Below are 277,151 nucleotides of genomic sequence, written 5' to 3' on the forward strand. Positions count from 1 at the left end.
TGTCTTGCTCAGGGACAAATGTGTTTCTGAGCTGTTTTATCTTAAGATGCTGAAAGAGATGACATTCATCTGTAAGGATATTTTGGAAGTTACTTTTTTGTTGAGAGTTATTTCATTCTTTTTGATTTGCTGTATATTTTATACAGTTTTATCAAGGGCGAAGATTTGGCTTGAACATTGGGGTTACAGTATGAAGAATTTACATGTTTCCATTGATCATGGTATAAATATTGTGGGGGTTGTACTTGCTTGTTTTGCAAGTAGATCCCCCCCGGAATCTACGCCCCTGAATTTTATGTTTGTGTTTTTGGAGGAGGGGAGTTTGTCATGGATCAGAACCAGCCTTAAAAATGAGAGAATATTGAAATTCGCTTTAGGAAGTATCAGCCTACAGCGTTTTAGTTTGCTATGTTGAAAAGTTCTAAAACACTTTTGGTAACATTTTACAACAAGGTTCTATTTGTTAACATAAGCGTTTTTTTCATGGAAGGTATGCAAAAATGTTTACTACTCCCTGAAAAATATTAATGAAATAAGTGATATGAGATATCTCACCGGTCTCTGTGAAAGGTCTAGACTAGACTAGACAGCAAACAAAAATGTGTGACGCTTTCTACAGGTCAATCATTTTGCACCTTCTCCTAGTATTGTAGTTGCAGAGAATTATTTTGGCATAATGCCATTTTTATGCCACGTTGCTCATAACAGTTGTCAGTTGAGGGCGCTATTTTGCGGCTGTTGTTTTTGACAATGGTTTCTACTCAATATCGGTCTCAATAAAGCTCATTTGGTATTTTTGGAGTGCTGAAAGGGGGCGTGGCTAAACCAATGGCTCAGTTTGTGGGAATTATAGAACAGCTAAAATCGCTTACAGAACCTTTAACTAATGATAACCTACACAACTTTTAAGGTTAAAAAAAAAAAATAATAATTAAAATGCAGGAGTTGTAAAATTATTGTTCACTGTTAGGTCATGTTAACTAATGTAGTTATACATTTTATGCATACAACTTTATTTTAAAGTGTTACCACTTTTTTTAAATAAGTATAATTTTTTTTATTGTGTCAGTGCTGCTAACAGCTTATTCTTTACAGTTAGCTACTGGTATTTTAGTATGATAAATATGCCAGTATACTGTAATAACATAGGAAACACTTGCTAATGTTATCACATTTATTATTATAAGTGCAATAAAAATAAGTAAAGTTTATGTAAAATGTTAAAGCTTAAACATATTTACTTTGTGTGAAATGAATGTGCAATGAGGAAAAAGATTATTGTTAGACTTGAATGAAATTGTTACACTTTAATGTTGGATGGTGAATGGAAGCTGCTAATTTTGAATGATAAGATGTACATATTTATGTTTTAATTTAGGTGTCCTGTTACAATACTTGAGTTTTTGTGCTATTCTTGTCTCTCTCTCTCTCTTTATTTCTTTCTTTCTTTTGAGCAGAGTTCATACAGTTAACATTTACTTTTTGTCACATGGTGAACTGTAGGATAAGGTGTTGAATCTGATGCTATGGAAATCTCTGTACACTTGCCCTAGTAAACAGCTGTTGATTTGCCCCAACAAGCATGACAAACCTTCCACCTTCACGTTTCAATCATCTCTCCAAAGTCATATGACTTATTGTCTCATTACTATATATAAACACATTCACATTTCCAAAGCAATGTAGTATTTGTCCTCTCTTTTTGATTTGTTATTGAAACGCTTGGGCTGCACAAATCACCTGAAATGTGTTTTACTTTAAACACTGTGATGTTGCAAACTGTATTCAGTTGAACGTGTTGCATTTTCAATGTATACTGATGTAGTTTTATGCAAATATAGTCTTATCATTGTGGTTGTGACATTGTGAGATGTTAAGCTTGCTTTACTAACTGTGGCTTGAGGCTCAAAGTTTATCAAATGCTTGGCTTAATTTAACCACAGTCCTGCTCTTTTGACTTTGAATGATACCCGTGTGTGAATGATTTGTATATAAATAAACATATTTTTCTTTATTGATTCTAGGCTTTATTTGAGCATTTTGAATTTACTGATAGCAATCCATCCATATAAACAACTAAACTTGGGAAACTGGCTAGCCATATATACATTGTTTTAATTGTCTTGGGGGTACCATGCTAAGTCATTTAGACTGTGTACAAGGGAACACAATATGCATACTTTACACATTAACATGTCTAATATAGACAACTGGGTCAGTAGGCATACCTATAGCAGACATGCCATCTTGCTTTGCCATCTATTTTTGCCAACCATCAATCTATCAACCAACCCGCCACAGACAAAATAAAGCCCCTCTGTATATACACACACATTCATACAATAAGACACAATGGTCGACTTCTCATATTCCCAAGAAGTCCATAAATGTGCTGTGAGAACTGTTGCTCTGTGCTGATTGGCTGAGGAGGTTGTGAGGTCTCACCGTGGCTATTTAGTGTGATAATGGCGTTTGATGACACAGGATACAAACACCATTGTCACACTCCACAGCTCAGGAGGACGAGAAGCAGATACAGTCTAGGAAGAAAGATAGGAGAGAAATAAGAGCGAAAGAATGAAATGGGAATGAGCAATTATACAGTACACCAGTTTAGTCATGTAAACATTAACCATTTGCCTTTGGCTCTATTTTTGCTAATTCACTGCAAAAATCACTTGGTATTTTTGTTTTTCTATTGAAAACATGTAAAAATCCTTAAACTAACAAAATCTGCTGGTCTTAAAAATGAAAACGGCCAGTGGGGTAAGAAAATTAAACTTAATTAGAAGGGGAAAATGAGTTTGTTTCTCACCTCAGAGAAAACCACTTTGAATAATTTAGCACAATTTAGCATATTTTCCTGTTGTAGCAGATTTTCAAGCAGATAAGTTCCTAATGTCAATGAATTCTGACCTCTTATCTACAGTAAACCCTCAAAATAAAACTGTGAACAACTACTAGCGCTTAAAACTAGGCTGACATATGTTGGCCTTTCTGTCTCTGTTATTAGCTGGCTCACACTCTAGTTTATGTGCAAACGTTATCCACCTGTAGTTAGATTACAGTTTTCTGTTTGCACCTTTTTTAGTGGAGTGGATGGGCACTGGGGGAACAGTGCAGCTGGTCTCTGCTTGGCTGATCTATGAACGTAAACTACTGATTGTGCCCTCGACTCCCACGTAGTATTCCATTAATAGGACAGAGTGATCTATAACTTATTCTGCATCCACGTCATTCCCGAATTACTGTAATTAAGAATTGTCAACTTTTTATTCATACTTTTATCAGGTCTGTAATTACAAATGGGGAATTCCATGTAAAAATCAAAATGGCAGTGGATTCAACAGTTTTAAGTAGCTCTATGATCTCCGAAAATTGGTACTTCTAGAATTCAGGTTGCATATGGGAAGGGCATTTTAGAACTCTGTGATCTTGTTCGAAATTCTAAAAGAACCTAAGTCCACATCCAAAGTCTTAACCCTAAAACATCAATGTTTTAAGTTTCCTAACGTCATCGTTTTCCAAAGTATGCGGATTTGGAGAGCATTTTCGAACGTTTCCATTTTCAGTGGAGGAAAATGCCATTCAAAATCCATGTGTTTTCAAATGAAAATGTATTAGTGTGGACATGGCCTAAGTCTGTTTTAAACCTTTGGGGGTATTTTTTGGTTTGACAGGCACATGATCATTTTAAAAATGGATATTTATTCTCCATTTACTGATGAAACAAAACAAAACATAACACAAAGTGGCACTTCTTATTACACTTTCCTAACAATTGCCAGTTTATTCAGTTTTGTTATGCTACAACTGTAGTAAGCAGGTTAATGATTTGTTATTTCTGATTGATTCAATGAATATTTTCTCTCGTGGACAAAAAATATAAGAAAGATTTTCTGTAGTTTATGCATAATCCTGTTGTGTGGCATAACTTTAAATATTAATATACTGTAGATATCCTCAAATATGTTCATTGTTCATCTAAATGAAACAATTGAAATATTTCTGAGAATGTCTCCAGTCTTTTATGGAAACAGTATGTTGAGACTTACCACAGCCCCCCCGTCCTGTTAAGATAGCTGATCCACATGTCTCTCCATGCTTTAGTATTGGTGTACACTGAAAAAGAAACACATACTTCAAAAAACACTCTGTCTCCTTTAAAACAAAACCAAACAAAACCACTGCACTTTCCTAACACTTGCACATTCAGTTAGAATTGATACGCCACTAATAAGTGAGTTACTGATTTGTTATTTTTGATTTCCTTAATAAATATCTTTCCGTGTGGAAAAAAAATAGATGAAAACTTTTCTGTAGTTTAGGCATATTCATTTTGTGTGGCATCATTTTAAATGTAAATATAGATCTACTCAAATGTGTTCCTTATTCATCTAAATCAAACTATTTAAATATTTCTGAGAACGTATCCACTGTCTTTGGTGAAAACAGTAGGCTGAGACCACATTACCCCGTCCCGTAAAGATGGCTGATCCACATGTCTTTCCATGCTTTAGTGTAGGTGTACGCTGAAAAAGAAACACACTTCACAAAACACTCTGTAAACTACAAACACTCCATCTCCTTTAGAACACACTGACACTCTCAGCCACACATAGTTTCCACAGCTCATACACAACTAAAACAAGTACACTGTCTGAAGAGAGTTTGCCATGACTGGTCATTCTACGCTCTCTTAACCTCCCTATATGTACCTAGAGGGGGTTTAGTCAAACAGTTAGTGCTGTTCTGCGATAAGCTTGGAGAAGTATTGATCCACAGTGACGTGGGGACGAGGTCACTTACCCAAAATCTGGTGCTTCAGAAAAAAGTAAATAAAAGTCCTTTTTCCTCTTAACACAGTGACTTAAAAAGAAGGGCAGCACTCTGAGCTTTTGGGATTGTATAACAATGGCAAATGCCAGATATTACTTACCATGGTAACAATAATTTGAATGACTTGCTGAGTGAGACATACTGTAGGGGTCAAGCAACCAGAAATCTCTTGACCTGGATTCTCTGTGGATTCTTACAATATTGTGTGTGAATGTAATATCTTATAATATTGCCTGTTACATAGAAAACTTAAAAATAATCAAATATTCACATGATTGTTTTTTTTTTTTTTTTGTGAACTAACACATTAAGCTCTTTTTAAAGAAAATTCTGTATGATACGAGTTAAAATGAACACGTTTCTAGTTTGGTGTTGATGAAGGGAATCTTCAGCCTTACTTGTGGGGATGCGGGGTACATATTGCAAGACTAAAAAGTTGGGAAACTATAGGATAAAGGTGCTTATAATTAAGTTTAAAAATTGAAGGAAAAATTTAACACCATAAATGCTACCAAAAGTCCTACTATTCTTGATTTTTTAAAACCCAGATATCTCAAGAGACACAAAAGACATTTGTAGCAGTGAAACAATCGCCATCTAATTACAACACTATAGAGGCCAGTGTAAGGGTTTAGTTCAAGTCAAATCCACAAAACACACAAACATAAATCTCAACGCTTTCCATGAAGCGTTAACAAACATTACCTGTTTGTAGCCGAGCAGCCAAGCCATAGTCAGGCCTACCGCAGTGTTACTGTAACATGACTGAAACTCATTCCATGAATCCAGTGTTCTCTTAATATATGTGATGCTGGTTTGGCAGAGGACTTGTTTGTGATTGCAGAAAGAGAGCTCTTGATAAAGTGTACAGGAAAGCAAGCTGCTTTTATTTGCTTGTCCTTGGATCTGATAGCTGCCCGATTGCACATGTGAATGAACTTAGTTTCTTTCACCGAGCCTCACACCATGTGTTTGGATTTGATGCTGACTATTAATTAATGTGGAAAATGTCAGCATTTAAAGAAAATATAAATATTATTTATAAAATAGAATTACCATTATAAATTCAAATATATACACTACTGGTCAAATGTTTTGAAACACTTATTCTTTATTATAATGATTTGTGTCTTATTTTAGAATAATAGTAAAGTCATCAAAACTATGGAATAACATAAATGGAACTATGGGAATTATGTTGTGACTAAACAAAATCCAAAATAATTCAAAACTGTGTTAGAGTTTAACATCTTCAAAATAGTCACCCTTTGCAGACATGTACTCTTGACATTTTCTCAACCAACTTCTTGAGGTATCACCCTGGGATGCTTTTTAAACAGTATTGAAGGAGTTCCCATCTATGTTGGGCACTTATTGGCTGCTTTTCTTTATTATTTGGTCCAAGTCATCAATTTCCAAAACTTTTTTTTTTTTTAAATTACATTTTAGTTTTGTAATGAAATAAATTAATATGGTGGCACAATTATATTTTTGTCAGCAAAACTAATTTAAAACATTTAAGCATACACCTTCAGATCAAAAGATTTTTAAGATCATGAGAAACATTTTAGTCAAGTGTTTCAAAACTGTTGACCGGTAGTGTGTGTGTGTGTGTGTGTGTGTGTGTATATATATATATATTTCCCCCTTAAGGTGTGTTTTTAGCCTCGTTGTGCCCCACTTGTCATAAGTCTAAAATATTTAAAAATTGTACAAAATTATCTATGGCTTTAGAAAAAACTGGCAACATATAATTAATATTATTTCTAAAATAAAATTATGAATATAAATTAAAATATATAACTATCAAATCATAAAAAAATATACATTTAATAAAATAAAATTATCAGTGCCTTATTTTACTTGAATTTTCACATATAATCATATAATAATTTTCAAATATAAATTCCAATATAAAACACAATTATTACAATTAAAACTATTAAATGTGTTAATGAAATTAAATTATGAATTACAAATCATTGCCTTGTTATATTTACATATATATAAATTATACTGCTAGTCATTTTTCTGCATAAAGTAGAAAATCTGTGGATTCAACTCAGAACTAGATTAAAAAGGCTGAACTGCTGCCAGATTTAACCCAGTTACCTGTGCCCGCAGCTTTGCAACAGGTCAAATCAATGAAAAGTTTGCAGTATCTGCAAATAGAAAACCATACCCCCTCCCTCTTCCATTACAACAAACTAAGATTCTTCATTCAGTCACTTGCATTTTCTCTGACTTTGAACAGTCCATAAAAGACAGAACATAGTTTATCTCAACCTGACATTTTGGAGTTAAGCCAAGCTTAAAGGAATACTCTGGGTTCAATACAAGTTAAGCTCAATCGACAGCATTTATGGCATAATATTGATTACTACAAAAAATAATCTTGACTTGCCTCTCCTTTTCCCTGAATGGGGTCAATCTGTAAACATTCAAATTCCCACTATTTCAAAAGTATAGCCATAAGACATAAACAATGTGTGTGTTAACATGATTTTAGTGTAATAAAATCACTTACTAACCTTTTCTGTGTAAAGTTATAGCCAAATTTTACAACTTCACTACCATGATGATGTAATGTCAACAAACCCTAAAATAACTATTTAATTGACTCTACAGCTCAAATAATACATGAGTTTTATCAGAAGTGTTAATGTAATTGCTTTTATAAAATGATAAGCTTCACATTTCTGCTTTTAAACCCTCCAAATATTCCCCACATAAACTTTCATTGTAAGCGCCTCACTGCAACCTCGGTTTTTGCTTTTTTTAAAGAATAATTGATTTGTAGGAATCAAAATTATGCCACAAATGCTGTCGATTGAGCTTAACTTGTTTTGAACTCTGAATATTCCTTTAAACTGAAACCTAAAACTAGACTATACTTGCTTTATATACATGCCTTCTTGCTTTGAAAATTCCCATTCTAATTATTACAAAAGTAACATGAATTAGTTGTCATTTAGTTAAACATTTACATCAAAATGAGCCGAAATCTGAGGTCATTCAAAAACAATGCATTATTTAGGACACCCCAAACAAATACAGCAATACAACAGCACACCATATTCAATTTTTCAGTTTATTTTGAACGAATTATACGAATCGCAAGGTCTTGTGGTGAGCAGGAACCAAAGTAAATGTTCCTCATCAATAAAAAAAGAACTGCCCTAAAAAAAAGGAAGGGTAATTTATAACAACAATAATAATCATAATATTATCATATCAGAGGCCCGGAAAGTGTGAGTGAGGAGGTTTACAGATCAAAACCTGGAAAAAGAAAATACAAAAAGAACCAGTCTGAAGTTTTACTCCAGATGGAGCTCGCTCTTACACAACTGATCTGGGAACAGTTATCAGCTTGTCCAATTCAATTGTGAATCATTTAAAGTGATAGATCACCCAGAACTGAAAATTCTGCAATCATATACTCACCCTCATGTTGTTCCAAACATCCTTTTGTTTTCCATGTAAGAAAAAAAGCCTAATGACTTTGGAACATCATGAGGCTGAGGAAACGACAGAATTTTTTTTGGGGGTGAACTATCCCTTTAAGGAAGAGTAGCCAAACTGACTCTAGATCAGCTGGGGCAAGCTATAATCCGAAAGCCCTGCTCCATGACTGATATGGTAGCAGCACGCAGCTTATTAACAATTGATATTGCACCAATGTTACTAAGTGCCTTAAAAAGAAATAAAATATATAATCATATTCAAGTTCACAAATAAAAAGGTGACGTGACCCTAATGTGTGATCAATAAAGTGCCCTTTTAGGTATAGTGATGTTAGAAGAAAAAAGAACAAAAGAAAGACAGACAGAAAGTTTACATACTGAAAGTCTACGAGACTTGCAGTGTTAAATCACAGCGCTTTTTAAGATAGCTTCACTCTGTGCCGCTCATTAATACTTTGAACAGATTTAACACGTACAGTAGAAGAATCCAATGGTTTCTTTCCCCAAAACAAACTAATTTACAACATTATGAACAGGTTTCATTATAATAATAATAAAGATAAGAACAATACTTATTATAATAGAAGAAAACCCTCTGCGACAAACTAATTTACATGTTCAATGCATGTCCATATTTATCCGTAGCTTCTTTTCGATCTTACTCTCAACCAAGAAGGAGAATAGCTTTATAATTACTACGTAATCATATTGAAACACAAGATGCATGTTCATGCCAGTTTTCATAGCAATACAATAACCATGTTGATCATGTTTTTTTGTTTTTTTTTACCCACAATGATATGGATATTTATTTGAATATAGCTAGGCCATTGATGCATTTTTGATAACTTTGCTTAAAATAGTAAACCACTTTGTTGGTACAAATTTCCATTTACTCAGTAAGAATGATAATAATAACAGCCATAATAAACTATTAAAAACAATTATCAACATCCTGTTGCTTATTGGCTTGCAAAAGAAGATAAAAAAATAATCCTCGATGAAGGAAGTGGAAACTTGGTGTAGTCGGCGGGATAGGTGAGGATAAGGGTGTGTCCTTTATCCTGGCTGCGATTCCTAAGGTAATCTGGTGGTATTAAGCCCTGATAAAATAGTTCAGCATTACGTTTGTGGTATTGATGCAGAAACATGACTGGTTACAGTGGTCGTTTTTATGTTGTATCAAGGCCACGGCCACTCTGAGGCCACCCGTTCAACACTGACATGTATCAGAGCAAATTCTTTCAATATCTCCAAACCACTGCTGATACAAAAGTTACCATGGCCTCAGAGATAGATTTAAAAATAAAAATGAAAGAGTGTTGGTAGTGAATATTGTTTGAAGGATATCGTAGAGCTGTTTGGCAACTCAAAAACATGTCCACAGCCAATGGTGTTCCAGCTAAACTGATACATGCATATACTGTTTTGACATCACACACCTGCGACTGCTGGGATTTGGCTGTACAATGGCAACTTGAGAGTATGTGTACATGTGAGTATACGTGTATGTTTCATGTTCATGTCTCTGCTTGTCAGTTGTGTTAGGAGAGCACATGTGTACGAAGGGATCTGATTAGTCGACGCCCTCGAAGCCTTGGGCGTTCTCCACTGCCATCAAAAGCTTCTCCCGCAGGTCCTCAAACGACTCGTAAGTGGGGAGGTCCAGGCGATTAAAGCTGAGAGAAAAACATCATTGAAAACAAACTTATTTCAACATAAAAGCACTGAAAAGCATTAGTAATTTTTACGAATATTTTCTAGAGATTTTTTTTTACTGATTTAGTTTTATTAAGACTGATATGATACCAATCATTTTAATGTTCATCTGATAAATGAAATGCAAAACAAATGTGCAATTATTGTTTATTTTATTTCTGTCTGAATCTAAGTCTGTAGTCTTAAGTAAATTGGACTACAAAAAAACAAAAACAGTATTCATTATGTTTAAAAAGTAATTATGAAGAAATCTATGATTATTTCTAGTTATTTAATTTTATAATTGCTACTAGTATAAATCATAGTATAATACAATCAAATAATTTTAGACTAATTTATTTTATTTTAATTTAATAATAGTATTGTTTTTATCTATTACTTATTATTTATAATCATGTCATTTTACTATTATTTAAAAACAGTATATTAAAAATGTATTATAATTTAATAATAATAATAATAATAATGATAAAATTGTTATTTATAATTAATTTTATTATTACTATTATTATTTTATATTATAATAAAATTAAATACTACTACTACTACTACAAATAAAAACTAAAACTAAGAGAAGGTGGAACATTTCCAAAATGATTTTAAACAATATTTAGCAATTTATAGGTACATCTGATATAATAGTGTAGTAGAAAATTTTGAATATCGAACCTTAGCAGGTCCAAATATCGAATATTGATTTGTCTCTAATTGTTTTAAATATTGGAAATAATCAAAACAACCTGTTTGTTTTACAGAAAAGGAACAATTATTTCTACCATAAAAAAAATATTAAAATAATTAAACACAAAACAATCAATCATTCTTAAAAAAGATATGACAGAAACATAAAGTGGTGTTGTTTCCATAAATAAAGTGGCCATATCCTTGCGGGTCTTACCACGTGTGAGCTCGAGGGAGTTTGTCAGGTGTCCCCCACTGCTCTATTGTAAACAACTGCGGCCCATTGGAACCTGCAAGAGATCACATAATACATCAAGAACCAAAAACATGACAGCAAACTCATTCTATAGATCTCAATGGGGAGAGCTAAGAGCTGAAAACAGAGGAAGCTGCAATAAACATCTTCCTTTACATGAAGTCTCCATTACATCATCAACCACTCAGCAAACTAGGCAAAAACTATTTACTTAATTTAGAAAAATGGTAAAACATTAGACTGTATCATCAATTACATTAATTGAAGACGATTGGGATATACTTACAAAACTGAATAAAATGAAGTTTAATTGTGGTACTCAGAGAACCGTGGAAGAATATTATTTACCGTAGAGTTCAGCAAAGCCGTTCATTGGCACTCTGGATGTTCCGGTGACAAACTGCAGAAGTCTGATTCTCTTCTCAGCATCCATTAACAACACAGCCTGAACAGAGACAGAATGACATACACTTTTGGCCAATTTTCATAAGCTTACTCTAATGGCAAGAAAAACTTATGCCTTGCAATGCATCCTTGAATCGGCAATGTGAGGAAAAACACATAACAAATGTTACTGTTGAAAAAATTGCCATGCTATTGCTTTGAAAAGTTACCCATGTTCCGCCACATTTACAAAGGCAGTTTTCTTGACAAAAATTACCCTAGCGTTCAATTTTAAGTATGCATCAGAGGAGATTATCCACTAAAAATCTTTTCAACTTTATTTGTATGCAGCTCCAGTGACCTTACCCTCCCTAGCAACCGGGCCAATTTGGTTGCTTAGGAGACCTGGCTGGAGTCACACAGCACACCCTGGATTCAAACTCGTGACTCCAGGGGCTGGTAGTCAGCGTCAATACTCGCTGGGCTACCCAGGCCCCAATTTTGTCATTTTTTATTTTATTTTTTATTTTTCCCCTTTTTCTCCCAATTTGGAATGGCCAGTTCCCAATGTGCTTTTAAGTCCTTGTGGTCACGTAGTGATTCGCCTCAGTCCGTGTGGCGGAGGATGAATCCACGTCTGAGATCGTCAACCCACACATCTTATCAAGTGGCTTGTTGAGCGTGTTGCCACGGAGACATAGCGCGTGTGGAGGCTTCACAACATCCACCGCGGCATCCACGCTCAACTCACCACGCGCCCCACCAAGAACGAATCACATTATAGCAACCATGAGGAGGTTACCCCATGTGACTCTACCCTCCCTAGCAACCGGGCCAATTTGGTTGCTTAGGAGACCTGGCTGGAGACACTCAGCATGTCCTGGGATTCGAACTAGCGAACTCCAGGGGTGGTAGCCAGTGTCTTTACCACTGAGCTACCCAGGCCCCAATTCTGTCATATTTTTAATCAAAGCGACATTTGAGGGTCGGGAGGAGAGAATGAGATAAGGAAATGTTGTGAGCTAGACATGTCAACATGTAACAAATTTACTTTAGGACAGTGGAATTTATATCCACTAGAAACGAAGTTTCAAAGACAACACATCTGCTACATGCACATTTCATGGCAAGTTTGTATGTATTTGAGTTTGTGTATGCAGAAAAAGAGACTGCTCCAGACTACTGATAAGAAAGTTCTAATACTCTTTCATCAGTGTAAACACTCTACGAGCCTCACATCGAACAGACTTTGATCAGAGACTGCCTGCTGTGAACATAGCATGGGGACACAAACAAACATGCATATACACACACACAAAACACACAAGCTACCTGTGGCTACTTACCTTCCAAAACCACTGTATCACAGGGTGATTTGGGCAGTAACCGTTCTTATAGACCGTGTGCTGCCTCCAGTCATTCACGTCTACATCTCCCAGACCACACATCAACAGCTGAGGAGAGAAAATGTATGCATGATGAACAACATCAATAACACAGACCAATATTTTTCTACTCTTTTACAGTTCTGTCAAACTTTGTAAATGGGACTGTTTCCCCCTTAGCATACAATGAAACAGATAGGAACACATGGGAAAAATCTGATTCTTTCAAAATATTACAGACAGTGTCTTGCACTTTTATGAGGATATATGTATATTTCTATAAAAGTAACAGGCATGGAGGATGTAGTCTCCATGACAACGGCAGACACTGAGTAATCTGTATGTGGGAAGAGTGCTGTTACCTCCAGTTCGTTTTCATCAAAAATCTTTATCAAGTCGATAGGAATGAGTTCAGTGAAACCCTGTAAAATGGATATTAAAAAACATTCTTAAGCAAGTATGTCACTGCATATGGCATATAGATATCTGAAATAATTGCACAGTGAAATACAGCTATATTTTGCTGCTGCCTAGTGGTCACAGCTGAAACCACAGAAAGCTACTTATTGTGTGTGTTGGTGTGATTTCGTACCTCCAAAAAGGCATTCATCTGCTTCTGTACTCTGTTCACAAACCTCCACTGAATCACCAAGCTGTGCAGAGCAAAAAATAAATAAATAAATAATATATATGTATATATATATATATATATATATATATATATATATATATTGTTAGTAAGAGATATGAGAAAGCTAAAATCTTACATTAGTAGACAGTATTAGTGTAGCATAACACTAGTTTCAACCCAAAAGCTGATGTTGCTGAAATGTTACAGACACAATATCTTTGCGAGAACGACAATTGTCTGTTTTACATATGTAACTCACTCTATGTATTCCTTTTTGTTGTCATTGGTTACAACCATGTCTGATCCGCTTGGCTTCAAATCCACCTGGTAAGTCTATATATATAAAAAATAAAAAAAATAAAAAATAAAAACTTTTACACTTACACAATAAAGGGTAAACAATTCCAACTCCTTTACTGTGTATTTTTAAAATTATTACACTGCATACGTGTTACCTGTCCAAAGTTGTCCTCATCAATACAGAACCGCAAGTCCAGTTCTGTGGGGTCGTTTTCTAGTATCCACTTCAGAGAGTTGTAGTATTCACTGTCCTACACGGTGTACACACACACATATATAAAAATTAGAAAAGTATATACATACAATAGACTAGTAACTTATTAGCAGCGTTGGGGAGTAACGGAATACATGTAACAGGATTACGTATTTAAAATACAAAATATAAGTAACTTTATTCCACTACAGTTACAATTTAAATCATTAGTAATTAGAATACAGTTACATTCAAAAAGTATTTTGATTACTGAAGAGATTACTTTGCATTTTATTGTCATTTGTTTCATTTAATATTTAGTCCTTTCAGATGGAAAACATTTATACATATTTATGATGTGATCCAAAGTGCATTTGAACAGCGGTGAAACACTTTCTTATGATGTGTTACATTCATACGAGCAAACAGAGAAGTAAGTTTGAAGTAAGTTTGGAGCAGAAGAAATAGAAATAAACCTTGTGTAAATTGTCAGCTTTACGCTAAGATAAAATGCTATTTCTAGCCATTTTACATGCACGTTACCAGGCGCGACCATATTTTTTTTATCAAGAAAATTCACGTTGGATCATAATTTCTTTTTTTCTAGTAAGACCTTTGATATTAGGGCAAAAATCGTATTCTTGATAATAATGTTTGTATTGTTTTCCTGTAAAAATATCTAAAAATTCTTAAAACAAGATCAATTTGATTTATCTTGTTTTAGAAACAACACTGCATAAGATATTTAGGTTTTTCAGAGAATGTATTTTTAACATGTGTATTTTATCTTACTGTACTGGCAGAGTTTTTATAGTCAAAACAAGTGAAAAAAATCTACCAGTGCTGAAGAAGTAATCCAAAGTATTTAGAATACGTTACTGACCTTGAGTAATTTAACGGAATACATTACAAATTACATTTTACAGCATGTATTCTGTAATCTGTAGTGGAATACATTTCAAAAGTAACCCTCTCAACCCTGCTTTAAAGGGAGTATGTAACAAAATCAATGCCTTCAAAAAACACATTTCAATGATGATTCTGCATTTATAGTTTCAAATTTTAAAAAAATGTGTTGTGTTGCTGTTGTACAGTAGATTATATCCTAAAATGTGTTTGTATAAACGCACCACTGACTCCATATCATTTAGTGTGATCTGTTTGCCCAGCATCATTTTGTAGAACGGTCGAATAAAGAAACCTATATAAAAAAACAAAAACAAGATATTGCCATTTCTTTCAAGGGACAAAACAAAACAGATATACCAGGATAAAATAACCTGCAAAAGTAAACTGCAAAACTATTGAAAACATCAAAGCATAGCATCTCAAAGGTAACAGGCACACATACCATCCAATAGCTTGCCATGATACACAGCCATGCCTGCAACCCGACCGATGAACTTGAAGTATGAGAGATGATCTTCATTACAGAGGCCGGAGTTCGGATTGATCTGGAGTGTGTAGTTATCTCTGCAACCAGACAAAAAAAAAAAAAAAATGTTAAATGACAGAATTACAAAGCCAGCCCCTCTGTGTCTAATAATGAGTGCCACTAAACTTTAATTCAATAGTGGAATCAAACAAGATAACAGACAGTCTCTGTAAAACAGTAATCGCCAAACATTTGGAACGATAAAATGAAGGACAGATAGAACAAACTATAGACACAAGGACAGACAGACACAGAACGATAGATAGACAGAACGACAGACAGATATAGATTAAAAGAATGATAAATAGAACGATAGCTAAAGAGATAGAACTATAACACTATACATACAACGACAGATAGACAGACATAGATAGATTAAGAGAATGATAAATAGAATGATAGCTAAAACAATAGAACTATAAAATGATAGACAGACAGAGAGAACCATAGATAGTACGATACATAGACAGAACGACAGACAAAGATAGATAAACAGAATGATAGATAGAATGACAGACAGACAGACATAGATAGTTAGATAGACAGACAGACAGACAGACAGACAAAGATAGATAGAACAATAGATAGAATGACAGACAGACAGACAGAATGACAGACAGACAAAGAAGATAGAACGATAGAATGACAGACAGACAGACAGATAGACAGAATGACAGACAAAGAAGATAGAACGATAGATAGAATGACAGACAGACAGACAGACATAGATAGTTAGATAGACAGACAGACAGACAGACAGACAAAGATAGAACGATATACAGAATGACAGAGACAGACAAAGATAGATAAACAGAACGATAGATAGAATGACAGACAGACAGACAAAGATAGATAGAACAATAGATAGAACAATAGATAGAATGACAGACAGACAGAATGACAGACAGACAAAGATAGAATGATAGATAGAATGACAGACAGAATGACAGACAGACAAAGATAGAATGATAGACAGACAGACAGAATGATAGCTAGAATGACAGACAGACAAAGATAGATAGATTAGAACGATAGATAGAATGACAGACAGACAGACAAAGATAGATAGAACAATAGATAGAACAATAGATAGAATGACAGACAGACAGACACTCAGACAGACAAAGATAGAACGACAGACAGACCAACATAGATAGAACAATAGATAGAATGACAGACAGACCAAGATAGATTAGATAGAACAATAGACAGAATGCCAGACAGACAGACAGACAGAATGACAGACAGACAAAGAAGATAGCACGATAGACAGACAGAACGATAGATAAAATGACAGACAGACAAGATAGATTAGATAGAACAATAGACAGAATGCCAGACAGACAGACAGACAAAGAAGATAGATAGAACAATAGATAGAACAATAGATAGAATGACAGACAGACAGATAGACAGAATGACAGACAGACAGACAGACAAGAGAAAGATAGATAGAATGACAGACAGACCAAGATAGATAGAACAATAGATAGAATGACAGACAGACAGACAGACAGATAGACAGAATGACAGACAGACAAAGAAGATAGAACAATAGATAGAATGACAGACAGACAGACCAAGATAGATAGAACAATAGATAGAATGACAGACAGACAGACAGAATGACAGACAGACAAGATAGATTAGATAGAACAATAGACAGAATGCCAGACAGACAGACAGACAGACAAAGTAGATAGAACAATAGATAGAATGACAGACAGACAGATAGACAGAATGACAGACAGACAGACAGACAAAGAGAACGATAGATAGAATGACAGACAGACCAAGATAGATAGAACAATAGATAGAATGACAGACAGACAAAGATAGAACGATAGATAGAATGACAGACAGACAGATAGACAGAATGACAGACAGACAAAGAAGATAGAACGATAGATAGAATGACAGACAGATAAACAGAACGATAGACAATGACAGACAGACATAGATAGTTAGATAGACAGACAGACAAAGATAGAACGATATACAGAATGACAGACAGACAGACAAAGATAGATAAACAGAACGATAGATAGAATGACAGACAGACAGACAAAGATAGATAGAACAATAGATAGAACAATAGATAGAATGACAGACAGACAGATAGATAGAATGACAGACAGACAGACAAAGATAGAACGATATACAGAATGACAGACAGACAGACAGACAAAGATAGATAAACAGAACGATAGATAGAATGACAGACAGACAGACAAAGATAGATAGAACAATAGATAGAACAATAGATAGAATGACAGACAGACAGATAGACAGAATGACAGACAGACAAAGATAGAACGATATACAGAATGACAGACAGACAGACAGACAAAGATAGATAAACAGACAGATAGACAGAATGACAGACAGACAGACCAAGATAGATAGAACAATAGATAGAATGACAGACAGACAGACAGAATGACAGACAGACAAAGAAGATAGAACGATAGATAGACAGACAGACAGAACGATGGATAGAATGACAGACAGACAGATAGATTAGATAGAACGATAGATAGAATGACAGACAGACAGACAAAGATAGATAGATAGATAGATAGAACAATAGATAGAACAATAGATAGAATGACAGACAGACAGACAGACAGAACGATAGATAGAATGACAGACAGACAGACCAAGATAGACAGAACGATAGATAGAATGACAGACAGACAAACAAAGATAGATAAACAGAACGATAGATAGAATGTCAGACAGAAAGACCATGATAGATAGATAGAACAATAGATAGAATGACAGACAGACAGACAGACAGACCAAGATAGATAGAACAATAGATAGAATGACAGACAGACAGAATGACAGACAGACAAAGAAGATAGAACGATAGATAGAATGACAGACAGACAGACAAAACGATAGACAGAATGACAGACAGACAAAGATAGATAGATAGAAGGATAGATAGAATGACAGACAGACAGACAAAGATAGATAGAACGATAGATAGAATGGCAGACAAAGATAGATAGATAGAACGACAGATAGACAGACAAAGACGACAGACAGACAGACAGATTCTTTGACTGTGGTTGGCAGTTTGGCTGTGAGCAGAGAAAATGCAATAAACGGAAAAATAACAGAAGGGAGGAGGGAAGTGAGGGAGACAGACAAGATGCAAAGAGAATGACTCAGTGTTTTATTTAATGAAGGAGAAATTAAATACTGTTGTGGCTCTAACAACAGCGTGTTTTCAGTCCTAAGGCCTGCCTACAGCTAAATGATGACACCCTTCTACAAAACACCATTAAACAAGTAAGCTAAAAACTGCAAATGAAGGGGAAAAGCTGGTTCACTCAAGTCTGAGGCGCTAAAGTAAAGCATCTTGGATCCACATTAAAGAACATACAGATAAGAGGCTAGAAGTGGAGGTGGGCGATTCAGGATTTTGGTTCCAGTAGAAGCAAATCTGCCAGAAAAGTTCAAACTCAATCCAAAACTAAAGCACGCATACTCAAGGCAACTTACGTGGCCGAGTATTCAAACAGCCCATAATAAGGGTTGAACATCTCCTTGGAGAGCAGGAAGAACCATTCTCTTGCCACGCCTCCATAGTCCAGACCTTTCTCCGATTCAAACTCGATCCACAGACGGGCCTTCAGGTTGTCGGGTTTCTTTAGAGACATGATCCGTCTGTACGATTCTTCAAAGATGTTATTTCTGTGCAGCTTCATCTCAAAACGGTTAGGAATATCTGCCTGTGGAAGGGGGAGAGAGAAAGAGGGTCACACTTTGACAACAGACCTAAACATAACAGACAGTTTTATCCTGATATTTATGAAATATCAGCGCTTAAATCGCAAAAATGACTAATTGAAATAAACACGCCTGTTCGTTATCGTCAGCTAACAGCTTTAAGCTACAAACTAACACCTGAAACAATCACAGTACTGTAAATGTCGCTTCTACCGTGTGAAGAACGATTTAACACCTAGTAAGAAAAAAATGCTCTTCATTAGTGCCCAGAAATACAACGTGAGATTTAAGTTTCTGAAATGCTTTGAGAGAAGCCTGTTTCTCACCGGTTTCTTTAATTTCTTCCTGAAATAGTCGTATTTCTGCTTGAATTCTCTTGAATATGGCACCGCCTAAAACAAGACAGACAAATAACAAATACAGACTCTCAAATACATCAGGGGAACAAAACATTAGTCACACAAAACAGCCCTTTTTTTAAAATATATTTTCACTGTCAAACTGTGGTCAGTTACGTGTAGAATAAAAGGTCACTCACAGGACCAGTGATAGCAGGACTCTGAAGGCGAGGGTCTTCCCACTGCGTCTTTTTGGTGTCTGAGAGGGAGGAGAAGAATTTTGTGAGCCCATATCACCTCTTTCATATCATTGCTTTATGTTATTTGAGTGACAAAATATATAGAACTAATTTAGAGGGAAACTGAAGTTTTCAAGCTTTAAACCAAAGATTCATTCACATAAACGGAGCAGCCATTGGACTAGGCAAAACTTAAGAGCTTATGTTTGTAAACGTGTGTGGCTGACAAACTCGACAGGTATCGACTGCGGTAGCAGATTCAGAAGTCAATGAACTACATTGAACACACCTGTGTTTTGGAACGAGATGGGGACGGACACGGAGGACATGTCCGTGTTTAATGATGCATGCGTAAACTGATCTCTAAACTCGTGTTACCTTAAACATCTAAATAGTTACTGATCAGACGGTTACTTAGATAAAACAACAAATAGAAACCTGAGAGCATATATGTGACAGGAGCACGCCCTTATGTGTAGGCTTAGTGTTTTAAATAGTATTCTGCCTTACAAGATACCTCCCTTTGGTCAAATTCTAAGACAACATCGGATTTATCCTTTACACAAAAGGCAATCCCATATTGCATTACAATAAGAAAAAAAGAAAAATCCATCCAAGATGGTGGACAGAGTCAAAAGAATTCTTGACTGTAAATATACTTTATAAGAGAACTATTCCTTTAAGAAGGTAAATAATGTCAATTTTGACTTCATGCTGACTTTAAAGTGTGCCCTTGTTCTGTTTTTATCAATGAAGTGAGTGTCCTTACTGTGGTCGATGTAGAATGTTCTTCCATCTGCATGCACTCGTTCCTCCCACCCAGGCTGTGGAGTTTTAGAGAAGAAAAGAGAAAGATTTTGTTAAGATCAGTCGAAACAACAAGACGTGCATTTAAGCACCACTGACACACCAATACAAAAACAACAATGGAGAACGTGACGGGAGGAATAAACAGAAAGATATGAAGACTTCTTGGTTCAGTGTGGGAGTGGTTCCACGACAAGGTTCCATGCAGAAGAGAGCAGGTCGGTCGTTTATTCATTCGCCCACTCTCTTTTGACAAACACATTCACACCCAGCCACTCATCTTTTTAGAGCGGAGACCCCAAGACCTGCAAGAACCCACGTTAATACTTGTGTCTGACCCACCCCGCAAGGACAAACTACAGCCATTTTAACACATCCAAAAACAGGCCAACAACACATAACCCACAACATCAAGGTAAGCGGTTTCACTGCCCACACAGGGGATCCGAAGAGACAAGACCTTTGTTCACAACTTAGAGACTGAGTCAAAATCAACAACGCTCTCGTGCTAAAACGGGCATCAACCAAAACTGGCATAGAATGAAGCACAGGGTGCACGCTATGCAGTCGAGGATGCAGAGCAGAAGATGGATGGATGGAGAGAGATGGTCAAGATACGTGCAGAGAGAAGTATAGGGTGAGTTCAGGTAACCTGGGAAACTTTTTGTCATTCATTTCAATCTAAATTCACCCGACAGAAAGCGAGAAAGATAAAGATGGAGACAATGTCAGAGACATATAAATAATAATAAAAAATAAAAAAAAGACAAACAGAGCTCAAGAGAAGGGTTTGGAAAGTAAAAATACCATTGAAAATCTCCATGGTGAAAATTAGTGATAATGTAACCTTTCAAGACAGACCTACATAGAGCTCTGAAACAGCTGAAGCAATAGTATATGCTATACTGGCCAACTGACACTGGTTTTATTGATAACTAGAGAGTGAAGTGGCTGATGTCAATACAAATACAATTTAACTATATCAACTGAGATGTATACATAAATGCTGATATTAAACATTCAATATTTACTCAATTCACACAAAAAAATACTTAAAAACAAATGTTTAAGTCAGGGTAAGGAGCTTCAGTTAATGTTCACATCAACCATCAGAATAGGGAAAAAAATGTGATCTCAGTGATACGGACCGTGGCATGATTGTTGGTGCCAGATGGGCTGGTTTGAGTATTTCTGTAACTGCTGATCTCCTGGGATTGTCACGCACAACAGTCTCTAGAATTTGGTCAAAATGGTGCCAAAAAATAAATAAAATAAATCCAGTGAGCAGCAGTTCTGTGGACGGAAATGCCTTGTTGATGAGAGAGGTCAACAGAGAATGGCCAGACTGGTTCGAACTGACAAAGTCTACGGTAACTCAGATAACCACTCTGTACAATTGTGGTCAGAAGAATATCATCTCAGAATGTTATTCTGAGATGCGGGTTGGTGCTGTTTGGCGGCACGAGGGGGACCTACACAATATTAGGCAGGTGGTTTTAATGTTGTGGCTCATTGGTGTATATATGTTGTATATATTAGCACTGTCAATCCATTACAATTTTTAATTGCAATTAATAGCATAATGTTTCGGAGTTAATCGCGATTAATCGCAGATTTTGAAAGTGCTGAAATTTTACTATATACTACTTTTCCTGTAAAAATTCATTTATTTACTTTTTTAGGAAAGAAAACAAAAACATATGTAACAATATAATGCTTCATTAACATTTTCCAAACAAACCCTTCCACAGAAAAAGATGCACTAAAATATCACCAATTCAAGTGACATTAAACATTTCCCAAAGTCTAAGTGGGAGGTTGACTAATTAAAAGAACTAGTCCCCACATAGGTTGCATATTCATTGCAACTCTCATCCTCCACAATATTGATCAGCTGGCAGACTATATTTGGAGGGTTTAAAAGGCAGAAATGTGAAGCTTATAATTTTCTATATTTATAAAATCAGTTGCATGATAAAACTGTTAAAACGTGTGTAATATTTGAGCTGTAAAGTTTTTAAAGGCATTACGTCATCTTGGCAATAAAGTTGTAAAATTAAACATAACTTCAAAGTCTATGGATTTGGACAACGTCTAACGTTTAACGTCTAAGGACTAGCCCCATTCACTTCCATTGTAAGTGCCTCACTGTAACCCAGATTTGTGCTTTTTTTAAAGGAGGGACATGTCGAAATGTATTTTTGTGGCAATCAACATTGTCACAAATGCTGTCGACTGAACTTGTATTGAACCCGAAATATCATGTTTAACTGACAGATCAAATTCCTGTTGAAGTACCACACTACCCACAATAGTAAAGCAATATCTAGTGCAAATCCATGGAAACAGAAATCATGGCAGGCCAGGAGGCTAGAAAGTTAGTTAGCTACCTGCTTCATGTTAGTTAACATGGGACGTTGTAGCCTTAGAGTGCAATCAATAAAAAAAGTATTTTCTGTTTTTCAATTATTTTGCACTTTGAATAATATGGCATAATGCTTTTATTCATCTTGCAGATTGTTTGTTTGATTCATTTTTTTAAATACTTATGAAGAAAATGTATAGGAAAATTACTTCTGGAACCCAGGACACAGAAAAAAGTAAGCGGTCACTCTTGAGCTCTATAGAGAATGTTGAAATACTGAAATGCAAAGAAAAAAAAAGTGTGACAACAATCAAGAAAGAGAGAGTTAGGACAATGAAAAGGAAAAGAGAGACAGTCATTCATGCCAGTAATGATAAAGAGGGGAGAAGAGGTCAGAGTTGGTGGGCAGGCAGGTAAACACGCAGGCAGAGAGAGGACCGACCTCCTCTGGAAGATTCTGCCACAAACAGCATCGAGCGCAGAGCACAGCATATTCCCCACGCCACCGAGAGACCAGAGAGAAATCACACACACCACCAGCTTGTGAGAAAGCACTACTGTTATTGTTGTGTTAAAGGGAGTCATGAAATTAGCATTTAAAACATCAATCATAAGCAAAATGTGACGCTATAAACATATGTGGACGAAGGGAAAAATGTCCGATGCATTGTTCGAGTCATTTTGTCCCAGAAACGAATTTTGAGTTTAATGCACTCAAGTAAAAAGTAAAGCTTTATAATGGTATAGTTATTATTCTTCTACTCCAAGCCTCTTTTCAAATATAATCTTTTAAATGTTGGCTGAGACTTTTCTTTGTACTTTGGTACATAACTCCAAATGTGGTTCTGGGTCAAAATGACTTATAATTATGGAGCAGGTTGCATATGCTTAGATATTTGGTGGAGGAAATTAATATTATTATAATTTATTTTTTTTTCTCCCCAATTTGGAATGCCCAATTCCCAATGCGCTCTAAGTCCTCGTGGTGGCGTAGTGACTCGCCTCAATCCGGGTGGCGGAGGACGAATCTCAGTTGCCGCCGCGTCTGAGACCGCCAATCCGCGCATCTTATTACATGGCTTGAGCGCGTTACCGCTGAGACGTAGCGCGTGTAGATGCCCACGCTATTCTCCGCGGCATCCACGCACAACTCACCACGTACCCCACCGAGAGCGAGAACCACACATTATAGCAGCCATGAGGAGGTTACCCCATGCGACTCTACCCTCCCTAGCAACCGGGCCAATTTGGTTGCTTAGGAGACCTGGCTGGAGTCACTCGGCACGCCCTGGATTCGAACTCGTGACTCCAGGGGTGGTAGTCAGTGTCAATACTCGCTGAGCTACCCAGGCCCTGAAAATTAATATTATTAAATAGATAGTTCAGACTTTAAACTCTGATTGGACGTTTAAAGGCACTGGAAAAGGACTACAAAAGTTGTATGTTTACATAAAAAAAACAACTTAAAAAAATATTGCAAACAGACGCAAATGGATGGATGTCTGGTGAGAATGGCTCCTAATGCATTCTAAGTTGTGTTGCTTGGCAAACTAAAACATTAATTGGTGGTTGAATTGTTTATTTTGATAATTATTAAAGGTGCTGTAAGAAAATGTTCATTCTCCTCGAAAGATATCACTGAGATAAGTGTCCTGAGAAATCTCACCGGTCTCTGTGACGGCACTAGACTGTGTAAACAGCAAACAAAAAATGTGACCGCAGGCAGCGGGCACATTCTTTGAACAGCCAATCAAAAGACTTTGATGTGCTTTCTGCCTGTCAATCATTTTGTGCGTTCTCATAGTGTAGTAGTTGAAGCAGAGCATTCAGGTTTAATGCCGTATTCAGATTCATAACAGTTGTCAGCAGAGTATGCTATTTTGCTGCTGTTAGGTGACAACCGTGAGTGTTTTGAAAAGAGGGGGCATGTCTAATTTAGTACGAGAATGGCTAAAACAGCTTACAGCACCTTTAATAATAAATGCAACTGTTTATTGTACATTTCTGTCTTTTATCATATTGCTTTAGCCGAGTTTTAGAAAAAAAAATAAAAATAAGTCATTCGAGTCTGTATTACAGTGAGTTTACCAGAATGGTATTATCAGAAAACACCTTCCTGTAGTAAAATAACTGTAACACACAGCCTCCCGTGGCTTATTGCTTTATTAAAAGTTTTATTTGTTGCAAAAATCCATAAATCAAAGGAATGAATGTTGAAAGGGTTTTGACGTTTTAATGCATATATGCATTTATTTGCATATGTATTTTTAATTTCCATGCATGTGCATGACATTGTTAATTTTGCATAAATACATGCAAAAAAAACAAACAAAAAAATAGATGCAAGTTAGATAAGCCCCTGTTCGCTGGATTATTCCCACTGAAAACCTGAGAAAGGAAGGTGTGATTACAAAACACCGGATTCTAAGTGTCTCTGCTAGGTGAAAATTTTGTTATGTTTTTAAAAGAGAGTTTCTTCACAATCTCATCATCCAAGATACATAGTGCGTCAACCCTCTTTAAAGGACAGATTAATCAAAATACAATAAACACTGCTTTTCTCTCTCTCTCTCTCTCACACACACACACACACAAATAATTCTGTGCTATCACCGGGGATGCTTTGTTCCAGACTATCAAATTTTAGTGATGTTCTGTAGACGGCTCCCTTTCACTATGTTTAGGGGGCATTATGGGTAGTCAAGACAAGTCAAGTCATTTTTATTTGTATAGCGCTTTTCACAACACACACAGATTCAAAGCTGCTTTACATGAACATTATGCTATAATGCCTGTAATGTCCTTTTTGAACCGTTTCATTGAAGATCTTCATTGAAAATCATGCTTTAAAAAACTAGGTTGAAACAAAAATAAACAATCTAAGGTAAACTAAAAAAACAAAAAGATAAATCATCTCAGATAAGCTCTGTTCACACTGTAAATAAATACAATATGTTTTTAAAAGTAGATCTTTAGGACGTTTTAGTAGTAGTGTAGTGAATATATAGTGCCTCTACATTAGTTGCTATAGAGAAATTATGGTAACACTTTACAATAAAGTTACATTTGTTAACATACTTTTACAGCATTTATTAATCTTGGTTAATGTTAATGTTAGTTTCAACATATACTAATACATTTTTAAATGTTAACAATAGTTAATGCACTATAAACTAATATGAACTAACACTTGTATTTTTATTAACTAACATAAAGATTAATAAATGCTATATTGTTCATTGTTAGTTCATGATACCTAATGCATTAACTAATTTAAACGAATGGAACATTATTGTGAAGTGTTACCGAAATGAGCAAAGAGATCAGATGTTAATCAGATTCAAAAGCACATGGATGTGGTTTGGACCTGGTTTGTAAAAATTGTATTTCATGTGTTTTTTTAAAACTAAACTGATTTTTTCATTTTAGTCAGATAATAAGAATTTTTATTTTTTTATCTGATTTTGCTGTCAGTCTGAACAAAGCCAAAGTAAGTCTAGCCTAAGTAAGTCTAACTCCGTGGGGTGACTTAAATTATAGATTGAGGATTTTGTCAATCAACAAAGAAATCTGTCAAACACTGCTGGTATTCACATTCCGCAACTATTGTCATTTGTTGTCATTAGCTGCAGCCTATTTTTTATTCTGTAAATTGAGTTTGTTGTGGGATTGTTGTGATGTCAGTTCTATTCATGCTTATGTGTTACAGCATGAGGACACATGTCAGACGAGGGTCCTTAATAGGTCTGTGAAACATATTCAGAACATGTTCCATTTTTATAATATACAGGACCAGAATCATTTCCATGCATTTTATCCATTTGTCTGCCTATGCTAAAATACTCAGAGTGTTTGCTGCACTGCTATTCTGCATCAACACACATAACAGACACAACATACTGTACAACATGTAATCCGCTGACTACGAATGACTTGAAAGAGCCAGTTGTTTTTTAAAGAATAGGTCAAAATGTCTCATTGATCAGTCCTGATTTAATGAGATATGTGTTTGAATCAAATCTAACGACTCACCTTGTCATTATACTAAAATAACTATTATGGACTTAATTAGAAAAGAAAAAAGAAAAAAGAAAAAAGACTTGTTAAGGGAACAGAATTGAAACCAGAATCACTAATCCCTTCCGATTCCCATCTCTGGTACTTAACTGGTGAAAGAGTGTCAAATTGTGGGCTGTACTCATTTTATACTCACAGGAAGTGGGCCGAGGTCACCGGGGTCTAGAGATGCTTTTGTCCTCATGTGAACAGGATACTTTAACCGTGGATCCTCCTGAGAGGAGAGGAGAGGAGAGAGAGAGAGAGAGAGAGAGAGAGAGACATGTGAGAGAGGTTGACTTACACAAGCTCAGATTTTCCCAGAAGGCTTTTATCCGTATTCAACAGTAAATTGCATTCAACGTTTACTGCCAAAATGCATCACTTCATCCAAAAGGGAAATCAATACTGGAATGATTGTGTTTCTTTTTATGTTTTTTTTTTTACGGTAATTACACATACATAACTTTTATCATTTATATCATTGTATCAATTTTCTGGACATTTCAAAACCACTGGTGGGATTTAAAAAAAGACCTACACTGTAAATGACATTTTATATTTTACTCATTTTTTAAATGAATAACCTCATTACAGCTTGCTAATGAAAATCTTATAGCTTTCATTTTATAGCTGTCCCATTAAAAGAAGCCCCAAAAGTGGATGCAATATATTTGACACAGAAATGGACAAAGGCAAGTCTGTGTGAGGCACAAATAGGGCACTGGAGAGCAGCTGCAGTTCCACGGTCAGACACCAGGTGGCACACTGATTCTGAGCGTACAACACGTGCACTTAGTGCAGCTACAGGGCACTCAAGTGTGCACGAGTGCCAGTGTGGATCTGGGAAAGTCAGTGTTTTCCAAATATCTTTTACGCATGGCCATGTGGGTTACTGGGTTATGAACGTAAAAAAAAAAAAAAAAAAAAAAAAAAACCATCTAAGAGAATAAAAACCAGCAACTATGGAATAACACACATTGTATTTCTGTTTATATGCTTTATTTAGGGCACTTTAAAATGCAGGTGCGGATTAAAGGAATGTTCCATATTCAATACAAGTTAAGGTCAATCGACAGCATTTGTGGCATAATGTTGATTACCACAAAAATAATTTAGACTCGTCCTTTGCTTATTTGAAAAATATATATTTTTTAATGATAAAATAATTACACCGGCTGCCAAAAGTTTGGAATAATGCACAGATTTTGCTGTTTCGGAAGGTAATTGGTACTTTAATTCACCAAAGTGGCATTCAACTGATCAAAAAATATAGTCAGGACATTACTGATGTAGAAAACAGCACCATCACTATTTGAAAAAAGTCATTTTTGATCAAATCTAGACAGGCCCCATTTCCAGCAGCCATCACTCCAACACCTTATCCTTGAGTAATCATGCTAAATTGCTAATTTGGTACTAGAAAATCACTTGCCATTATATCAAATACAGTTGAAAGCTATTTGGTTCATTAAATGAAGCTTAACATTGTCTTTGTGTTTGTGTTTGTTTTTGTGTTGCCACAGTATGCAATAGACTGACATGTATTAAGGTCAATATTAGGTCAAAAATGGCACACAAAAAAAGAAACAGCTTTCTCTAGAAACTCGTCAGTCAATCATTGTTTTGAGGAATGAAGGCTATATAATGCTTGAAATTGCCAAAAAACTGAAGACTTCATACAAAGTTGTACACTACAGTCTTCAAAGACAAAGGACAACTGGCTCTAACAAGGACAGAAAGAGATGTGGAAGGCCAGATGTACAACTAAACAAGAGGATAAGTACATCAGAGTCTCTAGTTTGAGAAATAGACACCTCACATGTCCTCAGCTGACAGCTTCATTGAATTCTACCTGCTCAACACCAGTTTCATGTACAATGGTAAAGAGAAGACTCAGGGGTGCAGGCCTTATGGGAAGAATTGCAAAGAAAAAGCCACTTTTAAACAGAAAAACAAAAAGAAAAGGTTCGAGTGGGCAAAGAAACACAGACATTGGACAACAGATAATTGGAAAAGGGTGTTATGGATCTTAACCCCATTGAGCTTTTGTGGGATCAGCTAGACTGTAAGGTGCGTGAGAAGTGCCTGACAAGACAGCCACATCTATGGCAAGTGCTACAGGAAGTGTGGGGTGAAATGTCACCTGAGTATCTGGACAAACTGACAGCTAGAATGCCAAGGATCTGCATTGCTGCACGTGTAGGATTTTTTTAATGAGAACTCTCTGAAGTAGTTTAAGTAGCATTTTTTTCAAATTGTAATAGTAATTTTTCATGTTATTAATGTCCTGACTATACATTGTGATCAGCTGAATGCCACTTTGGTGAATAAAAGCACCAATTTCTTTCCATAAGAGCAAAGTGTATATTTAAATTATTATAAATGTAAAATATAAGAAATATATTAATTTAGATAATTAAAATACATTACACTATTGTGGCAGATGAGTAAAGCATTGATTAGACAAAACAAACAGTCATTTTAGAAGGCAATAAATTGTTTATTTCCATTTCATTTAACATACAGTACGCCTATCATTGGCCTACAGTCCAAAGCAATCCATTTTGCATTTGAATTCTTCAATCTGTCCGAGGTAGACTTGTTATAAGGTTTTCTAATGACGTGTCTATGTACACATGCGTCAGACGAACGCTTTTTGAGCATCTCATTTTGGTTGCATCTCGTCATAAACTCTCAAGTTAAACATAGTTTTGAAACCAAGAAAAACTCATCTCGAGAACCCTGCATTCAAATTTGTGCTATAATAATAATACAGTTCATTGTCCTAACTGTAAGCTGTTTACGGTTGCCAAGTAACATAGCAACTTGGCACTTTAATATAGAATTTAACTGATGCATGGTCACATGTGTGTGCATATTCTTTATTTTACAACTTTTACAATTTTCCTTTCTTGAAGTTAATATAGTAATAATTATTGGGAAAAGACTGCTGCTGCAAGCAGACGATGCATGTGGATACCGGCTGACCGCTGCGAGAAAAAGACAGCCAGACGACCAGGCTACAGGTCAAACACTCCCTGCTGACAGGTAAAAGAGCGCCATCGTGCCATTTGTACTGTAGTAAACAACCGCTTAATAGTGAAATATAAATAGATAATAAAAGTGACTCAAGCAGTGTTCAAACTGTAGCTACGTCAGCGGTCTTACCCAGGTGGTTGTTCTGCTGTTGTGATCGATGAAGAAAGGCCGGCCGTTGGGTGCTATTCTCATTTCCCAGCCGGGGGGTAGGAAGCTCTGGTTTGCTTTGTGCTGGGATTTGGGTGAGCTGTAGGGAGAGGGCTGTGGAGACTGAGGATTGGAAAATGTGTCCTTCACTGCTCGCCGTATCTTGGAGTTATTCGCTCCCTAAAACAGAAATGTTTAATTATTTAACGTTACTTAGTTCCATGTTTATTTTCCAAAGCCCATTGTTTACATCATTGTTATGTATTTTATTTAAACTTAATTTGAATTCCCTGTAATTACAATTTTTACGTGTGAGGTTAGAAATAAAAAATATTTACAAAATGCAGTTTAATAATAATATGGCACAATACATTTTAAAATCCTACTAGAATTTTAATTAACACACAACCGGGCCAATTTGGTTGCTTAGGAGACCTGGCTGGAGTCACTCAGCACGCCCTGGATTCGAACTCGCGACACTAGGGGTGGTAGTCAGCGTCAATACTCGCTAAGCTACCCAGGCCCCCTTAGGTTTATTTTCTTACATTTTTAAAGAAAACGTAATATTTTTCAAACAAATCTCCCACTGATTTACACTAAGAATGGTTTTTCAAAATAATAAACCTGCAATGTGATACTAAATTGGTCTTTATCAAACATCTCAAGCTCTGCTGCCTCAGAAATCAGACAAAAGAAAGTATCTTAGAGGGCAGCATAATTATGGAACAGCCTTCATGTTGGGAGGCACCTATGATGCCTAAAAACGCTGTATATATAGGCAGCTCGATATGACAACAGGCTCTCTGCCTTTTTGTTAGCTACCATGTTTTCCATGGAAATGTTTGACTGTAATTAGCTGTAATTGCTATGAGAGCAAATGCAAGATACTTATTCTCCAACATCTGCAGATTAGCTATAAGAGCTATTGTTTATTCCATTAGCACAGTAATTCTTCTCAGTGGAAGCCATTAGCTCTGGCTGAAGGCCATCACTAAAGATAAGGTATTTGCTGTTTTCAAAGAAATTGGCCTATTTGGGGCTAAATACAAGTTAAGCTCAATGGACAGGATGTGTGGCACACAGTTGATTACATTACGACTGTTAAAACAAACAAAAATGCATGAACAGTATTGCATATATGGGGCAATTCTACAGCACTGTGAAAAGATGTAACATAAAATTAACACTGTTTCAAAAGTATAGCCATACTGTACTTAAAAGTTTTAGCATGAGACTTGTGTAATCAAATCAACCAACATTGTCTATGCAACATTATATCCAATCTGTCAACTCATGTCACGACCACACAAACCCCAAAACATTATATATTTTTTTTCCACATTTCTTCTTTAAACCCTCCAATAAGATTTGCATTGTAAGTGCAATACTGTAAATGCATGTTTTGTTTTTACAGACTGAGGGACATTTTGAAATTGTGCTCTGTGGTAAATGACAGCATAGCACAGATACTGTTCGAAGCGTTGCTTGAAGGCTTTTAATTAACAGATTCAGACATTTTCCTGAACAATAGACGATAAAAACAAATTAAGTAGCTTAAGGTCAGACATGGATTTGGAGTGATAGAACAGAAGGAAAGTATGAAGTCATGGCTGTTTGAGAGGTTATACTTGTTTTTGGTAATGAAGAAACTTTGGTGAGCTTTCACGATGAGCAAAGTAAACTCTGTCAGTTCGAACCAGTCTGGCCATTCTCTACTGACCTCTCACATCAACAAGGCATTTCTGTCCACAGAACTGCCACTCACTGGATGTTTTTTGTTTTTGGCACCATTTGGAGTCAATTCTAGAGACTGTTGTGCGTGAAAATCCCAGGAGATCACCAGTTACAGAAATACTCAAACCAGCCCATCTGGCACCAACAATCATGCCACGGTCCAAATCACTGAGATAAATTTTTTTCCCCTTTCTGATGGTTGATGTGAACATTAACTGAAGCTCCTGACCCGTATCAGAATGATTTTATGCACTGCACTGCAGCCACACGATTGGCTGATTAGATAATTGCATGGATGATTGTTGGTGCCAGATGGGCTGGTTTGAGTATTTCTGTAACTGCTGATCTCCTGGGATTTTCACACACAACAGTCTCTAGAATTTAGTCCGAATGGTGCCAAAAACAAAACAAAAAAACATCCAGCGAGCGGCAGTTCTGCGGATGGACACGCCTTGTTGATGAGAGAGGTCAACAGAGAATGGCCAGACTGGTTCGAACTGACAAAGTCTACGGTAACTCAGATAACCGCTCTGTACAACTGTGGTCAGAAAAATAGCATCTCAGAATGCTATTCTGTGATGCAGGTTGGCGCTGTTTTGGTGGCACAAAGGGAACCTACACAATATTAGGCAGGTGATTTTAATGTTGTGGCTGATCGGTGTATATATATATATATACTCATCACCAGATTAGATATAGTCTTTTTTAAAATAAAAGTTGCTGAATTGTACTCACATTTCTTGTGTATTTCATCAGTGTTTTCTTCCAGCTGAGAGAGAATGAGACGAATGATAACGGCACCAAGAAATAATGTGAATTATTTCTTTTATGGTGAATCGAAGTGAATTAAATTAACCCAAATTGAGAAGTCTGGAGCAGATGCATTAGGAAATTGTCTCTTGATTGAATTGGGTTTTGAAACATCAGACTTATATATTAAAACCGATCCATGCATAATACTGTGTAAGGGATGGGACTAATCATTTCCCACAGCTGTTCATGCCTAAGAAAAGCCTGTGGCAGTATGGGGAGGACATAATTCTGATTTCTTCTACCAACCAACTGTGTGTTGATACTGTGATTATATTACATGGCACTGTTGCAATGGAAATAAAACAGGTGTGAAAAAAGGAACAAAGCCTGTTGCTAGGGCTCGGTGGTATGACCATTTTTACTCTGCGACAGTTTCAATGAAGGAAAAATGGTTCACAACAGCCAAGATTGTCTGAGATGAATCGAATAGTTGATAGATAGACTGTAACCTGGTGAAGGAGCAAGGGAAAGAGGGAAAGTGAGGGTGAACAAGTGGATGTATAGAGGGATGGGTGGAAGATCTCACCTCTAGGGTGGAAGAGAGTGTGACTGTGGGGGAACTGAGGCTACGGGGTCTGCGCACTTGTGGTTCACTTAGATGGCCGCTGGAGGAGGAAGGGGTGGAAGCTGGGGGCGTGGCTGCTGTAGCGCCCCCTGCTTCAGCAGATGAGGTACTAACTCCATCTTCAGTGTGCTGTCAGGCAAAAAGAGGGGTTTACTAGGCTGTACACAGGGTTTTACAGCGGTACTAAATGGAGAGTAAAGTCTAAAATATACAGGAAATACAAAGAGGCCACTTAAACTTGATGTAAACATATTCAAATGATCAATAACTTAGTACAAAAGTTAAAAAGAGGCTTCTCGGGTGAATCTCACTAAGAAATGTCAGGGTCGTATTTCACCAGGAAAGTCACACACACAAAAAAAGACAAGAAATTACATTTTGCACGAGTAATATTCTTCCAGAATATAAAGCCTGTTTTTAAAACCAATAAAAAAAATGTTTTTTTTGTGTGACTATTTTCATCACAATTAAGCCAATTTTTTTCCACCATATTCTTATAACTGATACAAAAAATTACAGTAATAGAGTAAGGAAAATAATCTTTTTCTGGACCCAATGATATGCATACTGTATATGCATTATATTACATTTTGATTTTGGGGTGACATGTGACCCGGAAATTTTGTCACAGTTTGTGAGATTCACCACATTGGAGGTGGTCCCCATTTAATAACTACTGTTATAAAAAGAAATGCAGAGTCTGATTAAGGGTTTACTATAACTAGGAAGAGGAAGATAAAACATAGATCGAAAGGGACCAGAATAGCAATAAACAGATCAAGGGAACACACAGAGGTTGACAGAACAAATAACATTCAGAGATTGTGACGAGATGAGTAAATAGAACATAGATGCAAACAGAGATACAAGGCAACAAAAGAAAGATGAGAGTGATGCAGTGGAAAAAAAAAAACATGAGCCCCACAGATTAGGCTAGGTTACGGTGTTACACCTGCAGAATGGGGCGTGTCCAGGTGGTGCTACGGTTATTGTGGTTGACATAGTATGTCCGTCCCTTGGGGTCCTTGCGCTCCTCCCAGCCTGGTGGCAGACCTGGCGTGGTCATGGCGTAGCTGGTCGACGGAGACTGAACAAATCGAAAAACAGAAATGAGTTTACATATTCAGAGGCTGATGAAGCAAAAGAAGCAGGAAGTGGTGAAAACATATGAACCATTTCTTGATATTAAAATCTGTATAGACTAAATGGGGAACAGACAGTGAGGTCAGGGTCATATATGTACTATAACCTTGGTTATATGGTCATCATTACATATCGAATAATGATGAATATGATGGGTGTGGGAATATTCTAGGTTTAAAACAAATAAGAATACACATTTTCACAAACACAAATGTAGATCCACTTACAAGACACACACTAAACACAATCCACACAAGGTGACATGTCTTATATTATTCTGAACACATTTGAAATCTTTTTTTGGTAAATGTACCAGGTTGACTTCATATGTACAGACAAGGTGAAATAGTTAAATTTTAAAAGAACTGGTTAAAAATGAAAAATATTTGTTGTTTTGTTTTGTGAAATGAGGTGTGTGTGCCACCTTTAAATTGTGCTCCTAATTAAAAATAGTTTGATTTAAATAATGTAATTAAAAAAGTCATCATGAATTAATAATAATAATAAACTATTATTATATCAGTTAAATAAATATACCTATATAGTTATACAAATTCAAAAAAATAAAACAAATTAATATAAATCACTTAATAATAAATTAAATTGAATAAAAATATATTTACAGTGAATAAAACTAAATAATTCAAGTTAAAGCTTAAAAAAAATAATAACTGAATAATACAAAAAAAAGGGGAGAAACCAAGAAGACAAGACGTGTGGTAACATGTGGACATTACCATGGTTTCCTCAACGCCTGTGACCGTTTGTGCTCTTGTTCGTCGGGTCTGGGAGCTCTGCTGAACAATAACAGTTGCTTTTAGAGGGGGCGGATGATTGCCCAGTTCGGGCCAGTGGGAGAGGGGGAAATGAGGGTATATGGAAGGGCAGGGTCAGCCAGAGAGTGGGGAAGTGATTTTAGGGTGATTTTGACAGCTGAAGGTGGTAATTTTGTGAAAAGTGCACAGTGTGAGACTTGAAGTGTGACTTGGAGATCCAAAGAACCCCCCCAAAAAATCGGCATCATAAACAGGATGAGATTAGATGAACTCCAAGGAGCGTTGAACTGATTTATTTATGAAATCATTGTTGGAAGATTAGATTTGAGCACACATTCAGATTTGATTAAAAGGTGAAATGAGAGTGCAAGAAATGCCCAGGTGATAATTTGTGGGGGGAAAAACATCATTAATTTGCATTTATGAGATGATTAATGTCAGCATTCTGTTTTTGACTGGATCTTACCATTTATAATATAACAGAGTGAAAATTCTGTCATCATTTGTTCACATACAATGTTGTTCTAAACCCGACTTTCTTTTTTCTTTGGAACACGAAAGGAGAAATTTTGCAGAATGTCTAGGGTGCTCTTTTAAATACATTTTCTGGGTTTCCATCCAAAATGTTTCACATTTTTTAAGTGCATTTCTAAAAATGTGACTTAAGAAAATATGAATTATTGCGCGTTTCCATCCACTACGCAATGCGCATTATCACGAGGGAGCCGCCTTGTCATGATGGAGCAGCTGAATGACCTCTCCCTGCTTTGAGGACAGTTTTTTTGCAAGATTGGAGCAAGTATCTCATTTTATTAAATGCATCCATGAGACACTGCAGAATAAGTGTAATATCTGATATAATGTGGGCTAAAACAGCTGCGATGCCCTCACACCGCCAGTCTCCGCATACCTGGGAGCGCCCGCTCTCAAAACTGTTCTGGCGGATTGTGAGGACCTACTTTATTGACTAACTGTGGGTTAAAAACTTCCAAATGACAAGCGCTATTTTCAAAGAATTGTGTGCCAAGGTCAGACCTTTCAGTGGGCTAGTCACATCAAGCTATAGTACACACATGCACGAATGGTCAATACATGTAATCGTTTTGCGAATAAACCGTTTCCATCACCTTAATGTTCATTTTAACTAATGCGAAACTCTAGAAAGTCCACCTCCTAGCGCATTAAATTTTAAGCAAATTTAGAACGTTTATTCGCATATCAAGCGTTTCCATTCAGGATTTCTTATGCGCAATTTCAAAAAACATTTAATATACACTACCGGTCAAATGTTTTGAAACACTTGACTAAAATGTTTCTCATGATCTTTAAAATCTTTTGATCTGAAGGCGTAAGCTTAAATGTTTGAAATTCGTTTTGTAGACAAAAATATAATTGTGCCACCATATTAATTTATTTCATTATAAAACTAAAATTTAATAAAAAAATAAATAAATAAAAAAGCGTTTTTGAAACTGATGAGTTGGACCAAATAATAAAGAAAAGCAGCCAATAAGTGCCCAGCATAGATGGAAACTCCTTCAATACTGTTTAAAAAGTATCCCAGGGTGATACCTCAAGAAGTTGGTTGAGAAAATGTCAAGAGTACATGTCTGCAAATTCTAGGCAAAGGGTGACTACTTTGAAGATGCTAAAATATAATTATTTTGGATTTTGTTTAGTCACAACATAATTCCCAAAGTTCCATTCATGTTATTCCATAGTTTTGATGACTTTACTATTATTCTAAAATGTGAAAAACAATTATAATAAAGAATGAGTAAGTGTTTCAAACTTTTGACCGGTAGTGTAGGTTGCAATCCAGACTGACGAAATCTTGCCAACTGATTGCCCACCCCTGGGCAAGTACCCGCAAGAGTAAACTCTCTCTCTCTCTCTTACACGCACACACGCATAATAGAACACAGAAATGCTTCCCTGCTGCTTTTATATTTACACAATGAAAGACACACCCTCGTATCAAATTGGCCAATCCTATTAGCTATCCTCTTTAATAATGATTGTACTTTTCCACTTCTGTGCAATGTCAGCCCCCTTAAGCAGGGACAGGAATTGTGGGTGAAATGCCTCCTCTCACCCACACTAATATCACACAGATTTGATGTGACTATAGTGAAATTCCTCATCTTTGTTCTGAGAAGCACCTCACAGCTGGACAGAACCGGGCCACCAACCAACAGCCCTCTTTATGGAGCAAAGCAGATACGGAAAGGACATGGAAAAGACAGCTATTTAAAGTGGATACAGATGGATGAGGAAAGGCTTCCAGGAAATATTACGTTACGTTTCAAACTTCAAGAATGTTGTTGAGTTCTTAAAAAAAGACAGGTCTTTACAAGTTGAGTTCAGGCTTTGCAAAAACTAGGACCCACTAAGAAAAAAGTACCATAAAGTGCCATAGTATTAAACAACTTTTTAATTACATGGTATCCTGGTAATACGGTGTTTTTTTGGAACATAGTAGCAAAGGAACATACAGTAGTAAGACCATGTTGTTTTAGACATGATACCATTGTATTTTGAACATGTATCATGGTATTACCACATGCTACCATGGTAATACAATAGCTTTTTTGTGGCAAGGTACCATGGTAATTCCATGTTTATGGACATGGTGCCACATCAATATCATTTTTTGACATAGTACCAGGGTGATACCATGGGTTTTGGACATAGTACCATGGTAATATACATATGGCAAAAACATTGCATTCTTTGAAGTACCTTGGAGTACCATGTAAATACCACGGAAAATGAATATGGTCATCATTTTGAAGTAATATGGTATTTCAAAGTACCATGGTATTACCACTGAATACCATCACTGTGCCACAGTACTTTATTGTAAGGTCCATTGGACAAGGTTTCAAAAACCTCATATAATTACAATGAATGAGAGGATCAGGACATTGGGAAACAGATACAACACCTAAATACACATCTAAAAACCACTGAGCCATACAGTGCATACAAAATCCACACTAACTGTGCATCAGATTCATAAGGTCTGATAACTGATCTTAATCCGGAGAACAAAGTGACTGAAGCTCTCCTGTGCAAGCTGCCAGACCTTATCTTGGAAATTCCCAGCATGCCCTGGTCTAAATGCCACAACACAATAATGAAATGGACACCAAAACACCGGCAGGGACTAACTGGACCCCTAAGCCATGCACAAACCTCATTGCAAACAGTCTTTTTATGCACAGTAGCAGACAGGTGTTTCAGACTGTGTCATTTTTGTGTCATTCAGTTGGATCTTTGCAGAAAATAAAAATATAAAAGTATCAAGGCTGGGCGTCATGCCATTTTAATGATGCAGAGACCAATGAAGCACTTCCTGGACAAAGATGTGGAACACTGAAACAAAGTGCCTGCCTGCGCTTGCATCTACCTGTATCTGCACACTCATGCAAATGGGAGCAGATCACATGGTGACCTCATCCACATGGGTAATATAATTTTACCATATGTGGCTTATCTGCTGTAAAACCGCATTTGACTGATCCTTTAAAGAGACAGTGCACTGCTTTTGACTTAAGATTTATGAAATATTATGGACAAGCAACAAGGTAATACTGTTTTTTTTTGGTTTGTTTTTTTGGAAAACGATACCATGGTTATTCCATGTTTTGTCGAACATGGTACCATGGTAATTCCTTGTTTTTTTTGGGACATGTACCATGGTAATGGCATGTGCTATTTTTACATGGTGCAATGTTAATACCATAGCTTTTTGGACATACTGTATACAATGGTACTTTAATACCATGATAATAGAATGTTTTTTGTTGTTTGTTTTTTGGGGGAAATGGAACCAGTGTAATACCATAGTTTTTTGGGCAAGGTATCATGGTAACACCATGTTCTTTGGACATATACCATGGTACTGTAATACCATGGCTTTTTAACATGATACCATAGAAATTCCATGTTTTCAGGGATATGGTACTATGGCAATAGCATGTTTTTTGGACATATACCATGATAATTCCATGTTTTTTGGACAGGTAACATGGCAATACCATGTTTTTTTGGACATAGCATCATTTAATATTTATTTATGGTTGATTGTCTACTGTAAAACAGCATTTAGTGGATCACTGAAAGAGACAACACACTGCTTACATTATTGCTGCTCATTAAATTGCAGCGAGAAATGATTTTAGCAAGCTGTGTCTCTTTAAGAAGTGGAAAAGTCCCTGTGCAACAACGTAAAAAATTACGAGACAAATCTTTTATAGACTGCAGCACTTTTTTCCAAACATTACAGTGCAAGCTGCACCGCCACATAATCCATTAACAGAACTCCCACAGTCACAGAGAAATATTATCACCATGGAGACGCGACAGAATGGTAACGAGTCAACTTATCTCATATGATGACATCATAATCACCACTATAGCTTCAATAAATCAATCATAGGCTACTATAACACCCCATTAGCCAGACTCATAAGCACACTCATATTACACCACTCAGAATTATCACTTGTTACTGACGTACGCACACAAAAATTACACCAACACAGACAAGCATTCTGTTTCTAGGGTGACTGTTGTAATATCGGGTAACACTTCTTAATAACATTCATTTATCACTATTTCACAAACATAATTACATCAGTAAAAAAGCATGCACATTCAAATACGAACATGATAATATAGGAAACAAAGTTTCATGAAATTTCTACCTACTTGAATGTACTAATCTGTAATGTTTTATATACAGTGATAATACTGTTAATATTTTCATTTATTATTTATTACTTTTGGATTTTGCTTCTTAATACAAAAAACATAGAAGAGAATGACAGGATCTTGTTGTTGACAGACAACACATTTTGATGAAAGATTACAATGAAAGTTTTTTTCTTTTTGCATCAATGTGTGCATGAATCATTTACACTAAGACCAGGACAGTGACTATGTTTACATGGACACCAGAAAGCGACTTATTGCGAGAAAACAGGTTATTGCGAGAAAACAGCGTCCCCGTTTACATGCACTGTATAAGCGACGTACTCTTTACTCCCATATATACGCGGCTCGGTCAGTAAGCAGCTTTCACCACAGCAACGTAATTTTCCCGCAACGCTTGTGTAAACAACAAACATAGCATCCAAGGAAGACTTCACTATTTTATTCCCCCGTTGCTTTGCTTTATTTCTAGATATTCCAGAGTTGTTGCTGTGTTTGTTTCCTTAACTTTCCATCGCGATATGCAGCGGAATTGTGCTGAAATAGTGGGGTTTTCCTCTTATGTAAAACTCCAGGATTCCCTCAGTGTATGAGTGCATATACTCGAACATGAGGAACCATTGAAATTTTACACTGGTGTGTATAAATGGGTATAGTTTATAGCGTATGTGCTTTTCCAACTGTACTCAGAGAAATGTTGAATTCTTTCTGCTTTGACGACTTGTTGTTGGGACCCATCCTATGACATTTGTTACCCGGTCTGTTCACGTGCATGCGCACTCTTAAAAACCTGCTAGAAGTCGCGTTCTCCAGGAGAAAACCTAGATGTGTTAACCGCTTTCTCTTAATCCCTTAAATGGCGTAAGGAAATCGGCGTTCTCGTTTACATGACATTTCAGAACGTCGCTTTCTGCACAAATCCTGGAATGTTTTCTTAAGTGCATGTAAACTTGGTCAATGTATTAAAATATTTAAAATGTAAATAGGGTCATTTCTGATTTCATGATATAGTGTTATCGAATATACCTAATGTCAACTTCACAACGTTCCCAAAGCTAGCTGAGACAACAAGAATATTTGCAAATCAGGCAAACTTCGAAATGTGTTAAGAAGCTTATAGTTCTTAATTTCATGCCAGAAAGGTGAAAGACAGTGCAGTACTGAGAGAGAGTGAAATAAGAACCACCACATGCGTGTGAAATAGATGTAAGGAGAAAAGCAGGTTTACCGTTGGTGTGGGAGGTTGAGCCTGATCACTCACTCCATCAGTCATACTAGAGGAGCGCAGCCGAGAAGACTGATGACTCTGCTGAAGATAAATAGAGGAACATAAAAAGGCATTAGATGTTGATATAAATAAATAAATACTTTAATATCTAATATCTTTCTAAAGTGGCCATTTTCTAAGTGGTGTTCTGGGCAACATAGGCCCTGAATTCAGCAAATTGAATACTGTATTATGAGTTTTTATTTTTTTACTTTCTAGAGAAGTTCACATTGGAGTACCGTACTACCTCCACATGACTCATAGAGTGATTCAGCATGAGTGTACACACAAAGGTTTACTGTGCGGATGTGAGGCAGAGAGTCAGCTATTAGGTGACAACATTTATAACAATCCATGACTTACTATGTCAAGGATTTCACACTTTCTCAGGTAATGTAAAAAAAGTTTCCCTGCTCTGCTTGAGTAAGATGTCTTTAAAACATCTCTAGGTGTCTGCAGTATAATAGTTAATGATCTGGGCTTAAAAAAAATAAGGTTCCAGGTTCAGTTTCAAGCAGGAGCAACCAAGAGAATTGCTTAATATGACAATCATGGCCTTTCTCCATTGTGCCCTCCAGCAAAACTATTGAAACCAGGCAGGCAGTTACAGAAAGACTGTCCCTGAAATCACTACACTGCAAAAAATCATTTTCTTAATTACTATTTTTGTCTAAATATTCTTAAAACAAGATGTACTTACTTGACAAGACAAATGACATAAGATATTAAGTCTTGTTTTCAGTGAAATCTGACAAAATGTAGTAAACTTTATGCATAAAACAAGAAAAAAAAAAAAAAAAAAAAAAATCACTTGTATTGTTAGGACCTACAGAGCTGAGATATTCTTCTAAAAATCTATTTTTGATTATGTTCTGCAGAAGAAAGAAAGCCATACACATCTGGGATGAATAAATGATGAGAGAATGTTCATTTTTGGGTGAACTATCCCTTTAAGAAAAATACTTTTTTACCGTGTATTGCTTTGATTGGGAAAAAAGTACCTGTTACATTGCATAGTAATTACATTTCATCTGAGAAAGCCTTTTACTAGCTTTTACAAGTTCATGATACATCACTAATAAAGGATTCATCATTGACTAAGACATAAAACTTAAAAATCAAATTAGTAATATTCCAATATGCCAGATTTTTCAAATATTAGCACAATTTGAGTACATTTTATGTGAAATAAATTTGTAAATTAATTTGAATAAGTTCTGTGTACAGCTTTTGTAATAAAAGTTGCTTTGATTAAATTGTAATATATTCTATGGTATATATTGGTACTATCCCTGCTCTCAAGATATCACCATTGGCCAATGAAAAGCCTTATCAGTCATCCACTAAATCCATCCTTACAGTCAACAAGAAACATTCACAAACCATTTTAGTTCCCTAATGTGAAATAGGATATACAATGAGAATAAATAAATAAATGTATACATTGGGAATTGATTGGATAATGATAAGTGGGCATTCAATACCTGAAAAGATCAATACCTGAATGCAAGTTAACATGTACTCAAGAATTAAGCACAATTGGTGTAAAAACATAAGAAAGTACACTCACTGAGCACTTTATTAGGAACACTATGGTCTCGACGTGGTCTTCTGCTGTTGTAGCCCATCCGCCTTAAGGTTTGACGTGTTGTGCATTCTGAAATGCTATTCTGCTCACTACAATTGTACAGAGCGGTTATCTGAGTTACCGTAGCCTTTCTGTCAGCTTGAACCAGTCTGGCCATTCTCCGTTGACCTCTCTCATCAACAAGGTGTTTCTGTCTTCAGAACTGCTGCTCACTGGGTGTTTTTTGTTTTTGGCACCATTCTGAGTAAAATCTAGAGACTGTTGTGCGGGAAAATCCCAGGAGATCAGCAGTTACGGAAATGCTCGACCCAGCCCACCTGGCACCAACAATCATGCCACGGTCCAAATCACTGAGATAATCCCCCCCCCCCCATTCTGATGGTTGATTTGAACATTAACTGAAACTCCTGACCTGTATCTGCATGATTTTATGCATTACACTGCTGCCACACGATTGGCTGATTAGATAATCACATGAATAAGTAGGTGTATTAAGTGTTCTTAATAAAGTGCTCAGTGAGTGTATATAGGCTTTTTTTTTAATGTTGACTTTAATTTAATTTATCAATTTCTTTGTTTTTCTTTTTCCAAACTGTTGTGTCTTACCACAGCAGAGCTGGGACCTGGGATTTCTCCATTCATGTCTGGAGCAAGAGACAATCTAAGGCTGATCTCATCAGAGATCTCTGGAGTGCTTGAAAGGGGGGGAATTGCGAGAGAGGAGGGTCCGGACAAAGAATGATTCAGTACATCACTCATTAAAGCTGGGTCCTCTTCTGATATGGGCTCCCAAGGCTGAAAGAAGTGAGACTTCCATGTTAATAACTAACTGAATATTGCTTTTATCAAACATACAATACTGAAAAAATATGGAAAAATCTGATAATCCTACAAATATCATTTTTAACCACAGGAAAAAACTGTAAATGTCATAATTTAAAAGGCTTTTATAAAGGACTAAAAGCTTTTAATGGAAATTGCTTTGGCTATATAAAGTATGCATCTAGCTCATATCATAGCCGCAGAGGTCAGGGGTTAAATACTAACGTCATCGATGTCTCTGATGTCCATTTGCTCGTTTTCCAGGTCCTCACTAATGTGCCGTCGCGAGCGGAAAACTCGGTGGGCTTCCTGGTTAATCTGCTGCAAGTGATTATCATTTTCCGTTTCTGAAACCACATCCCTAAACCACAGATGGGGAAAAAGAATTTGTTCCACACGTATCTGAGTCTACTGTGGATCCAACTGCAAACTCTAAGGTTGTCCTAAAATTGTGCTAACTTCAATATTATAACTATTATATACTGTATATTATAACAGCACAATAACTATTCACATGAAAATTAGTTAACCGAAAAATCCGAAATCAATCTACTGTTATATCTATTTGTGCTCGCGCAATGATTTTTGGATATTTCAGTGTTTTGAGAATTCTCCGTTTTTATATTCTCTTGATACAATTTACAAAGGGATCAGGACACAGGCTAGACCCACACCTATGTGGCCCACTGGAGTGCCACGACTCCTTTGCCTTGGCAGCATTGACACTAACGCTGCACCATGGCTCCGATGGTCGAGTGCTGCTTTTTCAAAATTGAAAAACACACAACCTCACAAATCATTCACAAAAGAGGTGACATACACACTACTGGGCCTTTTCCACTGTGTGGTGCGGTTGTTGTGGTTGACGTAGTAGGTCCGACCCAGGTTATCCACCTTTTCTTCCCAGCCAGGAGGCAGTGGAGGCAGGAGCTGTTGAGGTCTCTGGGAGCCTGGATCTGCAGAATCGGTCACCTCCCAGCCCTAAGAAAAAGAACGTAGAAGAAGGAGAAATATAATTAAGACATAAAAAAGAGGGTTTGTGAGACACCCACCAAAACATACTATTACTACCAAAAATACATTCATCAGTTATTGTTTGCAAAAGAAAACCTACAAAGGCTAAATATATTCAAACTAAGAAATTTTTTTACGGTCACCAATGATATACTGTAAATAGTCTGAATAGGATTTCAGAAGTCGTAATATTACAAGAAAGTAGTAATAAGCCTTAATTTCTATGCAAATCAAATCATATTTCAAGGATAAAGTCATAATCTTATGAGAATATAGTAATACAATTTTGACCACCTATGATGCATTGTGTCCACAGCAGTTGACAGATATTTAAAAGTCATTTTTAGTCATTAAGGTTGTGATGTTACATCCAAACCACCATTTGTTATTACCTTTGACCCTTAAGCATAATGCTATATGATTGCCATCTTTATATATCATTGTATTTCTTATCTATGACGGCATAAATTCAACAAGGTGTCGAAAGGGGTAATGCACCAAGTACATGTGGAATATGTACTACTATTATTGCCATGGACAAATGTGTAACTCTCTCAAAATACATATTTTGTGGAAAAATTGTAAATATTATATTCTTTTGTTAAATTAAATAAAAAAATGGACCCACTTTATATTAGGTGCCTTTACTATGTACTTAAGCATTTGATACAATATATTTATGTACATACGTGTTGTTTCATTGTACTTACATTTAAAGTTACATTTACGCCTAATCCTAAACCTAACTCAACCCTAACCCTACTCTTGAACCTACTCGTACAGTACATCAACCTCAGTAGCAGCAAATGTGAATCTTGAGAATTTCGCAGAACAACATTTACTGTAGTTACACAATAAATACATTGTATTGTACTGTATGCATTTTAATGTTAGTACATAGTAATTAAAGACACTTAATATAAAGTGGGACCAACAAAACATAAAGAAACAAAAACATTAAGAATTCATCATTATTAGGGCTGGGTATTGATACAGATTCCCTGATTCGATTCTGATTCATAAGCTCTCGCTTTGTTTTGATTCTGATCCAATCTGATATCGATTCTTATGGGTATATTTGAGTTATAATGTCCTTTTTGCTTACATATGTGTAGGGCCTCATGTATTCAGATAGAAGACAAAGGCAGGCCTAACAGTCATAAAAACATTCCTCAAGCCCCCACCTTCTAAGTCGTAAATTTTACTGATAAAAATCGCGCCAAAATCAAACAAAGGGAGTCCAAAACAGACTACAAATCCAGGAAGCCTTGCTCACTAAAGGATCGAACTCTCAACTCCTATTGGATGAGGCACACCACAGAACGTCCCTCAAACATGACATCATCAGGACTTCAAATAATTCTGAAATGCTTCCAGAGGTGCTTCCAGCGACTTAGTTCACCGAATACGGACGTTGCTTTTTGCTGCTCTCCGGTGCAGCCTCGTGGCATAAGGAAGTAATGTCCGACTTGAAACTGTAGCCATACAATCTCCATCTCGCTGGACGAGTTGAGATTACTCTGTGTTCAACTGAACACTCTGACGGATCCGAAGGAGACCGCCGAGCAATTCGCATCTTCATCCATTGGCCTACAGAAGTGAAGAGATTAAAGATTTCTCTTCCATCTTCAATCAAGTCGACATTTCTGAGTTCTCCGCCAGCCCGCCGAGAATCAAGCGCGAGGAAACGGCCTCCCGTCATCACCCGAGCCTCAAGGAACCGGGTCAAAGTTAAAGGACGGAGGAAAACACATTCTACCTGTGTCCTCATGCGATTCAAGTAAGAGGTTACGTCTGGGCAGAGATAGAATATTATAGCGTGTTATTCTTGTGTTTCAAGGTTTTTGCTTGTACAGTTTACGGACCGCCATGTCCGCTCATTATTAATACTCAGGGTATTAATTATCATGAATTTGTTTTGCTGTATTGTGGTCCAACCAAATTGGACTGTTGTGCATTTTCGCCATCGCGGGTGAGACAGCAACTGAGTTCATCCATTAGAGTCAAATAACACAGGACTTTTACGAGCCCCGCTCGTAAAACCGCGTCTCTGAGTGATGAACACGGCTGCTTTATCTCCAGCTATCGCGAAATCAGCTTTCGGGCTGTCACTTAATAATCTCTCTCTCTCTCTCACTACCACACACACACACACACACACACACACACACACACACACACACACACACACCTTATGTGTTATAGGATTATTTTATTTCCATATCTAATCATATCACAGTTTAGTTTGTAGTTGTAAGTCGGAAGTTTATTGACTGCATTGTATTAATTATTAATTGATATTCCTGCATAAATAAACTTTGTTTATATTACAAAGAGAAGTGTTTTGGTTTGTTTTGCATACGCCTGTGTCATGCTGACGGGATGTCAGTGCTCGGACTCAAACCTTCATTCATTGTTTTTTTTCCCCCGAAAATCGATATTCTTCGGATGTCGATTTTCCTAAGAAAACAATCTAATATTGAGACTGTTTTAATATTTGGTTATTAGTCCCTGATTCCAGGGTGGTGCCCCGTCAATGTTAATCCTTATTAATATTCTATTGATTTTTGATAATTGATAATTATCTTTGATTGAATTTGAATGATCAATAAGCTAGTGTTAATTTTAATGTTTCATCGATGTTAACAATTGATAAGTGTTGATTTTAAAGGATTAAAAAACAGCTAACATTGATTCTCATCAATGTTCTATTGATTTTAATAATTAATAATTATCTTTGATAATTATTAATTATTGCTAATAACCAAACTTGCTCCTAAACGTAGCACACTACATTTACTGGAGTCCCATATGAGGTTTTAATGAGTTAGATCCAATTAATTAATTTAAATATTGATTAATAACTACAGAAATAACTATTAATTATTTCTGATAGTAACACTGATCTAAACAACCAGTAAAGCCCTACATATGAAAGAAATGACCTCCCAGCTAATGCTGTTAATTATACAGGGGACCTTCTAACTAGGTACATTATGAAAATATAAATTTGACTAATTATATTAGTTTAGTTTTTAGTTTAGTTATTAGTTTATCATCATTTTGGTCACATTTAGAATTTTTTTAAATGAACAAATCCATGTATTCAATCAATAAATAAGATATTATATTTCATATATAATCATATATAATATGAAATAATAGTTTATTATTTAATTGCATCATCTGAAATATTCACAGGTATTTATACTGATTTGTTGAACACGTGCTAAAACCGGTACTGTCTCTTTAACAAACCCGGCATTTCTGTAAAGAGCATCTATAAATGAGTGCATGCTAATGAGACAGGACTCGAATGGCTTTATCTTATCTATGCCATGCATGATTAGAATAAAATGTTTATTTTTTTGTTGTTTTTGATCAACAACTGACTGTAGAGAACAGAAAGGGTATTTAAAGAGACATTATTCAATGATAAATGGGTCGCGTGGATCTCGTCTTTGGACACGCGCACACATTACACGGAACAACTTTTACTCTCAATGCGCAGTGAAAGGATCTCGCTGCTGAATACTCCACCACTATATTACACAATTACTGGCTAGTGAAATGTAAACGTTTACCAGCCAGTTGCCAAATGTATATACATTTTAGTCGCATAGCGCGGAATTTAGTTGCTAATGCGAGTGATTTCCTCTTATTGCGCCAGGACTTTGGTTGTGCGTAGAGTAAAAGATCAAGCTAGGGATTTCAGAATCGATATCGAGCTCGTTCAAATGAAGATCGCGATGCATCAGAAAATCTATATTTTTACCCACCACTAATTATTATCAGAAAGATAAACAGAGGCTCAATAATGCTGTTGTATCACAAACACAGAAAGAACTGACATTTTACACTAGCATAGAGAAAAAATAAAACTGAAATGAATTCTGAAATGAAAAACTGAACAGAGGGAATGAAAGGCAAGAGCACAGGAAGCTACAAAGTTAAAGGAAATGCCAGATGGTTGTCCATTAGAGTCAAATGGCATAACTAAAATGAAAAAATGCCAAATAGTCTGCAGGGACAAGAAGACAGAAAGCACTCTAGACTCACAACTCTGACTGTCTAGCAACTAAAGTGCAGGGGCAAAAGCCAAATAAGAGAGACATTTAAGTTCCTTTCCATTTCAGACAGGAAACATGCTATCCATTATGGTCTATAAACTTATTGGCATGAAGGTCGAAATATTTTGTAAAATGAACATGCTTGTGCCCCTGCAAATGTAGCATATACACTTTCTCTTAAAACTGTCTGGGTATTTCCAGGTACAACATTCTTTAGAATTAAGGTGGAACTAAGGGGGTTGTGAGTGGAAGAGAGATACATAGAAAGAGACAGACACAAAAGGCTTTCTGTCGATGGGTTGATTTTACCTCAGCCTCTTCTCTCGTCTCACTGGTCTCCTCCTCATGGCCGCCGTTTTTTGGCAGATAGGCCATCTTCAGCCTCAGGTAGCCTTTCACTCGAGACTTATGACTACAGGACACATATACACATAAATCTGTCATCACTGATTAAAACTATAGCGCAGTCATCAGAGTAAAACCTTTAAAAAAAGAACACGCAATGGACCGGAGATGTGATTAAAACTTTGAGTATGAAGGGTGTTCCAATTCTGCAGAAATCTGCTGAATTTGCTGTGGTTCAGGCTGTAACTACAGCCACAAAGCACTAAGGAGATTTATTGGTCTTGATTAAAACTCTACTGGAAAACATTCAATCACAAAAGTGCTGAATCTTATCAAACTTCCAGTCCTGTGAATAGGGTCAAATTGCACTGCCAACACATCACACTGTTTGTGATTTTAAATATATCCAAATAGAAACAAATCTGTAAATGTATTTTGTGAGCACTGTGTAACAACCTCCTCGGGCGAAGCAAAAAGTCTTTAAACGTGTACGGCCGCTCCATCGCTGGGTCCTCCGTCTAAACGAACACACAAAAACACAAACAAACAGGCATCAATGTAGGCTAATTTCAGTGCAATCTATCAAAATAGTAATTATGCAACAGTTCTAAGCTTGTTAGCCACTGAGGCAGTTCTTACGCAACATGGTTCTCCTGTTACATATAAACTGCCCAGAGGTTGGATATTCATGGCAAAGAAGGGTTTGTCATTAGCGGCTACATTCTGACGGAATGTGATGGATTTGGCACCTCTGACAGTGCCAAAGAACAAAACTATGGAGACCCTAAAGGAAATTGGGGCATTTTGACGAGTCTGGACCACAAAAAGAGGTGAAACATATTCTGAAACGCAATAAACGTCTGTGATGCACTTAAAAGTAGATTAATTAACGAACACACTGAAAGAGAATGCATAGATATACGACTGATCTACACATAGGAAAAACATTTAGATATTTTAAGCAGCATAAATAAGAGCAGACTGAAAGAGAGCGCATGGTCTGGACTGCAACCACACAAAACTGAAGAGTGAATATGTAGGCGGCCACAGGGAAAACAGAAAGGCCTCTGTGTGCGAGTATAAAAGTGCAATCCAGCGAAGAACTCTCGCTTAGCCACTGGAAATAGTTTAGGGCGAAAACTAGACCTGTTCCATTGCAAATAATTTCCTAAGATGTCCACTGCAGGAAAAGCTGCTGTCTATTCCTCAAAAGTTAATTAGAACAAAATGGCATACTGAAAACCAATGACTTTATTATGCACAAAGCTTGTAATTAGCTATTGTTACTTGTGACTACTGTGTAGTTTAGACCAGTGGTTTTCAAACTGTAACTTTATATTTTCCATAAAATATTTATTTTGGTTTTTGTATATATATATATATATAATATTTATTTTATGCTGCATGTTGACTTTATCATATCATCCAAAAAGTATGTAAATCTCTGGTTTAGCCTTTTTGTGCATTATTGAGCAATGTGATAGGATATGTTAAAGGGCCACCCCAGAAGCATGTCCCATTTTAGTTGGAGTGAGTTTTTTTGTTGTTATCTAGTGCCGGGATAGCCCCATTTACAGCAGCCATTGTGTTTACATCCCAAGCAACTGCCTTTCCACTCCGTACAGGGACACGGGCTCCGACATGTGTCATTTGATTACAACACAGACACTATCATGTGTCCATGATATCCACAATTCTCCGCCCTTCCTCTGTAATACATTCTTTTACAGTGTTAAAATAAAGCCATAAGACACAAAAGGCCATATGTTATAGTGATTTTACTACTTAGGGGTAAGGCACATTGCCAAGCGGAGAAAAATGACTTCAATAGTTCCATTATTAATGATTATAATCAGAATTAGGGCAGAAACGATTAGTCAATGTTATCAACAACGTCGACAATAAAAAATTGACAACAACATTTTTTGGTGTCGAATAGTCATTTGATCTCATTTAACTTAACATGAGATCACATTAAAAACTCTAATGAGGTCGCACGAGAGGAGCACCAACCGCAGGTTGCGCCTGATTGAGGAGAGGAAGAAAACAGCTCACAGTGCAGACTTTCCAAACAGCTTCAGGTGATGTAGATCGCAAAATATTAGGCAATTATACAAAATAAGTAAATCCAGAAGCACTATCGTTGTGAAATAAATCAGAGCGTCTTTAAAGGAAACACCTCGGCGAGTCTGTGTTACATCTTTAATGCATCCTTTATTAAAGCTCAAATAATAAGGAAGCAGTTCATGTAAATAAGTACAAACTCCAAAACTGGCATTTCTCTGTGCGGTCAAGGTCAGCGGCGCTTCTATGAGTTGCGTGAAGTGACCCGATCTAATGGGGAGAGACTGAAACTGCATCCCGGCTGTTGCACACTTTGACGCGGCGTGCGCGTGCTTGATGCAGCTAAATGAAAACGTGATGGCTCGCAGCTTAGTGAATCATAATATATGTCACACTGTGTATCTTATCATAAATCAAATCATCAATACACAGCTATATTAAGAAGAGAGAGTTTGTTTTTTGTGAGTTAAAGGTGGATCGCAGTGAACAGAAAGGTGAGAGAGGGTAGTCTTCGCCCCATTATACACTGCAAAAAAATACGTCTTTGATTTGTTTTTGCCAAATCATCCACCGCGGCATCCACGCCCCCCACTGAGAGTGAACCACATTATAGCGACCACGAAGAGGTTACCCCATGTGACTCTACCCTCCCTAGCAAACAGGCCAATTTGGTTGCTTAGGAGACTTGGCTTGAGTCACTCAGCACGCCCTGGATTCGAACTCGCGAACTCCAGGGGTGGTAGTCAGCGTCTTTTACCACTGAGCTACCCAGGCCCCTTCAGAGAATATATCTTAAATATAAGTATATTTTGACTTTTCTGCACTGACAGAAGTATAAACAAGTAAAATAATACACTTATATACAAAATACACTTATATTCAAGACACAATCTCTGAAAGCAAGTCTTAATATCTTATATGTTGCTTCTCAAGTAAATGCATCTTATTTTAAGGATTTGTATATATTTAAAAATGGAAAACAAGACAAAACACTTAACAATATAATTGCTTAGTGAATTTTTTTTACTGAATTAAATTTAATAAAAAGTCATTTATTTTCTTTAATTCAGTGAATGTCATTTAGAGGTATTTTTAAAATATGATTTTATACTCTTTATTGTTAGTAAGCACATTTAATACAACAAGTCAAGACACAAGCTGAATAGTTGATTAAGAGCTAATGATTAATCATTGCAATAATCGCCCGAATAGTCGAATAACACTATGTAACACAATTTTTGTTCCTGGGTAGTAAGTGTTATTTCCTAATTGCTTATGCCTCAAAAGTATAGAAAATGGCTATTATTCCCCACAAACTTTGCTTCTGTGACCAGGACAGTGATATTTTAGTAAGTCACTATCAGCTGTCATTGCATTAAATCCTTATCTTTTATGTCCTGCTTAAGAAAGAAAGTCATACAGGATTGGAACAACATACTGTAAGGGTGAATCAGTTATGACAGATTATTCATTTTTGGATTAACTATTGCTTTAACCATGGTAAAATCACTGTAACACACAGCAATTTGTGGATTATTCATGAACTCAACATTAACTGGAGCAACACAGGTACATGTGATCTTACCGGTAAATGGTTGAGAGGTACATCCACCTGCCCAAGGAAGTCATCTCTGGTCTGTATATTAAAGAGAAAGAGACAGAGAGAGAAAGAGTTAAATAATGAAGCAATGTAGAGCTTTGGCTGCATATCAATGGTGACTGAACTTTAGCAGGGCTTGAAGGGGAAAAATTACAAAGATGATCAATACACACCTGTATAACCCAAGAAGAATTAATGTGTGTGTGTACTGTATGTGTGTGTGTGTGTGTGTGTGTGTTTGTGTGTGTGTGAGAGAGAGAGTGAGTGAGTGAGTGAGTGAGTGAGAGAAGGAAATACAGAAATAAGGGAACTGTTAATTCCAATAGGCATTACTTAAAGCGATAGTTTACCCAGAAATGAAAGTTCTGTCATTTACTCACCCTCATATCGTTTCAAACCCATTTGACTTTTTTCTGTATAACAGAAAAGGAGATATTAAGCAGTATGTTAGCCTCATTAACCATTAATTTTCATTGTATGAAAAAAGATGCAATAAAAGTGAATGGTTACCAAGGAAAACATTCTGCTTAACATTTAATTTTGTTTCATGGAAAGTCATACAGATTTGGAGCGATATGAGGGTAAGTACATGAAGACCTTTTTGGGTGAACCATTCCTTTAAGAAGGGAAAAACCTGACCAACCAACTGAGGAGTAGCAGATGGGCCATGAGTGAGGGTCAAAGGTCAAAGTCAGGAGAAGTGTGTTAACGCATGATCCACCAATCACAAGCCTCCAATCGCACTCCTACACCACCCACCAAATCCAATAAGCCAAACAGTGAGATTGACAGCAGTGATTGTCATGTGGTTGGGCACGCTAGACCAATGGATTACCTGACCGAGGTTGAAAAGCCCATTCTTGGAGCGATCATGACCCAAGTGAGCCTGTGTGTGGAATAAACTTATTAAGACAACAAGGACCAGTATATACTCTCAAGTCTGGGTTTCACAACATTAAAAGCACTAAAAGAGTCATCTATAAATGAAAGTTCTGTCATCATTTACTCACTTTGATATTGCTCCAAACCTGTATGACTTACCATGGAACACAAAAGGAGATGAATGACAGCCTCAGTCACCATTCACTTTCATTGCATCTTTTTTTCCATCCAATGAAAGTGAATGGTGACTGAGGCTGTTATTCTGCCTAACATCTTGTTTTTTTTGTTCAACAGATGAAAGCCATACAGATTCAAAACAACAAGAGGTTGTTTACATGATGACAGAATGTTAATTTTGGGCATACTATCCCTTAATGTATCGCTAACCAGTAATCGCCTTCAAACCCAAGTGCTTCACCTTGAAAGCGAGGAATGACATTTATGCAATCCTGTAAAATATTTTAAATACACACAAGCTTAATTAGCATATACCACATTTGGAAGGATGGCCAATGCAAATGGAGCAATCAAACATGTTGACACTGGCAGCAGGAATACAAAAATCCAAAAGTGCTTGGCCAAAAAACACTTGTAATAAGCATGGCAATTGCTCTTTAAAAAAAAAAAAAAAAAAAAAAAAGCTAGGGGAAAATTTTTTTTTTTTTACATTCTTTTTAACTTGAACACGGCACTCTAAGAGCATTAATCTGAAAAAAGTGAGATGCTGTGCAACAATTCCATGTAGCGCATGTTTACATTTAAAAACAACTTAAAAACAGTGCAGACAGATGCAAAAAACTGCTTCTTATACAACCTTCAACATAAACCAAAGAAAAGGTTAACTTTGACCCTCAATTTATCTCTAAGAATCCTGAAGTTCTTTTCACATCAGGAGACATCTACTGCACCAGAACAGTAGATTGGGCAACAAGCTTTGGATATCAACACTCATGCATCAATAAAAGTTTAAGAATGAGTCACTATATGTGGTTGTGAGTGAATAATAGGACCACAAACACATTGTCATGTTCCTATTCATAACAGAGAACCTACCATGCTTCATACAGTGCTCTGATTAAAGCTGGGCATTTCTTAGTCAGAAAGGTTGGTGACCACCAAGAGCTTATTAACTTAATAGTGAATCACAACAGCAGATTTCTGAATTAGAAATCAACAAACTAACAGCTTAACAAGCTGCACGATTTGAGGTATTATTAACGTACATAGCACAAACAGTACAGGATGAGTTAGGGACTGTTCACACCAAACGTGTCCATTGCGCAGTTGAAGTACTATTTACCTTGACAGTATCTATAAAATACAGTTGAAGTCATTAGTTTACATACACTTAGGTTGAAGTCATTAAAACTCATTTTTTAACCACTCCACAGATTTCATATTAGCAAACTATAGCTTTGGCAAGTCGTTTAGGACATCTACTTTGTGCATGACACAAGTAATTTTTCCAACAATTTTTTACAGATAGATTGTTTCACATTTAATTGAGTATATCACAATTCCAGTGGGTCAGAAGTTTACATACACTGTGCCTTTAAGCAGCTTGGAAAATTCTAGAAAATTATGTCAAGCCCTTAGGCAATTAGCCAATTAGCTTTTGATAGGGGATTGGAGTGTACCTGTGGATGTATTTTAAGGCCTACCTTCTCTCAGCAAAGACCTCAGAAAAAAATTGTGGACCTCCACAAGTCTGGTTCATTCTTGGGAGCAATTTCCAAACGCCTGAAGGTACCACCAAGTATAAACACCATGGAACCACGCAGCCATCATACCACTCAGAAAAGAAACACACTCTGTCTCCTAGAGATGAACTTAGTTTGGTGCAAAACATGCAAATCAATCCCAGAACAACAGCAAATGACCTTTTGAAGATGCTGGAGGAAACAGGAAGACAAGTATCTATATCCACAGTAAAACGAGTCCTATATCGACATAACCTGAAATGTTGCTCAGCAAGGAAGAAGCCATTGCTCCAAAACCACCATAAAAAAGCCAGACTACAGTTTGTAAGTACACATGGGGACAAAGATCTTATTATTTGGAGAAATGTCCTCTGGTCTGATGAAACAAAAATTGAACTGTCTGGCCATAATGACATGATGTTATGTTTGGAGGAAGAACGGTGAGGCTTGCAAGCTGAAGAACACCACCACAACCATGAAGCATGTGGGTGGCAGAATCATGTTGTGGGGGTGCTTTGCTGCAGGAGCGACTGGTGCACTTCACAAAATAGATGGCATTATGAGGAAGGAAAATGATGTGGATATATTGAAGCAACATCTCAAGACATCAGCCAGGAAGTTAAAGCTCGGTCGCAAATGGGTCTTCCAAACGGACAATGACCCCAAGCAAACCTCCAAATGTGTGGCAAAATGGTTTAGGGCAACAAAGTCAAGGTATTGGAGTGGCCATCGCAAAGCCCTGACCTCAAAGCGTGTGTGAGGCCTACCAACCTGACTCAGTTACACCAGTTCTGTCTGGAGAAATGGGCCAGCAACTTATTGTGAGAAGCTTGTGGAAGGCTTCCCAAAACATATGATTCAAGTTAAGCAATTTAAAGGCAATGCTACCAAATACTAACAATGTGTATGTTAACATCTAACCCACTGGGAATGTGATAAAAGAAATAAAAGCTGAAATAAATCATTCTCTCTACTATTTTTCTGACATTTCACATTCTTAAAATAAAGTAGTGATCCTAACTGACCTAAGACAGGGAATGTTTTCTACGATTAAATGTCAGGAATTGTGAAAAACTGAGTTTCAATTTATTTGGCTAAGTTGTATGTAAACTTCTGACTTCAACTGTACAAGTGCAAAACGCTAATAAAACTGTGAGGAACAACACAACAGTCAAAGACGTCTGTCTAGCACGTTTACATAGGAAAACTAGAGGTCGACCGATATATCGGTTTTGCTGATTAATCGGCACCGATAACAGGTTTCTGGAACTCTCGGTTATCTGCAAAAATCCACACCGATAGTTTTCCCCATTGCGTCTGGTGCTGGAATGGCTGGGAAGGGTCTGCTGTCATTATACAGTATGTCACTTCACTGATGGTGTTTCATTGATGCCTTCTGGTGTTTGTTTTGACACGTGAGATCACACTCTGCATGGAGCAGAACACTTCAGATGCAGTACACTTCAGTACACGTTGCCATATCATTATAAAAAATTTACCGATTGTTACCATCTATTATCATCTATTTGCATAAGTTTATATCCAGCTGGTCACATTTATGCATTCGTTAGCCAGCTAAGTTGCATAATTAAAGCTAGTGACATGAGAATGCAAATTAATATCTTCATGCAGCCGAGAGAAACGTAAAAACAAATGAAACGCATCTGATTTCAATTCCAAAAAAATGTATCCTCACTGTAATACAATGACTTCAGATCGATCACATTCTTGCGCTAAAAAACGGCTAGACAGCACAACAAATAAAGTTTAACAGAAAACAGGTGTCTCAATATGTTTTAAAGTTCTTTTTAATTAGACACATCGTCTAAAAAAAACAGCGTTCCTGCATGAGACGCTGAATAAACAAAAACAAAGGGAAACCAAGACGTTCATCTAGTGCGCATTTACATTGGAAAAAAAATGGATGGTTGCAAAAGTGTTCGGTGTGAACAGCTTCTTACAGTTGGTGGAGGTCTTTGGCCGTTGCGTCTTGCTCTCTTATAAGCATTTTTCAGATTAAGCAATGAGTTGTTTAAATGCTTTGTCAGGAAAGCTGTTCAACTTGGAAATGTGTGTCTCGAGATCCTCACGTTTGTTTCCAGTCTGTTGTGTTCCGTCTGTTTGAACAGCCCCTAGCCTAGACAGGAGCTACAAGAGGCTGCTCATTCAAACAGATAAGGGAAATAAAATGTGCTCTCTTACAATAATCTACAACGTATTAAAATGTAAACAATTAAAAGTAAACACTGTCACAGTGTGCTTGGAGAAAATACATTGCCGCGTTTTCACTCTCAATGCATTTATTAAATGAAACTGTATTCTTTTGAAGTTTGATTATCACATTAGGTCATATCCGCATAGGTCTTCCCACCCACAAATTTAAGACCTAATTTAAATGATAATTAAGACTTTTGTTGACTCGTTTAAGATATTTAAGGCTTTTTATGACCTTAAATTTTGGAAAATTGAATTTAAGACATTTTAAGACTTAAGGATCAGCGGGAACCCTGAAAATAGTGCTGGATGCAGAAACGCATTCTGTGTGAACAGCCCCTTCTGCAGAAAAATGTAATACATAAAATCTTAGTATGAGCAATAGTAATAGTGATGGTTGCCGCAGCAAGCAACACTTAGAAAGCAACAATTACACCAGACAGGTATGAAGGAATTATCTAGAAAACTCTAGAAAAGCTGGATGAGTCCTAAAGGTACTGGCAAGGATTCCGCTCATTTAGGAAACTATTTTTCTATTCTTTTGTCATAAAAGTAAAGCTCTCCAGAAGAAAAAATAATTAACTATTCAAACTATTCAAAGGGACCTTAAGACCATTACGATACATTTTTATGACCCTGAAAGTCCAGTTCCCACACAATGCTCAGTGTTAAAAATAAATGTTTGTTTAGTCATTATTGGTCAGAGAGCTGAGTTGGCAGATGACTCAAACCTTTACGGACGAAAAGTGCAAAAACAGAGAGAACAAGCAGAAATTAAGACCCTGCTGGTAGTGAGCACCAAGAAGGCATACTCAAATATAGAAGTAAACACAAAAAGGAAAATAAACGCTAGTTAAATAAACAAAACAACAAGGAAACAAAAGACGTGCATTACTTTGTCATGCTATAGGTCACCTAGCTACTTTAAGGTACTGCACAGTCAGGGGTTACGACAACAGGACCTGAGGAAAAAAAAAAATCTAAACAGTTTGGCAACATGCAATGGCACTAAAATAAGATTGGAGAACTGACAAATTAAGCAACAGGTTTCCTCTCTAAGCGGTAACAGCAAGCTATCACTGCAATGATGGGCAATGCTGATAGAAGAGCCTGACTCTTTCATTCAATCTCATTTTTACAATCTCACTCTTCTTCTCTTACCTATGAGAAAAGCTCTAAAACGTAATATCTAGAAGAAAGTCCCACTGTTGACTTAAGTGAGATTTCCCCCCGTGTAGCGCGCCTCACGCTTGCTGAAGCTGGTGAGATAGCAAACAGTCACATGGATAAACCTGATAGTACTGGCAAGTCTACGGCACATCCATGTGGTGTGACAGTTTTTATCCAAGTCACAGGGAACAAATGCGATAAATGACGGATGAAATTTGATTTAGTTAAGAAGAAGCTATACTATTGGGGAAATTCTACTTAATGTCTTTTATAAACGAAGTATAAAACCTGCTTAAATCAGTCTAAGGTGGTTAGCTGATCTTCCAGCCAGGCCAAGCTGGTTAGGCTGGTCTGTTTTGATGGTTTTGATGGCACTTGTGAGACCAGGCTGGGAGACCAGTTAAACCATCTTAAACCAGCTAAGACCAGCAAACCACCTATTGCTATTTTTGTCAGCAGTGACACATTGTAATAGAGGAAAATCTTTGTAAGCAGTAATTCTGCAGGTTATGACGTATTATAAGCCTTTTATTTTAGAGACAAATATTGTAAAATATACATCAATAAAGACATACCTGAGGTGTTTTAAAACGCTTGCATGGCTGCAAGAGGGAAACAGATATGTGCTCAACATTTCAGCTGATGAACTCAGTCTGCTGGAATATTCAGCTCCTGGAGTGACTCATTTCCAGCAATGCCATTTGAACAGGTATTGGAAATAAATATTCTTCCTTTAGAAGCCACAGATATTGGGGAAGTATTTGTGTGACATTCCTGATTCTGGAATTGGAAGATTCTAGAATGTGGATGCCTGAGAGATTCCGGCCTTGCTGTTTGCAAATATGATCGCTGTGAAAGCTCAGTCCCTTTTTTACACTTTCCATTGGGAAAATGTTGTCGTGGCTTTTGCAAGTAAACAATAATTTAATATGGGGTTATTCTACCTGTGACAAATTGATAAATGCCACACAGTATGTCAGCACTTTTCTAATAAATTGTGAATCACTGAAGGGACTCCCAAAGGTAGACAAATTAAATGGAAACCTATAATGTGTCTGATAAATTTAATTTGGCACAATAAAAAAAACAAAAACAAAAAACAGATGGACCTTTGGAAAAAATCAACAACTACTTGAGACTTGAGAAACTCACACAAAGCCTTGAGCTTAATATAACTATGATTCATTCAGATTTCCAACATTTGAGTAATAACAATACATTAACACAGTCCTTTAAGGTTACCGATACTGAGAGCTTATTAAACTTCTCTATCGGCAGTCTGGGTGTAATTATATATTAGAACTTAATCACCAAAGAACAGCTGTTACAAGAGATGGACGGTGACCCAGGCCAAAGGAAAAAGGCTGCTCTGAAAACTAACAACAACACTTGACAGAGGACTAAAGATAGAACAGGCTCCTCTTAAAGGGGGAGACAAGTGGACAAACCCCCATGAATGAAGTTACGTCTGAAAATGCTTCCAGCTTCTATATATTTTCCACTTTCAGAATATCATACAGAGTGTGTCAAGGTTTGCATTCTTGTTATTGGGAAACCAAAGACCAAAGTGTGGTTAAGTCTTGTTCCTGGCCCCCATTTTCTTGGAATTTTCACTTCCCAGAATGTGGGCAAGTCATTCCTGAACCCACCTCCTCTTTCCTCAACCAAATCCCACTACCTCTTATTCATCTGTTTTTGCCATTATCCAGCCACTTAAAAACTATTAACATACTGAGTTATATACTTTATTAGATCTTAAAACCCAATACCGCATTTCGGGTCTAGGTACCGTACATAGCAGGTAAACAAAAATCAAATGGTTAGTTAGTAAAATAGGCCTCAAAATGTTTTTCCAAAATTTCTTATTTTAGGTCAATGAATGCAAATTTGATTGATAGGTTCATTCTCAGCAGAACGTTAAGTCCTCTGCTGTAATTACCTGTGAGTTGATGCAGACAGGCACCTTTCCAAAACTAATATCCCGTGATAGGGTGGGACTGTGCTCGCCTCCCTGGCTGAAATATATCTTAAACTTGGGCTGCCTGGGATTTTGCTCCTTCCTAATTTCAAAAGTGCAACCTCGAGCTCTGTTCTCAACAACCTCACTCTCCGTTTCCATTTCTGAGATTGGGGCATAAAGATTTGGCATCGATCCGAGGCGTGAAGGAACTCCTCTGGATTGTAACGGCTGAGAAGCACTCCTCTCAAGTTGGATCCGAGGGTATCGCACCACACGCCCAGCTTTAGAATTTGTGAAGCCAGTCACTTCATCAGTCACTTCAGCTTGAGAATTTGTGTTTGTGTGCCATCCTTGGTCCTGTTGAAGTTGGAAGACAAGTCTCTGTGTGCCAGGGCTTCCATTTGTGTTTTGGCGGACGTGCCAGTGGTGGCATAAGCCATTTTGGCCTTCTTCACTATATGGCATGATCCTAAACTGCTGGACATCTGAGCCATCCGCAGATCTTCGTCGAATAGAGAAACCTCCAACGTTTATCCCTTGGGGACCTCCATTGGGTATACCTACAATGGCATGTCCATTTTGCCCATCACTTGGCCGGACACAAAAGACTTGTCTCTTAGCTAGGATGGGCTCAGAGCCTGGTTGACTTTGGTCCACATTGTGGCACGATGAGTTCTCTCTTCTGTGGTAGGGTGGAGGTGGAGGTAAATGCCAATCTTCACCAGGTTCAATGTAGGGTGGAGCTGGCTCCTGGGGGTATTCCGGAGGTGGATCAAGGGATGACGCATCTTCTTGGGGAACACTGGAGCGTTGGAGCGATATCTGCACAGAGGTGCTCTTGGTCATCCGTGGTTCAGCTTGACTCTGGAGCTGTGGGATGAACATGGAAGAACTTCGCTTAAGAGAGGCTTCAGAAACAGCAGCTGTACCCAACTCTGGGTTCTCAGCAAGTCCTCCGCTTCGTGGCCGCGTAGGGGACATCATGGCTCCAACACTGCTGTAGTCTCTCCCGTTACTGGTAGCATTCTCTTCCTGATCCTCTGCCATCCCATTAAGCTGCTCTAACTCAGGTGCAGTATTACTGCGACCAGAGCCAAAATACAACCGCAGCCGGTGAGACATTCTCCTGTCTGTCTTGATCTTTCTCTGTCCAGCTTCTGCTGGATCTGTGTCGCCCAATCTTTAGTGCGTCTGATCCCCTTTTGCTCTCCCTCTCTCTGTCTTGCTCATCCACTCTTTCCTTTCTCTCTCTTTCCCTTACTCATGGACAGAGGCTGTTTCGTTTCACAGCTACCAGTGAAGCACTGCCAGGGAGCTTAAAAGTTCAACCCACAAGCTTCAGGCAGAGAGAGAGAGGGAGCGAGTAAAAACTGGAAAGAGGAGTCAGATTGAGAAATAAAGAAAAAAAAAACCTAGTGTCAAACTGTTAGCTCTGCACTCCGATAGTGACAGACAGCAGAAATAGCCCAAGTGGCAAGCTGCATTCCAGGCATGATTGGATAAGGACGCATGGCACTCTTGTAAGCAAAGGTGAGGGTAGGGTGGCGAGAGTCACATGATCCAAATGGCACCCACCCCCACCTTCCAGTTGGGCCAAAACAGCACTCTCTCAGCTGCTACTGATCTGTCAGAAGGAACTAGACTGCTGGGGGTGGGATGAGCGAGAGCTGGATCACAGCTGACTCAATAAACACAAACTCATAAATCTGTGTGCTATTCCCACACACCGGGGACACTGGGCCAAGCAAACTTGGGATGTAGTGTTACCCAAGGTACACGCCACCTCCCAGAAATTCACAATCTTTAATACCACAAGAGTGGTAACCCCGCTGCTGCTGAAAATTTAAATACAAATAAAATAAAACTACTCAAAGCTGGTCTTAGCTGGTCTCCCAGCTTAGTCAGGCTAATCTGGTGTTGTGGGGTCTTGGGCAATTGTTCAGCCGGTCAGCCTAAGCACCAGCTTGGCAAGACTGGCAGACCAGCTTAAACCAGCAAACCATCTTAGGCTTGTTTAAGCTGCTTTTTCAGCAGGGATAAAGAATAATTTCACCCTCTTCTTTCAGACATATCAAATTTCCAGGATGTGTATATTTGTAGTGGAAAACCACTACTGCTTTTTATGTTGACATGCAAAATGTCCCATCAAGATTCTTCAGGGCTGGGATGGTTGAAATGTTCCATCTGCTTTAAAAATACTCATGGGAAGTTTTCAACCGTAAGGCATTCACAATCTTTCAACACAATAACAATGATTCAGGATGCAGACCAGGGGCAATTTCACAAGAGCTGAAAAAATAAATCCACAACCATTACCAGTCTAAAAACAAAAGCAACCATTTAAAGCAATCTACCTTTTTTCAAGGTTTAAAAACCTGCTTAAATTGTGGGTAATTTGGAAAATAAATACTTTTTTTTTTTTCTTAAAATGACTGGTTATATAATTAAATCACTGGTCAATACCTTTTGTGCTAGCATTTGGTTTTGCTCCATGAAAACAATGCAAAATTCACCAAACTCATATATTTAAATTGTTTTCTTTAACTCGATGCTACTGACAGACTGCTAATATCATAATCGATTTGATGCAGACTGCCGACAGGCTTTGCATGTTGCTAAAGTGATGTGAAAATCCAGAGAGACAACACCATTTTGTTCACATGCAAGCTGAGAGTGACACAGCACACACAGGCCAAGCTTTGCCTAATGAAAAAAAGAAAGCAAACGGGACTATTGCAAAGAGTGGCAAAGACTGCATGGATAAACGCTCACATACTAAGTATCAAAGAAATATCACAGTTATCAAATTAAAGGTAACACTTTTATTTCAGTTAAATTTAACCATGCCCAGACTTTTTTTCTCATTTTCCACACTGAATTTGGGCAAAAATCTGCCGAGTTCTGCAGGTTGGACACTCATTTTGTTTAAAACCCCCATGACTTTCTTCTGTGGAACACAAAAGGATATACTAGGGAGCATATTACCCTTAGTATATACCATTCACTTTGATTGTATCCTTTTTTCCATACAATGAAAGTTAATAGTGACAGAGACTAACATTCTGCTAAACATCTACTTTTGTGTTTCATAGAAGAAAGTCAGTCATGTGGGTTTGGAACAACATGAGGGTGAGTAATTGATGGTAGATTTTTTATTTTCAGGGGAACTCTCTCTTTATATCACTCTACAATTGATCAACAACACTATTTAGAGTATGTCAGTGCCGCCAGCCTGACTTAAACCGTGAAGTCAGTGCACTGTCTTAAGGAATGAGTGAGAGCGAGACAGACTCCCACTGAAAGAAAGGCCTTGATTGTGAGTATGTGGGTGCTCTGTAAGGGGGTATTGTTTTGGAGGGCACACATGCCCTGCAGTGGGTGAGCTGTGAACAAAGAGCGGAGGCATCATGGTGTAAGCATTAGTGCCGGACATTCTTGGAACTACAGCAAAGGGCTTCTACGCTGCTACTTTCCATAGTAGCTAAATGTACATTTCTTAAAAAAACCTGATTTCTTTTAAATTCATCAAAACCCTCACATAACATTTAATAACGCACCTAAATAAAATAACAGCACAAACACTTGGTTGATTGATGGTGAACGTTTGATTTGAACTGGCCTCTTTTCAAAAAGCGCATTCGCTCACCTACACTCCAGCAGGGTTATGCGTCTCCATGACAGCAGTTTTCAGAAGGAAGAAAAATGGAATCTGTACAAAACTGCTATAATTTGTTGTGCTCGATCAATATCTTATTGCACCAAAAAATGGAAATTCCGTATCACTTTCTTCCTGCCTGAAACTGACAGCAAGCTGTTGAGTGGTTTAAAGAAACAAAATTATTAGGGGAAAGTGGATTGGTAAAGAAAAAAAGAAAAGAAAAAAAAAACAAAAAAAAAAACGGAGAAAACGAAAAACAAACAAGAAAGACAGTGTTACTGATCAAAAGACACAGGAAAGTAAACAAGGAGAAAGAGAGGGAAAGAGAAAGAGGGAGAGAGAGAGCATGTGAAAATCATTAATTAAATCAGTGTCCAGTCACTGGAACAATCTGTGCTGTCACTCAGACATATAAGGAAGACGCTCAGGTTCTGTTGAGCTATGCATTGAAACTCGGCCAGAATCCATCACACAGGGGAGGCAGCAACCTTTTCCCTTTGGGTTGCAACAGCTCATGCACAAACAAACACACATCCATTTAGGGCTGGGCGATATGACAATATATATCGTGGCGAAGATATAAAGTATCAATTGATGAAGATTTTGCTATATCATGTATATCGTAATATGTAAATATCCATGTTTGCTGTGCACTTTTTTTTTTTTTTTTTACCTTAAAGTGATATGAAGGAAGGAAGTCAAACATCTCAAAGGCTAGACAGCCTGACATTCTAACAACCACTGACGAGGAAAACAGCTACAAAACAGTGTCATGTGGCAAAATATTTTTTTCTTCTACTAAAATTCTGTTCATGACGTTAGATATTAAGAAACAAACCGGCCATGCTTCCCTTTAGATATTCATATATTCTCTACAGGGATGACTTAAAGCTAGGGTGTGCAATCTTTTCCAGAAACATTTTTTGTTATACTGGTTGAAAGTCTCTTCACATCCTGATAGCAATCAATAATTTAAGTGGTCTAAATGTAAAAAAAATAAATAAATAAATTATATATATATATATATATATATATCTCTTCTGTGGAAGGGACAGGACTAAAAAAACGGTCGACCAATCATTGCATTCGGTCCGAATGTAATGATAGGATGTCCTTCCTGTCTGTCAATCTATATTTGCATACCGGCGCGCAACTTGTTCGCACAGACAATCACACTTCATCAGCGTGGGTTCCTTGACGCTGTGCAGAACGAGCGTGAGAATGGAAGGTGAACCGCAGCTACCTTATGTTCCTCCTGAACCACCAGTAAAAGGAAACAAGAAAATAAAGACCGTGTTAGAAACTTCTACAACGAAAAAACGTCTGGATCAAGAGCATGCTAAAAGCAGAATTAACTCTGCGTGTGTGTGTGTTCATGTGCGATAGAGGAGGCGTGGCTTTGGAGACACCTCTGAAACGAGGGCGGGCTCTATGCTTTCAAAGCTAGCTTGCTAAATGCTAGCCTCTCTGGATTACACACCCTAGCTTTAATCATTAAGAGCCTAATGAAGTGGGTTTTTTTTTTTTTTTTTTTTTTTTTTTTTTTTTTTCCGCTGGAAATTTTTAACTTATTTATTTTTTGCTGCATTGCTTTAATAAAATGTTGAGTTTAAAGAAAATTTATGATAATAATAATATTGGTTAACAACATGACAGACTTAAATGAGGTATAAATGTGAAATTTAGCATTATGGTAAGGCTGATTTAAAACCAAATTGAGTGTTTTTCTTTCTTTCTTTTTTTTCCAAATAAAGTTTGGTTCCAAATAAAGAAGAAAAAAAAAAGTCTTTTTAATTTCTAAAGTATTTAATTCACTGAATGGATTCTCCAAAAATAGACATTACAATATGGTTATTTAATATATAAACCCATTTTGAATGATTTTCCAGAAAAATGTTACTATATCGCGATATAACATTATCGTAATATATCGTTATTGTAAAGAATTTGGTCATATCGCCCACCCCTACATCCATCACAGATTTACTGAAATAACTCGAGAGACTCGGAGAACAAACCCACTTCCTGGTCAAGAACAGAATTCTATGCTTACGGTCATTAATGGACAGGGTTGTCAGCTGTACATAGAGATCCAGAGCTTCAAAGTACACTTTAAAGCCACAGCCGTTGGTGACCGAGATCGCCGTGGAGAGCGACAAGACAAGCTGGGAAAATTTCAACTTTATGCAAATGACAAGCAACATTCGCAAACGACTACCAATGAGAGTGAAGACAGCGGAGCTCACGTCACGTCATCTGTCTCCTGACTGACTGGAGACGAGTGCAGGCAAGATGGAGGAGAAGTCTCAGCGTCGTGAGGGATTTTTACTGTTCTATATCATTTGTCTGTACATGCATGGATATCATAAAACTATAATGCGTGGAAAAGCATGTCAGAAATAGTCTGCATTCCGAGTGAGTTTGATTCATTCATGATAGATTGATCGTCTTGAATGATTTAATGCACTGAACACTGCTGCACGTTTAATATAAAACCCTCTACACTACAGAATGTACGTTTTTATAGACAAGAGAACTGATTCCTTGTCAAATTGTAATGATATCTTAAGTTTACCAGAATTAGGTCTCATCCGTGATCAGATTTTCAAAAGCTATGGCGAGACGTGCAGTCCTGCAATAATGTTATAGCGACAAACAGTAGGTACATCCACTATTGACACAGATCTCAGAGTCTAGCGACACCAAGCCACAAAGTCGCTGCCGGTGTGAACAGGGCTTAAGGAGGCACTTTAAAATACGCAGAGGTACTGTACTTTAAGCAGAGCGCATTCCAAAAAAACAAGTCAAGAGAAGTCAGATAAGTGGCCTTGCAGTTAGCACAGAACTTTTAACAGACAAACAGTCAAAATATTTACGATTTGTGATCCAAGAATTTTCGGATATACTGTATATGGAAGATTAAACTCTTAAAACATGATAAATACAAACACTTTCATCAGTTTTATCAAATCTAAGCTGATTCTTTCATATCTTTCAATTAGAAATGTAAGTGGTTTTGTGCTAGAGCACAATATAGCTAACTGCATATAAAGCGACGGAGCAATGTTGCCATTGGGACAATAATTAATGCTTTAGTGCTCACATTAGTTGCATAACTGGATTTCTATATATTATTATTAATACACTCTTCAGGATGTGCAAAACAATTCATTCTAAAATATAGCTCCAAAATGTTATGGGCTGTGAAGTAATAAAAACAACTTCTCAACAGTAACTTTTCAGACTGATCTAATGATTTAAAAGGAAAAACATTTGTTTGAGGCACAAGCTATTTTTGGAAAAACTTTTGTAATGAGGAGAAAAAGAATTCAACCCAGCAAAAACTGGAACACTGGAGAACACACAAGCTTTGTTTCAAAACTTAGTGTGCTGCCTACCTAGCATTTTAAAGGCACCACAGGTACGCTCCAGACACAAAAGCTGTACCTAATGATAGGCGGAAACATTATGCTGACTTCTAAGAAACTTTGCTTTTGTCCAAATCTGAGACAGCATGTTTTCTTTGAGGAGAAGGAAAACCCAGAATGTATTGTGACAAGATCCAACATGACGAACGAGTTGAGAATAATCTTGACTATATAAACTTACATTTAATTCATAACTGAAAAGTAACTGAAAAGTGATAAAAATAGTTAAATCGAACTAAAAATGTGGCCTTAAGTCTAGTCTCCCTTATGCTTCACGTGAAGAGCACTATTTGCGTGACCCGCAAGTTGCTGCCTATGTACAGCGTTTCAAATCAGTCACTTGCGAGGCTCTATGATTGTTAGTATGCTGTCTAAGTAGGCAGTTGACAGCAAGGCAGCTCACTAGGTTTTGGAGCTGAGTTAGTGTGGAAACAAACAAGTAACCAAATAATGCAAATAGCTCATCACGATTCCTAATTCATTGTGACATGCAGATTAAACTAGTTTAAAGAATGTTTCCCAATCACACAGATTTGAAAATAAAGAAACAATTTGAAATCATGCCAAATAGGATAAATAGGAAAAAGTACATTTACATCTATTCAACTAGTAGAAATTTTAATTCAAAGCAACTACCAGTCCATTGAAGTTAAGTGTATTCCCTGGGAATCAAACCCATTCATTTTCGGGCTGCATGTGCCACGCTCTACCAGTTGAGCTATTGGTACATAACCAGTAATGTTATAATCCCGCTCAAATAGTGATTTATGTGTTTTTATGAGTGTGTGAGGGTCTTACCAGTCGGTTTTCATCAAACACCTCAAATAGAAGCCTGTGGTTCTGTGGGCAGACCTGCAGACATGAAAGAAGATAGAAGGTAAAGTTATACAAAGTTTATGGTTAGCAGTGCCATAAATTTAGCTTCATTTTATAAACCGAAAATAGAACAGCAAATAAACAAAAGCATGCACATTCGCAGTCATACGCAACCTCCCTAACCATCCAAAGCATTTGCCATCTGCAATACAAAACCATTTTACTAGTGGGGATGTTTTCAGAGATTCAGGTGCCAAACCTGTTTCTGGTGCGAACGTGAGAGAACGCACCCTAATGAATAGTGGGGTCATTTTCCGAGGCTTAGAATAGCACCTATAAATCACGTCTGTGTGAATGGAGTTCTAAATGAAGCAGTTCTGCGAAGCTGGAACACTCTTTTTCGTTAGATCGTTTTACATTTTTATAACATTAACGATCATCGGTGTCACGCAGCTCTACATGCTGCTTCATATAATAGATTATGACGATTATTACAATTATAGAGGATTTAAAGTGATGATTTTTTAAAGCACTGGAATGCTGAGATAAATATGAAATTAAATTAACATCAAGTTGCAATATTAAGGCAGAATAAAAGACTTTCCAGTTTTCATACTGGGTGAAATTAGAAATGATGTGAGTTAGGTTTGGCTTATCTAAGGACAACCAAAACCAACGGAAAAAGAAACTTACTCTGAAATAGAATTCCTCGTTCCATTTTGGATTGAGTGTCTGAAAAGGAAGCAAACACATGTTTATTTGTACATTTCAACATTTAAAAAAAAAAAGTCACTCTGTTTGCAGCACTGATTTTGTAGGAGAATGAGGTAGAAATAAATTCAGCCAGCCATTTAAACAACACACAAGTGAATGTCAAGTAAGCCATTATTCAATGAGATTTATAACACTAAGGAAATTCAGGACAGGGCCTGTTGGCTAATATTTGCTGTATTTAAACAAAATATTTTATGATTGGACACACAGAAAGATAAAAGAGAGGGAGAGAGAGAGAGACATAAAGAGTGAGACGGGGGGGTTTGACATCCAGACAGAGTGAGTGTAGAAGCCCTTGACTACTATTGATCTTGTTAAGTGGTAGAAGAACTTAATCATTAGGGTAACATGGCAGATTGGCAGACACTTTAATTTAAATGTCCTCAGAGGAGTACCTTAATTGATCTTCGAAGTAAAGCACAAACAGACATATAGCTCACTCATTAATATGACTCTAACACATACAAGAAATCGTTCCATTTCAATGGCATGACATAAACATAGATATATGTTTATTGCTATCATAAGTATACATGCAAACATATGGGATGCTGTGAATAGTTCTGATTTATTGGTCTGTGAACCATGTGCCAAAGCTCGTGAAAATACCTTGGGTTATTAAAGTGCAGAAATACACCCAGGTGTAAATTATATACACTGAGGAAGAACATAAAGCAATGAATGATGTAAGCTCTAGTCACTGTGACCTATGCTGGCAGTGCACTTTTAAGTGAGAAATTTGAATCCTCTTTCTTTTCAAGTCAACGTGAAATCAAAATTCACCTTATTTACTAAAACAAATATGTTTTTTAACAATTTGACTTCACAGAGGATGAACTGCTGCCAACACCAGCTGTACAACAAAGGCTTCTTCAATGGCCACTGACTGCACCTTAGTCTTAGGATGAACTTCATTGAAAATGAACTGCCACAAGTTTCCGGCCGGACTTCAAAGCACACCTTACTGACCACTGCCTGCATCATCTTGGTCTTACAATGGATTACACAGTGAATAAACTTCTATCAATCGCAATCCAATCTAAGTAAAACTTATACATACATAAAGGAAGATACAGGTTGGGAGCTTCAGTTAGTGTTCACATCAACCATCAGAATGGGGAAAAAATGTGATCTCAGTGATTTAGACCATGGCATGATTGTTGGTGCCAGATGGGATGGTTTGAGTATTTCTGTAACTGCTGATCTCCTGGGATTTTCATGCACAACAGTCTCTAGAGTTTACTCAGAATGGTGCCAAAAACAAAACACATCCAGCAAGTGACAGTTCTGCAGACGGAAAAGCCTTGTTGATATGAGGGGTCAATGGAGAATGGCCAGACTGGTTCGAGCTGACAGAAAGGCTACAGTAACTCAGATAACCACTCTGTACAATTGTAGCGAGCAGAATATCATCTCAGAATGCAAAACACGTCAAACCTTGAGGCGGATAGGCTATAACAGCAGATCACATCTGGCACATTATTAGGACCACAGTGTTAATAATAAAGTGCTACGTGAGTGTATATTGGATTCTGTAGGGGATCTTTATGACTTGCCAATCCTCCTCTCTGCATTACTTAACTCTTACCAGGACCTGTTAACATCGAACTTCCCAAACAACCATGGTGGCGATACAGATGAGACATCTCTTTATCATAGAAAGCAAGTGTCTCAAGCTGGTGAACTTAAATCTTCTCTCCTTGAAGTGACTGAATCACTTCTGGCAGCCAGGCATCCCTACTCTCCTCCGATCTGATTCTACTCAACATGACCATTGCGTTTGACAGTCGACCACCGACTGCAGACTGCCACACAAGTAGCTCATCCTGGCCTGGATTTCAGCTTATATGGTTTTTATCTTACTTGGATAATAGGATGAATCAAGTCAGCTGGAAAGGTTCATTTTCAGCACATACTTGCTACTGGAGTCCCACAGGGCTCTGTACTCGGGCCATTGCCATTATCATACCACATACCACAGTTTTATCATACGACATGTTATCTCTTAAGCAGTGTTACGGCAGCAACACCCATCTCTTACAATAAACCGTGAATATCTCTTGCGCAGTTCATTTGCCTTTTTACCTATGCCAGTTTCAGAGTTTACAGTTATTCAGGCGACCTAATTCTTTGTAAGAGCTGTAATAAATTACTATAATAAATTATATGAATACATACATAAATAAATTCAAGGATCTAAACCTTCAATGCAATATCATGAAAAAAAACATTATATGTTGATATACTGTATGATTGTGCTGACACAGCTCTAAGTCAAAGCACAATTCTTTTTACTGCCATGTCTCAGATTTGTCTGAATTCCTGAATTTGTATCATAAGCAAAAATCATCATCCAACCACACTATAATGTATGCACTCTTCTGTAAATGAAACCAATCTTTTAAAAACATTGATGAATTAAATTACGGATAAAATTGCTTTTTATATTTTAGCAATAGGCAAATTTTGCCATTTATGAAAATTACCACATACCTCACAAATGCCTTTTTCGTGTATTTCCATTAACATTCATTACTAAAAAAGCCTTTCTAACCCTGCAATATTATAAGTGGAATATGCGTTAGTCATACATCAAGAATGATCCGTGCTACAGGCCATCATTAAAGGGATAGTTCATCCAAAAAATAAGAATTCTGCCATTATTTACTCAAACCAGTGTGACATTTCTTCTGTAAGACACTTGTCACACAGGTGTTATTCAGAATGACAGCATCAGTCAGCATTCACTTTTATTGCATCTTTTTTTTTTCATACAATAAAAGTGAATTGTGACTGAGGCTTACATTAATCCTTAGACTTCATTGCGTGTTCCACAAAAGGATGTCATATAGGTTTGGATTGGAACAACATGACGGTGAGTAAATTATGACAGAATTTTCATTTTTGGGTGAATCATTACTTTAAAAGCTTACAATTCTATTGAAGACCAGGTCAAAACATACATCTTTGCACAATGATACGGTCTGTTACCAGGCTGTGCAAGACAGAAAGTAGATTTGTCTCTTTGACACAATGTTGTTATTTGCCAAAGGAAATAGAGTTATCAGAATCAGACTTGTTTATCAAAGTAGATCTTCTAAAGCGTCACTCATCACTTGAAACTTAGGAACGAGAAGGCTTATGTTTCACACAGCAGTGCTTTGTCAGCTATTAATAACCCAAACAGACTGCAGTCACAGCACAGGAGGTTCCAGAGTAAGGACTTTACGGATTACTCACTTAATGGAACTGAATGGGCTCCAATGCTGACTGACTTGCTTAGTCAATTTATAGCCTGTTTGAAGTACACCACACCTTTAACTCTTTGCATCCAGTGTTCTTAAATGCTGCTATTGTTTTTATGGTGGAACATGGTGGTACTTTAATTCAGACTAATGATTTTTCACACAGGTCTTATAAACACCCTTCATAAGGCACTTACTGGCTCATTTAAATTTGTCATTTCTAATTTTCCGTTATCTTAAGTCTTCTAGGGCAGCGTTGTTTATTTCCTCGTGTGTGCATTCTACACTATCTCTGCTGTGACCCTCCCTAACAAGCACTCTGTATGAATCATAAGGCAGTTTGGCCCATTAAACTTTCAAAGGTGCCTCTATGGTGAAGAATGCCAGAATTTGCTGATGTTTTCTGTCATTGTTGTCGCTATAAAACTCACTTTAAGTTATTTGGTCATATTCACACAGCTCTGAATTCTTATGACTGATACAACGGTTTCATATTGTTTAAGGTTTGATATCACAATGAAAGTACTCACGCAGTATTGCAACAGGTCTAGGAAACTACTCCTCCTAGTGGTAGTGGCTTTATTAACCTTGAGCAAGGGCCACACCTGCCAATGGTTTTCTGTTATTTTTGCACATTCCCTGCATGTATCATTCTGTCATTTACAGCATCTTACAAAAAACTTGACACATCATGATTTTGTTTAATATATTTTTGTGCTTAATGTGAGAAATATTGCACATATATATTCTGTCACCACATGGAGTTCATTAGATGCTCATAAGTTGTGGCAAATGTTTTTTTTTTTTTATTTATTTTTTTTTTTTTTTGTGTCTTTGCTTTGAATTGCACACATGATGTATATTAGCAAAGGTCAGACTATCGTTCTTACAACTGGATTTTAAACTATGAATTGTTGGGCAGTTCCAAACAAAATTACCAGTCAACTGACCCTGCTTAGAAGAGAATAAATAACCTATAGAATACGTCACTTTATAATTTTAGATGTATCCTAAAATCTATTAGAAACAATTATGAATAACTTAATGTTACAAAAACCCCAGATTTGAGAAAACTCACCTTCTTGATGGTTTTTGTTTGGACTAAGGCAAGCTCGCGGTTTTCATCAGAGACGTAAAGAGACAGCTTGACGTAAGGATCACTAATGAAAACAAAGAGAGAGAAATACGTATTAGATATGACCACACTGCAAAATTCAATATAAAGTCAAAAAAACAATCTGGAAACACACTGAAGCATGAGTTAGCAAACACAGTTGATTCACATTTTTTTTTCCAAGACAATGACAAATTATTACACCAAGACAGATTCTGCAGACCTTTGTCGCATTTTCCGCATTGACTCTGGGGGAAAAAATCTGCAAAAATCTGTGAAATGGATTTAAACTTATTTTTAAAATATTTATGAGATATGTAGAACTTTATTATTGACAGGCATTCATATACTGAGAAAATGTGTTTTGGGGGCACAGATTCTGTGTTGTCTTATATCTCATCTTGTACGACAAAATACATCATGTTTTGTTGCAACAGCACCCCATTTTGCTCAAAAATAAAATACACACAAACTGATGTATAACACTAAGTGCAGTTGGTTTGGGTGACGTTAAGTTGAAAAACTGGTCAGGAAAATAGACGGAGACAAAGAAAGGAAGCAAATGATGGATCATCATTAACGAATGAGGGATTAGCATGCCAGGATCTTATTTCTTATCTTATTACTCAGGAACTATTAAACACACAATAAGTGTATAAACTGACCAATAGGTCAGACGCACTTGATTTGATATCAGTATGATATAATGAATTAATACAGGCATCTAATAAGATGAATAACATATCTAATAGTAGATTTCTGTACATTCTGTCATATATCTCATTCTTAATGTAGATTTTGTTTTAGCTTTTAAAGTTTGGCCCATTACATATAAAACTTGTAAGCAGTGTTTCCCATTAATTACTTAGACTGTGGCATCCTGCCACAGTTTCATAATGAACCGAAAATATTTGTACACTTCTCTAACATTGTGTTTTGCACCGTTGCTTCGGCAAAGCTTCTCTCACTCCCAGTCAGTCAGGCCCTGTCACAGAGAACTGAGTTGATTGCGCATAGGTACACTATTAGGTTGGGCATCGGTCATGATTTTAGAAAAATATACAACATAAACTTTGACATGTTACTTGAGCATGTAACTTAAATGTACTTTTTTCTCTCCGGAAAAGTAACTTTTTTTTACTCGGGCAAGTGAATGACCAATTTACTTATCCAGATGACAAGCACATGACAATGCTTAATGTCGAGCCCTCAATTGTATGCTCTAGTCGATTTTGTGTTTTGACCATTTGTGTACTGCATTAAACTCCGCCTCGTTCATGCTTTGTTGGTGTTACTTTTTTTGCCGTGTCATCGCCATTTATATCTATAAAACCAATGTGTTTATGATTAAATTACTACTAGAGTACAAAATTGTTTACAAAAGCACAAAGTTCTTCATAGATCTAGCCTCTTAATTTTGCTCTCAAAGTGCACCAGACTGATGCATTTAACTTTAAAATGTACAAAATGTTCTTACAGGGGAGCATGCCCCCGGACCCCCCTAGAGGGTCCGAGGTCCACCCACCAGTCTCACAAAATCCTGTGAGAAACACTGTGTAAGTTAAATGCAGACATGTATGAATGATATCTTATTATTATGAGAAAAAAGTACACAATATTTACTCAAAATTTACTAAGAAATATATTTGAAATCAGAAAATGTGCAATATCCTTATTGTTATTGGTATGCCAATAATCTCAAAATGTCCAAAGAGTGGCTGATTAATCATCATTCATATTTGAAACTTCAAAGAATCAACTATAAACTTTGTATGGCCTATTCATTTATCACCACACATACATACATACATACATACATACATATATTAAACTTTTCAGAAGTAATAATTAAGCATGTGACCGTATTCGATAATACATCATGGCAATGAACATGAACAATATTGTTATCGTGGGTACTTCAAAATACCGTAAATAATTCAAGATAACCTTTTAGCCAAATTGTTTAGATTTTTCAGATTGCGCAGTAGTTCAGTAGTAATCATCTCCTGCAATTCAGCGAAATAAAGGGTAAGTTGTAAAAAGTTCTGCTCATTTTTTCAAACTTATGAAAACTGAGAGACAACACTCCAATAGATAACTAGCTAAGTGACAACTAAGGCGACAAAGAAAGTGAACTGTTGTTGCCATTCGCAAATAATGTGTAGCTTGCTTCCAAGTGTCCAAAATGTACTTCGCTAAAACTCTGCTAGCTACATAGTAACGTTTGCGTCTTGTAGTAACAACTAAATTACAGTTCTAATCAGCTAATACCAAGTCCCAACTAATACTAAGTCGTGTAATTAATAAATGGCAATGTGGCACAATGATGATTTCAATATTAAGTTCAAGTTGGAACGCAACGCAATCGTACGCTGCCATACAATGCAAGTGAACTTGCGGTTATTAAATTTGTAGCTAGCGCCTAGCTATTATTAGTAACTGGCTTGATTTCCAGAAAAACATGCATACTATTGTTGTCGCCAATTAGATGTTCAACTTGTTTTTTAAATGTTCTGAGTTCTTGGTTATCGGTTCATTTAAAAGACAATAAAGTTTGTGTATCTTTTGACCCATTTTAGTAATGTAATTCAATACAGTGAGAATACCGTATACAGTGATAAAAGCTTCAGTAATTATGGTGATGTGAAAATTTGATACTGTCACATGCCTAATAAAAATCTTGTTTAACTATACCCATTCCATATGGGATTTTACATTAAAAAAGAACATACAACAATAATGTAACACAAGACACGTGAAGATTCTCACGTGACAGTAAACACAAAGTTCAAGGAAAACTCTTTGTGTTCTACTTTTTAACTCAATGGAATCTTTACTGAATTTACCCAAAACAAAAGCTCACAACATGGTGTGTTTTACAAAATCAATTGACAGTTGAATAAGAACTGCTGATTTGACCGAATCCCACGTGGTTTGCTCTCTTTGTCAGGGTCTAGTCGTGTTTGTATGCTGGTTTACAATACTCATGCTAACCTTTATCGCCACCACCACACTTCAGTTCTACATGACTCCAATGCAGTCTAAAATTTACAGACAACAAAACGATCTATCTGTTTTTGCTGGGGTTTTAACTTTCACAGAACCAGTTTTAAAGGGATAGTTCACCCCAACATGAGAATTCTGTCGTCATTTATTCACCCTCATGTCATTCCAAACCTTCTTCTCTGAAACAAAAAGGAGAGCCATGAAGTACGTTAGTCTTAGTTACCATTCACTTTCACTGCACCTTTTTGTCTTTGTAGAAAGACCAATGCCAATTTCTTTCTTTTCTTCTTTGTTTTATCGGAGATAAAATGGCCTTCTGAAACCAAAACTCTCAAAGCAAAAATATCCAAAATGTTCAAATCTGTGGATAAAAGAATCCCAAACCAAAAACACAAAATCTAGATTTATAAATTTTTTAGAATATAAAGTTAAATTAAACCGCATTCATAATGGGGTTCAGCTGGACTAGACACACCCAGGCCTGATTACTGCCAGCCCTGTTCAATCAAATCAACACCTAAATAGAACTTTTTCAGCAGCATGAAGTTGGCTGAAAGGTCTCACCCAGTAATACACTATGCCAATGTCTAAAGAAATTCCAGAAATGATGAGGAAAAAGGTGATTGAAATACATCAGTCTGGGAAGGGTTACAAAGCTATTTCAAAAGGCTCTGGGACTCCAAAGAACCACAGTGAGAGCCATCATCTCCAAATGGAGAAAACTTGGCACAGTAGTGAAGCCTAATATTGTGAAGGTCCTCCTCGTGCCGCCAAAACAGTGCCAACCCACATCTCAGAAAAGCATTCTGAGATGCTATTCTTCTCACCACAATTGTACAGAGCAGTTATCTGAGTTACCGTAGACTTTGTCAGTTCAAACCAGTCTAGCCATTCTCTGTTGACCTCTCTCATCAACAAGGCATTTCCATCCACAGAACTGCCGCTCACTGGATGTTTTTTGTTTTTGGCAGCATTCTGAATAAATTCTAGAGACTGTTGTGTGTGAAAATCAGATCACTGAGATAAATTTTTTTCCCCATTCTGATGGTTGATGCGAACATTAACTGAAGCTTCTGACCCATATCAGCCTGATTTTATGCACTGTACTGCTGCCACACTATTGGCTGATTAGATAATCGCCTGGATGATTGTTGGTGCCAGACGGGCTGGTTTGAGTATTTCTGTAACTGCTGATCTCCTGGGATCTTCACACACAGCAGTCTGTAGAATTTACTCCGAATGGTGTCAAAAACAAAAAAACATCCAGTAAGCGGCAGTTCTGTGGACGGAAATGCCTTGTTGATGAGAGAGGTCAACAGAGAATGGCCAGACTGCTTCAAACTGGCAAATTCTACGGTAACTCAAATAACCGCTCTGCACAATTGTGGTAAGAAGAATAGGTTGCAGGTTGGCGCTGTTTTGGCGGCACGAGAGGGACCTACACAATATTAGGCAGGAGGTTATAATGTTGTGGCTGATCAGTGTATATTTGTACAATGGTGGCCAAAGGTTTTGGAATAATGTATAGAATTTGCTCTTATGGAAAGAAATTAGAACTTTTATTCACTAAAGTGGCATTTAACTGATCACAATGTAAAGTCAGGACATTAATAACATGAAAAATTACTATTACAATTTAAAAAAAAAAAAAAAAAACTGCTCAGAACTTCTTAAACTACTTCAAAGAGTTCTCATCAAAAAATCCTCCATGTGCAGCAATGACAGCTTTGCAGATCCTTGGCATTCTAGCTGTCAGTTTGTCCAGATACTCAGGTGACATTTCACCCCACACTTCCTGTAGCACTTGCCATAGATGTGGCTGTCTTGTCGGGCATTTCTCACGCACCTTACAGTCTAGCTGATCCCACAAAAGCTCATTGGGGTTAAGATCCATAACACTCTTTTCCAATTATCTGTTGTCCAATGTCTGTGTTTATTTGCCCACTCTAACCTTTTCTTTTTGTTTTTCTGTTTCAAAAGTGGCTTTTTCTTTGCAATTCTTCACATAAGGCCTGCACCCCTGAGTCTTCTCTTTACCGTTGTACATGAAACTGGTGTTGAGTGGGTAGAATTCAATGAAGCTGTCAGCTGAGGACATGTGAGGTGTCTATTTCTCAAACTAGAGACTCTGATGTACTTATCCTCTTGTTTAGTTGTATATCTGGCCTTCCACATCTCTATCTGTCCTTGTTAGAGCCAGTTGTCCTTTGTCTTTGAAGACTGTTGTGTACACCTTTGTATAAAATCTTCAGTTTTTTTTGGCAATTTCAAGCATTGTATAGCCTTCATTCCTCAAAACAATGATTCACCGACGAGTTTCAAGAGAAAGATTTTTCTTTTTTGCCATTTTTGAACTAATATTGACCTTAAGACATGCCAGTCTATTGCATACTGTGGCAACTCAAAAACAAACATAATGTTAAGCTTCATTTAACGAACCAAATAGCATTCAGTGGTGTTTGATATAATGGCAAGTGATTTTCTAGTACCAAATTAGCAATTTAGCATGATTACTCAAGGATAAGCTGTAGGAGTGATGGCTGCTGGAAATGGGGCCTGTCTAGATTTGATCAAAAATGACTTTTTTCAAATAGTGATGGTGCTGTTTTTTACATCAGTAATGTCCTGACTATACTTTGTGATCAGTTGAATGCCACTTTGGTGAATTTAAGTAACAATTTCCTTCCAAAACAGCAAAATCTGTGCATTATTCCAAACTTTTGGCTGCCAGTGTGTATGTGTGTGTTATATATATACACACTATATTGCCAAAAGTATTCGCTCATCTGCCTTTAGACGCATATGAACTTAAGTGACATCTCATTCTTAATCCATAGGGTTTAATATGACGTCGGCCCACCCTATGCAGCTATAACAGCTTCAACTCTTCTGGGAAGGCTTTCCACAAGGTTTAGGAGTGTGTTTATGGGAATTTTTGACCATTCTTCCAGAACCGCATTTGTGAGGTCAGACACTGATGTTGGCGAGAAGGCCTGGCTCGCAGTCTTCACTCTAATTCATCCCAAAGGTGCTCTATCGGGTTGAGGTCAGGACTCTGTGCAGGCCAGTCAAGTTCTTCCACACCAAACTCGCTCATCCATGTCTTTATGGACCTTGCTTTGTGCATTGGTGCGCAGTCATGTTGGAACAGGAAGGGGCCATCCCCAAACTGTTCCCACAAAGTTGGGAGCATGGAATTGTCCAAAATCTCTTGGTATGCTGAAGCATTCAGAGTTCCTTTCACTGGAACTAAGGGCCAAGCCCAGCTCCTGAAAAACAACCTCACACCATAATCCCCCTTCCACCAAACTTCACAGTTGGCACAATGCAGTCAGACAAGTACCATTCTCCTGGCAACCGCCAAACCCAGACTCGTCCATCAGATTGCCAGATGGAGAAGCGTGATTCGTCACTCCAGAGAACACGTCTCCACTGCTCTAGAGTCCAGTGGCGGCGTGCTTTACACCACTGCATCCGACGCTTTGCATTGCACTTGGTGATGTATGGCATGGATGCAGCTGCTCGGCCATGGAAACCCATTCCATGAAGCTCTCTATGCACTGTTCTTGAGCTAATCTTAAAGCCACATGAACTTTGGAGGTCTGTAGCGATTGACTCTGTGCACTATGCGCCTCAGCATCCGCTGACCCCGCTCTGTCATTTTACGTGGACTACCACTTCGTGGCTGAGTTGCTGTCATTCCCAATCGCTTCCACGTTGTTATAATACCACTGACAGTTGACTGTGGAATATTTAGTAGCGAGGAAATTTCACGACTGGACTTGTTGCACAGGTGGCATCCTATCACAGTATCACGCTGGAATTCACTGAGCTCCTGAGAGCGGCCCATTCTTTCACAAATGTTTGTAGAAGCAGTCTGCATGCCTAGGTGCTTCATTTTATACACCTGTGGCCATGGAAGTGAGTGGAACACCTGAATTCAATTATTTGGATGGGTGAGCGAATACTTTTGGCAATATAGTGTGTGTGTGTATATATAATATATATATATATATATATATATATATATATATATATATATATATATATATATATATATATACACACACACACACACACACATATACACAGTTGTGCTCAAAATGTTGCATACCCTGGCAGAAATTGTGAAATCTTGGCATTGATTTTGAAAATATGACTGATCATGTCTTTTTTTTAAGGATAGTGATCATATGAAGCCATTTATCATCACATAGTTGTTTGGCTCCTTTTTAAATCATAATGATAACAGAAATCACCCAAATGACCCTGATCAAAAGTTTACATAGCCTTGAATGTTTGGCCTTGTTACAGACACACATGGTGACACACAGGTTTAAATGGCAATTAAGGTTAATTTGAGTGGTGGTGGTGTAGTGGACTAAAGCACTGAACTGGTAAGCGGAAGGTTGTTGGTTCAATCCCCACAGCCACCACCATTGTGTCCTTGAGCAAGGCACTTAACTCCAGGTTGCTCCGGGGGATTGTCACTGTAATCAGGGCACTGTAAGTCGCTTTGGATAAAAGCGTCAGCCAAATGCATAAATGTAATGTAAATGTAATGTAAATGTAATTTCCCACACCTGTGGCTTTTTAAATTGCAATTAGTGCCTGTGTATAAATAGTCAATGAGTTTGTTAGCTATCAAATCACTTTTATTGTCACACAACCATATACACAAGTGCAATAGTGTGTGAAATTCTTGGGTGCAGTTCCGAGCAACATAGCAGTCATGACAGTGATGAGACATATACCAATCTACAATAAACATCAAATTTACACAACACAATTTAAAATCTAATATACACATAATTACACATAACACAATATACAAATAATAACATATAATGTACATTATACAATACACACAATATAGAATACACATTATACAATAAAAAAATAGTATATATAGTATATATAAAATGTACAGTAGGTTGTATTGTACTGTATTAACATTCAGGCTGTCGGTTGATAGTCAGTTGCCAGGGTGTTGTTAAGAGTATAATTTATGACAGTCCAGTGTGAGATAATAAGATTAATAAAGTGCAGTGCTGATGTATATTGATCGTGAGAGATCAAGAGTTCAAAAGTCTGATTGCTTGGGGGAAGAAGCTGTCATGAAGTCGGCTGATGCGGGTCCTGATGCTGCGATACCGCCTGCCTAATGGTAGCAGTGAGAGCAGCCCATGGCTCAGGTGGCTGGAGTCTCTGATGATCCTCTGAGCTTTTTTCACACACCGCCTGGTATATATGTCCTGAAGGGAGGGAAGCTCACCTCCGATGATGTGTCTGGCAGTTCGCACCACCCTTTGCAGGGTTTTGCGGTTGTGGGCGGTGCTATTGCCGTACCAGGCGGAGATGCAGCCAGTCAGGATGCTCTCTACAGTGCTGGTGTAGAACCGTGTGAGGATATGGCGGTTCATTCCAAACTTCCTCAGTCGTCTCAGGAAGAAGAGGCGCTGATGAGCCTTCTTCACAACGGCCTCAGTGTGGACAGATCATGCGAGTTACTCAGTGATGTGGACACCCAGGAACTTGAAGCTGCTGACTCTCTCCACTCTTCTCCATTGATGGTGATGGGGCTGTGTTCTCTTTCTCTTCTCCTGAAGTCCACCACAAGCTCCTTTGTCTTACTGACGTTGAGGAAGAGGTTGTGCTCCTGACACCAGTGTGTCAGAGTGTGCACCTCCTCTCTGTAGGCTGTTTCATCATTGTCAGTGATCAGACCTACCACCGTTGTATCATCAGCAAACTTAATGATGGCATTGGAGCTACATGTGTTGCCACACAGTCATGTGTGTACAGGGAATACAGGAGTGGGCTAAGAACACTGCCCTACGGGGCTCCAGTGTTGAGGGTCAGTGATGAGATGTTACTGCCCATTCTAACCACCTGGCGTCTGCTTGACAGGAAGTCCAGGATCCAGCTGCACAGCGAGCTTTTTAAGCCCAGAGCCCGGAGTTTCTCATCAAGCTTGAAGGGCACTATGGTGTTGAATGCTGAGCTGTAGTCTACAAACAGCATTCTCACATAAGTGTTCCTTTTTTCCAGGTGGGAGAGGGTAGTGTGTATTGTAGATGCAATGGTATCATCAGTGGAACAGTTGTTGCGGTAAGCAAACTGCAATGGGTCCAGTGATGGAGGCAGCACAGAGCAGATGTAATCTGCTAATTTGCTGATGATGGGGGTCAGAGCAACAGGACGCCAGTCATTTAAGCAAGTGATTTTGGATTGCTTTGGTACAGGCACAATGGTGGATGTTTTAAAGCATGTGGGGACTACAGACAAGAAGAGGGAAATGTTGAAAATGTCCATAAAAACACCAGCCAGTTGGGTCGCGCACGCTCTGACGACGCGGCCCGGAATGCCTTCTGGACCCGTGGCTTTACAGATATTCACCCGTCGGAAGGATCGGAAGGATCGCTTCGGCCGCGAGAGCTCTCTCTGCGAGGGCGGTGTTATTTCCCTCGAACCGTGCATAAAAAGTATTTAGCTCATCCGGGAGAGAGGCAGCGGTGTTCACGGCGAAGTTTTTATTCCCTCTAAAGTCCGTGATGATATTAATTCCCTGCCACATGCTTCTAAAGCTGGTGGTGTTAAACTGCCCTTCAATCTTGTTCCTGTACAGGCATTTTGCTGCTCTGATAGTTTTTCGGAGGGCATAACTGGCTTGTTCATGCGTTCCCAGAATTAAAAGCAGAGGTCCGCGCATTAAGTGTCGTGCGAACATCGCTATTAATCCAAGGTTTCTGGTTCGGGTAGATCTGTATTGTTTTGGACGGAACAACATCCTCTACGCACTTTCTGATGAAACACGTTACGCTATCAGCGTAAACCTCAATGTCGTCATCAGAGGCGGACCGGAACATCTCCCAGTCCGCGTGATCAAAACAGTCTTGTAGCATAGAGTCTGATTGGTCCGACCAACACTGGATCGTTCTGAGGGTAGGTGCTTCCTGTTTCAGTTTCTGCCTGTAAGTGGGCAGAAGCAGAATGGAAGAGTGGTCTGATTTGCCAAATGGTGAGCGGGGGAGGGATATGTAGCCATCCTGGAAGGGAGAGTAGCAATGGTCCTCTCGTGTGTTAAAACTGATGTGTTGGTGGTATTTTGGTGCAACTGATTTAAAATTAGCTTTGTTAAAGTCCCCGGTCACAATGAACGTGGCCTCAGGGTGCGCGTTTTCCTGCTTGCTTATAATCCCGTACAGTTCCTTGAGTGCCCGGTCTGTGTCGGCTTGTGGCGGGATGTACACAGCTGTGATAATGACCGCTGTGAATTCCCTCGGTAGCCAGAATGGTCGACGCAGAAGCATGAGAAATTCCAGATCAGGAGAGCAGAAAAACTTGATAGAATGTACGTTCCTCTGAACACACCAAGATTTGTTGATCATAAAACATACACCACCACCTCTGCTTTTACCTGAGAGGTCTTTCGCTCTGTCCACTCGGTGCACAGAGAACCCCGCGGGTTCGATGGCTGAGTCTGGAATCTCCACAGACATCCAAATTTCTGTAAGGCAGATTATGCAGCAGTCCCTCGTCTCTCATTGGAAACAGATCCGCGCTCTTAGCTCGCAGAGCTTGTTGTCCAGAGACTGAACAGTAGAATACTGGGCAGCGGGGGTTGATTTGCTTACTCTGATGACAACGCCGGCTCTGTTTCCCCTTTTCCTTCTGCGTTTCCGCGGCCGGGCAGCCCAGACAAAGGGCTCCGCTGGCGTGTTTCTAAACAGCAGGTCAGCATTGAGGAATCTGAAGTCCAGTTTACGGTGTGTAATTGCAGAACCAATGTCCAAAAGTGTTTGTCTGTCGTACACAATAAAGCAGACAACGTCCAAGAAAAAAACTGGAATTGGAAACAAAACAAACAAAAAACTACAATGTTGTTTCAGAGCTCGCAACGCAGCAGCCATACTCGGCGCCATCTTGAGTCTGCATTGAGCAGGCTAGATACTGAGCCATGGGGAGCAGAAAATAACTGTCAAAAGACCTGCTTAACGAGGTAATGGAACTTTATAAAGATGGAAAAGGATATAAAAAGATATCCAAAGCCTTGAAAATGCCAGTCAGTATTGTTCAATCACTTATTAAGAAGTGGAAAATTGGGGGATCTCTTGATACCAAGCCAAGGTCAGGTAGACCAAGAAAGATTTCAGCCACAACTGCCAGAAGAATTGTTCGGGATACAAAGAAAAACCCACAGGTAACCTCAGGAGAAATACAGGCTGCTCTGGAAAAAAGACGGTGTGGTTGTTTCAAGGAGCACATTACGACGATACTTGAACAAAAATGAGCTGCATGGTCGAGTTGCCAGAAAGAAGCCTTTACTGCCCCAATGCCACAAAAAAGCCCGGTTACAATATGCCCGACAACACCTTGACATGCCTCACAGCTTCTGGCACACTGTAATTTGGAGTGACGAGACCAAAATGGAGCTTTGTGGTCACAACCATAAGCGCTATGTTTGGAGAGGGGTCAACAAGGCCTATAGTGAAAACAATACCATCCCCACTGTGAAGCATGGTGATGGCTCACTGATGTTTTGGGGGTGTGTGAGCTCTAAAGGCACAGGGAATCTTGTGAAAATTGATGGCAAGATGAATGCAGCATGTTAAGTATCAGAAAATTATGGCAGACAATTTGCATTCTTCTGCACGAAAGCTGCGCATGGAACGCTCTTGGACTTTCCTGCACGACAATGACCCTAAGCACAAGGCCAAGTTGGCCCTCCAGTGGTTACAGCAGAAAAAGGTGAAGGTTCTGGAGTGGCCATCACAGTCTCCTGACCTTAATATCAGTGAGCCTCTCTGGGGAGATCTCAGACGTGCGGTTCATGCAAGACGACCAAAGACTTTTTATGACCTGGAGGCATTTTGCCAAGACGAATGGGCAGCTATACCACCTGCAAGAATTTGGGGCCTCATAGACAACTATTATAAAAGACTGCACGCTGTCATTGATGCTAAAGGGGGCAATACACAGTATTAAGAACTAAGGGTATGCAGACAATTTTTTCCATTCTTGCCATGATTTGTTTTATGATTGTGCCATGCTGTTATAACCTACAGTTGAATATGAATCCCATAAAAAATAAAAGAAATGTGTTTTGCATACTCACCCATGTTTTCTTTAAAAATGGTACATATATTACCAATTCTCCAAGGGTATGCAAACTTTTGAGCACAACTGTATACTGTATATATAAATAAAAGTAACTTTGAATAATACTGTTAACTTAACAAAATAGAGCACAAAAGTTTGGTTCCAAAAGTAAAAATCACATTCATTTTTCTCACAGACAAATTTTCAACAATAACTTATAAACCTTTAAAGACAGACCTACCATAAACTACGATGTTGTTCATTGATGCTATATGCTTCCATTGAAGCCATCCGTCTGCATTATTTCAACTTCATTGTTTAAAATCGTGTTTGATTGATAGCGGAATTCATGGTACACCATTACATTACTCATGGTACAGCAGAGAAAGATCCACCAATCAGAGATCCAACGAAACCCGTGAAATGTGCCTTGGAGCGACCGTACGCTCCCAAGAGTCAATACCCACTGTAAATGACATAATTGAGTCAATCTCCCTTCACCCTTAAACTACTTACATATTTGTACATATCGGAATATTTTGCAATAAATATAAATTAAAATATATTATTTCTATACTTATAATCAACAATATAAAATCAATCGTTTTATATATTCTCATTGGTTTTTTTTTTATTCAATGATATCATTTGCAGTGCTTCATGTGATTTTAGTCCGTACCCTCATGAAAGACGTTAAGTACACAGCCTTGTTTCTTTGCCTTTGTGTCTGATTTTCAAATACTTTTTTCCTCAAAATAAAGTTTGTGATGTTGTGATTCTCCTCGGAGCTGGTTGGTTTGGTTCATGGCTTACAACTCTTATGATGGATTTCATAAAAATTCTATGGAAGAAATGAATGGAGAAAATATTTCCGGAATCCTGATGGCTGAAAAAGTGGGCGGGCACTGTTGCACTCTATAGCAAATGCTGGAAGAAATCTAGCAAAAGGATGCGTTTGGCCTTTTTCAACCCTACTTTATTAAAAAACCTATTTCCAATCAAATATAATTAGACCTAGCACAGCGTCACCAGTTTCTATAGTTTTATGAAAAACGCTTTTCTTTTCAGTTCTTAACTGCCACTGCAGTCAGTCATACAGACCTTATTTAAAAAGTCTTCCAAAGCCCTAAAAATCCTTCATTTCAAAAACAGGAAACACATTTGTTTGTAGATCTTTCTGCCAAAACAAATTAAAAGAAAAATGCTTTATATCAGGGTTAAATCTGACAGAGACAGGATGTAATGTTCCTTCCTTTCTTACATTTTTTTTCTTTAATAAGAGGTCTTTCCTATCGTCTACATCGGGCGAGTCTCTTAAAACTGGTACCAGAGTGGTCAAAGATAGCAGAAGTCCACTCACTGTGCCCTTTATTTGGAATACCCGTACACCTACTTATTCATGCAATTATCTTATCAGCCAATCGTGTGCCAGCAGAGCAATGCATAAAATCATGCAGATACGAGTCAGGAGCTTCAGTTAATGTTCACATCAACCATCAGAATGGGGAAAAATAAATTATCTCAGTGATTTCTACCGTGGCATGATTGTTGGTGCCAGACGGGCTTGTTTGAGTATTTGTTTAACTGCTGATCTCCTGGGATTTTCACGCACAACAGTCTCTAGAATTTACTTCGAATGGTGCCAAAAACAAAACAACATCCAGTGAGCGGTAGTTCTGTGGAAGGTGTTTCATCTTGTTGATGAGAGAGGTCAACAGAGAATGGCCAGACTGGTTTGAGCTGACAGAAAGGCTACGGTAAATCAGATAACCACTCTGTACAATTGTAGTGAGCAGAATATCATCTCAGAATGCACAACTCGTCGAACATTAAGGCGGATGGGCTACAACAGCAGAAGACCACGTCGGGCACTTTATTAGGACCGTAGTGTTCCTAATAAAGTGTTCAGTGAGTGTATGTTGCAGCAGTTTCAGTTTGACGGCTTTAAACGAAGGTCAATGCATTTGAAAGGAAGTATTTTGTGCCACTGAGTTGAGCGAGGTCCTGTCAAACCCTCTTCAATTTCTGCTCAAACATCTGTGATAGTGTCATGTGGAATATATTTGCTCTGCTTTTAATTAGCACAGATGTAACATGGTCCTCATAAACTCAATGTGCCAGACTCAGAAATACTCTCTTTGTTTTGAAGGTATGGTGCAGTCGAGCGATCCGTCCACAAGGCAGAAATAGACGGGGGGGGGGACACAGTTCTAAAGATGAATTCATGATGACAGCAGAGAGCTGTTGGCATCGGGGCGTCTTGATATCAAAGAATGCAGGGTTACTGACTTCCCAGCAGGCTGCCTTTTGAACATACACACTTCTGATATTGATATAGTGTCCTGGCACATTGCATGACTGTATTTACTGTGAGTGAAAACTTCACAAAACAAAGGTGCTTTGTATATGCCTTAAATGTGTGTATAAAGGCTTTCACATGCAAATACTTGATATTGTTTGGTCTGTGTGTGAAACAAATGTGCTTGTTTCAGTTAACTAGTTAAGATCTATGACATCCATCTGTATGGTGTTTAACCAATTCTGTTCGTGATTATAATGTCATATTTCACCAATTCATCAAGAAATAAAAAAGCAATAGTTAGGAGTCAGTTCGATCGCCTCTATTCATTATAAAGTCCACATTCTCCGATTTTTAAACGACACTGATTTTGTGTATGTCAAGTATGTGGTTCGTAATTAATTTAGCCAGCTAAAAGTAAGCCGCTCTGAGCTGAAAAAAGTAAAGATATCAGTTATCTGTCTCAGCCACAAGGTCTTGAATATCGATTATTGTAAAATTCCATATTGGTGCATTCCTAGCACATATAAAGATAATTCTCATACAGCTTCTGTGTGTGTGTGTCTACTGCCAGCGGGACATTAGGATACACACTCACACACACACACACAACGGGGCTCTCTGATTGTAAGAGACAGATCTGTAGAAGTCTACACTAGATCAGCACAGTTACAACAGAAGGAGCTGTGACATCTTCACCACAGGAGAGGGAGAGAGAGGCCAGGTTGAAATAGACAGACTGAGAGAGTGAGTACGAGAAGAGATACAAAATGAAAGAGATGCATTTTTCCAGCTCATTGGAATTGAAAACCCACTTTTGGGGGAAGGAAATACATCGATCTGTAAAGCAGTAACAATAAATATGTCCATTATGCAATAGAACAGGGAACAGCTGATACGGCCATATTAATATAAGTGGTATAGTCTTTACACATTACAAAGAGCCAAGCACAAGACACTTTCAATTTGAAGTTGAAGATCAACTCTCACATCGAGATTTGTGAATAGGTGGCAAGTGTTACGTTTTCGGGTTTGGTATCAAAGATTAATTTGATACCAAACCTGCCCACAGCCCCCTACAAGACTCAGATCTGAGGTAAAAAAGTAACAAATGGACATGTCTTACTCATAAGATTACTTGTCTTAGACATTTTGTTTAAAGCTAAATTAAATAAAATGACATTACATTTTTTTTCAATAATGGAGTGTTCATTAGTTTTTGCAGTGTATCACAATTTGGTATTGAGGATCATGAAATTTCACAAGTATTGGTATCAAAAATTGTGGTTTTGTGACAACCCTAGTCCAATGTTGGTAAAAATATTGTGAATAGCCTATAAAATTCTATACCAACTATCCTATTTGGACACCCATTTGACATCACAAATTGAGTACATGCATGAAAGATTTCAAAAGTTTGCCAACGAACATCAAATTTACAAGCCTTAGAGACCGTCTGTTCAGACCGAATGTGTTCTGGTGCTAAAAAAAAATGCTAGATGCAGCACAATAGTAGAGAACAGAATGTGGGTATCTCAGGACACGCTTTGAAGTTCTTTAACTTGACACAATGTCAAAAAATTTTGTCACTTCTGCAGTAGATGCTAAAAAAACTAGATGCGTTGCAATAGTAATAGATGTCCATCTACAACATTTAAATAGAAAAACAATAAAAATAATTTCAAAAAAGCTTTCAGTGCGAACAGCCCCTTATTCATTACAACATTACTTGCAATTACTAAAATTTTCTATCACTACATCTTTGCAAACTGAGTTTTACGTGTCGCTTTCTACGTTTTGCTAGCTTCCGGGTGAAATGAACACTAGAAGTGCTTTTATTCACTTTCACACAAATCACTGGTATCACACAATCACTATGTTATGATATCGAAACACTATTACTCTAATGCATCATCAAAAACAATCAATTTTAACACTTGTATTACAGACCCACCTACATTTACACACGTGTTCCAACATGGTTAGCTTGCGCTGTAGTTTCCTGATAGTGTGTTGGACTTTGGACTTGGGAGACCGTGCTTCGAGCCCAGTCAAGGAAGCTTGAAATGAAAGTGAATGTGAAGCCAAAGTGCCACAGTAGCTACACGAAATGATGTGGTTGCTTCCATAAATGTGCTTTTATTGTCCAATTTGCTTTTAAAACACTATGGTTACGGTTAGGCTTTGGTTAAGGGTAAGGATGTCTGTTCACCTCTCATTTATCTTTTTTAACACTATTGGTAAGGTTTAGGTTAAAGTTTTAGGTTAGGGAGGTACATTTTACTCATTAAAACATCCATCTAATATTCACCTTAAAAACCTAGTCTGATTACAAAATAATTTCACTCGAATTTGGCGCCCCCCGCTAGACATTTCACTGGGAAACTGCAGCCAAACGTGTAAAGAAGCACGTCATTTCAGTTTGCAAAAATACTGTCATTGTCACATAAATTTCATGAGATCAGGCAAAAAGTTGACAGGAAATGTTGTAAATGGCCTACAAAATTACACAGAAACTTATGCAAACTATTCCGACTCACAATTGACATCACAAATTCAGAAAGAGCGCTGGAAAAGTTTACGAATTCTCTGACCACTGACTTTTGGACTTGAGAATGTTAAATAAAAAGAACTTGCAACATTGCACAAATGAGATCAGCCAAGCATCTCTCATTGTTCACCTTTCTGGTGGCAGACAGATCATCTGTTTGGATAAGTCTATTGTCTAAATGGAGAGAAAGACAGATCCCCTGAGTGCAGCTTAGTTGGTCTGGCACACAGCTAAAGGAGGAAACATACAAGCACACACAAATGCGCGCACAGACATTTGAACGGATCCAACATTTGCATTTGCTAATGAATGAGGGAACACACTGAACAGGTGCAGTGCTCTCTCTCTGCACCTCCTTTAGTTCTTCCTTACCTGGCACCAATAATGTCCTTCTTCGCCAGATCAATGCCAGCAATGACCTTGACACGAAGAATTCGAGATTCGTTCTGCAAAACATGACACACAAAAAAACAACACATCATGAATAAATCAATACCTCTAGTAAGAGTCCAGAAGAAATAAAACTCTTGCCTAAATTTAAGATGGGTCGAAGTCACGAGAGTGTCCTAATTTCACCTCACTTCTCCCTTCTTGTCTACAAGAGGATGGAAAAAAGAGGATCTAAAAAAAATAGGAGGAAATGGCAGCCAAGAAAGCTTTTGTGTTTACTGCTGGACACGGAGACGGAACTGTTTTAATGCTATAACGTCTGTGAGAACTAAATCCCTTTGGGGGCTGTAAATGAGGGACTAAAGATGAACCAAACCACGTATTCACAATAGGTTAAGGCGATATACTGTATATCGAATATTGACAAGGATTTTGTTACCAATATAAAAATAAGTGGCATTTTGAATACCATAAGGAAATTAATGTGCTTTTTATTTGACCATTAATTTCCCTAAAGATTGTGTTATTTTACAAATTGTGATCCCTCGCTGTCTCCGTCAGCTGCCTTAAAAGTAGACAATCTTTATCACTATTTTTCAAAACAATTTGACCAGCTCACTCATTGCTCCTCTCTCCAACCTCTTAAATGTTTGTATCCCACAAAAACCTTTTTAAGAATAAATGAAAATGATTCAATATTCTTCCTTATGTTCATTTATTGAAAAACAGTGTTGAACACATGCCTAAATTCTTATTGTATTTTTACTGTATTTTACTTCAACTTATTGGCCACAATGACTGCATGGATGTGATGTTCCTCTGATTAAATAGAAAATACATAAATATTAAGATATACAGTATATTGAATATAGTCAAAAATAGAATTTTTCCAGCTATAAATCACCCAGCCCAAATTCACTGCATTGTTTTTTTTTTTTTTTTTTTTTTGAGGGGTCAGTAAGGTGTAAACTTCTCGGCACTCAACTTGGCCTTTATAAGCTAACAGTCGAAACAACCACCATTTCAAAACTCTCACTCTGCATAAGTATGTAACGCCCAGGACATCACCTTGGCTTGCTCTCAATTGCTTTTCATGCTGTTCGAGTTTACACAATGAGCATTTTATTCACCCACATGGCTTTTGAAGCTCACCAGCCCAGAAATGACATTTTTACCCCCTTTCTGCAGGTTTGAAATTCCTCTTCTATTTATGTCTGAGAGTCTGCTATACTACAATAAATGCATGTCATGCCAGCCGAAGCAAACAACAAATCAGTGCATAAGTCTGCATTTATTCTGCCTGCCATATCTGACCTGATTATTTCAGAAATGAGTTTGGATGAGATGAGAGTAGCTGACATATACTGACAGCTCCTAAGAGGTAACTTCATATCATAATCATATCACCAGGAAGCCCAGACTGATGGATTCCTGTTTTTAATATAAAATGCAAACACAGACAAGACTGCCTGCAGTAAACAACTATTCTGTAAAAAGGAAAATTAATTTCACACTTTGTAAAACAACTATGCAGGAAAAGTCAGCCTACTTTTTAGCACAGTATGACACAGTTTGTGTTACAAATTTTGCATTACAAAATACACATTTAACATTTTGTGGTTTTCATTTCATATCAATCAGTTTTTCTTGGCTTACACCGAAACGTTAATAGAAGCTTCTGGAATATAATTTCACCTTTATTAATAGTGTGTACTATGGCAAGCATCACTCTTACTATTGCTAATTTGAACAATCCCTTAAGTATTAAGCTTCTGTTTTGTGTGTATCATTTAAAGACATGAATGAGAACTCAAATCATGTAGTTTGTTCAGGAGATGTGTGCTACTACTATTCTAAACAATCGATTACAATTTTCACCTGGTGGACATAGGAAAATGGCCACAAAAAAAATCCCATAAAATTACATTAATAAAAGCGATCAGACAGACAGCAAATTCGGGGACATTAGGTCGAAAGTTCAGCTGCTGAAATCTGTCTGCGTTTACCAAAATTTGATCCAGTGCCCCCAGTGGCTGAAGCTGGAATTGTTGTTAAACGTATAGTGAGTCCAGTTTCCAGGGTGCTATATCCAGAGTGGCACGAGTTGTATTTTTAATAGTAAATTATGTATTAAATTCAACAGGAATGCATATTTTATTAACCTAAACCCCAACCCTAAGCCTAACTGCCAGTGGAGAAAATTTTTAATTTAATAGTGAAAATGCAGACTCCAGATCATGTTCACCATTGTTTTTGTTCAAGTAATTTCTTCCTGGTTTCCATGGGACCAGAACCCATGAATCTGAGGTTGCTTGCACAACGTGCTATCAGAACTTTGCAAATTGAGTAATGATACGAAACTACAATCTAAGTTAATTCCTGAAGCAATCATAATAACATAATCTAAAAACTTTCTTCCAAGTTGCTTTGGGAAGAAACCATTTGAAATTAAAGAAATAGGCCTTTTTTGCACATGTATTAAAAAATACATTGTCAGAGCTATGTCTAGCACAGCACTGGGCACACATTTTCTATTCTCCTTCCTGTAGCTAAAAAAAAAAACCTTGTATTAAAAAGTGATTTTAAAAAACTCTTCCTTATATAATTTAATACATAAAAATCCCTGCCCTTGAGACTCAACTGAATCTCTCAGATAACACTCACCACAGCAGGTAAGAGTCATGAACACTTGTTCCTGGCATAATTACAGTTACTTAGTTGCATCCTTCCATTCTCTAATAGAGGTTAACATATCTCCAGGCTGCAACTAACAATTATTTTGATAATCAATTAATCTAACAATTATTAGATTAATAATTATTAGATTAATAATAGCTGCATTAAGCGTGCGTGCTCGAGGGATGAGCGTCCCCACGACAGAGTGTGCATCAGCCAGGTGCAGTTTCAATCTCTCCCCCTTAGATCGGGACACTTCGTACAACTTATAGAAGAGGCGCTGACCGCACAGAGAAAAGCCAGTTTCGGAGTTTGTAGTTATTTACATGATCTGCTTCTGTATTATTTCAACTTTAATAAAGCTATAATGCATTAAATATATCTACATTAAAGATGCAACACCGGGGTGTTTCCTTTAAAGAGCTCCAGCTCCGCTTATTCCACAATGAGAGTGCTTCTGTATTTACTTGGTATTTTTGTATAATTCCCCTCATACTTTGCGACCTACATCACCTGAAGCTGTGAAAGTTTAGAGTGCAACTGGACTGTGAGCTGTGTAATTCTTATTCTCCTCAGTCAGGCGCGAGCTGCAGTGCTCCTCTCACGCGTCAGAGTTTAATGTGATCTAATGTTATGTTTTTTTTTTTTTTCGCCGTTGTCTATAACGTCGACTAATCGCTTCAGTCCTAATCTCCAAGTGGCAAATTCTTTTGGAGAGAACACCAAGTGAGAACTGGAATTACATTCACATCTTCCATTTTCACCTGATTCATTAAATTGCCCACTTCACACACTCCAGAGGTAAATTGGTTGGGCAGAGATGACGACTGGGATTGGTCCACAAGTGTAGATGATGATAATAACTCTTCAGTAATGCTGATGAAGGCTAAGGTCGCTGTTTAGGGAGCAAAAGAGGATGCAGGGACCTGAGTGAGCTGAGGAATATGGACGAACTAAGGACAGTACTACTAAAGGCCCCGATATACTTTATATGGAATTGAAGAACGAACGGGTGTGACGCCAAAAAGGTGTTTTTGCATTCGTTTCAGTGGTTCGTAACAGCTCGCCTGGGCGAACCTTTAGGAAAAATTATTTTTGGCTGCTAAAAACCTTCTTAATGCCATTTGTCCATGTCATCGATAGTTGTGACCTGGAACTCCACCTACCTTGAAGCCGACAGCTAATTTTGTTTACGTTGTTCAGTCAGCCAATATCAGTAAATATGAACAAACCGGCGTGCAGAGTTATTAGGGAACTGGTGCAAATTAACCTACATCTGTATGATCTTTCGCTTAGAGGCATTTTCCAAGACCATGTCATGTGTTTTTTTTATTTATTTTTTTATTAGTCTACAAAAGGAATCAAATGTACTCAAATGCCCATTCACTTATGTGCCATCTGCAGTGAAAGCCATTCACACATCTGTCCAAAGATATCATCATTCTTTTGTATTTATTCTGCACATTAACTCTTTAATTCAATATCAGTGTCATTATAAATTACAATAACAGTGTAATCGGCGCATATTATGGCCATGTATAGCATGTTAGCAAATTAGCGTCATGAATTCAAAAAGTATACAAGACAAAGGAAACATTTTCTACTGCATATAACATTACTTAAAATCATCATCGAGGGGTTAAAACCACTTATTTTACCTGACCATGTCTTCAACTCAAAGAATGAGGCATGAAGTCATTGAAAAAACATTTTAATGTCACATAGTTAAGGTTTTACTGAATGTCCTCATATTTCAAATGTACAGTTGAAGTCAGAAGTTTGCATACACTTTGGTTGAAGTCATTAAAACTAACTTTTAACTAACAAGTCGTTTGGGACATCTACTTTGTGCCTGACATGAGTAATCTTTCCAACAATTGTTTACAGACAGATTGTTTAACTTTTAATTGACTATATCGCAATAACTGTGGGTCAGAAGTTTACATACACCAAGTTAACTGTGCCTTTAAGCAGCTTGGAAAATTCCAGAAAATTATGTCAAGCCTTTAGCCAATTAGCTTCTGATAGGTGTACTGAATTGGAGGTGTACCTGTGGTTGTATTTTAAGGCATACCTTCAAACTCAGTGCCTCTTTGCTTGACATAATGGGAAAATCAAAAGAAATCAGCCAAGACCTCAGAAAACAAATTGTGGGCCTCCACAAGTCTGGTTCATCCTTGGGAAGGTAGCACATTCATCTGTACAAACAACAATATGCAAGCATAAACAACACCATGGGACCACGCAGCCATCATACCGCTCAGGAAGGAGATGCATTCTGTCTCCTAGAGATGAACGTAGTCTGGTGTGAAAGTGCAAATCAATCCCAGAACAACAGCAAAGGACCTTGTGAAGATGCTGGATAAAACAGGAAGACAAGTATCTATATCCACAGTAAAACGAGTCTTATATATCAACATAACCTGAAAAGCTGCTCAGCAAGGAAGAAGCCACTGCTCCAAAACTGCCATAAAAAAGCCAGACTACAGTTTGCAAGTGCACATGGGGACAAAGATCTTACTTTTCGGAGAAATGTCCTCTGATCTGATGAAACAAAAACTGAACTTTTTGGTCATAATGTCCATCGTTATGTTTGGAGGAAAAAGGGTGAGGCTTGCATGCCAAAGATCACCATCCCAACCATGAAGCATGGGGGTGGCAGCATCATGTTGTGGGGGTGCTTTGCTGCAGGAGGGACTGGTGTACTTCACAAAATAGATGGCATCATGAGGAAGGAAAATTATATGGATATATTGAAGCAACATCTCAAGATATCAGCCATGAAGTTAAAGCTCGGTCGCAAATGGGTCTTCCAAATGGACAATGACCCCAAGCATACCTCCAAATTTGTGGCAAAATAGCTTAAGGACAACAAAGTCAAGGTATTGGAGTGGCCATCACAAAGCCCTGACCTCAATCTGATAGAAAATTTGTGGGCAGAACTGAAAAAGCATGTATGAGCAAGGAGGCCTACAAACCTGACTCAGTTACACCAGTTCTGTCTGGAGGAATGGGCCAAAATTCCAGCAACTAATTGTGAGAAGCCTGTAGAAGGCTACCCAAAATGTTTGACACAAGTTAAAGAATTTAAAGGCAATGCTACTAAATACTAAAAGTGTATGTATACTTCTGACCCACTAGGAATGTGATGAAAGAAATAAAAGCTGAAATAAATCACTCTCTCTACTATTATTCTCACATTTCACATTCTTAAAATAGTGATGTTAACTGACCTAAGACATGGGACTTTTTTCTACAATTAAATGTCAGGAATTGTGAAAAACTGAGTTTAAATGTATTTGGCTAAGGTGTATGTAAACTTCTGACTTCAACTGTACTTTAAACACCTCCCACAACGGTGCGGGTGTCTGAATGTTCGCAAATAGTATACTGTTGCTTGGCTGTTTAGACCTTAATTTTACCCCTGAACGAAGAACTTCTCTGGATGTATATCGGTTATAAAGTTATTTCTTTGATTGCCTCATTTTCCATACAATGAAAGTGAATTGTGACTGAGGCTAACATTCAACCTAAATATCTAATTTAGGGCTGTCGATTTAATGCATTAATTTAGTGTGATTAATTATATGAAATAGTAATGCATTAAAAAAATAACGCAATTAACAATTCCCCCTGACTCATGCGTAAATTTAGTAAAATAAATGTACATATTTTACTACCATCAGAGCAATTTCTTTTAACAAACCGCGTCAACAGGGGGCAGTCAGCAGGGCTCGACAATAAGGACTGCCCGATGGCCCGGGGCCAGTGTGAGAGAGATTCGGGCCAGTTGCTAGAACAGTGCAGCATTTCTAACATTAGTGCAAGCAAACAACAAGCGAGAGAGCACAAAAACTACACGGCACGAACGAAGTCTTCTAACTGAGGAGGGAGCGCGAGTATATTTATCTCACAAAGACGCGCAAATGCATAATATACTGGACGCGCCAAGGCACAGTCACGTGCAGACACAGAGCGCACTCTCCTAGCACTGTCCACGCTCTTTTCCAAGTGTCTTAGCAGCAGCTATTACCAATGTGTAGAAATTATTTTTAGAAATAAAATAAAAAAAACACTTAATGAATTTGCACATCTTGTGCAACATTTTAAGTATCCCCACACATTCCGTGTTCATAGTGCGCAAAATCCCCATATTTTTCGTTTTTACATGTTGGTGAAAAGCAATAATCCACACATTGGAACACAAAAAAATATTCCATGCCCTATAATCCATGTCTCTCCGTGCATATGTCTCATCATCATCTCTCTCTGTGCAGCGTAGACTGTTTAACCTGAATGTGATCTCAATAAGGTACAGAGCGCAAGTTTTATTCCCACTGTAAAAAAAAAAAAGCACATGTACTCTCATTAATTCACCTTTAGAGATGAAGCACCAAATGAAACATAATAAACTTTGTTAAACCCCTGTTATACACGTGCCTGGAAATCACGAGCTGCTCAGTATCCAAAATGTAAGTATACATTTAATTAGGTTAGTTTCAAAATGTAACCATTAATTTTTACATTATAATGGCGTTTGATATGAAAAGAAGCAAGATCACTATGGCTATTAGGCTATTATTATCAGAGCTGTTCAGCTGCAGGGTGAAGATGAATATTCAAAAGTCTACTTCATATCATCCTCATGAAACACCAGTTACATTTCTCATTTCTGGATCGTACAGGTATTTTTGTTTTTGTGCTTTGTGCATCAGTCTGTGTTGGTCTTTAGGTTGTCTGATTTCATGTTATATACACATTCTTAATTCACAGATTAGGTCTAATATCTCCCTAATGTATATTACACGTCACAACCGATTTGGTAGCAAGTCTCTTCTCAGGGATTCATATGTTTATTACATTCAGACAATAATCACATCTTTAACTCAGCGATTAAATCTTTGATCCTGTGTGTGAATACACTACACATGGGCAAAAGTTGCATGACAGCATGACTAAACGGGTGACCGAAAGCCCATCATCTCCTCCACGGAACTCTTCGCTTAAAAACTCATGTGTAAATGGCAGGACGGCTGAGGTTAATATGATGTATTTATGATTTTATATCTGTAAAGCGCTTATATGGAATTACATAAGGCATAAATCATATCTTGGAAATTATAAATGTGATTCAGTTTGGGGGGCATTGTCTTAAAAACATAATATATGTAAAAAATATTTATCTTTGGACACATTTTTAAAGCTATGATGGTAAAAACAGCAATTTATCATTTTTTTGTTGGGGCCAGTAAAAATCTGAAGCACTGGCCCAACCAGGCCAGTAGAAAAAATCCTTAGCATTGAGCCCCGAGTCAGTGCTCCTCCACAAACCTCACAAGCAGCGCAGCCACAGATTTAGAAATGGTCACACAGGATGCATTCTTGACCGCCGGACAAAGCACAACAGAATGAGTTTCATCTACTTTTATTTTGACACAGCGTCTTAAAAGGAATATTCTGGGTTCAATACAAGTTAAGATAAATCGACAGCATTTGTGGCATAATGTTGATTACCACAAAAATGTATAATCTGAGTTACAGTGAGGCACTTACAATGGAAGTTTATATTATGCAACAAATGCTGTAAATTGAGCTTAACTTGTATTAAAGCCGGAATATTCCTTTAAAGAACGTGTCCAGTGAGAACAGAACAGATTGACAAACTCAATTACAAAATGAATTGCTGTCAACTGTAGACTTGTTCAAAGAAATGGGAATAAAACAAACAATAAATTGACATCTTAAGCTACTTTATTGACTCATCAATGCTTTACTCATCTGCCACAATAATTCAGTTTATTTAAATCTGAATTATTATATACATTGATCAGCCACAACATTAAAACCACCTGCCTAATAATGTGTAGGTCCCACTCGTGTCGCCAAAACAGCGCCAACACACATCTCAGAAAAGCATTCTAAAAGCATTCTAAATCTTCTCACCACAATTGTACAGAGTGGTTATCTGAGTTACTGTAGACTTTGTCAGTTTGAACCAGTCTGGCCATTCTCTGTTGACCTCTCTCATCAGCAAGGCATTTCCATCCACAGAACTGCTGCTCACTGGATGTTTTTTGATTTTGGCACCATTCTGAGTATGTTCTAGAGACTGTTGTGTGTGAAAATCCCAGGAGATCAGCAGTTACAGAAATACTGAAACCAGCCGTTCTGGCACTAACAATCATACACTGCCGTTCAAAAGTTTGGGGTCACTTGCTTAAAATGTTTCTTATGATCTTAAAAACCTTTTGATCTGAAGGCATATGCTTAAATGTTTGAAATTAGTTTTGTAGACAAAAATATAATTGTGCCATAATTTATTTCATTACAAAACTAAAATTTTATTTAAAAAAAAAAAAGTTTTTGAAATGGATGACTTGGACCGAATAATTAAGAAAAGCAGCCACTAAGTGCCCAGCATATAGATGGGAACTCCTTCAATACTGTTTAAAAAGCATCCCAGCGTGATACCTCAAGAAGTTGGTTGAGAAAATGCCAAGAGTACATTTCTGCAAAATCTAGGCAAGGTGTGGCCACACTGAAGATGCTAAAATATAACATAGTTTTGATTTATTTTGGATTTTTTTAGTCACAACATAATTCCCATATTTCCATTTCTATTATTCCATAGTTGTGATGACTTTACTATTATTCTAAAATGTAAAAAATAAAAAATAAAATAAATGAATGAATAAGTGACCCTAAACTTTTGAACGATAGTGTACATGCAATTGTCTAATCAGCCAATCGTGTGGCAGCAGTGCAGTGCATAAAATCATTCAGATACAGGTCAGGAGCTTCAGTTAATGTTCACATCAACCATCAGAATGGGGAAAAAGTGATCTCAGTGATTTGGACCGTGGCATGATTGTTGGTGCCAGATGGGCTGGTTTGAGTATTTCTGTAACTGCTGATCTCCTGGGATTTTCATGCACAACAGTCTCCAGAATTTACTCCGAATGGTGTCAAAAATAAAAAACATCCAGTGAGCGGCAGTTCTGTGGATGGAAATGCCTTGTTGATGAGAGAGGTCAACAGAGAATGGCCAGACTGCTTCAAACTGACAAAGTCAACGGTAACTCAGATAACCGCTCTGTACAACTCTGGTGAGAAGAATATCATCTCAGAATGCTATTCTGAGATGCGGGTTGGCGTTGTTTTGGTGGCATGAGGGGGACCTACACAATATTAGGCAGGTGGTGTTAATGTTGTGGCTGATCGGTGCATTATATTTATAATTATTTTAATTAAGTATTATTTATATTGAATAATTTTTATTTAGAGTCCTTTCTCCGAGAATATTGAGATATGCGATTAGTTGTGATTAATTTGAAGTTACTGGCATGTCATGAAATTAATAAGATTAACATTTTTAATTGATTGACAGGCCAAATCTAATTTTGTGTTACAAGGAAGGATGTTGTACGGGTTTTAAACAACACAAAGATGTGTACATGATGACAGCATTTTCATTTTTGGGTGAAAAGGTGTTTTGAACAAGAACAAGATGGACCCTCGCAAGATTTGAACCTTGCAGCTCACATTTTAAACAACTGGGATACATCACCCCCAACAAACTCCAACAATGTTTACTGTAAACATTAGTGAGGGACCTATCCAATCAAAAATCAAGTGCCATGTTTACTACATGAACAAAACTTCAACCAGCTCCATTCGTCAACTCTAAATAACTAAAGATGGCTCATCAACAACCTTATTAACATGTCTGACTGATATAATAATAAAGATTTAGAGCAACAGGGAAGGGCAGCAGGTGATTTTATTTTGTTTCGAGATACTGTAAGATGGAAGAAAAGTATTACTGAGTCTGTGGCTGTCAAGCTGAATAATTAGGATTATGATTTCACAAGCCTCTTAGAGAGAGGGAGTCCTGATTGGCATCCTGTGCATGCCCAGCGATTAGTTCTATGACAAGTTTGGTATTTCCATGTCATATATCAATGTGTCAGCTTTGATCGGGAAACCTTGCTCCACTGGGTCTCTCAAATGGGAGGTCAGTTTCAGAAGGCCTGCAGTTCCATATTCACTTAAATGTCACGTAAAACAGAACAAAACATTAGCAGTTCCCAAGAGCAAGAAATAAAATGTTAACAGCTAACTTTTAGCGTCACAGCAATGTCACTGAATTAATTTTAATCACATGCCTGTACCATTCTAACCACATTCATACACCGATGAGCCAAAACATTATGACCACTCACAGATGAAGCGAATAACGTTGATCATCTCCTAACAAGGCCACATGTTAAGGTCTGGGTAGAATAGATGGTAAGCGAATTAGTCTACGTGTTGAATGCAGGAGAAATGAGCTGCCGCCTTATGCAGAATGGGTCACAAAATGGCGCCACGATATGCAGAAAAGGACAGCAACAACACCACCCCCCTGCAACCCATCAACTTTTGGCCCAGTTTCTATGTAAAATCCCGGGCCGATTTCTCTTCCCAGTCCACCCCTGCTTATGCGGTCTCAAAATCGTATGAATTTCTTTTCTTCTGCGGATCACAAACAAAGGTTTATATATGATGCATTTTTGTCCATACAATGCAAGTCAATGGGGTCCAAAACATTCAAGCCCCATAAAGAACATAAAGGCAGCATAAGGTAATCCACACGGCTCGACTGGTTTAATCAATGTCTTCTGAAGCGATACAACTGCTTTGGGTGAGAAACAGACCAAAATGTAACACCTTATTCACTCTTGCCATCTGTAGTCTTCTAGGCATGTTCATTAAAGAAGCTCAACTATGCTTCCTCATGCTTGATGCATCCGCAGAGTGCTGTCTGTTAAAAAAGAAATTATAGCTTTGGGAAACTGTACAAAACCAGACAAAATCACATCAATGTAACCTTCAAAATGTGTTCAGCAGAAGAAAAAAAGTCCTTTGAGTTTACATGGCATGAGGGTGAGTGCTGCACAAGCTAATGTTTTGATTAATAAAATAAACCTGAAAAAAAAAAATGCCCACCTGCCTAAGGGTTGGAAACAGTAACTTCCTGCATGATAATGGTTGCTTCGCCTTGCTAAGGTCTATTACAGAGAAAGTGAGTATGTGATCCATGGTCAGTTCTATTCTGAAATGTTCCATGAATGTGTTTCATGAGTGCTCAAATCCAATTCATAGATCCATTCTCTCACTGCACGTCAATACGCCGGAGTTATTATGAATGTGCTTCTCACATTACACATTTACCGTTTTTGACCTGGCTAAACGCAGATTTTTAAACCTTTTGTACAGACATAATCAAGACTACTGATGCTAAACAAACAACTTTTCAACTGCGCAGAGGAAGCATTTCCAAAACAAATACATTTTTTATGTTACACTACCTGGTTTTGTCAGAGCTAAGTCTGTCTTAATGCTGAAATGGACTCATGCAGGTTTTAGTTCTTTTAAGTATGGGGTCATGCTCATTTTGCAACGAGTTTTTCAGTGGCCTTAAACGCAGGTCAAATTACACTATGACAAACAGGAAATGAGAAGCTTGCATGTCACAGCAAAGAGATAATTAGATAACTGTGAAATTAGAATTCTCCCCAGTAGGTCTTTAAACATATTACAATCATACTATCTGATCATAATTCAAGATGTTTTGGAATTGCCCTCAAAATGCATTTAAATTTGTCATGCATCTTTTGAGCTGCAGATATGCATTATACCTCAAATCATGTGGATTGCTGAGGACATTTGTTAAAGGAATAGTTCACCCAAAAATAATAATTATCTCATCATTTACTCTTATGCCGTCACAAAATCATATGATTTTCTTTCTGCGGAATACACAAAAAAAATAAAAATAAAAAAAAAAAAAAAGAGCTTTTTAAATGGAGATATGATGTGAATATGTCCATACAATGCAAGTCAAAGGGGTCCAAAATTTCAAGCTCCAAAAAAGTCATACAGGCAGCATAAAGGTAATCCATAAGACTCCAATGTTTTAGTCTATGTCTTCTGAAGGTGTGGTCATAGTTACCTTTGCAAAGCGAAATTCCACAGGTGAAGAAGGCGTTGGCCGACGTTGAGCACACGTGAAACCAGCAAAAAACGAATTGCCAAGCAGCCTGTTTTAAACATTGCACTTTATACTCTGTGAGAGGGATGTTAAAAAGAAACTCGCTACTAAAATGATATCCTGTGTAGCTGTGTGCAAAGCACCACCCAAACAGAGGACACTGCCAAACCAAGCGAATCCGGTGAATCTGCATGTCAAAGTTCAACAAATTTGAACTCCACGTGAAATCCGTGAGAGGAAACTCTTCGCTACTGGAATTCCAACGTGCGAAATGAACGATCACACGGAATCCCATTGAGATGACAGTATTTCTCTCGTGGAGGTAGGGCTGGCCGTTTAATTGAATTTTACTTTGAATTAAATGATACAATTATTATTGTGCCACATTCCGTTTCGCAATGAAACACCCCAGCGTTATAGCTTTGAAGTATCCTTTATTAAAGTTCAAATAATAAGGAAGCGGGTTATGAAAATAAATTCTGAAACTGGCATTTATCTGTGTGGTCAGCGCCATGTCTATGAGTTGTGTGAAGTGACCGGGAAAGAGACCGAATCTTCTCCCGGCTGATGCACACTCTGGCACGGAGACGCTCGTCACTTGCGCGCATTTGCTGCAGCTAGATTATAACTAGTGGTCGTCGAGGCCGATATTCTGAATTTTTTAATTTTCGGCATCGGCAGATAAATTTGACCCTTCTTCCGATTTGTTTCTTGAGGGCGCTGAGAATCACCTGTGAAGCGACTGAGACATGTAAACGACCAGTCACGGTTAGTTTTGTTGTTACGTGCCATCGTGTTACAACAATAACAGACTGGTGTGCAACACAGTGTTATTTAAATGGTCCGCATAACAGAGGCAGATGCGTTTGAGCTCATAAGGTTAAAGTGCATGCCTGTTTCATTCTCCCTTTCTCTCCTCAACAGTTCCCTGTAACTTTTAACTGTCTTGTCTAATGAGAAAAAGGCAAATATCAATACAACTAATATCATATACCATCTGCAAATATGTGCATATCTAGTTTAAACAGATTTAATAAACCAACCTCACACAACTTCAGCAGATCTAGCATCCTACAGAGCGCTCATAAATCCTCCTCTGAAATCTTCCTTCTTTACGTGTGCTATAAGTAAATCTTACTTATATACTCTTATTCACTATACACTGTATGTACAATTGATTTGATTCTGTATTTTTTTTAGAAAATGCAATTGCTAACGTGGACATGCCATCCATGTTTGCTGGACTACTGCATGTACTGTTATTTCCTCCTTCCTAATATATTAATTTCTTCATGTGCAAATAAATTACTAAAATCTGATGACTAAATAGAAATCAGAAGAAATTGCTATCTACCATTTAAAATACAATATTTTTTTTTTAAGATTCTTTTTTACAAAGTTAAAAGTTTAGTGTGAAATTGAGTAAATATAGTGCTAAATAAGAGTTTATTCATTATTTAGCTATTTTATGTTGTTTACTATATTAAATTGTGTGATATATCGGCATTGTATCGGCCTATCGGCCACCCTGCTCTCTGGATATGGGCATCAGCCATTAACAAAACCCATATCGGTCGATCACTAATTATAACGTGATGGCTCGCGACGTAGTGAATCATAATATGTGTCACGTTCACTTTGTGTATCTTATCATTAAGAAAACTGGTGATACACAGCTCTATTAAGAAGATACATTTTGTTTTTTGTGAGTTAATGATGGATCGAAGTGAACATAAAGGTGAAAGAGTGTTGTCATAGCCCATTATACACTGGAACAAAATATGTTTTTGATTAGACTTTTTTGGCTTGTTTTCCAAAATAATATCTAAAACTCCTTTAAAACAATGTACATTTACTTTAGGAGCTATTCTGCAGAAGAAAAAATTGTTATCGGAGAATGTTGAATACAGTATTTAATCAGGGCTTCGACAATAACGCTTGTCCGGGGACATGTGGATTTTTGAAGGGGCAAGTGAAAGAGTATTTTACTTGCCCGACCGGACAAGCAGACTGATTAAAACGTCAATAACAAAAATAAATAACCGGCTATATTTGTGATAGGCCTGTGTCACTTATTAGAAAGTTCATATTCTTATTCTGTTGTTGAAAATAATCCAGAGCATGTAATTTTATAATTCGCTAGCAATCTAGTAACAGCTGCGCCCTGTTTGATTGACAGAAGGCGTATGTGTGTGTGTGTTGAACATGCACGTGTTTTCCGAAAATGCTCGCTAATGCGCCTGAACAATCAAATACATTTCAAAAGTCCACCAAAATGCCCGTCTTGGTGAAGTATTCACGTAAACACAGAGTGATGTCTAAAGTGAACATAAAGAGTGGAGAAAAAAGTGGATTTGTATTAAAATGTCGGACTTGTAAGTATAAATGTAAGCTAACAGACCTGCTGCTGTCTAGTGTGTTATTATAATAATCAAACAACCATAACAAAAAAATTAGAAAACACTCACTGCTCTTGACTGAGTGACTTTAGTAGTTTTAAAAAGTATTAATGTATTATAATCATACAGTGAAGACCAGAAGTAGTTTTATGTTGCATTTCATTCTGAATGTTTACTTGAATACTTGATAGCCTACTGCTGTTAAAAACTTTTAAAACCGTTAAAAAAAAGAACTGAATTTTCTTAATTTGTATTTTTGTTCTATTATTTTTAAGCTATTTCTATTCATTGCTGTTTTTTATTGTTATTTTATTACTGACTGTTTACTACTCTTAATAATTACTTAAGATCTTGAAACCATTCTTCCATAATTAACATATTAGTTAGTGTTTTTATTTGTTGTGGTTTTGAAGCTGGTATTGAGAATAATCAAATTTCACTAACGACTACTGAAATTTTGGTATTGTGATAATGTATAGCCTTTATTGTACATGGTAGATCTTGTTGTAATAACATGATGAAAAAATAGATCTCCCCTACCCAATGCAGTTTACATTAAGTTCAAGGAAATCCACTGTTAAAAAGACAAGTTTAAAAAAAAAAAAAAAAAGTTCAATAAATGCCTGATGTTTCCAAAGTCAATGAGTAATCATGTTAAATATTTGTGATCTCAATACTGACCAAAATAATCGTGATTATGATTTTTGCCATAATCGCGCAGCCCTACGTGAAGGTAAATGTGACCGAGCCTTGCAGCGATATGAACGGTTTTGGGTGAGAACAGACAAAATGCAACTCCTTTTTCGCTATACATCTCAACATCAGCAGTCTCCCTGGCGATCATGATTTCAAGCACAATTACACTTTAGTGCTTGATGCATGCACAGAGCTCACGAAGTGTAATCGAGCTTGAAATAATGATCGTGCCTAGAGACTGCAATGTCCCAGTTGCAGGTTAATGGTTATAGGTTATCAGTTAATGACAATGTTCAACAACGAGTACATTTGAGGCCGAAATAATCATTAGGTTAATGACATCAAATCTTAAGCAGAAATTCATGAGCATAATTGCATTTTCTACTTTGTTCCTTCGGTTAGATCTGTGAAACGTACTTAGGTTTTTTGTGATTTACTTAGATTCTCTCAACATAGTCTTGATAATTCATCACAATACTACGAGGTGGCCAATTCGTACGATTTATACATCAACCAATCACATACGCTTCACAAACAAGCATTCGGAACCCAGAAGTCTCGCTTTCTTCCGCATTACATATTAGGGCTTTAAACATTAATATCATTATGTTTACGATATGGGAAGGGTGAGGTGTTACACTCTATGGTTAGGTTTAGGGATGGGGTTTGGGTTAGGGGTTAAAATTATGAAAACTCAGTTTAAGATTAACACGGAACAAACGCTACATCGGGAACTACAAGGACATGACGGAAGTGTCTCTCATTGGTGGGTGCATAACTCGTACGATTTCATTCGAATAAACTTCGTACTGTAGTGACGAAATCTTGTTAGATGGGGTTCGATTCTCTAAATATTCTCCGCTATTTTTCCTTTGTGTTCTATGTGCAAATCGATTGCGGAGACTGACGCTGAATTCTGAAAATTATCTCTTTCCCCATGCTTATCCTTAATTATGATTCGATATATCTCCGAAAAGCCCGCCCCTAAACGGCACGCAATGACAAAACCAACTGCGATTGATTACTTTGTGTCATTTAGATGTCTAAATGGGCAATTCTTGACAAATTTAAGATTCAATACAGTCCACACCTTTGCCGGTTTAGTTAAAGATCTGGCTATGCGAGACTAGAGTGTACTATAAAACATCTACCCCTTTAATAAATGGGGTAAACAGAAAAGGAGGACATGGAACAACCCTGATCTGGCTCATAGCTCCCCTGAACTTGGCAGGCATGCTGCTGCTATGTGCGGAATGCGTAATTACAGGCTATTATTTTCCCTCCACCGTCAGTAACTCAGTTCATCAGAGTTGCACACTGAATTTAAAACATTCTCTAAAATTCTAAATCTGACACCATGACATCCAGTGCTCAGAGTTCTAAATTCTGAATTCCATTAAATGCTTTGCATATATGCATTATAACACATGGCATATACTTACGATATATCAGAATTCAACATGAATTCAAATTTACCCCATTTACTTTCTTAAATGGTTTAATGTTTTCCAAATGCACATGCCTGGCCTTATTGTGAACCCACCTGACCAATCACCTGTCAAATATTCAATTCATATTCAATCAATTATGATGGATAAAATCAAGTCCACTCTCTATTTTTTTTTTCTCATTAAAATCCTTTCACTCAGAAATACATTAGGCTACATTAGGGAAGTCAAATGTTTTGTGAATGCCATTTAATGTTCACATTAAGAACAAAAGCATCTCTATTTGAGTGCTACTTTCCCACTTAGAAGTGATGAAGACAAATTGACCAAGGCTGTTACATCAAATGCTACAAATATACAAGCAAAATGCTGACCTTGGCTAAGAAACGGAGAGAGAGAGAGAGAAACACAATGCACACTCATTCAGTATTCATAGTAAAAGGAATAACAGGGTTCTACTGAATGTGTATTGCCACATCAAGAAGCAAAGTCTGCGTGTGCACTGTATTATATAAATAAAATAATAAACATGTCTATCAAACTGTCTGAAACTGAACACATTTGGGCTTGCAAGATATTGTGCAAGTGTTTGTGTGCAATTTGTTTATTATTCTTCATTTTGAAACTCTATAAGATGAGTTAAAGAGCAAACAGGTTTAAATTTGACAGTAACTGTACATTTTCTAGTGTCTGGTTGTGGCGTTTTCAGGTTCCAGCCTGGTACCTCAGTACAGAGGCATGTTGTACAAACCGAGAAAACATGATTAGGCTGCAACTAAAGCGCATGTATTTTTAATTAAGATGTGACAGCATGTAGCTATATCACATTCCACACTAACAACACTGGGTGTGTGTGAATGTGTAATACATCTGTGATTTATTTAAACCCACCCACAGGCCAAATCGTCTCATTATGGTTCTTAAAAATGTCCATTAAGAACCTACTCTGCTGTTTCAATGTTAAAGTTGTTGAAATGCATACAAGCAAGTCTGTACTACAACTGTGTGTATCAAAGGAAATTCAAACCAACATTCATAGCATTTCTCAACAGTTGAGTCAGTCTATAACCATTGTTTTTATAACAACTGAGCAAGTCCATGGCTGACCCTTCACATTCTGCTGCTCCAATAAAAATATGCCAGGCTAAAATAATATTTTTCTGCACTGATTTTTTTCTGCCAATACCAATTGCCGATTCTAATCCTTTTATGATGGCCAATTTAAATCTACAAACTGTTTTGCCTGTTAAAAAAAAAAAAATACAATTTTTTTTTTTTAAATAATACATACATACATACATACATACATGTGTGTGTGTGTGTGTGTGTGTGTGTGTGTGTATATATATATATATATATATATATATATATATATATGTGTGTGTGTGTGTGTGTGTGATATATATATATATATATATATATGTGTGTGTGTGTGTGTGTGTGTGTGTGTGTATATATATATATATATATATATATATATGTGTGTGTGTGTGTGTGTGATATATATATATGTGTGTGTGTGTGTGTGTGTGTGTGTGTGTATCTATCTATCTATCTCTCTCTCTCTCTCTCTATATATATATATATATATATATATATATATATATATATATATATATATACACACACACACACATATTCATACACACATACACACACACACGTATGTGAACACTTATTTTACACAATGTTTATTCAAAATTGACTAAAAATTCTGAAAACGAAAATTGTCATGTATACTGACAAAGCTGTCGGTAGATTTTGGATCGCCCAAGCGGATGCAGTTATCGGCTAATGCTGATAATATCAGTTCTGCACATCTGAGCAAATGATCCTTCCTTCTGAGGTTTTCTCAGAAAAAAATAAATAAAATCCTAGTGTATGAATCAAGTGAATCAAGGAAAGTCAAGCCCTTCTCTTGCTGTTAAAACATCCACACACAAACATTTACAAATTCAGAACTTTGATCAGTCAACGTTTAAACGGTTGATGAACTACTAGCTAGTAACATTCCTCTCTTTGGATTACATTAAAATCAAGACCTTTGTCAAAACACTTCGAAAAATTATTAACTTTGCCTTTTCTTACATTTCAGTGACACTTTTCGGGTTTATCCTAGAAGTCCTCCAGTACTTTTCCACAAATAGGGTTCAAACACTGTTTGACAAAAAAATTCCTTAACTTTTCAAGTCACTTATGATCTGTGGATAAGGTTTTTTTTTTTTTTAAAATCATCATATTCAGACTGATTCGCTTATGAATCATTGAGACCAATTCAGTTCACTGAAAAGAACTGACTCAATGGAACACTTCGCTCACCAGTCAGACATCGGACAGCTTTGAGTTTTTATCTAGCCAAAGAAATATTTTAAAGCATAACTTGAAAAAAATATATTCACTATTTAATCTGATAAGGCTTTAAATATGTAGGCTAGTACCTACAACATATTCACGAACTCGTACTTAGGACGTCACTCAGTCATACCTCTCATTTAGACTCAAATATCCAATCATACATAAAAATGTTACTGATAGATAGCCTGTTACACAATAAAAATATGTGTGGCCTTCAACTATATCACATTCAGCACTAAAAAAACTGAAAGAGGCAGTAAACAGGTTATAAGAAGGAGCAATGACTAAAAAAAGCCTTAACACTGGTCCAGCTGAATGAGGGACAAACACCTCCTTAAGGCGGTCTTCGCACTCTCAAGACAGCTGACCTGAATTTTCTAGGGTTACGCTGGGGCTCTGTTATTATGACGAAGAATATGGTGTTGTGGTTGCTACATAATCCATTACAAGGGTGCTATAACATCCATATAACCATGAATACATCATAGGCTATATCATTATAGGCAAAAAACATGGTTTTACCAAGTGCATACATATATACCCAAACCTGCAGTAGCCGATCCTGGCACAGGCGATATAGGCAGCCGCCTAGGGCGGCAATGCTCTCTGGGGCAGCACGACAGGGTACCTGATGGGCGGCAGGACAGGGTACCTGATCGGCCGCCCCCCCACTGAGCTCGCAAGATCGCGATGGGGAAAAGGTGCCCCAAACTGTGCCACCCCGCCCCTGGAACGCAATGGGAGAAAGGTGCCTCAAATCGTGCCACCTGGTACCCGAAGACTGCGATTTGAGAAAGGTGCCCCAAATATATACAGTTGTGCTCAAAAGTTTGCATACCCTTGGAGAATTGGTAATATATGTACCATTTTTATAGAAAACATGAGTGAGCAGGCAAAACACATTTCTTTTATTTCTTATGGGATTCATATTCAACTGTAGGTTATAACAGAATGGCACAATCATAAAACAAAACATGGCAACAATGAAAAAAATGAAATGACCCCTGTTCAAAAGTCTGCATACCCTTAGTTCTTAAAACTGTGTATTGCCCCCTTTAGCATCAATGACAGTGTGCAGTCTTTTGTAATAGTTGTCTATGAGGCCCCAAATTCTTGCAGGTGGTATAGCTGCCCATTTGTCTTGGCAAAATGCCTCCAGGTCATGCAAAGTCTTTAGTTGTCCTGCATGAACCGCACGTTTGAGATCTCCCCAGAGTGGCTCGATGATATTAAGGTCAGCAGACTGTGATGGCCTCTCCAGAACCTTCACCTTTTTCTGCTGTAACCACTGGAGGGTCAACTTGGCCTTGTGCTTAGGGTCATTGTCGTGCTGGAAAGTCCAAGAGCGTCCCATGCGCAGCTTTCGTGCAGAAGAATGCAAATTGTCTGTCAGTATTTTCTGATAACATGCTGCATTCATCTTGCCATCAATTTTCACAAGATTACCCATGCCTTTAGAGCTCACACACCCCCAAAACATCAGTGAGCCACCACCATGGGGATGGTATTCTTTTCACTACAGGCCTTGTTGACCCCTCTCCAAACATAGCACTTATGGTTGTGACCATAAAGCTCTATTTTGGTCTCATCACTCCAAATTACTGTGTGCCAGAAGCTGTGAGGTGTGTCAAGGTGTTGTCGGGTATATTGAAACTGGCTTTTTTGTGGCATTGCCACAGTAAAGGCTTCTTTCTGGCAACTCAACCATGCAGCTCATTTTTGTTCAAGTATCGTCGTATTGTGCTCCTTGAAACAACCACACCGTCTTTTTCCAGAGCAGCCCATATTTCTCCTGAGGTTACCTGTGGGTTTTTCTTTGTATCCCGAACAATTCTTCTGGCAGTTGTGGCTGAAATCTTTCTTGGTTTACCTGACCTTGGCTTGGTGTCAAGAGATCCCTGAATTTTCCACTTCTCAATAAGTGATTGAACAGTACTGACTGGCATTTTCAAGGCTTTGGATATCTTTTTATATCCTTTTCCATCTTTATAAAGTTCCACTACCTTGTTACGCAGGTCTTTTGACAGTTCTTTTCTGCTCCCCATGGCTCAGTATCTAGCTTGCTCAGTGCATCCACGTGAGAGCTAACAAACTCATTGACTATTTATACACAGACACTAATTGTAATTTAAAAAGCCACAGGTGTGGGAAATTAACCTTTAATTGCCATTTAAACCTGTGTGTGTCACCTTGTGTGTCTGTAACAAGGCCAAACATTCAAGGGTATGTAAACTTTTGATCAGGGCCATTTGGGTGATTTCTGTTATCATTATGATTTAAAAAGGAGCCAAACAACTATGTGATAATAAATGGCTTCATATGATCACTATCCTTAAATAAAATACATTTTTTTGCATGATCAGTCATATTTCAAAATCAATGCCAACATTTCACAATTTCTGCAGGGTATGCAAACTTTTGAGCACAACTGTGTATATATATATATATATATATATATATATATATATATATATACATACATATATACATACATACATATATATATACATATATATATATACACACACACACAAACACACGTTACTTCATTTCTATATTCATTGTCTAGTTATTTTTATTTATAGGGATAGTTTACCCAAAAATGAAAATTCTCAACATTTACATGATAGATGTGGGTGAGAAACAGATCAATATTCAAGTCTGTTTTTACTCTAAATCTCCATTTATACTTTCAGACGTGGAAGTGAAACTAAACAGGCATCAAATGTGAATTTCAGATGTGAAAGTGGAGATTTAGAGTATAAAAAGGACTTAAATATTGATCTGTTTCTCATGTTGTTGTTGTTGTTGTTATTGATGATTATATTAAGGGGGGTGCCACGTCGGATCTCGTCTAGTGCACCAAGTAAGCCAGAACCGCCACTGTAAACCTGGATTATGATGACTTAATATTTAATTAAAAGACGTGGTCTTGACAACTACTGATGTGTCACTTACAAATAATTATCTTACTAATATTATTTCAATTATTGTAAATGTCACAAGCATAAGATTCTCAGTTATGATGCAGCATAGAACATGCTGTTCAAATCAGAAATCCTGATATTTGACAGATGAACTGTCAGTCATAAAATTCAGCACATATGTCCAAAGATCACCCGAATTTAGAATTATCTGATAGTTATAGAAAAGCATTAGGATCTGACAAGTCCTAACACTGGAAATCTCATGAATCTTATAGAAATGTGGGTGGTACCGCTTATGCCCATACATGCATTCAAAATTCATGTTTTTCACATATTAACATTCAAGTCGCTTGGTTTGGCTTAGTAAAAATAATCCTGATCATATGCTGCAATTTCGCAAAAATAAATAAGCTGATAACATGTTATGAAATATAATAAACATACTGTAATATGGTGGCAGGCATTCACAGTGCACAGTCTTAACACAAAAACAGAGGCACTTACTTCATCTTCTGAGAGTCCATAAATGGGTTCAAAATTCGTAGCCATAAAGCCAAAGGCAATGCACACATGCACAAAAACACGCACACACTCGTGTGAAAGCTGGAACAATGGCAAACTGTGTCCTCCCTCCACCTCCAGTGAATTCAAGTTGATGCAATGCAACGAAGTCCGAGTCCAAAAATAGTATCCTTTTAAACCATATCGCGACGAGATGAACAGAAGATGTAAATCCGCCGGTTTAATCTCATTTAACGGCTAAAAGTCGGTGGATACGCGTTTTATTTCCCCAACAATACGATTCCCACTCGTCAAGTGCAACGCGAACCATTCACTTCCTCTGATGATCCCAAACACTACCCGCAGAAATGAGTGACAGCTCGTCACGCCAATCACAGGGTTCTTTGAAACTCCGGGATAAAAACCAGCCAATCAGTGCTTCTTGAGGGCGGGGAAAGGCTGTTGCACTTTTTAGGAGTAATCAAGGATGGGTAGTTTCCCGAATCGCATCATGGAAGTCATAAGAGGTTAACTTAAATTGTCTGGTTAATATATGTTTGTATGTATTCATATATAATTTGTAATAATATTTAGGCAATGTAAACTATTGAATTTTGAATCTGATTAGAAGTCTCCCAAAAGCAGTGCTTTAGTACCCTCTAGAGTTAAAAGTGCGATAGTGCCAACATGTGCCCATTTACAGTATGATTAACACCAACCAATGGGCAAAGTCTAACTTTTATACACCATGAAAACGTGATTCATTGAACGTTTTAAATTAGCTCAGAGGGGCGGAACTGGAAAAAGTTATTCTGCTAGTTTTGACAGGTTTTTAACTGCTCTTGGCGTTTCTACACTGCAGTCACATCACTACTTCGCTTTTTTATTTGTATTTTTTTTTATTTTTTATTTATTTTTTATAAATTGCAACACACCCAAGGAAACCGAGGCAGTATTCAAACGCGCTCAAAGGAAAGCCCAAAATATTTTTAAGTGAATCGATTCGCTCAGACGGTTCATTTAAATGAACCAGTGAAAATAAATGATTCACCGATTCACTTAAATGAAGCGTTTAGAATGCCAATTCATTTGGGTGAATCGGTTGGTTCGGACGGTTTTTATTTATCCAACATACCATACCTCTTCTGCCATACATTCCCTTGCATCTGTATATAACAGATTTGTATTTGTATATTGTACATACATAAATTTATATATACACTGGCAGCCAAAAGTTTGGAATAAAGTACAGATTTTGCTCTTATGGAAAGAAATTGGTACTTTTATTCACCAAAGTGGCATTAAACTGATCACAATGTATAGTCAGGACATTAATAACGTGAAAAATTGCTATTACAATTTGAAAAAAATGTTCAGAACTTCTTAAACTACTTCAAAGAGTTAATATCAAAAACAAAGACAGCTTTGCATTTGCAGATCCTTGGCATTCTAGCTGTCAGTTTGTCCAGATACTCAGGTGACATTTCACCCCACACTTCCTGTAGCACTTGCCATAGATGTGGCTGTCTTGTTGGGCACTTCTCACGCACCTTACAGTCTAGCTGATCCCACAAAAGCTCAATGGGGTTAAGATCCATAACACTCTTTTCCAATTATCTGTTGTCCAATGTCTGTGTTTCTTTGCCCACTCTAACCTTTTCTCTTTTTTTTTCTTTTTTTTTTCTGTTTCAAAAGTGTCCTTTTCTTTGCAATTCTTCCCATAAGGCCTGCACCCCTGAGTCTTCTCTTTACTGTTGTACATGAAACTGGTGTTGAGCGGGTAGAATTCAATGAAGCTGTCAGCTGAGGACATGTGAGGTGTCTATTTCTCAAACTAGAGACTCTGATGTACTTATCCTGTTGTTTAGTTGTACATCTGGCCTTCCACATCTCTTTCTGTCCTTGTTAGAGCCAGTTGTCCTTTGTCTTTGAAGACTGTAGTGTACACCTTTGTATGAAATCTTCAGGTTTTTTTTTGGCAATTTCAAGCATTATATAGCCTTCATTCCTCAAAACAATGATTGACTGACAAGTTTCTAGAGAAAGCTGTTTGTTTTTTGCCATTTTTACCATTTAAGACGTGCCAGTCTATTACATACTGTGCCAACACAAAAACAAACACAAAGACAATGTTAAGCTTCATTTAACGAACCAAATAGCTTTCAGCAGTGTTTGATATAATGTCAAGTGATTTTCTAGTACCAAATTAGCAATTTAGCATGATTACTCAAGGATAAGGTGTTGGAGTGATGGCTGCTGGAAATGGGGCCTGTCTAGATTTGATCAAAAATTACTTTTTTCAAATAGTGATGGTGCTGTTTTTTTACATTAGTAATGTCCTGACTATACTTTGTGATCAGTTGAATGCCACTTTGGTGAATTAAAGTACCAATTTCCTTCCAAAACAGCAAAATCTGTACATTATTCCAAACTTTTGGCCGCCAATATATAAATATATTGTCTTATTGTGTATTTCTATATATACTTATAATTTCTATTCACTTTTTATTTTTATTCTGTTTTTTTATTATTATCTCTGTCTTTAATTCCATGTATGTGTAAGCATACTTGTCAATAAAGCTCATTCTGATTCTGATTCTGAATTATGTAGTTGAACGAATCAGTTCAAATAAAGATTTACCGAGTCCATGCACAAAAGTCCTTGCGTCTTTGCTGAAGCAAAATTTAGTTAACTGCTGTTGTTTATTACTGTTTATGACTCAGTTTTATTAAACAGCGTGTTTTAAATATCTTTTTATTGAATAGTGATGGTGCAACATAATTTGTGTGAAAAGACATAATAACAGAAGGTTGTTTTGATTAAAATTATTTAAAAAAATTAAATAACAATAAGCTGACGAGAGGGTCTTTTATCCCACACTTGAGGTAAAATGCCCCCAGGGGGGTTATAGTGATATAGTTTTGATAAAGGAGCAACAGTTATAGTACTGCAAAATTTGTCAACTAATGCATATACTTTTGAGACAGCAAGATGCTTTTTTGAATAACAAATTAAGATAATGCTGATTCAGAATAAACACTTGAGAAAACGGTGTGCCATTTTCTGTTAATTTCAGTCACATTTGGCATTTCATATCATCTCAGGTATTCTATAAACAAAATAATCTCTATTATGATTGGATCAGTCAATGTGAGCCCACTTTGAACAGTCGTCATAACAAATCAATTCACCCCACTTAAGAAAAACAATGTGTTTTATAGGGGCCTTTGTCCCTATTACCCCAAATAATATCCTTTTACTTATTGGACAGTTATTGAAATTCTTTTGATTTATTCACCTTAAATGCATACATCAGCTCTTTAGAGATCCGGGGCCTTATTTCACCCCCTGTACCTTTTTGGAGTTGTGCCCACACCTCTTTAGTATTTCTCAATCAATCACTTATAAATAGTGTAACACAAAAAAATGCCAAAATGCAAATAAATAAATAAAATAAAAAAGCTGTTTTATTATGGTTTAAGTACCAAAAGTGTATAGGGTCATTATATATGTAATAGTGTATTTTTATTATTATTATTATTATTTCTGTTGTCTGCTGACTTATCTCGCAATACAGAGCAATGCAATCCTAATTTCATTATACCAGTGATTTTTCAGTGCAACAATGTGTGTAATTGTATACAGTACCTGTAATGAGAACACTAAAGCCAACATAAACACTGACTTACAACCTCTTAGGCAAAGCATCAACCCATTGGATAGCAATCCACTCTGGGAGTTTATGTAGCTTGTCATTTCTAGTTATGAACCCTAACAGACTAAACCGCTGCATTTGTTGGAGATCTGATTGCAAGGTTAGGGTTTAAGTTGACATGACATTTCAAGCTGTGACAACAGTTTCATGCAGTGTGACATGTACTCCAATCTGTTAAAACAAACAGTTTTTTGAATTATTGTATAATTATTATACAGTTTTTATTAACTCTAATTGAGAGACTCCATATTTATAATGGTAAAATTTCATTTGTCACACCAAAGGACTATTTCGGTGACCTACTGTACAAAAAAGCTTAAAGTAACATCACCTAAAATGTACACATTCATCTACGTTTTAACTCAAAGAAAAGAAAAGTTCATGTCCATGTTATTTGTTAACTTCCCATAAGTTTTAAATGTACCAGTAGATGTCTTCGCATCACTAAAACAGCCTGTGACCTGGATTAATGGATGCGTGCTTCTTATCTCACAAGCACTGTGGTGGATCATTAATGGATTAACCAGGGTTTTTAGCTGTGGCTTGATCTCGGCTCAGTTTTAGGTAAATTTCTTCATTAATATCAATAATGTAATATGCCTGCAATCTGTCTAATCTATAAACACATTAATACTTATTACACAGGTTGGGTTTATTATATTACTACGAGGGAGGGTTTGAGAATGTGGTGCTTAATTCAATGGATGCTTTAAAGAAGCTTTTACAGAATCAGTATCCATTAGACAGTGTTAAATGTGTCCTAGGGCCCTATTTTAGGAGTGCTAGTGCTAAACGCATGCAGCGCTATGCTATAAGTCATACACGCAGTCAATGAAGTTTTGGTATTTTCGTTTGAGCATGCATTAAATCTAGGTTCTTCTTCTCAGATTACTGAACCATCTGCGTCCTTTTATATAGTCCATTCCCTGTCAAGCACCAGCGGTATAAACAAAGACAGCACATTCATAGAAGTTGGTAGTGTAAATGGACTGTATGCAATGAATAAGATGAATAGAAATATGGACTCACGTTCTTTTATGCATTAACTGCATCCTTGAATGTCAGGCATATTTCTATGACAGTGACAGTCAGATCTTTTTATTTGCATGGAAAATGTGGTTCTTGTCAGGATTTGGATTAACGCTCCATTAAATTATAGAAAATGTATGTATGTTAAGAAGTGAATTTTCATCTACTGACACATAAATCATGTCTAGTATTAACAGTGATTGTATCAGAGCACACTTCCCTTCTACCAGTCGATTTTGAAAAATTTAATTCATTTATTGAAACACGACAAAATTAAACCAAAAATATTTCTAAATTCAAATTGCACATCAAACGAAATGAAAATATAATTAAAATAAAGTGGTAAAAAAAAATAAAACCAAATCCAAATATTTTACTCACTCCAACTACTTCCACCGGCCCCTTTTGCAGTGACTTAAAAAGCACTTCATGATAACAGGTGGAAAAATATCAATACAAATTAGATCTTAAATACAATTGTAAATATAAGAATAGCAATAATAATAAATTTACAAATAAACCATGACCTAAAGATAGTTTAACACAAATCTAATAAATGTTTATTTCATAAAATGGCTATTGTCAAGGGCATAATTTGAAGTTCCGCTATATTTTCACAGTTTGAACATGAACTTTTTTTACTACCTGCTGGTGGAATCTCCAAACTGTAAATGCAGGAACTGAGTTTAGACTTTGCACTGAACACAGACGTGCTTTTAAAGCATCTTCGCGCAGTGACCTATTTCTTAGGAAAATAGTGAATTGCACACTTCATTAACAAACAGTACACCCACAGTTTGCATGCATACACTCACAGATAGCGCAATCACTCTTACTTACACCCACTTGTGCTTTGCGCCTGCACAAAAATTAGTGTTCTGATGTCAATTGGATAAGACGTAACCGCGGGCTTTGTGCACTCACGAAAATAGAGCCCCTAATGTTAAAAGCGTGCACCTGCATACCAGAAATGATGTAAAATGGAATGTTTGACCATTTGAATTGTGCACCAATAAGAACTGAATTGAGAATGCACTTAAAATTCCAATTCAATTCAATTTGAATTGAGATTACAAACAGGGTGCAGAATTGTAATTCAAATTTGAATTTAAGTAAGTAGGATTAAAATGGAATTTCATTCAAAAGAATTCATATAACTGCTGTGAGTGTAGTTTTTAATAATACATTACATTTTTCAGTACGAATTACCCATAAGCATTATGCACCCATTTTATTTGAAATATTAGATGATATAAATAATTAATATTTGAGATGCCAGCTATTAAAATTTTTATTTAATTGATTATATTAATACATTCATTTTCATTTTATGGACCATAGTTGAAGTTGTTCTAATACCTCAAAGTCAAAATGGGGCCAGACAACATGAAGCAGGCTTACAAAATGGAAACCTTTAACAGATCACCTAAGAAGTTATCTATTCTTGCTCATTTTGTTGCGTTAAACTAATGAAATTAATCAGTTGTTGAATTTCTTTAAATTGCAATTCAGTAAATTCCTCTTCCTGTCATTCCAATTCAGAATCAAAGTCAAAATTCAGTGGAGTGTGGCCAGTTCAATTCAATTCCCAAGTCATGATTTTAAAGGGAGGCAATTTTTACAGTAAATTCTGAGTTTGGCCAAGTGAAATCGAAAACATTAGGTTGACTTTTCTTTAAATAAAATCGGTCTGTACTTACTGAAATTTGAAACACTGCCCCCAGTGGCCAATGCGGTAAGAGTTGTTGGGTGTATTAGGTACATGTGAGCATTTTCCGGGTGAAATGTCCACAGAGGGATGCCAAAAAGCTAGTTGTTTTCAGCTGTACAGGCTGTAATACAGTGAAAAGGAATGCATATTTTATAAACTGTACCCACCAGCCCAAACCTAACCATCAGTGGAGTGAAAATGTACTTTCTGGTTTCAATGTGGGATGTGAAACCAGGTCTTCCATGCTACTGATGCGACACACTTCTGGTCACGCTACAAGAGAAGGTAAACCTGCTTGAGCAGATGGAAAAATGTCTTATGGGAGATGGCTCTTTTTAGTGAATCGGGATAATATGGCCGAACCTAGAGTACTGGAACTTCCGGAAACAAAATTCAGACTTCCCATGTGATCATGTTGCATGACCATGCTTGTGCCCCATGGACATCATGTCCATGTTAGTCCAAGTTCAAATACTGTAATTTTCATTTTAAAATGGCATAACACAAATATCATGTTTTAAATCAGCTCTAGTTCCAGATGGCAGCATTATGTAACACAAACACTTTGAGTGGAATGGAAGAGGGAATCTCCTCTGTTCACTCTCTCCCCAACCATCCATGGGCGGATATTAAGTCTTTTGTTGGGAAACAGTAACTTGCTGAAAGGTCTCAGGATGTGGTAAAGTTGATAAAAAAATCTCACCAGTGGCAGGTGTGCAGAGAATATGTATATTAGCAGACTAAGATGAGACTCATTTGGAGAGTCAGAGCAGAGTATTTAATATTCCTGTTTTACACACAACTCTTTTTTAAGCTCTTCATTACACACACGTCCGCAATCACTTCGAAAGCAGAAGAGGTTAATTTTCAATGGTAGGAGCATGATAATTATGCATATTGACAGATACAGTTTAACGGTTTGGGGTTTAACACTTAGTTAGCCCATGTAAAAACTAATAACAATCAGAACCAAGACTAACCTTTCGGGATAGGGCTGGGATGGTCACACCGAAGGGCATGGCACTGATCTGAAGTGCTTCAGAAGGCTTGCCAATGAGATGATTGACCACTCCAGAGAAGTACACATTAGTGTTGCTCTCATTCAGTGTTGAACAGCTGGCATGACCTGTCATGCATTTGACCCTGTCTGAGCATGATGAAAGCTCAATCTCAGAGATTAGAGGGAAACATCTGGAAATAGAAGGGGAGAGAAGTGAGCCTGTGTAAAAGACACTAAATATTTGGGAACAGTGGTACAAATGAAATAAATAAATAAATAAACAAACAAACAAAACAAAAAATGTCAGGATGCATCAAATAAATCATACACAAGGTAGCTAGGATGTAAGGACATGTCAAGTCTTCTGCTTCTTGTTCTTTCTCTTGTTGTTTTAACAGATGCTTTTCTTCCATACTGACTTACAGTACAATAACCGACGGGACACTCCCCCTAGGGCGACTTTTGTCAGGAGTCTTGCTTAAGGCCACAAATGAAAGGTGAACTCATTGACTGTGCCATTCACAGGACAATATTAAATCTGTGATTTTTGATTGCCAGTCCAAAGCCAAATGTGAGCTTACTGTGCTATATATATATATATATATATATATATATATATATATATATATATATATATATATATATATATATATATGAGGTCATTTGAAATAAACAAAACAATTGAACAATTCACTAAATTAAATTAAATAAAATACCAAAAATAGACATACTGTATATACATATATAATATATATTTAAAAAAATATGAGGTCATTTGAAATAAGCAAAAGAACTGAATAATTCATTAAATTAAATAATTAAAATAAAATACAAAAAATTACATAAAAACAAGAGAAATAAATACAAAATAAAAATCACACAAATTTGACAAATAATGGTTCAGTTAGCAGAATATGCGTTCTGCTAATTTAATGAATTTAAATATTCAATCATTATGTAGAAATTTTATCAAACATTTATGAAACATTAACTTCAACAGTTTCAAAATCTTATCCATTAGTCTGTAGCAATTACAATTAGCTTTCTATAAAAAACAATAGAAGTCTATGGTAAGTCCTTATTTAGACAGCTTAGTAAATGTTTGTGCATTTGTCAGTGCATGCATGCATGCACATGTGTCTGTGTGTGTATTATTGTATATAATTTGGAGACAGCTGTCTCTGAATTCTCTAGCAAGCCAAAAAAAAAAAAAAAAAAAGCCAAATGCATTCAGCAAATGGTAGTATCCTATCTAGAAAGCTTGCATGCATGTGTACATAGTGTTCACCGGTCATATGAAGAAACTACTGACCTTTATTTCATCAAAAAGGCAACTTCACTTATGACTTCACTTTATGACTTTATTTTACGACTTATGAATATGTTTTCAGAGCCCCTTCCATCTACCCATAGGCGAAATCATTGACCTTGTTTGATCTTTGATCCAAAACTTCCTTGTGTCTGATAGGGTTAAATGTTTTGGCATATGAGGTTGAGTCATGTCATGCCAGTTGATCATGAGCCATGGAAAAATTCTAAAGGTACAGTAAGTAAAAAATGTATAAGGTTTAGTTTTATAATAGGTGCTTTGGAGCGGTGCTTTGATCCTGCTGTAGGTAAAAATAACTATTTTTATTCATTAGGGCATTAAGGAAATCAAACTTGGAGTTTTGTGGCTTTTTGACCATGTCTATTAGCTTTGATGCCATCTATATAGTGTACTTAAAAACACTGACAAACTTCAGCAGATATATGTAATTTACAGTCTTTCTCTTACATGAAAATTGACCAGAAATACTGATGACTCATCCTGCACCACAGATATTTTATTAAATATAATGGACCATCTGCAAATGACTAGCAAGAAGCAAGTCATCTTTCATGGCTGTGATGTAACAAAAGCCTAATGGCTATTTCAAAACAAAGGAAATAAGTCAAGACAGGACAGAAAACTGCAATTGTCTAGACATTTCATGTGGTGTTTAAAGCAATAGTTGACCAAAAAAAAAAAAAACTTCTGCTATTATTTGCTTACACTCACATCGTTTCAAACCTGCATGCTGTTATTTAATCCATGGTACAAAAAGCAGAATTTTAAAGAATTTGCATGAAGCTATTTTCTGTTTGACAACAGTTCATTGTGCCTACATCTGACAAGCTCCCATGAGGACAAAAAGGCACCATAAAAGTCCATGTTACTTGTGCACTTTATTCTAAGTGTTCTGAAGACATACAGTGTGATAGCATCAAATATGGCACCATTGATGGCATTTGGTCACAAAACACACAAGAACCAATAGTGTTTGATGTCAAATGGCATCAACGTTTGTGGACTACATCCCTTTTGTAGTCCATATGACTTTTGTGCATATCAGAGCTTCAACAGAAGGGAAGATTAACAGAGAATAACCACTAAAATTTCAGTCTGTTCCTTACACAAAGCTATTGTACATCTTCTAAAGACTTGAAATATAGAGCATTAGTCATGCGGACTACTTTTACAGTGCTTTTTGGTGTTTTTTTGTCCTGGGACAACTATAATATCTGTCTGAATATGTATATCTGTCCAAGCTTAACAGATAGAAACTGTTGTTGTATTTAAAAGAGCGAGTGATGATTATCCATTTCTGTTCTATGAACACAAATAACAGTATGTGGTATGCGAAGTACATGAGGGTGAGTAAATAATGACAGAATTCTAATTTTTGGTTGAACTGCCCCTTTAATGCATTGAAACAGAAAATCTGATCACTGATCAAAGGCAATGGATGTCTTTGCTTTTCCTTCACTATTGACTTGCTGCTTTTCCACAAGGAATGTTTGTTGTGCAAAACTACGGTATATGGTAAGGATTGCACTGTGGTCCATCTAAATCCTACAAGCCCTCACCTGCCCCACAGCCCAAAAGACGTCCCTTTGCGTGACTCAGTCTTTCTTTCTGTTTCTCTCAGTGTCTCCATGTCTTTCTGACTCCCTCACTCTGAATCAAAGCACTGATAACATGGTTTTAACCTTGCCAAGGTGTTATGCAACAATATAGTCACAGCTGGGGCTCTTCTCATAACAACACTTTAACATAATTGTATGGTAACTGAATCCTGTACAAGTGTGAATTTAACAAAAGAAAGCATAGGCTATTAAGAACATTATAAGGTCATTTGAACCAAGCAAAACAAAACAAAACAAAACAAAACAAAAAACTAAACAAAACAAAAAACAAAACAAAACAAAAAACAAAAAACAAAAAAACAAAACAAAACAAAAAAACTAAACTAAACAAAAAAACTAAACAAAACAAAAACCAAAACAAAACAAAACAAAAAACAAAACAAAACAAAACAAAACAAAACAAAACAAAACAAAACAAAACAAACATCCAGTCATTGAATAAACATCATCATGCACTTGGGAACGAAAACTTGAGTAGTTCCAAAACGACAAAAAACAAAGAGAAGCAAAGCAAAATAAAAAACCAAAATTCAGTCATTGAATAAATATCATCATGCACTTGGGAACGAACATTTAAGTAGTTCCAAAACAACTAACCTTAACCCATTCCATATTTATGCTTATTGATATATTGAATTAAATATGAGTCGTCCACTAAGATAAACCCTCTGGCACAGGAGTCGAGCAATTTTCTAAAAGACTGGGCAAAGAACATCTTCCCTCTCAGTCAAACATATTGCACTTAATTTCAGTTTAAACTGACCCAATACCAGGAAATCACAGAAATATATCAGGTTAGATTTCATTGAAAGTTTACCTCTAGATGAGTTCATTTGATCATCCACGTTATAAATTTAATGACTCATGTCCAGAGGAGCTTGTTTATCATAGCTATTTTCACTGTTCATCTAACAATTCAATTTGCCTCATCTCTCATCCACATAAATCCCAACACAAATACACTCAACAGCAGACCTGTGTGACTCAAACCAATAATTCATTAGAGATGATGAAAATGATGCTATTTCCTTGGCCTAACATAAGCAATTTTGTAATTAATTATAATTACAAAAATGTTGCGCTATTTAAGAGATGACACATTTATGTAAATCTTCGTTGAATGTTGGATTACTTTTAGGAACTGGAATTATAGAAACAACAAAATGTTGTCAAGAGAAAAATTGAAAATTGATATGATAAAGCCTTGTCTGAAAGTTTAAGGTAATGGGCCTTACAACAGGATGGATGGATGAGTGGAATTACATACATTCTTGTAACTTTGTTAATGTATTAGGATTCGTATATCAGAATACTTTTGTGTGCTGTTAAAGGTTTTTAGTAATTCATAGAATTACTATAGATATGCATGTAACCAGTCACATGATTTCACAGCCCAGTTCACTGGGGTAAAAGAATATGGTAAGTCCTGTTAATTTGTTCAAATAATCACTGCATGGCGCATTCATGCTATACATTTCTATGGTGTAAAAGGTGAACATAATTTTACTTTGGAAAATGTTGGCATCAACAGATAAATCTGTGGAGAATAAGCAAAATAAACAAGCAGATAAGTGTGTATAAATAATTTGTTCATGTGTTGTTAACTCAAGTAAACATTGTATAACTCATAGAATTTAACAAGAGATCAGAGATTAAAGACAACACGGATCAATGAATTCATTTAAATAATTAATGACACCTAAAGGTTTAACTAGAGCTTTACAATACAGAGTTACTTAAATAACACAGTGATTTAACTGCACTGAAAATGTTCACACACACTTGATTTGTATTTAATTTATTCAGCTTATATGCATGGTATACATTTGTATAGCTCCTTTTCATTTAACTCCTTATACCTGTATATTGTATTGTTATGTAATATAGTTAATGCACAACTATCATTCAATTCAAATCTTTATTTTTAGACTCCAGACATTCATAATAATATGTGACCAAAGACCTTTGTTTGCCAATCCACCCACAATGAAAAATAAAACATTTATAGCTTTTGCTGGTTCTCATTCGTTTAGGAGTGTGTTGCTCAATGTAATTGATTCGCAGTACAGCCAGACAAATGCTAATCAATGATGCACTTTGTGTAAAAAACATTTGCATAACAGTTAGTGTGTTATAATTGACATATTATGCCAATAAGTACGGTACTGTAAACACTTCATCAGCATTCGTGAAGGGCAGACCCAGTTGCCCTAAAAAGTTTTGGACTCCAAAACCACACTTAAAAATGTAAAATGTCTATGCATTAGATAACAAAATATCAAACAAAGTACAACAATTTTGGGGGTCGTTGTATTTGAAATTTGGTTTGTTCAGACCTGAGAAATTGTCACTGAAATATTAAAAAGTAATTATGTAACCTGTTGTGGATGGAAATTTGTCATAGCGAAAATGCATTTGTCTCAGGTCTAGATGAAATTCTGCACATTTAAGACTGATTTGTATTGTGTGTCATCCTGACCTCTAATCTCATGTAGATTTAATATGTTTTAAACACAATGGCTTTTATGACATAACAGTATACAATTACCTCAGTCTGCACATAAATGCCACTAAAAATGTTACTATTGGCTGTTGGTCATTGAGTACAAGTGTTAAACCTGTAAAGAAACAGCAAGCACTCTCTTAAAAATAAAGGTTCTTTAATGGTTCTTATCTTATCTTATCAAGAACTATTTTGTGTGGTATAGGTTCTTCAGTGGTTTGGAGGATATTTGGAGATTAAAAAGATTCTTTGTTGAATTCTGGTTCTTCAGATTATTTTATTGGTTTATTGGTCCTTTAAAGCACTAGTGCATATGGTTTTTCTATAGAAGAATAAAAACAAAAAGTTTTTTGTGGAACTTTAAAGTGTTCTCTGGTAGCATCAAGACATATAAACTTTTAATTGAAACTTAACTGGAATATTTATTTTTAGAAGTGCGTGCTGTGAACAGATGCTGTGCAGTTTACTTTAATATGGGTATTATTAATGAACTTAATGGAATAACTCAATATTCTGGGTTCAATACAAGTTAAGATCAATCGACAGCATTTGTGGCATAATGCTGATTACCTCAAAAGTTAACTTCAACTCATCTCTCCTTTAAGCAAAAATCGAGGTTACAGTGAAGCATTTACAATGGAAGTGAATAGGGCCAATTTTTGGAGGGTTTAAACTTATAATTTTACAAAGCACTTCAGTTATTATAAATGTATATAACTTTACACAGAAACGGTTAGTAAGTGATTTTATCACACTAAAATCATATTAATACAAATATAGTTTATGCTATACTTTTGAAACAGTGAGGATTTTAACATTTACGGACTGGCCCCATTCACTTCCATTGTGCCTCACTGTAACCCAGATTTTAGATTTTTTTAAGAAAAGGAGGGAAATGTCCAAATTAATTTTTAATCAATATTATGACACAAATGCTTTTGATTGAGCTTAACGGGTAATGAACCCGGAAAATTCCTTTAATGATTGTGTTGATTCATTTGATTAGAATTATAGCCACAAGACTACTCACTTAAAGTGTGTTTGTTTAATATTGTTTATATCTTGAATAGAGTGTAGTTGAATATTTGGAAGAGGCCTACATTGTGGTAATGAACCAGAGCAGGATCCTCTTGGATCAAAAACGCAATCCCAATAAATTACATGCTCACTTTGGTATTTCATTTTTGTCTCTCCATTATTTGTGTACATGGGAAAATCTACAGTACAGTTACAGTATATTTTACTGAATGTTTTAATGTTAATATGGTTAGTTGCTAAATGCAACTAACCATATAATCGTGCATAGTTACAATTTTAAAAAGGTAGGGCAAAGCGTTCACCATATCTTCCGTTGCTGGTTGAATTTTGATTATTACTGTGTTTTCATAAATGTTATGTTATATAATACTTTACACTGATTAATTTTAATGGAATGTGCCCCAGGGTGCCCAAAACATGTGCAAGCCAGTTTGGTGGTGTTCTTCAGCATGTTATCTTCTCTTTTGTGCCTGATGAAGGTTTCGACACCTTCTGGGACATTGGTTCTGGTGGGTCGCAAACCCAAAATGGGCCGCAGGTCTGTTCTGATAGGGCCATGGACAGCAGGGAAAATAAAATGCTAAATGCAACTAACCATATAATCGTGCATAGTTACAATTTTAAAAAGGTAGGGCAAAGCGTTCACCATATCTTCCGTTGGTGCCATCATCATCATGTTACATAGAACACTGAGGTTGTTCCTAGAAATTTCTATACAGATGAATAGGTACTTAAAGGGATAGTCCACCCAAAATTTGAAAACCATTCTCTCACCTTCATGTTGTTCTAAACTGATTGGACTCTATTTCCTCTGTTCAGTGAAAAAGGAGATGTTAAGTAGAATGTTAGCCTCAGTCACCATTCACTTTCATTGCATCTTTTACAATAAAAATGAGTGGTGACTGAGGCTAACATTCTGCCTAATATCTCTTTTTGTTTTCCATGTAAGAAAGGCATACAGTATAGGTTTGGAACAACATGAGGGTTAGTAGATGATGACAGAATTTTCATTTTGAGTGAACTATCCCTTTAACTTATTTTTGTATGTCGTTTAAAGGTGCAATATGTAATATATATATACTGTACTAAAGCATAAAATTATCATAATATGTTATCAGAGATTTAGGAAACATGCTAAATTGAAATACTGGCTACTCTGAAAACAATGCTATAGCCAGTATATTCTACTTTGAAATGTCTGGCCGGAATTTCTGCTTGCGTTTTGGCCTGTATGATCCCACCCACTGCCCATATCCCAATAGTATTTCGACACCCCGGGTTGCCAGATTTTAAACAAGTTAGCGGGCAAACACAGCACGCTGCAGCCATGGAAGCCAGCAAAACATCTAGCTAACATTGACAGAGTTATAAAAAATCCACATGAGCTGGTTTATAATTTGCAAACAATAAAAACATTGCAAACGTATACATTAGCTGATCAACTTACAGTGTAAGGCTCGTCCGCTTGCCATTGTCAGTTTGCTTGTTCCTGTTGCGTGTCCTCAACCTGGCAACCTGCGTGAGTTTCGAGTCTTGGGAGGAGGGGGCGGGGAGACAACTCTCTCTAATAATTTGAATTTGGATTGCAGTACTCATTTTAAATGCTTGATGTCAATGTTACATATTGCTCCTTTAAGAATGAGGAGTATGATTTTAAAATAATTATGTTTATACATTTGCTAATTAATGGCTTCCTTAGATGACTGGTGTCTACAAATAGCATTACTTTATGGAAAACATCTCATTTAAACATGCAGTGACAGTGAAGAAAATTCCTTATTCATATGTTTACCCACTATTCCTATTAGCAACTATGAGTCATTCAAGTTTCAGCTTTAGTATGATATTTATGCAGGCTAAAACACATTTTATGCACAAGTAGGGATTTTGAGGTCAGCTCAAATGATCGTCTTTGGGTTTTCAGACATTCCACCTATTTTAAGCATGTCTGCTTCTTTCCATTTTGTCCAAAGAAATAATTTGCCAAATTTTGTTTTTCTGTTCCACACTGTGGTTTTGTCTGTTGTCATCCATTATATTTACCTGAGCATCCTTTTGTGAATTAGTCTGTAACCGGTGGTTTTAGCATTCTCTTGAGCTGTTCATTTTCCTGTCCATGTGAACCCTAAAGCAACAGGCACCCGGAGTCATTTGATGCATGCAGAGAAAATTACCCCACCAAATACTGCAGATAATATGATAATAACAGTGCAAGTGTGTGCTTGATTTTCCTTTTTAGTTGCATTAAGCAGAAGAGGGGTGAATAATCAGAAAAGTCTAGTATGTTGTCCCAATATCTAGGATCCTTGCTGCTGCTGCTGCTGTTGAAAAAAGAAAGAAAGAAAGAAAGAAAGAAAGAAAGAAAGAAAGAAACTAGGCAATTTATAAATGTTTTAGTCATCCTGGCTTTTACAGACTGGCCCAGATCAGGAGATTTTAAGCAAGCAAAACCTCCAATACCAAATGTTCATTTGGTCATGAGACCGTTCCATTTACATTTATTCATTTGGCAGACGCTTTTATCCAAAGCGACTACATCCGATTGTCTTTTTCCGTAAGCACCAGGAACACCATAAGGAAAAACAATGTCCCTGTGATAAGTCACAAACTCTCTTTCAAGGAGGAAGTGGGAGCCAGATAAACAATTCAACGTAAGTCTTTATTTTGATACACTTTTCAGCAATAAATGCACACACATAAGAACTTGGCTGCGTGCGACTCTCTCTCTCCCCTCCGGTGGTCTGGACTGCCCTTTTATCCCTCTCCAGCTCTCACTGCAACACAGAACAGCTGTTAGAGATAATTTCCCACAGGTGTCAATCCTTACCGTTCTTCCTCTCCTGGTCTCTCTCTCCACAGACGTCATTCGGCCATGCCCACATCACCACAGTCCCAGATAGGGGAAGTGCCACAGCATCCTAGTAATCCTTCAGTTTACTGCCTTCTCAATAAGACACACGGAGCAGCAAACAAAGTGCTTAAGAGCATGATGGTGAAGGCTTTATCTCAACAGGTTTTTACAATGTTTGAGCAAGAGCAGGGCTATATAACCCTGTGTTTGGATTGCAAGCACAAGCAGCTTAGAGTCACTCAGGATGGTCATAAATTTTTGCCAGGTCTGTCATTGCATCAGAACAGGTAGTCCGTATGGTCTATTTTGCTCGGCAGCAAATAAAAAGATATGTCCATCTTGCCCAATAAAAACTAGATTTAGACCTCAAATCAATCAATCAGTCAGTCAATCAGTCCATCCGTCCGTCTGTCCGCTTGATTTACATGGTACATAAAAGCAGATGTATAGCAATGGTATTGATCTTAAGATTTTATTTATACATATACATATCAATCAGTTACAATTTATATTAAGGTTGTATAGAGCTGTTCAGCAGTGATACCAATTTGTAGGCAAACCTGGAGTCATGGGTTCCCTCAGGATTTTTCTATGGGTTTTTATAATGGGGTTTTTGAACTTACATGAAAAATAAGGTCTGTGGTAAACATTACTTGACATTTTGTTCTACAACATAAATTATACACAGCCATACCCCAAACATAAATTTTGAAGCTGCCGTGTGTTTAAAAAAAAAAGAAGAATACGGCTTCAAAATTCACGTTTGAGATATGACTGTGTGTAATTTATGTTGTTGAACAAAACTCCCACATATCGTCATGTAATGTTTACCACGGACCTTATTTAACTCATAATTTCAAAATACCCATTATAAAAACCCATAGGAAAATCCAGAAGTAACCCATGGCAAATTCAGTTTCCGGGTCCGGGACTACAACCTGAACAGCTCTATTGGATGCAATAGTTAACAAACTAACAATGAACAATTTTTTCAGCATTTATTAATCTTGGTTAATGGCAATTTATACTATTGTTCATTGTAAGTTAGTGTTAGCTCATAAAACATTAACTAATTTATATGTACCGTATGCAACTTTTAAAGTTAAAAATATAGTAGTATATATGAAATAACATTAAACAAAGTTAATACATTTTGTAATATTGTTTGTTGTTAGTTTATGTTAAAGGAATAGTTCATACAAAAATGAAAATTCTCTCATCATTTACTCACCCTCATGCCATCCCAGATGTGAATGACTTTCTTTCTTCAGCTGAACACAAATGAAGATTTTTAGAAAATATCTCAGCTCTGTAGTTCCATATAATGCAAGTGAATGGTGGCCAGAACTTTGAAGGTCCAAAAAGCATATAATAGCAGCCTCACATTAATCCATAAGACTCCAGTGGTTAAATCCATGTCTTCAGAAGTGATATGATAGTTCTGTGTGAGAAACAGATCAATATTTAAGTCATTTTTTTACCAGAAATCTCCACTTTGGTGATTCGCATTCTTCATGCATATCGTCATCTACTGGGCAGGGAGGAGAATTTATAGTAAAAAAGGATAAGGATAAGCTCATTCAACATCATTTGTGGCATAGTGTTAATTACCACAAAAAATGTATTTCGACTCATCCCTCCTTTTCTTAAAAAAAAAAAAAAAAAAAAAAAAGCAAAAATCTGGGTTCCAGTGAGAGACTTACAATGGAAGTGAAAGGGACCAATCCGTAAACGTTAAAATACTCACTATTTTAAAAGTACGTACAGGCACAAGATGTAAACAATATGTGTATTAACATGATTTTAGTGTGATAATATCACTTTCTAACCTTTTCTGTGTAAAGTTATAAACAATTTTACAACTTCGTTGCCATGACGATGAAGTGTCAACAAACTCTAAAATCCTGAAACGACTGTAAAAATTATGATTTAAACAACTTTACAGCTCAAATAATACATGAGTTTTAACTTAAGAATTAATGTAAGTGCTTTTATAAAATTAAAAGCCTCACATTTGTGCCTTTAAACCCTCCAAAAATTGGCCCCATTCATTTCAGCTGTTAGTGCCTCACTGTAACCTTGATTTCTGCCTTTTTTTTTTTTTTTTTAAAAGGAGGGATGAGTTGAATTTATTAATTTTTTTGTGGTAATCAACATTATGCCACAAATGTTTAAATTCCTTTGTTCTGTGTCTCACCCACACCTATCATATCACTTCTGAAGACATAGATTTAACCACTGGAGTCGTATAGATTACTTTTATGCTGACTTTATGTGCTTTTTGGACCTTCAAAGTTCATGGCAACCATTGACTTGCATTGCATTGACCTACAAAGCTGAGATATTCTTTAAAAACCTTTGTTTGTGCTCTGCAGAAGAAAGAAAGTCATACACATCTGGGATGGCATGAGGCTGAGTGTGAATTTTCATTTTGGGGTAAACTATCCCTTTAACTATTGTGCTAACTAATATTAACAACCGTAGGCTACTTTACCAGCTTAATTCCACATTTCTGGCAATGTTTTATGATTCCAGACTTTTGACTTAAATGCAAAAAATTATAGATTCAATTCATTTCATTAAATAATCATCATGCGCGTTTGTTGCATTATATTATTTGCATTGAGTCGGTGTTTGGTTCGCTTTATTAGTTTCACAGGTATAAAACTGTCATTTGCAGGCAGCTCAGAACGTAACACACTGTGGACGTCTCAGATGAGATTAAACCGTGAGCTCAGAGTGGGAGGGATTTGTGGGAGGAGCCGAGCAGTCAAGCTCACGCCCACTCCCAGACAGACAAGTTAGACAGGAGATGCCCAACTGCCGGGGCATTTGACTTACCTGTGAGGCGTGGGAGCGCACGTCTCCTCAAGACATCTAAGCCTAACGAGCTATCGGTTACATAAGCAAAAGCGGAAATCAGTCAGTTCAATGAAGCATCCTGAAGGCACTGATCACTTGGAACGCTAAAGAGGGGATAATCGGATCTCATCATCGCCGTATGAATAAAAGGTAAGTGCGGAAATCTGACCCACGCATTACGCTGTCTCCCGCGCTTGCTTTTTCACACCGACCTTTGCGATGGTACTATTGCTTTTCTACCGGTTTTATACTTTGTTCAGATCTCGAATACATTGTTTTGAAAACAGAATAGAATTGACACAGCCATAAGAATGGTTGAATGCATGTAACGCATAATTAAAAATGTAGCCTATATGATGCAGGACAATTTATATTTTGTACCACGTTGTTTAAGACTGATTGATTTGACTGAACTGCAATTAATAAAAAATGTGAAATGTAATATAAATATAATATATATATATATATATATATATATATATATATATATATATATATATAAATTAAAAAAAATTAATAATAAAAGTACATGTATGCATCTTAACTATTAGTGCTACATTGATATATTAATACAAGCAAAACCCTGTTGTGCATTATGTGGTAACAACATGCAACTTATCTAGTTTGAAGTCAGTTTTTTTTATTGTGACTGAATTAAGTTTACTACATTTGGTTTTACACCAATAACAGTTATTTTTAAGGGTCAGAAGGGGAAGAAATGGCTCTTTGGATCTTACCCTGTTGATTTTTCATATTGTGTCCCTTTTGAAATAGTTTTAGTTGGCGTTCTGAAACACAAACTGTCACTTAAATGTCTTCAATCAGGGTGTGAAATATTGGTCATTACAGTGTTTACATACTGTGTATTTAAATAAGAATGTACAGAGTAAAATGAATGAACAATACATAGGCCTACTTAATATGTACAGTAATTGTGTGCTGCTAATAATTCATTATTATTACATGTAAAACAGGCACTAAAGCGTTACTGAATTATTTTGTTGTCAGTAGTTGGTCATCAAGTGGCCCTACTGCACCAGAGCAGGGCTTTAGAGCTTAATTATATTAGTGGATAGAAAGTGCTGATTATGTAATGAGCTTTCCCTTGGTCTAATTGAGGGCATGAAAGGGGCAGAATGGATATGAAGTCTTCAGTCCTCCAGTTTTAGGGGTGTGTCAACAGCTTAATAATAGGTGACTTATGTTTTCTGGTTCAGAGTTAAGTGTTGGAGATGACCTCATTTGAATGTAGTTGGGACAACAAATATTTTGTATTAATAATATTGATTGTAATATTGACAGTTTGATATGTTCTGTGGGGGGGGGGGGCATATTCCCCCGTACTGTCTTGAATATATATCCCTGCTTAAAGTACTTCAGATGTTTTAAAGAGGAACATAGAAGATTAACAAAATATCTGCTGGTTGCATTGTTTGTGATTAGTTTAGGTTGAGTTCATAAAAACTTCTACTCTTATGATTGTTAAGAGGCGATTATGACAAAACGTTCAAGTATCTTTAACAAAGGTTTACCACAGACCTTATTTTTCTAATAAATTGAAGAGAAAAAAATGTGTAGGAAATTCCTACAAATTGAAGTCAAGGGTGAACAGCTCTATACTACTTCTAGTTTCAAATCTTAGTTCAAATCTTTTTATTTTTTTCTTTTTTTTTTTTTCCAGCAGCCCTGAGGGAAATGGATTTTAGAGGCAGTATGAATCAAACATGGCATGTGACTGTAAGGATTCTAAATGTGGCCAACAGGGGGTGGGGGTGGCGTTTCTTAGTAAAGCATGTGCCAGTGTTATGCAGTAAAGTCGAACACGTTAACATTAATTAAGCATTTACTTGCTGTTCAAACACGTGCTGAAAATGACCAGTGTCTGTTTTGATTATAGGATACCATAATGAGGAGTTGAACGTCTTCACTTCATGTTTATGTTTGTCTACCTAAGACTTTACAGCTTTTATTTGTGTCAAGTGACAGTCAAGGTGGGTCGGAGGGTGGGGTGGTTGGGAGGGGATTGGTGTTGGGTGGAATGGGCCAACATGAGAAGTGTCCCCCCAGAGAAGAGGTGGACTATTACTTTTCTTTTTCTTTTTTTTGATTTTCTCCCCTTTTCTCCCCAATTTGGAATGCCCAATTCCCAATGCGCTCTAAGTCCTCGTGGTGGTGTAGTGACTCTGGATTGCGGAGGATGAATCTCAGTTGCCTCCGCGTCTAGTCAATCCACGCATCTTATCACATGGCTTGTTGAGCGCGTTACCGCGGAGACATAGAGCATGTGGAGGCTTCACGCTATTCTCCGTGGCATCCACGCACAACTCACCATGCACCCCACCGAGAGCGAGAACAACATTATAGTGACCACGAGAAGGTTACCCCATGTGACTCTACCCTCCCTAGCAACCGGGCCAATTTGGATGCTTAGGAGGCCTGGCTGGAGTCACTCAGCACGCCCTGGATTCGAACTTGCGACTCCAGGGGTTGTAGTCAGCGTCTTTACTCACTGAGCTACCCAGGCCCCCATGACTATTACTTTTCTAAGCAATCAAGAGTTACAATTTTTGTCTGGTGGTCGATGAAATGGGCATAAAAATCCCATAGACTTACATTGAAGGAGGGCCCTTAGCCATAGAGGGACCAGAATATCATAGAGATTCAATGAGCACTTTATTAGGTACACCTGTACAGCTATTCATGAGATAATCTTATCAGCCAATCATGTGGCAATGCATAAAATCACGCAGATATGGGTTAGGAGCTTTAGGAAATGTCCACATCAACCATCAGAATTGGGGAAAAATGTGATTTCAGTGATTTCGACTGTGGCATGATTGTTGGTGCCACATGGGCTGGTTTGAGTATTTCCGTAACTGCTGATCTCCTGGAATTTTCCTTCACATCAGTCTCTTAAATTTACTCAGAAAGGTGCCAAAAACAAAAAAACATCCAGTGATCGGCAGTTCTGAGGACAGAAACACCTTGTTGATGAGAGAGGTCAATGGAGATTGTCCAGACTGGTTCAAACTGACAAAAAGTCTACGGTAACACAGATAACCGCTCTGTACAATTGTGGTGAGAAGAATAGCATCTCAGAATGCACAACATGTCCTTTATCTGTCTATGCTTAGATTAGTATATTAAGCTAAATGTGTCATTTTTTAAATTAAATACAAATTCTATTTTTCATCAGGGAGATGATTTTAAAATAGTTTCTCTCATTTTTAACAGAATCGATTTTTTCCCCACCCCTAGTATTTATAAATGGATATATAGAAGAATAGTTGCATGAGGTTCACAGGCTGTTATTTGTGCTCAAAAGAGTCAGGAATGGTAATGAATGAAATGAAACAATTATAATATCATGCAAAAATCATGGCAGGTAAGAACTCATTCTACATTGTTTAGTGTTTAGATGCATGAATATTCTTTTCAGGGTCATAAAGGCTGAACATAATACCAGTGCTTTAAAAGTAGCTTTCACATAATTGTATGTTTAGGTCTCATGACACATAATGGAACTCACGTTGATATTCTGGAAATCCATTGCAATTTCTTCAATTAAATAAAAAGAAAAAAATATTTTAAAGTCAACAGGGCTCACCTTGTGATCATAAATTGTCAAAGTTTCCCTTAAATTAAAAATGCCTTTTAACAGACAGATTAATACAGTAATGCTGAAATGCAGCAACATGAGTCTGCAAAGGGGAAAAGCAATTTATGGGTGCAAGACATTTTGAGGGGGAAACCTGAGACATTTGGAATAAATCTGCCTTGGTCTTGCATGGAACTTGGATTCATGTAAACATAAGTGCTAATGCATGTCTACATTAGGAGGTAAGAAGCTGGAGAGCTTGTCCGACTGGTTTCACCATTCATTCTGTCGCGAAACTAAACGCCTCTGTTATTCCATCAACATGCCAACTGTGCTTTTCACCAGGTGTATGGACACCCATATTTACATTACAGGTAAATATACTGTGACGATACGTAGGAAGATTTGGTTTGTAAATATATAAAAAACATTATTTCCAGTTTTAGATTTGTCCATTGTGTTAACATTTACAGTTTCAAAATCAAAACTAATAGTCAAGTTATTGTGGAAATTAGTTTTGCTTTGAGATATTACTCAGTATGAATGAATTTTTACAAGGAAAAAATTGCAGTGCAATATAACAATATGCACTTTTTTGTTTTGTGTGTATACACAATACAGCTAAAGCACACTAATTAAAGCACAGCTGCTAAAAATATCTAAATATTAGGGATTGGAATCGTAAGGAACTGAACAACTCTGATTCTTCTTAAAGATTCTGGTTCCTTTACAGTTCCATTTACAGTTCTTTTGGTAATTTTGAGGAATAAATATTTTGAAATATTGGATAATGCGATTATAATTGAAAATAATGATATCATTTCTCATTTTAACAGAACATATTCTTGCACAAAGGTATGTTTACACAGACTTCTTAATTAAGATATTTTATTCATTCATTCGTTTTTAGAAAATACCACTAACAACAAAACTCTTACTGTATATATTTAACTACACATTGTCTTATTACTCTGGCTTAAATGTCTTATGAGCCTTATCCACACGAAAGTCATGAAAAATCATTTGGTTCCTTTATTTATTTAAATGGAACCAGTTCTGAATAAGAACTGGTTCTCAGTTCCCAACTGTATTAAATATAAAATAATAAATATATACATAAAAAATCTAGATAAACTAGTCAGCTAATGGAATTGCTAATGGTTGCTGGACGACTTTTTGTAGTCAACCATTGTGACTCATCCCCAATGAAAATATTATTAAGAGACTCATTTTTAAGGGTCAGATCAGGTAGAAATAACAGTAACACTTTCTATGAAGCCCCTATTTATAGTGCATTGTAAAGGCATTACAAATGCATTATACTGCATTCGTAATGTCTCATAATACACCTTATAATGAGTTATAACTTCTCATAAATAATTATAACTAAAGTTATAATACATTATAAGACTTCCCCAATTCATAGTTATACTTTAGAGTATAATGCATTATAACACAAGCAGCATCCAATATTAACGCAGCAGATGTTATTAAAGTTAAATGTATAAGTGCTTTATAGAGTAAACAGTCAAATGGCCTTCTTGATATGATCATATTATAAGTGGTCTTTGCCTGCTTTAAGTAAAGTTATAAAAGCAATATCTTCTTATAAACAGCCATAACATAAACTTGTAACAAACAATACCTTACAAGTCAAAACTTATTTAATAGAAGTTATTTATAAAAATAAGTCTCCAAATAAGATGCACATACATTAAAGTTTATTGAATAGAGTTCAGTATAGAGTCAGTTTTACATTGAATGTGTGTTATTTTGTGCATGTGTAAGGTAAATAACTTCCACCATGACTTGTAATGTCTTATAACCACTTATGGATGTTTATAAGAAGACATTGCATTTGTCACTTTACTTAAAGCATACCTATTATATATATATTACAAATATATATAATACATTGCAACTTCTGCAGATAAAATTAAATGTTGCTTCTGTTATAAAGCATTATACTCTAAGGTATATCTATGAATAGGTCATTATTATAATGTATTATAATTGTGGTTACAAGTATTTATGAGATGTTATAACATATTATAAGGCATATTATGAGACATTACTAATGCATAATAATGCCTTTACACTGCATTATAAATATGGGCTTCATAGAAAGTGTTACTCTGTATAGCATGCATCTATATCAACTTCAGCGGCATTACAAGCTAAATCATATTTTGCCCCACTAACTGTATACTGTATCTCAGATCCAAGAAACACCTCTTCATTACTATAATCTAAAAAATAATGAGTCACAGTTATAGTTTATTTAAATATTTTGTTGTAACCAATTGCATTGATTCATTAGCCACTTTTCCCCATTGAGGTGTCTCGCAGTGTGTATCGCTTCTTTTAAGAGATGAACAAGGCAACTCACTGCAGTCAAGCCTGTTGCTTAGTTGCTATACTGTAACTGTAATAAATTGTTGCCAGTTTTTACAATGTCTGTCAGGACACAGGCCAACATCTCATTAGTAATTCATTTTGAGTTTACACCTTGCATGTGACCTGATTATGACTGAATGACGACAGACTACTTTAGAGGTTTGCAGGTTTTAATCAGTCTTATGCAGTTGTCTCTATCCACCTGGACAACTGGATATGCACTCAAATACACAGTTATTCCTTTCAATAATGTAATGATCCTAATCCCTAACCCGGCGAACGCTAGTCTTGATCTGGCTCACAGCCGATCTCCTTTCAGGTATATGTCACCTACTGGTGCAACACTACACCTTTGTTCGCAACTCAGAGGTGGAGGGACCATGCAATGTTAGATCAGGCTAGGGCTGGCTGCTTATGTATTGTGCAAATGTTACAAAGTTACACCACAGGGATTGGAATATTGTTTTCTCAAAGAAAGTGTTTGAATCGTACTTCTCTCGTCTGAAAACTGAACATAGAGGTCTTAAAGGAATTGTCCACCCAAAATTTTGTCAACATTTACTTACACACTCATATTGTTCCAATTCAAATTCCCTAAGTCTTTTTTTCTTCTATAGATCAGAAAAAGAGATGTCAGGCAAAATGTTAGCCTCAGTCACCATTCACTTTCATAGTATGGTAAAAAGATGGAATGAAAGTGAATGGTGACTGAGACCAACATTCTGCTTAACATCTTCTTTAATGTTCAGTGGAAGAAATAAAGTCATATGCGTTTGGAGTCACATGAAGGAGAGTAAATGATGACAGAATCTTTATTTTGGGGTAAATTTAAAGAAATGTGCATGTAAGAGCATACAATGCATGTTCCAAAAAATGCATCAATGCATGCTCAAATGTGTTCAGAATATGTCGAGTCCTCTACATTTAGAAAAAGATACTGTATGTTCACAATGTAGTGCCAGTTTAATTTTTTTAATATGACGGTTTTAAGGAAAGTAATTTGTATAACAAGCAACATGTTGTTACTCAAGTGTAATTTTCTTTCTTTCTTCTATTTAATAGTCCTTTTAATTTTATAGCGGGAAATGCTTTTAGTACATATACAATTGCAAACATCACAGGGTTTAATCATATCATATTGTTGGGATTTTCTAAAGCAAACATAAAATTACATTCATAATAGGGGCTCTAATGCACTCATGCTGGCATACAGTATGATTCACTGTCCTGCCATATTTTCTAAGTTTTTCAAAAAGAGGTAAGATATTCAGTGTAGATGTGAAAAAAATGCATTTGATTGAGCTGAAATGCTGTTTATTATGTTGCCATGACTACAAGCACTCATTCTTTTTCTAAATTGCACTCTTTGTTTTTCTGACTTGAATTCAAGCATCTTAAATTATGGATTAAATGGTAAATTAACCATTAAAATGTATCTGAATGGAAGATCGCTGTTGTTAATGTGTGCTCAAAATCTCATGTTAAAGAACAACATCGTGATTCTTGTTGTTCTATAACAATATTCAAACTATGACAGTCATGCACACTCAGATATGCTTTGCATTTATTTGCGTCCTTGTGTGCCACCTAATTTATGAGCTGTTAATGGGATAGTTCACCCAAAAATTTTAATTAGTCTCTCATCAATTACTCACTCTCATGTTGTTCCAAATCTGTATTACTTTCTGTGTAATATCTCATTTTGTGTTCCACAGTAGAAAGAATGTTAGGGAATCACAGCTTCAGTCACTATTAACTTTCATTGCAACTTTTCGCCATACAATGAAAGTGAATATGACTAAGGCTAACATTCTTCCTTAAAATGACTAAGGCTAACATTCTGCCTAAAATCTCCATTTTGTGTTCCATGGATGAAAGAAAGTAAAATGGGTTTGGAATAAGATGAGTCACAATGCACAGTGTGAAGCACTTAGACGCACTTCCCTCTGTAAGTAAAATGATGGAGGGAGAGGCCAAAATTAGGTCTGGTAATCCTCCTAGATCTTTTCATAGCTTTAACCTGAGAACATTAATTCCCAATGCCAGGATGACCTCTCAAAGCTATCTCTGGAATTATGAGGGACAGAAATGGAAAACAAGAGTAGAGGGTGTGTGGGTAGGAGCGAGGAAAAACGTCTTCAGCAAGTTGCTAGATTATCTTTAGATATGTGCTGACTTGTCAACAAGCCCCTGCTTGCTTGCCTCTGTGCACCCACCTTAGCAGCTTAACCCCCCTTGGATGTTATGTAAGATCACTGTAAACAGCAGAAGGGGAATCTTCTAATGCCAATTATCAGGTCAAAAGGAACATTCTTGAAATCAATGCATCATAGAGTGGATAATGCCATCAGTGTTGGAGAATCAAGGATAAATAAGGAAGCATAGTTAACCCGTTACTTCCAGAATCAGGCCCCATAGTGTCTGGATATTCATTTTTATGTGACTGTGTTACAAGGCAACTGGGTTCACTGACTGTGAGCTCTTTTGTCACAACAGTTCAGAGTGCACCACTCGTTTGACACAAGCTTTCAGTTCTTATATACAAGTCAATAAATCAATGTAATATTGCTTCTGGGTTGTTACCTTTGGAAAGCTCTTGCCACATTTGCTTGAGGTCATTATAACTGCCTGTTTGTTTTATTGTTTATCTAGTAAGTTACAGTGGGTTTTAGACTGTTAAAAAATATGTATGATACATATGGTAATGGTAATATAATGGCCAATGGTAATAACAAACAGGGTACATGTCAGTCTTTGAGCACTTAGCAAAGCATAGTTTCTGGGTTGCTTTGGGGGTTTTTTTTGGCCTTTGAGATTCAGCCGCCCTGCAATAGGCATAGGGTAGAGGAGTAGATTTTGAATGATAACTTTTAAACATTTAAAGACAGACCAATACCATGAGCTCCGATGTTATTAATCGATAGAAAAAAATGAATGCGAAAAATACTTCCGACACCAAGACCAATGGGCAATCAACTCCCTATAGCTCTATATATCGTCAATCAGTATGCCGTAAACACGAATTTGGGCACTGGCAAGGGTGTTCATCCACTGAACATTGGGTCACTTATGACTCAATTACGTGCAACACGAGTACAAGGTTGTGCTTTTAAACGCAGCTGGAATTAATCAACAACATGGCTGTATAAATTGCACTGCCATGCATTTTCGTTGTAGATATTCAAACGTACAGTGTTATTTCTAAAAATAAATTACATAAATTACATAAATAAAAATATAAAGGAGTGTATTTTAAAACTTCTTCTTACAACTAATATTTAAAAGATTGTTTCCCTTTCATGTTAAGGATTAAGGATAAAATACATAACAAACAACATCTCTTTTATAGGGTCACAACACCCCCATGTTTCAGCACAGATGAGCTCTCACCACATTTTTAAATGATGCACTCAAAGTGGGCGTGATCAGCAGCGGAGTGAGGGGAGAAGGGGGAGTGAACCCAACATCTGTCTGATCCGTCACTCAGTTTTATTTTAATAATGCAGATAACAGCATCAAAGATTCTCACAATTGCTCGTAACAGAATGCACAAATAATTTATACACTGTTTTGTAAGCTCACAATACATTACTCACACTGGTCATATATATCAGTAATTTAATATGCAAATAAATGCCAAGCCATGTACTCTGTATCAAAAATATTTTAATGTTTTTTACACTTTAATAACTTTTGAGACTTATTCCAAGATGATGATTTACAAATATAAGTGCTTAGATCAGTTAACACACTTACATTAAGGATGGATGGATGGATGGCGTTTGTGTCTGGGACAATCAATGTAAACCGCATCTTTAACGAGTCCCAGTCAGAGACACCGCGCATCACCGCATATCTCAAAACACTCATGTTAATAAATGCGTGCTGCACAAACATTTAAAAGGTGTTGCCTTTGAATGAAAGCTTGTCCCGTCCCTCTGTCAGCAGCAAACATCAACATATTTTCGATAGATGTTGTTGGGGACTTGCGTCACAGTACTATCAACACTCTCAATTGACTGATGGCGTTTGAGAGTTTGAAGGGCTGGTCACGTGCATGGCAATGACTTGCTTGTCAAAGGGTAAAGGCCACGCCTTCTCATGAATAATATAGAGAATACCCGTGATGTAGATTTGCTGAAATTCAACGGAAAGCCTAAACCACATACGTCACGACCTGTGACATTGACTCAATGTTCATTTCAAACCCGGAAGACAAAAATAGCCTGAAAAATCCCTAAATGATCCCTTTTCCTCTTGAAATTAAAAGTAACAAATGTTGACATTTTCTGCTCTTGTGTGCAAGACATATATACCTGTTAAAAGTGTCTCACAAAAATGTGTTGTAGTGTTTCATAACCCTTTAAAGAGAAAACAAGGCTTTAACAACATATCCGGTAAAGGAACATAGTGAGCAACAATACAATTTTACGATTGAGACAGCCCTAGAAATGGCCGACTCCATATCAGTGCCCTGATTATTTAACTAGGGAGCTGATTGAGACACACCCCGAGAAAAAAGTGGGTGGGCACTGTTGTCCTCTGTTTAAGTTTGGGCAACAGTTAGGCTGCTGTCCTTGGTACTAAACAGTATTTAATGGTGTCCAGAGGCTTCGCCCATCTTTAGAGCTGGCAGCAGAAAAAAGAAAAGGGAGGCAATTGGAAGGTTGCCATCTACCTGATCTGACCCAAGGGGTCAGACAGGTAGAAGAGGCAGATTACATTTCAATCTAATTAGCTCCTTTGTCAGACAGCAAGCTATACATGATGAGTGAATAGTGGTGAATAATAGTTTAAGTTTCCTCTACCATAAATAGATTGTTTTTCAAAGCCAAGCAGCTCATGGACAGACATGTCCAAAGACCAACCGTACATTCAACAGCCCCTCTACGAGATTATTGAAAAATTGTAGAGACCACTGCTAGGAGGTTCCCTATTCACCGATGACAAAGAGCGCAGTGGTGGTGAAAGGGGTTAAAAACTGGATTGGAGCAGCTGGGTAAAATAATAGCTCTTGCTATTGTTTTCCTTTAAAGGGTACTTCTTGGGAAAGTGGATCATAGGTACTTTTGCAGGTTTGTAGATTTTTGCTTTGGCTTTGGCTTCAAGGTTTTCTGGCTCTGGTCACTTCTAGTGACTTCTCCAGGAAGTGGCTGAGATGTCTCTACTTCTGTTTTCCTGAAAAAGCCAAGTCTTGAGGGTAACCATGTTTGTTTGTAACCTTTTAAAGTATGGAAATAAGTATCAGTGTACTACAACGAATCAATCTTCATGCTTGGACAACATGGTGAGCCACCAACGTGATCACAAGGGAAATCGACATTGCTTCCGAAAGTTTATGTATGCATAAATCGACCCCATTCAGCCGAAGTACTGACAAGGTCAAGCAGCATTCCGCTTCAGACATTTTTGCATCATTTCGATCATGAACACATTTTCCTCTAGCACTACTTATAGTGTATTGTGCAGTAACCTCCGAGATACAGGTTCTGATCCAGTGGGAACCAGAAAGTAATCGCGTTCAAATAAAAAATGGCAAGCACGATACTGAGGATGCATTTTCCATCTAAAATTAAACTTTTACTGCACTGATGGTTAGGTTTAGGGTTGAGGTTAGGGTAACAGTGTACATTTAATAAAATATGCATTCCTCTTCACTGCATTACATCATTTAAAACTAAAAAATACAGTTGCTTTTGGCAGCACTCTATGGACATTTCACCCGGAAACTAGAGAAACTCACACGTAACTTGCCCATATGTTCAACAACACTTGTTTCGGCCACTGGGGGCAAAGATTTGAATTTCGGTCAACACGGACCGATTTCAGCAGCGAAACTTTTGACCTACTGTTGCCGATTTCCCAGTGTGATCAGTCTCGAAGCACTATTAGACTGCCAAATTGTCACAGGGCAGCGTCATGTACTGTATTGTTTGTTTCCTGCCTGAGTGGCTCATTTACTGAGATGCCAGCAGCCTGACTGACTTCATTGCATTGGAGCAGTGGAGCCCAACACAGTTTGACTGGGTCTTTCTGTTATGATGATATAATCCCTTACGTAATCAGATATGCAAAAATGCCAGCTGGAGAAGCTTTTTTTTCTTTTTTAATCTGTGATGCCATACTGTTGAGAAGGAGAAATAAAAGTTACTTGCTCTCTGCTCTCTCTCTCTCTCTCTCTCCCTCATTTTCTATCTGTCATGTTTATGTCTCACTCAATCTGTGGTTCTATTATCATGCTTTTCATGTGCTTAGTGCTTATTTCTGTCATCAGATTAATGGTGGGCTAAAGATAAGGCCGATTGTGCAGAGGAGTCAGATGCCAAGTGTATTTGCATATTATTTCCATACTAACACGGGCAGCACTTAATATTGTAATGCTAACAGAAACTGATACATAGGTGAAATAAGGGCCAACATGACACAGCAGAAATGATAAATGCCAACACAAACTTACTGTTTAGCTTTTGTTTCCCTATTACAGGTTTAATGCATTTTAAAGGAATAGTTCACCCAAAAATAAAAACATTCGGTCCAACATGCTGCACAACATCTCCACTTGTGGTCCACAGAATAAAGAAAGTCATACAACATGAGAGTATTTTATAACTGAATTTTCATAGGGTTCATATATTCTCATATTTAAAAAAATCCCTTTAAGTTGGCTACCATGATCAAGTAATTCTCATGCTAATAGTTCAATGTTATAAAAAAATGTGTGACACAAAAAGTGTCATGGCTGGTGATGCATTCATATCCATTTTAGTTGCCGCTGGATTGCCTCAAAGCCATATTCTCAGTATAAGTTAGGGCTTGTTTTATTCAGAAAGTTCAGGTTTCTTTACATTACAAATAAGGTCAAGTTGGATGTGTTGTAATTTACATTTATTGGCAGATGCTTTAACCAAAGTGATTTAAACTGCATTCAAGCAACACATTTTATTAGTTTGTGTGTTGCCTGAGAATCAAACCCATGACTTGGCATTGCTACAGTAGCACTATGCTCTACCATTTGAACTTCTCACAGGTCACAGGTTGTGACCTCATCCATCCATATACAGGTGCATCTCAATAAATTAGAATGTCGTGGAAAAGTGCATTTATTTCAGTAATTCAACTCAAATTGTGAAACTCGTGTATTAAATAAATTCAGTGCACACAGACTGAAGTAGTTTAAGTCTTTGGTTCTTTTAATTGTGATGATTTTGGCTCACATTTAACAAAAACCCACCAATTCACTATCTCAAAAAATTAGAATACATCATAAGACCAATTAAAAAAACATTTTTAGTGAATTGTTGGCCTTCTGGAAAGTATGTTCATTTACTGTATATGTACTCAATACTTGGTAGGGGCTCCTTTTGCTTTAATTACTGCCTCAATTCGGCGTGGCATGGAGGTGATCAGTTTGTGGCACTGCTGAGGTGGTATGGAAGCCCAGGTTTCTTTGACAGTGGCCTTCAGCTCATCTGCCTTTTTTGGTCTCTTGTTTCTCATTTTCCTCTTGACAATACCCCATAGATTCTCTATGGGGTTCAGGTCTGGTGAGTTTGCTGGCCAGTCAAGCACACCAACACCATGGTCATTTAACCAACTTTTGGTGCTTTTGGCAGTGTGGGCAGGTGCCAAATCCTGCTGGAAAATGAAATCAGCATCTTTAAAAAGCTGGTCAGAAGAAGGAAGCATTAAGTGCTCTAAAATTTCTTGGTAAACGGGTGCAGTGACTTTGGTTTTCAAAAAACACAATGGACCAACACCAGCAGATGACATTGCACCCCAAATCATCGCAGACTGTGGAAACTTAACACTGGACTTCAAGCAACTTGGGCTATGAGCTTCTCCACCCTTCCTCCAGACTCTAGGACCTTGGTTTCCAAATGAAATACAAAACTTGCTCTCATCTGAAAAGAGGACTTTGGAACACTGGGCAACAGTCCAGTTCTTCTTCTCCTTAGCCCAGGTAAGACGCCTCTGACGTTGTCTGTGGTTCAGGAGTGGCTTAACAAGAGGAATACGACAACTGTAGCCAAATTCCTTGACACGTCTGTGTGTGGTGGCTCTTGATGCCTTGACCCCAGCCTCAGTCCATTCCTTGTGAAGTTCACCCAAATTCTTGAATCGATTTTGCTGGACAATCATAAGACTGCGGTTCTCTCGGTTGGTTGTGCATCTTTTTCTTCAACACATTTTCCTTCCACTCAACTTTCTGTTAACATGCTTGGATACAGCACTCTGTGAACAGCCAGCTTCTTTGGCAATGAATGTTTGTGGCTTACCCTCCTTGTGAAGGGTGTCAATGATTGTCTTCTGGACAACTGTCAGATCAGCAGTCTTCCCCATGATTGTGTAGCCTAGTGAACCAAACTGAGAGACCATTTTGAAGGCTCAGGAAACCTTTGCAGGTGTTTTGAGTTGATTAGCTGATTGGCATGTCAAAATATTCTAATTTTTTGAGATAGTGAATTGGTGGGTTTTTGTTAAATGTGAGCCAAAATCATCACAATTAAAAGAACCAAAGACTTAAACTACTTCAGTCTGTGTGCATTGAATTTATTTAATACACGAGTTTCACAATTTGAGTTGAATTACTGAAATAAATGCACTTTTCCACGACATTCTAATTTATTGAGATGCACCTGTAAATGGCAGTGACCCATAAGCACTTTTTTTGGATGGGGATTTTGCCTAAGACAGTTTAGAAGATTTTTAGTTCATGAAAGGTTCACGGAGCTTAAGATACAGTATGTCCATTTGTTTAATCTAATTTAGATCTCTCAAATCCCTCTAACAAGCTCTGGTTTTTGTTTGGCACTGTAAACACCAAGACAAAAATAACTTTAGTGCCAAAAATGTATCAATGATTAGCAAAAGCATGTATCTTTCATAATCTTAGCTGGCAAGACATGAATATTCATTAGAGATTTTGATGTTAATATAGCAGGGATTCAACATGTAAGAGCTATTTAAAGGGATAGTTCACCCAAAAATGAAAAGTCTTTCATCATTTACTCACCCTCATGCCATCCCAGATGTGTAAGAATTTCTTTATTCTGCTAAACACAAACAAAGATTCTTAGAAAAATATCTCAGCTCTGTAGCTCCATACAATGCAAATGATTGGTGGTCAGAACACTGAAGGTCCCAAAAAGCGTATAAAGGCAACATAAAAGTAATCCATACGACTCAAATAGTTAAACCCAAATCTTCAGAAGCGATAGGTGTAGGAGAGAAACAGATCAAAATTTAAGTCCATTTTTCTTTTTCTTTTTTTTATATATAAATGTCCACTTTCACTCTCCTAAGAGTTCTTCTTCTTTTGTTTTTGGTGAATTGCATTCTTCGTGCATATCACCACCTATTGGGCAGAGAGGAGAATTTATAGAAAAAAAGTACTTAAATATTGATCTGTTTCTCACCCACACCTATCATATCGCTTCAGAAGACATGGATTTAACCACTAAAGTCAAATGGATTATGGTGCCTTCAGTGCTTTTTGGACCTTCAAAGATCTGGTCACCTTTCACTTGAATTGTATGGACCTACAGAACTGAGATGTTCTTCTATATATCTTTGTTTGTGTTCAGCAGAAAAAAGAAAGCCATACGCATCTGGGATGGCATAAGGGTAACTAATTGATGAGATAATTTTCATTTTTGGGTGAACTATTCCTTTAACATTTTCTCCAATCCACAGTACAGTAAGCTAGTCAACAAATTTTTTAGGGATTTGTTTTGCTGCGTTTTTCTGTCAGATTTGCAAAAGTTTAGCTTGGAAAGTTTAGGCATTGACAGTCTGTTTTACAGTATGAGTAGAGTTGAGCAATCCTTTGTGGAACACATACACGTCTTTTTTTCTCATCTGCAGAAATATTACAGGAAAGAGCATTGAGTTTAACCTTAACCTCAAAGTCTGTCTAGGTCATGTTGTAAACGTTGAGAAATGAACTATTAAACTAGCGGAAAAACTCCCACACTAAAAGATAGCGTTTTTTACATGCTGAATTGGACATGTAAAACCTAGAAAATGGCAGTTTGATGACCATTATATTTTTTAATTGGTAAGCAGTTTTATGGCTTATGTTTTATAGTACGCTACAGTTGTACATTGGTTGCAAAACCTCATGAAATATAGATGGTACCTTTCGAGTTTGCACTTACAGATGACATTGGGACGATGTTGATGCTCACTTTGATTCAACAACGTGCGCTCTCGCTTCTAGTTAAACGATGACTCAGGCAGTACTGTACATTACTGCGAAACTTGATGAGTAGGGCCAGAATTGTTCCTGTTTGCTAAAATCAAACAGATCATAATTCATATTGTCCAGAGAATTCTGATGAGAAACACACTAAATGGAGAAAGTGTCAAAAGTTTGGATATGTGCGCACATATATACATAAGATGGAATATTGTTTATGCCCAATGGGTGACAAAGGAGACTTTTGCTTATTGTGAAATACCAATCTGGGACAGGTGCAATGTCTTCATTTTGATGGTACAGATAAGGCAGTATAAACTGCCTCATTTTTTTGCATAACACCTTGTTTAGGATGTCACCTTTTGGCTGAGCTGTTACCTTCGTGACTCACTTAATAGTGAGTCACGATATGACCTATATGCATCTATGTATCTTATGTTTATACTTAACACAAGATTTATCAACACATACTTTAAATATGGCAATATTACAATAATGAATCTGTTCTACTTAATGATTAGTAATTCAGTTATGCATTTGTAATTTATATATACATTTTAAACACATCATCACAGTTTGTTCCCCATCTAATAAAGAATTATTGGGATCTTCATGCCCATGGGAATAATATTGAAAAATCTCTTTTTCTCTCTCGTATCTCTTTTCTCTGAGCAGTTTGCAAGCCATTAGGCATGATGGGAAATTCTGGGGCCATGCTGATTTTGACCTTTATCGCCACTTTAATATCACAAGCAGCAGGTGAGTAATCTCATTAACTCTATTACATGAAAAGTTTATGTACAACTGGACTGATTTTGCTATTTATAAATATGGAAATATCATCCATTCTTAAGTTTGTTTATATTCTAAATATATCTGTTATTCTATATTCTAAATGTTTAGTGTTATTTATTTAAATAAAAATGGCATAAAGTACATTATAGCAATTTTTTTTTTTTTTCAAAAAAATTGGAATTTTATCATTATTTACTCACCCTCATTTTGAAATGTTGATATTCAGTAGAATGTTCTCACTGTCCTTTTCCATACAACTGATGTGGAGAGTTGAAAAAAAAAAAAAACACTATAAAAATAGTTAATCTGTCTTCTATGCTATATTCCAAGTACTCTTCGATATGATAGCTTTGTGCATTGTTGGGGGTGCTTCTTTGAAACTGTAGATTCCTATACTACAAGCTACTCATAACTAAGCATTTAAACTACAGTCAAGCTACTTTAAAAAATGTAATCAGTTACTCTACAAGTTACTAACAAAAAGTAACTTACTACATTGAATCTCTTTAAAGAAGAACATATTAGTAAATATATAACAATTAGATGATACTATTTAATTAGGGTGAAATTAAACAATTAGCATGACAACATTAAATTGAGCATTTACATTTAGAATAAATGTTAACTAATAAAACTAGAAAACACCCTATTGGATGTAATTAAGTTGAAATATAGTGATAAAAGGCAGCAATTAACTAAATATTTCACTTAAAAAAAGAAGGCAAACTGAATCAAGTGAATCATTGAATTATTTATGTGAATTACAGTAGTTAATTTACATTTAGCATCTGAACAAACTGACTAAAATCAATTGGAGTTCCCAACACTTAATATAAGCTAATCATTTATAAATGGACATATCTTAATTGTTTATTCCCCACGCTACATGAGAAAGAGAGGGCGGTTTTAGGTGAGTGTGTTTTCTGCCTCGGCTCCATCACGGAGTTCGCAATATAATGTGACAAATGTACCATACTAGTAACACCGCTACTTATTGGAAAATGTAGCTTGTCAATGGAAAAGTAACACTTTTGTGAAAAAAGCTGAGCTACTGTCACACTACTGAAAAATGTAGTTAGGTTAGTAGCATCGCTAGTTAGTAACTCCTCAATACTGGCTTTGTGTTAGACACAGACAGAAATTAAGTTGATTTTAAAGGGATATTTCTCTCATCATTTACTCACTTGCCTGTCATCCCAGATGTGTTTGGCTTTCTTCTGCTGAACACAAACAAAGATTTTTAGAAGAATATTTCAGCTCTGTCCATACAAAGCAAGTGAATGGTGGCCAGAAATGTAAAGGTCCAAAAAGCATATAAAGGCAGCATAAAAGTAATCCATAAGACTCCAGTGGATAAATCCATCTCTTCAGATGCTATATGATAGGTATGGGTAAGAAACAGATCAATATTTAAGTTATTTTTAACAAAAGAAAATCTCTTTCAGAATGTGAAAGTGAAAGTGGAGATTTGTGGTAAAAAAGGATTGAAATATTGATCTGTTTCTCACCCAAACTGATTGCATTGCTTCAGAAGACATATTAAACCACTGGAGTCATATGGATTACTTCTATTCTGCCTTAATGTGATTTTTGGAGTTTCAAAGGTCTGGTCACCATTCACTTGCATTGAAAGGACCTACAGAGCTGAGATATTCTTCTTGTGTTTAGCAGAAGAAAAAGAAAGTCATAGACATATGTGATGGCATAAAAGTGAGTAAATGATGAGAGAGATGTGAACGGGGTGAAATGATGACAGATTTGTAACTTTTTGGTAAACATCACTACAGAGAAAAACCTTACCTTGCATTGATTATTTGAAGCTTACTCTTGGAGGAAGAGAGTGTGTGTATAAAAATATATTACTGTAACCAGTTTTACAAACAGAAGAAATAGATAGTGGGAATGTCAACTCTGTACACTAAATCGGTCACACTGTCTCCACAGGTGTCAGTCCCCCAGGTAAGCCCAGACTCACGAGCTGTCGCTCTCCAGAAAAGGAGACGTTTACCTGCTGGTGGGAGCCGGGAGATGATGGAGGCTTGCGCACCACCTACGCCCTGTACTACCACCTTGAAAAGTCAGTCCTTCTTCTTCTTCTACATTCTTCCCTTTTCTAGAGATTAGAAGGATATTTTTTTTTTTATCTTGAGAGAGTAAACTTAAACTTTAAAGGTGAGGGGTGTTATTAAACAATCATTGTAAGATCCTGCATGTAAACCCACTCAATTTCTCTGGCCCTTTTTCCTGTTTCGAGTGGTTTCAACCAGATTTTCTCTGCCATGCGTTTCGCTTTCTCTCTTTTCTCCCCTTCTAAGCAGATATGTGAAGTTATCAGAAAGTCATACATGACTTAACCCTCACATACACACATGTGCCCACACACCCAGATTAATATAAACCACTTAGTTTGTTCTGTTTACTATCATTTGATGAAGAAGATCTCTATGAAGTGTTTTGCCAACATTACGGCTTTAAGATTCAGCAAGCGTGAACTTTACACAAATGTATAAAATCTAAAACTGTGTAAAACAAGTTTACAGAGTTTTACATGCAAAGCATGTGCCCGCACCCAGATATTTCAGTCAAGACTAGAATGAGAGGTTACTGCATGCATAAGAATGTAATATAACTTTGACACAACAATGCCAAATCTGACAACCCCATGAAATGATTTGATGAATGCAAATTTATTTTTCGTGTTGTTGACATAGTTCCTGAAACAGGAAGTTGGGGCAGGACATTTTTTTATAGCTCATAACCTCGCTGTCAGGTAGTATTAGGGGGGCATTCTCATTCAAGGGCATTTCATTGGACAAAAGTGTGTAAAAATGACAATAAAATAAAAAAACAAATGTCCCCATGATGAGTCATCAATATTTTTGGTTCATTAAAAGCCATAAAAGCCTCAAAACTTTAAAGAAGTTAATTTCCCTCTGTAAAAATATACTGTTGTAATACCTACACTGATCAAACATTAGTTTAGTTAATTATTAATATAGTTTTTAGTTAGCATTCAAGTGCACATTTTCAGCTTTGGTTGTGGATGATCATGGCATTTGAATGTGTTCTATAGATGCAACAAACACAAATTAGCTTTAGAGAATGATTTGAATCTCACTTGTATAATTTCCTTGCATTATTCTAGTTTAAAGCATGTACATCTCTGTTAATGTCTCTCGTACACAGCTCAGAGACGGTCTATGAGTGCCCGGATTATAAAACTGCAGGAGAGAACTCATGTTTCTTCAGCAAAAATGACACATCTTTGTGGGTCAACTACAACATCACAGTGGTGGCCAACAACGCCCTGGGGAAGAACATTTCAGACCCCGTGGAGGTGGACGTGGTCTATATAGGTAAAACTTCCTCTCACATTTCCTCTTTTTTTTATGGAGTAACATGCTTATACGTTTCCATCAACAACTTGTTTGTTTTTCCAAGTACATCCTGTACTTTACCACCCCCTCTGTTCTTTTATTGCCCCATAATACAATTTGGTTTCTCTTTACCAGTCCCCCTCTTGCTTTTTCACTTACGTTTTGTCCTGCTATTTGTCACTTGTTTATAAGTTAATTGGTATTTTCATTTTTGTTGCATATTTTATTGAGACAGAGTCATTAATGACACACAATGTGCATTTATTGCTCGTCTGCGCTCACTGTTGGGAAAGAATATTATTCTGACGTTTGGGTTGTAAAATATTATACCCCAATTCCATCTGGTCACATGTTTCTCATGCATTATGCCAAAAGCCTTTTTTTTATTTTTTGTGTAGTTGTTTACCAATCTAACAATTATGATCTAAAATGAATTCTCATCGTTTATTTTTAGCAGCCGTTTGAGTTTTTCCAGTAGTTTGCCTTGTGTTTCTTTGATCTGAAAGTTTTTTTGCAGGCCAAGCCAGTGTTAACATTAACTCACATGTACCGCTATAACTGCAAGACTAAACTTTAACTAATGTTTTTTATTTATGCTGAAGGGGCGAAACACTCATTCACAATATGTAGCATGCTTTTGGTCTTTATTTATTACCTTTTCGGTGAGTTTTGAAGTTTGTGTGCAAAGGTCACCTGGATTGACCTTATTACAAGGTGTTTGTCACCCATCATTTTATACCCACAAACTGGAAAAAAATGGTTTTCTGTGTAGCTGCAGAACAGATAGAGTGAGAAAGGAATAGTTCATTCAAAAAATTTAATTTGGTCAACATTTAATCACCCCCTATGTCGTTCCATGCCTGACTTTCTTTCTTTCATGGAACACAATGTTAGATGATATTAGGCAGATATTCTGAGCTGCTCGTTTCCATATAATGAAAGCATATAGAGACCAGTGGCTGTCAAGCTTCAAAAAGGGCAAAAAGTCTTTATTTGCTATTATAGCACATAGGATGTGCGATAATACAATTCTTCATGTCATGTGATACCTTTGTGTGAGGAACAGGCTGAAATTTAAGATGTTATTCACTGAAAGTCATGCTTTCCACCATAGATCTAAAATCTCATTCAGTGGATTGTCAATTGGCCTATTTCTCAAACAAAAACTATCGAATGGCTTCAAAAGACTCGGAATACAGCCCACACGTTTACGACTACATGACTACTTTTTCATCCTTTTCGGAGCTTGAATGTGTTACATTCATATGAGCAGACAGAGAAGAAAATTTGAATTAAGTTTGGAGCAGAAGAAATAGAAATAAACCTTGTGTAAATTGTCAGCTTTACGCTAAGCTAAAATGCTATTTCTAGCCATTTTACTTGCACACGTTACCAGGTACGATCATATTTTTTTATCACAAAAATCCACATTAGATCATTTATTTTTTCTCTAGTAAGACCTTTGATAATAGGGCAAAAATATTATTCTTGATGATCATTTTGTATTGTTTTTGTAACGTTTTTTTCTTTTTTATTTGCTTTATCTTGTTTTAGAAGCAACACTGTATAAGATATTTAGGATTTTTTCAGAGAATGTAAGTGAAAAAATCTACCAGTCCTTAAGAAGTAATCCAAAGTATTTAGAATACGTTACTGACCTTGAGTAATCTAATGGGATATGTTACAAATTACATTTTACTGCATGTATTCTGTGATCTGTAGTGGAAAACATTTAAAAAGTAACCCTCCCAACCCTGCTCATAATCAACTGTACTTAAAAATATTTTAGTGTAGGCAGACTATTAAATCTTGTGTATTCATTTAATTTCTTTCCTCTACTCGCTATCTACAGTTCAACCCAACACTCCAGAGAACGTCACCACTGTAGTGGTTCATGAAGACCAGGATCCATTTGTGAGAGTGTCCTGGGAGAAACCACGAACCGCAGACACCCGTTCGGGGTGGATCACGCTAGTTTACCAACTACGAGTTAAACAAGAAAAAGATAAAGAATGGGAGGTGAGTTGAATAAATAAATCACTCCAGGCCGTCTTGTTTTGTAAATGTTTGATTATTGATAACATTTTTATCAAGTTAAAATGTTTAGATCAAAATTGTATTTTTTCAGAGTACACAGCCACTTCTGAACGGCCAATTCGTCAATGGAGAAACAGGCTTTTTGCCTGCAGAATAGTGTAGTTGTAGTATCTACCACCAGGGGCTAACTGCCCATGTTAACTAGCTAAACCTTGACCCCTTGGACTAGACAGTATTGTCTGTTGTCTTTTGTTACCCTATTTAGGCCAGGTATTAGGTTAGCTCCATCTAGATGAGGCAACTATAATGCAGTTCACCTTTCTCAGAGCGTGAAATAAGAGTGCTTTTTCCTTGGTCTGCTTAACTAGTATTGCCAACAAACTAACCCATGAGCTCCTAAATATTACCAGACAGGCTAGAAAATAGTTAACAGTAGCAGTTGTTTGTTTGTGACTTTATCCAAGATATCTTGAGTGAATGGAATGCTAAGGGCAAGTGGACAGCCAGTTGGCCAATGTGTCCATTAAATCAGCTGTTACACAAAGCAGTTTAATAATTGACTTTCCCAGACTGGCTTTATGTCTTCACTAGTCCGCAGAAAACTGAGGGAGGCTACAAATAAAGAACACAGACCAGATCAATCCAGATTTCTCCTGAAAGCTGTTCTTTAATAACACAGAGGCATGACCAGTAATGATTGCAATAGAGTAACAGAGTAACCCATGAGCAATGCTATTGGTTCTTAGAAATTAGAGAATGTATATAACTGGTGATTATTGCTGATGCTGGAATTAAATTGTATTTTTTATTTTTTTCATATTAAAAGACTTTAAGTATTAAACAAATAGAAGCATTACATTCAAGTAGTATAAATACTTTAGATTCATTTTAATATGTACACTCACCGACCACTTTATTAGGTACATCTGTACACCTTCTTATTCATGCGATTATCTAATTAGGCAATCTTGTCGCAGCAGTGCAATGCATAAAATTATGCGGATACGGGTCAGGAGCTTCAGTTAATGTTCACATCAACCATCAGAATGGGGAAAAAATTAGATCTCAGTGATTTCAAACATGGCATGATTTTTGGTGCCAGACGGGCTGATTTGGTGTCTATCAGTATGAACATCTATTCATATTGATAGACAGGGTTGAGAGGGTTACTTTTGAAATGTATTCCACTACAGATTACAGAATACATGCTGTAAAATGTAATTTGTAACATATTCCGTTAGATTACTCAAGGTCAGTAAAATATTCTAAATACTTTGGATTACTTCTTCAGCACTGGTAGATTTTTTCACTTGTTTTGACTATAAAAACTCTGCCAGTACAGTAAGACAAAATACACATTAAAAATACATTCTCTGAAAAACCTAAATATCTTATGCGATGTTGTTTCTAAAACAAGATAAATCTAACTGATCTTGTTTTAAGGATTTTTAGATATTTTTACAGGAAAACAATACAAACATTATTATCAAGAATACAATTTTTACCCTAATATCAAAGGTCTTACTAGAAAAAAGGAAATTATGATCCAACGTGAATTTTCTTGATAAAAAAATATGGTTGTGCCAGGTAACGTGCATGTAAAATGGCTAGAAATAGCATTTTATCTTAGCGTAAAGCTGACAATTTACACAAGGTTTATTTCTATTTCTTCTGCTCCAAACTTACTTCAAACTTACTTCTCTTTCTGGTCGTATGAATGTAACACATCATAAGGAAGTGTTTCACCGCTGTTCAAATGCACTTTGGATCGCATCATTTATATGTATAAACGTTTTCCATCTGAAAGGACTAAATATTAAATGAAACAAATGACAATAAAATGCAAAGTAATCTCTTCAGTCATCAAAGTACTTTATGTATGTAACTGTATTGTAATTACCAATGATTAATCCGTAATCCTGTTACATGTATTCTGTTACTCCCCAACCCTGTTGATAGATATTAAAAACACTTTTAAAGTATTAATTTTAAGTACTAATAATACTGTAAATCCACTGTAGTAGGAATTTTGTCTCTTCATATTGAAATACGTAAGAGACACTTTTAAAGTATTAAAGAAATGTATTACATTTAAGTAATATAAATACTGTACTTTAGATTCTTTTTAATATTAATATAAAGTCTTCATATTGATAGACATTAGACACAATTTTAAAGTATTAAATAAATAGAAGTATTACATTTAAGAAGTATTAATACTTTAAATCCACTGTAGTATGAATTAAGTCTATTCATATTGATCTACATTAGAGACACTTTTAAAGAATTAAAGAAATGTATTACATTTAAGCAGTTTTATTACTTTAGATTCATTTTAATATGAATATAAAATCGATTCATATTGACAGATTTAAAAGACTAACATATTTAAGTATTAAATGTCAATAATATTAATACTTTAAATCAATTTTGATATGAATTTACTGTCTAATTTAAAACTGTAGGCAAACTATATTGATATTAGAAACCTACTGCAAAATGCAACAAAGAATTGTTTGTTACTTGGATGTATTTTTGGGTTTATTTAACACTTTATGTATTATTTACATTCATAAATAATATAACTGCTTAACAGATCGTTGAATGTACATTCAAATATTTAGAAGTGTCATAAAGCTTTAATTCATATATTTTCACGTATATATTCGTAGTGTTTGTTAGTAATTTTTTAATGAAAGTTATGTTTTTGCAATGCTGCATTGGTAACTTACACTCCATTTTGTGCGTGTGTGTAGGAATATGATGCTGGCATGCAGAAGTACTATAACGTGTTCAGTCTTCACCCCGGTAAAGAATACATGGTGCAAGTGCGATGCAAACCTGATCATGGGTTCTGGAGTGAGTGGACTCAAACCACCTACGTCAAAATGCCTGACTGTAAGTCACCATGTTTATTATTTACAGTAAACATGCTTACATTAAATAAATACTTGCAATCCTGTGTTCTAAGGTTTTTGGGTACTTTATCATTTCTAAAGGTGCACCAAGTAATTTTTTCCATTTAAAAATAGGATATGTCTACAAGGACATAAATAATCAAAAACTTTTGCTTTTGTTTGAAGCTGGATCTGGTTGGTGGTGTATAAAGGCCCCTGTCGTATTGACCAGAAAGAATAAAAAAATGACTTAGGACCTTTAAGTTTATCATATCACGTGTAAATGTTATGTAGATGTGTATATGTATTCGATTTTCAGATGCGTTTACATACATGGTCTTACACGATTTTATGCTTAATAATGTGTAATGTGTGAGGTCATGTAAATGCCTTAAATGACGTTCCTTTATCGTGGTAAGGTCATAAACGGTTTATGCAACAACCATTCGGCACAGGCAGATTTTTGCCCATTACACCCATTTCGCTTTGCATGTAAACACTTTTACCCACGTTCTTACCGGCTTATCCAATGTGCACAAGTGTTGTGCGCATACCGTTTGATGTCAAAAGTAGAGAATAACCCGATGATTAAGTCTCATGTAAAGTGGTTTTCTTGCGTTGTCAGATTTTTAAATCAGCTAATTTGAGGTAGTTTTCATCTTATTGGGAGTGCATTTAAAACGCACTCATTGTGGATGTTGTACATCCTAAAGACCTTATATAGGGTACATAAAGATGCCCCCAAAATGTACACACTACCATGTGAAAAATGTGTATCAATCCTAATAGAAAAGAAAGAAAGAAAAAAAAATGTCCCCCCACTACAGGTCTGCTTTGAGACATCACAAATACGAGAAACAACACAGCTATAGTTCAGTAGCTTGAAGCGTACTTGAAAACTGTTAAATTATCATCACATCACAGCCGGAGAGCTTTTTTAAGACTACAGTCTGATTGCCCACTGAGCCTGAGAACAAATTCCGCATATAAACAGCACGGACAATTCTAGAGGGAACTGCCAACAGACCTCCAGTCTCTCCAGGGACTATATGACCTCAACTTCCCCTGGCTAGCACAGCCTCAGTCAGGCATGTTTCAGCCCCAGCTGGGCCTCAGTTGCCCTGGAGCTCTGTGGAAAGTCAGTCCCAGTGGGAGTCGCACCTGACAACAGCAAGCATGAAATAGAGCAAAATGAGTCAGAGATCATCAGCGCGGTTTCCATCTCACAGCATTTCCAAATACCACACTGTTTCAACTTGTTTATTGCATAACGTTTTTTTTTTGTTTTGTTTTTTTTTTAAGTGAAGTGTCTCCAAGCAGAATTGCAAAAAATTAAATAAAATACAAATTCCAGAAAAATCTTCCCATCTACCATTGGTTGTACAAACAGATATTCCCGTCCCAAACTCATACGATTGCTTGTGCCAATATAAATAATAGTTGCCTCTGCATGTCAAGCTGGGATACTAGAAATAATTTTAAAATCGAAAAAATTGCACACATCAGCTTTAATGCGTGACCTAATTTAACGCAGGTAAATAAGTCTTTCGCATTGTGCTATTGTTATTAGATTGCTTGTAAGTAAAAAACAAATTTTAGTGGCTTAAGTGTTACATGTGTAATTGTACTGTATTCATCACAGTTTGCTGTCCCTCTGTTTGTTCTCTGTAGATATAGCCAGAGAGCGCTCACTGTGGATCATGATCACCATTTTCTCTGTCTTCATTGTCATTGTCCTTACCTGGACCCTGAACATGAAGAGAAACAGGTGCGTGTTTCAGGCGAGCCTGAAACATTTACACCTCTGACCCTTTATTTTATTTTATATTTTACTGTAATATATATAACATATATTCATATATATTAATATATTTAATTGCATTTTTTTATATTATTATATTTAATTTAATTATTATTTTATCATATTATTTACATCTCTGATGCATTTATTTTTATTTTTTTTTATGAATGTAAATATATTTACATTTTTTATTTGATTAACATCGCTGATCCGTTTATTATTTTATTTTAGTAATGCATATTGGCATACTGTATATTGATACATTTTAATTTCCTTTTAATGTATTATTTTATTTTATGTCGTGCCACAATACTGTGTATTAAACAAAAATGTTTTCTGACATGGAGGACTGCACTGACAATTAGATCACTCTGGTGCAGTTATATTGAGTCTTTTGTACACTCAAAAATAATTGTAAGATTTACACATTTCAATTTCATAATGAAATCCCATCAAATTAAATTGAGTAATATTTAAAAAAATAAAAATAAAATAAATATTTTAATGTTTCATTTAATTTTGCAAAACATTTACACTTTAATCCTTACAAAACATAACACTTCAATTTGATGGAATTTAGTTATGAAATTGAATGCGTAAATCTTAAAAATAGGGTAAATATTTATAAGATCTGCATAACTAAGATCTGTTTCTTATTAATGGTTCTGATGAGATCCAATTAATGACAACCCTCCTGTATAATTCGTAAAACTCTTAAGTTCTACAGGTGCATCTCAATAAATTAGAATGTCGTGGAAAAGTTCATTTATTTCAGTAATTCAACTCAAATTGTGAAACTCGTGTATTAAATAAATTAAATGCACACAGACTGAAGTAGTTTAAGTCTTTGGTTCTTTTAATTGTGATGATTTTGGCTCACATTTAACAAAAACCCACCAATTCACTATCTCAAAAAATTAGAATACATCATAAGACCAATAAAAAAACATTTTTAGTGAATTGTTGGCCTTCCGGAAAGTATGTTCATTTACTGTAGATGTACTCAATTCTTGGTAGGGGCTCCTTTTGCTTTAATTACTGCCTCAATTCGGCGTGGCATGGAGGTGATCAGTTTGTGGCACTGCTGAGGTGGTATGGAAGCCCAGGTTTCTTTGACAGTGGCCTTCAGCTCATCTGCATTTTTTGGTCTCTTGTTTCGCATTTTCCTCTTGACAATACCCCATAGATTCTCTATGGGGTTCAGGTCTGGTGAGTTTGCTGGCCAGTCAAGCACACCAACACCATGGTCATTTAAGCAACTTTTGGTGCTTTTGGCAGTGTGGGCAGGTGCCAAATCCTGCTGGAAAATGAAATCAGCATCTTTAAAAAGCTGGTCAGCAGAAGGAAGCATGAAGTGCTCCAAAATTTCTTGGTAAACGGGTGCAGTGACTTTGGTTTTCAAAAAACACAATGGACCAACACCAGCAGATGACATTGCACCCCAAATCATCACAGACTGTGGAAACTTAACACTGGACTTCAAGCAACTTGGGCTATGAGCTTCTCCACCCTTCCTCCAGACTCTAGGACCTTGGTTTCCAAATGAAATACAAAACTTGCTCTCATCTGAAAAGAGGACTTTGGACCACTGGGCAACAGTCCAGTTCTTCTTCTCCTTAGCCCAGGTAAGACGCCTCTGACGTTGTCTGTGGTTCAGGAGTGGCTTAACAAGAGGAATACGACAACTGTAGCCAAATTCCTTGACATGTCTGTGTGTGGTGGCTCTTGATGCCTTGACCCCAGCCTCAGTCCATTCCTTGTGAAGTTCACCCAAATTCTTGAATCGATTTTGCTGGACAATCATAAGGCTGCGGTTCTCTCGGTTGGTTGTGCATCTTTTTCTTCCACACTTTTTCCTTCCACTCAACTTTCTGTTAACATGCTTGGATACAGCACTCTGTGAACAGCCAGCTTCTTTGGCAATGAATGTTTGTGGCTTACCCTCCTTGTGAAGGGTGTCAATGATTGTCTTCTGGACAACTGTCAGATCAGCAGTCTTCCCCATGATTTTGTAGCCTAGTGAACCAAACTGAGAGACCATTTTGAAGGCTCAGGAAACCTTTGCAGGTGTTTTGAGTTGATTAGCTGATTGGCATGTTAAAATATTCTAATTTTTTGAGATAGTGAATTGGTGGGTTTTTGTTAAATGTGAGCCAAAATCATCACAATTAAAAGAACCAAAGACTTAAACTACTTCAGTCTGTGTGCATTGAATTTATTTAATACACGAGTTTCACAATTTGAGTTGAATTACTGAAATAAATTAACTTTTCCACGACATTCTAATTTATTGAGATGCACCTGTATATCTGCATACTTGTTTTCAGATTCCTCTCATTTGGTGGCAAACATTCTGTTTAGTTTTCCATTTTATGCTGTAAATTTATAGCAGCTTTGGTAAACATGGATATGTTGATCTAGTGAGTTTTCATGTGATTGAAATCAACTTTTCTTGGAGCATTCATAATTATTTGCTTTATTGTTCTTTATTACAAGTATCGGTACTCATATTTAAGATTCAATTGCCATTAGGAGGACTGATCAAGATTTTGCAGTACATTAAATTACCCTAAATGTAGCTTGTACGCCAGTTTCTCTCAGCACAGATTTAAATAGACAAAGATATACTAATTGTATTGTCAAAAAAACATCTGAATAGTACAAGGATGGATGGGATCCAAAATTAATCTCTTAATCCTCTCGGGATGGGTGGAACCCTTTGTTGCCTATTCCAAATGAGACCATATAATACAGTCAAACGTGAAACACACATTATGTTTACTAGCTGTGCAATGACAAATAAATGAATGCAAATTACTGTAACAACTAACTACTCAACCTTAAAGGAAAAATAGGTCAAATTAAGTAATAGTAACAATGCAGCACTTAACGGGATAATTTACCCAAATATGTCATGTTGTTCCAAACACGCATGTCTTTCGTCATACGTTTTAGGCAGATTGTTTGCCTCAGTCACTATTAACTTTCATTACAGTGCATCCGGAAAGTATTCACAGCGCTTCACTTTTTCCACATTTTGTTATGTTACAGCCTTATTCCAAAATGGATTAAATTCATTATTTTCTTCAAAATTCTACAAACAATACCCCATAATGACAACGTGAAAGAAGTTTGTTTGAAATCTTTGCAAATTTATTAAAAATAAAAAATGAAAAAAATCACATGTACATAAGTATTCACAGCCTTTGCCATGACACTCAAAATTGAGCTCAGGTGCATCCTGTTTCCACTGATCATCCTTGAGATGTTTCTACAACTTGATTGGAGTCCATCTGTGGTAAATTCAGTTGATTGGACTTGATTTGGAAAGGCACACACCTGTCTATATAAGGTCCCACAGTTAACAGTGCATGTCAGAGCACAAACCAAGCCATGAAGTCCAAGGAATTGTCTGTAGACCTCCGAGACAGGATTGTATCGAGGCTCAGATCTGGGGAAGGGTACAGAAAAATTTCTGCAGCATTGAAGGTCCCAATGAGCACAGTGGCCTCCATCATCTGTAAATGGAAGAAGTTTGGAACCACCAGGACTCTTCCTAGAGCTGGCCGCCTGGCCAAACTGAGCGATCGGGGGAGAAGGGCCTTAGTCAGGGAGGTGACCAAGAACCCGATGGTCACTCTGACAGAGCTCCGGCATTTCTCTGTGGAGAGAGGAGAACCTTCCAGAAGAACAACCATCTCTGCAGCACTCCACCAATCAGGCCTGTATGGTAGAGTGGCCAGACGGAAGCCACTCCTCAGTAAAAGGCACATGACAGCCTGCCTGGAGTTTGCCAAAAGGACCTGAAGGACTCTAGTTCAGACCATGAGAAACAAAGATTGAACTCTTTGGCCTGAATGGCGAGCGTCATGTCTGGAGGAAACCAGGCACCGCTCATCATCTGGCCAATACCATACCTACACTGAAGCATGGTGGTGGCAGCATCATGCTGTGGGGATGTTTTTCAGTGGCAGGAACTGGGAGACTAATCAGGATCGAGAGAAAGATGAATGCAGCAATGTACGGAGACATCCTTGATGAAAACCTGCTCCAGAGCGCTCTGGACCTCAGACTGGGGCGAAGGTTCATCTTCCAACAGGACAGCGACCCTAAGCACACAGCCAAGATAACAAAGGAGTGGCTCCGGGACAACTGTGAATGTCCTTAAGTGGCCCAGCCAGAGCCCAGACTTGAACCCGATTGAACATCTGAAAATGGCTGTGCACCGACGCTCCCCATCCAACCTGATGGAGCTTGAGAGGTCCTGCAAAGACGAATGGGAGAAACTGCCCAAAAATAGGTGTGCCAAGCTTGTAGCATCATACTCAAAAAGACTTGAGGCTGTAATTGGTGCCAAAGGTGCTTCAACAAAGTATTGAGCAAAGGCTGTGAATACTTATGTACATGCGATTTTTTCATTTTTTTTTTCATTTTTTTTTAATACATTTGCAAAGATTTCAAACAAACTTCTTTCATGTTGTCATTATGGGGTATTGTTTGTAGAATTTTGAAGAAAATAATGAATTTAATCCATTTTGGAATAAGACTGCAACATAACAAAATGTGGAAAAATTGAAGCGCTGTGAATACTTTCCGGATGCACTGTATATGGAAACAAGATGCAATAAAACTGAATGGTGACTGAGGATAACATTCTGCATCTACTTTTGTGCCCCACAGAAGAGAGAAATTTATGTTTCGGAAAAATGGAGTGGAATGATGAATGTTAATTTTGGGGGGAACTGTCCCTTACCATTTTGCATTAACTTTTGTAATTTAGTCATGTCATAAAGCTTGAATTCACTAAATATCAACTTTTAACATCACAATGAAATGTTTTTATATTTGTGTTCAGTGTGAAGCTGTGTTTGCTGCCTCCTGTGCCTGGACCAAAAATCAAAGGATTCGACAAACAGCTGCTAAAGGTAATAACAAGATTGTTTGCTCAGGCACCATGGCAATTTCTAAGGCCCGTTTTTTAAGGGGTTTGTTCAAATCCCTAACCCTAAGTATGGGTAATACGCTGAGAAAAAGCGATGCTTGATACCTGAATTTGAAGTATTTTGTTACATTACCCTAGCAAGTAATTTTCCATGGCACCAAATACATCAGAAGTCAAGCTATAATGATTCTTATACCCCTTAAAGCGTCTTACAAGTTCATCAGCCCTGCATGGGGCATGATCTGAAATCAATTTCTTGAAAGGTTTTACTATCTTTTTCATCATCCTCTTTGTTCGTGCCAAGTTTTTAATTGCACTTATGAGGCAGTTCAGGACATGTTTATCTGCGAAGTATTACCACAGTTGTCTTTGATCGTCTTCATTCTCCATCACACGCTAAATGTACTTACATACTGTATGTGTTATCTGTGTAATGAAAAATGTTCATTACAACCTTTTAAAATTGTCTCTAAAATGGCTTCACATCACACTTCTTTTCTCTACAGAGCGGGAAGTCAGAGGAAGTTTTCAATGCTCTGGTCATACAGGGTTTCCCTCCAACCACCGATTATGACGACTTGTTGGTAGAGTATCTTGAGGTCTACGACAACGAGGAACAGCAGTTGGTGCTGGATGGAAAAGATGTATCAGAAGGCATAAAGTCCAAAAGCCCATCGGACAGCGACTCCGGCAGGGGCAGCTGTGACAGTCGCACACTGCTTCTGGAGAAATGCATAGATGGACGGGAATTAGCCAGAACTGACCAGCAGCAGTACAGCCAGCATGGAGAAACAAGCTGGGCATCTATGGAGAGCAGTGAAAGCCAGGATCCTGAACCTGGTTCTCCGGAATCAGTCGATGGACGCGTCAAGACGTGGCCCGTTGTGTTCTCCTCTCCTCAATCACAACCTCACCAGCACTACCAAGTAGAAGCTGCCAAACCAGCGTACCACAGCGTCCCGGAGATTCTCAGCATCTCTACACCATGTGCAAAACCAAGCAACTACCACCAGCTCCAACATCAAGACATCCCACCACATGAAAGCCATTTCAGCAAGCCACCCTGCCGACATTCCCAAAGCTACAACCAATTCAACCTGGACAGCAATGAACATAAGGTGGAAACTCAGGCCGCTAGCATACCACCATCACGTTCCTTGGAATACGTTGAGGTACAGAGGGTGAACCCTGAGTATATGCTCCTCCTAAGGCCTCTTTCCGACCACAACCGTGAACTTGAGAGTTCTGATCGCACTGGGGAGGACTACAGCAAGGTCAAAGAGGTGACATCAAACAATATGCTATTACTGCAGAGAGAAATGTCTCCTCAGTGCCTGGACGATTACAGTCAGGATTTTGACAGCCAGGCAGATCAATGCCTAACTCAACAACAACAACAGCTTCACACTTGCAAACCTGGCATCCACCAATCGTACAGTCTGATGCCACAGGAGGGAATGAGGCTGATGGGAAATGGTTATGTGGACTCAACAATCTTGATGCCGTCCTACTAGCACATAACCGTCCAATGCCCTGAATGCGACAAAAACAATAAGCTGACCATGAAATTCAAAACTATTGAGGTTTTCATATCAGTCAGACAGAAGACTGACAACAAGCTCAAACCAAGCCCTCAAAGAAGCGATTTGCTCCTTTCCAGCTCTTGAGGTTTAATAATTATTTTTTTAAATATTTATACAAATTATATTTACTTTTAAGAGATAAGATTATACTTAAGCATAAAGAGTGGTCTTGTTTGAGATCTGGACAAGTCTTTGTCCTGTAAACAGTTTTGTGTGTTGAAAAAAGCTGTGATATGCGATCACTGTGAAAATGACCTCCACATGCTTCTATCTGTGGGTTTGTCATATACAAAACCAAATGAAGCCACCGATTTAGTTTTACAGATGTACTTTGATGTAGAAGTGGCACTTAATACACCACATTTTTGCTTTCTTTATATGTGAAAGAATTATTTTGAAATCAAAGTCTTTAAAGTCTACATGAAATCAAAATTTACCCCATTTAGTTTCATTAAACACTTTTCCGGTCTTGTATGCGATTCATCGATGCACGCAATTCCAAAGAATTTGGCTCCGTCTCTGAAACAGATTTTCATTTCTGCTGACATCAGCTAGGCCTCCAAACTTTTGGATAACATTTACTAACAGCCAAATAGCCACTGCATGTAGATATTGTTTTAGTAAACTTGCCTTCATGTCTGGCTCCATTCTGGTACATCATGCCCACTTGTCACAATCCAATCAATTCCTAATGGATAGAATCTGTTTCGTCCTACATTTCTTTTCCTTATTGAAAGTCTTGTTTCAATTAGAAATATGTCATATTACAGAAGTAAAATGGCTTGCAAGTACAGTTTCATGTTGACTTTATTAATGTTATGAGATTTGAAAACTTAGCACTTAGCATAGTTGCGCTCAGCAATCCACTATGCATTATGTTATTGTAAATGTATTGTTCATCATGGCACTGTTACGTGTTCGAAACCACAGTTTTGTTTTTTTTTATACGATTATTCACTCGTAGACTAAAAACAGCGGTCAGTTGCTATAATGTACATGGAATATTTTATATACATATTTGTTGAGTATTGCCAAAACCTACTCCCAGTATCAAGTTTATGCTTGGTGGGGTTCAATATTCACTCCATATTTAAACACATTTTTACGCATAATTACAATTACCTGAAACTTCCAGTATGCATATTATATAAACAAGAGAGCATTCTTTGCCATTCAAGTTGGTTTAATCCTATTGCAATCCTAATGTTATTCATTTTGTGAAACAAATTTCAGTCCATTCTAAAACATTGTATAATCTCAGCCATACAGTCTAAAATATGTCATTATGGATTAATGTTACACTAATGCAAAAGTGAATACATGAAAAGGGATTTGAACTGATTGTAAACTATTGTAATTTTAGAGAATTTGCCTTTAAGATATACAACTCTCAGGTGAAGGTAAACTCACTTAAACTCTCCTGCTGAATGTGAAGTATGTTTTATAAATGTTTGAGCACAAAAGCACAACCAGTGAAAAATGAAAAATTATAAACTGCCAGCATATTATTAATACAAATTTTCCCAAATATGCTACAGTGCGTTATCACTGTCAATGCTCAAAAATGTGAGTGTAAGTGTGTGTGTGTGTGTGTGCTTTCATATAAATGTTAACCCTATGAGAATCTATTTTTCCAAATCTATACATTACATTTTTCAATTTGTATATTCTATTGTCAGAGGTGTTAAGAATTATGTATTATGTATAAAAAACACAAAATTCAAGGGATAGCATACAGTATATACTTTCATCCAAAAACAACCACATAGTTATTATAAAATAAAGCCTCTTTAGCCATGTATAATGAGTTACACAGAGACAAATTGATGAATATTTAGCCTTTGCCAGTGCAAAAATCAACCTCTGACCCACACATGTGGCCTTATATTATGCATAAATCTCTAAGGAAAGAGGACCAGAATGTATTTTTGGAAGTGATTTTCTAAAGATGTATTTATGTCTACATTTAAAGTTGCATTTACATATAATTGTGAAAATACAAAGGAATAAACTGTTATGTATAACATGTAATAGTACATGAAACCTATAGAAAATTTAACTTAAAAAAATAAAAAATAAATAAAATGTATTTTTTAAGATTTGCCTAAGCCATACATGCATCATCCTACATTAACTGTTGATTTTTGAATAATGTGACATTTTATGATTTCTGTGTTGTTCACCAGTTGTAAATTATATTTCCATGCACAATCATTCTGCATAGATAAGAAAGGCATCATATTTCTTATGCAAAAATACTATGTTATACAACTTTTTAAAATAGTTTTACATCTAATGCAACAGCAAATCAACAAATGTACTCTATGTATGTGCATAACAATATCTAATTTAAGATGACACCTAGGAATGGTTTGTAATGATAAACTGGAATGTATGAACCCAAGAGAAAGTTCAGAATGTGAGATCTGAGATTTTGACTCTGATGTTTAAATCTTTCCTACTGAAATCAGTTTGAATCTCATTCTACCGAACCTTAAATAAGTTTGTCGCATTTAACAATGTTCAAATTGTTGAGATTTACAAAATGGCATTTGTTATACACTAAGAGTGAAATGTATGTTCAAATAATGCTGTCACTGATGGTGCTGAAATTACACATGTGATGTTAACCTATTACTTCATGTACATCAATTGATATGCATTTTGTGTAATACATCCTTATTGTGTTATGCTTATAATAAACAGTTTTCTTTGTGCTATGGCATAGAGCGAAACCATTAAACACATTGTCAGATCGTTGCAGGTGTGCTGGAGTATTTTTTCTCAGAATTATTGGTTTTATTTAGCCACAAAACACAACCTACCAAAAACAAACAGCCAACTGTATGTACCCATAGATTTCTTAGTGGAAAATAATGTTAGTGGAAATTAAATTGATGTAATCTTCACTTCACTAAAGCTATATTTTGAGTGCGGAAGATGTCAGGTTAATTAAAATGAATATAATTTTTTGAATGATAAATAAACTTACATATCTAATATTTTAGATATTTATGTTGGTACATTTTTAAAAATAGGCAATTTAAGGGGTTTTGGGTGTTAGCTCTAAAAATTAGTATAAAAGTGTATAATTTGTAAATAATTAAGCTTTACAATTTTCAGATATTTTCTATCTGACTATCACATTTACATTTACATTTATTCATTTGGCAGATGCTTTTATCCAAAGCGACTTACAAGAGAGGAAAACATAAGCGAATCATCTTAGGAGACAGTGACAGTGGTATGAAAAGTGCTGTATTACAAAGTATCACTAGTATCATAATAGTATTCAAAACAGAATAAAGTGCAACAGAAATTATTATTTTATTTTTTTAATGACTGGTTAAATGCACAAGGAAAAGATGTGTTTTTAGTCGTTTTTGAAGACAGGAAGTGAGTCAGCTTCACGGATGGAGTTGGGAAGGTCGTTCCACCAACGTGGTACGATGAAGCTGAAAGTCTGGGAAAGTGTTTTGGTGCCTCTTTGTGTTGGTACAACAAGGCGACGTTCCTTAGTCGACCGCAGGCTTCTAGTGGGCGCGTAGCTCTGCATAAATGATTTTAGGTATGCTGGAGCAGACCCAGTGACTGTTCTGTATGCCAGCATCAGAGCCTTGAATTTGATACGTGCATCAACCAGCCAGTGGAGAGAGACAAGGAGTGGTGTAACATGCTCTCTTTGGTTCATTAAAGACCAGACGTTATGCTGCATTCTGGATCATTTGCAGGGGTCTAATTGCAAATGCAGGGAGGCCTGCAATGAGAGAGTTACAGTAGTCCAGTCTAGTTATGACAAGTGACTGGACAAGCAGTTGTGTGGCATGTTCAGAGAGGAAGGGTCTTATCTTCCTGATATTGTAGAGTGTAAATCTACATGATCTTGCGGTCTTTGAGATTTGGTCTGTGAAATTTAGTCTGTTGTCGATGGTTACCCCTAGATTTCTGACCGATTTGGAAGGCGTTACTGTAGTTGCACCCAGCTGCGCGGTGATGTTGTGTTCAACAGCAGGGTTGGCTGGAAAGACAAGGAGTTCAGTCTTGGCTGGGTTGAGTTGCATCCTTCATCCAGGCCGAGATGTCCGCCAGGCAGGCAGAAATTCGAGCAGTCGCTGTGGTGTCGTTGGGCTGGAAAGACAAGTAGAGTTGCGTGTCATCAGCGTAGCAGTGGTAAGAGAAACCATGTGCCTGAATGATGATCTATCATACATACGTTTAAGGCCCTATATTAATTGAGAGACTAAATGGAATATTTCTATACTTTTAAAAATTAATTTTGCCACACCACAGGTGTATTTAAGTAAACTGCAAAAAAAGAAGCTAAAAGTACTTAAAAATTGTGAAAAATGTAAAAGAAAATGGTGACCATTTAAAGCATCTTAAAATGCACTTTTACACATTCATTTAAACGTTTATCATTAAATCTTCAATTTGAATTAAAAAAAAAGTTCATGCCCACTTTGCCAGCTACAAATATAAAAAGCCATATGCCTGCTTTACACCAGTCAAATATTAACTATATTATATTAATAATGTTTTATTACTGCATATGTCTACTAAAGAAAATTATCTGGAAGAGACAACTAATGTAAACAACAACACGAAAACAAGCTACCAAATAAACTTTAAAATAAGTATATTTTTATTTGACTCCTGATGAAACAGCTTTAAATTCCTTAGATTTTAAAGGAAAGATACATTTGGCCATAAAGCTTAAGATAAGCAGATAAGATAACTCTGTCTAAATGAATGTCAAGTTCATCGGATGACAGACTACACTTTTTTCTTTTCAGATAAACAGGTCGTGTCTAGAATGTATTTAGACTTTACCCTCAGATATCATTGGCTGAATTTGCGTCCACCCCAAACACTCACTTTTGGGGAAAGAATCCATTGCCTCTGAACTTGTCTTCGCTGTGAAGAAAAAAAAAAAAAAGAAGAAGAAGAAAAGAAAGAAAAGAAAAGAAAAGAAAAGAAAAGAAAAACAGCAATAATGTACAAAGTTTTGTCTTGTCGGAACAGACAGTGTTTGCTCGGGATAACAGACTCATGGAATGCAGTGGACGTGCTTGTGAAATTCCACAGGGGAAGCGGTAAGACTGCACGTTTTTATCAACATTTAAAGTCACACCAATAGTAAAATAATGCCCGAATTTAAGCTGGTCAGATGGCTTCACGGTGAAATCGTCGCAAATCGCCAATTTAACATTGATACAAGTTGGAAAATTTGCCTAATGTGGCTAAGGGACTGTCTGAAAAGTCCCCACATTGTGCTAAAACGTGCTAATACTGTGGAGAGTGTGGTAAGGGACCGTCTGAAAAGTACACAAATGGTGGTAAAACTGGAGTTTTTTCTATATAAATGTTCAATAAGATCAAACAATGTATGAATACAATCATAAAGACAAGTACAGGTGAAGAAAAAAAAATATAAAAAAATGAAATACAAAAATATGTATAAACCATCCAAAATGTATACATAAATAAGATAAAGAAGACAAATAATCGAAAAAATTAAAATAAATATATTTTTAACAAAAATGTTTTTTTTTTCTTTTTTTTTTTTCTTTTTTTTTAAATAAGTCATGGGTCAGGAAAGTTCTCATTTTAGCATATAAGAAAGGATATACAGTTTTTATTAATAACGCGTATTAACTCATTTATTGCTAAAACTGGGTGGATGTGGTTCATAACATTATGAACTTGCATGTGTAATAATATGAGCTGAATAGAATCGAACGATGGACAGACAGACAGACAAATACACTGCGTGCCCAATTATTATGCAAATTGTATTCCTCGGGATTAATTTTATTGTTGAACAAACAAAATGCTCTCAATCAATTCAAAATGTTATTGAACATCAAACCTGAATGTTTAACAAAGAAAAAGTGAGTTTTGTCTTTCTCAGGGGAATATATAAGCGTGCACTATTATTAGGCAACTATATTAGTGTGCACAATTATTAGGCAACTAAATTACAAAAAGAATTTCTCCAAACTCAATTGTTTATTCTCAATTTTTAGAGTAGGTGCAACAAATAAGTAACACAAAATGACAATTAAATACAATTTTTGGCCTTTCAAAAATATTCAGTTACCAATATAGCCACCCTTCTTTTCAATAACTGCCATGAGCCTTCCATCCATGGAGTCTGTCAGTTTCTTGATCTGTTCAACTTTTGCTGAAGCAGCAACCACAGCCTCCCAAATGCTGTTCAAAGAGGTGTATTGTCTTCCCTCAATTTAAATCTCACATTTGAGAAGGACCCACAAGTTCTCAGTAGGATTTAAGTCAGGTGAGGAAGGGGGCCAAGTCATTATTTGGGCATCTTTGATGCCCTTGCTGGCTAGCCAAGCAGTGGAGTACTTGGATGCGTGTGATGGAGCATTGTCCTGCATAAACATCATGGCCTTCTTGAATGCTGAGGACTTCTTCCTGTACCACTGCTTGAAGAAAGTACTTTCCAGAAACTGGCAGTAGGTTTGAGAGTTGAGTTTCAGTCCATCTTCAACTCGAAAAGGTCCAACTACCTCATCCTTAATGATAGCAGCCCATACCGGTACCCCTCCTCCACCTTGCTGGCACCTGACTCAAAGTGGTGCCCTGTGTCCATTAGTGATCCAGCCACGGGCCCATCCATCTGGTCCATCAAGAGTCACTCTCATTTCATCTGTCCATAAAACCTTTGAAAAATCTGTCTTCTTTGCCCAATCTTGACGCTTCAACTTGTGAATATATTCAGTGGTGGTCGTGTTTCAGCCTTCTTGACCTTGGCCATGTCTCTGAGCACTTGGCACCTTGTACTTCTGGACTCTTCAGGTAGGTTGCACTTCTGGAATATGGTAGCATTGGAGGATAATGGGTTCCTGGTAGCTTCATCTATAATTCTTCTCAAGTCTTTTGCAGTTAGTTTGCGCCTTTTCTTCTCCATGCGTTTTTTGTGCCCCAGTTGACTATTCGCAACCAAACGTTTGACATCTGGCTATTCTGCCATAAAGCCCAGATCGGTAGAGTGTTGCAGTGATGATTGTCCTACAGCAAGTTTCTCCCATCTGCACACATGATCTCTGGAGCTCAACCAGAGTGCCCATCGGGTTCTTGGTCACCTCTCTTACCAAGGCCCTTCTCCCCCAATTGCTCAGTTTGGTGCTATGAAAAGTACTTCTTCCATTTAAGAATTATGGAGGCCACTGTGCTCTTGGGAACCTTCAATGCAGCCGAAAATTTTTTATAGCCTTCGCCAGATCTTGACTTGGTTTTTGCTCAGATATGCATTTTCAAGTGGGCCTGGGTAGCTCGGCGAGTATTGACGCTGACTATCACCCCTCGAGTCGCGAGTTCGAATCCAGGGCGTGCTGAGTGACTCCAGCCAGGTCTCCTAAGTAACTAAATTGGCCCGGTTGCTAGGGAGGGTAGAGTCACATGGGGTAACCTCCTCGTGGTCGCTATAATGATAGATAGATAGATAGACAGACAGACAAACAGACAAACAGAATGACAGATGGATGGACAGACAATGTTGTTAGGACAGTACAATGTCAAAAAATCATTGTAAGATCATGGCACTATTAGTATTTATTTGATTCTCATGTTACTTTGGCCCAAGGGTGAGTCGCTTTTGATTCATTAATCCTCATTTAAGTCAATTTGTATAAAAGTCTCTGCTAAATGAATAAATCTACACTGTTTACATTCTTCTCTGTACTGTGTCAACTCATGCAAGGTGACCATGCCTCAGGATAGGGCTTTCTTACAGCTTAAAAGGATAAAAATAGCCTCCCTGCAGATGAGCTGGCAGGAAGTACCATTTCACATGACTGTCCCTATGGATTTCTAAATGCTCTGAATAATGTACCTCTGCCCAGGTGTGCTATGTCAAAAATCAGCGGTGAAACACCCACCACCTGAGCTTCCCGAGATGCCCCTATGTGACTTTAGACCCGAACCATACCAGGTAAGAAGTTCATGTTTATGGAGATACAGTACATTATGGATTCAATAATTATCCATTATTATGAATTACCCTCAGTTATTAAACTTCACTGTCATTATACATTTAAGGGCATGTCTAAAGAGCGCCTACTAGAGATCAGGAAACACAGCTGCAATCCCATGACCATGAAGGTAACATACTACAAAAAGCCAGTCTTCATAAACCAGGGCTACATGCAGTGGCTGTGGGATGTGGATGGAAGGCGCTATCTGGACTTATTTGCAGGAGTGGCCACCGTCAGTGTAGGACACTGTCACCCGTAAGGGGCTTTTGGTTTTGTCCGATTTGTTGCCATGTGGCAATTTTATTAGTTTATGTGGGAATTTTGCTATACAGTTTGCTTGACATAAAATAAAATAATAAGCTGTAATAAGATTGATGTTTATTCACTTGTGACAACATTTTCTTGGCGTAAGTCTGACATAAGCTGCTGTTAATTGTGTTTATGAAATTGTATTATTTCTAAAATCAAATCAGAAGTGTGCATGTGATCACAGGAAAGTCACTGAGGCAGCAGAGAAACAGTTAAAGCGTCTATGGCACACGACTCCCATCTATGTGTACCCACAAATGCAGGAGTATGCAGAGAAACTGGCCTCCCTACTGCCAGATCCACTAAAGGTACGCTATCATCCAACTGCTTGATAGGGCACTTGATACTGCACAGTACACACTAAATTCTGCATACTATGTTTAAAAAAAATAATTTGAAGCAGTACACATTATGCAACAATAAACATTTCAAACAGTATTATTCTACATTGAAGCCACATGATCTCACTATGTGCCTGTTTAATTCAGCGAGTGATGTCCAGTTATGCTCATGGAAATAAAAATGGTTATTGTGTATCCAATTTGTATTTACTCTAATCAAATAATGAGTCAAGAAGGAGATGTTAAACATCATGGCTAATATTACTTTGGTTTATTTGTCACACTAGAAATGGAAGGTCAAGTTGAATGCATTCCACATTGTGGAATACAGAATTTGTGCCCTGTTGTGTACTGGATGTTTTGGGAAATGTAGTAGTAGGTACGTATTATGTATTTTATTGTTTAATGCCATATCTGTACCAAAGGCTTTTTCATGGCAAGAACATGGTGATATCAATATCACAATATACAGATCTGAAATGTAGGTGGCTCTCTAACGCATTTTACTCCTCACAGATGTGCTTGTCCATAGACATTCAGTCTAATTTTCAGTTCAAGCACCACCCTCGTTGTTTTATCGAATATATCGATCTCTTAGTAGACTAGAAATAGTCGAAAACATATTTTTCTGATGATTTGTTTAGCATGCTTTTCCTGCTGGATGGCATATTTTGTTCTGGATATCTAAGATTAACATTGGATTATTCAGATAATCAAGCTCACAGACAAGTAAAAAATGGCAATTTTAGGTAAAAGGTACCTAAGGTAAAAGCAGATAAAATGTTTGGCTACTTGGGAAACGATTGTATTTAATTAATGACTTACAGAAATCATATTTCACTCTGTGATTCTTTTGAAAATCTTTCAAAAGATTTTCTAGGGCAAGAAAATAATCTGTACAGTCACATTCCTGAGAATGAGAGCTTTCATGGTCTTTTCCATTTAGGTGCTATGTGAAAGACTTTTATTTTCATATAAATATTTCTACCCCATGACCTCGCTATTTTACTACACACATTTTTTGAGGTCTTATTTTGTTATTTGATGTAGCATAAATTCAGATGTGATGGTTATCTCTGAACAGTTCCGATTCTAAGCTTTCAAATGATATCTCATATGCCTGACTTATGTATACAGGGGGTTTTAAACATAGAGTTTAAGGGGTTAATAAATAAACCAAATAAATAAAAAGTTAACATAAAAGTATAAACAAACTAACCAAATCATAATAAAACTTATCTTCATACAGAAATGTTTTTCAAATGTACTTGTGAAATGCAGTAGGTGATCCGTTCCATGCATACCGAATACTTGCGTACTGTGTACAAATACATACTGAATACTGCAGAAATACTAGGAGCAGTATGGCAGTATGCCATTCCAAACATAAGGCCTCATGAACCCTTCAATGCATATCTTGGGTCTTTAGTGACCTGGGACCTCATTCCACCCCCTGTCCCTCATCCATTTTTTTAAAATTGAAATTTTGGTGCCAGCCAACATATTTTAAACTCCATGGCAGTGAAGCCCTGTGTTACTGTACACTTGTGGCATCAACTAAAGGAGTTGCTGGCACATCGTGTTAATATTTTCACCAGACATTGTGTCCAACAATAATGGTGCTGATGTGTCAGTGATTGACTTGATTTTTTTACATTTGACATTGCTATTTGATGAAGAAGCAATGTGGAAGTAAACTATAGCAAGTGTAACACATGAACAGTATTATATGGCTATTGTCATTTAAGTGTTCTACTGAAATTATGTAAGTTGTGCATCTATTTAGACTCAAAAAGTGCCTAAGAAAATACCTTCGTGTAGCTTATGTGTAGTTTATGTGTAGATTATGTTATTTGTAGCTCAATTTGTGTTTGACAGCCTGTTGCATCTCACAAATCCTGTTCTATATTTGTTGCATCATCTCTTTGATCTCTTTGAACAAATTCTATTTTCTAATTGTCTTGAAAATTATTGGAAAATGTGATACTATCTGGACATTTTGTAGTTCCATTTGTGATAGATATACATGCCTGGTCTCTGAAGACCAGAGTACGTAATAATGTTTGACAAAACACACATGCATTTAAGGGTTAATGAAACACTGATTGAATTTCTGCTGTTTAATGCGACAATTTATGTAAGATTTTTTTTTTTCGAATGATTTACACATACATTTGTTTTGCTTGTGCTTAATGAATGAGGCCTATAGCCTTTGTTTGTTTAGTGCAGCATTAACATGTGATGGTCTTCCTTTCTAGGTTGTGTATTTGACCAACAGTGGCTCGGAGGCTAATGACCTTGCAGTGCTAATGGCGCGGCTTTATACAGGAAATTTTGACGTCATTACACTCAGGTGACTGAACTCGTTTGCCAATAATTCTGTTTCATCAGCATTTCTTTGTCCTTTTTGATGCTGGTCAGAATGTAATCAGTAAGTATGACACTACATGCAAAGATGCTTTGTTTGATTTTTTTAAGTTAAAGAGGAAGTATTTTTTTAAATACTTTTTAAAGTCTTTATTTTACCCATTCCGATTGGTGGCGCAGAAAGCTTTAAGCAGTAGAATCCATTTTCATTCATAATTAAGGACTATTGTTTGAAATCTTTAAGGCACTGATCTCTTTCTGACAGTCATAATGTATTTGAGGATTATATGCAATTTAATGTCAATGCCTAATTATATAATCAACTTGTTAAATGTTTCATGAAAGTTCTTTCTTGGTGACAGGTCAAACCGCCCTGCAAAACTCTAGATAACCATGCATAACTTTTGTTTCTGTGCGCAGGGGTTCATATCATGGTGGCAGTCCACAAGCGACAGGTCTAACATCCAACGCAGCTTACAAATATCCCATCGCCTCTTCTCTGGGTTGCCACAATGTAAGTATGACATCCACACATCATTTCTGTCAACTACTTGCTTTTTAATGTAATTTTCCTCTGAGTCAAGATCTCAAACCACATTATGAGTGGAAACATGATAGACAAGTTGTGTTGGTGTTAGTGTTCAATGGAAAAGTAACAGAATTACTGTCAGATCTCATGAAGTTTGAATAATGACCCAACAATTTTATTATACGACAATGACAACCATGGATACAGACAATTTGTATACTGTGCACAGTATACATACTTTATACTGCGGAATACTAAGAATAGTATGGTAGTATGCCATTCCAAACATAGCCAATCTATAATTTGAGGGTCACTTTTTTGTAAACCTAATTTGTTCGTTACATTTGGAATGCAGTGCATTTTAAGGTATGTCTTATAATTGTATATGTTTGAGTTGTTGGATCTGTCATTGCAAAAGATGAAGTTTTGCTACTTTTTTTTTAGTTTTGTTCCTTTGTGACCTGGGTTCATTTTAGACCATGTGTCCGGATGTGTTCAGGGGCCCCTGGGGAGGCAGTCACTGTAGAGACTCTCCTGTTCAAACCATCCGAGAGTGCAGCTGCTCCCCAGGTACGTACACACACACACACACACACACACACACACACACACACACACACATACATTGACCTATCCATCTACATAAGGACATAAAAAAGGTCTTTGCTTTATTTATTTATTCCAATTTAGGACTTCCCTGAATGTCTCCAAAGGGAAGTTTTGTCAAATTCTGCTCCTTTTTTGGGACAATTTTGTCCCCAAAGTATAGTTATGTAAACACATGCACACACATGCATTTACTTGGCTATTTAAATGAGAACATATAAACTTCTATTGTTTTTATATAAAGCTCATTTTAATTCCTATAGACTAACCCTAATTTTATCCCTACAAGAAAAGCTTTATTTGGCATTTTTTACATTTAAAAACAAAACAAAGAAATATTTACTATATTTATGAATCGCTTTTCCAATTGAGGAAGTCCCCAGACATCCCCAAAGGGAGGTTTTGTCAGATTTCTGGCAAATTCAGACACAGATTTAGATCATTTCTAATTTAACAGTTTATTCATTTTTTAGATTTAGCTAATTTCTGAGGCCATTGTTGTCTGAACTGTGGATTCACTTTTGATGCAGTTCAGATTTTTTTGACATGTAACCAGTGATTCCCTATAAAATGTGTTCAAACGTGTTTAAAGTTCAAGTTCTAATTGTCTCATCAAGTCAAACATTGACAACATTCATTCAGCAAATTTCCATACCAATTCTCTTCAAAGCTACAGTATGTGTAAAAAACAATATAATTAGTTTAGTTGGATTAGTTATAGACCTATTATGTATTATCTGTGTTTCCATAAAATGTATCATAAACTGTAATGTCTAATTGTTTATATCTGTTCTCAGGTCACTGTCAGGCCAATGATAAATATATTGATCAGCTCAAAGACGTGTTTGCCACAACAGTCCCCACTCGCATTGCTGCTTTTTTTGGGGAACCAATCCAGGTTTGATTATTCTAGGGCTCATGACTCATGTTCTTGGGGGAATCTCACCCAAACCTGTCAAGAACTTGTTTGGATCATATTTCACCCCAAAAACAAAATAAAGGTGCACTCAATAACTTTTGTCTTTGTGTCATCTTGGACTTACACTGACACCTAGCGGCGTGGATGCTGCATCATTTAAAATCAATAGTTTTCAGTTTCAGATGCCGTTGTAGAAATTTTGTGTTCATAGTCAGCAATGATTACTTTAATCAATGAGTGAAAGTGTCAAATAACAGGACGGTTACTGAGATTAAGCGAGTAGTATTCAGCTGGTCATGTGATTCTAACATGGCAGCCCCCATGTGCGGACCCTCTCCATGTAGAATAAAACAGCTTTTATAAGGTTACTGATATGACTAGAGTCCTCATTTGAATGTGTGCTCATGATTTCCTACAAATATTGCAAAATTGCAATTCATGTCTTTAGGAATTAAAACTTTTAATGAGGGACAAATTACTGAGTGCACCTTTAAATAAGAAATCATATTTTGCTTAAAGAATATAAAGCCTATTTTAGGAGTCTATAAGTTTTTTTGCATTATTTCCATGAAGAAGAAGAAAAACCCTCATTTCAAGTACATAATTTGAAAATGCCAGGGATATCTATCTGTGCTTGTAAGGTCTGTTGTCTTTCAATATACAAAAATAATGATATATTATTTAAATTATATAAAGTAGCATATGTATAAATTATTGTAGTATTTGTTGTACTTCATTTACTAATTTAAATTTCACTTTTTTTAATCAAAATGTACTTATTTTGTTTTGGGGGAAAACTGTGACCTGAACATTGTTTTTGTGAGATTCCCTCTTTTGCAGTTTTAATATATAATAATAATAATAATGATAATAATAATAAGGGGCCATGCACCAAAGGATATGTCAGCTGAGTAGCTCAGTGTGTTAAAGCACTGTTTTATCGTTTCAAGGTTCGTGGGTTTGAATCCCCACCTCGACAAATCAAGCCATTAAAATTTCTGTTGTTACGGAGATCTTTGCATTGTGCTTACTAAATGCTTTCTGGGCTTTTCTCCAGTCAAATTTAGTTTTTCATTTTTTTGTAAAGTTACATGAATATGAAGTTGATTATGGTGACTACGATGATTGGCTGTGATTGCTCTATGCTTAGTATGTTCCTTTTGGTGACTGTCAGTGTTGTGGTCCAGTGGATTGTGCAGTGACCTGTTGAATGGGAAGTTGTAGGTTCAAATCCATCCTGAGGTGATGTGTAATGTTGTATGTGTTTGTGCTTTGTCATATGTGATCTTTAGGTAGTGGTTAGTGCTTGGCCCTGTAATTGCTGCTTGCAGCTATATTTATTATTATTAATTAATGTTATGAAAATATTAATGTTTTGTCCTAGTTTTATAAGTTTTATCATAATAATAATCTTAATCTTTTTGTAGGGTGTCGGTGGGGCTGTTCAGTACCCTAAAAAATTCCTTAAGGAGACCTACCAGCTTGTTCGAGAGAAAGGCGGAGTCTGTATAGCAGATGAGGTCAGAAGAATATGGTTCTAAATCCCGTTATAAACATGATCAAATCCAAATACTGTTTTGGTAGGAGGGTATGTGGATGAATTGGCTCAGGAATTTCTGCTTAATTTTCCCCTTTTCCTAAATGTCCTTAACCCTTATATTGTGTTCCTTTCAAAACTTTTTTTTTAATCTTTTGTTTTTATTGAAAACCGTAGTTTATTTCATCCAGTTGGAATACAATTCCATGACACTGTTCACACAAAGCATCTGAACACACAAATTTTTTTTTAGATCATTTTCATAAAACTTTGTTACACCTGTGGTGTTCCCAGTCGAAAGTGACCGGCTATTGGAAATGAATGGATTAGACTACAAAATACAGAAATATTAAGTGTTAAGGAGCATCCCAATCTTTTAGATGAGCACATATGTGGATGTGTATTTGCAGACACAAAGTCCTTGCACACAACACACACAAACTCACACACCCTTTTGTGCTGCGTCTTTCCATGTACACCCTTTGAGTAATATTTCAAGATCTACTTACAACCCCAATTCCAAAAAAGTTGGGACAGTATGCAAAATGACAATAAAAACAAAAAGGAGTGATTTGTAAATTATATTCATTGCTTTATTGAAAGCACTACAACTACACATTATATGATGTTTTACCCTGTGAATTTCATTGTTTTTATGTACAGTAATTTCAAATTGGATGATTGCAACACACTCCAAAAAAGTTGGGACAGTCGAGTGTTTACCACTGTGAAACATCACCATTTCTTCTAATAACCCTTATTAAGAATTTAAGTTTAAAAAGTGGAATTTTTCGTTGCCGTATTGTGTGCTTCATAATGCACCACACATTCTCAATTGGAGATGGTCAGGACTGCAGGCAGGCCAATCTAGCACCTGCACTCTCTGCTAATTCAGCCAGTATGTGGTTTGAAGTTGTCCTGCTGAAAATGCCGGGACGTCCCTGGAAAAGACGGTGCTGGATGGCAGTATATGCTGCTCCAAAATTTGAACATATCTGTCTGCATTAATGGTGCCCTCACAGATGTGCGATTTACCCATGCCATGGGCACTGACACATCCCTGGCCCATACAGACACTGGCTTTTGGACCTGATGCTAATAACAGCTTGGATGGTCCTTTTCCTCTTTGGCCCGGAGAACACAACGGCTGTGTTTTTCAAAAAATTTTGAAATGTGGACTCATCGGACCAAAAAACACGGTTCCACTGTTCTACTTTCCATCTAAGATGAGACCGAGCCCAGGGAAGTCGGCAGCGCTTCTGGACAGTGTTGATGTAGGGCTTCTGCTTTGCATAGTAAAGTCTCAACTTGCATCTGTGGATGCAGTGGTGAATGATGTTGACTAACAAAGGTTTACTAAAGTAATCCCAAGCCCATGTTCATGATATCCATTACAGATGAATGGCGTATTTTAAGACAGTGATGTCTGAGGGATCAGAGATCATGTGCATTCAGAAGTGGTTTTCGTCTTGCTCTTTATGCACCGAGATTTGACCAGATTCCTTGAATCTTTTAACTCTATTGTGCACTGTAGAGGATAATATGCCCAAAATCCTTCCAGTTTGTCTTTGGGGAACATTGTTCTCAAAGTGCTGGATTATTTGCTAAAGCATCTGACAAATTGGCAAGTCTTGAATGCTCCTTGCTCTTGAAGGACTAGGCTGTTTTTGGAGGCTCTTTATATACTATGACACGATTTCCTCACCTGTTTAACTTCTGTATCACATCGCCTTGTTATTTTAACTTGTCAAATTGTTATTAGTCTTAAATTGCCCTTTTTTGGAGTGAGTTACAATCATCTGATTTGAAATTACCGTACATAAAAATAAAAATGAAATTTACAAGGAAAACATCATATAATGTGTAGTTGTAGTGTTTTCAATTTAGCAAAGGGTGAATATAATTTAGAAATCACTACCTTTTGTTTTTATTAGCATTTTCATACTGTCTCAACTTTTTTAGAATTCGGGTTGTATCTTATGTTGTTTTCGGGCTCGTTTGAATCGGGATAGTCTGCTGTAAGTTATGATATGTCATTTTCTATGTTATATGCATGTTTCAGGAAATAATAAGGAAAAATGTGACAAAAAGACACCTCTGTTTATTATATTTATGTGTCAGTAGGAATTTCATACACCAATACTCACTGCAGTTTGGCCTCTGAGTGAAAAAAAATTGCTCATTGCATTTTACTAATTGAGACCTTTACAACAATGTAGAACGCATGACTATCCATCTTTTTTATTTTTTAACCAACTCTGATTATAATCATTGTGACAACAAATGTGCAAATTATGAGAACAAAACAGTTCTAATTTGTCAGCAAATAAAAAAAGCATTATTTAAGAATTGGTAGGATCAGCTATATGCATTGTAAAGTCCAGACTCTAAGCTTTAAAATGACACCTATTTTGTTTAGATCGAGCAAGTGGTTATTAATTTATTACATAATTATTATTATTTTAATTTTTTTCTGCAGGAAGTGCCAACTAGCCTGGTATAAACTCAGTTCACTGAATCCTTCTATCAATTAAAAATATATTTTAAAAATGTGTTTAAGAAAGAAGTCATAATTATTAAAAAAGAAAATATCTAATGCAATATCTTGGGATAATATATGCAATATGAGAGATATATGAACAATCATAGTGGGCCAGTCAGTTTTGACCGGGAACACAAAAGGTGTTAGCACAAATGAACACAACACAAGGGTTAAGCAACCAGAAAATATTTGACATTACTCTAGCAATGTAAATAGATATACCTGTGCTTGGCTCCACCCCAAATTGCAGGTAAATGAGCCAATAAACTCATGACAATGACCTCACACTATCACTTATTTTCAGAATAGAATACTATCATACTACTCTTACTATTTCTGCCATATAGATACTGCAGAAATAGTACAAGTAGTATGCTATTCCAAACATAGCTCATTTAATGAAAGGGGTTTTTAATGCCCAACTCAAACTGTGATACTGCAAATATTTTTTTATTTCTCACACAAACACCTCTTCCAAAAAAAATCATTTATTCCCTTTTTTTCTAGGCTCAATAATATAAAAATATATTTAAAAAAATATATAAATGCTGCTTGACGACTACATACATTTATTTTCATTTATTGCAAGTGTGTGGAATGACCTCACTTTCTCATTATTCTCTCAGGTTCAGACTGGTTTTGGCCGCACAGGGAGTCACTTTTGGGGTTTCCAAGGACATGATGTCATTCCTGACATGGTTACCATGGCCAAGGGCATTGCGAATGGCTTCCCAATGGGGGCTGTGGTTACCACAGCAGGTTTGCTACAGTTAACTCCTACATGTTATACAATGCTACTGTATGTAGCTAAAAATTAAGGAAGAATAAGTTATTGTGTGATTTGCATATTCTAGCTTTTATTACATATTAGCATGTGTGCATTCATTGACTAAAATTAACTGTATTTAAAACTGGATGTGTTTTATAAATGAAGTACACACACTGAGTCTAATTCTTCAAAGTTTAATGAGGGATTATTTTAAAAGAAATTGGAGTAGAGACTAATTCAAGCATGGCACTCAATTAAACTATTCTTAGAACAAAATTAACCACAAATTATGAATAAAATTGCTCTCGTGTTGCTTTTAAAAGGCCTACCATTGCGTTCACCTCACAGTTTTACCCCTTTGAAAAGCCTGGTGGTTGAGTAAAATTTATTTTTTTTTTTACAATGAAAAGCTCTATGACTTAGCTGGATATTCTTTGAAGAAAAGTTTCACATAAGAGGGATTTACAGACTTGAGTTTTTGTGAGGAATATGGGCTAATACAAAAAGTTCTATGAAACCTTGCCAAAGTGATTTAGCAGTGCTTCTGGGGTGGTGTGTGAGACAGCAGTTAATATAAATTTCCAGGTTCGAAGCAACTCAAGCTGAATCGAGAGCATCTGTGACATGCTAGAAAAAAACACAATAATTTTGGACTTTGTCTATATAATAAAAAAATATGTTTACAGGAATGCATTTACAATGGAAGTCTATGGGCCAAGGCATTCTGAAAAGCATTCTGAAAAGTTTAAAACCAAAAATGTGCAGTTCCTATTTTTGTTAACATATCAATAAAAAATCAAAATATACCTACAAGCAGCAGTTATGGGGCCAAGCTCACAAACAGCATGTAAGTTAGTATGATTGGACAACACTGATTATGATTTTAGGAAAAGTGGTATAAAAAAACATAAGTAGAATTGCTTATATTACAATACAATTGATTATTATTTTGACCAATAGGTGGCGCTGTCACCAAATTTATATGGTGCTGTCAGAGTGTGGTGCCAATGGCACAAAAAGTTTCATGTCAATACGCCAAAGCATTGCCAAGAGACAGCCTCAGATCCTTTTTGGCGTCTTGCCATCCAATTCGAGAACCAAGCAGACAGGAAGTATGGAAGACCATGGCAAATTGGGTATCATCGTACTCGACATGACCCAAGGAATCTAAAGAGAGCAGTCACAGGAGGATAGGCCAAATCAATCAAACATTATAAGCATTTTTACACATTTCACTATAACTTTTGACCACAAGTTGGCGCTGGCCCCACTCTTTATATGTAGCTTCAGAGCAAGGTGCCGATGATGCATACCAAGTTTCGTAACAATACGCTAAAGTGTTATGTAAAATTCAGCAATTTGTTATGCAGCAAGAATTTATCCACCTAGAATGAATTAGCAAGGTAACAACGTCTCTTTCTTGTATCCTTGCTAGTATCATGCGAAAGTTTCCATGTTTACCATTTTTACATAGTAATGACAGGGGTTGGAAATTGGATATAACTTTATACAGATAAGGTTGGTAAGTGATTTTATCACACTGGTCTCATAATAACACTAGAGCTGTCAGTATTAACGCATTAACGCTTGTGATTAATTAAAGTTTAACGTGCTAATTTTTCTTAATCGCAATTAACGCATTTACCGTTAATATGGCAAACACTTGTGTGAAGGGCAGAACCTTTGTAATGTGTCCGCCCGGAGTCATTACACTGATCCACAATTCACAAACAGACAGAGGCTGTGCAGAGTGGGGTGCAGAGTATATAATATTATTATATTAATATAGTATAAAGTATTAGACTAAAAGTACACCTGTAAAATCTATTTTCTTTTCTCTTTACATCATTATAACTCTCCTAAAATGTACCTCATACATTCCCTTCCAGAGGTACTTTGTTCCCTTCTCACTCAAAGCGCTCGCGCTTGTTAAAGAGTGGAGTGCTGACATAGCAACCACGTTACGTTCCATTTCCGTTTGTCCTACGAAGGCTGTCTCGTTTAAATGAGGCTTGTTTAAGGGAGGACACTCGGTATACCAAGGACTCGTTTGGAAGTCTGCATGCTAGGTAGGACGCATCCTTTGAAGGCTGCAGCATACCGAGTGTCCTCCTTTAAACAAGCCTCGTTTAAACGAGACAGCCTTCATAGGACACACGGAAACGTAACATAACATGGTGCTATGTAAAGAGAAAAGAAAACAGATTTTACAGGTGTACTTTTAGTCTAATACTTTATTTTAATTATATATTAATATAATTATACATATTATATACTCTGCACCCATCTACTGAGGTACTTCAACTTGGGAATTAACATTACTTGCATTACTGAACATCATATTTACGGGCAAATTTTTTTTAGACATTTCCGTTGAAGCAAAGAATTGTGGGTTGTGAGTGCCCACGAAGGATACACCTCATGCAAAGAAGGCTGCATTCGAAGTGTCTTACTCGCTTTTCTGAAACGAGACAGCCTCGATGACATATGCGGCCGAGAAATGCGACCTCTGGAGGACGCATCCTTCCAAACAAGACACAGCACCAGAGCCCTTCTACCAAGATGATCCTACAAGCTAAGCATAAAATAGCATAACGCGGCGGTCCCATTGACATTCTATGGGTGGCACTGTCGTAATACTCTCCTATGATAGAGGCGCGGAGGTTGTTATCTTAGTAAATAAAAGAATTTCTGACAACGCTTCCCTGTCAGTGATAAAATGATGGAGAGAGGAGCTCTTCGCACTATTTGATGTACAAAACAAGCCCAGATGGGACTTGTAAGGAACATTTTAATTAACACAGAAGCAAGTCAAGTCTTAACGAAAACAAAGAATGAGACGTTTTTGTCTAGAAGCGCTTTTCATGGTGAGTTCAAAGCTTGACGCTGGCACTGGCCCTGACACAAATCATGAACGCAGCTTCACGATTGCTGTAACAAAGCAGTCTACCGGTAGATTAATATTGCAGAGTTTAAGAGATTAAATGCCTATTGCAATGAATATGCAACCTATGGGGAAACTAGTTCTTTCAATTAGTCAACCTCCCACTTACACTTTGGGAAATGTTTAATGTTACTCGAATTGGTTCTATTTTAGTGCATTTCTTGTGGAAGGCTTTGTTTAGAAAATGTTAATAAAGCATTATATTGTTACATATTGTTTTGTTTTCTTTCCTAAGATGGAAATAAATGCATTTTGACAAGAAAATAAGTATATATAGTGTAAAATTTCAGCACTTTCAAAATCTGTGATTAATCAGGATTAACTAAAAAAAAGTTTTGCGATTAATCGTGATTTTCAAAAAAATTAACCGACTGACAGCACTAATTAACACACATAATGTTTAAGTCTTGTGACTATTCTTTTAAAGCAGTGTGTATTTTAGGGGGAAAACTGTAAAGAATATGCCCCGGTCATGTTAGACATACATACACTGATGAGCCAAAACATTATGACCACCTGCCTAATATGCTATTGGTCCTCCGTGTGCCGCCAAAACAGTGCCGACCTGCCAAGGCATGGACTGTACAAGACCCCCGAAGGTGTCCTGTGGTATCTGGCACCAAGACATTAGCAGCAGGTCTTTCAAGTCCTGTAAGTTGAGGTGGAGCTGCCGTGGGTCAGACTTCCCACACATGTCCAGCACATCCCACACATGCTCAATCATATTGAGATCTAGGGAATTTGGAGACCAGTGCAACACCTTGAACTCTTAATCATGTTCATTAAACCATTCGCGAACAATGTGTGCAGTGTGGCAGGGCGCATTATCCTGCTGAAAGAGGCCACTGCCATCAGGGAATACCGTTGCCATGAAGGGGTGTACCTGGTCTGCAATGTTTAGGTGCTTAGGTATGTGGCACGTGTCAAATTGACGTCCACATGAATGGCCAGACCCAGGGTTTCCCAGCAGAACATTGCCCAGAGCATCACACTCCCTCCACCGGCTTATCGTATTCCCACAGTGCATCCTGGTGCCATCACTTCCCCAGGTAAAAGGTGCAAACATACACAGCAGTCCACGTGATGTAAAAGAAAATGGGACTCATCGGACCTCCCACAACCATCAATAACATTTTCTGTGACTTGTGCCACAGTAGACCTTCTGTTGGTTTGGACCAGACGGGATAGCCTTCGTTGCCCTCGCACATCGATGAGCCTTGGGCACCCAAAACCCTGTTGCCAGATTGTGGTTTGTCCCTCTTCGGACCACTGACCCCACAAGTCTTGCCGTTTCAGAGATGCTCTGACCCAGTCGTCTGGCCACAACTATTTGGCCCTTGTCAAAGTCGCTCAGGTCTTTACTCCTGCCCATTTCTACTGCAGTCAACACATACTACAAGAACTGATTTTTTGCTTGCCATCTAATCTACCCAGACCTTGACATGTGGCCTTGATGATCAACGTTATTCGCTTCACCTGTGAGTGGTCATAATGTGTTGGATTATCGGTGTATTTATGTGTGACATACAAATGGAAATCCACCCATCCATCTTCGTAAAATGATTTTTTAAAATCCTCATCCAGTAATCAAGAACGACTGGAAAAACCTGTGGAGAAGTGATGGAAATTCATTGGTCGAAAATGGTGGGAACGCTGTAAATGTTTAAACTTTCTTCAACCCTTTTCATAACAGTTTTGAGTTCAGTTGAAAACATGAATGTTGTCTTGCAATAACTGTTCATAAGGTCTGAGATGGTTTCTAATGATGGTTTCATAGAGTCATATTCAGCTCATTCACCCATTAGGATCAAGCAGTAATGAGTTCAGTTTCCATTTCTCAAATCCTCCATGAATCCCACACACTTGAACCCTGAAAGCACGAAGGAGCGCAGCTGCTTGCTCTCCATTTCCTTCTCGCTTATTATTTTCGTCCTCTGGCTCTTGCTGTTCACTCTCCATCTGGTGAAAAGGTGGACGAGAAGAAAAACAGAGAGAATGAGAGATGGGAATAGAAAAATATGGTGTTAGCTCATATGACACAACGTTATATGCAGGGCTCAACAATTAGGAACAGTTTTCACTGGCCACACCACGAAAAAAGAAAAGCATTTGTTTTGTTGAAAAAAAAAAAAAATTATGTGCCAAAGTTTTCTTTAAAGGTACACCACAGAGTAATTCTCATTTTATTTTTCATTAACAAAATACCTTTGTGATTTTGTGCATTTTATGTGTGGTTTGCACATGCTACCGCTGCTTGTTCTGAACACGTTGTGTACATATCATGTTATATACATATTTTGCAGAAATTGCCAGTTCCTTTGCAAAGGGAGTTCATTTTAACACATTCGGAGGAAACCCATTAGCTTGTGCAATTGCCTCATCAGTTTTAGATGTAAGTATTGTTCATTTTACTCAAACTTTTCAATGACTAGAGCCAACAGTTCTATTAGTATTAGCAATAGTGAATCCAGATTGTTTTCTGGTTTTAGGATTGCAAAAACATCAAATTGATTTATTTGAAATAATTTATAATAACTGACAAATAATTGATCGTTACATGCTCCTCTAAGACGATAAAGGAGGATAGGACACAAGAAAACAGTTCTGACGTGGGGACGTACCTGATGACTGAACTGGCCAAACTTCGGGACAAGTACGAGATCATTGGTGACGTTAGAGGAAAAGGTCTTCAGATTGGGGTGGAGATGGTCAAAGACAAGGTGAAACAAGCATACACTTAATATTGACCTTTTATATTATTATTAGTCATTAGGCAATGGTTGATAGGCATTATAATGATCTATAACAATGTGTAATTACAGTATTTGCTGTATGTGATTTGGATTAATGATTTGTAAGAATACAAACCATTTAGTCCATATCCTGATATAATATCTTGATAAGTTATCCCAGCTTAAATATTCATGTTGCGTTGACTAAAGCAAGTCTATGAATCAGCCCCTTCTATAAAAGTTTTATTTGCTAACCAAAATGTCAACCCAATGCCAACTAAGAATCCATGAAATTTACCTCCCTCTCTGTTTACCAAAGTAACGTAACCGTGTACATACACTATTTGTCAGTAGAAGGATTCTGTAACTGTGAGGAACAACATTTAGATTCACCTGAACTAATGTCTTGAATACACAAAGACATCTGGCAGTGCCATGCTGTGCCACATGTTGAGCTGTGTGCAGCTTTAACGACGGAAACTGCATCTCTCGTCTGATGCTGTAACCCTCTGGATACGAGTGCACTGAACACAAACTATTGCTGCAGAACAAGTGGCATTGAAAAAAAGGTTTTCTTATTGAAAAAATCTGAGCAGGCTAGATACTGAGCCATGGGGAGCAGAGAAGAACTGTCAAAAGACCTGTGTAACAAGGTAATGGAACTTTATAAAGATGGAAAAGGATATAAAAAGATATCCAAAGCCTTGAAAATGCCAGTCAGTACTGTTCAATCACTTATTAAGAAGTGGAAAATTCGGGGATCTCTTGATACCAAGCCAAGGTCAGGTAGACCAATAAAGATTTCAGCCACAACTGCCAGAAGAATTGTTCGGGATACAAAGAAAAACCCACAGGTAACCTCAGGAGAAATACAGGCTGCTCTGGAAAAAGACGGTGTGGTTGTTTCAAGGAGCACAATACGATGATACTTGAACAAAAATGAGCTGCGTGGTCAAGTTGCCAGAAAGAAGCCTTTGCTGTGCCAATGCCACAAAAAAGCCCAGTTACAATATGCCCGACAACTCCTTGACACGCCTCACAGCTTCTGGCACACTGTAATTTGGAGTGATGAGACCAAAATAGAGCTTTATGGTCACAATCATAAGCGCTATGTTTGGAGAGGGGTCAACAAGGCCTATAGTGAAAAGAATACCATCCCCACTGTGAAGCATGGTGGTGGCTCACTGATGTTTTGGAGGTGTGTGAGCTCTAAAGGCATGGGGAATCTTGTGAAAATTGATGGCAAGATGAACGCAGCATGTTATCAGAAAATACTGGCAGACAATTTGCATTCTTCTGCACGAAAGCTCTTGGACTTTCCAGCAAGACAATGAACCACCTCCAGTGGTTACAGCAGAAAAAGGTGAAGGTTCTGGAGTGGCCATCACAGTCTCCTGACCTTAATATCATCGAGCCACTCTGGGGAGATCTCAAACGTGCGGTTCATGCAAGATGACCAAAGACTTTGCATGACCTGGAGGCATTTTGCCAAGACAAATGGGCAGCTATACCACCTGCAAGAATTTGGGGCCTCATAGACAACTATTACAAAAGACTACACACTGTCATTGATGCTAAAGGGGGCAATACACAGTATTAAGAACTAAGGGTATGCAGACTTTTGAACAGGGGTCATTTCATTTTTTTCTTTGTTGCCATATATATATATATATATATATATTTCTGTTCATCATTAGATTGTAAACATATACAATATTTATTATGAATTGGAGTGGTTTTTTATTTTTTATTTAGGGGGTGTTCTGAAAAAAATAAGACCAATTCTTTGTAATTTGTCCACAGCAATTTGTGAATGGTGAGCATTTAATTTTGAGTGTGAAAAATTCCAGGCAGCAGCCCAAAAATGCACCAGAGTTTTATAATATTTTAAGAAAAAAGTCGTAGCGGGGGGCCTGGGTAACTCAGCGAGTATTGACGCTGACTACCACCCCTGGAGTCGCGAATCCAGGGTGTGCTGAGTGACTCCAGCCAGGTCTCCTAAGCAACCAAATTGGCCTGGTTGCTAGGGAGGGTAGAGTCACATGGGGTAACCTCTTGGTGGTCGCGATTAGTGGTTCTCGCTCTCAATGGGACGCGTAGTAATTTGTGCGTGGATCGTGGAGAGTAGCATGAGCCTCCATATGCTGTGAGTCTCCGGTGTCATGCACGATGAGCCACGTGATAAGATGCGCGCAGAAGCGGAGGCAACTGGGACTTGTCCTCCACCACCCGGATTGAGGTGAGTAACCGCGCCACCACGAGGACCTACTAAGTAGTGGGAATTGGGCATTCCAAATTGGGGAGAAAAATAAATAAATAAATAAAAATATAAATTTTTTTTTTTTTTTAGATAAATAATTTTTAAAAAATTGTCGCATTTTGAGATAAAAATATTAATATTTTCAGAATTAAGATTGTTGAAATAAATTAATCTCGCACATATATCAAACATTACAACATCTGCTTCCACTTTGATGTTCTCCACCACAGCTCTTTGACATTACTTTCCTTTATTCTCAAAATATTACTACTTTAATCTTGTAATGTTACGAAGCGGAACTTTATAACTTTATTCTCACAATGGTCTATTATGATATTATTCTCAAAACATTATACTTAATCTCAAAATCTTAGATTTTTTTTATTTTTTATTATTTTAACATGCCACTAAAATGCTGTCGTAGAATAAAGTTGTTAATAAAATGTATAATTTAAAGTTAAAATTATTTTTTACAAATAATTAAAAATGTCATATCACATCAAACATTATATTCTTCCCAAGGACCACTTACAATGTTAGTAAAGGTTTTTGCAACAAAACAAAGTCATAATAAATTTTTTTGTACCCATTTTCCACATTCTCTTTAACCCTTAGTTAAACAGGGTGTTTTTCTCATGTTTCTATACATTGAAAAGGCATCGACGATGTAAATGTGGGTGGTCATGTGTTTAAATGTATTCATCAGCCTGACATTAGAAAGTTGCGAAAGTTACTTTTACAAAAATATCAAATAAAAAAAATAACATGACAATATGACAAAACAAAACAAAAATTAAGGTGTAGTATTTTTTCAATGGTGAGAATGATTACAGTTCAGAAAGTTACAGTATATTTTCATAGTACAATAATGAACTCATTAATCATGGAAAAATTGCACACCCTTTTATTATTAATATCTTTAATGTATAAAATAATTATTATTTTAAACAAGTGCGAAAACCCAACATATTTGGTATTTTTTTGTAATTAGAATTTTTTTTTTATTTTGAACACAATGACCCTTCAGCCTTTAGCATGGTTCAGAACTCAATGTGAAATCACGACGCTTTGCTATTGTGCACCCACTTAATTAAATTTGATGTGCAGAGCTGTCATGCTTTCTTGACCTCAAGGTATGAAAAGAGTTGTGAGTAGGAGTCACTTTAGAATAGTTAATGATTTGGAGTGTTTGTTTCAGTCTGTGTGTGTGCTATTTTCCTCACAGGGAATGAGCTAGAAAACTTGTTAGCCATTAACTTGAGCAGAGAGCAATGAGACAGCGTGTACAGACATTCCCAGAAACACTCCGCTCTGCTGGAACTAAAAACACCCACTGTACCTAACTCACCCATGGCTCTTTTACTGGAATCTATTAAGAATGTGTCAAGAAAGATCATCCAGAATCACAAAAGACACTTCAGTGGCGTTTCAGCAGATGTCACTGTTATTAGAGCAGAAATTCTTAAAGGAACAGTTCACAGTTTAAAGTTTACAGATTGGCCTCATTGATTTCCATTGTAAGTACCTCACTGGAACCCAGATTTTTGCTTTTTTCAAAGAAAAGAAGGGGCAAGTCAAAATTAATTTTTGTGGTAATCAACATTATGCCACAAATGCTGTTGACTGAGCTTAACTTGTAATGAACCGGGAATATTCCTTTAAGTCATCATATCTTCCCCATTTGCGATTGGTCACGTGCCATGCAATTACCAACAGCGTTCAGCATCACTGACGCCAAACCTGCCATGACGGGTCTGCACGATACATATCTTTATATAGCCTGCGCCACCACGAATGAGATTTGAGAGCTGCATTGGAGAGAAAGGCCATCAGTCAATAACTACTTACATTTTGGTCCGTTCCTCACACAAAGCATTATGACTTCAGAAGACTTGCAATAGTGTGCACAAACCATGTGGACTACTTGTGTGGTTCTTTTATGGTGCTTTTTTGGAGATTGGTAGTAAAAATCACAATTCAGTTCAATTGTATGGAAAACAGCATTTTGAATATTCTTCAAACTTATTTTTTGTTCAATGAAAGAAAGACAATAATACATGTTTGGAATCACTTGAGGGTGAGTTAAAGCTGAAACATATTCTACTCAATTACATGAATGCAGATGCGAGCGCTTGGCCACCATTTTGCGGTTAAACATGCATTCTTGCGTTAACGTGGCTGGAACAAACCTCAGTACTAAAGGGGCGATAGAATTACCTTCAAACGCATGTGCCGTTAAACTGGATGTGTTATTATTCTGGTAAGCTGCTTTAAATAAATTGATTTTAACCTACTTGGCTCACAGTATTCTCTTCAAACTGTTGCTCCGCCATAGTCGGTTTGAATGAGAAAACTCAACGTAGGAGCAAATAGTTCACATTAACCCTTAAACACATACCTCGGGTCTTTAGAGAACCGGGACCTCATTCCACTCCCTGTACCTCATCCATTTTTTGGAGTTGTGCCCACACCTCTTTAGGATTCCTCAATCTATATTTTATAAATAGTGAAACACACAAAAAAGTAAAAATTGCAACAACGTTTTTTTTTAAATAATGGTTTAAGTACCAAAAGTGTATAGGGTCTTTAGAAACCTGAGGTCTGTAAGAGTGTCGGGGGTTTTTTCGCACTTCCATAAATTATATATTTTTTTATGATTATTTAATATCTATTTATGTTTACTATCACAGGATATCTATTTCTTGGTTTATTACAAAATAAATGAGTATTATATTCATACAAATAAACACTATATCACTTTGATTTTCTGTGAAACATTGAATTATCAACAATGGTGAATTATCAGTATCCCATATGCGTGTACACATACATACTGTATTATACTTGTTATTTCTTACTCAAGGTGGCGCTGATGTTTCAGTGATTGGTTTGATTTACATTTGACATTGCTATTTGACGTAGAAACATTAGAGTGAAATATAGCAAGTGTAACATATGAACAGGATATGACTGATGTGCTTTAGACTCAATAAGTGCCTGAGAAAATACATATGTGTAACTTTGGTGTAGCTGATGTGTATCTTATGTTAAGATTATGTATTATGTTTTTGACAGCCAGTTGCATCTCATGAAATTTCAGTGTGAAAATAATGAATCCTGTTCTAGATTTGTCCTGATTTGTTGCTTGGGTTAATCTTTTTGATTTTTGAAAAATAAAACATCAAAATATATTTTATTTTATTATTTTCTAATTGTCTTGAAAATATTTGAAAAATTTGACGCTATCTGGGCATTTTGTACATCCATTTGTGATAGATGTAAGTGCCGGGTCTCTAAAGACCTGAATATGTAAGAGTGTTTGGGAAAATGACCATGTATTTAAGGGTTAATCTCACTATAGCGCCCCTTGTGGTGATGTTGAGAATGCAATGCATACTTCCGTTTTGTAATTAATTGCAGTCTGACACATTTTGGAATGTGTCAGACTCGAGCTTGCGTAGCTAGAAGCATACTTTTGCGTAGAGTATGTTATGGCCTTTTCATTTTCGAGTGAACTATACCTTTAAATGTTGGTGACATTTCAGACTTGTGCATGCTGAAAGATCCATTTCAACAAGCTCAAGAAAGCTTCATCCAGCTGCATGTCTGAAATTGCTCTTTTTATTGCGTTAAAAAAGCCAGACAGCGAAACGATTGGAACAGAATGCAGTCATTTTTTTAAGTTTTAAGGGACTGTTCAGATCAAATGCGTCCTTGTGCTAAAAAACTGGACAGCACAGTAAAAACAAAAAACAAAAAACAGAATGCAGGTGTTTTGAAACTTGGTTTTAACAGCTGCCATTCTTTTTAATTTGACACGGCATCTAAAAACACGGCAATCCTGCGCAAGACGCAACAGGCAAAGACGTCAGCTCAGCGCATGTTTATATTGCCCGCCCACTTTTTCAGCCGTCTGGGTTCCGGAAGTATTTTCCCCATTAATTTCTTCCATAGACTTTTTAGGAAATCCTTCATAAAAGAGTTGTAAGCCATGAACCAAACCAACCAGCTCTGAGGTGAATCACAACATCACTAACTTTGCAAAAAAAGTATTTGAAAATCTGACATAAAGACAGCTCTGAGGTGATATTCTCTGATTCCGATATATACAAATATATAAGTAGTTTAAGTGTGAAAGGTGATGGGGGCCTGGGTAGCTCAGTGAGTAAATACGCTGACTACCACCCCTGGAGTCACGAGTTCGAATGCAGGGCTGCTGAGTGACTCCAGCCAGGTCTCCTAAGCAACCCAATTGGCCCGGTTGCTAGGGAGGGTAGGGTCACATGGGGTAACCTTCTCGTGGTCTCTATAATGTTGTTCTTGCTCTCGGTGGTGAGTTGTGCCTGGATGCTGTAGGGAATAGTGTGAAGCCTCCACACGCGCTATGTCTCCGCGGTAACGTGCTCAACAAGCCACGTGATAAGATGCACGGATTGACGGTCTCAGACGCGGAGGCAACTGAGATTCGTCCTCTGCCACCTGGATTGAGGCGAGTCACTGTGCCACAACGAGGACTTAGGCTATGTTCAGACTGCATGCAAATTGGATTTTTTCTCAATCAGATCTTTTCAGGCAGACTGTCCACACTGTTAATTGCAAGTGATCAAATCAGATTTGCGCGTTCAGACATAACCAACCTATCTGCATTGGTGCTATTGTAACGACGTAGGCATACCCATGTGTCGATGCTTTCAAAACAGATGCGGGAAAAATGGAGGTGCATCATCTCGCTCTCCAAATAAGCGCCCTGTCCAGCCGCGGTGCAGAACTCCTCCGTCGCACAAGAAAAACTCAGCGACGGAGGAGACTTGTAAATATTGTGATGTTCCATGCTGCAGTCACAGCCGGCTTATGAATACTTCTGGCATTTCCGTCACCCGATTTTTGATGTCATCGTTGTGTGTCGTGTTAAGAGTGACGCAAAAGACCATTTGAAATCCGATTTGAGCAGCCAGAGCGTCCGGACTGAGACGCATCTGAAAAAATCAGACTTAAATCACATTTGAATCCATCTCCTGATGTGGTTTGAATCCGATTCGGAAAAATCTGATTTCATGTGGTTTTTTGTTGTCCAGACTATCAAAGCTCATCTGGATACAATCTGGATATGCAAAAAAATCTGATTTTTAGTGGCAGTCTGAACATAGCCTTAGAGCACATTGGGAATTGGGCATTCCCAATTGGGGAGAAAAAAAAAAAAGGGTGACAGGAGACTATGTCATTCACAGTGCATCATGGGGAGTGGGCTGTCACTCTGAGGCACGTTTTGTGGGTTTCGTTGGCCACGGTTCTCTGATTGGTGGATCTTTCTCTGCTGTAACATGGGTAATGCAGTTGTTTACCATGAATTATGCTATCAAACATGATTTTTAAACATTGAAGTTGAAATAACACAGATGGATGGCTCCAATGGAAGCATATGATGTGTCTGTCTTTAAAGGTTTATAAGTTATTGTTGAAATTTAAATAATCTATGGGATAAATGAATGGGATTTTTAACTTCCGGAACAAGACTGTTGCGCTCTATTGGAATACGTCACCAACGGATGCTGAAACATAAGGGGCCTAAGCAGATATTCTTTTATCCTGAGATACCAACCTCCACGGCTATACCATAGGAGAGAGTGTAACAGTCAACTAGCGCGTTAGTTAAATTAAGTGATGAGCTGTTTCCTCAAAAAAGCAGTTTATTTATTGTACTGACGTATCTCCTCTATAAAAATCCATTAAAAAAGAACGGCCTCTGGTCTCCTTGCTGTGTACTGCCGCGTTACACTATGTTTTGCTAACCTTGAAGGCTCCACCTTGGTAAAGGAGTTCTGGGCTAAGTACTTTCAACTTGAAATAGTGTTTTAAATATGCTGCGCACACGCATGAGATGCAGTCAAAAATGTTCATCTGGTGCATGTTTATAAAGAAACATCATGAATGAATTATTTTATTTCATTTTTTCAAACTGACTGTCAAGGCCCAGTTATGACAGTAGTTCTCCGAGTATAACGAAGAAGATTAAATATATCTTAAGACTTGTTTACAGAGAATATATTATTATTCTTATATTTATAGTCTTATTTTAAAACCATTAGGAAATGATTTTTGATTGTATTAAGCATAAACTGGAAGCAAAACAATGATAGTGTTTAAGAAAAATATTTTTTACGGTGTAAAACACAATCTGACATCATCAGATCGCAGCTTTTTTTAAATAAATAAAATGTGCAAGTTGTAAGCTTATCATTTGTTTTGTATGGTATTTTTCATAAAGTTTTTCAGTAGGCTTCCATGAACAGGGTTGCCATTGCGTTTTGTGTTGGGATTACCAGTAAATGGTGCCTATGTTGTCCAGTGCTGCACCTGTGTGTGGCTGTACTATACCGTATTTCTGATAAGACCTATCCAGACAGTCGTCCACCAGTCTTTCCAATGGGTCGTTTGACTGATGAATGTGTCTGTTTTACCAAACCATTCCACGTCAGTCAGATTCAAGTGCCCATCACAGATCATCTTTATTTGAATGTTGTATTTTACCTCAATGTGGTTTCTGTAACAGAACACAATTCCAAGCGGAATTGTGGGAATCGAAAACCTTTCTGTAGAGAATTCTGTTCTTGTATTGCCCATTTTCATCTCGCTTTAACCCATATGCAGGCAAGCAGAGACCCGCTCCCTCCAGAGGCCATGGCTGAAATTTTCGAAGACACCAAAGACATGGGCGTGCTGATCGGTAAAGGAGGAGTGTATGGACAGGTAAGTTAGGACCATCTGAAAGCCTATATGTAAACCAAATTCAAATTGTGGAGGTAAATACAAGGGGTGTGTGCAGAAGTTGTGGAATGGAAAAGGTATTCCAGATCCACTTGAGTCCTGTAGGGGCACGGTCGCCCTATGCCTCAGGAATCCTGCTTGTCTGAACGAATGGAAGTAGTCACAAGAAGCATTGCTATTGCAAACACTGTATTACCCTAGTGATTTTATATAGAATGTTGTTTTGTCTGTTACTTTAGCAAGTTGCATAAGATACAAATTCTGGAAGTCTCTCTAAGACAGTACTGGCAATAAATACTTAGTGCTTGGAATGTCTTTAAGTATTGCAAGGCCTGTTTTCCAGAAGCCGATGTAGACAGATGGGTTACAGTGAATTGTTAGGAGTGCCTTATACAGCTTTTAAGTGTCAGTGCTAGAATTATTTAGAATTTAGATTTAAAATGTAAATTATGTTACCTTTTTTCCCCTCACTTATCTCCTCGCCTGTTTCTTCACAGACCTTCAGGATCAAGCCTCCTATGTGTATAACTAAAGACGACGCAGACTTCTTCCTGGCCATATTCAACCAGGCAGTGCTCAACTACATAGAGAGGAGATAAAAGAACATACTGGGTCATATATCCTATTTTAAATGACTTCACAGGTCTTAAGAATAGCAATAATATAGAAACCAAGCACCTTCATTATGCTTTCAAGCATGTTACATTTCTTTCTGTGGCCTTTTGGCCAGACTGATCAAGGAAATGCAATATTCCAAACGAACCTTTGTGGACTTTTAAAGGAAAAGTTCACTCAAAAATAAAATTCTCTCATCATTTACTCACCTCATGCCATCACAGATGTGTATAAATTTCTTTCTTCTCTTGAACACAAAGATTTTTAGAAGAATATCTCAGCTCTGTAGGTCCATACAATGCAAGTCAACAGGGTCCAAAACTATGAAGATCAAAAGCACATAAAGGCAGCATAAAAGTAATCCATATGACTTCAGTGGTTAAATCCATGTCTTCAGAAGTGATATGATAAGTATGGTTGAGAAACAAGTCAATATTTAATTCCTTTTTTTTTTTTTTTTTTTTTTACTATAAATGTCACCTTTCAAACAGCCCTCCTAATCACTCTTCTCTCCTAAAGCCCCGTTCACTTTCTCAGTGATTTTGTTGCTAGATGTCGCTAATCTCTGTGTTCTGTGTTGCTAGTGGGCATTCCCACTGCTCTCGCTCTAACATTATTGGTTGGCTGCACAACTGGCCAACGCTTTAGAAAATATGATCACAGATTAGATATATTGCTGCTAAAACTAAAATATTCTTTTTTGTCTTGGAATCATTTGTTTTGCCTCTAATAATAAACATTCTGCAGGGGATGTTTTTTTATAAAATGCAGCAGTGCTTAACTCATCATATCATCAACAAGGCGAACAATCAGTTATTGTACGCATTAAACTCACTCTCAATACTGACGATTTCTGGTACATCATCCTGCTAAAAATTTGCATTCTAGAGGGGAAAGTGTTATAAATTGCAGCAATGTTCAATTATGTCAATGAACGATCTTTCAGTGTATCAACCAAACTCACTCCAAATATCAATTTCTGACATGGTTTTCCACGCATCGTTTTATTATATCGTTCTGCATTTGTATAAAGTAAAACTTTTCTCAACTTTATCGCGTTTCTTGACACACCCACATCCTGTCGCCAAGGGTCGCTTTCACTTGTGTCGCTGGAATTCGCCAGCTCTCATTGAAATTTAATGGTCTCCTGTCTCATCCAGTGACAAAAACGCTGACAGTGTGCACAAGGCTTAAGAGTTCTTCTTTTGTTTTTGACGATTTGCCTTCTTCATGCATATCGCCACCTAGTGTGCAGGGAGGATAATTTATAGTAAAAAAAGGACTTAAATATTAAGTTTCACACCCACACCTATCATATCTCTTCTGAAGACATGGATTTAACCACTGAAGTCGTATGGATTACTTTTATGCTGCCTTTATGTGATTTTTGAGTTTCAAAGTTTTGGACCCTGTTGACTTGCATTGTATGGACCTACAGAGCTGAGAAATTCTTCTAAAAATCTTTGTGTTCAGCAAAAGAAAGAAAGTCAAACACATCTGGGAGTGGTGATGGCATAGTGGACTAAAGCACTGAACTGGTAAGTGGAAGGTTGTTGGTTCAATCCCCACAGCCACCACCATTGTGTCCTTGAGCAAGGCACTTAACTCCAGGTTGCTCCAGGGGGATTGTCCCTGTAATAAGGGCACTGTAAGTTGCTTTGGATAAAAGCATCTGCCAAATGCATAAATGTAAATCTGGGATGGGTGAGGATATGATGAGAAACTAACCAGTTTTAATCTAGACTAACTTCTTTAATATGACAAACTGTGAATGTCTTGATATATTAGTCAACAGAATTTTTTTTTTTAAATATATATATATAAAAAAAGTGGTATGAAAAAATGACAACTGCTGTGAAAACAACTCGGCTATTCCTTTAAAAGCAAGACATTGCAATAATTAAAACCATCAAATTAAGAATATTTTCCACAGGCTTCCAGTGCACCATGACATTTGCTATAACGTTTGTGTTGCTGTACTGGTGTTTATAATTTGAACTTGATAGATTTTCTTATGTAAGAGAAATTCAGTATTTAGATCAAACTAATGTTGACATTTAGATGACTATAAGGCATTGGATACATAAACTACTTGCATTAAAAAAAATTGATTTTACACACAATGTGTTATGTAGGAGTATCTCCCAAGAATTTTTTTCTTTGGACAGATTCACCCACATAGGTGTAATGTAAACATTGCAAGTTTTTTTTAGAAAGTAAAGCAACTTATTACTATGTTGTGATGGTTCACCACAGTGCTAAAAAAGCACTAAAGTCAAGCACAAAAAATACATATTTCTGTTGCATTTACTTTTATATACTCCAGAGGTTTCTGCAATATCTTAATACTTGATTTTTAAATCAGTACCTACATTAGGGTCACCTCTAAAACAACACTCATTGTGGCAGCCTAATACATGTTACCCTATTTTGCAAGGATTAAATTCACACATGCCCAAGTTCAAATAGCATTTATAACCTATATGATTAGGGCAAGGTCAGTTTTGTGAAATAATAATGAATCCGTTGTTCCTTCAAACATCAACGGATATTTAAGGCCTGCAAAACGAGCAACTGTTAATTAAATAATCATTCAATATTGTTTTCTCTTCTCGTGGTTATCTTTTCCCAGAAAGCCCTTGGTATTGTTTTGCATAAGACTAAGCCTTTTCATATTCCAGCTGACCTTTCACACACTTTGAAGAATAAAAACAAATATTTGAATGTTTAGCGTTTGCCCTTTTCAAGATCATTTACCTGATAAATTCAATTCCTAATAATAACTGTGTTATGATAACTTGGTGCATAGCACATTACTAGTAGTCAACATTCCCATATTTACAAACATTTACTATAAACAAACAAACAACAACCAAAAAAAAAACACAAAAAGAAAAAAACGTCTAGGGGAATATTATTCCTTACATATTGTCTTTTGGAGGAAATCTGAAAAAGTGATCATGGCACTACATTAAACACACTTTATAGATTTTTGCAGAATATTATGCAAACAATTTAAGAGCAGTTCCTGTATCACTTAACTAAACATGCCATAAAATGTGCCATCTTTAACAGCAAGACAATTATGTTTAACCTCCAAAAAACAAGGGGATTAAATGGGATGATTCACCCAAAAATGAAAATTCTGTAATCATTTACTTACCCTCATGTTGTTCCAAACCAATATGACAGCCTCAGTCTCCATTCACTTTTATTGTACGGATAAAAATAGCAGTGATAACGTTCTTTAAAATATCTCCTCTTGTGTTCCACAGAAGAAAGTCAGTCATGGTTTGGAATGACATGAGGGTTTGATTTTGGGGTTGTCTACTCAATAATGTCCAAGTCTCATTCACCTACAGAGAACAACTCTCAGAGACATTTTCTCACATTCAATGTGTTGTGAAAGAACTGTAAACCCACAGGGCACAGATTCATTCTAGAATGAACAGAAATACAAACACACATAAACGTGTCAACTGCATGTTATTAAAACAAGCGGTCAATGTATAGATATATCCATACTGTAGAGGGTTCCATGTCTGGAGGGACTTCAGTCTTTTACATAAGTATATTTGCACTCCTGGTTATCTATTCTTCCTTGTTTCTTTTTTTTTCCTGCATGTTTGGGTAGTGTTACTAGATGAGAGTGCAGTGGCGTGGCCAGTGGTCTTCAAGTGATCGAAAAGTTTGTTCCTGGTGGTGAATTCGTACTGACAAGTAACACAGCGGAGGTTGACTTCCTTCTACAAGGAACAGATAAAAATTAAAAAGCATTTTACCACAATTCATTGACTGTTTTCCATTGATTACACTTTAGAGAGCACCAATTTAGAATTTAGTTATAAAAAGTTTAACATAAGGAATAATTGACAATTATTTTGTATTATTTTTCATTAATTGAATTGCCCAGTGTCAGCTGATTGAACTATAATTATTCAAAAGCAAGTTATTGTAAGTCAACATCCAGTTACGTACAATTCAATGACAATAAAACAGCTAACATACACACCTCTTGTGAAACTTCCAAACTTCCATGTGGTTTGTTGTTCTTTTTAGAGTCTTTCCCTCCTTTCTTCCCTTTTGTCTTTGCAGAGCTGTAAAATAATTGACATTGAGAGTCAACCTCAGTGATTGAATCTCTAGTGCACAACCATATACAGACGTTCCTGTACTGAACATTTTTGGACTTTAACCAAAAAACATGGGTTTATATGTGTTTTACACATGGCCCAATATCTAGATTTTAAACTGGCGAGTTCTTAATCAAGCATATGAGAAACACCTTTTTTGGTTTGTGGGTTCACATCCCTCTTGTTTTAGATTCTGATCTGGGTCCTCAGAGGGAACAGGGGCATCCTCGCTGTTGCCCGATTCAGATGCAGGTGGGGGGCACTCCTCTGTGGACTGTGGGATTGGACTGTCAACCTCTGGCTCTTCTGGAAGATTCTACAGAACAACCGCAACAGAAAATGCAGGTAATAAATAAATAATTATATTATATATAGTAATAAATAAAATTTAAAAAAATAAAAAAAAACATTTAAATACTTAGATCCTTAAAGGGATAGTTCATCCAAGAATTTAAATTCTCTCATCATTTACTCACCCTCATGCCATCCCAGATGTGTATGACTATCTTTCTTCTGCTGAGCACAAACAAAGATTTTTAGAAGAATATCTCAGCTCTGTATGTCCTAACAATGCAAGTGAATGGTTGGCAAACCTTTTAAGCTCCAAAAAGCACATAAAGGCAGCATAAAAGTAATCCATACGACTCCAGTGGTTAAATATATGTCTTCTGAAGGGATGCGATCACTTTGGGTGAGAAACAGATGAATATTTAAGTTATTTTTACTATAAATCTCCACTTTCAGAATGTGAAAGTGAAAGTGGAGATTTATAGTAAAAATAACTTAAATATTCATCTGTTTCTCACCCAAACTTATTATGTTGCTTCTAAAGACATAGATTTAACCAATGGAGTCATATGGATTATTTTTATGCTGCCTTTGTGAATTTTGGAGCTTGAAAGGTCTGGTCACCATTCACTTGCATCATTAGGACATACAGAGCCGAAATATTCTAAAAACCTTCATTTGCGTTCAGCAGAAGAAAGTAAGTCGTACACATCTGGGATGGCATGAGGGTGAGAAATGAGAGAATTTTCATTTTTGTATGAACTATCCATTTAAGAGATTAAATTGCAAACAAAGTCACTTACGTTTACTGTTTTCTGCTGACGTTTCTTCTTCTTTTGCCTTTTAGACAATCTGTAATTAAAAATAACTAATCATTGGAGAGGAGCAGATGACCTATTTTTAACAGACTCAAACTCAAATAGATGTTCTACAATCTTTTTTCATCTTTCTATTTTAGATAATATATTAAAAAACAGTTGTTTTTACTCTAAAATAAGTTTTAATCATTTTTAAATAGTAATACAAATATGCTGCAACCATTACATGAATAATTACATTATTATTGCAGTATATGTCAGCTATGCATGGCCTGGCCTCCTTATTTTCACAAAAAGAAATTTATGTTCTAAGCAGACATTTACAAATCAGATAAGCAAATATTGTGAACGTGACAAATTACCCAAAAAGTAACAAATGATGCACATCTAAAATGCTAATTGCAACACAAATACAAATGCAAACAAGACCAATACAGCTGTAGTTCTTGATACAAACTGGGTACTCGGACAAACAGAGTATTAAAGTGAAACCATATAGTACCATGATACTGTTGTAGTAGTCATTAATGGGGTCACATTAATGTAAAAAAAAAAAAAAAGCTTTAAGAGATTTACTTTTGTCTCGGTGTGTCATCAATTTCATCATCTTCATCATCATCCTCCTCCTCCTCATCTCTGTCGGCAGAGTTCTGACTCAGTGACTTGTCTTCCTCCTCCAGTTGTTGCCGTAGCAATGCCACCATCTCTCTGTGTTTCTTGGATTTCTCATGGTTTTTCATGCTGAAAAGAGTCAAGACATGGAGGAAAGACTGCTTCATTAAATCTATGGGTCTAATATAAATCAATTAGTGCAAAAATGTGCAGATTGTTTTTATTTATAAAAATATATCTATTAAAAAATAACAGATAAACAACACACTTATAAACAAAGTCAAAATTTGGTAAATTATTAAAAAAACATTATTATGATCGGATCACTAGTTAATGTACTTTCAGGAAATATTATGAAACTAACACATTTTCATATTTATATACTGTATGAATGTACAGGAATTACTACAGGAATGTAACAAATGCTTTTTTTCTACTTTCAAATCTTGAACAGACATACATTAGGAAAAATTATTTTGTGTACTAGGGGCCATTGCTAATGACATAGCAGCATACATAATGTCACCTTACTTCACTGGTCACTGATGAACGTATATTTTTATTTTCTGTGAGGTGAAGGAGAGTGCATGGAAAGATAGTTTCACAGTGCATTATGTGTGGGAAGTCACTCACGCTTTATCCGATTTGAAAGATTTGTCACAGGCAGGGCAATACAAGTCATCGTAAAAATGTTCCATCTCTGCAGCAGCATCCACCTGAACTGCATCTGAGAAAAGTCAAATGGCTTACATACATATCCTGCCTATTATTCACAAACACTTGACATGGATAATAAAGCTCCTGTGAATCATTGTATTTGGGTATGAATGTGTGATTAGTTTCACAAACTGTTCAAACTTGTCCTGTTTATGTGTATTTTAAAAATACTCCAGTGAAAAATAAATCCAGCTGCCAATGTGAAATGTCATTCAATACTGAAAGGTATCGATAAAAAATGGTTTCATATAATTAAAAACAAACACTTCAATCACATATTTTAATGTGCTATATACATTTAATCTTATTAGAGTATCACTTAGTTTGCATGCTAATGCCCAACTCAACTGGAATCAATGTAGGCAGTAGTCAGCTCCATACTTTTTGGAACAGAGCCATTGCTTTTTTAACCTTTCCTGGCCCATGAACTGATGCCCTCCTCTACCTAGAACCCACTTACTTTAAGTATGTGTTTGTGTACATGACATCAGAACTCACCACTCTCAACCACGTCATCTCTCTCCTGCTCATCTTCCACCTCCTCTTCACAGTCTGACGCATCGCCGAACTCTTGACTGTACTGAGCTTCCATCTGCTGCAGTTCTTTCTCCAGCTCTGACATAGCGGCCCAGCTCTGCTCCTTATAGTCTTCAGCCAGCCTGAACACACAATTCATACATTCATTTAGGGTGGGAGAGTGAACATTACCAGAAAAATAAAATGAAGTATAGCCACCACACCACAATGCCACAACTGTCAGTTGTTTAACAGGAATATTCTGTGTTCAGTACACGTAAGCTCAATCGACAGCATTTGTGGCATAATGTTGATTACAACAAAAACAAATTTGACTCGTCCCTCGAGGTCACAGTGAGGCACTTACAATAGAAGTGAACGGGGCCACTTTTGGAGGGTTCAAAGGCAGAAATGTGAGGCTTATAGTTTTACAGAAGCACTTACATCAATTGTTCTGTTAAAATGTGTGCTGAGTGACTCCAGCCAGGTCTCCTAAGCAACCAAATTGGCCCGGTTGCTAGGGAGGGTACAGTCACATGGGGTTACCTCCTCGTGGTCACAATTAGGGGTTCTCACTCTCAATGGGGCGCGTGGTAAATTGTGCGTGGATCGCAGAGAGTAGCATGAACCTCCACATGCTGCTAGTCTCCACGGTGTCATGCACAAGCCACGTGATTGACGGTCACAGAAGCGGAGGCAACTGGGACGTGTCCTCCGCCACCCAGATTGAGGTGAGTAATTGCGCCACCACGAGGACCTACTAAGTAGTGGGAATTTGGCATTCCAAATTGAGAGAAAAGGGGGATTTAAAAAAATAAAATAAAAAAATCATCTGAGTCAAATTTGGTGAGAACTGGACAAAATGTGTAGGAGTAGCAAAAATCAATTTACTATATAATCAATAGGGGGCGCTGTCCCCAAACTTCTCAGGTACCCACAGAACATGGTGCTAAAGACACCTACCAAGTTTTCTTTAAATAGCCAAAGTATTCATGATAAATCCTGGCTTACTATTTTTCGTTCACACAAATGAATTAATGAAGGCGTATTGGTCATAAAAAAATAAAAAATGAATCTGTTTGGTCACATTAATGCAGCTTGCTCTGAAAATAATCTGAGCCTGGACAAAAAACTGGTATTGCTGGATTCTGCATGACCAAATGGATCTAAAGAAGCCAGGTATTTGATTTTAGCCCATACTAAGCAAATATGTCAATTTGTGAGTTTTCTTTTTGTTTTGTTTTTACCAGTAGATGGTGATATCCCCAAACTTCTCTGGTACCCTCGTGGCATGGTTAGAATGACATGAACCAAGTTTTATTTCAACACAACAAAGCATTTCCAATACCACGATACAGCCTCACTTATTGTTTTGGATCGTCATCGTTAAATTAGTTTTGGTAAGCCAATAGTGCAACACAGCTTTGGTGCTCATAAAAGAGCATATAAATGAAAAACAGGCAGCTTTTCTTACTCACTTGGCCTGATGGAGCTTTTGTTTCCTCCTCAGTTCTTCCACCTTCTTGGCTTTCTCTGCGTTCTGCTCTTCCACCAGCTTCTTGTGGGCCTGAACACGCTTGTCGCGCTTTCTGACGAAGGCCACTAGTTGGCGCACCAGTTCGCTGTGCTCTTTCCGGGCCTTATCCCTGGTTTTCCTGTTCTCTTTCTCTATAGCTCGCTTCTCCCAGCGGTTAGAGGCCTGCCGCGTATCATATTCCTCTTTCCATGCAAAGTTTTTGCGCGTGCAAAAGCTTTGCCAGTAGCCGTAGAACAGGTGCACCACCTGATAGAATCAGATAGAGCACAAGAATTAGGGAGAAAAGAAGAAATGTGGATGGTTGCCAGGGTGTGGCTAGGTGGTTGCTTACTGGACCATGTCAAAATAGCCAACCCTCAAGCCTAAATGGTAGTCTGGTCCCTAATTAAGTTTGGGGGCCCTTTTCAATACAAGTCTATGAGATTTATCTTCCACCAGGCAAAAATGTAATTCCAATCACTTATGTCTTATTCATGTCTGTTACACATGCATTCCTGTTGCACAACTACTAACAAAGCAGAGAGCATATTGCTCTTGGCTAAATACATTAATTGTTGCTTTTCCCTCTCTGTTCAGGATTGATCTTGCCTGTGTAAGAATGTATTGAAAAAAGATTTCTACATCATATATCCTAAGAATTGCAAAACGAACCAAGTCATGGCATAACAGCCATGTCCCTGCCATTTCCGTTGTGGCCATTTAAGGATTCCTTGAGGCTTCATTCTTTAACCAACATTATGAAGAATGGAGATTTCTAGGAGAAACACTCCAAAAGATCCATTAGATAAAGTGCAGGTATGAGCCACAGTGGAAAGGGAAACAGTTAAGTATGGTGAAGAGCCTTCGTGTCTATTTGGAGTGGGGTGAACCTTCAAGTTCAGAACCTGGAGAAACTGGTCTCTTCAAAAATAAAAATAAATATGCTGTTTGCCTGAACCAAATGCAAGTTTTGGGTCTGAAAGATGTTTGGAACTAAAACTGCACTCAAATACCCTGTTACCCTTACTAGCTTGTACGGACAAGTATTTATAGATTCGAAAGCTTTTGTGTTCAATTCTGCCAAGTTAATAATATGTGAGGTCTAAGATGTACTGCACTTCACAAAGAACCATGATGTAAACAAAGCACTCCATCCTGAAGCTTAAGTACTCAATTTTTATGGTAAAATGATTGCATCTCTCTCTAATAAGCACAATCCATTCTTACCTACTGTCCCAAGATTCACTCTACCTTCTTCACCGAATGAACACATAACTTGCTTTGAGATGGTTGACATCAGACTAATCAATAATCACCCCAAGACTACATGATCCTTCCACTTTAACCCAAATCCAGTCCTCTACTTTTCCTTCCCAAAATTGCACTCACTTAAAAGCTAAACAATTCTGACACACCATGGAATCGTTTGCATACAAGGTTTCAAACCATAAGAAAAACATTGAAACAATGGCATAGCAGTATAGACGAAAGGTCAAAATCTCTGTCCATCAAGAGGTAACAAGCACAGATTATAACACAGAAGTGAAACAGTTCTGCACATAAATATTTACTAAACTTGTTACTACTAAGTGCCTCAAATAAAACTGAATATATTTCAAAGATTTGAGAATCTTTGAATTTGCATTTCCTAAATTGTGACAACTAACCGTGAAGCACATAGGACTCCTCCTGTCCAGATACCTAGTCAAAATTACCTGTTCAATCTTCTGCCAACTTTAAAACAGACTACTTTAAAAACGATCCATAAATTACCGCCATAGTGCCCTTGAGCAAGACACAACCTCATGTCACAACTGGAGGAATGTCCCTGTTATTTACTTTACATAAGGTCAGGATGTCCTGACAGTGACTGCAGTAAGCATCCACAACCTTTATCCAGATTCTTTCTGGATTTATTCACCACACTTGATATGGTGAATAATGACCTACACACTGGCTGAGATCCCCAGATCTGCACTCACTTTCTTCCAGTCATTCACTTGTAACTTACCAAATTAGCATAATTGTTTTGTTGTACCAAACACATTTATCAGCAGAGTGCCACAGGGCTCTGTACTAGGCCCGCTGTCGTTTGGGATCTATCCTCCACAACTCAAATCTAGTGGTTTAACTTTACACTGCATTGCTCTCACAATTCACCCCCTCTGCCCCAAAGACCATAAAGAAAAACTCGGACATGTACAATGCAGTAAACACAGTTCATCACTGTGAAGGGGATTTTGATCAAATCGATGCAGCTCCTGGCCAGCTGGGACCTCCAATACAAGATTTCACTCTCGGCCAAAGATTTCTAGAAGTTGCTACACATTATGCAATGAACCAGGGGGATTTTTTGGATAAATAACTTTAAATACTGGACTACTGCAAATAGTTTTATCCTCTTTACATATAATTCATGATATCAAGCAAAATGTTGTGTGATGATCTCTTGCCTGCAACCTTAACATTTTTCATTATCTCAGCATAACCTGACGCAGTATCTTCGCTCTTCTACAAAGTTTTTTTCCCCTCAAAAAAAAAAAGGAGTGTAAATAATAAAAAATAAAAAAAAGGGTGTTTCTTATTCTGCATTATCAGCAAACCAATTCTTGAGGTAGCTGTATATCTTAAAATACACACAGCATTTAAGTAATCACCAATAACCATTAATTATATTAATTAATAATCATAATCTAAATACTAATTGCTTTGGTTAAAATGTCTGATGAATGATGAAAGCTCTAATCTTCTGATTGTCCCAGTAATGTGTGCTAGAGTGGGTACATACGGTGTCATAGTCACTTTGAGAGTCTCCAAATGAGGGAAACGCTTCGTCCTCGTCTTCCTCATTCTTACAGTGCTCCATCTCCTCCTCTGCTATATTTTCAAACAGGTTCCTGTATACAGTGTAAAAGCCCTACAGAACAAATTAAGAGAGAAATCAATGAAAGTAGTGAGGAACACACATACTAACAAATTAAATTTTCATTACAATAATTATAAAAAATAAAAAACCTTCATAGACATAAAAAGGAATACAAGTCAAGTAAAGTTAACATGCATTCTTAGCATGAACATCTACTGCCATCTAGTGGTATAGGGTCTTATGCAATCACATCATTTGTTTATTTATTCTTTTATATTTTAATTTTAATCATTCTAATGCACAGCTATTACAGTAAATTAAATTGTTTAGGTTTTATTTAATGAAAATGACATTATAAACAGCAAAATAGCTTTTGCAACAAAAAAGAGCTAATACCAAATAACTCATACAATATAGAACCAATAAATATGTTTTTACCATAAACTTTTACGTTTTTATGTGAGTTTTATCTAGAGCCTTATCATAGCCTAAAAAGTACAAAACAGTCAGTAAGTTTTATATATCCCTGCTTCTCTATCTTCTGTTCATTTACCTGCTCATCATCTCCGTAACCTGAATAACAGGTGACAGTGAAGTACTGCAACAGATCAATACTGTCATCCTGGTACTCTCCATTGACTCCACCTTTCAGCAGTGCCTCCCGATGATTATCATACCTTTAACAAAAGTACCTCAATCATATTTAAATATCAATGACAGTAATAATTGTATAGTGAGGCAGAAAAGTGAGGTTGTGCTTAGCATTTTTTATAAGTTATTCATCCATACATGTATAAAAATAAAATTAAAAAAAAACATTTGTTGCAATTAATTATTGGTCTATAATGATAGGCTATTTGATATTTAGGCTGTTTGATGGCACAAAAACATTCAGTAGAACATCATGCAATATAATTTGGACAAACAACTAGTTTCAAAACATTTTTGGCCAATATAGATACCGATTTTAACAAAAAAAAACTATTGGCCGACACTGAAATTTTGCCACTTAACTTATTATGTCATCAGGAATGTACAAAAGCTTTTTATTGTTCTAAAAACAAATTTCTATTGAACATGGATTTGACCTGTTGAACATAACAGGCCAAAATTTTAAAGAGAGACACAATGAAAGATAAATAGAAGATATATATATTAAAAAAAAAAAAAAAAAAAAAAAAAAATATCAAAGCATGATGTAAAAAAAGATTATTTTGTACTTCTAAAACATTATTGCACTTCTGTCTTTGCGGTTCAGAACAACAGAACTCACATTTTGCATGTTTGTACTGTATATAGTAGAACATCACAAATTCATATTCAACAGAAATGTCAACCACATCATACAAAACTAAAAAGTTACCAAATTAACAAAATGCCCTTTTAAAGGAATAGTTCACCCAAAAATGAAAATTTGCTGATAATTTACTCACCCTCAGTCCATCCAAGATGTATATGACCTTTTTTCTTCATCAGAACAGGATTTAAGATTTTTAGGAAAGTATCCCAGGTTTTTAGCTTCATCCAATGCAAGTGAATGGACACCAATTTATGATGGTCCAAAAAGCATATTTAGGCAGCATCAAAGTAATCCACACAACTCCAGTCGATTAAATAATGTCTTCTGAAGTTAATCGATACATTTGTGTGAAAAACAAATCGTTAATTAAAACATTTTTAACCTTAAATTGGCACTTCCTCCAGCTCTCTGTAGCTGTTTGAATTGACCTAACTTTCGCGTGAAGTACGTTCCTCTGTGGTAAACAGAGCGTGATGATGTCACACGACAGCGACGTGAGGCATTCTGTGTTTAGAGGAAACAATTTTTTTTAAGTTAAAAACATTGTAATTAACAATTCGTTTTTCACACAAACATAGCGATTCACTTCAGAAGACATTACTTGATCGGCGGGAGTCGTGTGGATTACTTTGCTGCTGACTAAATATGCTTTTTGGACCGTCAAAAATTAGTGTCCATTCACTTTTCACAATTAGTGCATTGGATGAAGCTAAAAACCTGGGATACATTCCTAAAAATCTTAAATCCTGTTCTGAAGAAGAAAGGAGGTCATATACATCTTGGATGGCATGAGGGTGAGTAAATTATCAGCAAATTTTCACTTTTGGGTGAACTAATCCTATTCCTGCAATACATTTACATGTATGCATTTGGCAGACGCTTTTATCCAAAGCGAATTACAGTGCACTTATTACAGGGACAATCCCCCTACAGCAGCCTGGAGTTAAGTGCCTTGCTCAAGGACACAATGGTGGTGGCTGTGGGGATTGAACCAGCAACCTTCTGATTACAAGTTATGTGCTTTAGCCCACTACACCACCACCACTCCAAGCTAGAGGGTGCCACTTACACACCACTAGAGGGTGCCGCTTGCTTACACAATGCTGACTGAAGCGCTGAATGCAGTCTATTATTAAGCATTCCAGGATTAGTAATCGCGCAAGGTTATATTGCGATATCAATCTTAACTCAATCAATCATGTAGCTTTAATGGATACCACACCAATGTCTAAGAAGTCAAAGTTTGCATGTTCTATCATGTATAGGTAAGTGCCGCTTTCACAACTGTCACGTCTGTAACAATGGTTTTTCCTCATTATTGTGAGAACGAGAGAATGATAATAAATTCCACATAAAACAAAAAGGCACACCAAAATACCATTGTTACTACAAATAAAACTTTGGTAACTTGGTATTAATCACCAACAGCCATCAAAACAGATTATGAAGCTCCTTACATTGTTTGAAGGAACTCCCATATCAATGTATTATGATTTTACTGTCACAAAAATAACTGTAGTAATGGTGATATTTTGGTGGAAATCATGGTTACCATGGCGGGTGTCTGTAGCGGGTATGTTTGAGGTCTTACCAGGCTCTCTCCTGAGGATCACTCAGAACGTCATAGGCAGCCTGGATCAGCTTGAACTGCTCTGCAGCAGCTTCTGCGTTTTCAAGGTTCTTGTCTGGAATCAGAGTTAGAAAACATCTACATGTTTCTTAACCTAACAAAGTACCGTGATACTGTCATGTTGTTTTGGACATATCCCATGGCAATACCATCTTTGAAATACCTTGGTGTGCCATGCACAAATCGAAGTACAATGGCATGACCATCTGATACTACTGTTGGACCATGGCATAGCCATAATACTTTATGTATAGATAATTAATAATTACAACATACTTGATTAGTGTGAGACTTATAACACCAAAACCGAAAACATGAGAGCACGGCTACAGCTTTATATTACAATAATGATTCAGAATCTCTATTATTGATTAATGAAGTTACAGACATGATGAAATCAAATACCTGGATGCCATTTCAATGCTAATTTCCGATAGGCCTTTTTCAGATCATCATCCGTCGCGTCTCGTTTAACGCCCAGTACATCATAGTGACACTTCATTTTGGTCCAGAACTGATGTAGATCCCAGACAAACTACTAAGACTAGATTTGGAAAACCGCTTTGATTAATTGCAGCACAAACTGATCTGTCTCGCTTTATTGCCAAGAGTCGTCGACCAATGTAGCCCACCACCGTGCGCACGTGGATCACACAAATATTAAAATAACAGCGCTAACCTAATGCTACATCAAAACATAATAAAGTGAGTCTAAAATGAGGCCAATAAGTTACCTTAATCAAGTTTCCTGAACAGTAAACAATTTTTGCTGGTTAGAGGAATCGCACGAAGCCGGTGTGTGTGCATCAGCGGCGCATAGAAATGACGTCACACCTGAGAAACACTGCCATTGGCTGAGAATTGTGGCTTTTGAAGTGTGAAGTTTTTGTGTAATATATACATTTTACACAGATATGTGAAAGGTTTGTGGAAAGAGCAATACCACCTCAGGTGTGCATTATTTTTAAACAATTCAATGGTCAATTATTCCTTACTTATTATTATTATTATTATTATTTTTATTATTTTTATTATTATTTTACCTTTTTCTCCCCTGGCATTAGAACATGTGACATAATGTGTTGTAATTTTGTTCAGATTTTGTTCTTATGTTTTAGAAATGTAGCTCAAATCAAATCCCTTTATTGTCACTCAACCATATAAGTGCAACAGCGGGTGAAAGTCTTGGGTTCCAAGCAACACAGCAGTCATGACAAACTACAATAAACATCTAATTTACACATAACACAATTTACACATCTTGTTTACACAACACAATATACAATATACACCTAATAATATACAATATACAGTATACAATATTCACAAAATATTCACAATACCCCCCCCGTTGATAGTCAGTTGCCAGTGTGTTATTAAGAGAAGTATAAAATGTGAGTCCAGTCTGAGACTAATAAAGTGCAGTGTTGATATATGTATCTTGAGCGATCAAGAGTTCAGTTATGTTCAGTTTTGATGCCCTCTAACCTACAGAAGTGAAATATAACTTGTTTTATTCAGCATATGTTAGGTTAGTAGTATACAATAGGCCTAAATAAAAAACTACTCACATAGTTCATTTATTAAATTGCAGCAAAATGCTTTAATGTTTGATTTTAAAGAGCAATGGGATAAGCTATTTAATGTCTGAGAAAGCAAACATTATACTTTGGTTACATATAGTTAGACTATTTGTAGCTTTTCATTGTTAATACAAAAATTAAGAGTTTAATCAATATTGCTCCATTAAATTAAATGGAAGGAGGTGGGATTTGTCAGTGGTTAACCTTTGAAACAATGCAAACTGCTATTAATTCAGAGCAGGAGTGGCTTATGTTTTTTTCTAAGCTTCCTAAGAGTTTGCATACAATATACAAATGCTATTTTAATCTGAGGGGCACATACAGCCTGCTGTCCTAACGAGGGTCTGCTGTAAGAATACAGGGCGTTTAGTGCCAAATCATTTATTACTGCATTATTTTGCTGTGTTAAACAGTTCCTTTTAAAAACTAATAGCATCATGAACTCGATGAAGGGAATTGATCTGGATACATGCAGTTTGTCTCTACTGACGGCAAAAGAAGATATACTGAATCCACGTTCCTCAACAAACTGGTATGAAAAAGATTTTTAAATTAATTGTTAAATTAGATTATGAAATCTGTGCATCATTCACGGTAAATATATTGTGAGGGGGTGGCAACGTTCTGATAGCGCAAAACGACCAATGTCATACTAAGAAATGTAATGTTGTTTTATATTTAAGTTTAAATTAAATAATAATTATTATTTTTTTTACCGTATTCAGGGGTCGTTCACACCGAGTGCGTCCTTAAGCTAAAGATGTTAGACAGAGCGCCACGAACGTGCGTTCTTTTTATATTGACACGGCGTCTAAAAAACGTTTTGCCCCTGCGCGAGACGCTGAAAAAAGACGCATTCGGTGTGAACGGCCCCTAATAATGTTTCTGAGGTACATCATATTTAGGATGGATTACACGATCACACTTGAAATAATTAAGTAGTACAAGCTTTAAATGCAAATTTCTTTAAACGGCGGAAAAAAAAAAACAATTAGCAGAGGATGGTTTCGATCCATCGACCTCTGGGTTATGGGCCCAGCACGCTTCCGCTGCGCCACTCTGCTAGATATCATAGCAAGAGCTATGAGAGGACTTTAACATAAGTACATTTTTTTTTGTTTTTGTTTTTGTAGACTTGAGTTTTTCTAAATTAATTAATTATTCATTATAGATGACAATCACACACACAGAACACAGTGTTTATGCTGTAATTCCTTGGAAAGAACATAAATAATATACAACAACTCAGTTGTCCAGATGGCTCCGCTAGGGCGCGCGTGCGTGGTGTGTCACGTGCAACCTTAAACTAACAGTCTTCACATTTGACTGTCTCATTTAACCATCTTTAAAAAAAAAAATAGATTTGAGAAGCATTTTGATTTAATAAACCTAAATAGGAACATTATACCGTATTTAAAAGTACTCCAACATTTTTGTGGTGTTTTGATGTGGAGAAATTATGTTTTAGAATTATGTCTTATCTTAATGACCCAACTGCAACCCATCTCTCTGACCGCCGCCCATTTCCTCAGTAAATACCCTTTCTTATCTTAATTAGTATGTTTATCTGTCCTGTATGACAAACTATCCCACCATAAGAGATAACTATAAAACATGGGAAAGACAGAGAGTGAGTCAAACTGTCACAATTACTGTAGAAATTATGCTTTTATAGAAACACTTCAGAAATGAGTGTGTCCGTTATTGGTTTTCTATGCTGGGGGCTCAAGTGTAGACAATACGCACAGACTGAGCAGTTCCTGTTGTTCTGTGGCACTGTTCTCACAGGAAACGTTTTAAAAGGGATAATATCGCCACTGGAAGCACTTTTGAAAAGAATGTTATTGTGTATGAGCTAAAAATAAATAAAAAAAGAGTCTGTAATTCTGTGCTTTAATGACGGAACGTTTGACTTTATTCGGTCACTCTGTGCACGATAAGAGAAACCTTTTGATGTCCCCCCCTGACATTCATAAAACTACATTTGATGTCTAATACACTCTAAACCCAAAGCTGTTGTTAGGGCTCATTATTTAAACCCCTGTTTGTAAATATCCAAAATTATGTATTAAAGATGATCCATTTTTGGACTTTTGTCTACTTAGGTTATCACTCAAATAACTCAGATTATGAAATAAAAGAGTGTAGTATTAATAACGGCTTCAAACCCATAAATACACACAGTCTGAAAACTAAAGCTTCTTCAATATTTATTTGCAGTATGCTACCTTAGGTTATCTTCATATCAACCATAACCATTGTTCACTGTATGGGGTGTTTGATTTGGCTTTATAGTTCTTTGGAGATTAAAACAGTATTTGATGTGAATTATCTTCAGAGTAGTGTATTGATTTCTGGTTTCTTTAAAGGGATAGTTCAAGCAAAAATGAAAATGCTCTCATCATTTACTCACTCTCATGCCATCCCAGATGTGTATGATTTTCTTTCTTCTGCGGAAAACAATCTAAGATTTTTAGAAAAATATCTCAGCTCTGTAGGTCCATACAATTCAAGTGAATGGTGGCCAGAACTTTGAAGGTCCAAAAGTACATAAAGTCAGCATAAAAGTAATCCGTATGACTCCAGTGGTTAAATCCATATCTTCAGAAGCAATATGACAGGTGTGGGTGAGAAACTGATCAATATATAAGTCCTTTTTTACCTTTAATCTTCACTTTCACTTTCACGTTTTTCTTCGTTTGTTTTTGGCAATTCGCATTCTTTGTGCATATCGCCACCTACTGGGCAGGGAGGAGAATTTAAAGTGAACAAGGACTTAAATATTGATTTGTTTCTCACCCACACTTATCATATTGCTCCTGAAGATATTAATTAAACTACTGGAGATGTGTGGATTACTTTTATGCTACCTTTATGTGCTTTTTGGACCTTCAAAGTTCACATGCATTGTTTGGACCTACAGAGCTGAAATATTCTTTTAAAAATCTTCGTTTGTGTTCAGTAAAAGAAAGAAAGTCATACACATCTGGGATGGTATGAGGGTGAGTAAATGCTAAGAGAATTTTCATTTTTGGGTAAACTGTCCCTTTAAAGCACCAGCACATTTAAGGCTTTATAGCTAAAGAACAGAATCAGTCTGTAGAACCCTTTTGCTTCTATTTGGAACCTTAATTTTTAAAAGTGTAAGGGTGTAGAACGTGCCAGACGACTTAGTAAGGAGTTAGTCTAAACAATGCAGTCAAAAATGCTGGATATCTCCATAACCTTCCTGTCTCTCTCATTTCCTCCCGTCTCCTTATAGAATGTGCATGGATACACGTGTGCCTAATTATAGTGAAGCTTTGTGTTTTGATTATATCTAAAGTAAATTCAATGAGAAAACGTTTGAAATGTCACATGCATCACAGTCCCCAGGTACAACATTCATTCATGACATTCACAAAAGTAGTTTTCCAGAAACATAAGAGCACTCAAGTAGCTTAAATGTGTTCCTTACGTAAATTAGACATAACATGCTTGATAGAGCGGTCAAGTGGATCAGCTCAAGACATTTATTTAAGCCGTCTCTTTTTACTATAGCTCAAACTATTTGCCTAGAAGTTGAAAAATGTTTGGATTAAAGTTCTATGTGATTATTCTCCTAGGCTTTTGAGAGTAGCTATGGCATACTTAGCCCACTGCTCATTTCCAAGAAAGACTAAATGTCTTCAGTGTATATATATAGGTGCATCTCAATAAATTAGAATATCGTGGAAAAGTTCATTTATTTCAGTAATTCAACTCAAATTGTGAAACTCGTGTATTAAATAAATTCAATGCACACAGACTGAAGTAGTTTAAGTCTTTGGTTCTTTTAATTGTGATGATTTTGGCTCACATTTAACAAAAACCCACCAATTCACTATCTCAAAAAATTAGAATATGGTGACATGCCAATCAGCTAATCAACTCAAAACACCTGCAAAGGTTTCCTGAGCCTTCAAAATGGTCTCTCAGTTTGGTTCACTAGGCTACACAATCATGGGGAAGACTGCTGATCTGACAGTTATCCAGAAGACAATCAGTGACACCCTTCACAAGGAGGGTAAGCCACAAACATTCATTGCCAAAGAAGCTGGCTGTTCACAGAGTGCTGTATCCAAGCATGTTAACAGAAAGTTGAGTGGAAGGAAAAAGTGTGGAAGAAAAAGATGCACAACCAACCGAGAGAACCGCAGCCTTCTGAGGATTGTCAAGCAAAATCGATTCAAGAATTTGGGTGAACTTCACAAGGAATGGACTGAGGCTGGGGTCAAGGCATCAAGAGCCACCACACACAGACATGTCAAGGAATTTGGCTACAGTTGTCGTATTCCTCTTGTTAAGCCACTCCTGAACCACAGACAACGTCAAAGGCGTCTTACCTGGGCTAAGGAGAAGAAGAACTGGACTGTTGCCCAGTGTTCCAAAGTCCTCTTTTCAGATAAGAGCAAGTTTTGTATTTCATTTGGAAACCAAGGTCCTAGAGTCTGGAGGAAGGGTGGAGAAGCTCATAGCCCAAGTTGCTTGAAGTCCAGTGTTAAGTTTCCACAGCCTGTGATGATTTGGGGTGCAATGTCATCTGCTGGTGTTGGTCCATTGTGTTTTTTGAAAACCAAAGTCACTGCACCCGTTTACCAAGACATTTTGGAGCACTTCATGCTTCCTTCTGCTGACCAGCTTTTTAAAGATGCTGATTTCATTTTCCAGCAGGATTTGGCACCTGCCCACACTGCCAAAAGCACCAAAAGTTGGTTAAATGACCATGGTGTTGGTGTGCTTGACTGGCCAGCAAACTCACCAGACCTGAACCCCATAGAGAATCTATGGGGTATTGTCAAGAGGAAAATGAGAAACAAGAGACCAAAAAATGCAGATGAGCTGAAGGCCACTGTCAAAGAAACCTGGGCTTCCATACCACCTCAGCAGTGCCACAAACTGATCACCTCCATGCCACGCCGAATTGAGGCAGTAATTAAAGCAAAAGGAGCCCCTACCAAGTATTGAGTACATATACAGTAAATTAACATACTTTCCAGAAGGCCAACAATTCACTAAAAATGTTTTTTTTTTATTGGTCTTATGATGTATTCTAATTTTTTGAGAGTGAATTGGTGGGTTTTTGTTAAATGTGAGCTAAAATCATCACAATTAAAAGAACCAAAGACTTAAACTACTTCAGTCTGTGTGCATTGAATTTATTTAATACACGAGTTTCACAATTTGAGTTAAATTACTGAAATAAATGAAATTTTCCATGACATTCTAATTTATTGAGATGCACCTGTATATATATATATTTTAAATCTTTGTGGCAAGGTTTCTAAATGGAGAGCTCAAGTTTTTTTCTGTTATTTAGGTAGTTCATGGCATATCTGAATCAGACCACTGTCATAATGGCCCCAGAATGTGGGAAAAGGGCTCTTTTTTGTTTTTTTTTTTGTTTTTGTGAGAGCAGCTTACAGAAGACCCAAGGAATCTAGGCAGTACCCTGCATTTACAATACATTTTCCATACATACACATTCAAAAGGACATTCATACATTCTAATCCTAGCATGTGGCTTAAAGGGATAGTTACCCAAAAATTATTAAAAAATAATTCATTCATTTTCATGCCCAGAGACGGACTGGCCATCGGGAGAACCGTGACTTTTCCCGGTGGGCCAGCTGCGATATGATGAAGGGGGCTGTGAATCAGTTGGGATAATGAAACACATCCCCCAAACCAATCACTTTGCAATCACTTTGGGTTAGAAACAGATCAATATTTAAATCCTTTTTTACTATAAATCTGCACTTTTACTTTCAGAATGTGAAAGTGAAAGTTGAGATTTATTGTAAAAAAGGACTTCAATATTGATTTGCTTCTCACCCGCACCTATCATATGGCTTCTAAAGTCATAGATTTAACCACTGGAGACATATGGATTATTTTTATGCTGCCTTTATATGCTTTTTGGAACTTGAAATGTCTGGCCACCATTCACTTGCAAACATCATTACAGAGACATCAATATGACTGTTACTAAAAAAGATAGGAAAATGTCAGAGAACTTTATTGTAATCAAGACACGTTTATCTTTTTTCTATTGAGTTAGTCATTCTAATGAAATGAAATTAACATTTATTATCCTCTTTGGCTGTTTGCAATCATGTCTGTCTGCAGGGCTTTGTTTGCCTATGATGGTATAATGAACAGGCTCAAGCTGGCTGACTCTGGAGGTAAGAGAACAAAAATGGACATGCATAATAAATAATGCTTTTTATTTGTGGGCCTGTTTTTATGCTCTTTCTTTCATAGTAGGTGGATTGGAAGAGTTGAAGACTAAATTCCACCCCAGAAGAGCACTTTATGGGATGTGCAGTGTAGGCAAATCTCAACCCCGCAACGTTATGATATTATGGGTTAGTTCACCTTCTATTCAGTTTATTGTAGTTGTAGTAGTACTCTCCGATTTTACCACCTTAACTAGTTTGTTTGTATGATGATTCTGTGTGTTGTCTCTCAGTTAGGGAAAGAGGTGGATGAGTACCGCAAAGCTGAGTGTGCCAGTCATTTGCCAGCAATTAGGGCCTTCTTTAAGGTAAATCACATCCCAGAGAGATTATGGAGCAATACTTTGTATTGTAAAAAACACTGCTTCTTATGGTAACATCTAAATTAATTGATATTATTGAGTCAAAATATTACTGAATATGACTGAATCAACCTGACTACATTAGGAAATACAAACAAGTGTAATTATAAGGGTCAGATCCGGAAAAAACTGTACATTTTCACTTTTTTTTTACAGTACAGTGTACAGAAAAAATGTAGCCACTTACCAAACAGTTGCTTTTTTTTATAAGTATGATGCATTAAATATATTTAACTCTGGAATACCGTTTAAGAAAACCTACACACCCTATGTGCATTTGATAACATAAATAAATAGCTATCATTAATTTATGTGTCTGATGAAGTTATAAATACAATGATATAATACATGTGATTAGAATCAGTGAGAATCATACTCATTCTTTTTTGAAAGCATGTCAGAACATAAGGATATTAAATGTGATTATTATAACGAAACATGACGATTTTGTTTTTAAAACTGGATTTTATATCCAATATGAAAACTCAAACAAAAAAGACTAAGATTGTCTCTGATCCTTCAGGAAGTTCACATCTTTCTTCCTGCACACACTATGGATGAAATCACAGAAGAGAGGATTTGTACACTGGCCTGTAAGGCTGCAGTGACGATACAGGGGCCGAGAGGGAGACATGGCCTCCGGCGGCTAGACAGAGAGGAGGTTGTGGTACGAGAATGTGACAGTTAGTTTACTTGCCACAAGGTAGTGGGCTTTACTAACCTTGAAACTATTTTGTCTTATATAGCAAGGCAATCTTGAAATCAAGAAAAGTGTAAACAAATCATTTCCTTTTGCCCATCCGAACTGCTGTGTACAATATCATAATACATAATCAACTTTTTAAAGGAATATTCTGAGCTCAATAAAAGTTCAGCTTAATCAACAGCATTTGTGGTTTACATGTTGATTACTACAACATTTTATGTAAACTCATCCTTTAAAAAGACAAAATCAAATCTACATTGAGGCATTTACAATGGAAGTGAATGGGGCCAATTTTTAGAGGGTTTAAAGGCAGAAATGGGAAGCTTATGGTTTTATAAATAAAAAACACTTACATTTATTCTTCTGTTACATTTACATTTATTCTTCATGTATCATTTGAGCTCTAAAGTTGTTTAAATCATTAAGTCATTTTAGGGTTTTAGGGTTTATGTCATCATGGCAACGAAGTTGTAAAATAACCTTACACAGAAAAGGTTAGTAAGAGATTTGACAAAAATCATGCTAACATGAATATTGTTTACGTCTTGTAGCTATACTTTTGAAACAGTGTGTATTTTAACGTTAACGGATTGGCCCCATTCACTTCTATTGTAAGTACCTCACTGTAATGAAGATTGTTGGACTTTTAAAGAAAAGAAGGGAAGAATCGAAATGATTGTTTTGAGGTACTCAATATTATGCCACAAATGATGTCGATTGAGCTTAACTTGTATTGAACCTGGAATATTCCTTTAATTCTCTCTCTCTGTTTCTCCAGAAAGATACTGTATAATCAGCATGACACATCAAGCAATGAAAGTAGTGTCCTGCAGAGTGACATGCTAAATCTAAAACCATTTTTAACAACATTTCTCTCACTAATGTATAATTTTTACATACAGAGTTTTATGACCTCATATTAATTGAGAAACATGGAGTATTTGTACTTTTAAAAATCAGCAGGACTATGTAAGTGAATTACAATAAAGCTAAAAGGTTTTTAAAAATGGTGGAAATCTTAACATAAATTGTAATCAGTTAAAGAATCTAAAAGTTTCCTTTTTTCTTTTGACTTAAAAAAGTTAATGTCCATGTTCTTGTCAACTGATTATGAAGAATGTGATAAAAACTGTCTCTTGACTATTTCCAGGGCACAAATTACAAGAGAACAATCGCAGCAGCAGAGATTCTGAGACTGCAGAGAGATTCTTTCTGGGCGCAAGCAGAGGTATGGAGTGACTTTTTGTATTTCTTTTTCATCTTTGTGTATGCATCGTTACTGCATAGTATGAGGACTGTTTTTTAATTATTTAAAGGGATAGTTCACCCAAAAATGAAGTCAACATGAACTCAACCTCATGTTGTTCCAAAGCCGTATTACTTTTTTATTCTGTGGAACACAAAAGGAGCCTCAGTCACCATTCAATTTCCTTGCGTGTAAAAAAGATGCAATGAAAGTTAATAGTGACAGAGGCTAACATTTTGCTTAACATCTCCTTTTGGGTTCCATGGAAAAATGAAAGTTATACAGGTTTGGAGCAACTTGATGGTGATTAAATTATTACAGAATTGGCATTTTGGGTAAACTATCCCTATATCATCAGCCTATGTGACATGACATGTCAAGATTGATTGGTTGGATCTGCTGCATGATGTAAAGATCTGCCTTTTCGTATTGCATATTCCAGAAAGAAGAGGAGGAAAGGAAAATCGAGGAACAGCGGAGGGCAGCAGAGGACAGGAGACAGAGGGAGAGAGAGAGAATACATCAGGAAAAGAGAGAGGCAATGGAGAGAGAGAGGAAAATGAATGAAAAAGAACAGAAATTTCAGGAGCAGAGGTCAATCGAACAATCACATGCATATAACAAAGATATTGGAAAACCTAAGTGAAAAATCTGATCATTCAATTCCAATAAGGTCAAAGGTAAACTCTTAATATTAATATTTTTTATAGGAGAATACAGGCCAAAATGGAGGCAGAGGCACACAGACAAGAAAGAATAAAATGGGTATGTAAATGAGTGTGTGTTTGTGTGTATGCACTTACAGTATATGTTTGTTTATGTAGTATATGTGTGCTTAATCTATATTATATATATATATATATATATATATATATATGTCAGGAGCACCAGGAAAGAGAGCATAAGGAACATGAAACGAAGGCTCGATATTCACGGTCTGACTCGGAGGAGAAGGCTGCTGTGAGTTCTGTCAATCAAACTTGGTTTCAGCAGTGTAATAATACTACTACTACTAATAATAATAATTTCATTGTCATAGGGACAAAATATTGTATAATATTATACAAAATAATATATTTTTTAATAAAAAAATAATGCTAAATACACTTCCATGGCTGTTAAGAAAAAATTATGGCTGGTAAATGTTCTCAGTGTGGCATGACACATTGTGGAATATACCACGTATGTAGCCACCAAAACAAAAATATGAGAAACACAATTTCCATGGGTCTTCATGTTTTTGTGACAGGTGCAGTTTCACAGAGGGGAATATGATGCTTTCACTCAGTGACAATGATAATAATAATAATGCTTAAAGAAATAGCTAAAATCAGCCTAAGTGTTCAAAAACCCTCTAAAACCAGCCAATTGACCAGGCTTGGTGACCAGCTTTTTTATTTTTATTTTATTTATTTTTTAGCAGGGTTATAATATTAATAATAGTAATAATAATTTCATTGACATAAGGACAAAAATATATTTTGTAATAAATATAATGCAAAATACACTTTCATGGCTGTTAAGAAAAAATTATAGTCAGTAAATTTTTCCAATTCAGACACCATGTGGCAAAAAGTTCATTTTGTACCTTGTCTGTGACTGTGAGTAAAATGTGCATTCTCAGGCAATTTCCTTAAGTGATGTTATACGTTTTGTGGCCAGCAGGAGGCAGCAGCTCTTATGTCTCAGCGTGTTACAAACTCCAGAGAGTTCTTTAGACAGCTGTCTTCCTCATCGGGTGTCCAGCCAGGTTCCCATCCCGGCTCTCCATTCCCAGGTAAAGGGAACTTAAAAACATGAACTCACTATTACCTATTTTCCACCAAATATAATATAATATAATATAATATACATACTATTAAATGCACCGATCAGCCACAACATTAAAACCACCTGCCTAATATTGTGTAGTATCCCCCTCGTGCAGCCAAAACAGCACCAATTGTGGTGAGAAGAATATCAACTCAGAATGCTATTCTGAGATACGGGTTGGCGCTGTTTTGGTGGCACAAGGGGTATCTACACAATATTAGGCTGGTGGTTTTAATGTTGTGGCTAATCGGTGTGTGTGTGTGTGTATATATATATATATATATATATATATATATATATACAACAGTTAGTTCCGGTCCTCGAATCTGATTGGACGAGAGACGTTCAATTAGTGCTGATGGTCTCACACCATCATCACTTGGACGCTTCACTGTGTGTATCACTCCGCTTATGTTCGTGCCATTCTAAACTAAAGTGTAAGAGCAGTGCAGATGTGTTAAGAGCTACTTGTGTCTCTTTACATTTAATTTTGTGACATTATATATTTTAGCCAGCAGGTGGAGGCAAAAGACCATTTTTGTGTGTAATCTGAGCCAGTTGTTGGCGTGAAATGAGTCAGCGTCACTCAGTGTTTATATTCAACAGCACTTCCGTGATCACACGTATTACTACTACACTACTAAAGCTAGGAAATAGCTTTAAATGGCTTTAAACTAAAAACTTCAGCATTAAGGCTCATCACAGCTGATAGACACAACAGACTGATTAATTACACAAACTCAAGGCGCTTAGGGAGGAATACCCCGCTTGGATGGCTTTTGTTCCACTGAGAAAATAGGATGCATTTCACCAAAATGACATTATCTTCAGAAAGCTGACTAACACACTACAGCATCATCAACAGGTGATTGCAAACGCACCATCTCTCTCTCTCTCTCTCTCTCTCTCTATCTCTCTCTCTCTCACACACACACACACACACACACACACACATCCTTGTTTCTCCAATAACATGTTAGAAACAGCCCAAGCTGTGATATTAGTAGTTCTGAAGTTATGTTTTTGAGAGGTTTGGTTGCATCATTTGGTTTGAACCAGCACCAGCAGATTCTGATCCATCGCGTAAGAAAGTAGTTCCATACACAGATGTGTTTTTTGTGACCGTACTCAGTTTTTCCTAATTTTTTAAAATGTACTTGTTCATTGAACTGTTGTATATAAGCAATATCACACTGCGGCCAAATCACAGCAGTGCTGAAATAGGGCCTTATCGCACTCTTGCTCGTGTGATATTGCTTAAATATATCACAGTTATACATATAACGCAGTTCAGTAGCTGCGTAGCTGCCAACCACTTTTTCTTTGGTGGAAACATGCAGAACGTTTCCAGAATGGGCATTGGTTCCGACATAAGCACCTTTTTGGGGGCTAAACAGCATTTGTGAACTTAAAATTACACACACTTTAGTATTGTTTGTTTCAAAGTCTCTCCTTCTCTCTTTTCCTTTTTTGTCTTATGTTTTTCCAAGCAGCCAGGAGTACTTATAGACAACTGCATCGCAGTCAGACAGACAATGTCTTCATTTTCAAAGAGCCTTCATCATTCACACCCACATCGCCCTACAGATTGACAGTGGCATCCCCTTACATTCCATCCACTCCAAAATCCCAGAGCCCAACACTTGTTTTCCCTAGTCCAACAATGGACTCTACAAGTCTCTCAGAGAAGAATTTCCCCACAGATAGTTCAGTGGTATCTTCCAATAGCCATATCCATCCATCTTCACTAAAGCTGATGGAGTCATCCTGTAAATCCACTTTACAGCTCCAAACCCAACCAACACCATTAACTAATGCAACTGAATCTGAAATAAAAACCCCTATCACTGCCATATTAGATAGTTTTATCTTTTACCCATCACAACCAGCCACTGAGCTGCTCCAACCAAATAACCAGGGCAGAGATGAACCGGTTACATTTCCTTCACCTCTGTCTGGTCTTGAAAATTCTCCAAAACCATCCACAGACCTGCCTAAAGTGCAAACTTCAATGCAAACCCAACTTGATATCAGTCTGACTCCACAGACTATCTCAGATCCACCTGTCTTCTCCTCAGATCTTCTAACATCCTCTCTTCTTCAGTCATGTCCTTCTTCACTGGACACATCATGTGTCTTGGTTCCTCAGCCCCCATCTAGACCGCTTCCTGCCCTACCCGTCATCCCACGATTGCTAAAAGACCTGGAACCAGAGAGAGAATTCACTGCCCGGGCCTCGGTTATAACCATGGTTGAGGAGGAGGAGGATGTGATGGAAGAGAATGAGGAGAAGGATGGAGAGAGGGATGAGGAGGAAAGGATAAATGAGGAGAGAGTGGGTGAGATAAGATATGAGGGGAAAAGGGAGACTGAGGAGAAACATGGAGTGAGAGGGTGTCTGGAGGAAGGGAAGAGAAGTGGAGAAGATAAAGCTGAAAAGAGTGACAGTGGAGAGAAGAGGAATGGAGAACAGCTGAAACAAGATTGGAAAATTATGGAAGAACATGAGAGTAAAAAAGAACAAGACAGGAATATTATGGAAGAATATAGGAGTGAAGAAGAACAAGCTGGGAAGAATGTGGGAGAACATGATAGTGAAAAAGATGAACACTGGATTAGTATGAAAGAATTTGTGAGTGAAAAAGAACAATATGGAAAAAACATGAAAGAATTTGAGAGTGAAAAAGAACAAGATGGAAAAACAATGGAAGAATCGAAGAATGAAAAGGAACAAAATGAGGAAATTATGAAAAAATTTGAGAGGGAAAAAGATCAAGATGGGAAAAACACGGAAGAATTAGAGAATGAAACAATTCAAGATGGGAATATTAGGGTAGAATATAAGAGTGAAGAAGAACAAGATGGGAACACCATGGAGGTACATGAGAGTGAAAAAGACAAAGACTGGGAAAGTATGGAAGAATTTAAGAGTGAAAAAGAACAAGATGGAAAAACAATGGAAGAATACAAGAATGAAAAGGAACAAGATGAGGAAATTATAAAAGAATTTGAGAACGAAAAAGAACAAGATGGGAAAACAATGGGAGAATTTAAGAATGAAGAAGAACAATGTGGAAAAAACATGGAAGAATTAGAAAGTGAAAAAATACAAGATGGGAATATCATGGAAGAATATAAGAGTGAAGAAGAACAAGATGGGAACATCATGAAAATACATGAGAATGAAAAAGACAAAGACTGGAAAAGTACGGAAGAATTTAAGAGTGAAAAAGAACAAGATGGAAAAACAATGGAAGAATCCAAGAATGAAAAGGAACAAGATGAGGAAATTATAAAAGAATTTGAGAATGAAAAAGAACAAGATGGGAAAACAATTGGAGAATTTCAGAATGAAGAAGAACAATGTGGAATAAACATGGAAGAATTAGAAAGTGAAAAAATACAAGATGGGAATATCATGGAAGAATATAAGAGTGAAGAAGAACATTGCTGGAACCCCACGGAAGTACATGAGAATGAAAAAGACGACAATTGGAAAAGTATGAAAGAATATGAGAGTAAAAAAGAACAAGATGGAAAAACAGTGGAAGAATTCAACAAAGAACAGGAACGAGATGAGGAAATTATGAAAGAATTTGAGAGCGAAAAAGAACAGGATGGGAAAACAATTGGAGAATTTGAAAATGAAAAAGAACAATGTGGAAAAAACATGGAAGAATTAGAAAGTGAAAAAAAAAAAGATGGGAATATCATGGAAGAATATAAGAGTGAAGAAGAACAAGGCTGGAACACCATGGAAGTACAAGAGAGTGAAAAAGACGAAGACTGGAAAAGTAGGAAAGAATGTGAGAGTGAAAAAGAACAGGATGGGAAAACAATGGGAGACTCTGAGAATGAAGAAGAACAATGTGGAAAAAACATGGAAGAATTAGAGAGTGAAATAATACAAGATGGGAACACCATGGAAGCACATGAGAGTGAAAACAATGAAGATTGGAAAAGTGTGGAAGAATTTGAGAATAAAAAAGACAACGATTGGAAAAGTATGGAAGAATGTGAGAGTAAAAAAGAACAAGATGGAAAAACAGTGGAAGAATCCAACAAAGAACAGGAACAAGTTGAGGAAATTATGGAAGAATTTGAGAGCAAAAAAGAACAGGATGGGAAAACAATTGGAGAATTTGAAAATGAAATAGAACAATGTGGGAAAAACATGGAAGAATTAGAAAGTGAAAAAATACAAGATGGGAATATCATGGAAGAATATAAGAGTGAAGAAGAACAAGATGGGAACATCATGAAAGTACATGAGAATGAAAAAGACAAAGACTGGAAAAGTACGGAAGAATTTAAGAATAAAAAAGAACAAGATGGAAAAACAGTGGAAGAATCCAACAAAGAACAGGAACAAGTTGAGGAAATTATGAAAGAATGTGAGAGCGCAAAAGAACAGGATGGGAAAACAATTGGAGAATTTGAAAATGATAAAGAACAACGTGAAAGAAACATGGAAGAATTAGAAAGTGAAAAAATACAAGATGGGAACACCATGGAAGCACATGAGAGAGAAAACGATGAAGATGGGAACATCATGGAAGAATCTGAAAATGAAAAAGAACAAGATGGGAAAATTATGGAAAATTGTGAGGGTGAAAAAGACAGCAGGGAGAGAGGGAACAACCAGGAGGAAAACAGCCAAACTTTGTTGAAACAGAGCGAAGAAAAGCTAAAGGTTGATATAGAGAAAGAGTCACAAAGAGAGATTGTATTGAAGAATGATGCAGTAGATGAAGAGAACATTGAGAAAATTGCTAAAGGAAATGAAAAAGAAGAAAGGAATACATCACTAATCAAGACAGTGGAAGCTGTAGAGGTTATTCTTTTGGAGGAACATCCTTCCAGTGCAGACAAAAACATGGATGAATCCTTTGCTGAGACACTTTTCTCTCAACATGCACCACCCTTCAGAGAATTCAGTGCTATCGAACCATCTCAATACAATCACACATCTCTTCCCACAAGTATATCAACCAATCAAGATGAAAATGAGCCTCACATGAGTTCGACAGATTTCTCACACCTAAGCACAGACATGCAAATAAGCTTACCAACTGTTCAGCACAAGTCAGATCTTTCCAAATTAATCATTCAAAGCGATTCCCAACCAGATGATGTTAGAGAAGTAGAGTTTGAATCTGATTCCCAAGATCTCACTCTTGATTTTTTAACTGTAATTTCATGCAGTCAGGAAAGCTCATGCCCTATGAAAGAGACCTCAAGCACCACTTTAACTCAACTTACAACAGAACAGGGTCTTAAATCAGAGGCCATCACAGATATTTGTGTCAGTGTGGAGGATGTGATGGGAAAAGAGGAATGTAAGGAGACAGATGGAGAAATGGGGGCTAAAATTGTGGATCATGGCAATGATTTGGCTGAGGAAGTCAGTGCTGAGAAAATAGCATCACCCATATTTGAGAGTCAAGCCAAGACTGGACAGTCAGATGAGGAGGAGGGGCTTGTAACTGTCCGTAATTTCCTCGAAGGCCCAGGTAATGGAGGCAGTGGTGTGGTTTATAATAGGGATATAGTTGGAATACAACAGGAAATATTTTAGAACTATTTTAGAAAAATTCTATATATATACTCCAAGTAAAAAGTTGGGACACACTTGACTTAATCATGTTTCTCAGTTTCATAAGTAAGGCTTATGTTTAAGTGCTTGAAATAGTTTTGAATATAAAAAAGTGTCTATATATGCATTTCTTTTGGTTTAATTTATAGCTTAAAACTTTTTATTGAAGTATTTTTCATGAAAATAACATGACTGGGGTGACATTTTTGCAAAATGATATTATGTGGTTCATTATGAGCATCGCAGTAGTTTTGAGGTGAAATGTCCAATGTGTTGCTCTAAAAATGAGTTGAATTTTCTCCAAAACAGATGAGGTTTGTAAGTGTAATGCTTTATCAAGTTTTAAATCCATAAAACCTACCTTCCTATCCTTAACCTAAAACCTAAACCTAACCGATAGTGTCATAAAAAGCAAATGTGAGATTAAAATACAGATGAGTTTTTTAAGGTTAATGCTACAACGAGTTTTAAATAAACAAAACTTACCTCCTTCCCTTAACCTACAACCTAAACCTAACCAATAGTGTCATAAAAGCAAATGTGAGATGAAAAACACAATTTCTAAAGCAACCACATCATTTTGTGGTGCTTCTAAGATACTTTCAGCTCACATGTCAACTCACATGCACTTCAGTACAGTACTCGTACCCAGATCCTTTGCATCACAAATACAACACTCTAGCAGTTGAGCTACTTGATCACTTTGAACAAGCTTGTAAATGCAATTGGTTATGTAATGCACACATTCAAATGTATTGCCTTACAAGTCAGTAAATGTGTTTAGATGTCATAAGATAGCATTGTGTGAGGAACAGGGCAAAAATTAAGTATTAATAAACTGATAATCTGCCATTTAACTCGTTATTTGTGTGAAAATGAACAAAAGTTGTTGTTGTTGCGCTAGTGTTTATTTCACTAGGAAACTGCTGTGATACAACAAGGCGAACACACACACACACACACACACACACACACACACACACACACACACACACACAAAAGGTTTGCAAAAATGTAGGTATAGTAACGTGATTCTGTAAGACCAGGTTGCAATTTAAATGAGAAAATGATTGGGCAAAATACTTTTAGAATCAAAGCTTGTGGAAAAAGTTGGTGGTCACTAGTGCACTTGGCCTCTCAAACATTATAATTATGCTTAAAAAGGTGTTATTTACAGCATATCAAATACCTGTGGAGTGCTTACAATTCATATCTCAATATTAATTGCTGTGATGACATGATTTTTATAACTTTGCAGATGTATGTATTACTCATCAGTCAGAGCTGGATTCAACCAATGAGATGAGTGATTCTGAAGAGGGGGAGGAGGCTATTTCACTCATAGTCCATGATACCCACACTCACAAGGTGGAGCAGAGCTCTAACTTTGATTCTGCCCCTGAGCTGAATCGAGTGAACAGCAGAACATCAGTTCTGCAGAACGGGAAAACTGCCACAGAAACACCCAATAACATCAGTAATGATAAGAAAGCTGACGAATCTCTTACAAGTGGGCGAGGAAATGAGCATTTGGAGATAATTGGTAGGTGGGAAAAATTATTCCAGAACAGATCATTCTATAATGAACATAATGGCCCGGGTTGCAATTGGCATTAATTATTGTTTAACCGCAAGGAGTGGGAGGGTAATTCAGGTCTAAGGATTGTCATCCCTTTCACCCCAGGCAGGTTGCTTTTTGTAGGTCTTAAATGGTGGGATTGAAGAATGCAATGTAACAGCTTTACGTAATTATCCAAACTAGAGATTCATGTTAAAGCTAATTATGATAATTGAATTAGATCATCTCAACTACTGAACTATTTGGTGTAACACTGTGATATTTAATCCTGCAGGAATGCAAAACTACACTGCAGTTTTCTGACAGTCAACCTAGTATAAACTAACCCTCAATATATGATCTTCTATCAAATTTACAGAAAAGGCAAACTTGTGCAATGACCCGTGCACGGCAAATGATTATGGAATAGAGGAGCCATCAATCATATGTGGACAGACAGGAGACAGTGTGGCACATGCTTCTATGGTACATTAGGTTTAAACTTTAAACTTACATTAACTGTAACTGAACTGTACCTCTCTTCACATCTTACATTCTCCTGGAAAAATAAAGGCAAATATTATTACATACATGGCAGAGCTTGCAAAAACATGCAAGTTCTCTGCCAATATCATTTAGAGATATTTAGTGTTAGAGCTTCAAAAAAGGTGAAGGCCTATATGTTACTTAACTAAGGACACTTGTGTGATATAACTAGTTTTCTGGATAACATTTTACAATTAAAATTGTTTTCAATTTGATTAACTTGTTATTTAATATGAAACTAGCCTGTCGGGGCTGCCTTCTGTTTGAGGGGTTTGACTTCCTCCACAGCGCTTTAAACAAAAATTTCACTAGAATTCAAATGGGTCGCATCAGTTTTGTGGTCTGTGCCGCAATATCGAGGGAAGCCCTTTTTTTGTGGCCACATTTGCACCGCACAATGTATGTTTCAGATGAGAAGCATATTTAGTGAGTATAAAGTGCAGAAAATGAGATGATTAGCATTAAATTTGCCTCGGCAGCCCAAAATTTTGAGAAGGATAAAGCTGTAGGCAGAGCTCCAAAAAGGGGTGGGAGCTACAAACCGCCAGCAAAGATATAGGGAACCCATAACTTAAACCTTTCCCTAACCCTAACCATGAGTGGGAGTGACGCCCCCTTTTGGAGCTGGCGCAACCCCCTTTTGGAGTAACATTTACCTATACACCTGACTTTCATGAAAAATGCCTTCGTCATAAGAACACATTTAAGCCTTTTTGATAAAATTCTGCCTTCATAATTTAGTTGATTATGTTTGCTTGTTTACTCAAGAGCAATAAAAATATGATGATAAGTTGAATTTTACTTTGAAGGGTAGAATTCACAAAAATTATTCTAGTTTAAGAGAGTTTTGAACTAGGTGTTTGAAACCAACTTACAAAACCTCTGCTAGAGAAAATGCACATTTGCACAATTGGACTTTTGGCTCAAAATCTTATCAAAACTAAGATGTAGCATTGGTGACAACTTCCCCGCATGACAGCTAGAACCGATCTCCCCTATATGATACATACTACTTTTTTTTATGATGCCTTAACTTTGCTTTATAAAATAGAATTTAGGTTGCTTTTATAAATGCTCTGGATGCATTTACAATGCTTTTGTTTTTCCATACTTTTACTTTGTGCATGCCAAAGGATTGCTTACCAAATGCAAAACATAACTATTAAATGGGGTTATGCATACCATGTAGTGAAGTGCAAATAATCTCAGGCTAGAAAGCGACTGTTTCTCAGAAAGAGTTACTGTTCTGCTATGTGGCAGTGGCCACACCTCTGGCTGCTATGTCTTGTTAGACTTGGCTGTGGCCCATAAGGAATGCAATTGTTTGCATTTAAACTATTGCTGCTTTCAAAATCAATATGATAATTTTTTCCCCCATTCTCAAACAACAAATGCTGGTTTTTGGTGAGCATCCAAGCATGTCTTTTTGTAAACAAACAAACAAACCAAGGGCACATTGAAATTCTGTGATGTCAAATGAATATTTAAGATGGGCTTGATTTCTTGAAATTACAAGGAAATGCAATAGTAGTTTAATAACTAGTTTCGGCTAACAGTGGATGATAAATGATATTGCTGCAACAAAAATGTTGCTAAATCTAGTTAAATCTGCCAAGTAAACTGTTGACAGCTACCCTTTTAAAATAATATCTGATATTTTATCCAAGCACAGAATTATGCAGGCGTTCTGACAGAATTATAAAAGGTATCTCTGCCAATATCTGCCAATGTTTTCCATCTAATTCCTTTTAGAAACTGCACAATGCACAAATTTACCAGAAATGTATTTAACACATTTATATTCAGAAAAAGATGCACTCATGTCATTTCATGTTTTATATTTCATGATGTGCCACCAGTTCTAGAAACCTTTTCCAAGTTTCTGTCATAAATCAAATATTCTGTGGTAGCTAATACCATGCTTTTGATGTACGCATGTTCTACTAATTATAGCCCTAAACTTGAAATGTAACATTCCTAAAATGTTATCAGTGACAGGAAAGTCATTTTCAAATACATAAGAAATTGAAGTAAATTAAATACCTTAAATGCTATTTGGCATGAAACAAATATAAATAAATATGTTTTTGCTTTTTAAATCTGTAACTGACTTATAAACAGATTGTTCCGGCTCTGAAAAATGGATCTCTTCGAATATTTATATGCACACCTGTGATACACATCAGTTCAATTAATATTCATTAATCAGTCAATATTAAAATAGTGTAGTGCATTGCACTAGCAATGCCAAACAAGTATGATTTCCAAGTAAGGCACAAAAGGAACAATAGAGCTAAAGGCACTCCTTAAGAAAATTTGTAAAAAGTGTATCAAGATTGAAAAAATATAGATTTATTTTTTGTTTTGTATATAACTAGTTATTGAGCATTTTTTTAAATTATCTAATGTGTAAATTTTGATAATTTGATAAATTTACACATTAGATCATTAAAAGAAATGCTCAATAACTAGTTATATACAATATAATAAGTTATTAAATGTTTGATCAAATTACTAAATAAATAAATACATAAATGCATTAAAATATATATATATATTGGAGTTCGCTAGTTCGAATCCCAGGGCGTGCTGAGTGACTCCAGCCAGGTCTCCTAAGCAACCAAATTGGCCCGGTTGCTAGGGAGGGTAGAGTCACATGGGGTAACTTCCTCGTGGTCACTATAATGTGGTTCGTTCTCGGTGGGGCGCGTGGTGAGTTGACCGTGGTTGCAACATATTTTTAAACAAGGACCCACATAAGACACTACAGAACAATTATATGCTAAATTCCCCATCTGAAAGAACACAAATGTGTTTGTTCCATGAACAATGTTTTCTTTGACCTGTGGGGAAGTATACAAGGTCTGTTAATCCTATATTGTGTACACAGTGCATGCTGACAGACTGCTGTCTGTCTGAATGGATGCATGGTATTTCCTTGCTCTTTCTTATAGTTCCATAACATCCTACAGTCTTTCACTTTAGATGTCTTGCTTGCACTTTATTCGCACTATATCAAGTGTAGAAAAATAATGATATTCATCATCTCTCTACCTATCTATCTATCTATCTATCTATTTATCTATCTATCTATCTATCTATCATTTATTTCTGCAATCCACATTAATAATTGGTTGTGTCCATCTTTTTTACAGGAAATGTTGTAACCTTATTGCCCCAGGAAATCAACAGCACCATGGCAACAGTGTACCAGTCATAGTGGAGCATGTTTAGGGAAAGATGTCAATTAGATGTTTTCTCAGCAAATCACTGAAGTGATTTAGGACCAGACCTAACACTCGCATTTATTCTAACATCTGCACAATAATACAATATATAAAGTAAGTTAAGTACACACACACAGACATGCACAAAAGTCATGGATAACATGTCTTGTACTATCAAACACTTAAATTTTACTGTATGCATATGGCTTTAATAGTGCACTAGATATATTTTACTGTCAACTTTCTAAATCATCACTGTAGTTTTTGTCTGTCCAGGTCGTTAAATAAATCTCTGAAGGTTATTTATACTTATAGCTCATTATTTATAATATTCTATAAAATAAATTATAATGTTTCCTCACTAGGTTAATATATATGTTGGAAATGTTTTTTTTTTTACTTACATTCCAATAAAGATTTTTTTTTTTTGCAACTGTCCAAGGCAAAACATTTATAGAATCGGGTCTAAAATATGATTTTGCTGAACATACATGTCTAAAATGAATGCAAAATCTTGAGCAGCACATACACAGTCCTGTAGTCCGCCATTGTAGTTTTGAATGTCTCGCGCGTTGTTTTGAAGTACTCGCGCGCATGCCTATAGTCTGAACTCTCAAGATTATTCAATAAACTCTGCTCATTTTTACCATCACTTCGTCTCCTGCCTTCTTCTGTATTCCCGCTGCTGACTCTTGGGCTGGTAGGAGAGTAAGTTAACATAACAAGCTGTTGATGTTGACTGGTTTATATATCAGACAGAACTCTGATATATGGATATCTTCTGACGGAGAGAGAGGTCTTGTGTACACTGGATCTAACACGCATTTTCACTGCCTCATGTTTTCATATTCTAAGCATATTGAATACTGTACATGGCATCACATCTCTATCTATAGGCTATATACATAAGCGGTGGGTGAATGAATTGCAGGGTAAAGGTACATCAAATAAAGTAAATAAATAACATTTAAAATAAATTTTTCCCATCTGAATCCATACATTAATTTCAAGATTTTCAAATTGCAGGTTCTGCCTACTGTACAGTGTTCACACTCCATAAAAAACAACTTGATCGTTATTTGCACAGACACCAGTATTCATATTGATAATTATACATCTCAAATTGATGCCTATCAATCCATCATTCTTTATATAACACGTAATACGCGTGCGCATGAAGTCATCGTTTTCACAAATTCGCGTTTTTGTATGTTTACACAGAGACGAATGTTAAAACGGCATCGTTTTCAAAAGTTTTCAGGCCCCAAAACGCCGTTGTCGTGTAAACGGCCACTGAAACAAGAGGAAGAATCCAGCACAGGACAGAGCACACAAGGGAAATACAAAGAGGGAGAAATCAGGCAGGAGAGGGGCAGGTGACGCAAATTAACAGAAGATCAGAGAAACAAGGGGGCGGGGCCATGACGTGAGACAGAACAGAAACAAGCAGGGAAACAGACATGGAGAAAACAGAACATCCCAAATAACAAAAACAAGAGTGTTAGGATCCTGCCACAAAAGTAAAAAACAAGACTAGACTGATGACAGGATCCTGACAATTTTAGGTTAAGATTTATATGAATGTATAATGGAAAATGTATATCTTTCGTCCTGGTATGTTAGCTTGAAAACAACTGAAAATCTTAAGATCTTGCATGCAGGCATTCTGTTCATCTGATAATGTGGCAATTTACGTCATTTTATGTAACCAAGCTTGTGTAAAGTTGTGAAAAGTGATTACCAATGTGCATTTCCAGAAGTCTGAGACTACATTGAAAATCTGGAATTTTTGTTCATTTAAATCTTGAAATACACATAGTTTGGAATTTTGGGGAAAAAAAATAAGCAAAGAAATGTTATGACAAAATGAAATAATTAAGATTCTGCACCATTTCGAGATTACTAATAAAATGTGTAACATTAACCATGTTAACTCCTTTTTTGCTCTTTGGAACATTTTCAGATCGTATGGTATTACATTGATCAATAGGTTTTGGAGTTGTGGAGACAGCTCGAGTGCATGCTGTCATTAAAATAAAAGGAGGACTTACTAAACACTCTGAAATTCTGAAAAATGTGCATTTAAACTAAACTATTAATATAATGGAAAAAGAAAGCAAAAAAGATGATAGAAGCATTTTCACTACTAGTCTCAGAATTTTTCACTGCAAATGCACGTTTGTGTGCACTACTGAAGTGTGAATAAGAACCGTTGACAGGTGAAAACACAAGTTGCGTAATGGACGACAAAAAATGTGGAAAATGTTGGAAACGTGTTTTGATGCTGCAAGGAAACAGGATATAGTTTTACTGTAAATCATATCATCTCACATCTAGTTATTAATTAGGACGTGCAAGAACAGAAATGAGGAAATACTTCTCTGTATCTTCACATTTTCTATAGGGGAATTTTGTGTTCCTCAACGTTAAAGACATACTTTGGTTGCTGCAATGCACCTGTCACCCAGAATTTAATCGATCTAAAAAAAACAACAACATCTTGCATAAAAATTCAAAAACATAAGTTGCATGATAAAACATACTATTTCATGTATCAGATGTTTGTGTAAGCAAATAAAATGGAACTTTTAATGCATTTCTTTTTACCTGTTATTATGCATTTGATTACTGTGGTCACACTTAAAAATATATGAATGTCAATGCATTAGATAACAGTATATCAAACCAAGTCGCATCTGCAAACAAAGGAATTTTCTTAGCTATTTTTGCAATGACTTTAACCAGCAGGTGTCAAGATGATTTTAATGAATGTATGAATGAACTCAATTCATACAAGTGTCCTAGCAGAGTAAAAGGTGCAGTTCCTTCCAATTAAGAATAATAATAATAATTTTATTTTTATAGCACCTTTAGGCGATTTAGCACGAAGTGCTTCACAAAACATAAAACAAAAACACATACAGTAGACACAACACATTCACATATTAATGAACCCTTATGTACTGCTCGGTCATTTTTGACCAAAATCGATTTTGTTTCTTCAATAAAACTGGTTTCCTTTATCTGACGGGTACGAGACTTGGTGACTTTTCGTCCATTTCATATCTGAACAAACACACACACAAAAAAAGTTGATTTGATCATTCTTAGTGGTAGAGAAAAAAAAAAGTCACACTTGTACTGTTCCCGGTCAAAAGTGACTGCCACAGGAAATGAATGGGAAACACTAAAAATCTGAATTTTGTTTTCCATAATTAATTATATAAAATCTACAAAACAGCCACAATGCAGAAAACACACACACAGACATGAAGGAGTGAGACGTACGCACACACATTCATCTTGCTACAACCAGGGATAAATAAGGTTATTAATTGTTTATTTCAGGTAATTTTTAGGGTTCAAACAGTGTTACTATGAATGCAAACTTTATTAGCATAACATAATATATATAAAAATAAATAAAACTTTCCAACATTCTTTTGAATGTCCATGTACTAAAATATTTGATGCCATGAGTGTACCTTCATTTACTATTACTATTATTTTGAATGGCCATGGAAAATGAAGCAATGTGATAACAATTTTACCTGGTCGCAAAAAGTAGTCTGTTAATTTACCTGATGAACTTTCACCTTTTGCTGACCCTTTATGCATCGCAGAGCTAATGTGTGCTTCTAAATCACTTGCACCTTTATTAGAAACTGACACATAAGTGCCAGCTTTACATGTCATACATTCTGCTTCCCATGGATCTCGACCTGGACGAAAGTATGGGAATTTTTTGTGCAAATCTTCTGTAAATTTGCACTTTCGTTTGGGCGTTGTTTCCACTCAGCTGTCATTTGCTGCGACTGTCAAGCAACTGTATTGACAGGCAGGAATTTGGCCAATAGTTGCTGCAAGCCTCTTATAATCGACCAATTGGTGTGCAAGAATGCGGGACTTACAAAGAGGGGTTAAAGCAATGCAAATATGCGCACACACAATGAAAGAATAGTCCAGATGCACATCATAATGCAACTAAAGCCGAATCCCGGACATTTTCGCAAATTTAGAAATCCCGGCCGGACGCTTTTTAAGGTCCGAAAAAGAGAACATGTCTGGGAAAAAGAGGACATATGGTCACCCTACTCTCTTTGTAATACCATGTTCAGGGTTGACTGTAATAATAATGTGGCATTATTGCAAAAACTGACCAAAATTACCTCAAACAAGCCAAACAAAATGCTAAACTTGGACAAAAGTAGTCTCTGATAATGTTTAAATATACTGTATATCTAAATGCAGAACTTGACAAAATCTAGAATTCATCTTCTCTTCAACCAGGGACGAATAAGTAGCTCTCTGCAGCCACCTAGTGTTTATACTTGGAATTTCATCTGGTTTTCATATATTTTTATATTTTAAATAATGGACACCACAGTTTGATTCTTGAGATTTTAAGCTTTCAAATGGTATATGATTTATGAGGATTGGTTCAGTATGTTCATAAAAAAGACAGTTTTCAATGTCAAGTTCAAGGTCACAGAGGTAAATAAATTAGTAAATTAATAAAACATATTAAGGCCTAAATACCAAAAAACCCACACAAAATGCACAACTCTAGTCCTTTTACATGATTGAAGTTAGAGTTGTTACATTTCTTTCATAGCAATTAAAAAAATTATACTCTTAATGTTTCCGGTCACTTTTGACCGGGAACAACTGTAATGTGATTTAGTAATGATCAAGGAATAAGAGTTAAAATAAGACTATGCAAATGAGCTTTTAAATGAGACATAAAAACAAACACAGTTTCAGCAGATCTAATATCCCACAAAAAATCGTGGGGCCTTATACAAAAGCTCTAATACCTTTTGTTTTTGAATCTGCATCTTGGAACAGCCAACAGTTCATAACAAGAAGATCTAAGAGGTCTAACTTTTTCATAAGGTCTTAAAAGTTCTGCTAAATATTCTGGCATCAAAGCATGTAATGCCTTGTAGGGAATAAGTAAAATCTTAAAATCCACCCTAAAATGAATTGTTAACCAGATTGTTGCCGTGCTAAAGTGCGTTGATTTAAAATGTATAACAGGGCATTACAATAATCAATAATCTAGACAAAATAAAAGCATGAGTAAACTTCTCTGTATCACTGAAGCACAAGACATTTCTAACATTGGAAATGTTCCTTAACTGATAAAACAAGTATGAACTAACTTCCTGACGTGATATTAAAAATTTAATTTTGCATCAAAATAGTCACCCAAATTTCTCACCACCTGCTGAATATTTGGGACCACCTGTCTAAGTGCTGACTTCATCTGACTTTTTTTTAGAATCATGACCGATTATAACAACATATTATATATAGCCAAAGCAATGAAAATAATGTTGTATTTTTGAATCACAGAACCAAAAAGTAACATATATGTATAGTGAAAACAATGTTGGCCCTAACAGGATCCTTGCAGAACACCACAATTAATTTTTGAAGAGGAGGACATCTCGTCTCCAACAGACACTAAACATTTCCTATTCGACAAGTAGGAAACAAACCAGTCTAAAGCCACCCCAGATATTCCCACTCATCTTTTCAATGTATCAATTAAAACTGAATGATCAACTGTATCAAACCATGCAGTTAAATCAAGCAACACTAAAATAGAGCACTCTCCTGCATACTCCGCCATCAATAAGTCATTTGTCACCCTAAGAATGGCAGTTTCTGTACTGTGGTTTTCTCTAAAACCTGACTGAAAATTCTCAAACATTTTGTTAGTATGGACATGATCCATTGGACAACCAGAAAATATATATCTATTGTATATCTATTATTTTAAAATGTAATATACAAATGTATTTTTGTCAAATGATTTCATGGGAAGGTGTGCTTGCTATATTTCCTTGAACTAATGCCACTTTGTTTGATCATCTGTTACCTAATGCAATGACAGTCCTACATTTTTAAGTGTGACATAAAAGCCCAAATTTTTGGGGGGCCATTTATATGTGTGTAAACTGTGCAGTATTTGTGAAATCCCCAGATTTTTCAATAAGGAATAAAACAGGTTTTTAAAGACAAGAAAATAAAACTATTATTGTGGTTTTACAACCTTACATATACGGTTGGATGCAGTTGGATGAGTATGAGCAATCTCACTGAAACAGACAGACACTTCACACAAAGCTGTCTGGCATGCTAAAATGTATACATGACATGAATGTATACACAGCTAAACATGTCAGCTCTGTCGCACTTCACGTCTCATTGGCCTGTCAACCACCATTGCAAATGAATGCTTTAAAACATGACAGATTTATTGCTAATTTCAGCACTACATTTTTGTTTTTGTGTGTTATTTCTAGAGCTAAAAGTCACCAACTGTCAAGGCCCTTAAGAGTGCTAAACGTGCTGCTTCACGAGAGGTTTGCATAATTTCATTCCAAGCTGTCTCATTTCAATAGTGACATACTTTCCACCCAGGTTACTATTAAGGTAGGAAACAGAGACAGAACAGGTTCTATTTATGGTTGTTTTTAACTCATTGTTTGGAAATGAGTAAAATAATAAACCCTAAGAACCTTCAAAACAACAGCCAATTTTTTATTTGTTTTGTCTGCTGCGTCTAAATCTGAAAAAGTTTAATCTGCCAAACAGAATGTCACTGTTTAACATCAACATTCATGCAGACACAACGAATGCTGTATTATGTAAACGCATACTCTACCAGTAAAAAAAAATGTAGTCCCACCTGATTAAATTTATGTTTCTCATGACTTTAAAACCCTTTTGATCTACTGCACTGTAAAAAATGTCTGTAATTTTAACAGTAAATGACTGTAAAAATGCTACAGAAATAAAACGTTAATTGATTAACGAGTATTAACTGTAAAATATGCAGTAAAAAATTGTAATATAAGACAATACAGTAGTTTTTACAATAAAATGTTGTAAAAATTATTTTTTTTAGATTGAAAAAGTATGATTTTCCTGTATAATTAATGGTAAAAAAAAAAAAAAAATTACATGTTTAGCAAGAGAGTACATTTACTTTTTACAGCAAATTATTGTTAAAATTACAGTAAAGCAGTAATCGGGCATTCCCACAATTCCCTGCGTGACCCATTACATTTCATTATATTTTATGGGAATAGTTATGTTTCTTCTTATTTTTAATATCAGTTATGTACATCGGGGTGTACTGTTTTATATTTGATGTAGTTTAGTTAGTGTTTATTACGTTATTTTAATTTCACATGTGTTCCGCTGATGGTGTTTAGTGTTTGTGTGAGTGACAATGAGCACTGTCTCTACATCTTTATTGGTCATTGCTCCTGGAAGAGCCACCATTGATGAAATTCATGTCATCATGTGCTCTTCTGTAGTTACAACAGATACCTTATAAAGTAAAAAGCAGATTTTTACAGTTTCAGTAGACTATTATCAAGTTTATTACTTTTTTTTGTTTTACTGTAAATTTAACAGATTTTTTAAAAAGCCATCGTGGTCATGTAAATTACAACAGTTTTAAACTGTAACATTTACAGGTTGTTCTGTAAAGTTGTTTACATTTTTACTGTGTTTTTTACATAATTATTCTGGCAACCACAGCTGCCAAATTATTTTTGTAAAAACAACATGATTTTTTTACAGTGTGGCTTATGTTGAAATGTTTGGAATTAGTTTATTACACAAATATAAATTGTGTGTTTGTTTGAATTTCTTCTTGAATTTTTTTTTAATGGTTGGAACAGATAGTAATGGGAAAAAAAACATTCAAGATGGAACCTGATGAAGTTGGTAGAGAGAAAAACAACATTATCTAAGAATAAACAAAAAATAATTGTAGCTTCTCACCATGAAATCTCTATAATATATCAATCGTTTCTCCAAGACAGCAATGCGATTAAATGGAGATCCATTGGAGACTTTTGCTTAAGTCTCCAGCTTTTTAGTTTTTTCTTCTGAGAAAAAACTTCAGTAATCTCGCATGTGTCTCCTCTAGAGTTTCAAAAGTGATCTCAACAATGTCTCAGAACTGTGCTCAGATATGCCAAGATATCAAAGTAGAACTCATCAATTTCTCATTAAAGCAATCTATATGAATCAACAATTGTCTCATTTGTTTCCATATTTATTTCTCCTGATGAACAAGAAACATCTGAAACAAAGCTGACCCTTAAATGAGACTCTACAAAGTCATCTGAGCTCTGAAAGAACAGCATCTGTGCAGATGTGTAAAGCTCAGTCTCAAGAGCTTATGTAAAAATTATGAATGCCAATATGAATTTTTTAAAGGTGATTTAATTTCACTACAAGAGTCTGACTAAGAATGAATGTTAATTTTTATTGATATAAAACAGCACAATAATGTGGAATGCAATGTCTTTACAAACTTGCATAATGTCTGGGTGGGTTACTACTTTAATGTCATGTTCATGTAGAAAGATTGCAAACAAAGCTATTAGTAAAAATGTCATGAAAACTATTCTTGGGAAGTACCTACTGTAATGTCTAAATTTAAACACAGTAATCTCACAGTAATTATCAGCAATATTATACAAAAAGGTAGAACAGGAAGAACCAGTCCAACTTAAATTCCAAGTAGTAAGACGGTTGAATAGAAATCTCAGAGCAAGGAGGCCATGATTTCATTTAGGTGTGCAGAATCGGTGTGAAGGCATCACAAGGTGCTTGTGGTGACTGTGACTTTGTAGGTTTAGTGGTGACCGAGGGTGTCAAACTAATCAATCTTGTTTAATTTGCTAAGGGACGAATATTTCATTTGGATTACATTCATCACCATTTAGGAACTGTCCAGTTACGCCCCATCCCACTGGCTTAAACTTCGAGAGACACAGGTAAGACTTAGTGGATGATACTTATTATGGGTCAGACATGGTTTAGACTTGTAAAACTTTTGTTTTGGGTTGGGGTTAGAGGTACGGTTCTTTCTAGACCCTAAAGATGTTGTGAATAGTAAACAGCTGTCTTAATGATAATTAATTATGAATATGTTGAAAAAAACATGCTCAGAGTGTCAGTGCTGGTTTAGCTAATTAGTCAATGTGATAAGGTAATTGAATGAGTCAAGTAATTGCTTCCACACCTTTTTGCAAATGCTGGACAATTGTTTTATTGGTCGTTGGTCTTAAATCACATGTTTTGTTCATGTGCATAATTTTCATGCACAAAGGCCTGAAAAGGTTTGGAGCTTACATGTCACACAAACAGTCACAATTTCCATAAATCCATCACTCAGAAAGAAAGAAAGAAAGAAAAAAGAAAACATTAATTTTGTCAAATAAAAGGGGGGGCTCTACTGGGGTGCTATATTTTAGCAATGCAAGGTATTGATATTTCCAATTTTTTAGACTCAAGGCTCAAAAATAAGGATTTTATTTGCTGTTGTTCAGATTTATACCGGCCCCAGCACCAAAAAATTACACATTTTATTTTTATCAATGTATTTTTACTCTATTTTGTGTATAAAAAAAGAAGTGAAAGAACTATCTTAATTTTTTTAATTGTTCTCTTTACAGAAAAAAATAAACAAATTTTAATTACAGCTTTACATTCATACAGATACTTTTGCTGGAAAATGATGGCACATGCTCATTTGGTTATAATTTTCAATTAATTTTAACAGATAACCATCTCAAGTCATTCTAGCAATTTTGGAAAAAAGCCATCTATGTTACTTTGGCGACATATTTAAATGAATTTTTTTTTAAATGAAAGTAATAAATCTCACATTTCCATCAGATGGCCCAAACTCTCTCACACTGGCCTTAGGCGCTTGAGCCCTGCAGAGTGTCATTTAAAACGTCTTCATGTAATGCAATAATGAGAAAGAAAAATACATGAACTAAATATTTTCATCATTATTCACCTGTAAAATTGAAGAACTTTACTACTGAGGAATTAAAGAAGAAGAAAATATGAGAACAGTCATTAAGCCAAATAACAATGGCAATAGAGATATATTGCTGTCAATCCACCTTATATACTTGCACACAGATAAGCATTGCTTCATGTGCATCAGTTTACAGATAAGTTTCAGTTTACAGTTTCATAATTTTTATCCATACCAAGTCATGGTACATCGAGGGCTTGAGATATTCACGTCATTAGTTTGTGTATGTGTATGTTCCTGATCTATCATGATTAAGATGCTTAAGATGGGCATGCAATTCTTATGCATGTGGAATGTTTGATGCGATGATAAAATGAGAACATTAGATATTGTCTCATCCACAGACAACAAAAACTATGATAAATTTGGTGTCTTTTTAAAAAAAATTTTTTTAATTATTTTTTTTTTGGTCTTCGGCAATCAATCTAGGTAAAAAAAGATATTTATAAAGATATTATAAAAAGATAAATGATATTTCCTGGTTGAGCTCTAAAACATTTTTTTTCCCCAGTACGACTTACACAGCACTCAAAGCTCTTATGCATTTTACAACGCATATAATGAGAGAGAAATTAACATAATGGACAAATTGCAGTTAATATAGTTCAAATATGTTACAAAGCATATTCTCTAAGTCAGTGTTGTTTAGAATTAGATGCGTCCTTCACATTCTAGTCATCTGTTCCACATCATTTCAAACCTCCTACCCACTGGATACAGTCTAGTTTAGTTAACATGTAAGGGTTGGGTTGAAGATCCTTCCCTTTGTGTCCTCTAAGTATAATCTCTGAGTGTTATGTACAATTGATTAGAATGATAAAGCAATGATTTAGGAGTACATCAAAAGTTTAATGAAGGGGGGCTTGGGTAGCTCTGCGAGTACTGAAGCTGACTACCACCCCTAGAGTCACGAGTTCAAATCCAGGGCGTGCTGAGTGACTCCAGCCAGGTCTCCTAAGCAACCAAATTGGCCCGGTTGCTAGGGAGGGTAGAGTCACATAGGGTAACCTTCTCATGGTCGCTATAATGTGTGGTTCTCGCTCTCGGTGGGGCGCGTGGTGAGTTGTGTATGGATGCCGCGGGGAATAGCATGAATCCTCCACACGAGCTAAGTCTCCGCAGTAATGTGCTCAACAAGCCACGTGATAAGATGCGCGGATTGACGGTCTCAGATGCGGAGGCACAATGCCACCACAAGGATTTAGAGCGCATTGGGAATTGGGCATTCCAAATTGGGGAGAAAAGTGGAGAAAAAAAAAAAGTATAATGAAGATAGAATCAAAATATAATTTAACTTTTAGAAATTTGATTAGAAATGGCCTGAAAAAGTATAATGAAATGTAAATTGAAACATACAATTTCTGTTGTCTCTGTCTTGGAAATAGACAGATGGTATATATACACTTCCAGTTAAAAGTTTGGACACACTTGACGAAAGTTTTGTTTCTCATGACCTAAGAACCCTTCTGATCTAAATACTTATGCTTAAATGCTTGAAAGTAGTTTTGTTGACAATTGTAAGATGTTCCTACATATTAATTTTTTGCAAAAAACTAAAAGTGTTATTTTATTATTTGAAATGGATGAGTTGGCATCTAGGCAAACTGTGATTACATAAATTACAATTGTTTGAATTTAATATACTGTATTTTGGTCTCTACATAATCCCCAAACTTTAATTTGTGTTGATGACTATTATTCTAAATTGTGAAAAATATATATGATAAAGAATGAGTAGATGTCTCCAAACTTAATGACGTCTGGATATGATTTTATATGCATATTAAAAATGCACAGAAAGTTCCTTTGGAAGCTATTTCTGTATTTAATTTTGTCACTATGCAATATTTGCTGAACAAAATATGAATAAGCTAACACTGTATTTCCAGGCCAGCATGATGGAGCAGAACAGACCGCAGGAGAGGAACTCAGATCAGGGAGAGGAGATGACAGAGGAGACCTTCCTCAAAGATCTCTACCTCTTTATGAAACAGAGAGACACTCCCATAGATAGATTACCTCATCTAGGCTTCAAACAGAGTGAGTGAGACAGAGTGTAGAAAATAATTTCTAAGAAAAACTCTATTCAATGTTTTAACCTTTATTCTTATTTCCTTTTCAGTTGATTTGTTCTTAATGTACAAGACAGTAAAAGAACTGGGAGGCTATCAACAGGTAAAATGACATTTACACTGACAATCAAAGTTACATTTATTTCTCTTGGACAATGCTCCCCTTTTCCATCATATTTCATAAGGGAAAAGATTAATTTCATTAAACCGACCCAACAAAATTGTTAAAAGAGAAACAAGTTTTACAAACACTTTTGCCATCTACCATTGGTTGGACAAACAAATGGTCGCACTCCATGCTATGTCAGGCTGGTCAGGATGCTCATACAAAAGTGCAATGTTGTGAGGCTTTATACTGTTCGGGGAAATCAACATACCATTGACTTGCTTTTAGCTGTCTCTGCATATTAAGCAGGGATAGGAGAAAGTATCTTAAACATCGAAAAATAATTTAAGAATTTCCATGAAGCAAATACACCATTGTTTATTTTAAGGTCATACTTCCTTTAACTTCCTATATTTGTTGTTTTTGCAACAAAAAACTGACAGCATATTGGGATTATTATTGCAACAGACCATGAGCTTCATATAACTGCCAAGTTAATTGTTAACTTTCTTGAGGTAGAGAAAATAATTCAACTTCCATGCGTGTTATTTCCAGGTTACTGCACTGCAGCTGTGGAAGAAGGTTTACAACATTCTTGGTGGAAATCCGCGTAGCACCAGTGCAGCCACCTGCACTCGCAGGCACTATGAAAAGTAAGTGTGTGTAACTTTAAATAGAGTGAAAGAGTGAAAAAACAGACAATTTCATTCAATTGTTTGGGTATTGGTTAAAGGAATAACTCTTGTCAAACTGTCATCATTTATTCACCGTCATGTCAGTCATAATCCGTAAACTGTTATTGTTTCAGTATAACACAAAAGGAGACATTTTTTAAGAATATTTACAAAGCTCTTGCCATACCATGAAAGTTCATTGTGACCATTGCTGTCAAGCTCCAAAATATATATTTTGTTTTCCATGGGAAAAATAACAGAATATGTGTGTTGGAATGACATGAGAGTGAGGAAATAAATTTATTTTAAATATTTTTATAATTGTGTTTAACATACTAATTAACATGCAGTACTGTAATTGTTTAAATGCATTTTAGTCACAGACCTTTCTTTGTCCAACCAGACTTCTCCTTGCTTATGAGTGTCACCAAACTGGATATGGGGACGATATTGCCTTCAGGACCCCTCAAATGCAAAAACGCTTTCACCCCACCAGTTACAATGATTTTGAGCATAAATACCCCAGGATTGGGAAACGGGTGGATTTTCGTCACATCCCAGCATTCCAGGTATGTGAACTTCATTCACTTCAAATAAAAATATATCTTACATTTTTTTCATTAACACTTTACATTGAGGTTGTATTGTTAACCCTAGATAGGTAAAGTTTGTCAAGAAGATAAAATTTGATGTTGGCTTGACAGAGCCTTATCTAAAAATGTCAAATAGTGTGATGGATAAACAGACATTACAGTAAGACAAACCGCCAGTTAGATAGCTAGATATTTAGAAAAACTGATGGATGGATGGACGGACAGACAGACTGATATATAGACTTGGTTAATGTTCATTTATAAATATACTAGTGTTGATTGTTAGTTCATGTTAGTTCATCATGCATTTTAAATGTTGAAGTATACAACTTTCAATGTTAAAAATGTATTAGTACATTTAATAATTATTAACCAAAATTAATAAATGCTCTAAAAGTATTGTGCTTTGTTAGTTCATGTTAACTATTGCGTTCATGTTAACATATACAACCATATTGTAAAGTGATGCCATTTTTTTGTCACAAGGACCAGACTGAAATTGAAACAAGAAGATTAATTTAATTCTTGCAAACACCAACATTTAATAAGCGTACTTTATTTAAATACTCCTTTTGTCTATCCTCTTAAGACTTCCCCAAACATGTTTACGGACCATCAAAGACAGATTTTTACCATGCCCATGAATGTTACTCCATACTTCACACACGGCAGTACATCTCTACCCAATTACATCCCTCTTCGTGAGTCCACACTGCCCCAACTGGGCCTCAACCCAAAAGATCTTCCTCAAACACCTGCCTCATATTTGGCTGCACTCACTGAACAGATTCAGAGCTCTAAACAACCACTAGACAGGCTTCGTTCTCTGGCCAAAGAGTACAAGTCATCAGCAGGGTGGGAGGAGCCTCTTAACCTCAGCCAGAAAGAAAACAGGCTTGAGACCTTGAGCGACACTCCATCATCTTTCAGCCCACCTTCTTCTAAAAAGCCCAAGTTTCTCAATGAAGCCTCACCTCTTTACCCCCCAAGGGGTTTAACCACTGAAGAAGGGACAGAAGAAGATGAAACAGTGGAAGGAACTTATACGAGAGAAGGTCCAGGGACTGTCCAAGCAGCACCAAGCCCGGTGTTGGCTGATGTCATTGATCTTACTTACTCTTCAAGTTCCAATCCCGTCCCACGTAGGGCAAGTCCTCCTTCAGTTCATCTCTTCAACCGTAGACTGAACCTCCCGGAACCATCCGCTATGAAACAACGAGAGCAAGACCTACATCCAGACTGGCTAAAGCAAGAGCCTTCTATTACATCCAAACCCAACTTAGGGCTCTTAAACCAAAGTAATCCCCATGGACACCCACCCCTAGATCCAAATGGGAATATGAAGATTCAGATTCCACTAAAGTTTTTACAGGAATTGATTAGGAGAGGACTTCTCTCCAGTCCAGCACTGACTGGACATTGGTCAGTATCTCAAGACTCAACCAAAGCTGAAGCCCAACCTGAGCCCAAGTTCCATGTGAGATCATGTTCAGAAACCTCTGAAAGTTCTACTAAGGGTGAGGAGCTGGCCAATTGGAACCTGAAGAGCCCAGCGAAAAACCTTTCTGATGCAAGCCAGCAAGATGGAGGTTTGAAGAAATACCGATCATTTAGAAGCAATGGTCTCACAGAAGAATCAAAGGCACATAGCATGACCAGTTCTTTTCAAATAAACGGCCCAGTTAAGCGCCCCTTTGACAGAGATACGACCCCAAATCCCACTCACCTTAAACAGGTACAATTTTCCATGACAAGGAACCAAGAACGCTTGAGCCCCAAATCTCCCACTTACAGTGAAGACATTCCGCTCTCTTTGACCATGAAATCTGGAATAAAGTCAGAGAAAGTGATGGCAACATCTTCTAGTGCAGCAAAGCAAATGTCTTCCTCCCCACCTTTGCTACAGGTGACATCTGACCACCTTAAATTACTTCTGGCAAACCTTCACTATAGACTGGAAAGAGGGCAGACATTTTGAAAATCAGTACATTTGTACATTATGAGACTGTTCCTCCTCCTGCTCAATGTCTTAATCTTGCCAAATACACCTCTTTAGGTTGCATCACTAAAGAATTTGTGAAAAGATCAGAAGAGTAAGAAGAGCAATGCTGAGGCTAGACATTTTTTTGAAAAATAAGCTTTTGTCTTCATTTGTAGCATTAAAGCCAACTTGGTCTAATAGAATCACGTTATTGTACTTACATTTTTGCAAAATGTTTTTTACGTGGCTTGTTGTAGGCCTACGTATAACAGCAGTTTCTTGGTGAAATGAACACTAGAAGTGCTGCAACAACAATGACTTTTGTTCCCTTTCACACAAATCATAAGATGGCAGATTATCAGTTCATAAACTCTCACTTTTCGGCATGCTCCTCACACAGTTCTATCTTATGACACCTAAACACTTTTGCTATAGTGCATGACTTGTAAGGTGATACATTTTAACAATTGCATTACAGTTGCATTACAATTGCAATAAGATTCTTTGAGCGGGATCAAATTACACAGTATCTCAACTGGTAGAAAGGACCGGAATATGAAGAGCATGCAAGTATACTAAAGTGTCATAGAACCAGTGATGTTGCTGCTTCAGCAATTGCGCTTTTCATCTAACATTTTCTTTATATGACTCTATTAGTTAGGTTTAGGATTAAGGTTTAGGGTAGGGAGGTAAGATTTGTTAACTCGCTTTTAGCACCACACAGTAGATATTTCATCCAGGAACTGCCGCGATAAGTGTAAGGAACCACTTAATATCATTTTGCAAAAACAGCACCACAGTCATGTAATTTTCACAAGACCAGGCTGATTAAAACATTGTCCACTCACAGTCAAGTCACTGAATTAGATGTGACAGACTATTTTTCATTGATTTAACCATTTGTATAATATTTATATACTGTAGGAATGAAAATACTTTTTTCTTCTTTCTTTCTCTCTTTTGAAAATTGAAGTACCAACAGTGCTTTAGTTGATTTTATATGTTGTTCAGTGAATATTTACAATAATAAATGTCCAACCTTGATAATGTTATAAGTAGTGGTGATCACCTACCTCTGTGTTCTGAGGGGCCTCTTGCCCCTTCACAGCTGAGGCCCCAATAACTCTTTCCACATTTGTGTGTTATTTCCTATTGTTACAGCTGTTGATGACTTATTGTTTTTATGCTTTCTGCAACTATGTTGGAAATGTTTAAATTCGCAGTTGTACATTTTTGTAAATTCTTTAGCAAGAAGTAATTTTATGAAGCGGCACTGGTCTTTTGAGAGCAAAGTGTGAACATTTTGATCATTATTTTTATTCAAATGTAAACATAAAATTTGTATATAAATTTGATATTGTGTTCTTGAAATATTATTTTACAATTCTTCCTATTTCTTTAATGATAACAAAATTTGTACACAATTTCTTTAACCTCTTCTTCAAACAATAAAGTTCAAATATATGTTTTTGTTTCATAATGTTAAGATAAATACATGTCAAAATCATCTAATTTTTTGTTTTTTTACAACGGCAATATAATGTGCAAAATTTACACCTAAATAAATAAATAACACAAAATCATACTTTTGTGCACATCATTTTCCCAGAAATGACTTGAATAAAACAAAAGCAAAAAATATATACAAAATATAAATGAATTTGAGACATCCAACTGATTACACAAAAGGTTAAAAAAATAAATAATAATTTTTAGATTTTACATTTTAACAGATCAAATGCAGACCACAAAATGTTATATTTTGACAGATGTAATTTTCTCCCATTTCATAACAAATATAGGCTATGATATACAGTATATTATTTTATATATTAACATTTTTCTGTATTAAATATTTTATATATATACTTCCTTTGTACTGTATGTGATTAATTTTGTGATCAGTGTGTTTCTTCTAAGGTAGGGCCTTTAGATTTATAATGACATGTTTGGTGTCATGCACACAGGCCGTTTTACTGGTGTCACAGGAAAGTAATGGAATTTCTTGTAAAGATCTGCATTTGCATAAATCTTCCTTTTACAGACAACACAATACAATAGACCTTATTTACAGCAGCGCCATCTTTGATTTTTGATGGGAACAGAGGCTGTGAGGGGATGTACAGTCTCTTCAATGGGTTGTACAGTTGTTTAAAGTGTTTTTGAATCATTCCGCTGACGAAACATAAAAAAAATATCTTTCCAAGAAATTTCAGTTGTGGAAAAATAGATGTGATCTAGGAGCTTTTTGATAGCTTTATACAGAGCATGTCCTTGAAGAGACGGCAAGTCTATCCCTCAAAATCTCGTTTCATTCCCGTCAGAAATCAAAGATGGCACATAACACTTTACAATAAGTTTCCATTTGTTAACATTAGTAAATGCATTAATTATCATGAATAAACAACTAACAATACATTTGTTACAGCATTTATTCATCTTTGTTCACGTTAGTTAATAAAAATACAATTGTTAGTTCATGTTAGTTCGTAGTGCATTAACTAATGTTAAGTATACAAATTTTTCTTTTAAAAATATATTAGTATATGTTGAAATTAACATTAACTAAGATTAATAAATGCTTAATAAGTATTGTTCATTGTTAGTTCATGTTAACTAATGTTAACAAATGGAACCTTATGTAAAGTGTTACCGATGGCGCTACTGTGAATAAGGTCTATACCTGCAAAAACTTCCTTTTACCAGCATTTAATTTGTAGCATGAAATGCAAGCATCCACTGTGAGAGAACACAAATATCAGTGTTGGGTGTAATGCATTACTAAGTAATTAATTACTGTAATACTGTAATTTTTCATTGAAAAAAGTAAAATAAGGGATTACTCTTAATTTTTCAGTAATTTAATTACTGAGTTACTTCTGATGTAATTGTGTTAAATACTGTATAGACTATAGGACAATTCTATATAAAACAATAGTGAATTTATAATAGAAATTTAACATCTAATGTTAAAATTTATGTTTTCTTATTTAATGCAGCCCCCTTAAATTCTTTGGCCAGTTCATTAATAATTTATTTGATTTTATATGATTTGAAAGGATTGAAAGAACAGTTTCATGTGTATCCTTGTATTTTTCATCTGGTCGAGTTTGATAAGGTTTTTAGAAAGTAATTAGTAATAAGTACTGCAATTACTTTTCAGACAGATTAATTAGTACAGTAAACTAATTACAGTGTAGAACATGTAATTAGTAGTTAGTAATTAATTAAATTTTTAGAGTAACTTACCCAACACTGACAAATATACATGTCAGACACAATCAAACATCAAACTCAGCAATTAAACACATGTAAACACACACAAAATGGTGGGAACTTCCAACTGTTAATTTAATCACTGTGTTAAGAATGTAAATTTAGAAAACCAATACAGAAATATAAGCTAATGTGAAACAAAACACACAGTTACACAAAGCTACAAGCACCTCACCTGTATGTAAATACCAGATACATTTATTTAAAAGAGTGTTCCGGGTTAAGTACAAGTTAAAGTCAGTCAACAGCATTTGTGGCATAGGGTGTGTGCGCAAAGCTATGCGTTACTAACGTGTGCTACATCTTAGCCAATTTTTGTGAGAGCACTAATTTAAAGCACACATTTGCTGTTTATGACACTATCAGTTAGGTTTAGGTTTAATGTTTATGGTAGGGAGGTCAGATTTGTTCATAGTTTTGAATGAATACATCACATTCAATCAGGCGGTCACATACGATCAAGTCGCACAGATATTTCAGCATATCTGAAGCTCAGATCAGATCTGAAATTCCACCTTTGCAGATGGTCGGAATTCCACACAGCCATAGTGCGACATTCCATTTGAAATGACTGATCTCTGGTCCGTCATCTGTCATTTGTCAGATGCAGTGAAGAGGCAAATAATCTCCAAAAATGTAATGAGTACTTTTCAAGTTTAAGTAAAATTGTAAGAAGTGAAAAAACAATTTTGGAAATGTAATTAAGTAAAAGTATTCTGTTTTAATTGCACTCGATTAAAGTACAAATTCCCAAAAATAATACTTAAGTATTTTTACTTAATTACTTAACACCCCTGATAAAATCACTTACTAACCTTTTCTGTGTTAAATCCAATTTTACAAGTTCTTCGCCATGACGATGTAACGCTGTTGGGCTCACATTGACTGAACGTTTTGTTCCTTCGATAATAAAATCCAATGATTATTGTGTGTAAAAAATAATGTTTGCCTAAAACAAGGACACTCTCTAGGACTGCACTGAAGCAGTTGCGGGCAACGTTGCGCTTGTGCTGGTACGTTTCGCACAGGTTCACGTGTGAGTATGGAAAATTCATGTTCAGAAGAGGCAGCAAAGTCGCAAAACCTCATATTAATATATATATATATATATACTGTATATACATACATATATCTCACAAATCATCACTGCAGTGATAAATGAAGAAAGTGAGTTAAATTTTTTTTTTTTTTTTATATTAGAATATTTTAAATCAATTTGCCAAATCACCATTAGGGGTGACAACTCAGTAGAGAGAAACAATAGGAATAGAACTGAATTACTGCAAACATAGTTTTTTTCCAGGAATGTACTGGATTATTAAAGATGCACTCATTTTATTATTTTGTGCATTCCGCTGGCTGATATGGCAGTCGTCTTGGACAGACACTTAGCAACAAGTTAGCCATGATGAATTTATTATGTGAGCAAAAGTGTCCGTGTAATGGGGGGTTACCGAGATTAAGCAAGTAGTGTTTGGCTGGTCTTATGATCTCAACATGGTGACCCCCATAAGACAGCCTCCTCCATATAAAATTAAACGGCCTGTTATCATGTTTCGTGAGTGGGAGTGTTCTGTGCTGTGCACAGAATAGGTTTTATCATATTCTTTAGTCTTGTTCCATCCTTAGTAACTGAAATAAAAGAGAGAGAGAGAGAGAGAGAGAGAGAGGAGTGTAAACAAAACAAATTAACTATATAGAAGAATTCTGTTTTGATTTCCTTGTGGCGTGGCAGACAGTCTTGCATTCTGAGAAAATCTAAACCGGAAAAGTGACAGTTGGAGATCTCATGACTGCATCTCTTAATTAAAATCCAAACAACAATTCATGTAATCTATAGGATCTTTGTGGCTGTGTACAGATTGTGCTGTACTTTTGAGTGCAAATGTTTTAAAATGTACATTTTTGTGCCCCAAGAGGAACATTACAATTTCATTTCAGAACATCACGCTAGTTGGATAAAGTCACAAGACAATAAATCACACAACACAAAGAACAGTGTTATGACATGATTTCAATGGCAGCAAATCAATGAATGCATTCAGCTTAGAGTAATAAGGCACCAAGCCAGATTTCTCAGAGCTATTTGTCAAAGTTCTCTACAAGAGCCAGCTCTGCCAAAAGATCATAATTGGAGAACTCAAAAACAAAATTACATTCCAGGCAAATTCACTTTCAACATTGCCAAATTCAAAACTATCCAATAATAAAGACACATTCTTATACGGAGAAGCGGCCACAAGTATATCTCAGTAACAAAAAGGTTTTAAGTCAAAAGTTTGATTTAACATATGCTTTTTTTTCTATAGCAGCCAATTTATAAGCTGGTTTCAAACACCTAGCACAAAACACTCTTAAAATAGATGATTTTTTTTCCTCCAAACGAAATTTACTTTCACGGAGTGACAAGCATCTGCCAGACAGCATGGCTATTGACACTCAAATAGTCTGGTAGAAACACAGAGACTGAAGACAATCTGCACCCCCTGTGTTACCGCAGTGGTGTTGCTGGTAATGATGGTTTGATTGTGCTTCTTTTCGTGCGGACGACCCGGGTTCTAATCCGTCTTTTGTCCCACTTTTTCCCATATTGTCTCCACTCTAAATATTTCCTTAAATACTACTTATAATAATTTATAAAAATTAATATAAATGTTGATTTCCTTGCAGTGATTTAGTAACGGTGAAGGTCGGGGAGTTGGGAGAACGGTTTGATCCAGGTAAAATTAACCATGGTTTCACTCTAGTAATATTGTAGTAACCATGTTTTTTGGCGGAAGCCATAGTTTTAATGCAATTAACCATGGTATTACTACAGTAAAATGGTGTTAAAATAGCAACCATGTTTAATTTTGTGGTTACTATGATTTTACTAGAAAATGCCATGGTGATACTGTTGTTACTGTAGTAAAACCATGGTTAATTTTTGTATGGTAGGGTTAGGGTTAGTTTTAGGTTTAGGGTTGGTGTACTGTGTCTGTGGGACTCTAAATAAACACAATAAACCTGCTGAAGTGATGCCACTATACTGTATGTTAGTTAATTAGGGGAGTAAATAGCATTTAACACTACTTAGTGCAAAGAAGATGATTTTTGTTGCTATTTACACTTAGTGCAAATAGCTTCTGCTATTCTTTATTATAGTTGGTCTTGGGTAAACAAGTGGATACCAAAGAACCACTATTTGAAGATAGACTTAAACTGAAAGGGTGAACTGTGCTCTCAGGATAAGGGTATTTTTCATAAATTTGTCACATTTTTATCATGGTGTTTTAAAATGTTTTTAGAATTAGAATTTTTTCTAAAAAACATATAAATAATTACAATTTCTGTCAGCCAAAACAATGGTTTGGTATTTTTGTATGTTACCTTATGCAGTTTTGTGTTTCATAATTACGGTTTAAATGTAGCTGAAAAGCCTATAAAAGGGTTTTTATTGATTGTGACAACATACCCCAAAGTCACTTTTTTCACTGGGAAATTCAGATTTTTTCATAACCAAGACTTTAATGCAGAGACTACATTTTTTTTATTTTGTTTCACTCTGGGCAAAAAAAAAACAAAAAAACATTTCATTCCGGTTCCAGAATTCTGCGGCCTCCTTTCCAAATGGTAACCGGTTAGATTAGAACAAAATAAAAGAAAGGTTAAAAGAAAAAGTTCGTTTTAAGCCCCGTTCACACCGCCAGTAACACTGTGTAAACAGAATTTTTTTGTGAGAGCAGAGCGACGTCCGGCGATATGAGCTGCAGTGACTGTTGGTAACAGAGATCGCCGTGGCGAGCGATGGGACAAAGTTGTGAAAATTTCATCTTTATGCAAATGACGAGTGAAATTCGGGAGCAACTACCAATGAGAGTGAAGACAGTGGAGCTCACGTCATCCATCTCCAGGCAGTGAGAGTCGAGAGCAGGTAAGATGGAGAAGTTATATGTTGTCTGTTATGGATTTCACTGTTCTATATACTTTGTCTGTAATCACATACATTGATATAGCCTAATAACAATGTCACGTGGAGTGAGTTTGATTCACATATTGATAGATCACTAACAGTAAAGCTACAGCAGTAGGAACCCCAACCAGTGACACAGATTGCAGTGACAATGTCGATGCGGTGTGAATGGGGCTTAAGTCTCTGTGCTAAGGGTCAAGTAGGTATAGCTGCAGGCCGGAGATCTTCAAATGGGGGCGAAATCTCCAAATAAGGGTGGAGTTACTCCAAAAGGTGGCGGGGTTACAAAAGGGAGCACAAACTTATTGGTCTTGGCTCTTTAGCTATAACCAGTTGAAAGAGTAGATGGGGAAATTTGACCGCTGCTGATAATGATTGATCACAGTGTATTGTGCTCAAGCTATCTGTGACTTCCATGTGCAAAAAGTTTATGCATGCCCACAGAGACATGGTTTTAAGCAAACACATGCATGCTGGGACATTGAGACATGTATAGACACTTAAAACACCCACACACTGCACTTAGTAATTAACAGAAGAGTAGTTGCTGACCAGATGAATGTCAACCATCTGCACTGGCACATTAATACAACAGTACAACAACCAATGCAGCTGCACTTGCCTGAGATCACGCATTTTCACATTCCTCAATTCCACCCCGTCTTCTTTGTCCTCCCTGAAGAAAGAAACATTAGTTTGGCAAGAGTGAATGGGCACACAGCCAGCTATGACTGTTGCGGGCGTGATGGAATTCTGTCTGCCACATCGTGTTGGTGTCCAAAGGTGATCAGCGAATGAACACATGCTCGCGCAGGTGTGCGAGAGAGCGTACGTGAAATTCTATGTGAGATTTGTGTGAAAGAAAACTAGCACAGAAGTTTTTGCCTATGTGCTTTGATGTTATGTCTGATATTTTAGCTTTGCCCATCCCTAAAGCTTGTGCTTCCACATTTTGATAAATAAAAATGTAATGATATAATTTTAGTAGCAATTTTCTTTTTAACTTCACTCTCACAGAGTATAAAGCGCAGCAGGTCCATCCATGAACAGTCTAGCAGGTTTTAGTATATAAAAAAAATAATAATAATAAAAATAGTTTTTTATAATAAAATAAAAAAAATACAACCTTGCTTTGCAGGGCTCCCTAGTGGCTCGGGGGTCCTAAGCGGCCAGTTGTATCACTTATAGTTAGAAATGGCCCTGGTTTGCAAACACACTTAACGTCCGTCCCTGCCTTCTTGGACTGCGGAATTTCGCCGTGCAAAGGTGACCGCAACTTACTGCCAATAAATAGGACCAAGATGTTTTTTAATCTGCTTTACCTTCGCAAAAATGTCTTGAACAAAAATGAATGGAAATAACCATTCACGGAAGAACAATGCTCCTGTTTATCGGAAATACAAACGCAAACTTAAAATCAAAGACTAATTGTTGCTAAAATAAAAACTTTTCTGAAGAATTTAAATGTAAACTTACTGTAGTGGTATATTCGACATTATGCGTGTATGAGCAGGTAGAGTGTCGTGCTGACTATGTTTGTTTTAGATCATTTCTAATGTAATGTGGCTCAAGTTGAGGGGGCTGCGAGGGGATGCCATCCCCCTTGTTGCAAGAAATGCCAAAAACCATCCCATTTGTAAAACCACCATCTGCCATTACAATCCCCTTTAGATTGTGTCATGTAGCCTAGGCCTATTACATGATAGAACTAATCATGCAAGTAAAATATTTAATTCTCTACATCTGATAAATAACAGACTTTAAATATAGGCAATTAGCTGACCAGAATTAGACTGACATGTTTGGGGTTGCAAGATTTCAAGAGGTGAAATCCCCCAATCAGATCTTTACACTTAAGCAGTTTGGAAATATTCTGCCAGTGTGACGCTTTAGTTGTGCAATGTAGCAACCTTGAGCATGCGAGCTCTCTCTCCACCGCAAAAAGGAGCAGGTTTTCTGAAAACACTGGCAAACAGGTGTGTCGGAGTTTAGCGACGATGGGTTGACTAGGGCAGGATCTCAGTGTTCACAAGAAACTTACGCCACTGAAGGTAATGCAAGTTTTCAAAAGTTTCCCGGACTTGCAAAAATGGCAAAGAGAACAGTTAGAGGAAATCTTTCATCTTTCTTTAAAAAGAATAGAACTGAAGGTAAGCTATGACAAATGTACAGTTACAAAATGTTCAAGTTTTTGCCCATAAAAAGTTTTTTTAAAAGCATCCTTCATATAAACAGCCCAAACATCCCTTATAGTCCTGTTATTGGAGTAGAAACAAATGCGTGTGTGTCTGTTTCTTTCATGATCATAACATGGATTTTATTCACAAAATGTTTAAGGGTTAGTGACTTGACGCTCATTTTTTTTCTCCAGATCTGTTAAACTAAAAATACATAAAAATGCAATTCACACTAAACATTTACTTGAATACACCTCTTGAGCATATTTTCAATTTTTGAATTCGAAGTCATATTGATATTTTTTCTGGGGCTTAAAATAAAATGTCATGTGGTGAGATGTCGTGTCAGAAACAGAAAAAAGGCTCATTAAAAGCTGAAATTCTTGAAATAATAAATGTTAGCATGACTACTACAGAATAATCATTTATTGTTATTTCTTTAAAAAAATAAGCAGTGAAACTTGTTTTAAACTATGACTAATTTTTAGAAATGCTTTTGTCTACAAAATAAAAGTCGTGTGGTGTAACCAACATGTATTTGTTGTTTATGTTGACCATAAAACTGAGTGGACACCTTGAGACCCTCAAGACAGCGTGAAGTTTTTAAAAAACATATTTTTTTATGAAAAGGCACATTTTGTTCTGGTCATGTGGTGTAACCCTGAGAAAACGTAGTGATATTTTTGACTATCACACTGGTGTCAGGAGCACAACCTCTCTCGCAACGTCAGTAAGACAAAGGAGCTTGTGGCGGACTTCAGAAGAAAAGACAGAGAACACAGCCCCATCACCATCAATGGAGAAGAGTGGAGAGAGTCAGCAGCTTCAAGTTCATCGGTGTCCACATCACTGAGGAACTCACATGGTCCATCCACACTGAAGTCGTTGTGAAGAAGGCTCATCAGCGCCTCTTCTTCCTGAGACAGCTGAGGAAGTTTGGAATGAACCGCCACATCCTCACACAGTTCTACACCAGCACTGTAGAGAGCATCCTGACTGGCTGCATCTCCACTTGGTACGGCAATAGCACCACCCACAACCGCAAAACCCTGAAAAGGGTGGTGCGAACTGCCAGACACATCATCGGAGGTGAGCTTCCCTCCCTCCAGGAATTATATACAAGGCGGTGTGTGAAAAAAGCTCGGAGGATCATCAGAGACTCCAGCCACCCGAGCCATGGGCTGTTCTCACTGCTACCATTAGGCAGGCGGTATCGCAGCATCAGGACCCGCATCAGCCGACTCCATGACAGCTTCTTCCCCCAAGCAATCAGACTTTTGAACTCTTGATCTCCCACAATCAACATACATCAGCACTGCACTTTATTACCCTTACTCTTATATCTCACACCAGACTGTCATAAATTATATTATTATTATTATATTATATTCTCTCTTAACAACTGACTATCAACCGACAGCCTGAATGTCAATACAGTACAATACTGTACATTCTGTATATATATACTTTTTTATATATTTTCATTTTTTATTTTTATTGAATAATGTGTATCTATATAGTGCGTATTGTATACTGTACAGTGTATGTTATTATTTGTATACTGTTGAGTGTAATTATGTGTATAACAGATGTTTAAATTGTGTTGTGTTAATTTGATGTTATTGTAGATTGGTATATGTCTCATCACTGTCACGACTGCTATGTTGATCGGAACTGCACCCAAGAATTTCACACACTATTGCACTTGTGTATATGGCTGTGTGACAATAAAGTGATTTGATTTGATTTGATTTGACTAAAAAATTTATCATATGAATAACATTTCTTTTTTTTACCTAGAATTTTTTTAGCAAAAGTTGTGTATCCTCTCATGAAATTCAAGGTGCAAAGAAAGTACTACATTACCTTTTACTCTATGGTTACACCACATGACATTTTTTAAATGTTAATTTGTTTAGAAAATGCAGTTTAAGGTTTGTTTCAAAAATGTAGGAGACCAGATTGAACAAAAAGATTACATTTCTAAGAACATGACACAAGCGTTTTAATTTAAAATAGATTTTTTTTATAAAGATTTCTTATTTTTAACTCCTCAGACAACCTTATTTGTCAACTTACAAATAAGTTCTTCTCAACACCAACAAAGGCCTTAAATGTCATGGCTTGCATTTTACTGTACAGTGCATCCGGAAAGTATTCACAGCGCTTCACTTTTTCCACATTTTGTTATGTTACAGCCTTATTCCAAAATGGATTAAATTCATTATTTTCCTCAAAATTCTACAAACAATACCCCATAATGACAATGTGAAAGAAGTTTGTTTGAAATCACATGTACATAAGTATTGTATGTACTTTCCAGATGCGCTGTACTTATCCTGTTGTTTAGTTGTACATCTGATGTTCCACATCTCTTTCTGTCCTTGTTTGAGCCAGTTGTCCTTTGTCTTTGAAGACTGTAGTGTACAACTTTGTATGAAATCTTCAGCTTTTTGGCAATTTCAAGCATTATATAGTCTTCATTCCTCAAAACAATGATTGACTGACAAGTGTCTAGAGAAAGCTGTTTCTTTTTTGCCATTTTTGACCTAATATTGACCTTAAGACATGCCAGTCTATTACATACTGTGGCAACTCAAAAACAAACACAAAGACAACGTTAAGCTTCATTTAACGAACCAAATAGCTTTCAACTGTGTTTGATATAATGGCAAGTGAGTTTCTAGTACCAAATTAGCAATTTAGCATGATTACTCAAGGATAAGGTGTTGGAGTGATGGCTGCTGGAAATGGGGCCTGTCTAGATTTGATCAAAAATGACTTTTCAAATAGTGATGGTGCTGTTTTTTACATCAGTAATGTCCTGACTATACTTATCCGAAACAGCAAAATCTGTACATTATTCCAAACTTTTGGCGACCAGTGTATATAAAATAAATTTATTCTGTGGTTTAAAAGACTGTATGAGTAACTGTTTGAGCGAATAAATTACATACACTTGACCAGAGCAGCCTGTGTCGGCTCAAAAGCCGATTTGAATCTGGCAGCTTGTAACGTAACTGGCTGTTGCAGAAACACATGTGTGACGCTACTCAGCGAGGCACAGTTATTAACCATCACATATGTGTGACAGTATGTATGAAAGGGTTAACTTCAATGTCTCATATATGTATGGTAAGAAAGGCTTTTTTACTGTCAGCTGTCCTTTCAAGTATGTGGATTTAACCTAGAAAGTCTTCTGACTGAGGCCTCTCAACATTTGTAATTTTTTTTTGGTTTCTACATTCTTGCCACCCCGCACACCTAGGTCACAGAATTAAGCCATAAACTTTATGATCTAACAGGAAAATATTTATTACGGACAAATTACTTGGTTAAAGGTGATCTTTTATGTTATTTTTGTGCCACTAGCATCACCAAACATAATTGCAAAAATAATGACTGTTTTCAAACAGGCGTCCGAAACACTTCCCAATTCTGCTATTAGTTGGACAAAAACATAGTAAAGCCCCAAACTTATGTCACTGGCTGAGCTAATGTTGCTATTAGGCTGGTCGATATGCTCAAACAACCATAGAAATGTCATGATAGTGCTACAGAGACTCAGTGTTTACACTTTTTGGGGTAATTAACATACAAATGGCTTACTAGCTGTCTCATGATTTGTTTGATTTCCCCATGAAGTTGTGAGGCTTTTACCCCATGTCAGCTTGAAGGTAATCTACTTGCTAGTGTCCTCAAAAAGTTGTAAAAATTCACTTTTAACAGGCATAAGCGGTGCATGATTATGTCAAAAATCAATATGGTCAGTTATTTCCCTTAATATTGTAATCACAATTATTAATATTGATGTAGGGTTGCTTGTTTGCAGTGAATTTAATGTGTACATTCCATGCGAGCTGTAAGACAACAAGTAACGTATCCAAAATAATTCCAAATTAATGACTATTGCTTTTTTTGTTCTAAAGCTTCTTTTTGAGTGTCAGGTGATGTTTCTTCAGCACTAATTTTTCAAACAGAGTTCAAACAAAAAGCAAGCATCTGGGCATCAGACTGTTTAAAGGGAAAGTTCACCCAAAAATTTAAATACTCTCATTATTTACTCACCCTTGTGCCATCCCAGATGTGTATGACTTTTTTTCTAATGTTGAATACAAAAGAAGATGTTTAGAAGAATATTTGAGCTCTGTAGGTCCACACAATGCAAGTAAATGGTGATTTTTAAGCTCTAAAAAGCACATAAAGGCAGCATAAAAGTAATCCACATTACTTCAGTGGTTTAATCCATGTTTTCTGAAGTGATCCAATCGGTTTTGGGTGAGAACAGACCAAAATATAACTCTAATATGCCCTATAAATCTTGACATCAGCAGTCTCCTTGATGATTGTTATTTTAAGCTCGATTACACTTTCTAGCACTCTGCGCATGTGTAAAGCACTAGGAAGTGTAATTGAGCATCAAATCATTACTGTGCCTAGAGACTGCAATGGCAAGATGTACAGTGAAATAGGAGTTACGTTTTGGTCTGTTTTCCCCCAAAATCGGTTCGATCGCTTCAGAAGACATGGACTAAGTCATATGGATTACTTTTATGCTGCCTTTATGTGCTTTTTGGACCTTCAAAGTTCTAGTCACCATTCACTTGCATTGCATGGACCTACAGAGCTGAGATATTCTTTCAAAAGTCTTTGTTTTTGTTTTGCAGAAGGGAGAAAGTCATACAAATCTGAGATGGCATGAGGGTGAGTAAATTAGAATTTTCCTTTTTGGGTGAACTATCCCTTTAAAACATGTGCATTAAGATCGGTTGGACTATAGACGAATTTAAAGGGTCTCTGATTCAGCACTGTCTCTAATTGCTCAACTGACATGTATGGGAATGGTTAAAATCCTCAACAGCTGCCAAAGAAATTGTAAATAGAATTCCATAACACAACAGAGAATGAAATGGTATGCTGTAATCGTCAGTTTTCATGATCAGTTAATCACTATAGGCCTTGTAATTTTGAATACACTGTTTTTAATTAATTGTGCAACCTTAGTAGACATACACGTTTTAAATTTACAGTCTTTTTTGTCCAATTAAATGCTCCCTAGAATGAGAATGTCCCTTCCCTAATACCACCTTCAAACAGATGGCAGGGATAGCAAGATAATGTCATGGGACAAGCCCTTCGATATGTCCCACACAAACTTCCTGTTTTAATAAAAACTATGTCAACATAGGAATAAAAACAGCGCATTCACAAGGTATTTAGCTAGGATAGGAAAAATAATTTAAACGCTGGAAAAATTAAATCCCCTTTAAGTATAACAGCACAATTTATTATTTTAAGCTTTGGTCAATTTTATTGTTATTGAAATTGTAACAAGAGCTATAAGAAATAATTTGGGTGCCTTTTCATTGCCACACACTTATCTAGCAAATACTTGGCTGTCACGCTTTACAGTATACAAACAGTTTCTGGGTGCTTTGTGACACTTGGGCGCAAAGATGTTAGCTGGTTTGTGATGTTGACACTAGAAATCTCCCTAAGGCTGAGATCTTCTTGTACAGACTATGAAATGAGTTTGGTGGCAGACATATGCCACAGAATAAACAAAACAGCCAACTGCACCACTAACAAAGGCTGACGCCAGGTTCACACATCCTCCGTGAGTGGGGCATGAGTGGCGCATTTTCGTTGCGGCACCCATATTAACAGATTACACTGTTTACACTGCAAGTGTGAGTCATGAGGTAAAGCGTCCCAGACACGGCAGTGAGTGGATAGTTTAATGTTGAGCATATTTTTGCTGCACGGCTCATGCTGAGCTCGGCGTCTCTGGGAGCAGTACCACACTAAAATAATCAGGAGATTATAAAAAAGACACAAAAGCAAATCAAAATGATTAAAACCGAACCTACAGACCTTATTCACGCTAGCACCATTTTTGATTTTTAATGGAAATGACAACAAGGATGTGAGGGATAGTCTCTTCAATGGCACGAACGGTATAAAGCTGTAAAAAGTTCCTAGATCACACCTGATTTTCCACAACTCATGTTGTCTGGAGTTCTTTGTATAATGATTGTCCTTGGACAGATATTTTATCAATGTTTTGTCTGCGGAATGATCCAAAAACACTTTAAACTGCAGTACAGCCCATTGAAGAGACTGTACGTTTATCCCTCACTGCCTCATTGTCATTCCCATTAAAAATCAAAGAAGGCACTAGTGGCTCAGCGAGTATTGACGCTGACTACCACCCCTGGAGTCGCAAGTTCGAATCCAGGGTGTGCTGAGTGACTCCAGCCAGGTCTCCTAAGCAACCAAATTGGCCTGGTTGCTAGGGAGGGTAGAGTCACATAGGGTAACCTCCTCGTGATCGCGATCAGTGGTTCTTGCTCTCAATGGGGCGCGTGGTAAGTTGTGCGTGGATCACGTAGGGTAGCATTAGCCTCCACATGCGGAGTCTGCGTGGTATCATCCACAGCGAGCCACATGATAAGATGTGTGGATTGGCTGTCTCAGAAGTGGAGGCAACTGGGACGTGTCCTCTGCCACCCTGATTGAGGTGAGTAACCGTGCCACCACGAGGACCTACTAAGTAGTGGGAATTGGACATTCCAAATTGGGAGAAAAGGGGATAAAAAAAAGAAAACATGGCACTAGTGTGAATAAAGTCTATAGTACACTACAATTTATGTATGTCAGTATGCAAGTAAACTCAGTAAAATAACTTACAATAGGCGGACAACAGGGTTTGGATCTCTGAAGAAACAGGTCTGTTCTGGGGTTGCAGATGGTTTCTGGTCTGTGTGGTTGATGGAATAACTGGACCAAAACTAAAAAGAAAAACAAATACAAAAAAATTAGACAAAGAATACATTTAAAGAGATAATTCGAAAGTTTAAAAATAATCCATATGACTGAATGTTCTGAATTTTCGCTATCTTAGTCACCTTTCACTTTCATTGTATGGAAGAAAGATGCAATAAAAGTTAATGGTGTCTACGGGTTTGTAACAACATGAGGGAAATTAATAATGACAGAATATTCATTTTTAAGTTAACTTTTTCTTTAAGAAACTATGTAGTGTAAGTAAGTAGAGACCATACAAAGAAGTCACAAAGGAGCTTAAAAACACACATCTAATATTTTAGATTTACATTTGCAGGAGATTCCTATGAAACCTGTCAAGAACACGCCAGGTCAGATTTCATGCCAAAATTGTAAGAAAGAAAGAAATTAAAATGATATTTTCCTTATATAAAATAACTTATTGCTTTTTTGGCATTGTGACTATTGTGATTATTTTCAAGTCAATAAAGCACGTTATTACCGTGATGCGGATAATTGTAAAGTATTTATAAATTATAGTATTTGTTGTTCTGCCTTTTCATTTATTATTTTTTAAATGTATTTATGAGTTTAAAAACATTTTTGCATTACAGTTCCAAAAAATGCTTAATTTCTTTACACAAAATATAATTTCCTGTTTTTGTACTGTTGAATTTGATGGGAAATGTGACCTGGACATGTTTTTATTAGATTCACCCATCTAGACTTAGATTTCTGTTAGCTGGAAAGCTATTGTTTTTAAAACTGCACTATATTTTAATCATTTAAATACCTGACAATGCACTGCACACTTTCCATTTTAGCGTACTGTATACAATGCGACTGCATGAATTCAGAAATGTGGGTCAGGGGATGTACAGTCAGTGTCTTTATCCAAAATAAAGAATGAACAGTTTGTTGGCAAACACAAAATTATCTCAAATCAAAGGTTACATGTCTTTCTTGTTTCTTTATAGTTTTTGTGTGGCGGCTTTTATCTTTCAGCACATCATGGTGTTCCACATGTTTATTTATCACTGTCTAACACTTTTGGTGCTTTCTAGTCTGCCAAACAGGTATGAGCTTCAAAGTCAGCACACTGAAGGTGCTGTACAATAGTGTATTGTGTTCTCGGTTCAGTGGCTGTACACGTGTCACAGGCAATAAGAAGTGAATAGGCTGATGGCACATCTGAATGGACTCTAGGCTGTCTGCTCTTAAGTTAATTGTCTTTCCCGCGACATGTCTGAAAAGCGGGATGAAATTGAATTTCCACTCCACCCTAGAGGGTGGGGTGATTAAGCGAAAATATGCACTGTAATTATAATTAATTTAATTAATTATAATAACGATATTTATTTATCACACATTTGCACATATACAGTGAAATTGTTTTTTTTTTTTTTTTTTCCACACATCCTACCTAAGCTGGGGTCAGAGCACAGGGTCAGCCATGATATGGTGCCCCTGGAGCAGATAGGGTCAAGGGCCTTGCTCAAGGGCCCAACAGCAGCATCTTGGCAGTGCTGGGGCTTGAACCCCCAACCTTCTGATCAGTAACCTAAAGCCTTAACCACTGAGCTACCACACCCTCAAAATACTTCATAATATGCTAAATTCATTATGTAGAATTATGCAGATTTTTTTTGTACTTTAGTGATGTTGTGTGATGAACCAGTAAATAAAATGGCATGGGACGCGACAGGTAGCAGATGCCTTTCCGAAATGCCTTAAAGGTACAGTTCACCCAAATTCTCTCATCATTTACTCAACCTCGTGCCATCCCAGATGTGTATGACTTTCTTTCTTCTGCTGAACATAAACAAAGTTATTTAGAAGAATATCTCAGCTCTGTAGTTCCATAAAATGCAAGTGAATGGTAGCCAGAACTTTGAATGTCCAAAAAGCACATAAAGGCAGCATAAAAGTAGTCCATAAGCTTCCAGTGGTTAAATCCAAATCTTCAGAAGTGATATGATAGGTGTGGGTGAGAAGCAGATCAATATTTAAGTTCTTTATTTACTATAAATTCTCCTTCCTGACCAGTAGGTGGCGATATGTATGAAGATGTGAATCGGCAAAAACAAAAGAAGTTGAATGTGAAAGTGAAAGTGGAGATTTATAGTAAAAAGGACTAAAATATTGATCTGTTTCTCACCAACACCTATCATATCACTTCTGAAGACATGGATTTAAACCAGTGTTAATCTCGTCAACGAAATCACTGACAAAAACGCTCGTTGACGAAGGGTTTTTTGACTTCATCAACGATAACGAAGATGAGACGGAAAAGGCGCATCATGACGATAATTAAACAATTTCAATAAAGCATACTGTTGATAATTATACATATTATATACTCTGCACCCATCTACTGAGGTACTTCAACTTGGGAATTAACATTACTTGCGTTTGAACATCATATTTACAGGCAAATTGGCGTCATTTATTTTTTTAGACATTTCCGTTGAAGCAAAGAACTGTGGGTTATGAGTGCCCACGAAGGATACACCTCATGCATCCTCCGAATTCCCGTGAAAGAAGGTCGCATTCGAAGGCTGCATTCGAAGTGTCCTACTCGCTTTTCTGAAACGAGACAGTCTCGATGACGTATGCGGCCGAGAAATGCGACCTCTGGAGGACGCATCCTTCCAAACGAGACACAGGCATGGATTCAGAGCCGGCCCAAGGCATAAGCGAACTAAGCGGCTGTTTAGGGCCCCCGTGGCCACCAGGGGGCCCCCAAGAGCACATTACATGACAGCTTGATTTATTTATTTATTGTGAAATATTATGTCAATGGACAATGGAAATTATATAAAAACGTAATATTAAACGCAATATTATTTTAACGGGCTGCAGGATGCAAGCACATTTAGTTGACTGAAGAGGCAGCAGCACTGCAGCAAAACAGCAATGACATAAAAAAGGACATACCCCTCTGGTAAAGAGAAAAGGAAAAAGAAGAAAACCGAGTAAGAGAAACAACAGCAAGATAATGGCATGTTCAGTAGCTAGGCTATGTTGCGAGCTAACGTTAGCTGGCTAGTTAGTTAACATAGCCTAGGTAGCATATCTTCTTGTTTTAGGAAAGTTCACGTTTGATTAAACTAAATTAACAAAAATAAGCTTCTGTTCCATAAACTTGTTACTGATAACAGTTTAACATTATTTACATTAGCCTAACATTCTGGGGTCTTTGCTATTATATTCCAATATCATTATGCATCAGTTAGCTAGTTATAGAGTAAGAGTTGTTGTTTTAGGTGTACAGATGGTTTGCTGCTGTGTATCATAATTTATGTTGTTAAGAAAACATTCTGTTCTGTCAACTATGTACTCTTATGAAACTTCCCTAGGAGCACTGTTGAAATATTTTGGAAGTGGGGCACAACCAACGGCACCTGCCCCAAGTGCCAGTGCTGCAGCTGATGAGTTTTCAACAATCCCAGATCAATATATTTATAAGGATAAACCATGCCTTTTGTGAGATCTTTTATGTTTTTGATAGACATTGCATTACCTTCTAATATGACATCTAACACGGCTAGCTTTTATTATAATAATAATAATAATAATTAGTATTATTATAATTATTATCATTTTCATCTTTCATCAGGTCCATCCTCTGCAGGCGAGGAGCACATACCAGCACCTGCATCCACTGATCCTACTGTTCCTTCCATGTCTGCTGGATGTGGCAGGTAAGTTAATAGCACAGCAGCCTTTGTATTTGCTCATAACATCCTGAGATTAATATTTCTAATTATAATTATTAATGTAATACTGTTTATCTTAAGTTATTTTATTTGTAGTTGATTGTTCTGCACTTTTGCACGTTGCTAATTTTTTTTTAACCAAAAGCAATTAAAGTGGTTAACTTGTTTACAGTAAATGCATTGTCTGCTGGTTTATTTTGCTACTTTTCAGTACACCACATTAAGTATGCCACTTAGTACTGTAAGCCTTTGAATATTAAAGTGCAAATTAACACCTGACCACTCTTGTGGGTTTGCTAATGTTACAATTAAAAACCGTAGAAGGGTGAAAACATGACAGGCAGACATTGGTATGATGTAAGCAACACAGCTACAACTAATAAAATTGATAATGGGTGTGTCAGATTTATTGTGTGCGAATAAACAAGCATTGACCATAGTCAATCGTATTGGCGGCACCGGATGGGCCTCCAAATTAAATTCTGCTTAGGGCCCTATAAAGGCTTGGGCCGGCCCTGCATGGATTCATCTAATAGTTAATCCAGTAGGCTATGTTGGGGATTTCTCTGCTTGAGCTGTGTCGAGTTGAACGTGCTAACACCAGCCAAGTAAAACCGCTTTAAAACGGAATACATACCTCATTCAGACGCATCCTATTTATACATGAGTTTAATCACTATATCCACAACATACTGTATATGTAATATAACAACTTACATCTGCACAGTGAAGCGAATGAACAGGTTAACTTAAACTAAATGATACGCTACTCAGAACATGCGTAATTTGCGCTGTGTTACTTGCGTTGTGAATACGATGATTCCGTAAGAAACACGTTACAAGCGATGTAATTAGTCTCTAAAGCATGAGACTATTATTCAGAATACAGTAGGCTAACTTCTAAAAAGTAGCTAATACTTCAGTCTATTCTTTATTATTTCAGGAGCTCAGTTTTTCTCAACAAGGGCAGTTTGTATATGTTTGATACATGTTTACATTAGAAAATGTTTATAACTTTTTTTTCCTAAATGTTTGAATATTTGATTAAAGGTTGGTCTGTTACAGTTTGACACACTTTTTGTCCATTTTGCACGTCATCATCAACTAAACGATATAATTTCCGTTGCCTAAATTGTCATTTTCGTCAGAGTAAAATTAATGAATATGACATGACAAAATATGGACTAATTTTAAAGTCTTAATTTCATCATAGTAAACTGAATATTTCTACTTCTTATCATTTCAACTGGTATCTGAGAATGATTGACATAGTGAGGGTTGTTTAGGTATTAATGCGATCTGAGAATAAAACTAAATTGATCATTAAAAATACTATGTAACAATTTTTGTTCCTGGGTAGTAAGTGTTATTTCTTAATTGCTTATGCCTCAAAAGTATAGAAAATGGCTATTATTCCCCACAAACTTTGCTTTTGTGACAAGGACTGTGATATTTTGAAATTTACCTATTTCAAATGAGAAAACAGGCGAATTTGTGTCTTTTCATTCACATAAAGTCAGAAAAAACAACAACATATGAGTCCAAAATCCTTCTTTATCTGTGGTCCGGCGAAGACACCGGCTTTGACCTTTGCCTCAGACAGCTTAGGGAAGTCTTGAAGGTACTTGAAGACTGCCGACTCCTTATCTAGAGATCTGACAAATTGTTTCATAAGGCCCAATTTGATGTGCAGTGGTGACATCAGCACCTTCCGGGGGTTCGACAGTGGCTCCCACTTGACGTTGTTCCTCCCCACAGAGAGCTCGGTCCGCTGTGGCCAGTCCCGCTTGTGGTAGTGCGCCTTGGTGTTCCTGCTGTCCCAAAGGCAAAGATAGAAGGGAAACTTGGTAAAACCACCTTGGAGACCCATCAGGAATCCCACCATTCTGAAGTCTCATATGACCTCCCAGCCATACTCATCATACTTCAAGGCGTCCAGCAAGGTCTTGATGCTGTTGTAATCCTCTTTGAGGTGCACCGAGTTAGCCAGGGGAAGAGACGGGTACTTGATACCATTATGGACCAGCACGGCTTTGAATATTACTTTAGTATAAATACATGTTAATTTGGACTCATATGTTGTTTTTTTATGTGAACAAAAAGACACAAATTCGCCTGTTTTCTCATTGGAAATAGGTACATTTCAAAATATCACTGTCCTGGTCACAAAAGCAAAGTTTGTGGGGAATAATAGCCATTTTCTATACTTTTGAGGCATAAGCAATTAGGAAATATCACTTACCACCCAGAAAAAAAAAAGAAAAGAAAAAAATGTGTTACACAGTTAAATCTACCAATATCTTTTTATAGGAAGCAATAAGTTATAAAATTGTCAAACAAGCATTTATTCAGTGTTATAGAGGAGGTGATGAAAGAAGACTCTTATGTTGTCATTTTTTGTGCAAGTACCCTGTGCAAGATTTGAATCCCACAGAAGATAAAAAAAGGTCTTTAGGATCACTGTCTATCAAGATGATGCTGATATGTTGCATCCTCCTACACAGAGCAGCCATAAAGAATACAGGTGCATCTCAATAAATTAGAATGTCGTGGAAAAGTTCATTTATTTCAGTAATTCAACTCAAATTGTGAAACTCGTGTATTAAATAAATTCAATGCACACAGACTGAAATAGTTTAAGTCTTTGGTTCTTTTAATTGTGATGATTTTGGCTCACATTTAACAAAAACCCACCAATTCACTATCTCAAAAAATTAGAATATGGTGACATGCCAATCAGCTAATCAACTCAAAACACCTGCAAAGGTTTCCTGAGCCTTCAAAATGGTCTCTCAGTTTGGTTCACTAGGCTATACAATCATGGGTAAGACTGCTGATCTGACAGTTGTCCAGAAGACAATCAGTGACACCCTTCACAAGGAGGGTAAGCCACAAACATTCATTGCCAAAGAAGCTGGCTGTTCACAGAGTGCTGTATCCAAGCATGTTAACAGAAAGTTGAGTGGAAGGAAAAAGTGTGGAAGAAAAAGATGCACAACCAACCGAGAGAACCGCAGCCTTATGATTGTCCAGCAAAATCGATTCAAGAATTTGGGTGAACTTCACAAGGAATGGACTGAGGCTGGGGTCAAGGCATCAAGAGCCACCACACACAGACATGTCAAGGAATTTGGCTACAGTTGTCGTATTCCTCTTGTTAAGCCACTCCTGAACCACAACTGACAACGTCAGAGGCGTCTTACCTGGGCTAAGGAGAAGAAGAACTGGACTGTTGCCCAGTGGTCCAAAGTCCTCTTTTCAGGTGAGAGCAAGTTTTGTATTTCATTTGGAAACCAAGGTCCTAGAGTCTGGAGGAAGGGTGGAGAAGCTCATAGCCCAAGTTGCTTGAAGTCCAGTGTTAAGTTTCCACAGTCTGTGATGATTTGGGGTGCAATGTCATCTGCTGGTGTTGGTCCATGGTTTTCAAAACACACAAAAGTCACTGCACCCGTTTACCAAGACATTTTGGAGCACTTCAGGCTTCCTTCTGCTGACCAGCTTTTTAAAGATGCTGATTTCATTTTCCAGCAGGATTTGGCACCTGCCCACACTGCCAAAAGCACCAAAAGTTGGTTAAATGACCATGGTGTTGGTGTGCTTGACTGACCAGCAAACTCACCAGACCTGAACCCCATAGAGAATCTATGGGGTATTGTCAAGAGGAAAATGAGAAACAAGAGACCAAAAAATGCAGATGAGCTGAAGGCCACTGTCAAAGAAACCTGGGCTTCCATACCACCTCAGCAGTGCCACAAACTAATCACCTCCATGCCACGCCGAATTGAGGCAGTAATTAAAGCAAAAGGAGCCCCTACCAAGTATTGAGTTCATATACAGTAAATGAACATACTTTCCAGAAGGCCAACAATTCACTAAAAATGTTTTTTTTATTGGTCTTATGATGTATTCTAATTTTTTGAGATAGTGAATTGGTGGGTTTTTGTTAAATGTGAGCCAAAATCATCACAATTAAAAGAACCAAAGACTTAAACTACTTCAGTCTGTGTGCATTTAATTTATTTAATACACGAGTTTCACAATTTGAGTTAAATTACTGAAATAAATGAACTTTTCCACGACATTCTAATTTATTGAGATGCACCTGTATGTGCTGCACTTTGCCATACAAATTTGGTTCCTCATCACATTTTTCACTCATACAGTGAGCCCAAACAGTATTTGGATACTTAATACACACTTAAAATGTATGAAATTCCATTTCATTAGATACAAAACACCAAACTTAGTGCGGCATA

At 36.7% G+C, this 277,151-nt stretch overlaps 6 protein-coding genes, 1 long non-coding RNA gene and 1 other non-coding gene across 20 annotated transcripts; 4 read left to right on the forward strand and 4 right to left on the reverse strand.

Moving 5' to 3' along the window:
* Positions 1-1,977: 1,977 nt before the first annotated feature.
* On the reverse strand, positions 1,978-4,849 carry LOC127428458 (uncharacterized). Its single transcript, XR_007895110.1, has 3 exons — positions 4,475-4,849; positions 4,056-4,122; positions 1,978-2,540 (listed from the first exon to the last, which is right to left on the reverse strand). It is a non-coding gene; the product is annotated as an uncharacterized LOC127428458 (long non-coding RNA).
* Positions 4,850-7,918: 3,069 nt separating this feature from the next.
* On the reverse strand, positions 7,919-114,235 carry LOC127428446 (E3 ubiquitin-protein ligase NEDD4-like). 12 transcript variants are annotated; one of them, XM_051676828.1, is made up of 32 exons: positions 113,890-114,235; positions 90,834-90,907; positions 73,468-73,549; positions 69,064-69,102; positions 68,353-68,406; positions 53,378-53,428; positions 52,528-52,578; positions 49,335-49,396; positions 48,843-48,945; positions 44,270-44,430; positions 43,675-43,810; positions 43,234-43,422; positions 41,001-41,078; positions 35,015-35,074; positions 34,087-34,221; positions 33,096-33,263; positions 30,005-30,202; positions 26,991-27,068; positions 20,375-20,429; positions 19,567-19,625; positions 19,355-19,420; positions 18,801-19,030; positions 15,204-15,325; positions 14,983-15,053; positions 13,815-13,910; positions 13,619-13,692; positions 13,321-13,381; positions 13,091-13,150; positions 12,690-12,797; positions 11,308-11,404; positions 10,921-10,993; positions 7,919-9,982 (listed from the first exon to the last, which is right to left on the reverse strand). In XM_051676828.1, exons 1-32 carry the CDS (start codon positions 113,932-113,934, stop codon positions 9,880-9,882), a joined length of 3,039 nt encoding a protein of 1,012 aa, XP_051532788.1. In that variant the 5' UTR covers positions 113,935-114,235; the 3' UTR covers positions 7,919-9,879. The 12 variants fall into 12 exon arrangements, with proteins under 12 accessions (XP_051532788.1, XP_051532787.1, XP_051532790.1 ...); XM_051676827.1 differs by having other exon boundaries at positions 41,001-41,081; XM_051676830.1 differs by lacking the exon at positions 53,378-53,428 and having other exon boundaries at positions 35,015-35,071; positions 41,001-41,081.
* Positions 114,236-133,525: 19,290 nt separating this feature from the next.
* On the forward strand, positions 133,526-169,930 carry prlra (prolactin receptor a). The gene is made up of 9 exons (XM_051676835.1): positions 133,526-133,695; positions 150,414-150,497; positions 152,478-152,610; positions 153,720-153,889; positions 155,763-155,929; positions 158,704-158,845; positions 160,516-160,612; positions 165,501-165,570; positions 166,094-169,930. The coding sequence occupies exons 2-9, from the start codon at positions 150,431-150,433 to the stop codon at positions 167,099-167,101; spliced, it is 1,854 nt and encodes a 617-aa protein (XP_051532795.1). The 5' UTR covers positions 133,526-133,695; positions 150,414-150,430; the 3' UTR covers positions 167,102-169,930.
* Positions 169,931-172,014: 2,084 nt separating this feature from the next.
* On the forward strand, positions 172,015-200,672 carry LOC127428452 (alanine--glyoxylate aminotransferase 2, mitochondrial-like). The gene is made up of 14 exons (XM_051676838.1): positions 172,015-172,263; positions 175,039-175,127; positions 175,235-175,425; positions 175,664-175,787; positions 178,079-178,173; positions 178,608-178,701; positions 179,193-179,286; positions 180,120-180,220; positions 181,669-181,761; positions 184,947-185,079; positions 190,337-190,425; positions 190,604-190,753; positions 199,674-199,772; positions 200,288-200,672. Exons 1-14 carry the CDS (start codon positions 172,164-172,166, stop codon positions 200,387-200,389), a joined length of 1,554 nt encoding a protein of 517 aa, XP_051532798.1. The 5' UTR covers positions 172,015-172,163; the 3' UTR covers positions 200,390-200,672.
* A 2,028-nt stretch (positions 200,673-202,700) lies between these two features.
* dnajc21 (DnaJ heat shock protein family (Hsp40) member C21) lies at positions 202,701-215,615 on the reverse strand. Of its 2 annotated transcripts, XM_051676837.1 has the most exons (13): positions 215,536-215,615; positions 215,207-215,345; positions 214,763-214,856; positions 212,425-212,548; positions 211,794-211,922; positions 208,968-209,272; positions 207,472-207,632; positions 206,890-206,983; positions 206,221-206,385; positions 205,630-205,678; positions 204,691-204,854; positions 204,418-204,502; positions 202,701-204,151 (listed from the first exon to the last, which is right to left on the reverse strand). In XM_051676837.1, the coding sequence occupies exons 2-13, from the start codon at positions 215,301-215,303 to the stop codon at positions 203,993-203,995; spliced, it is 1,626 nt and encodes a 541-aa protein (XP_051532797.1). In that variant the 5' UTR covers positions 215,304-215,345; positions 215,536-215,615; the 3' UTR covers positions 202,701-203,992. The 2 variants fall into 2 exon arrangements, with proteins under 2 accessions (XP_051532797.1, XP_051532796.1); XM_051676836.1 differs by having other exon boundaries at positions 215,207-215,610.
* Positions 215,616-216,711: 1,096 nt separating this feature from the next.
* LOC127429117 (myb-like protein X) lies at positions 216,712-239,595 on the forward strand. The gene is made up of 13 exons (XM_051677933.1): positions 216,712-216,916; positions 222,532-222,587; positions 222,667-222,770; positions 222,875-222,949; positions 223,527-223,670; positions 224,860-224,937; positions 225,398-225,549; positions 225,666-225,720; positions 226,621-226,732; positions 228,261-232,280; positions 233,622-233,906; positions 234,301-234,407; positions 237,623-239,595. The coding sequence occupies exons 1-13, from the start codon at positions 216,822-216,824 to the stop codon at positions 237,632-237,634; spliced, it is 5,295 nt and encodes a 1,764-aa protein (XP_051533893.1). The 5' UTR covers positions 216,712-216,821; the 3' UTR covers positions 237,635-239,595.
* On the reverse strand, positions 217,377-217,448 carry trnam-cau (transfer RNA methionine (anticodon CAU)). The gene has a single exon. It is a non-coding gene; the product is annotated as a tRNA-Met (tRNA).
* Positions 239,596-246,312: 6,717 nt separating the features above from the next.
* On the forward strand, positions 246,313-254,617 carry LOC127428818 (uncharacterized). Its single transcript, XM_051677431.1, has 6 exons — positions 246,313-246,504; positions 249,449-249,599; positions 249,682-249,734; positions 250,293-250,390; positions 250,815-250,980; positions 251,594-254,617. The coding sequence occupies exons 2-6, from the start codon at positions 249,455-249,457 to the stop codon at positions 252,980-252,982; spliced, it is 1,851 nt and encodes a 616-aa protein (XP_051533391.1). The 5' UTR covers positions 246,313-246,504; positions 249,449-249,454; the 3' UTR covers positions 252,983-254,617.
* Positions 254,618-277,151: the final 22,534 nt, after the last annotated feature.

The sequence above is a fragment of the Myxocyprinus asiaticus genome, chromosome 38 (assembly GCF_019703515.2).
Source record: "Myxocyprinus asiaticus isolate MX2 ecotype Aquarium Trade chromosome 38, UBuf_Myxa_2, whole genome shotgun sequence".
Lineage (NCBI taxonomy): Eukaryota > Metazoa > Chordata > Actinopteri > Cypriniformes > Catostomidae > Myxocyprinus > Myxocyprinus asiaticus.

Excerpts from the sequence above, each read along its gene's own strand:
- dnajc21 (XM_051676837.1), bottom strand. The coding sequence starts at position 215,303 with ATGAAGTGTCACTATGATGTACTGGGCGTTAAACGAGACGCGACGGAT. Across the intron at positions 207,633-208,967 it reads CAAAAGCTCCATCAGGCCAA|GCTGGCTGAAGACTATAAGG; the intron begins GTGAGTAAGAAA and ends TTGTGTGTTCAG. Across the intron at positions 204,503-204,690 it reads GAACCCACAAACCAAAAAAG|CTCTGCAAAGACAAAAGGGA; the intron begins GTGTTTCTCATA and ends ATTATTTTACAG.
- LOC127429117 (XM_051677933.1), top strand. The coding sequence starts at position 216,822 with ATGAACTCGATGAAGGGAATTGATCTGGATACATGCAGTTTGTCTCTA. Across the intron at positions 222,588-222,666 it reads CAAGCTGGCTGACTCTGGAG|TAGGTGGATTGGAAGAGTTG; the intron begins GTAAGAGAACAA and ends TTTCTTTCATAG. Across the intron at positions 232,281-233,621 it reads TAATTTCCTCGAAGGCCCAG|ATGTATGTATTACTCATCAG; the intron begins GTAATGGAGGCA and ends ATAACTTTGCAG.
- prlra (XM_051676835.1), top strand. The coding sequence starts at position 150,431 with ATGATGGGAAATTCTGGGGCCATGCTGATTTTGACCTTTATCGCCACT. Across the intron at positions 150,498-152,477 it reads TTTAATATCACAAGCAGCAG|GTGTCAGTCCCCCAGGTAAG; the intron begins GTGAGTAATCTC and ends CTGTCTCCACAG. Across the intron at positions 155,930-158,703 it reads AAAAAGATAAAGAATGGGAG|GAATATGATGCTGGCATGCA; the intron begins GTGAGTTGAATA and ends GCGTGTGTGTAG.
- LOC127428818 (XM_051677431.1), top strand. The coding sequence starts at position 249,455 with ATGATGGAGCAGAACAGACCGCAGGAGAGGAACTCAGATCAGGGAGAG. Across the intron at positions 249,735-250,292 it reads AACTGGGAGGCTATCAACAG|GTTACTGCACTGCAGCTGTG; the intron begins GTAAAATGACAT and ends TGTTATTTCCAG. Across the intron at positions 250,391-250,814 it reads ACTCGCAGGCACTATGAAAA|ACTTCTCCTTGCTTATGAGT; the intron begins GTAAGTGTGTGT and ends TTGTCCAACCAG.
- LOC127428446 (XM_051676818.1), bottom strand. The coding sequence starts at position 61,590 with ATGTCTCACCGGCTGCGGTTGTATTTTGGCTCTGGTCGCAGTAATACT. Across the intron at positions 19,626-20,374 it reads AACATTCTACATCGACCACA|ACACCAAAAAGACGCAGTGG; the intron begins GTAAGGACACTC and ends CCTCCCTCTCAG. Across the intron at positions 15,054-15,203 it reads TCATGGCAAGCTATTGGATG|GTTTCTTTATTCGACCGTTC; the intron begins GTATGTGTGCCT and ends TTTTTTATATAG.
- LOC127428452 (XM_051676838.1), top strand. The coding sequence starts at position 172,164 with ATGTACAAAGTTTTGTCTTGTCGGAACAGACAGTGTTTGCTCGGGATA. Across the intron at positions 172,264-175,038 it reads GAAATTCCACAGGGGAAGCG|GTGTGCTATGTCAAAAATCA; the intron begins GTAAGACTGCAC and ends ACCTCTGCCCAG. Across the intron at positions 175,128-175,234 it reads TTAGACCCGAACCATACCAG|GGCATGTCTAAAGAGCGCCT; the intron begins GTAAGAAGTTCA and ends TATACATTTAAG.